The 288,358-nt window shown below is 43.4% G+C and overlaps 6 protein-coding genes across 7 annotated transcripts; 4 read left to right on the top strand and 2 right to left on the bottom strand.

Annotated features, from left to right (window-relative positions):
* Positions 1-52,738: 52,738 nt before the first annotated feature.
* arsa (arylsulfatase A) lies at positions 52,739-88,244 on the top strand. The gene is made up of 8 exons (XM_029758633.1): positions 52,739-53,201; positions 74,635-74,875; positions 82,421-82,639; positions 83,118-83,287; positions 83,488-83,612; positions 85,033-85,160; positions 85,305-85,407; positions 85,634-88,244. The coding sequence occupies exons 1-8, from the start codon at positions 52,939-52,941 to the stop codon at positions 85,930-85,932; spliced, it is 1,548 nt and encodes a 515-aa protein (XP_029614493.1). The 5' UTR covers positions 52,739-52,938; the 3' UTR covers positions 85,933-88,244.
* A 2,341-nt stretch (positions 88,245-90,585) lies between these two features.
* On the bottom strand, positions 90,586-241,601 carry mapk8ip2 (mitogen-activated protein kinase 8 interacting protein 2). 2 transcript variants are annotated; one of them, XM_029758631.1, is made up of 14 exons: positions 241,184-241,601; positions 143,679-143,784; positions 116,543-116,773; positions 116,340-116,418; positions 105,292-105,495; positions 102,500-104,825; positions 102,183-102,391; positions 97,706-97,781; positions 93,902-94,074; positions 93,496-93,605; positions 93,245-93,367; positions 92,275-92,345; positions 92,069-92,167; positions 90,586-91,225 (listed from the first exon to the last, which is right to left on the bottom strand). In XM_029758631.1, the coding sequence occupies exons 1-14, from the start codon at positions 241,246-241,248 to the stop codon at positions 91,153-91,155; spliced, it is 3,945 nt and encodes a 1,314-aa protein (XP_029614491.1). In that variant the 5' UTR covers positions 241,249-241,601; the 3' UTR covers positions 90,586-91,152. The 2 variants fall into 2 exon arrangements, with proteins under 2 accessions (XP_029614491.1, XP_029614492.1); XM_029758632.1 differs by having other exon boundaries at positions 105,394-105,495.
* LOC115197262 (gastricsin) lies at positions 157,928-164,439 on the top strand. Its single transcript, XM_029758635.1, has 9 exons — positions 157,928-158,029; positions 158,221-158,362; positions 158,667-158,784; positions 159,073-159,191; positions 159,369-159,568; positions 162,700-162,816; positions 163,084-163,231; positions 163,393-163,491; positions 163,665-164,439. The coding sequence occupies exons 1-9, from the start codon at positions 157,974-157,976 to the stop codon at positions 163,827-163,829; spliced, it is 1,164 nt and encodes a 387-aa protein (XP_029614495.1). The 5' UTR covers positions 157,928-157,973; the 3' UTR covers positions 163,830-164,439.
* Positions 179,214-184,905, top strand: LOC115197264 (gastricsin). Its single transcript, XM_029758636.1, has 9 exons — positions 179,214-179,314; positions 179,506-179,647; positions 179,952-180,069; positions 180,316-180,434; positions 180,612-180,811; positions 183,219-183,335; positions 183,563-183,710; positions 183,872-183,970; positions 184,144-184,905. The coding sequence occupies exons 1-9, from the start codon at positions 179,259-179,261 to the stop codon at positions 184,294-184,296; spliced, it is 1,152 nt and encodes a 383-aa protein (XP_029614496.1). The 5' UTR covers positions 179,214-179,258; the 3' UTR covers positions 184,297-184,905.
* Positions 199,773-205,541, top strand: LOC115197265 (gastricsin-like). Its single transcript, XM_029758637.1, has 9 exons — positions 199,773-199,874; positions 200,066-200,207; positions 200,512-200,629; positions 200,896-201,014; positions 201,192-201,391; positions 203,782-203,898; positions 204,174-204,321; positions 204,483-204,581; positions 204,780-205,541. The coding sequence occupies exons 1-9, from the start codon at positions 199,819-199,821 to the stop codon at positions 204,930-204,932; spliced, it is 1,152 nt and encodes a 383-aa protein (XP_029614497.1). The 5' UTR covers positions 199,773-199,818; the 3' UTR covers positions 204,933-205,541.
* A 1,057-nt stretch (positions 241,602-242,658) lies between the features above and the next one.
* LOC115197261 (zona pellucida sperm-binding protein 3) lies at positions 242,659-248,741 on the bottom strand. Its single transcript, XM_029758634.1, has 8 exons — positions 248,201-248,741; positions 247,487-247,605; positions 246,850-246,953; positions 246,446-246,623; positions 243,624-243,810; positions 243,359-243,441; positions 243,084-243,184; positions 242,659-242,771 (listed from the first exon to the last, which is right to left on the bottom strand). The coding sequence occupies exons 1-8, from the start codon at positions 248,681-248,683 to the stop codon at positions 242,713-242,715; spliced, it is 1,314 nt and encodes a 437-aa protein (XP_029614494.1). The 5' UTR covers positions 248,684-248,741; the 3' UTR covers positions 242,659-242,712.
* Between the last annotated feature and the right edge of the window lie 39,617 nt (positions 248,742-288,358).

The following is a 288,358-nucleotide window of genomic DNA, read 5'->3' as shown; positions in this document are numbered from 1 at the left end:
GTCCAATCAAAGCTACCGTAGATATAACGTGAATTGACGTAATTTTATCTGTGGCCAATGGCCGTGAGCCTTCTTGGATCGACACTTCTAATGTAACTCTATGGCAGCCCCCAAGGGGCTTGAATTTGCCCTGAATTACGGGTCGCTAGACTAATTTACCAATCTAAAAAAGTTTTGCTGACATGGGCTAATTGAGTGACTGTCGTGACTAATATAACAAAAGAAAAACCACTGATGCACAACCAAATTTCGAAATTGCACCATGTGTATTCTACTATTCTAACTCTCAACAGTAAGTTGAGACCCCGGTTGAGTTCTCGAAAAACATAACAAATAAAATGTAAAAAGGGATTCAGGTCGCCAGTTGCCCATCCCTGCTCACTGAGTCTAACTGGCCCTTCGAAACAAAAAAACAGTTATGGGGGGTTTGTGGGTTAAAACATCACCAACACTGAGAATGAGGCCTCTGAAACATGCTGCCTACCTCTCTGATTACTGATTTGGTGCAGGTGAAAATATTTACTCTAAACAAAAACTTAGTCCAAAGGAAAATCTGTCAAATCTCACTATGACAAAATATATTACATTATATAATAATATAAAAAGCAACCCCTGGCCATAAGACTGTTAAATGGCTAACTACTTCTCTCCCACAGACTATCCACATTGACTCTATGCCCATCCACAGGTCTCTACCTACTCAGACACAACCTACGCTGCTGCTAAAAGGATAATAGATTAGATGTATTACTCCATTACGCTGCTGTCCATTCATTATTTATTGAAAAACTGCTGATGCACAACCTAATTTTAAAAATTGCACCTTGTGTATTTTACTATTCTAACTCTCAACAGTAAGTTGTGACCCCGACTGAGTTCCTAAAAACATAAAAAATGTAATTAAAAAAGGGATGCAAGCTGCCAGTTGCCCATCCCTGCTCACTGAGTCTAAAAGGCCCTTAGGAACGAATAACAGTTATGGGGTTTTGTGGGTTAAAACACCTCTTTGATTACTGATTTGGTGCAGGTAAGACAATCAGTTTTAAAAATATTTATTCTAAAGAAAAACATAGTCCAAAAGAAAATCAGTCAAAGCTCCCCATGCCAAAGTATGTTACATTACATAACAATATAAAAATATGTCAGTAGTTGCTAGCAGTGGTGGTAGGAGTCAGGCGCAGAGAGCAGAGGTAAGGAACTTTGTGTTTATTAAATAAAACACAACACAATCGACGCCAACACAACCGGCGTGGAAAAAATGCAAAGTGCCCAGAACAGGTGCACAGCATGCATAAAATATAACAGTAGTAGATCGCCAGCACATCCAAATACAAAACACAACCTGACACTAAATAATCCCGCACAAACCTGGGCGGGCTAACCAGGCTTAAATAACCAAAATCAAAAGACCCAAATGAGGAACAGGTGCAAATAATAAGACATACCAAACGAAAAGGAAAAATGGATCAGCGGCGGCTAGTAGGCCGGTGACGATGACCGCCGAGCGCCGCCCGAGCAGGCAGGGGAGCCACCTTCGGTGGGATTCGTGACAGTACCCCCCTCCTGACGCGCGGCTCCCGCAGCGCACCGCCACCGACCTCAAGGGCGACCCGGAGGACGAGGCGCAGGGCGATCCCCATGAAGGCGGTGGAACTCCCTCAGTAGTGGGGGGTCCAAAATGTCCTTCCTGGGTACCCAGCACCTTTCCTCCGTGCCGTACCCCTCCCAGTCGACGAGGTACTGTTGCCCCCCCCCCCCGAAGTCTGGAGTCCAGAATGGCGCGTATCTTATACGCCGGGGACCCCCCAATGTCCAGCGGGGGGGGAGGAACCTCCGGCACCTCACCTTCCTGCACGGGACCAGCCACCACCGGTCTGAGGAGAGACACATGAAACGAGGGGTTAATACGGTAGTAAGATGGAAGTTGTAATCGGTAACACACCTCGTTTATCCTCCTCAGGACTTTAAACGGCCCTACACACTGCGAGCCCAGCTTCCGGCAAGGCAAGCGGAGGGGCAGGTTTCTAGCCGAGAGCCAGACTCGATCCCCTGGTGCAAACACAGGGGTCTCACTGCGGTGCTGGTCAGCGCTCTTCTTCTGCCGTCCACTCGCCTTTGTGAGTGCATCTTGGACGGCTCTCCAAGTGTCCTTCGAGCGCTGCACACAATCCTCCACCGCAGGAGCCTCGGTCTGGCTCTGGTGCCATGGAGCCAGGACCGGCTGGTAGCCCAACACGCACTGGAACGGTGACATGTTGGTTGATGAGTGACGTAGAGAATTTTGGGCTATTTCTGCCCATGGCACGTATCTCGCCCATTCCCTGGGCCGGTCCTGGCAATACGTCCTTAGAAACCTACCCACCTCTTGGTTCACTGTCTCCACCTGCCCATTACTCTGGGGTGGAAACCCTAGGTCAGGCTGACCGAGACCCCCAAACGTTCCATGAACGCCCTCCAAACTCTGGACGTGAACTGGGGACCCCGATCAGAAACGATGTTCTCGGGCACCCCGTAGTGCCGGAAGACATGGGTAAACAGGGCCTCCGCAGTCTGCAGAGCCGTAGGGAGACCGGGCAACGGGATAAGACGACAGGACTTCGAGAACCGATCCACAACGACCAGGATAGTGGTGTTCCCCTGAGATACGGGAAGGTCAGTGAGGAAGTCCACTGACAAGTGTGACCACGGCCACTGTGGAACGGGGAGGGGGTATAATTTCCCTCTAGGCAGGTGTCGAGGAGCCTTGCTCTGAGCGCACACCGAGCAGGAGGAAACATAAAACCGCACGTCCTTACCCAAGGTGGGCCACCAGTACTTCCCCCTCAGGTTCCGCACTGTCCTCTCGATCCAGGGTGACCCGAGGAGGGGAGATTATGGGCCCATCGAATCAATCGATCACGGAGACCAAGCGGTACGTACTGAACACCTGCCGGACACTGCGATGGTGCAGGTTCCGACCGTAACGCCCGCTCGATCTCCGCGTCCAACTCCCATACCACCGGAGCTACCAAGCACGACGCTGGAAGAATGGGAGCCGGATCGATGGCCCTCTCCTCTGTGTCATATAGGCGGGACAGTGCGTCGGCCTTCGTGTTCTGTGAACCTGGCAGATAAGAGATCGTGAACCGGAAACGGGTAAAGAACATGGCCCACCTGGCCTGACACGGATTCAGTCTCCTAGCTGCCTGGATGTACTCGAGATTACGGTGGTCAGTCCAGATGAGGAAAGGGTGCTTAGCCCCCTCAAGCCAATGTCTCCATAGCCAACGTTTCCTCCTGTGACAATGGGTACACGTGACTCCTGGGAAGTGCAGCGTTTACCTGGAGATTTATCACGCAATCCCCTCGTCGATGAGGTGGTAATCGGGTCGCCCTCTTTTTACAGAAGGCGATAGCCAAATCGGCATATTCTGAGGGAATGCGCACAGTGGAAACCTGGTCTGGACTCTCCACCGTCGTCGCACCGATGGAAACTCCCTTACACCTGCCTGAGCACTCCTCTGACCACCCTCTGAGAGCCCCCTGTCTCCACAAAATATTGGGATTGTGATTGGCCAGCCAGGGAATCCCCAGCACTACCGGAAACGCAGGAGAATCAATGAGGAAGAGACTAATCCGTTCCCCATGATCCCCCTGCGTTACCATGTCCAGTAGCACCGTGGCCTCCCTGACCAGTCCTGACCCTAATGGTCGGCTATCTAAGGAGTGCACGGGGAAAGGTTGGTCCAACGACACCAGGGGAATCCCTAGCCTTAATGCGAGCCCACGATCCATAAAGTTTCCAGCTGCGCCTGAATCGACTAGCGCCTTATGCTGGAAAGAGGGAGAAAACAAGGGGAAAGTTACTAAAACGAACATATGACCAACAGGGAGCTCTGGGTGAGGTTGGTGCTTACTCACCTGAGGTGAACGAGGAGTGCTCCCCCAGCACCGGTCGGTAGTGTGTCTTCTCCGACCACACTGGGTACAAGAGGAGCCTCCTCCTCCGGTTCCCCTGGACGCGGCCCCCCCTAGCTCCCTAGGGATGGGAGCTGGAGGACCTGGAGGTGGAACCAACAGGGCCCTGTCTGGACGCCCGCGCGCAGCCAGCAGGTTGTCGAGACGAATGGACATGTCGATTAGTTCATCTAGTGAGAGGGTAGTGTCCCGACAGGCTAGCTCACGGCGGACGTCCTCCCGGAGGCTACACCGATAGTGGTCCATCAGGGCCCTGTCGTTCCACCCCGCTCCAGCAGCCAAGGTCCGGAACTCCAGAGCAAAGTCCTGTGCGCTCCTCGTCTCCTGCCGCAGGTGGAACAGCCGTTCACCCGCCGCCCGGCCTTCTGCTGGGTGGTCGAACACGGCCCGGAAACGGCGGGTGAACTCGGGGTAGTGATCCCTTGCCGAGTCTGGGCCATACCACACTGCGTTGGCCCACTCCAGGGCACGTCCCGTTAAGCAGGAGACGAGGACGCTTACGCTCTCCTCTCCCGAGGGAGTCGGACGAACGGTAGCCAGGTACAACTCCAACTGTAGCAGGAACCCCTGGCACCCAGCCGCCGCTCCATCGTACTCCCTGGGGAGAGCCAGGCGTAGGGCTCCGGGTCCGGACGTCGGTGGAGGGGTAGATGGTGGAGGGGGAATAGGTGCTGGGGATGCGGTAGGGAGGCCACTCCTCTCCCATCGGTCCATCCTCTCCATCATCTGGTCCATCACTGAGCCGATTTTGTGGAGAATGGTGGTATGGTGGAGGACCCGTTCCTCCATCGATGGGAGAGGAGGGGAGGCTGCTCCTGCTGACTCCATAGTGGGTGCGGGATTCTGTCAGTAGTTGCTAGGAGTGGTGGTAGGAGTCAGGCGCAGAGAGCAGAGGTAAGGAACTTTGTGTTTATTAAATAAAACACAACACGATCGACGCCAACACAACCGGCATGGAAAAAATGCAAAGTGCCCAGAACAGGTGCACAGCAGGCATAAAATATAACAGTAGTAGATCGCCAGCACATCCAAATACAAAACACAACCTGACGCTAAATAATCCCGCACAAACCTGGGTGGGCTAACCAGGCTTAAATAACCAAAATCAAAAGACCCAAATGAGGAACAGGTGCAAACAATAAGACATACCAAACGAAAAGGAAAAAGGAATCAGCGGCGGCTAGTAGGCCGGTGACGACGACCGCCGAGCGCCGCCCGAGCAGGCAGGGGAGCCACCTTCGGTGGGATTCGTGACAAAATAACCAAAGACTGAATCTTAAATGTCTAGTTTAGCAGAAAGTATTAGTTTTCACAATAAGGGTAAATCTGTAATTAAAGTGGTAATATCAAAGGGACAGTTCACTCCAAAATGAACTTTTTCTTAACTTCGAAAGTGGTTTAAAGTCAAGTTGAGTGATATGTTATGAAGATCCTGTTACATGTTTTAACAGATATCTGGAGGCCTTCATCCCAAATGAATGGAGAATATTAACACCATGTTATTCCATTTACCTTTTAGGAATTTGCATGGCGCTCTTATCCAGAGGTACTTAGAGTAGTAAGGGCATAGATTTTTCATACTTTTTTGTACTGGTCCCCTGTGGGAATTGAACCCACTCGACCCTGGCGTTGCAAGCACCACACTCTACCAACTGAGCCACATGGGACCCATGACTTCCTCAGGGAAGCTGATGCTGAATTAGAAAATAAGGAAGTTGGATGATTATGAAGGCTATGTTCAAACCACACCCTGTTGCTGCTGCAATATCACTAAATCAGTCACTGAGGTAAAGCGTGCTTGTAGTATGGTGTGTGTGTGTGTGTGTGTGTGTGTGTGTGTGTCCGACGCTAAGGCACAATTAGTTCTCTAATCATGGTGGGAGTCTCAGAGGAAGAGATGGTAGAGCTGGTAATACCGCCAATTATTCACCCTTATTCCATTAGGCCTGCCATATAGTAGTCTGGGACTCAGCAAAGCATCCCTCTATAATATGAATTAACGCTTTACAAGGAGTGAAACAAAACATTAGGAACACCTGCTCTTTCCATGACATAGACTGATCAGGTGAATCCAGGTGAAATGTATGATCCCTTATTGATGTCACTTGTTAAATCCACTTTAATCAGTGTAGATGAAGGCGAGGAGACAGGTTAAAGATGAATGTTTAAGCCTTGAGACAATTGAGATATGGATTGTGTATGAGTCCCATTCAGAGGGTGAATGGGCCAGACTAAAGACTTAAGTGCCTTTGAACAGGATTTGTTAGTAGGTGCCAGGCGCACCGGGTTTAGTGTGTCAAGAATTACAATGCTGCTGGGTTTTCCACACTCAACAGTTTCCTGTGTGTATATAGAATGGTCCACCACCCAAAGGACATCCAGCCAACTTGACACAACTGTTGGAAGCATTTGAGTCAACATGGGCCAGCATCCCTGGGGAACGCTTTCGACGAAGCTTGATGAATTGAGGCTATTCTGAGTACAAAAGGGGGTGCAACTTAATATTAGGAAGGTGCATAATATGCTGAAAATGTGCTATACTTTTCAATTTATACTGTCAACCCCCACTTTGTATTCATACACTTTCCCCTCTAGGTTAGAGTGACCTTTGTGTCATTGATGTTTGACACTAGAGCAGAAGTCATATACTAGCCTACTAGTTTATCTGTCGAATGCAGCACAAGTGCTTGTATGAAGCTGTCCGATGGCGAAGGTCTACTGTTGACACTGTCAGTAAGCTATGCTCCTGTTTTTCACTTGTCATCTCACACTGACTCAGGCTAATGGCTGACATTTTCCCTTGTGGAGTTGTCACTGAACAGACTCAAAACAACTTGTTATTCTGCCCTGGCTTCTAACAAGCTGTTCTAACAGGCCTACCTATCCTGGATTAGAGAGGGACTATCATTACTATCTCTCTATATCTCTTTCCCCACCTTTCTTTCCCTGTCTCTCTCCCACACCTCTCTCCGTCTTCCACTCTCTCTCTCCCTCATCATACTTTTCGGGACCTTTCTGGAACTAATTAGCATATCACACAGTCCTGACAGGGGGAGTCAGAGGAGCCTCTGCAACAGTTCAGCCCGTGTCACTTCCACTGCCACTCATAACCAGAGGAAGATAATGGGATCGCGGCATTCGCCGACCCGGCTGTCATTCCAGCTCATTAGGCCAATTGTTGTGTAAGAATGGGTCTGTTTGATATGAGCACCAGGACAGGGAGGTTACACCCAACCCCGACGTGGTAGGAGGCTGGAAGAAACTAGTAATAGATGCAGAGGAACATAGATGGGCTGCTGAGGAGCTTTGATCGCTGTCCTGGATACAGACAGCCACAATAGCTAGGAGTTTTGTTATATGAACAGATTAATAGAATCCAGCATTTTGCTAGAGAAAGCCTGTTCCTGTGTGGGTGTGTGCAGACTGTCAAATATCTGTTTCGGAAGGCAGAACAACAGTGGAGCTTCAAAAGCTTCAAGTTCCTCAGTGTCCACATCACAGATGACTTAATATGGTCCTCTCACACCAGAACTGTCGTGAAGAAGGCACGGCAATGCCTCTTCTCCCTCAGGAGGCTGAAATAATTTGGCATGGCCCCTCAGATCATCAGGAACTTTTACAGCTGCACCATTGAGAGTATCCTGACTGGTTGTATCACTGTCTGGTATAGCAACTACACCGCCCACGACCAGAAGGCTGTACAAAGGGTGGTCCGGACGGGCAAGCGCATCACTGGGAGTGAGCTCCTAGTCATCCAGGACATACATGTACATTACCATTAGTATTTATCTATTTATCCTGCTACTGGTCACTTTTACTCCTGTTTACATGTAAATATTACCATTAGTACATTACCATAAGTATTTATATATTCCTGCTACGAATACATTTTCAGCCCTGTTTACTGTACATGCACAGTTGAAGTCAGAAGTTTACATACCCTTAGGTTGGAGTCATTAAAACTAATTTTTCAACCACTCCACAAATTTCTTGTTAATAAACTATAGTTTTGGCAAGTCGGTTTGGACATCTACTTTGTGCATGACACAAGTCATTTTTCCAACAATTGTTTACAGACAGATTATTTCACTTGTAATTCACTGTACTACAAGTCCAGTGGGTCAGAAGTTTACATACACTAAGTTGACTGTGCCTTTAAACAGCTTGCAAAATTCCAGAAAATTCTGTCATGGCTTTAGAAACTTCTAAAAGGCTAATTGACATCATTTGAGTCAATTGGAGGTGTACCTGTGGATGTATTTCAAGGCCTACCTTCAAACTCAGGGCCTCTTTGCTTGACATCAGAGGAAAATCAAAAAAAATCAGCCAAGACCTCAGAATAAAGATTGTAGACCTCCACAAGTCTGGTTCATCCCTGGGAGCAATTTCCAAATGCCTGAAGGTACCACGTTCATCTGTACAAACAATAGTATGCAAGTATAAACACCATGGGACCGCTCAGGAAGGAGACGCTTTCTGTCTCCTAGAGATGAACGTACTTTGGTGCGAAAAGTGCAAATCAATCACAGAACAACAGCAAAGGACCATGTGAAGATGCTGGAGGAAACAGGTACAAACTTATCTATATCCACAGTAAAACGAGTCCTATATCGACATAACCTGAAAGGCCGCTCAGCAAGGAAGAAGCCACTGCTCCAAAACCACTATAAAAAAGCCAGACTACGGTTTGCAACTGCACATGGGGACAACAATTGTACATCTTGGAGAAATGTCCTCTGGTCTGATGAAACAAAAATAGAACTGTTTGGCCATAATGACCATCGTTATGTTTGGAGGAAAAAGGGGGAGGCTTGCAAGCCGTGAAGCACGGGGATGGCAGCATCATGTTGTGGGGGTGCTTTGCTGCAGGAGGGACTGGTGCACTTCACAAAATAGATGGCATCATGAAGTAGGAAAATTATGTGGATATATTGAAGCAACATCTCAAGACATCAGTCAGGAAGTTAAAGCATGGTCGCAAATGGGTCTTCCAAATGGACAATGACCCCAAGCATACTTCCAAAGTTGTGGCAAAATGGCTTAAGGAAAACAAAGTCAAGTATTGGAGTGGCCATCACAAAGCCCTGACCTCGATCCTATAGAAAATTTGTGGGCAGAACTTAAAAAGCTTGTGCGAGCAAGGAGGCCTACAAACCTGACTCAGTTACACCAGCTCTGTCAGGAGGAATGGGACAAAATTCCCCCAACTTATTGTAGGAAGGTTGTGGAAGGCTACCTGAAACGTTTGACCCAAGTTAAACAATTTAAAGGCAATGCTACCAAATACTAATTGATTGTATGTAAACTTCTGACCCACTGGGAATGTGATGAAAGAAATAAAAGCTGAAATAAATCATTGTCTCTACTATTATTCTGACATTTCACATTCTTAAAATAAAGAGGTGATCCTAACTGACCTAAAACAGGGAATCTTTACTTGGATTAAATGTCAGGAATAGTGAAAAACTGAGTTTAAATGTATTTGGCTAAGGTGTATGTAAACTTCTGACTTCAACTGTATATCCTACTCCCACTTTTTAGGTATAAACCCACCTCAACCATTCCATTGAAAAAGCTACTGGCCCTGACCTGTATATAAACTTGCATTCTCGTGTTTCTTTAACTCCCACCATAGTTCTTGTGTGGTTTTAAATTTAACCTTTATTTTTTATTCTATTTTCTATACTGAACAATAATATAAAACGCAACATGCAACAATTTCAATGATTTTACTGAGTTACAGTTCATAGAAAGAAATCAGTCAATTGAAATTAATTAATTAGGCCCTAATCTATGGATTTCACATGACTGGGCAGGGGCACAGCTCCACCCACTGGGGGAGCCAGGCCCAACCAATCAGAATTCGTTTTTTTTTTTACAAAAAATGCTTTATTACATACAGAAATACTCCTCAGTTTCATCAGCTGTCCGGGTGTCTGGTCTCAGTTGATCCCGCAGATGAAGAATGTGGATGTGGATGTCCTGGGCTGGCGTGGGTACACGTGGTCTGCGCTTGTGAGGCCGGTTAGATGTGCTGCCAAATTCTCTAAAACGATGTTGGAGGCAGCTTAAGGTAGATGGATTATTTTGGCAAAGGAGAAATGCTCTCTTACAGTGATGTAAACAAATTTGTGCGCAAAATATGAAATAAATATGTTTTTTTGCGTATGGAAAGATTATGGGTTCTAGGATCAACTGTTTACATGTTGCGTTTATATTTATGTTCAGTTTATATAATTATTACTATCACTGCATTGTTGGAAAGAGCTCTCAAGGTAATCATTTCACTGTACTGATTTACACCTGTTGTATCCTGTGCATGTGGAAAATAAACTTTCAAACTTGAAACAGTCACCTTCCAAAAGGTGTCTGGAACAATGAGCAGACCACCTGTAGCATGGGTGGTGGGAGGCAATTTACCTTTGCTGATATACAATCAGTAGTATTATAATATCGTCCAAACCTAAGACACCCTTCACTTCCCATACTGTACTACTCTACAGCCACAGCTCAGCTTATCTCACTGTCTAATTACAACAAATAACTTAATAAACTCTTCCACAGATGGAACCTTCAAACAAACATAATACACATTCACACACAGATGCATGCTTCCACATACACACACATGTTCATGGCCTACATCCATTACAATCTACAAAAATACATCTGTTTAAAGTACAATAAATTGAGACCAGAGAGAGGTGAAATATAACTGTTTCGGTAAATCTCTAACACTGCTTGCCTTGCCAGGAGAAACAGCTTGGACAAAAGATTAGACACTGGCTAACAAGTCACCACAACACAGTGGAAAGTTGGTTTGATTTCTTCTAGGAGAGAGGCAGTGTGTGCAGTAGAGCTGGTATTGCAGAGAGAGCAGAATAGGGAGGAAGGGAATACAGACTGAGTGAGTGAGTGAGTGAGTGAGTGAGTGAGTGAGTGAGTGGAGAGGGAAAGGGAACATGATAATATAGAGAATAGTATGCACTTCCTCATACACACAAGCGTACTGATGTAAAAAGGGCTTCATAAATATATTTGATTGATTGATTTGTTGTAGTGTGTGTTTGTGAGCAGAAAGAAAGAGTACATTGAATACAGGGGAGGCTCCTCAGAGGAGGAAGGGAAGGCCAATCCTCCCCAGTGAATTTCAGACAAATTAAAATGGTTAAACATTAAAAAGATTCTCCTTTTCAGATAAAACTATACTAAATATATTCACGTCACCAAAAAATGGATTAAAACACACTGTTTTGTAATTAATGAGATCTACAATAGCCTCAACAGCACTCTGTCGGGTAGGACCATGGTGTAGCCGGAGGACAGCTAGTTTCCGTCCTCTTCTGGGTAAATTGACTTCAATTCAAAACCTAGGAGGCTCACGGTTCTCACCCCCTTTCATAGACTTACACAGTAATTATGACAACTTCCGGCGGATGTCCTCTAACCTATCAGTGCTCTTGCAGCATGAACTGACATGTTGTCCACCCAATCAAAGGATCAGAAAATGAATCTAGTACTGAAAGCATAAGCTACAACTAGCTAGCACTACAGTGCATAACATGTGGTGAGTAGTTGACTCAAAGAGAGAGAAAACAATAGTTGAACAGTTATGAACAAATTCATTTCTTTAAAAATGAAGGAGAAGTGATAGAGAGAGAGAATGACAGAGAGAGATTAGGTTTTTTCACTTTCACTTAGCTAGCAAATTCAGCTAGCTAGTTTAGCCTACTCAAACACCTGGCTCAAACAGAGAGGGATCATATGTTAGCTAGCTGGCTATGGCTATCCAACACTGGAACTCTTCCAAGTCAATGTAAGTTTTATTAATTTATTGCCACCGGGGCCCACCGATGTAACTGATAAACTGCTTACTGACTGTACTGCATGATTGTAGCAGGTTTACTAATGCGTTAGTTCTATTAGCTATGTTGACTATGACGTTAGCTAATATGGTGACAACGATGTAGGCTATGTGTAGCAGTTAGCGGTTATGATATAAAGTTTGGCTTGGAAAGATTTTTTCGCCTGGTCACAGACAGCTGATATGTTGTGCACTGAAGTCCACAAGCGAAGGGAGAAGGTAAGAGGAGAAGGAATTATACCATGAGCAAAATTATTTTGCTGTTTGTATGTAGCTGCTATGAAAGTGAACTGTGTTTGCGTGTGATGAGGGGTGTATTCATTCTGCCAATTTTGTTGTAAAACATTTCTTAATCTTACATCTAGACGTTCCGCTAGCGGAACACCTGCTCCAATAGCCAATGATGGGCATGGCGCGAATTACAAATTCCTCAAAAATACAAAAACTTCCATTTTTCAAACATATGACTATTTTACACCATTTTAAAGACAAGACTCTCCTTTATCTAACCACACTGTCCGATTTCAAAAAGGCTTTACAACGAAAGCAAAACATTAGATTATGTCAGCAGAGTACTCAGCAAGAAATAATCAGACACCCATTTTTCAAGCTAGCATATAATCTCACATAAATCCAAACCACAGCTAAATGCAGCACTAACCTTTGATGATCTTCATCAGATGACACCCCTAGGACATTATGTTATACAATACATGCATGTTTTGTTCAATGAAGTTCATATTTATATCAAAAAACAGCTTTTTACATTAGCATGTGACGTTCAGAACTAGCATACCCGCCGCAAACTTCCGGTGAATTTACTAAATTACTCACGATAAACGTTCACAAAAAACATAACAATTATTTTAAGAATTATAGATACAGAACTCCTCTATGCACTCGCTATGTCCGATTTTAAAATAGCTTTTCGGTGAAAGCACATTTTGCAATATTCTCAGTAGATAGCCCAGCCATCACGGCTAGCTATTTAGACACCCACCAAGTTTAGCACTCACCAAAGTCAGATTTACTATAAGAAAAATGTTATTACCTTTGCTGTTCTTCGTCAGAATGCACTCCCAGGACTTCTACTTCAATAACAAATGTTGGTTTGGTCCCAAATAATCCATAGTTATATCCAAACAGCGGCGTTTTGTTTGTGCGTTCAAGACACTATCCGAAAGGGTAAATAAGGGTTACGCGCCCGACGCGTTTCGTGACAAAAAAATTCTAAATATTCCATTACCGTACTTCGAAGCATGTCAACCGCTGTTTAAAATCTATTTTTATGCAATTTTTCTCGTAAAAAAGCGATAATATTCCGACCGGCAAAGCGTGTTTACGTTCAAAGAGAGAGAAAGTAAAAGCATGGGATCCCCTCGTGCACGAGCCTCAGTCTGATGGCCCTCTGATCAACCACCATCCAAACGCGCTAAAGTTTTTCAGCCAGCGGCTGGAATTACATTATTCAGCTTTTTCCCGGGTTCTGAGAACCTATGGGAGCCGTAGGAAGTGTCACGTTACAGCAAAGATCCTACATTTTCTTTAAACAGAGCCAAGAAGCTTAAGGAATGGTCAGAGAGGGTACTTCCTGTTTGGAATCTTCTCAGGTTTTTGCCTGCCATATGAGTTCTGTTATACTCACAGACACCATTCAAACAGTTTTAGAAACTTTAGGGTATTTTCTATCCAAAGCCAATAATTATATGCATATTCTAGTTTCTGGGCAGGAGTAATAATCAGATTAAATCGGGTACGTTTTTTATCCGGCCGTGAAAATACTGGCCCCTAGCCATAACAGGTTAAAATGGAAGCAAATGGAACGAAACGGGGATAAACATACCTGAATTTGTCCAATAGAAACTCTCATTTGCAACTGTTGGACTAATGATTACACCCTAGATCAGATAGATGAAGGCAAGAGTGTGCAAGCGGTACTGAATGTGTCAATGTCTGTCACCTTGATTACTCTAATATTTATCTTGACCTGGGAACCTACATTGTAAACTTTCATTCATAGGCTAGGTTATAGCAACCTCATGATGGGTATAGGGACAATTTGAGTATCATGTAGTAGACTAAACCTATTGATTTTACATTGAGCTGGGTGAATGGAATATGAATGACAGTCATCCAATATGCTGTAATAGAAATAAGGCCATGCTCGTTTAAAAAAAGAATTGTCCTCCCTCATCTTAAACGTCACCGACTGCCACTGTTTGAATCTCCACACGCACATATGATACCACAAGGTATATTAGCTACATCATAAAATACAATGACATAAAAATAAAACATTTTTTTTATGATCAAAATAAGATAGTAGGACTACCTGCATAGAGAAAACAACTCGCTGATAGAAGTAAACCCTCAGTCCCTGTCAAGTGAATTTATTTTATCAAGGTAATAGCTGGCTAAAATGCTAACATCCCTAGCTGCATAACTAGTGAGGTTGTTAGCAAATGCTAAAAACAACAGGAGAGCTAGCAGCTCATGCTCATGGCCAACATTCCATTCAGCTTGTTTACAAAGATAACATTGTAGCTAAACACTGTAGATCCGACTCAATGTATGAATAAAGTTTACAAGGAGCATATTTCACTAGTTTAAGTTTGAATCACATAATTAGCATACTTTCTCTGAAAGGAGCCAAAATAAATAAATGGTGAATGCTAAGAGATAGAGTAGTCATTTAAAAATCATGTTAACACCATTATTGCAGAGTCCATGCATTGTGAGTCCATGCAACTTATTATGCAACTTGTTAACATTTCAGCTTTTCATTTTTTATGAATTTGTAAACATTTGTAAAAACATAATTCCACTTTGACATTATGGGGTATTGTGTGTGTGTGTATATCAGTGACACAAAAAAAGATATTCAAAACACCATTACATTCTGAAACAACAAATGAGGTGCAAGAAAGCATAGGACTGATGTTTCCAAACCTGGGGGTAAGTTGAAAATCCTACTTGGAGAAGAATGTTGAGGAAGACCCATGTGTATCTACTCTCCCTAGCAAAGCTGACCACCAAGTATATTAGTTTCAAGGTTGTTTCAAGGGAAATGGGCCATACCATTCTAACTAGCTATAGTTCTTGATCATCATATTTTCTTATACCAGCTCTGCTAAACTCAGATGATAGATTTGTTCTGGTTTATAATTATACACACCAACATAGGCACGGTAAAATAATAAGGCATCAATATTCCAGTGGAAAATGTATTCCAAAATATAAAACACTCTAAAGTGATTTGACCAAGTCCCTCTGCGGAATCAACCACCCCAACAAACTGTCTAAAGTCAAATTGTCATATATCTGGCCAGCTATAACAAATAAAAGTTCTAATAATAACTGTAGGGGACAACATTACCTTTCAATAGGCTACAGTGAAATAGCCCTATACTGTCAGTCACATTATTAAGTGCACAGTGATAGAGTCCCCTCTGTTGTCAGCGCTGTGCGGTGAGAACACAGCGATGTTTCCCACTGTAGCCTGCCTCTCCAGCCCGCCATGCACTCATACTAATTGAAGGATGGAGAGTTAGAAAGGGGAGAGGAGGGATGAGAAGGAGCCCCTGGGGTGGAAGCGATGAAAAGAGGAGACAGAGATCACTGGACACAAAACTGGGGGGGTCAACAACACACATCCTCTTACATTTTCACAGATTGAGAGAACAGACCTGAAAACAGACGCATTCTACGTACCTTATTTACAGACACTCTGTCTTGCTTTCTGAGGACAATGCTAAACACTCCTACTGCCATCCTAGACCCGGGACGGAATGATGACACACACAGGTCAGTCTGTTCTCATGTGTGTGCGTGTGTGTGTGAGAGGGAGGTATGTCGGCCTGTCTTTGTCTCCTGTGGAAAAGCTGTAAGGGGATATGGAGCTGGGAAACAATACCTGTTCATTCAAGCAGGCTGGCCAGGTCTGAGCTCAGCTCAACTAGACTCAGACAGGCTAGCAGAGGTGGGGATTGGGGTAAAATTAAGCAATAAGGCCAGAGGAGGAGTAGAATCCAGGCACTCCGCTTTGTTGTGCGTAAGAACAGCCCTTAGCAATGGTATATTGGCCATATACCACAAACCCCTGAGGTGCCTTATTGCTATTAAAACTGGTTACCAATGTAAGTAAACCAGTAAATAGTATTTTGTTGTCATACCAAAGGAATACGGTCTGATATATCACAGCTTTCAGCCAATCAGCATTCAGGGCTTGAACCACCAGGTTTATAATATAGAATACGCACACTGTGTCCTGCCAGCAAGACTAGGGGAGGCCTCCTGTCTGCAGCAGGGAGGTTGTGTGTGTGCATGAGTGCGTACCTGTGTGTCTGGTGTTTGGGTAAACACTCTCTTTAATTGGAGGTAATCCACACCAACATTAACAATAGATAAGTGTGTGTGTGTGTGTGTAGAAACCCCTAACTCCTGTGTTTGATATTGAGATTTGTGTTCAGAAGCGCACACAGAACATTCTACACAGCTATTCTCCTCACATCCCTTCTGCTATAGAAAGACAGCGTGTCTCACTCATGTCAATGAGGATTTTGGGTATTTAGCCTCTCTCAAACCTCTGAAGCCTCAAACTGATCCCAAATTGAGTCAAAATGGCAACGTATCTATTAATGGCAGCTGAGGACAAGCTTGATGTAATATACTTGGTGGTCAGCTTTGCTAGGGAGAGTAGATACACATGGGTCTTCCTCAACATTCTTCTCCAAGTAGGATTTTCAACTTACCCCCAGGTTTGGAAACATCAGTCCTATGCTTTCTTGCACCTCATTTGTTGTTTCAGAATGTAATGGTGTTTTGAATATCTTTCGCTTTGTTGCTGTGCGTACCAGCAGCCTTGCCCAGCTCCAGGATGAAATGCCTGAGGGGGTATTTTAAATCCAATGGGGGGCACAACTAGTATTGGTTTAGAGCCTTAATAAAACAAGGTAGATTGGTCCTACAGTACTGCTGTTCAAATGTACAAAAATGTATCTGAAATGTAAAATGCATTCAATTGAGATTTTGTGTCACTGATATACACACACACACACACTACCCCATAATGTCAAAGTGGAATTATGTTTTTGCAAATGTTTACAAATTCATAAAAAAATGAAAAGCTGAAATGTTAACAAGTTGCATAATAAGTTGCATGGACTCACTGAGTGCAATAATGGTGTTAACATGATTTTTAAATGACTACTCTATCTCTGTACCCCACACATATAATTATCTGTAAGCTCCCTCAGTCGAGCAGTGCATTTCAAGCACAGAATCAACCACAAAGACAAGGGAGGTTTTCTAACAGTTCGCAAAGAAGAGCACCTAATGGTAGATGGGTAAAAAAAGCTGACATTAAAACATCCCTTTGAGCATGGTGCAGTTATTAATCCCACTTTGGATGGTGTATCAATACACACAGTCACTACAAAGATACAGGCATCCTTCCTAACTCATTTGCCGGAGAGGAAGAAAACCGCTCAGGGATTTCAGCATGAGACCAATGGTGACTTTAAAACAGTTACAGAGTTTAATTGCTGTGAATTAACTTTTTGTCCTGAATACAAAGTGTTATGTTTGGGGCAAATCCAACATATCACTGAGTACCACTCTTCATATTTTGAAGAATGGTGGTGGCTACGTCATATTATGGGTATGTTTGTCATCGGCAAGGACTAGAGAGTTTTTGAGATAAAAAGAAATGGAATAGAGCTAAGCACATGCAAAATCCTAGAGGAAAACCTGGTTCAGTCTGCTTTCCACCAGACACTGGGAAACAACTTCACCTTTCAAGGCCAAATATACACTGGGGGTGCATTCCAAGAGGGCATTGAACATTCCTGAGTAGCCTAGTTACAGTTTTGACTTAGAGTACCAGTCAAAAGTTTGGACACACCTACACATTCAAGTGTTTTTCTTAATTTTTTACTATTGTCTACATTGTAGAATAATAGTGAAGACATCAAAACTATGAAATAACACATATGGAATCATGTACAGAAGTAACCAAAAAAGTGTTAATTCTTAAGGATCAGTGTCCCGCTAGCTGGACAACCCGGACGAAGCTGGAGGGTGCGCAATTCAAATAAATAATCATAAATATTATGGATTTTAAACATTTAGGTACATATAAGTGTCTTATATTGGCTGAAAGCTTTCATTCTTGTTAATCTAACTGCACTGTCCAATTTACAGTAGCTATTACAGCAGAAACATGCCATGCAATTGTTTGAGGACGCCGCCCCACATCAAAATATTTTTCCACCAGCACAGGTTTCATACATTCACATACAGTGAGGGAAAAAAGTATTTGATCCCCTGCTGATTTTGTACGTTTGCCCACTGACAAAGAAATGATCAGTCTATAATTTTAATGGTAGGTTTATTTGAACAGTGAGAGACAGAATAACAACAAAAAAATCAAGAAAAACGCATGTGCATTTCAGCACAAGGCCAAATATACACTGGAGGCAAACATATGCTTTCCAAAATACTTATTTCCCTCATTAAAATGCAAATAATTTTATAACATTTTTGGCATGCGTTTAACTGGATTTTGTTGTTGTTATTCTGTCTCTCACTGTTCAAATAAACCTACAATTAAAATTATAGACTGATCATTTCTTTGTCAGTGGGCAAACGTACAAAATCTGCAGGGGATCAAATACTTTTTTCCCTCACTGTATAACGATTAAATATTCACTTACTTTTGAAAATCTTCCTCTGATTTGTCATCCAAAGGGTCCCAGCTATAACATATAGTGTCATTTTGTTAGATAAAACCTTTCTTCATATCCCAAAAAGTCTGTTTAGTTGGCGCCATCAATTTGAGTAATCCACTCGTTCATCTTGCAGAGAAAGGAATCAGAAAATCTACCCATAAACTTTGTTTCAACAAGTCAAAATACATTTCTATTTACTCTTCAGATACCCTAAAATGTAATCAAACTATAATATTTCTTTCGGAAAGAAGAATGTTCAATAGGAAACCGATTTTAGCAGGTGCGTAATTTCTTCAAGGTGCGCACAAACAAGAATTTCCAAGACTGTGTCCTTCCACTAAAATTGTTATTTCTTATTCGTTTTTGAAGTTACAAGCCTGAAACCTTGAACATAGACTGCTGACCCCCTGTGGAAGCCATAGGAATTGCATCCAGGGAGCTAATATAGAATATGACCTTTCTCTTAAATTTCTAAGAGGATGGTCTCTCTCAAACAAAAAATTCTGGTTGTTTTTTTGGGGGATTTTCACCTACCATATCTATTGTATTATATTCTCCTACATTATTTTAACATTTCAACAAACTTCAAAGTGTTTTCTTTCCAATGCATATCCTTATATATACTGCTCAAAAAACTAAAGGGAACACTTAAACAACACATCCTAGATCTGAATGAATGAAATAATCTTATTAAATACTTTTTTCTTTACATACTTGAATGTGCTGACAACAAAATCACGCAAAAATAATCAATGGAAATCCAATTTATCAACCCATGGAGGTCTGGATTTGGAGTCACACTCAAAATTAAAGTGGAAAAGCACACTACAGGCTGATCCAACTTTGATGTAATGTCCTTAAAACAAGTCAAAATGAGGCTCAGTAGTGTGTGTGGCCTCCACGAGCCTGTATGACCTCCCTACAACGCCTGGGCATGCTCCTGATGAGGTGGCGGATGGTCTCCTGAGGGATCTCCTCCCAGACCTGGACTAAAGCATCCGCCAACTCCTGGACAGTCTGTGGTGCAACGTGACGTTGGTGGATGGAGCGAGACATGATGTCCCAGATGTGCTCAATTGGAATCAGGTCTGGGGAACGGGCGGGCCAGTCCATAGCATCAATGCCTTCCTCTTGCAGGAACTGCTGACACACTCCAGCCACATGAGGTCTAGCATTGTCTTGCATTAGGAGGAACCCAGGGCCAACCGCACCAGCATATGGTCTCACAAGGGGTCTGAGGATCTCATCTCGGTACCTAATGGCAGTCAGGCTACCTCTGGCGAGCACATGGAGGGCTGTGCGGCCCCCCAACGAAATGCCACCCCACACCATGACTGACCCACCGCCAAACCGGTCATGCTGGAGGATGTTGCAGGCAGCAGAACGTTCTCCACGGCGTCTCCAGACTCTGTCACATGTGCTCAGTGTGAACCTGCTTTCATCTGTGAAGAGCACAGGGCGCCAGTGGCGAATTTGCCAATCTTGGTGTTCTCTGGCAAATACCAAACGTCCTGCACGGTGTTGGGCTGTAAGCACAACCCCCACCTGTGGACGTCTGACCCTCATACCACCCTCATGGAGTCTGTTTCTGACCGTTTGAGCAGACACATGCACGTTTGTGGCCTGCTGGAGGTCATTTTGCAGGGCTCTGGCAGTGCTCCTCCTGCTCCTCCTTGCACAAAGCGGAGGTAGCGGTCCTGCTGCTGGGTTGTTGCCCTCCTACGGCCTCCTCCACGTCTCCTGATGTACTGGCCTGTCTCCTGGTAGCGCCTCCATGCTCTGGACACTACGCTGACAGACACAGCAAACCTTCTTGCCACAGCTCGCATTGATGTGCCATCCTGGATGAGCTGCACTACCTGAGCCACTTGTGTGGGTTGTAGACTCCGTCTCATGCTACCACTAGAGTGAAAGCACCACCAGCATTCAAAAGTGACCAAAAGATCAGCCAGGAAGCATAGGAACTGAGAAGTGGTCTGTGGTCCCCACCTGCCGAACCACTCCTTTATTGGGGGTGTCTTGCTAATTGCCTATAATTTCCACCTGTTGTCTATTCCATTTGCACAACAGCATGTGAAATGTATTGTCAATCAGTGTTGCTTCCTAAGTGGACAGTTTGATTTCACAGAAGTGTGATTGACTTGGAGTTACATTGTGTTGTTTAAGTGTTCCCTTTATTTTTTTGAGCAGTGTATTTTCTCATATGCATATCCTGGCTTCATAACAGCTTCAGGCAGTTTACTTTGGGCATGTCATTTTGACAGGAAATGGAGAAAAAAGGGGCCTATCCCTAAGAAGTTTTAATAACAAGTCAAAATATATTTTATATTTGAGATTCTTAAAAGTAGCCACCCTTTGCCTTGATGACAGCTTTGCACACTCTCAGCATTCTCTCAACCAGCTTCATGAGGTAGTCACCTGGAATGCATTTAAATTAACGGATGTGCCTTGTTAAAAGTTAATTTGTGGAAAATGTTTCCTTAATGCGTTTGAGCCAATCAGTTGTGTTGTGACAAGGTAGAGGTGGTATACAGAAGACTACCCTATTTGTTAAAATATCAAGTCCATATTATGGCAAGAACAGCTCAAATAAGCAAAGAGAATGACAGTCCATTGTCACATTAAGACATGAAGGTCAGTCAATACGGAAAATGTAAAAAAACGTTGAAAGTTCAAGTGCAGTTGCAAAACCTCAAGCGCTATGATGAAACTGCCTCTCATGAGGACCGCCACAGGAAAGGAAGACCCAGAGTTACCTCTGTTGCAGAGGTTAAGTTCATTATTACCAGTAACAGACACATCTCAACATCAACTGAGACTGTGTGAATCAGGCCTTCATGGGTGAAATGTTGCAAAGAAACCACTACTGAAGGACACCAATACTAAGAAGAGACTTGCTTGGGCCAAGAAACACAAGCAATGGACATTAGACCGGTGGAATCTGTCCATTGGTCTGATGAGTCCAAATTAGAGATTTTTTGATCTAACCGCCGTGTCTTTGTGAGACGCAGAGTAGTTGAACTGCATTGTTGGTTAAGGGCTTGTAAGTAAGAATTTCACTGTAAGGTCTACCTGTTGTATTCGGCGCATGTGACAAATAACATTTGATTTGATGATTTTGATGATCTCCGCATGTGTGGTTCCCACCGTGAAGCATGGAGGAGGAGGTGTGATTGTGTGGGGGTGCTTTGCTGGTGACACTGTCAGTGATTTATTTAGAATTCAAGGCACACTTAACCAGCATGGCTACCACAGCATTCTGCAGTGATACACCATCCCATCTGGTTTGCGCTTAGTGGGACTATCATTTGTTTTTCAACAGGACAATGACCCAACAGTGATGGAGTGTTGCATCAGATGACCTGGACTCCACAATCACACAACCTCAACCTAATTGAGATGGTTTGGGATGAGTTGGACCGCAGAGTGAGGGAAAAGCAGCCAACAAGTGCTCAGCATATGTGGGAACTCCTTCAAGACTGTTGGAAAAGCATTCCAGGTGAAGCTGGGGTGTGCAAAGAGTGTGTGCAAGGGTGTGGAAGAGTGTTCAAAGCTGTCACCAAAGCAAAGGGTGGCTACATTGAAGAATCTAAAATCTAAAATATATTTAGATTTGTTTAACACTTTTTTGGTTACTACTTGATTCTATATGTGTTCTTTCATAGTTTTGATGTCTTCACTATTACTATACAATGTAGATAATAGTAAAAACAAAGAAAAACACTTTGAATGAGTAGGTGTGTCCATATTTTGACTGGTACTGTAAATCGGCTTGAAAATCTATGGCAACAGTTGAAAAAGCCTGTCTAGCAATGATCAACAACCAACTTCACAGAGTTTGAAGACTTTTTAAAATAATAATTGACAAATATTGTACAATCCAGGTGTGCAAAGCTCATAGAGACTTACCCAGAAAGACTCACACCTGTAATCACTGCCAAAGGTGATTCTAACATGTATTGACTCAGAGGGTTGAATACTTATCTAATCAAGATATATTAGTGTTCTATTTTCCAATGTTAGAATTTTTCTTCAGCTTTGACATGACATAGTATTTTGTAATACAACAAAATGTGGAAAAAGTGAAGTTTTGTGTATACTTTCTAAAGGTACTGTACAAGTGTATCCGAAATGCAGCCATATCTGCCATAGGACTATACATAATTTGCGCATACCAACATGCACAGATCAGCTTGACAGGATGAGCACCACTAGGCTATCAAAGATTCTTACAGGCTTTATAGTGTAAACTTCAACACTTAGCGTAAACTTCAACACGTAAACTTCAACTTCAACGTAAGCCAATCCGCCACTTCTCCAGGTGCGAAATATTTTCTGTTGTAGAGTTTCAGAAAAGCAAACTAAGTCAAATTAAGTGCATATTCTATATTCATAGCTGATGTGAAATCTCCTCCATAACAGTAGCCAATTTGAATCTGCAGCGAATAAGAGTGAATTCAGAGAGCAATACACATTCAAAGAGCAACACACACATGCTATATCAAAAGCTCAGGGAGGGGGAGAAAAAGTAGGCTGTGTTTTCATAGTATTGACAACTTTTACAGTAGTCAATCACACAACGTGTAATGCAAATGAATGATAGAGTGAACATTTGCCTACCTCTTTTAGTAGGCTACACACGGTATTGGTCCTATACTGCTGTGACATATAAAATGTACAAACATTTTACAAAAAAAGGTCTATCTGAAATGCAGCCATATACACAACAGCTGTCATGTTGCACACAAGAAAGCATGCAACATTGAAGAGAAGCCCCACGAAGACTGGTAGCCCAAGATGCACCAGGCCAGGGCTCACCTCAGAGGACAACCAATAGTCTAAATTTGTCATTGTCCCTATACCCATCAAATAATGCAAAGCTCTATATTTATCTATAGCAATTAGACCCAAAAAAGCAAGCAATGACATTAACAATCACAGATAAATCTAACATGCATTGAAGTAAAAAGGCCTAAACTATACATTACAATAAAACATCTGCCAAAAAAACAGGCTTACAGAAGGGAAACCAATTAATGAATTATTCTGGCACAGCGGCCAGGGCCATAAAGGTTGTAGCTTACTATTTAGAAGACCTGAAGCCTCCTCGATGATGTGTTGAACCTCATGTGAAGTTTCTGATTCCATTCTCCTTCTTGGTGAAATGTACTTGTCAAGTCCATCTCAAATTCCAGCTGGACAAACTGGGATTTTCGTTGATGTAACATGCTGCGTCTTGTAATAGAAAAATTACATATTTACCTGGTTTGTTTGATATTAATAGTTAGCAATTAATACTTAACAAATAGGACATTTATGTTCTGTTTAATTCTGTGTTTTATGGTCTCCACTCAAGTTTCCTGCAGCTAATCTGGGTGTATGGTCACCAGAGATGGCTTGAGCTGACAAATGGGTTAAAGACTGCATTATATAGACAAGAATGTGTTTTACTAGAGCTATCTTAGGAGTAGAACAATCCCTCATTGTCTCAAAATCATCCATGCATCTGGGAAACTAAGCCAGGGTGGGGTTAAGACAACAACCCACGTGCAGATAACGACAGGATGAACCCAGAGTGACTTATGATGCTCCTTGGTCTGCATGAGGGGGGTTGAACCAACCATGACTGAGCATTGTTAGTGTCAGCTATATATAGTACTCTGCATTTGTGTAAAGGTTAGGTTACTCGGCCCAACACTCAAAGGTGGAGGGTCGACCAGCCTAATTATTGCAATAATTAATCAATATTAAATAAAGATGATTGTTTGAAGAAATGACCAAGTCTCTCTCAGTACTGCATTTCTACGATAGTCTGTGTTAAATGAATACGTTCTTCAAGGTGGAGAAGGAACTTTCGTACATTGCTTTAGATGCCCCAAATGTTAATCCATGTTTCAGTGCCAACAGCACAGTCGGCATTGTTGACAAAGGCCCGCCGTATCTTTGAAGAACACTGAGTGGGGTCCATTTGTTGTTTCTTTGCAAGAATGTGCAAGCCACAATAAACTCCGCTTCCACTGGTTCAGTTTTGGTTAGATTCAACAGTAGCTTGACCTTGTTCACATACAAAAAGTTTGGGCTCTTGGGATCCATTGTCACAATCGCTATCTTCAAACTCCCTGTCATAGATCAGCCAAGGCGCAGCGGGCCGGTAATTCCACATACTTTATTTGTGAACCCGAACAAAACAAGAAACAGGTGAAAACAGAAAGAAACGTGATGTTCTGGGGCTGCTCAAAAGCAGCTACACAAAAACAAGATCCCACAACTCAAGGAGGGAAAAAGGGCTGCCTAAGTATGGTTCCCAATCAGATTCAAAGATAGACAGCTGCCTTTGATTGGAAACCATACCTGGCCAAAACATAGAAACAAAATACATAGAATGCCCACCCCCATATCACAGCCTGACCTAACTAAACAGAGAAAAACGGCTCTCTCAGGTCAGGGCGTGACATCCATGGTGCACAGAGTTTCCATCGGTTGAATATTTCCTTCGCTAAATCATGAGGACATTTCCCCCAGCACGGCATCCAAAGTGCTGAAAAACAGTTGTTTACACTTCCTCTTGTCTCCATTATCATGCTGACCCACTGTGCGTTCAACTTGTCACGCCTGCTCCCGCTCTTCCTCCCTCTCTACCAGCCTGCTTGCCCAGCGCCCATGTCTCGGCCGGCTCGCCCAGGTGGGACGCTGGGTGGCGCCCCTAGAGGGGGGGGGGGGGGTAATGTCACGCATGTTCCCGCTCTTCCTCCCCAGGATTACGGGTGGCGCCCCTAGAGGGGGGGGGTAATGTCACGCATGTTCCCGCTCTTCCTCTCCAGGATTACGCAATCAAGCCACCATCAGTACGCACACCTGTCTTTCCCCATCACGTGCATCTGCGCTCATTGGACCCAGCTGAACTCTATTACTTGTGTTATTGCCTTCCCTATATCTGTCTGTTCCCTAGCTCTGTTCCCTGATTCGGGATTGATGTTTGTCACATGTCCATGTTTTCCCGTGTGCTGATGCTGTTCCTGTCATGTTCTATGTCCATTCCTGATTAAATGTTTGACTCCCCGTACCTGCTTCTCCTGTCCGGCGTCACTCCTTACACAACTACATACTCTTGCAGAGTTTTACTTATGAGTCTCTGTCATTTTGCTTGGAGCTGGTGTGCTCATGCCCTCCTGGCATGCCTCCCAAAGGTTTTTTTCAAATTCAGCATCTCATCGCAGTTTTTCAACACACCAATACTGCGGACAAGTTTGACACAGGAGTGCAGATCAGTAGCTTCAGACTGCAGTAACTGGTTAGGAGAGTGGAGGAGTCCTAAAATTTTGTGAGTCATGTTAGCAATAAACTTAAAGCTTGGATCTGTCACTGCTTTCAATAAGCCTGTGGCCTCAAGTCTCACATCTGTGCCATATGCACAAGTAAATTAAATTTCACCGTGCATCTCTGTGATGTTGTCAATTGATTTCAAAATGACTGACATTGTGGCGAGGTGGCCAGTCCATCACTAATCAAGAAGTCTTCTCAGTTTTTCCCCTGTGTACTGTGCAGCCACCATGGGTTTCCTAAAGAAATTGTAAAGGGAGCTACACATATTGAAAAAGTCCTCATCGCCTCATTAGAAGACATAGCGTGCACTACAACCAAATGCAGACCTTGAACCAGGCGTTACAAAAGGTCCACTTTCTTCCACTGAAAATGCGGCTCAGGTAAGTGTCAAGACAAACGCGCGCTGGCTCCTAATCACAGAGGTGGTCAGGTGCTAGTGGCTGGCGTAGCGGAGGTGCAGGTGCTTGTTGTGATGTTACCCTCATGCTGCTGGTGCTAGTCCATGGCTCATTTCGATCGTTGTTGGTCAGAGGCGGTGTAGGAGATGGGCAGGTATTGCATTTGCTAATAGGCTAGCAGGCTGCCCGGTGAGCTCTGCGTTGGTCTTGACATGGTGGTCCTCAGTTTTTTTGCTATTAACAGTGCCCAGACATTTTCGGAATCCATGCTGGTGAAAGCTTAGCCAACTAGCTATAATTATTCAGTGCACCACTACCAAAACGTAACAAAGCTAGCTCTAACTACCTGCAAAAGTGAACAACCTTTTTCCCTCTCTGTGAGAGAAAAAACTGTCAATTTGACCCCACCCTGGGATCCAATGAGCATCTTAAAACAAGGTAATGAAGGCAGTATCTTATGACATTGCATGGCTAAGTGCCCAATCTGAATGCATTTTGGGATTTTAACTACAAAATCTTAAATTATTACATCCCCCCTTTCTGCCCCCTCCTCAGATCATGAGCGCACACCGGCATGTAGCCTCTGTCCCGGTCTGCGCTACTGGGAGGCCCAGAGGTGCTACATTGGCAAAACCGGGCATAGTAATTAATATACCATTTGTTATGTTTATGGGGGTGGCACAAATTCTATCTGGGGGGGGTCCATGCCCGGCTTTGCCACCCGTAGAGCCGGCGCTTGATGAAGGAAAAGAGACGAGGGGAGGAAGTGCTTCATATCTTATTGAGAAGTAGCCTTTATTTAGACTATTGAGATACACCCCATGGTGCCCAATTACCAGTCATCTCTGACTGAATGCCTTTATGTCTGCTTCTGTTGTAGTCCATGTAAAATGGAACACCCCACCTCGCCTCTGTTCCCATGGGACTGTATTGTGTTTGGGTGTCTAGCAGTAATCCCCCCAGTCAATGAAACCTACTGTATGTCCCAACACAATCTGTTTTCCAAATTCACAACTTAATCCCTAGCGAAGTCGTTTTCTATTTTGTTGACGACAAAGGCATGAATGTGAGGTACGTTTCCCTCCATTTCACCAGGGAATGAGACTCTCAGTGTTATCAGCATGCTGCAGGTAGATGTTAACTAGGTTTTCTTTATAAAAAAAACCATAGAACTCGCGCCTCAATCCCCCACAGACACTCAGCTATAGCAGTGGATCTGATACCATGCCAACTCCTGTCAGCCCTGTGTGTGTGCTTGTGTGTCTGGTGATGCTGCTTTTCGATCTTCCTTTTATAAAGAAGTGTCTGACAGTCTCACACCAGCAAGCATTAACAGTGGGGATGTGTTATAAAGTAAAGACGACTCAACAGTCCACAGAATCAGTATTTAATGATGCTCAATTCTCAAAGCTGTGAAAGGAGGGCTGTGAAAGGAGGACAGTCATCTTAAAACACACACTGAGTCCCATGCCACTTGGGACTCTATCTGATAAAAGAATACAGAACCTCGATGTAAACATTAATGGGAATATACTTACTTTGTTCAGAACTGCTGTTGCTACTTTGGCTTCTGTGTAAAAGTGTAGCAGAGGAAGGTAGTTGAAGCTAGTTTGACGCAACAATCCCTGCGAACTGAACTGTTTCAGTATCTGGGTGTTGTCTGGTCTTGTAGGGTGGTTGGTTGGCTTCAGAATGTAAAAAAAGCCCCACACTACTCCCAAATACTCAATGCATAGATGAACCAATGTTTTAGCACTCGTCTTCTATAGGGTTAAGAATGTGGGAATACTATTTGGGAATATGGTATCACATCCAGGCTCATACTGGTACATGTTAGATAAGTGCCGTGAGGGCACTCGGAGTGTGGTGTCAGGAAAACAACCTCTCACTCAACGTCAACAAAACAAAGGAGATGATCGTGGACTTCAGGAAACAGCAGAGGGAGCACCCCCCTATCCACATCGAAGGGACAGTAGTGGAGAAGGAAAGTTTTAAGTTCCTGGGCGTACACATCACAAACAAACTGAAATGGTCCACCCACACAGTGTGGTGAAGAAGGCACAACAGCGCCTTCTTGTCACCCAAAACCCCGACAAACTTTTACAGATGCACAATCGAGAACATCCTGTCGGGCTGTATCACAGCCTGATACGGCAACTGCACCGCCCTCAACCGCAAGGCTCTCCAGAGGGTGGTGCGGTCTGCACAACACATCACCAGGGGCAAACTACCTGCCCTCCATGACACTTACAGCACCCAATGTCACAGGAAGGCCAAAAAGATCATCAACGTCAACAACCACCCGAGCCACTGCCTGTTCACACCGCTATCATCCAGAAGGCGAGGTCAGTACAGGTGCATCAAAGCTGGGACCGAGAGATTGAAAAACAGCTTCTATCTCAAGACCATCAGACTGCTAAACAGCAATCACTAACTCAGAGAGGCTGCTGCCTACATTGATACCCAATCACTGGACACTTTAATAAATGGATCAGTAGTAACTTTACACAATGCCACTTTAATAATGTTTACATATCTTACATTACTCATATCACATGTATATACTATATTTTATACCATCTATTGCACCTTGCCTATGTCGCTCTGCCATCGCTCATCCATATACTTATATATACATATTCTCATTCACCCCTTTAGATTTGTGTGTATTACAGTAGGTAGTTATTGGGGAATTGTTAGATTTCTTGTTAGATATTACTGCACTGTCGGAACTAGAAGCACAAGCAATGCTACACTCGCATTAACATCTGCTAACCATGTGTATGTGACCAATACAATTTGATTGGATTTTGATATCTTACAGTTGATGACTATCAGCTGCTGAGAGCAGGTCAGGTCAGGTCAAAGGGAGGTCGTAGAGGCTAACAGGTGGTCAGCCTTTAGTCAACTGATGGCTCAGAGTAATACATTTCTTGATCTAGTGGCATCGGCTATGGGTTTGTGCAGTACATGCAACATCAACACATATATGGGGCAAATGGAGAGTAGGTTACATAAAGAGCACAGAGAGTCAGCAGAGAGAGACAGAGAGAGAGAGTACAGCAAAGAGAGAAAAGATAGAGAATAGAGAGAGAGATTGGAGAGGGAGAGACAGAGAGACAGAAAGACAGAGAGAGAGGGAATAGCTTTTATTGAGCGCGACACAGAGAAATGGGATTTGGGTTTGTGGTTACAGGGGTGGTAATTGATTTGAGGATTGTGCTCCACTGGGAGGCTAACTCAGCGAACATTGGTCTATTGGATCTGAGACGCAGCCTGATAGCTTAAACACTCTGACAGAGGGAGGGAGGGAGGGCAGGGTCCAGGCCTATGCAGAGTCATGGGTCTGGATGAGGCCCGTCCCATCAGGCTAATAGATAGGCTCTCTCAATGAGATGGAGTTGGCACTGCTGTACTTTAGTTACTCATTCATAGTCTGCATACTTCCGCACAAGATATGTTTAATCTGATTGAGCCAGCACTGGTGATGCTACAGTATCAGGGAAGCTGAGATGTTATCCTTTAGATTTTAAGCATAGTAATGGACACTTTTCATATCTCTTATCATAATTATAATGGTTCTCTATCAAGGCAAAAAATGCAGCAACATAGAATCCATTGAAATTAGAGGCTATGTGAATATGCCATGGGTTCAAACCTATGATATTACGGATCACATTCTGAGATTCAACCGTGATGAAGTGATGTCTGGGAGAGATCCTGTGCTTTTTTTATGATAACTATTATGCTCAATTCTATTTTCTTATTACAATGGAAACACTCCTCATCCTTACTTTTGGTATAATGGAGAGTCAGAGCAGGCCAGACGTTCCACTTCAGTAACCTTAATGAGCCTTGTTCTGAGCTCTGAGGCAGTAATGACATGCTACAAAGACCAGCTCAGATCACACATTCTTAAACATTGACATGTATACACACCACATTAACAAAAGAGCAATGGGTGGGCTTGAGAGAAACACATTATTCACCTAAATTGGATTTATCTCTGTTCATTATATCATACCAAGTATCTCTTCACATTAACATCTTCATAATGCATTATAATGCATGATATAGGAGCGAAGTTCTCATAAAAACCTAGAGCCACAGTCATAAATCATTTTGAGCAGGCTAGTTGTGTTATTCAAGAGATTCAATTTCACTATCAAATTATGATTTTACAAACAAACTCAATGATGTTATTGGAGTATCATATACAATGCTTCTAATCTATCATGCCATTTCAACTCAGCCAGAGACCATCCACTTAACCTGATATGCTATAGAACAAAAATAAGATGATGCTGGATAGTAAATAATTCCATAAAAAGCTATATCACATCACAATCATTGGAAATTGAAAAATAAAATGGTGGAGCATAGTGACAATGTATTGCCTTGGCTAATGGTACTGCTCCTCTGCCACATCCAATGCTGTATTGCCAGTTTTAACTTCAGACACCAAGAGAGACAGAAAGAGGGGGAGGCAAAACTTTGGAGTCTGGCTAGATGGCACACTGTCCTTCTCTCAGCACATATCAAAGCTGCAGGCTAAAGTTAAATCTAGACTTGGTATCCTCTATCGTAATCGCTCCTCTTTCACTCCAGCTGCCAAACTAACCCAGATTTAAATAAAATCAAATCAAAGTTTATTTGTCACGTGCGCCGAATACAACAGGTGTAGTAGACCTTATAGTGAAATGCTTACTTACAGGCTCTAACCAATAGTGCAAAAAAGGTATTAGGTGAACAATAGGTAAGTAAAGAAATAAAAACAACAGTAAAAAGACAGTGAAAAACAGTACCGAGGCTATTTACAGTAGCGAGGCTATAACAGTAGCGAGGCTATATACAGTAGCGAGGCTATAAAAGTAGCGAGGCTACATACAGACACCGGTTAGTCAGGCTGATTGAGGTAGTATGTACATGTAGATATGGTTAAAGTGACTATGCATATATAATAAACAGAGAGTAGCAGTAGTGTAAAAGAGGGGTTGGCGGGTGGTGGGTGAAGGGACACAATGCAGATAGCCCGGTTAGCCAATGTGCGGGAGCACTGGTTGGTCGTGCCAATTGAGGTAGTATGTACATATGTACATGAATGTATAGTTAAAGTGACTATGCATATATGATAAACAGAGAGTAGCAGCAGCGTAAAAGAGGGGCTGGGGGGACACACACAATGCAAATAGTCCGGGTAGCCATTTGATTACCTGTTCAGGAGTCAAACGGCTTGGAGGTAAAAATGTTTAAGCCTTTTTGTCCTAGACTTGGCACTCTGGTACCGCTTGCCATGCGGTAGTAGAGAGAACAGTCTATGACTGGGGGGGCTGGGGTCTTTGACAATTTTTAGGGCCTTCCTCTGACACTGCCTGGTGTAGAGGTCCTGGATGGCAGGTAGCTAAGCCCCAGTGATGTACTGGGCCGTACGCACTACCCTCTGTAGTGCCTTGTGGTCGGAGGCCGAGCAATTGCCATACCAGGCAGTGATGCAACCAGTCAGGATGCTCTCGATGTTGCAGCTGTAGAACCTTTTGAGGATCTCAGAACCCATGCCAAATCTTTTTAGTTTCCTGAGGGGGAATAGGCTTTGTCGTGCCCTCTTCATGACTGTCTTGGTGTGTTTGGACCATTTTAGTTTGTTGGTGATGTGGACACCAAGGAACTTGATGCTCTCAACCTGCTCCATTACAGCCCCATCGATGAGAATGGGGGCGTGCTCGGTCCTCGTTTTCCTGTAGTCCACAATCATCTCCTTAGTCTTGGTTACATTGAGGGATTGGTTGTTATTCTGGCACCACCCGGCCAGGTCTCTGACCTCCTCCCTACAGGCTGTCTCGTCGTTGTCGGTGATCAGGCCTACTACCACTGTTGTGTCGTCTGCAAACTTAATGATGGTGTTGGAGTCGTGCCTGGCCATGCAGTCGTTGGTGAACAGGGAGTACAGGAGGGGACTGAGCATGCACCCCTGAGGGGCTCCAGTGTTGAGGATCAGCGTGGCAGATGTGTTGCTAACTACCCTCACTACTTGGGGGCGGCCCGTCAGGAAGTCCAGGATCCAGTTGCAGAGGCAGGTGTTTAGTCCCAGGATCCTTAGCTTAGTGATGAGCTTTGAGGGTACTATGGTGTTGAACGCTGAGCTGCAGTCAATGAATAGCATTCTCACATAAGTGTTCATTTTGTCCAGGTGGGAAAGGGCAGTGTGGAGTGCAACAGAGATTGCATCATCTGTGGATCTGTTTGGGCAGTATGCAAATTGGACTGGGTCTAGGGTTTCTGGGATAATGGTGTTGAAGTGAGCCATTACCAGCCTTTCAAAGCAATTCATTCTACAGACGTGAGTGCTACGGGTCTGTAGTCATTTAGGCAGGTTGCCTTTGTGATCTTGGGCACAGGGACTATGGTGGGATTTCTTGTAACCTAGAGTCACCCAACTTATTGTAGGAAGCTTGTGGAAGGCTACCTGAAATGTTTGACCCAAGTTAAACAATTTAAAGGCAATGCTACCAAATACAAATTGAGTGTATGTAAACTTCTGACCCACTGGGAATGTGATAAAAGAAATAAAAGCTGAAATAAATCATTCTCTCTACTATTATTCTGACATTTCACATTCTTAAAATAAAGTGATGATCCTAACTGACCTATAACAGGGAATTTTTACTCAGATTAAATTTCAGGAATTGTTAAAACTGAGTTTAAATGTATTTGGATAAGGTGTATGTAAACTTCCGACTTCAACTGTATGTAGTGTTGTGGTGTCTCTCTTGTCGTGATGTTTGCTTTGTTCTATTTCTTATTTTTTTTATTCATTTTTTTAATCCCCCATCCCCGCAGGCCTTTACATTTTTGGTAGACCGTCAATGTAAATAAGAATTTGTTCTTAACTGACTTGCCTAGTTAAATCAAGATAAAAAAATTACAAAATGGTCTGCTTCCCATTGAACATTTTGAAAAGTAAATAAATGACTATTAACTTTGACAGCATCATTTCCATAAATATGGAAATTGCCCAATGAGGATATATCTTTGGTTAAACCTGTAGCGTGTAAGAAAGCCAAAATAATAATCTATTCTGACGTTGTGAGTTACTTACAGTTTTAAAGGGATATTTGGGGATTTTGGCAATGATGCCTTTTATCTACTTCCCCAGAGTCCGATGAATTTGTGGATACCATTTTTATGTCTCAGTGTCCAGTATGAAGGAAGTTAGAGGTAGTTTTGAGAGCCAATTCTAACTAGCGTTAGCTCAATGACTGGAAGTCTATGGGTATCTGCTAGCATCATAACATTTTCATCCACAAGTTCATCGGTCTCTGGGGAAGTAGATAAAGGGCCTCATTGCCAAAATCCTGAAGTATCCTACTGAGGTCTTATCGTGGCCAAAGGCAGGTCAAGATCAGTTGAGATCTCATACAGAAGTGGATCACTCACTGAATGAAAGCATGGGAAGATTTGGCTCCCATATTTAGGATTACTTCCTGGTATCTTTTATAACATAAATCTCATTTCAGACCAATACCTCCCTGTAGTCTTGCCATAGAAAACCATAGCATCTACAACCCATTATCACTCAAAATATTATAGAAAGCCAAATTAGTTGATCTCTGTAAAGTAAATGAATTGCTCTGGTTTATCTCATCTCCAAATGGTAATGTAGCATGCTAACGGGACACAAGGCCAACGTAGCATGATGACTCAATGACACTCAATGTACAGTAGCATAAAAATCTAAAGCATTGCTGCTTCTCAAAACGCAGTGCAACACTGATCTATCTTCTTAATGCAGTGTAACTGTCAAGAGTTGCTAGGAGTGGTGGTAGGAGTCAGGCGCAGAGAGCAGAGGTAAGGAACTTTGTGTTTATTAAATAAAACACAACACAAACGACGCCAACACAACCGGCGTGGAAAAAATGCAAATTGCCCACAACAGGTGCATAGCATGAATATAAGATAATAGTAGTAGATCGCCAGCACATCCAAATACAAAAAAACACAACCTGACGCTAAATAATCCCGCACAACACTGGGCGGGTTAACCATGCTTAAATAACCAAAAATCAATAAACCAAATGAGGAACAGGTGCAAACAATAAGACATACCAAACGAAAAGGAAAAAAGGATCAGCGGCGGCTAGTAGGTCGGCGACGACGACCGCCGAGCGCCGCCCGAGCAGGCAGGGGAGCCACCTTCGGTGGGATTCGTGACAGTACCCCCCTCCTGACGCGCGGCTCCCGCAGCGCGCCGCCACCGACCTCGAGGGCGACCCGGAGGACGAGGTGCAGGGCGATCCCCATGAAGGCGGTGGAACTCCCTCAGTAGTGGGGGGTCCAAAATGTCCCTCCTGGGTACCCAGCACCTCTCCTCCGCGCCGTACCCCTCCCAGTCGACGAGGTACTGTAGGCCCCCCCCCCGAAGTCTGGAGTCCAGAATGGCGCGTATCCTATACGCCGGGGACCCCCCAATGTCCAGCGGGGGGGGAGGAACCTCCGGCACCTCACCTTCCTGCATGGGACCAGCCACCACCGGCCTGAGGAGAGACACATGAAACGAGGGGTTAATACGGTAGTAAGATGGAAGTTGTAATCGGTAACACACCTCGTTTATCCTCCTCAGGACTTTAAACGGCCCTACACACTGCGGACCCAGCTTCCGGCAGGGCAGGCGGAGGGGCAGGTTTCTAGCCGAGAGCCAGACTCGATCCCCCGGTGCAAACACAGGGGTCTCACTGCGGTGCTGGTCAGCGCTCTTCTTTTGCCGTCCACTCGCCTTGGTGAGTGCGTCCTTGACGGCTCTCCATGTGTCCTTCGAGCGCTGTACCCAATCCTCCACCGCAGGAGCCTCGGTCTGGCTCTGGTGCCATGGAGCCAGGACCGGCTGGTAGCCCAACACGCACTGGAACGGTGACATGTTGGTAGATGAGTGCCGCAGAGAATTTTGGGCTATTTCTGCCCATGGCACGTATCTCGCCCATTCTCTGGGCCGGTCCTGGCAATACGTCCTTAGAAACCTACCCACCTCTTGGTTCACCCTCTCAACCTGCCCATTACTCTCGGGGTGGAAACCCGAGGTCAGGCTGACCGAGACCCCCAAACGTTCCATGAACGCCCTCCAAACTCTGGACGTGAACTGGGGACCCCGATCAGAAACGATGTCCTCGGGCACCCCGTAGTGCCGGAAGACATGGGTAAACAGTGCCTCCGCAGTCTGCAGAGCCGTAGGGAGACCGGGCAACGGGATGAGACGACAGGACTTCGAGAACCGATCCACAACGACCAGGATAGTGGTGTTCCCCTGAGATACGGGAAGGTCAGTGAGGAAGTCCACTGACAAGTGTGACCACGGCCGCTGTGGAACGGGGAGGGGGTGTAATTTCCCTCTAGGCAGGTGTCGAGGAGCCTTGCTCTGAGCGCACACCGAGCAGGAGGAAACATAGAACCGCACGTCTTTACCCAAGGTGGGCCACCAGTATTTCCCCCTCAGGTTCCGCACTGTCCTCTCAATCCCAGGGTGACCCGAAGAGGGGAGATTATGGGCCCATCGAATCAATCGATCACGGAGACCAAGCGGTACGTACTGAACACCTGCCGGACACTGCGATGGTGCAGGTTCCGACCGTAACGCCCGCTCGATCTCCGCGTCCAGCTCCCATACCACCGGAGCTACCAAACACGACGCCGGAAGAATGGGAGCCGGATCGATGGCCCTCTCCTCGGTGTCATATAGGCGGGACAGTGCGTCGGCCTTCGTGTTCTGTGAACCTGGCCGATAGGAGATCGTGAACCGGAAACGGGTAAAGAACATGGCCCACCTGGCCTGACGCGGATTCAGTCTCCTAGCTGCCCGGATGTACTCGAGATTACGGTGGTCAGTCCAGATGAGGAAAGGGTGCCTAGCCCCCTCAAGCCAATGTCTCCACACCTTCAGAGCCTTGACCACAGCTAACAACTCCCTGTCCCCCACGTCATAGTTCTGCTCCGCCGGCCCCAGCTTCCTAGAAAAGAAAGCGCACGGGCGGAGTTTGGGTGGCGTGCCCGAGCGCTGTGATAGCACGGCCCCCACCCCAGTCTCGGACGCGTCCACCTCCACTATGAATGCCAAAGAGGGATCCGGATGAGCCAGCACTGGAGCAACGGTAAACAGCTCCTTCAAGCGACCGAACGCTCTGTTCGCCTCTGTTGACCAGCGCAAGCGCGCCGGACCCCCCTTCAGCAGTGAGGTAATGGGAGCCGCAACTTGACCAAAGCCCCGGATAAACCTCCGGTAGTAATTGGCAAACCCTAAAAACCGCTGCACCTCCTTTACCGTGGTCGGAGTCGGCCAATTACGCACGGCTTTAACGCGGTCATCCTCCATCACCACCCCCGAGGTGGAAATGCGATACCCTAGGAAGGAAACGGCTCGTTTGAAAAACTCACATTTCTCAGCCTTGACGTACAGGTCATTCTCCAGCAGTCGTCCAAGCACCTTGCGCACCAGGGAGACATGCGCGGCGCGGGTGGCGGAATAAATCAAGATGTCGTCAATATACACCACCACCCCCTGCCCGTGCAGGTCCCTGAGAATCTCGTCAACAAAGGATTGAAAGACGGCTGGAGCATTCTTTAACCCGTACGGCATGACGAGGTACTCATAGTGGCCCGATGTGGTACTGAATGCGGTTTTCCACTCGTCTCCTCCCCGGATACGCACCAGATTGTAAGCGCTCCTGAGGTCCAGTTTCGTGAAAAACCGCGCGCCGTGAAATGATTCCACCGCCGTAGCGATGAGAGGTAGTGGGTAACTGAACCCTACTGTGATGGAATTTAGACCTCTATAATCAATGCACGGGCGCAAACCTCCATCTTTTTTCTTCACGAAAAAGAAACTCGAGGAGACGGGTGACATGGAGGGCCGTATATACCCCTGTCTCAGAGATTCCGTGACATATGTCTCCATAGCCAACGTCTCCTCTTGTGACAATGGGTACACATGACTCCTGGGAAGTGCAGCGTTTACCTGGAGATTTATCACGCAATCCCCTCGTCGATGAGGTGGTAATCGGGTCGCCCTCTTTTTACAGAAGGCGATAGCCAAATCGGCATATTCTGAGGGAATGCGCACTGTGGAAACCTGGTCTGGACTCTCCACCGTCGTCGCACCGATGGAAACTCCCTTACACCTGCCTGAGCACTCCTCTGACCACCCTCTGAGAACCCCCTGTCTCCACGAAATATTGGGATTGTGATTGGCCAGCCAGGGAATCCCCAGCACCACTGGAAACGCAGGAGAATCAATGAGGAAGAGACTAATCCGTTCTCCATGATCCCCCTGCGTTACCATGTCCAGTGGCACCGTGGCCTCCCTGACCAGTCCTGACCCTAATGGTCGGCTATCTAAGGAGTGCACGGGGAAAGGTTGGTCCAACGATACCAGGGGAATCCCTAGCCTTAATGCGAGCCCACGATCCATAAAGTTTCCAGCTGCGCCTGAATCGACTAGCGCCTTATGCTGGAAAGAGGGAGAAAACAAGGGGAAAGTTACTAAAACGAACATGTGACCAACAGGGGGCTCTGGGTGAGGTTGGTGCTTACTCACCTGAGATGGACGAGGAGTGCTCCGCCTGCCATCCCGATTCCCAGAGGAGCTCCCCCAGCACCGGTCGGTAGTGTGTCCTCTCCGACCACACTGGGGACAAGGGGAGCCTCCTCCTCCGGTTCCCCTGGACGCGGCCCCCCCTAGCTCCATAGGAATGGGAGCTGGAGGACCTGGAGGTGGAACCAACAGGACCCCGTCTGGACGCCCGCGCGCAGCCAGCAGATTGTCAAGACGAATGGACATGTCGATCAGTTCATCCAGTGACAGAGTAGTGTCCCGACAGGCTAGCTCACGGTGGACGTCCTCCCGGAGGCTACACCTATAGTGGTCCATCAGGGCCCTGTCGTTCCACCCCGCTCCAGCAGCCAAGGTCCGGAACTCCAGAGCAAAGTCCTGTGCGCTCCTCGTCTCCTGACGCAGGTGGAACAGCCGTTCACCCGCCGCCCGGCCTTCAGCTGGGTGGTCGAACACGGCCCGGAAACGGCGGGTGAACTCGGGGTAATGATCCCTTGCCGAGTCTGGACCATACCACACTGCGTTGGCCCACTCCAGGGCACGTCCCGTTAAGCAGGAGACGAGGACGCTTACGCTCTCCTCTCCCGAGGGAGTTGGATGAACGGTAGCCAGGTACAAATCCAACTGTAGCAGGAACCCCTGGCACCCAGCCGCCGCTCCATCGTACTCCCTGGGGAGAGCCAGGCGTAGGGCTCCGGGTCCGGACGTCGGTGGAGGGGTAGATGGTGGAGGGGGATTTGGGGCTGGGGATGCGGTAGGGAGGCCACTCCTCTCCCATCGGTCCATCCTTTCCATCATCTGCTCCATCGCTGAGCCGATTCGGTGGAGGATGGTGGTATGGTGAAGGACCCGTTCCTCCATCGATGGGAGAGGAGGGGAGGCTGCTCCTGCTGACTCCATAGCTGGTGCGGGATTCTGTCAAGAGTTGCTAGGAGTGGTGGTAGGAGTCAGGCGCAGAGAGCAGAGGTAAGGAACTTTGTGTTTATTAAATAAAACACAACACAAACGACGCCAACACAACCGGCGTGGAAAAAATGCAAATTGCCCACAACAGGTGCATAGCATGAATATAAGATAATAGTAGTAGATCGCCAGCACATCCAAATACAAAAAAACACAACCTGACGCTAAATAATCCCGCACAACACTGGGCGGGTTAACCATGCTTAAATAACCAAAAATCAATAAACCAAATGAGGAACAGGTGCAAACAATAAGACATACCAAACGAAAAGGAAAAAAGGATCAGCGGCGGCTAGTAGGTCGGCGACGACGACCGCCGAGCGCCGCCCGAGCAGGCAGGGGAGCCACCTTCGGTGGGATTCGTGACAGTAACCAATATATCGGGTTGATTGAATGTACCTTATGTAAATTGCTAATGTGAGATTACAGCAATGTAGCATGTGTTTGGATATGTTTATTCATGACTATTAGAGATGATATTAGCATTTATGTAGCTACATTAAGGGAAGCTATTATCTAGAGTGCTGCTGCAGGGAAATGTTTGAATCATGTCCAGTGAACAATTTACACGGATGTTTGTATATATGTAGAGATTCAGTCTGAATCAACTCTGCTCATTATTCCAGTGTTTATTGCGCAACAAAGACAACTAAAAGGTGTGAAAACATTGCACAGTATCTTGTGTAAGTTAGTGTAAGTTGTAACCAGTGAGGCCATGATCAGTTTACTTGCACAGGCACATAGAAACATTTTGGCCAACTTAACAGCTGGACGCCATGTTGCAGCCTCTGACTAGTCTGTTCATCCATTCTTTGTATTTGGCTTTACACACACTCTCTATCCTCCTTTACTAACTGGACCTGATGCATATGTGTCACTGGGGGTGTCTGGTGTTCTGGGCAGTGTCCACCTCTGTGGGTGAGAAAGAGGTGAGCCCAGGAAAAGGACAAATCACATTTTAAGAGAGCTGTTTTGTTCAGGTAATAACAAATTGTGGGGTCAGACTGGTTAGTGGACAGGACAAAGGCTGCATGAGGGCCACTCAGAGTGGTTTATAAGATTACTTGGCAGGGGTTGGACACACACAGATCTCCCCACCCTTCACTGCTTCTCTCTAAAAAACAGACACTTGCCCACATGCATGCGGACACACACACACATACACACTAAGGGGCAGTGAGGTTTTATAAGATTACAGGGCAGAGCTAGACTCGAGGACACGGGGCATGTCACAGTCACTCATAGATCAAAGTACTGAGGACGGGCTCAGGCAAGAACTGTGTAGCACACAGGAGTTGAGACAGGTAGCCATGAGGATGGTAACGCCTGTATACAGTGCCTTCAGAAAGTATTCACACCTCTTGACTTTTTTTAAACATTTTGTTGTGTTACAGCCTGGATTTAAAATGGATAAAATGTTGATTTTTTTTTTCTCACTGGCCTGCACACAATACCCCATAATGTCAAAGTGGAATTATGTTTTTAGAAATGTTTACAAATTAATAAAACATGAAAAGCTGAAATGTCTTGAGTCAATAAGTATTCAACCTCTTTGTTATGACCAACCTAAATGAGTTCAGGAGTAAAAATGTGCTTAACAAGTCACATAAGTTGCATGGACTCTGTGTGCAATAATAATGTAAAAAAAAAACTGAGATTGAATATCCTTTGAGCACGGTGAAGTTATTAATTACATTTTGGATGGTGTATCAATGCACCCAGTCACTACAAAGATACAGGCGTCCTTCCTAGCTCAGTTGCCAGAGAGGATGGAAACCACTCAGGGATTTCACCATGAGGCCAATAGTGACTTTAAAACAGTTTAATGGCTATGATAAGAGAAAACTGAGGATGGATCAACAACATTGTAGTTACTCCACAATACTAATCTAACTGGCAAAATGAAAAGAAGGAAGCCTGTACAGAATAAAAATATTCCAAAACATGCATCCTGTTTGCAACAAAACACAAAAATAATACCGCAATAAATGTGGTAAAGCAATTAACTTTTTGTCCTGAATACAAAGTGTTTTTTTGGGGGCAAACCTAATACAAAACTTTACTAAGTACCACTCTCCATATTTTCAAGAATGGTGGTGGCTGCATCATGTTATGGGTATGCTTTTAATCGTTAAGGACTGGGGAGGTTTTGGGATAAAATATAAATGGAATGGAGCTAAGCACAGGCAAAATCCTAGAGGAAAACCTAGTTCAGTCTGCTTTCCACCAGACACTGGGAGATTAATTCACCTTTCAGCAGGACAATAACCTAAAACACAATGCCAAATCTACACTGGAGTTGCTTACCAAGAAGACAGTGAATGTTCCTGAGTGGCCATTTTGATGTAAATCTGACTGAAAATCTATGGCAAGACCTGAAAATGGTTTTCTAGCAATGATCAACAAGCAATTTGACAGAGCTTGAAGAATTTTGAAAATAATAAATGGGCAAATGTTGCACAATCCAGGTGTGGAAAGCTCTTTGGAGACGTACCCTGAAAGACAGCTATTCACTGCCAAAGGTGATTATAAAATGTATTGACTCAGGAGTGTTATACCTATCTAATCAAGATATATTAGTGTTTAATTTTTTATTCATTTTAGTCCACTATGACATTACAGAGTATTCTGTGTAGATCGTTGACAAAAAAATGACATATATTTTAATCCCCTTTGTAACACAACAAAATGTGGAAAAAGTCAAGGGGTGTGAATACTTTCTGAAAACACTGTAAACAGTGAGAGTACAGATGTAGGATCTTAATTTGATCACCCTGTTGCAGCATAACTTTTCTGCAATGCAGGACATTTAAACTTGTAATGTATTTGAGGTTTTTAAAGGCTTCTGAAGTTTGTAATTTCCACATTCCTTACGAAAAATGTAACAACACCTACACAAATGTGACTCACCACCTGGATTCGGTCTTATGTAGCAGCATTTGAATTTCATTTTTTTTTTTACATTGGATAAAAGTAGAGACTCAGACCCTACAAAATGGTGAATCATACACTGCATTTGATGAAACAATGGGAAAATAATTATGCTTTGAAAGTTGAGAAAACTTTTGAGAAAACCGTCTTTCAATGTTTTGGTACTACTATTGGAGAGCCCTTCTTTGTCTCCACCCATTCAGCATTGTTCACACCCTCTTAAACCTTAGCCCCACCCATCTCTTTAAGGGTTGATCTGTGCGTTCTGTACTTACCTGCCAGCTACTTCCAGACATCTAAGAGAGAGAGAACAGCTCACTGAACATTACTCGCCCTAGCAGAGCTGATTAGGCTGTTATGTTATTCAAAGTGTTGGTGACTGCAACTGTGCTGTCAGATTGTCCGTCCTAAATTCAGAGTGTTTCGCGTTCAGCACGCAGACTGGACACTCTGGGCAATAAGTAGGGTTGTTCCGAAAGCTCTGACCTCACAACGAAAGTCAAGCACCCAAAGCTAACAGGCTTACATTGGCTAGCTACTTCCAGACACATAATGAGAGAACACCCCACTCTGACCATTTTACTCCCCTTAGCAGAGCTGGTTAGGCAATTTTTATGTTATCCAGAGCGTTGGTGACTGTAACAGTGCTGCTGGCATCAGTTATTCTGCGCTCTGGCAGACTAAGACGAGAGTCTTTTGTTAAGAAATGTAGCTAGATACATATCTAGCTAGGTAAACAATGAATCCCAATGCATGACGTAACGTTAGTTAGCGAGCCAGCCAGCTAACATTAGCTAGCTATCTAACAGTACACTAACTTGAAATGAAAATACTTTGTCAAAATTAGCTAACAGTACACTTGATATGAAACCACTTTCTGTCAAAATTAGAAATGTGTAATATCTGAAAATGTAGCTAGCTAGACTATCTTACCAGTGTACATCATGGCTGGACACGTCTCCTGTCTAATGCCATGCATGGTTGCCCTTAGTTTGAAGATGTAATCCAGACTGGTGTTTTCTCCATCTCCTTAGGTCCTCCAGAAAGTGGAGAGCATACACATAACATTAGCAAGCGAGCCAGCCAGCTAACAGTACACATTAACTTGACATTAGGTTTATGCCATTTTACTACGCAATACATAAAAAAAGTCGCGTTTGACACAATTACCTAGACATACTGACCAGCTCCAATAGACAGTAGACAATAGGCAGACCAATCCAAACTCATCTCTCGGCATGTCTAGCCCACTCATTATCTCAGCGAATCATGGCTAGTGGGAAGGTTGCCCTCTTTTTCTGTGGCTAAACCAACTAGGCTTGTTAAATTAACAATTGTATTCGTATTTACAGATGGCATACAAGTTTGATAGTAAGGCACATGAAAGTTCACATGTTCGAGAAGGCATTTCTACCAAAAAACGCATTTTGATTTAAAAAAATGTTTACGTTCAAACAGCTCTCTTGTGAAGTCATGACTTGCGACAAACGCCAAGTTTCCTGAATCGAGACACAAATTTCCATTCATTATAATCCACATAATAATTCACATTTCCTGTTGCTGGCTCAAATTAAGATCCTACATCTGTGGGTGAGATTGTGTATGGGGCTATATGGGGATACTGCGTGTTTGTTGAGGGATTATGACGGAAGGAAGAAACTGGGAGAGCATGCTTGTATGGAAAATATCTGAATACAACACCACTATTACTGCAGTCAATAATAGATGAATCCAATGTTCTGGCAAAAAGCAGCTTTCCTGAATCCTGCTGTGTGTACATCTAGTGGGGCTGGGAGATGGGCCTCAGCCAAACTCTGGAAACCCCATAGTGAATATATACACCCTCTTTTGAAGGATTACTGTTGGCTTCCATCATGATTTCCCTTTAGTTGTTCATTGGGCTGTTTGGGATAAAGTTTGAATCCTACCCAACCTGCCCAGAGGTGAGTAGGCCTACATGTTGTTTGAAGGACATAAGAGGAACATCGAGAGTATCTTAAATAAGCCATTTCAGTATTGCCCCCCCCCTCCCCAAACAAACACACATGCACACACACACACACACACACCAAGGGGCGGTGAGGTTTTATGAGATTACAGGACAGAGCTGGACTTGGGGAGTCACTCATACATCTCAGTACTGAAGACTGGCTCAGTAGTTGAGCCAAGTAGCCATGAGTAAGGAAAACCCACACAAAAAATACTTTAGTGTATACTTTGGTAGGAATATTACAGTATTCACTGCAGTGTTTTTTTGCTGACTTTACCATAGTATTCACTATTGTAGTAAAACAAAAGAATAGTATATACTATACTAATTATTGTAGTGTTTTTGCAGACTGTAGTATACTGTAGTGTTTATGGGACATTGCTGTAATATTTACTAAAGTGTTTATGTTTTATTATCTTTGACGTATAAGTGGGGGGCTTTCTCCTTGAGGAAACCTACTGGAAAAACATTCAAAGAACACGTTTTTCATAACCTGTACAGTGGGGGAAAAAATTATTTGATCCCCTGCTGATTTTGTACGTTTGCCCACTTACAAAGATATGATCAGTCTAAAATTTTAATAGCAGGTTTATTTGAACAGTGAGAGACAGAATAACAACAAAAAAATCGAGAAAAACGCATGTCAAAAATGTTATAAAATGATTTGCATTTTAATGAGGGAAAAAAGTATTTGACCCTTCTGCAAAACATGACTTAGTACTTGGTGGCAAAACCCGTGTTGGCAATCACAGAGGTTAGACGTTTCTTGTAGTTGGCCACCAGGTTTGCACACATCTCAGGAGGGATTTTGTCCCACTCCTCTTTGCAGATCTTCTCCAAGTCATTAAGGTTTCGAGGCTGACGTTTGGCAACTCGAACCTTCAGCTCCCTCCACAGATTTTCTATGGGATTAAGGTCTGGAGACTGGCTTGGCCACTCTAGGACCTTAATGTGCTTCTTCTTGAGCCACTCCTTTGTTGCCTTGGCCGTGTGTTTTGGGTCATTGTCATGCTGGAATACCCATTTTCAATGCCCTGGCTGAGGGAAGGAGGTTTTCACCCAAGATTTGACGGTACATGGCCCCGTCCATCGTCCCTTTGATGCGGTGAAGTTGTCCTGTCCCCTTAGCAGAAAAACACCCCCAAAGCATAATGTTTCCACCTCCATGTTTGACGGTGGAGATGGTATTCTTGGGGTCATAGGCAGCATTCCTCCTCCTCCAAACACAGCGAGTTGAGTTGATGTCAAAGAGCTCCATTTTGGTCTCATCTGACCACAACACTTTCACCAGTTGTCCTCTGAGTCACTCAGATGTTCATTGGCAAACTTCAGACGGGCATGTATATGTATTCTTGAGCAGGGGGACCTAGCGGGCGCTGCAGGATTTCAGTCCTTCATGGCATAGTGTGTTACCAATTGTTTTCTTGGTGACTATGGTCCCAGCTGCCTTGAGATCATTGACAAGATCCTCCCGTGTAGTTCTGGGCTGATTCCTCACCGTTCTCATGATCATTGCAACTCCACGAGGTGAGGTCTTGCATGGAGCCCCAGGCCGAGAGATATTGACAGTTCTTTTGTGTTTCTTCCATTTGCGAATAATCGCACTAAATCTTGTCACCTTCTCACCAAGCTGCTTGGCGATGGTCTTGTAGCCCATTCCAGCCTTGTGTAGCTCTACAATCTTGTCCCTGACATCCTTGGAGAGCTCTTTGGTCTTGGCCATGGTGGAGAGTTTGGAATCTGATTGATTGATTGCTTCTGTGGACAGGTGTCTTTTTTACAGGTAACACGCTGCGGTTAGGAGCACTCCCTTTAAGAGTGTGCTCCTAATCTCAGCTCGTTACCTGTATAAAAGACACCTGGGAGCCAGAAATCTTTCTGATTGAGAGGGGGTGAAATACTTATTTCCCTCATTAAAATTCAAATCAATTTATAACATTTTTGACATGCGTTTTTTTGGATATTTTTGTTGTTATTCTGTCTCTCACTGTTCAAATAAACCTACCATTAAAATTATAGACTGATCCTTTCTTTGTCAGTGGGCAAACGTACAAAATCAGCATGGGATCAAATACTTTTCCCCCCCACTGTAGGTAAGACTTGGTTCTGAACGGAGAGTTCAGCGCTTCTGCTCTTTTCTATAACCTGTAGGGAACACAATATACTGTATGGTCTATACTTGGTCTGTAGGTTTCTCTCTTACGTGTGTCACAAATTGGGAATGATGAAACCTGCTGTGAGTACATCTAGTAGGGCTGGGAGATGGGTCTCAACCAAACTCTGGAAAACCCATAGTGAATATATACAGCAAAACACTGTCTCTGCCCTACTGTTGTTCTTTGGGCTGTTATTGCTGTTTTGTCAGGCTGTTTGGGATAAGGTTTGACCCAACCAGCCCAGTGGTGAGTAGGTCTACATGTAGTTTGAAGGACATTAGAGCAATATACATAGTATCTTAATTAAATAAAACATGACTTTGCTGATAACTTCTTTATTGAGAAACAATGTGCTTACATGACTCCATTGCCTTGGTAACTGGCAATGGAGTCATGTAAGCACATTGTTTCTCAATAAAGAAGTTAGCACATGGGTTACTGCCACTATAATAGTCATTTTGTAAAGGATAATCAAGGACACGCTAGTGGAGTGGTACTGACCTTCCACAGAGTTGCATTATTTTCCAGAGAACGCATAGAGCCCCAAGTTGATTATCAATTTAATACCATGGCTATAATTAAAAATGTGTTCGTTTGACGGTAGAAATGTGTTCAACATCCACCGAAGTAGCTAGCAAGTTTACTAGATCTAATTCAACAATGTCAATAATGTTTTCAATTTGACTTTTGCTTTCAAAAGCAGCTCAAACATAGAACATGTAAGAATGAACTATAGTTGTTTTGAAGGACATTAGAGCAACATACAGAGTATTTTAAATAAGATATCTCAGTCAGCTAGTGCGTCGTGGAACACACCTTCCATGCCGTTCCTTATTTTCAATAAAATGCATAGCCCCTCGTTGATTATCCCTTATATAATGGTGTGTCCTGCTGCATGTTCTTTATAAATACTATCATTTATTTAATCATTTAATCAGATATACAGTATATCCATGTAGGGATTTGTCTTGGGTCCCTACATCCAATCAAATTACCGCTCACAAACAATCTCGCATGTGGACTTCATTGACGGGCGGCAGTGGTTAAGAGCGGTAATCTGATTGGACAGACATGACCATTCTATTTGATTTAAGTAGAAGCTTGAAGGCTGTATTGATGAACATTATATATTTTATCATAGAATGACATAATATATAGGATCTCTATGGATTTTATTAGTAGCAGTGCTGGAGCAGTCAGGTCTATTGACAGCACCTGCCATGGTCCTCTCAAGCAGTGGTGCTGAAATGAAAGCAGAAGTGAAGATCAGTCCCATAAGGCTTATAGGCAGAGAACGTCCTATGGTTTGATCAAGTGGCGACCTCTACTGCCCACTTGGGAAACAGTCTGTGACTAGCTCAGTCACTCCTGTTCCTCCACTACTGAATATCTGTATATAAGCTCTATTATAAGTCCTGTACACTGACTGACGGCTTGATTGCACTGGGAAAAGACATGAGCACTGGCACCATAGTATATAATTTAAAAAAACACAACACTTCTTCTGCAACCCCACAGTGAGAGAGAGAGAGAGTGAGAGTGAGAGAGAGTGAGAGAGAGTGAGAGAGAGTGAGAGTGAGAGAGAGTGAGAGAGAGTGAGAGAGAGACAGAGAGAGACAGAGAGAGAGACACACAGAGAGACACAGAGAGAGAGTGAGAGAGACAGAGACAGACAGACAGACAGACAGACAGACAGACAGACAGACAGACAGACAGACAGACAGACAGACAGACAGACAGACAGACAGACAGACACAGAGAGAGAGAGAGCGTGAGAGAGCAGTCTAGAGATTAAGTCTAATTTTTATCCATCCCTCTCTCATCTCATCCATCTCTACTGTGTCCTGAGGGAGTTTAGATGACAGGATTCATTTTCTAGTGGTTCTCGGGGTGTTGAAATGTGTGCTACACCTCTGCAGCTCCCTCTCCCTTGTCTCCTCTTTCTCCCTGTCTCCCCATAAGGTCATGAAAACAGATGCTGTCTCATGGCAGCACACCACCCTCCTGTCACATACGTGCGGGCGTGTGTGTGTGTGCGTGTGTGTAGGTAGGCACTGCGCAGGTACTGATAAGAGTCTAGTCTGGCTTCATCCCCTGAGCCCTATGAGTCTTTAAACCTCACTACACACACACACACACACACACACACACGGCTGGGAACTGGGTCAGCACAGCACATCTTCTGCTGAACCCTCAAAACCAGACGAGGAAGACACACACACACACGGAGAGAAAGAGAGGAAGATAGGAAGCGAGAAGGAAAGAAAGAGAGGGAGACAGAGAGAAAAAGAGCGACAGAGAAGAAAGGGGAAACTCAACACAGATGCTCCATAATGCAACAGGCTTCTCTATCCTTCAGCACAGCAGAGTGAGAAGGGGAGAGAGTCTGACTGCCATCCCTCTTCCCTTTTCCTTCCCCTCTTCCTTTACCAGACCCTTCCAATATATTCTGCAGCATTATTAAGTATGCCAGGATCATAGGACTTAACATTACAGGCACGCAAACATCTTCCCACTTCTCTCTTCCCACTTCCATCCAGAGATGGAAGTAATAGCCTCAGTGTGATACATAAGTGACAGAGGGAAGAGAGAGAGAGGGAAGAGAGAGAGAGAGGAGGCCTTAGAGCAGGTGATAAAATGACACAAAGGGGCATGGAGGAACTCTTTAAAAGCATCAGTCTTTTTTCATCTGTTCTCGCTCTCAGACCACCCTCTCCCTCCCTCTCTCTGCTTCTCTCCCTCTTTCTCTCTCTCTCCCTCCCTCCTGAGCCAGTGTAAGCTCATGCAATGCACATACACACAGTGATCTGAATGTACATGTAGGCCAGTCCTGCAGAGAGAAGTGAAAGTGAATGGTAAATCAAATCAGCTGGTGCCACGGCAACGAGTCCCTAAGGCACAACACTGGTGCTGGGCAGCAGGCAGGCTAACTGACAACTACACACACACACACCACACGCACATACACATTCTCTAATTAAGGCATGGTACTAGCTACACAAAGGTGGAACTCCTGCATAATAAAAAAGACCAGTTAAAAAAATACATTCTTAGATTTGTTTTAGCAGCAGCCCACATCACTTTAATATCATTCCAGTTTGACATATTTCTTACATTGCATTGCACTGTCCTGAGACTGCTGAGTGAGGAAATCTGTGCATGTAGGATACAATTCAGCCAGGAAACATTAGAATAGAATACCTTTATTCTCTGCTTAGCCTCAGACGTTTTTTACCCGGCAATAAAAAATAACATCAGTCAACCTGTTACCATAGGGAAGTCATCTAGCGCGACAGATAGCGTACGCTATCACTCTCTCTCACACACACACACACACACACACACACACACACACACACACACACACACACACACACACACACACACACACACACACACACACACACACACACACACACACACACACACACACACACACTTCATTCAAATGCAGGTAGTGCACTCCCTCCCTCTCCACACCAGCGAAGCGTGGCCCTGAAAGAATATATAAACAAATAACTACCAAGCCGGTGGCCGGTGGGTGCTGAGGCTCAGGCTCGTCTTTACTTTAGAAAATCAACCTTGACGTTCTCTTGTCTCAGCCGGTGACTCACAGGCCACTGAATCAGCAATATATTTCTCTTCCTATTAAGTTCATTGACTGGGTGTCAGGTCGAATTAATGGCAAAGTGTGTGCAAGGGTGCTGCAGAGGACAGTGGTTTGGCTATACCCAATGACGGGACCATGTCTATGTTCCTTCAGCCCTTCAGTATGTTCCCTGGGCCCTATGTTCCCTCAGCCCTATGTTCCCTCAGCCCTATGTTCTCTCAGCCCTATGTTCCCTGGGGCCTATGTTCCCTCAGTTCCACAGCCCTATGTTCTCTGGGCCCTATGTTCACCGGGCCCTATGTTCCCTCAGCCCTATGTTCCCTCAGTTCCCACAGCCCTATGTTCTCTGGGCCCTATGTTCCCTCAGCCCTATGTTCCCTGGGCCCTATGTTCCCTGGGCCCTATGTTCCCTGGGGCCTATGTTCCCTCAGTTCCACAGCCCTATGCTCTCTGGGCCCTATGTTCCCCGGGCCCTATGTTCCCTCAGCCCTATGTTCCTCCAGTTCCCACAGCCCTATGTTCCCTGGGCCCTATGTTCCCTTGGCCCCATATTCCCTCAACCTATGTATGTTCCCACAGCCCTACGTTCACTCAGCCCTATGTTTCTTGAGCCCTATGTTTCCTCAGCCCTATGTTACCTGGGCCCTATGTTCCTTATGTTCCCTCAGCCCTATGTTCCCTGGGCCCTATGTTCCCTCACTTCCCACAGCCCTATGTTCTCTGGGCCCTATGTTCCCTGGGCCTTATGTTCCCTCAGCCCTATGTTCCCTGGGCCCTATAGTCCCTCAACCTACATATGTTCCCACAGCCCTACGTTCTCTCAGACCTATGTTCCGTCAGCCCTATGTTCCTCAGACCTGTTCCCTCAGCCCTATGTTCCCTCACTCAGCCATATGTTCCCTCAGCCTTATAAGTTCCCTCAGTTCTATGTTCCCTCAGTTCTATGTTATAAACCAGGAGTCAGGAAACAAATATCTTGCATAGCATATATGTTGACACCCATAATGTACGTATTTTGGTTAGTTGATCCATTGTTGTTGCATGATGGAACAAAGATGGGTAGTATTTCTGATACAGATTTTTGAAATACGTATTTCAATTACTTTTGAGAATTTTGTCATTTTTATCTCACTGGCCTGACCTATAATGTAATGAGTTGTTTTGAGTAAGTTACACAATTTCAAAATACTAAATACTTTTATATACCGGCTCAACATTTTGTGGCCCCCTATCAACTAAAATGTACTGCATTGGTGTCAGAAGTCTGATGCCATTATGGTGTGATAAAAACATCTGCTAAATGACCAAAATGTTATGTGAAAATGAACACTTGCAAAGCACATTGGGTATGATTCTAGTGATCCCCATCCCCAAACAAGGCCAAATTTGATTATAATACAAATGATTTGAACAATAAGCATTTGTGCCAATTGTTATTGAAATTGGTTCAGTGGGTACTGAGGGAACATAGGGCTGAGGGAACATAGGACTGAAGGAACACTATTAGCCTGCAAGGTTAGCCAAAACTCTCAACCCATTTAGTGGCCAGCAGAAAAGTGAAGTAGACGTTCGTTGACAGAAACTGAGGTTTTGTTTGAAACTGCTAATGAGTCGAGTGAAGCTAATAGTACAGAAAGTGAGAATGAGTGGATTACAGCGTCGAAGAAAAAGGGAAACAAAAGAAGTAAAGCTATGTTGGGAAAATAGGAAACCACTAGACTTGTTTATGGTCGGAGTCAGGGTTTTGAATGAATGCTACTTGGGAAATCCGTTTAACGTCTCCAGGAAAATCTGGAATGTGTTGGAAGAAAGTGTGGAGTCGGTGAGAGTCACAAGAAGTGGTCTTATTTTGATTTTTTTGTGTGTCTGCGGAGCAGAAAAAGCATGTGTTAAGACTCAAAAATATATCGGAGTGGAATGTTTCCTGCATGGATTTTAAAGGGGGTTATTTCTGGGGTGGTGCAAGAAATAAAGGCAGAGGATTTAACTGAAGAATCGATGGAGTGGTTGGTGCACGTCAATTGACCTGCATGGTAACAGTAGATGGAGAAAAGAAGTTAACTTCATCCATTCTACTGTTTTTTGATGAGTCTCTCCCTTCTCATATAAAGATAGGATTCATGAGATGCCCTGTAAGAGCTTCTGTGCACAAGCCCCTTCAGTGTCATGAATGTAAAATATTTGGTCATGTGTCAAGAAGGGAACAATATTGTATGCCAGATGAAGGGAAATTCTGCAACTGTGGAGGTAAACATGCTCCTGAACTCTTGGAGTGCCCTGGTGAAGGAGAATGAGGTGGCAAGGGTAAGGAATATCCAGCATGTCTCCTATCTGGAGGCGGTGAGAAGATTTGGAAGGAACGGGTAGCGGGGGAGAAGCAACGGTAGAGGAGCCACCAAGACCAGTGAAGGTTTCTCATCAACCGAAGGACAGTGAAATGCTACATGTTAAAAAGGTGGACTTTGTATTATTTATTGTAATGGTCATAAACTGTACAGCACAAGTGGAGAAGAAGTCTAAGAAAATTTGAATCATTGAATGCCGCTGAACATATTTTACAGCTGAGGTGGTGCAGGAAATCCAGTCGGTGAATGTAACCCCACCACAGGCCCCTGAGCCTGTGTAGGTATGTATTTTGGAGCGGACTGTGATTGTTTTATTTTGTATGATATCATTTTACTGGAATATTTTTTTAAAGTTTCTTATTTAATACCCCGTCCAGCTGGTGGAGGTAATGGCCATTAACATTGGATGCCAACCGCCGTTTAAAACACATCGAAGAAGAAAAGCCGGCACATGGCCAACTCTTATCCTAGAGAACGATACAGGAGTTTGCTCCATCCCTGCTCTAAACACATCTGATTCTAATAGTCAGCTGATTTGGGTGTGATAGAGTAGGCCAGGCCTAGGCCTGGAACAAAAGCCTGTTTTTAGGTCTTGAAGTTATAACCAGTAACTCTCCTGGAAGAGGGTTGGCCACCCATCATACCATGAGCATGACCAAGACAAGGCAGGCAGTCGGTGTCACATAGACCAGTTGACAGGAGTTTAATGACTCAAGGTAAGAATCTTCAAAGCAAACTTAGAGAGTCGGATGGGGTGATGGGGAAACATGCCATGGCCATGCAAAACATAGTGATATAGTGACCCCTTGTGGTAGACCACGGACTTTTTCATTTCCAAAACACTGCTGACGACATTCAAATGCGCCAACTGTGTCTCGGTAATCACATGACTTTTACGTTGCGTCAGTTGTGTAGTAAACTCTCGCAGCTATTTCTCAACGATATAGGGAATATTACATAACATTGGAGAATAAGTGAACACGTAGAGCAATTTTGTGAAATCGTTAGGCCTCGACCTTGAATACTTTTTTAAAGCGAAGTAGCTAGATAGATAGCTAACGTTAAGCACTTTTCCTTTTCATGACTAACTTCTGCTTGTTGCAACAGTCAGTCAGAATGGGCCATTTTCTATCTCTCACCACCTTACTGTACCTGCTTGTTACGAGCTGCTCGGGCTCCCCTCCCTCGAATTTCATCCTCCTGTTCGCGGACGACCTGGGGTTCGGCGACCTAGGATGCTACGGGCATCCAACCTCGCTCACCCCCAACCTGGACCGATTGGCGGCCGACGGACTGAGATTCACTGACTTCTACTGCACCAGTCCCGTCTGCAGCCCCTCCAGGTAGTAACTAACCACCAACATATTACAGTAACAATAGCTAATATCCTTATCAAAATCAAGAGGCTGTGGGGTATATATGAGGAACAACTCTGCAGTTTAGGGGTGAGTGAGGTGGGCAGTGAAAAAAAAATCGAAATATTGGTCACGTGCACAGGATACAGCAGGGATACTCAACTACTATTTGAGAAGGTCCAGTGACACATATTTCCAAGGTGGCAAAGGTCCGGATGGATATCGTCCTTTATCGGCGCTGTAGTACAGCGTAGTAACAAACATAGTCGTCTATGACTTAGGAAACATGTTGTTATATAAAATGTACGTTAAATGACACTAAAATGTGAATTAATTGCAACTTCTTTCGAATGTAAACATGCGCAATATTGCATCAACATTGCTGAAGATGAAAAGTGGTTGCATATTTATCTATGCAAAAAGTTCACTGTGAACCATTGTACATGGGCCTTCAATTAAACCCAAAAAATTATCAAGTGCATGTTTTCTGGAGAACAAAACAGTTTAACCTAAATAATCATCTGAATGCACAGAACGTCACTGTGGGCCATGCAATAATTAAGCAATAATAGCACTTCAGATCGACACAGTGCAGAGTGCCTGGATACAGCCCTTAGCCGTGGTATATTGGCCATATACCACAAACCTCTGAGGTGCCTTATTGCTATTATAAACTGGTTACCAATGTAATTAAAGGTGTAAAAATTAGAGGTCGACTGTTTATGATTTTTCAACACCGATACCGATTATTGGAGGACCAAAACAAGACGATACCGATTAATCGGCCGATTATTTAATTATGTATTTATATATATATGTATGTATGTAATGATGACAATTACAACAATACTGAATGAACACTTATTTTAACCTAGTATAATACATAAATAAAATCAATTTAGTCTAAAATAAATAATGAAACATGTTCAATTTGGTTTAAATAATGCAAAAATACAGTGTTGGAGAAGAAAGTAAAAGTACAATATGTGCCATGTGTAACAGTGTAGGTTCCGTCCCTCTCTTCGCCCCAACCTGGGCTCGAACCAGGGACCCTTGCATAAATCAACAACTGACACCCCACGAAGCATCATTACCCATCGCGCCACAAAAGCCGCGGCCCTTGCAACACAAGGGGAAACCCTACTTCAAGTCTCAGAGCGAGTGACGTCACTGATTGAAATGCTATTAGCGCGCACCACCGCTAACTAACTAGCCATTTCACATCGGTTACACATGTAAAAAAAGCGAACGTTTAAGTTCCTTGCTCAGAACATGACAACATATGAAAGCTGGTGGTTCATTTTAACATGAGTCTTCAATATTCCCAGTTAAGAAGTTTCAGGTTGTAGTTATTATAGGACTATTTCTCTCTATACCATTTGTATTTCATATACCTTTGACTATTGGATGTTCTTATAGGTACTTTAGTATTGCCAGCCTAATCTCGGGAGTTGATAGGCTTGAAGTCATAAACAGCGCAATGCTTGAAGCACAGCGAAATGCTGCTGGCAAACGCAGGAAAGTGCTGTTTGAATGAATGCTTACGAGCCTGCTGCTGCCTACCACCGCTCAGTCAGACTGCTCTATCAAATATCAAATCATAGACTTAATTATAATAAAATAAACACACAGAAATACGAGCCTTAGGTCATTAATATGGTCAAATCCAGAAACTATAATTTCAAAAACAAAACGTTTATTCTTTCAGTGAAATATGGAACCGTTCCGTATTTTATCAATCGGGTGGCATCCCTAAGTCTAAATATTTCTGTTACATTGCACAACCTTCAATGTTATGTCATAATTATGTAAAATTCTGGCAAATTAATTACAGTCATTGTTAGGAAGAAATGGTCTTCACACAGTTCGCATGCATATACCCTGACTCTGCTTGCACAGATCGCAAGAGAAGTGACACAATTTCCCTAGTTAAAACAAATTCATGTTAGCGGGCAATATTAACTAAATATGCAGGTTAAAAAAAAAGATTTTTGAAAGGCATTGATGTTTATGTTTAGGTACACATTGGTGCAACGACAGTGCTATTTTCGTGAATGTGCTTGTTAAATCATCACCCGTTTGGCGTAGTAGGCTGTGATTCGATGATAAATTAACAGGCACCGCATCGATTATATGCAACGCAGGACAAGCTAGATAAACTAGTAATACCATCAACCATGTGTAGTTAACTAGTGATTATGTTAAGATTGATTGTTTTTTATAAGATAAGTTTAATGCTAGCTAGCAACTTACCTTGGCTCCTTGCTGCACTCGCGTAACAGGTGGTCAGCCTGCCACCAGTCTCCTCGCGGAGTGCAATTTAATCGGCGTCCAAAAATGCAGATTACCGATTGTTATGAAAACTTGAAATCGGCCCTAATTAATCGGCCATGCCGATCGGCACGATTTAATCGGTCGACCTCTAGTAAAAATGCATGTTTTGTCATACCCATGGTATACTGTCTGATATACCACGGCTGTCAGCCAATCAATATTCAGGGCTTGGACCACCGAGTTTATAATCACGTATATGTCACTCTGGGCATTGCCCTGCATTAATGAGAGAAATTACACTTTCTGTCTCCTGCCAATGCTTTGAACTTTGGCACAAGTTGTGTGAGAGACACTGGTGCAGGCATTCATTGGTGAGCATGGAGCGGTATTTGTTCCTTGTGGAAAAGGCTGATTCACAGCTGTGAAGCCAAACATGGCCAGGATGTATAGGTCCGGTTTCTTGAGAACAGGAACATCAATTTCAGGCACCATCACCAGCCTGCTCCTTCAAAGCCACATTTTCTTGCAGCTCAGTCAACCCCATTTGCAGTGATGCAACACCTACCCATCTGAAGATTTTCTTTTAGCTTCTTTGTGACCAAGAAGGGATTCTGGATGAGCAGCAGCAGTTCTCCTCCAACAGTGAAGTCATCAAAGCGAGCCTTAAAGTTATCCATCAACTTCTGGATGAAATCAACATGGTTGGGAACATCTCAGAACATCTTAGAAGACTGGGGAAGTGGACAAGTTCTCCTTGGAGATCATTCTTGAAAAGCTCCAATTTCTTCTGGAAAGCTCGGACTGCTGTTATCATATCACACACTGTATTGTCCCGTCCCTGCAGCTTAACATTCAGTTGATTAAGGTGTGATGTAATGTCTGTCAAAAATGCAACTGTTTCCATCTTTTCCTCATCTTCCAAAAACTCAGAAAACTTAGTTGCCATTTCACACTTTTGCTCTGATAAGAAAGCTTTGATTTATTCCTGAATGGCCCAAAAGCATTCGAAAACCCTGCCTTTGCTGAGCCATCTGACATTGTTGTGCAGTAGTAAGTCATCAACTGGCATTGGTCTCTGTCAGAATGGCAGTGTTGTAGGGATGAAGTTGCTCTCAAAAAGTTGATCAGTTTCATCATTGCTGTCATGACCTCAGAATACTCTTTTCCCAGACTGGTACACAGGACAGATTGATGGATGATGCAGTGATATGATGTCAGGTCAGGGTGGTCCTCTTTCAAACGTGAAACCAGGCCCCTCCCTCTTCCCATCATGGCTGGAGCTCCATCTGTGCTGATGGAGACCCCTGACTTCAGATCTATCCCCCTTTTTGTCTGCATCCCTTTGATGGCCTCATGGATATCCTCTCACCATGTGCGTGCATCTAGATGTGCTAAGCACAACAGCTCCTCACAGAATTCCTTCTTGGTTTCGTTATAAAACCTGACAAACACCAGAAGCTGGGCATTATCAGTGTTATCTGTTGATTTATCCACAGCTAATGAAATGCATGCTCAATGGCCTCATCAATTTGTGAAGGTAAATCTTCAGCTAATATTTCAGTTGTCCTCATTGCTGTGGGATCGGTTTGATCTTTTCCCTGAGCTCATCTTTTTGTTTACCTTCAAGCAAGGTGTCAGCAACTTCACACGTGCATTATTTTATCATCTCAGCGTCTGAAAATGTTTTTTTTTGTGTTTTCCCAAAACCCAGGCTATCCTCAGTAAACACTCCATTGCACGTTGTTGGGCTGTCAGGGAATTGACAAGGATGGAACTCTCATATTGGTGGAACTCTCATATTGGGATTTGAGTTGGTTCATCTTGATTGTTCTCACCTCCGTGTTCAGGGGATACGTCGAATTGACTATGCCTGGTGTTATAATGGCGCTTAACATTGGCACTTTTCACGAGAGCTACGGACTCGCTGCATATCAGGCACATTGGTTTTGTGCTAGTTGCGGGGAGAATGAATAGGTACTGTTCCGTTCACTCGTCAAACCATATTAAGTAAGTTCTGGTAACTAAGCGCCTTCTTTCTGATATGTACAGTTGAACTGCGGTCAAATCTTTGTGTCTTTCTGCCTGCTTTCCCCAGGGTTCCACAGAGGATATTTGGATTAATGTGATTGGGTAGGATGCAGCCTTTTGTATTTGCATATAAGCACAACATTGGATTAGACGGGGCACTAGTAGAGGTGGGCGTTGCTTCGAGCGAGAAAGAAAGGTTGTGAGTTAAAGAGGCCGCTGCGCCCAGTTGATTTAAAAAAATGTATGTTGTCTAAAAAGTAATGTATTGACTTTTTTATATAACAAAATGCGATGTTGCCCGGATTGACACTTCTCTGGGTCTGGACCCGGATCGCGGTCCGGCAGTTTAGTTTGGCTGGGATACAGGGTGTGTAAGGTACGGTGAAATGCTTACTTGCAAGCTATCCTTAACCTGTTGGGGCTAGGGGGCAGTATTTGCACGGCAGGATAAAAAGCGTACCCAATTCAATCTGGTTACTACTCCTGCCCAGTAACTAGAATATGCATATAATTGTTTGATTTGGATAGAAAACACCCTAAAGTTTCTAAAACTGTTTGAATGGTGTCTGTGGGTATAACATAACTCATTTGGCAGGCCAAACCTGAGAAGATTCCAAACAGGAAGCGCTCTCTCTGACCATTTCATGGCCTTATTGATCATCTCTAACAAAAACAGGGGATCTCTGGCATGACGTGACATTTTCTAACGCTCCCATAGGCTCTCAGAAGGCGCCAGAAAGCTGAATCGTGGCTTTGCAGCCCATGGCTGAAAAACAGTAGCGCATTTTGATAGTGGTCGATCTGAGGACAATGGGACGGGGCGTGCGTGCCCGAGTCGACTCCATGTTTACTTTCTCTCTCTTTGAACGAAAACCACCACTCCCGGTCGGAATATTAGCGTTTTTTTACGAGAAAAATTGCATAAAAATTGATTTTAAACAGCGGTTGACATGCTTCGAAGTACGGTAATGGAATATTTTGAAATCTTTTGTCACGAAATGCGTCAGGCACGAACAAAACGCCGCTATTTAGATATAACTATGGATTATTTGGGACCAAACCAATATTTGTTATTGAAGTAGAAGTCCTGGGAGTGCATTCTGACGAAGAACAGCAAAGGTAATAACATTTTTCTTATAGTAAATCTGACTTTGGTGAGGGCTAAACTTGGTGAGTGTCTAAATAGCTAGCCCTGTGATGCCGGGCTATCTACTTAGAATATTACAAAATGTGCTTTCACCGAAAAGCTATTTTAAAATCGGACATAGCGAGTGCATATAGGAGTTCTGTATCATTAATTCTTAAAATAATTGTTATGTTTTTTGTGAACGTTTATCGTGAGTAATTTAGTAAATTCACCGGAAGTGTTCGGTGGGAATGCTAGTCACATGCTAGTCACATGCTAATGTAAAAAGCTGGTTTTTGATATAAATATGAACTTGATTGAACAAAACATGCATGTATTGTATAACATAATGTCCTAGGTGTGTCATCTGATGAAGATCATCAAAGGTTAGTGCTGCATTTAGCTGTGGGTTTGTTTTTTGTGACATATGCTAGCTTGAAAAATGGGTGTCTGATTATTTCTGGCTGGGTACTCTGCTGACATAATCTAATGTTTTGCTTTCGTTGTAAAGCCTTTTTGAAATCGGACAGTGTGGTTAGATTAACGAGAGTCTTGTCTTTAAAATGGTGTGAAATAGTCATATGTTTGAGAAATTGAAGTAATAGCATTTCTAAGGTATTTGAATATTGCGCCACAGGATTACACTGGCTGTTGAGTAGGTGGGACGCTTGAGGTTAACAGTGAAATACACATTTATCACCCAAAAAGTAGTAAGAAAAACATTTGTAAAGTTTGAAATTATATACACATATTAATTAGCCTGAAAAGACTTGGCATGGTCCCTCGGATCCTCAAAAGGTTATACAGCTGCACCATTGAGACTGGCTGCATCACAGCTTGTTATGGCAATTGCACCACCCTTGAATGCAAGTGCTACAAATAGTGGTGCAGACAGCCCAGTACATCACTGGGGCCGAGCACCCTGCCATCCATGACCTCTATCAGGCGGTGTCAAGGGAAAGAATCCAGCCATCCAAGCCATAGACTGTTCACTTTGCTTACGTCCGGCAAACGGTACCGGAGCATCGGCTCTCGAACCAACAGGCCCCGAGACAGCTTCTACCCAAAAGCCATAAGACCGCTAAATAGCCAGACTGCTAAATAGTCAGTGAATGGTACCCAAACTATCTGTACTGTGACTCTATCTTGCACTGACCCTACCCACACTCACTAGACTTAACATTTTTGTTTATATTTTTATTTCACCTTTATTTAACCAGGTAGGCTAGTTGAGAACAAATTCTCATTTGCAACTGCGACCTGGCCAAGATAAATCATAGCAATTCGACACATACAACAACACAGAGTTACATATGGAATTAACAAAACATACAATCAATAATACAGTGGAACAAAAGAAAACAAAAAGTCTATGTTAGAAAGCCGGATCAACTAAGAATACCTAAGAGTGAATTAAACTATTTTGAAAACGCAATTAATGGAATTAACTGGAATGATCTCTTGTCCTATACAGACGTGGAAGCTGATAGTGAGGTTTTTCTATCCACAATCCAGGCTACAATAAATGGTTTCCTAAAGAAAATCAAATCCAAACCTGGCCAAAAGAGCACTCTTCCTTGGCTAAATGGAGAAATTTGGAAATTGATGAAAGAACGAGATTATGCTCTAAAAACAGCCCTAAAATCCAAATTAGAGCATGACAGACGTAGGTTTACCATGTTGAGAAATAAGGTGATGAAAGAAATCAGACAGGCCAAGGCAAACTTTTTTATTAACATAATTGGTGAGGCAAAGGGAAATTCAAAATTGATCTGGGAGAATCTAAAAAAGTTAACAGGGAAAGACCATAGTAACACTGCAAAAAGACTGTTATTCACCATGATTTCTAATCTAACACAGGATGCAGTCGAAATAGCAATAGCCTTCAATTCCTACTTTATTGACTCTGTCAAGGTACTGACACAGAACCCCTCCACTGGTTTATTGGGCTCAGTGCTAGTGAATGACGCTCAACCTGTCTTCATCATAAGGGAGGTTTCTGAGTCAAAGGTGAACAAGGTGATTAGCTCACTAAAGAACTCTAAATCCAAAGATGTGTTTGGGCTGGACTCTACCTTTCTTAAAAACTACAAAGAGTCACTCATTGGCCCCATTACTAAGGTCACCAACACATCTATTGGTCTGGGGGTGTTTCCAAGGGTATGGAAGTCAGCCATAATAACGGCCATCTTTAAATTGGGCGACCCTGCTGACGTGAGTAACTACAGGCCCATTAGTATACTACCTGTAGTGTCGAAGGTTGTTGAAAAGTGTGTAGCAGAACAACTGATTTCCCACCTCAACAACAGCCCCTTCACATTACACTCCATGCAGTTTGGCTTCAGAGCGAAACACTCCACAGAAACGGCCAACTGCTTTCTTCTGGAAAATGTGAAGTCCAAGATGGACAAAGGGGGCGTTGTTGGGGCTGTGTTTCTGGACCTAAGGAAGGCTTTCGATACTGTTAACCATGAGATTCTCATCACAAAATTGTCCAAGTTCAACTTTTCCCCCGATGCCTTGAGATGGATGAAATCTTACCTTGAAGGCAGAACTCAGTGCGTCAGAGTGAGCAATGAGCTGTCGCCCACTCTTAGCTATGATGTGGGCGTGCCCCAAGGGTCAATACTGGGGCCCCTCTTGTTCAGCCTGTACATTAATGATCTGCCTTCCGTCTGCACTGGGTCTGAAGTTCAAATGTATGCAGATGATACAGTGATATATGTGCATGCAAAGAGCAAACAACAAGCTGCACAAGAACTCACTACTGTAATGGTCCAGGTTACAAAGTGGCTCAGTGACTCGTGTTTGCATCTCAATGTGAAAAAAACGGTTTGCATGTTCTTCACAAAGAGGGCAACAGATGCTACTGAGCCAGATGTCTATGTGTCAGGGGAGAAGCTCCAGGTGGTATCTGATTTTAAGTACCTTGGAATCATACTTGATTCCAACCTCTCTTTTAAAAAGCATGTGAAAAAGGTAATTCAAATAACCAAATTCAACCTAGCTAATTTCCGATTTATACGAAATTGTTTGACCACAGAGGTAGCAAGACTGTACTTCAAATCGATGATACTCCCCCACTTAACATACTGCTTGACTAGTTGGACCCAAGCTTGCTATACAACATTAAAATCTATTCAGTCTGTCTACAAACAGGCTCTCAAAGTGCTTGATAGGAAGCCCAATAGCCATCATCACTGTTACATCCTCAGAAAGCATGAGCTCCTGAGTTGGGAAAATCTGGTGCAATACACCGACGCATGTCTTGTATTCAAGATCCTAAATGGCCTAGCTCCCCCTCCACTCAGTACTTTTGTTAAACATAAAATCCAAACATATGGCAGCAGATCCACAAGGTCTGCCATGAGAGGTGACTGTATAGTTCCCTTAAGGAAAAGCACCTTTAGTAAATCCGCTTTCTCTGTGAGAGCGTCCCATGTCTGGAATACACTGCCATCAGACACACATAACTGCACCACATATCACACTTTCACAAAATGCATGAAGTCATGGCTAAAGGTCAATCAGATTTGTGAACATAATCCCTAGCTGTGTATTGCCGTTTTCCATGTTGTCTGTAGCTTGTGAGGTGTGGAAACACTTTGTTTTTATGGATTTTGTCTTGTTGCTTTTTGTTCTATGTTGCTCTGTCTGTATGCTACATCTTGCTTGTCCTATGTTGCTCTGTCTGTATGCTATGTCTTGCTTGTCCTATGTTACTCTGCGTGTGCTCACTGTTCTATGATTGTCTATATTGTAATTGTTTTTAATAACCTGCCCAGGGACTGCGGTTGAAAATTAGCCGGCTGGCTAAAACCGGCACTTTTACTGAAACGTTGATTAATGTGCACTGTCCCTGTAAAAATAAAATAAATAAACTCAAACTCATATACAGTGAGTGCAAATGAGGTAAGTTAAGGCAATAAATAGGCCATGGTGGCGAAGTAATTACAATATAGCAATTAAACACTGGAATGGTAGATGTGCACCCGGCACAGCCAGAAGACGACTGGCCACCCCTCATAGCCTGGTTCCTCTCTAGGTTTCTTCCTAGGTTTTTGGCCTTTCTCAGGAGTTTTTCCTAGGGAGTTTTTCCCAGCCACCGTGCTTCTTTCACATGCATTGCTTGCTGTTTGGGGTTTTAGGCTGGGTTTCTGTACAGCACTTTGAGATTTCAGCTGATGTATGAAGGGCTATATAAATAAATTTGATTTGATTTGATTTGATGTGCAGAAGATGAATGTGCAAGTAGAGATACTCGGGTGCAAAGGAGCAAGATAAATAAATACATACAGTATGGGGATGAGGTAGGTAGATGGGCTGTTTACAGATGGACTATGTACAGGTGCAGTGATCTGTGAGCTGATCTGACAGCTGGTGCTTAAAGCTAGTGAGGGAGATATGAGTCTCCAGCTTCAGAGATTTTTGCAGTTCGTTCCTGTCATTGGCAGCAGAGAACTGGAAGGAAAGACGACCAAAGGAGGAATTGGCTTTGGGGGTGACCAGTGAGATATACCTGCTGGAGCGTGTGCTACGAGTGGGTGATGCTATGGTGACCAGTGAGCTGAGATAAGGCGGGGCTTTACCTAGCAGAGACTTATAGATAACCTGTAGCCAGTGGGTTTGGCGACGAGTATGAAGCGAGGGCCAACCAACGAGAGTGTACATGTCGCAATGGAGGGTAGTGTATGGGGCTTTGGTGACAAAACGGATGGCACTGTGATAGACTGCATCCAGTTTGTTGAGTAGTGTTGGAGGCTATTTTATAGATGTCATCACCGAAGTCGAGGATCGGTAGGATGGTCAGTTTTACGAGGGTATGTTTGGCAGCATGAGTAAAGAATGCTTTGTTGCGATATAGGAAGCCGATTCTAGATTTAATTTTCGTTTGGTGATGCTTAATGTGTGTCTGGAAGGAGAGTTTACAGTCTAATCAGACACCCAGGTATTTGTAGTTGTCCACGTATTCTAAGTCAGAGCCGTCCAGAGTAGTGATGCTGGACGAGCGAGCAGGTGCGGGCAGTGATCGATTGAATAGCATGCATTTAGTTTTACTTGCGTTTAAGAGCAGCACACCATACATTCACACACACACACACTACAGTCGTGGCCAAAAGTTTTGAGAATGACACAAATATAAATTTTCACTAAGTCTGCTGCATCAGTGTCTTTAGATATTTTTGTCAGATGTTACTATGGAATACTGAAGTATAATTGCAAGCATTTCATAAGTGTCAAAGGCTTTTATTGACAATTACAAGAAGTTGATGCAAAGAGTCAATATTGGCAATGTTGAACCTTCTTTTTCAAGACCTCTGCAATCCGCCCTGGCATGCTGTCAATTAACTTCTGGGCCACATCCTGACTGATGGCAGCCCATTCTTGCATAATACATCTTTGGAGTTTGTCAGAATTTGGGGTTTTTGTTTGTCCACACCCGCCTCTTGATGTTTGACCACAAGTTCTCAATGGGATTAACCTGTCTGGACTAGGGGGCAGTATTGAGAATTTTGGAAAAAATATGTTCCCATTTTTAACTGCCTCCTACACCAACTCAGAAGCTAGAATATGCATATTATTGTTCAGGTTTGGATAGAAAACACTCTGAATTTTCTAAAACTGTTTGAATGGTGTCTGTGAGTATAACAGAACTCCTATGGCAGGCAAAAACCTGACAAGGTTTCAAGCAGGAAGTACCCTGTCTGACAAGGAGTCGTGCGTCTTGCATCTTTTTATTGAAAAGTAAGGATCTTAGCTGTAACGTGACAATTCCCAGGGCTCCGATAGGCTCTCAGAGCCCGGGAAATAACTGAAGGTTTACGAGGGAGCCTCAGGCTGAAACACATTATCACCTTTTGTAAGTGGCTGCTCCGAGGACCTTTGAATGAGGCGCGTGCATGAGTCGCTTCTGAGGAGAAATTTTATTCGGCTGTTTAGGCTCAATGCATACTCCCGGTCGGAATATTATCACTAATCTACGAGTTAAATGGCATAAAAATTGGTTTTAAACAGCGGTTGACATGCTTCGAAGTACGGTAATGGAATATTTAGACATTTTTGACACGCCAATGCGCCATGCGCGGGACCGTGAAGAAGCATTCTAGAACTCACGAACAAAACGTCGCTGTTTGGATATAACGATGGATTATTTGGGACCAAACCAACATTTGTTATTGAAGTAGAAGTCCTGGCAGTGTATTCTGATGAAGAACAAGCAAGGTAAGAACATTTTTCTTATAGGAAATGTGATTTTGGTGGAGGCTGACCTGGGTGGGTATCTAAATAGCTAGCCCTGTAATGCCGGGCTATGTACTTAGATTATTGCAAAATGTGCTTCATCCGAAAAGCTATTTTAAAATCGGACATATCGAGTGCATAGAGGAGTAATGTATCTATAATTCTTAAAATAATTGTTATGCTTTTTGTGAACGTTTATCGTGAGTAATTTAGCAAACTGTTAGTAAATTCCCCGGAAGTTTGCGGGGGTTATGCTTTTTCTGAACGTCACATGCTAATGCAAAAAGCTGTTTTTTGATATAAATATGAACTTGATTGAACAGACATGCATGTATTGTATAACACAATGTCCTAGGTGTGTCATCTGATGAAGATCATCAAAGGTTAGTGCTGCATTTAGCTGTGGTTTGGGTTTATGTGACATGATATGCTAGCTTGAAAAATGGCTGTCTGATTTTTTCTGGCTGGGCACTCTGCTGACATAATCTAATGTTTTGCTTTCGTTGTAAAGCCTTTTTGAAATCGGACAGTGGGGTTAGATTAACGAGATTCTTGTCTTTAAATAGCTGTAAAATAGTCATATGTTTGAGAAATTGAAGTAATAGTATTTCTAACGATTCAAAAATCGCGCCACTGGAATTTCAGTAGCTGTTACGTAGGTGGGACGAAATCGTCCCACATACCCCAGAGAGGTTAAAGTCTGGGGAGTTTCCTGGCCATGGACCCAAAATATCGATGATTTGTTCCCCGAGCCACTTAGATATCACTTTTGCCTTATGGCAAGGTGCTCCATCATGCTGGAAAAGGCATTGTTCATCACCAAACTGTTCCTGGATGGTTGGGAGAAGTTGCTCTCGGGGGATGTGTTGGTACCATTCTTTATTCATGGCTGTGTTCTTTGGCAAGTTTGTGAGTGAGCCCACTCCCTTGGCTGAGAAGCAACCCCACACATGAATGGTCTCAGGATGCTTTACTGTTGGCATGACACAGGACTGATGGTAGCGCTCACCTTGTCTCCTCCGGACAAGCTTTTTTCCGAATGCCCCAAACAATCGGAAAGGGGATTCATCAGAGAAAAGGACTTTACCCCAGTCCTCAGCAGTCCAATCCCTGTACCTTTTGCAGAATATCAGTCTGTCCCTGATGTTTTTCCTGGAGAGAAGTGGCTTCTTTGCTGCCCTTCTTGACACCAGGCCATCCTCCAAAAGTCTTCGCCTCACTGTGCGCTTGCTGGACTTTCTTGGGCGCCCTGAAGGCTTCTTCACAACAATTGAACCGCTCTCCTTGAAGTTCTTGATGATCAGATAAATGGTTGATTTAGGTGCAATCTTACTGGCAGCAATATCCTTGCCTGTGAAGCCCTTTTTGTGCTAAGCAATGATGACGGCATGTGTTTCCTTGTAGGTAACCATGGTTGACAGAGGAAGAACAATGATTCCAAGCACCACCCTCCTTTTGAAGCTTCCAGTCTGTTATTTGAACTTAATCAGCATGACAGAGTGATCTCCAGCCTTGTCCTCGTCAACACTCACACCTGTGTTAACGAGAGAATTACTGACATGTCAGCTGGTCCTTTTGTGGCAGGGCTGAAATGCAGTGGAAATGTTTTTTGGGGATTCAGTTAATTTGCATGGCAAAGAGGGACTTTGCAATGAATTGCAATTCATCTGATCACTCTTCATAACATTCTGGAGTATATGCAAATTGCCATCATACAAACTGAGGCAGCAGACTTTGTGAAAATTAATATTTGTGTCATTCTCAAATTTTGGCTACGACTGTACACTCACTTACACACAAAACCCTCACACATTCTCATACACTACACTACATCTGGAAAAAGTAAAGGGGTCTAAATACTTTCCAAAGGCACTGTATACACACACACAACACACATACGCGTACCGACACAACACACGCACACTCATACACACACACTTTTACACTCATCATTGGTTGCTGCTACATTGTTTTTTATTTTACATTTACTATTATCTCTCCGTATGCCTAGTCACATTATCCTGCCTTCATGTACTTATCTCAAATACCTCGTTCCTCTGCACATTGATCTATATACACAGTCTGTGAGAACTGGTTAGAACCTGTTCTTGTTTTTACTATTCTTCTAAGGGAATGGAGCCAATTACCCCTTATCTCTTTTGTAAGCTTACCTCCCTCTTTGTGGGGTAAACATCTCTTTGTGTAGATGAAGTGTAAATAAAGATTTAGCTTTATCCTGAGAGGGAACTTCCTGGCAATTGCTTGAATAAAACTCTTATAAACTGGAAAATGAGCTTTGCCTTATCCTTGGAACAAATGTTTCCTTGTTTGCATGCTTTTTAGCCAACCCTGCTCATATACACATGTTTTACAATGTGAGGGGTTTGAGCACAGCTGGAGCAAACTCCTGCATATCAAGTAGCTCTCCTGGACTCTCCGGGAAGAGGGTTGGTCTCCCATTACAATTACAACCAAATACTTTTTGTCTTTGTAAAATATTTCCCTCATTCAATGAACCAGGAATCAAATGGCTAAGGTAGCTAACTAAGATGTTTATCTATTTGTAAGGTTAAAATATTAAGTGTTCACAGGAGATCTTGACAGCATAGGAGTTACTTGTCAATTAGGCTATTGTAATAATATATTTTTTTACTTTGTCAGAATTACATGGCCAGTATTGAATAGAGGAGAATCCTAGCCAAATTTGAGCACTTGAGAGACAGTTTTACAACCGGAGTATGGAGCATTTGTTTCATCAACTGCGTGTTTGCGGTTATACACGAGTGCAAGTGGAGTTATTTTAGGAAATCGGACATGACAATGTCATTAACCCCCCCCCCCCCATGGACCACTGGCGCAAACGCGCAGATGATACACACACCTTGGCTTTTCCAGGATTTTCATTGCTGACCAAAAATTTGCTATAACTGGGTAAATATTATCAACAAATGTACAAACGCAGCTAGGCTTGCTTTGATCTCGAGTCAGTGCAGATAGCAGTGTTTAAGACCACCTAAAGCGAGACTGATTTAAGACCAAGTGTCATATAAATGATCACTAACCGAAACAGGTCTATAATAGATAATACAAAATTCAGTGCATTCGGAAAGTATTCAGACCCCTTCCCTTTTTCCAGATTTTGTTACGTTACAGCCTTATTCTAAAATTGATTAAAAACATATTTTTTCTTGAATCTACACAAAATACCCCATAATGACAAAGCAAAAACAAGTTTTTAGAAATGTTTGCAAATATGTTAAAAATCTAAACCGGAATTAACTTACATAAGTATTTAGACCCTTTGCTATGAGACTTGAAATTGAGCTCAGGTGCATCCTGTTTCCATTGATCATCCTTGAGATGTTTCTACAACTTGATTGGATTCCACCTGTGGTAAATTCAAATGATTGGACGTGATTTGGAAAGGCACACACCTGTCTATTAGGGCCGACCTTCGCCTTCCGAGCCTGGCCGATTAATTAGGGCCATTTTCAAGAGTTCATAACAATCAGTAATCGGCATTTTTGGACACCGATTATGGCCGATTACATTGCACTCCACGAGGAGACTGAGTGGCAGGCTGACTACCTGTTATGCGAGTGCAGCAAGGAGCCAAGGTAAGGTGCTAGCTAGCATTAAACGTATCTTATAAAAAACGATCAATCTTAACTTAATCGCTAGTTAACTACACATGGTTGATGATATTACTAGTTTATCTAGCTTGTCCTGCGTTGCATATAATCGATGCCGTGCCTGTTAATTTATCATTGAATCACAGCCTACTTCGCCAAACGGGTGATTTAACAAGCGCATTTGCGAAAAAAGCACTGTCTTTGCACCAATGTGTACCTAACCATAAACATCAACGCCTTTCGTAAAATCAATACACAAGTATATATTTTTTTAAACCTGCATATTTAGTTAATATTGCCTGCTAACATGAATTTCTTTTAACTAGGGAAATTGTGAAATCTTCCTAACAAAGACAGCCAACTTCGCCAAACGGGGGATGATCTAACTTCTATGGGCTACCTGCGGGACACAGCCAGTGAAATATCAGGGCGGCAAATTCAAAAACAACAAAATGTCATAATTCAACTTTCTCAAACATGCAACTATTTAACACCATTTTAAAGATACACTTCTCCTTGATGTAACCACATTGTCCCATTTCAAAAAGGCTTTACAGCGAAAGCAAAACATTAGATTATGTTAGGAGAGTACATAGACAAAAATAATCACACAGCCATTTTCCAAGCAAGGACATGTGTCAATAAAACCCAAAACAGCTAAATGAAGCACTAACCTTTGATGACCTTCATCAGATGACACTCCTAGGACATTATGTTACACAATACATGTATGTTTTGTTCGATAAAGTTCATATTTATATCCAAAAACAGCATTTTACATTGGCGCATGATGTTCAGAGAATGTATTCCCACCAAAACTACCGGTGAATGTGCACATCAATTTACAAAAATACTCATCATAAACGTTGACAAAATATAGAACAATTATTTAAAGAATTATAGATAGACTACTCCTGGATGCAACCGCTTTGTCAGATTTTAAAATAGCTTTACAGAGAAAGCACATTTTTCAATATTCTGAGTACATAGCTCAGTCATCACAGAGAGCTATACAGACACCCGCCAAGTTCGGGGCAACCTAAACTCAGAATTAGTACTAGAAATATTGTCTTACCTTTGCTGATCTTCGTCAGAATGCACTCCCAGGACTGCTACTTCCACAAGAAATTTTGTTTTTGTTTGAAATACTCCATATTTATGTCCAAATACCTCCGTTTTGTTCGTGCGTTCAGAGCACTATCCAAAGGCATAACGCGCGAGCGCAGTACCAGAGACGAAAAGTCAAAATGTTCCATTACCGTACTTAGAAGCATGTCAAACGCTGTTTAAAATCAATCTTTATGGTATTTTTAACGTAAAATTGCGATTAATATTCCAACCAGACAATAGTGTATTCATTCAAGGAGAAAAAGAAGGAGGGGTGCGCTCGCGGGATCGAGCATATCCAATCCCTTTGTTGCCAGGCAGTCCACTCAGAAACTGAGCTCCTATTATCTGCCCAGTGACAGGAGAATGCTCAAACCACTTTCTGAAGGCTTTTGACAGCCAATGGAAGCCTTAGGAAGTGCAACGTAACCCCACAGATACTGTAGTTTCGAAAGGGACTAGAAAGAAGAACTACAATTCTCAGATCCTCCACTTCCTGGTTGACTTTTTCTCAGGTTTTTGCCTGCCATATGAGTTTTGTTATACTCAGACACCATTCAAACAGTTTTAGAAACTTCAGAGTGTTTTCTATCCTAATCTACTAATAATATGCATATTCTAGTTTCTGGGCCAGAGTAGTAACCTGTTTAAATTGGGTACCTTTTTCATCCGGCATTGAAAATACTGCCCACTAGCCCAGACAGGTTAACAAAAGCGCATTTGCGAAAAAAGCACAATCGTTGCACAAATGTACCTAACCATAAACATCAATGCCTTTCTTAAAATCAATACACAGAAGTATATATATTTTTTAAACCTGCATATTTAGTTAAAAGAAATTCATGTTACCAGGCAATTTTAACTAGGCAAATTGTGTCACTTGTCTTGCTAGCATTGCACGCAGTGTCAGGGTATATGCAACAGTTTGGGCCGCCTGGCTCATTGCGAACTAATTTGCCAGAATTTTACATAATTATGACACAACATTGAAGGTTGTGCAATGTAACAGCAATATTTAGACTTATGGATGCCACCCGTTTCATAAAATACGGAACGTTCCGGATTTGACTGAAAGAATAATCGTTTTGTTTTCCAAATGATAGTTTCCGGATTTGACCATATTAATGACCTAAGGCTCGTATTTCTGTGTGTTATTATATTATAATTAAGTCTATGATTTGATAGCGCAGTCTGACTGAGCGGTGGTAGACAGCAGCAGGCTCGTAAGCATTCATTCAAACAGCACTTTCCTGCGTTTGCCAGCAGCGCTGTTTATGACTTCAAGCCTATCAACTCCCGAGATTAGGCTGGCAATACTAAAGTACCTATTAGAACATCCAATAGTCAAAGGTATATGAAATACAAATGGTATAGAGAGAATTAGTTCTATAATAACTACAAGCTAAAACTTCTTACCTGGGAATATTGAAGACTCATGTTAAAAGTCTTCCCTGTGGCTCAGTTGGTAGAGCATGGTGTTTGCAACGCCAGGGTTGTGGGTTCGAATCCCACGGGGGGCCAGCACAAAAAAATATGCATGAAATGAAATGTATGCATTCACTACTGTAAGTCGCTCTCGATAAGAGCGTCTGCTAAATGACTAAAATGTAAAAATGTAAATGTGAAAGGAACCACCAACTTTCATAAGTTCTCATGTTCTGAGCAAGGAGCTTAAACATTAGCTTTTTTACATGGCACATATTGCACTTTTACTTTCTTCTCCAACACTTTGTTTTTGCATTATTTAAACCAAATTGAACATGTTTCATTATTTATTTGAGACTAAATAGATTTTATAGATGTATTATATTAAGTTAAAATAAGTGTTCATTCAGTATTGTTGTAATTGTCATTATTACAAATATATATATATATATATAAAAATCGGCTGATTTAATTGGTATCTACTTTTTTTGGTCCTCCAATAACCGGTATCTGCGTTGAGAAGTCATAATCAGTCGATCTCTAGTCTATATTGACAGTGCATGTCAGAGCGAAAACCAAGCAATGAGGTCGAAGTAATTGCCTGTAGAGCTCCAAGACAGGATTGTGTCGAAGCACAGAAAGGGTACCAAAAAATGGCTGCAGCATTGAAGGTTCGAAAGATCACAGTGGCCTCCATCATTCTTAAATGGAAGAAGTTTGGAACCACCAAGACTCTTCATAGAGCTGGCCGCCCGGCCAAACTAAGCAATCGGGGGAGAAGGGCCTTGGTCAGGGAGGTGAACAAGAACCCGATGGTCACTCTGACAGAGCTTGAGAGTTCCTCTGTGGAGATTGGAGAACCTTCCAGAAGGACAACCATCTCTGCAGCACTCCACCAATCAGGCCTTTATGGTAGCGTGGCCAGGGAAGCCACTCCTCAGTAAAAGGCGCATGACAGCCTGTTTGGAGTTTGCCGAAAGGCACCTAAATGACTCTCAGACCATGAGAAACAAGATTCTCTGGTCTGATGAAACCAAGATTGAACTCTTTGGCCTGAATGCCAAGTGTCACGTCTGGAGGAAACCTGGCACCATCCCGATGGTGTAGCATGATGGTTGCAGCATCATGCTGTGGGGATGTTTTTCAGCGGCAGGGACTGGTTGACAAGTTAGGATCAAGGGAAAGATGAACGGCGCAAAGTACAGAGAGATTTTTGATGAAAACCTGCTCCCGAGCACTCAGGACCTCCGACTTTCATCATGCAACAGGACAACGACCCTAAGCACACAGCCAAGACAACGCAGGAGTGGCTTTGGGACAAGTCTCTGAATGTCCTTGAGTGGCCCAGCCAGAGCCCAGACTTGAACCCGATAGAACATCTCTGGAGAGACCTGAGAATAGCTGTGCAGCGACACTTCCCATCTTTTGGGAAAAGCTATAATTTATGAGGACAAATTTATTATACATTTTTTTGTAAAATTTCTCCCCAATTTTGTTCTGGTCTCATTGCTGCAACTCCCCAACAGGCTCGGGAGGCGAAGGTTGAGTCATGCGTCCTCCGAAACTGCACTTCTTAACACCTACCTGCTTAACCCGGAAGCCAGACGCACACCAATGTGTCGGAGGAAACACCGTTCACCTGACGACCCAGGTCAGCCTGCAGGCATCCGGCCCGCCACGAGTTGCTAGAGCGCGATGAGCGGCCAAATCCGGGTTTGATCCCCCGGCCAAATCCTCCCCTAACCCAGACGATGCTGGGCCAATTGTGCGCCGCCCGATGGTGATACAGCCCGGGATCAAACCCGGGTCTGTAGTGATGCAGTGACTTAGACAGCTGAGCCACTCGGGAGGCCCCTAAAATGTATTTTAAAAGATAAAACTATAATAAATACTGCTTTTATGCCATACGAGCAAGCCAAACACCCGTGAGTCCAAATGTGCTTTTCAGATATCCATATCATATATCCATATCACTCATGTCGACATTTATGATCCCTATGTTTGATGAACAGTTACAAGATGGCATCTCTTTATACCCTGGTATTGTCCTGAACAGAATTAGCCTATGTTTGTTGTATTGTGAAGAAAGTTTGCCGCAGACCACTCATCAAAATACACTCATGGCTCCATTCTATGCGCACCAAAATTATGATCTGCTTCTCTGATTTGCCTTGTAAAAGCATAACACTGTAAGATCGTATTAAAAACATTATAATATGCCCACCTGACCCAGACTGCGATTTATAATGGACCGTTTTTGGAGTGCTTAAAGAACTACAGTAATTGTGTAAAGGCGTGGATGCAGGGCTGTGTTCCCAACAAAACTACAAGTGTGCTTGCTCTAGTTCTTCAACAGCACAGCTAGGAGGGCTCATAAGAGCACTGTTATTGTTAAAATCTTCTTTGAATCATAAAAGTGCATTGAAATTACTTAGAAACTGTGCACACTTTGGAGAGGTGTGTTTGGCAACTTGGAAACACCAGTTAGACCTTTCACTCAAACCCCTTGTTTTGTCCCAAGTTTTCCAAGAATATTCTTATCATGTTACAGAATGTATCAAGAGTATTTTCAGATTTTGTCATCAACAAATGCAGCGAAAAGAACAGTAAATATAAAATGCACATAAAATCAACAGTGTAATGTTTGGATTCAGTCTTGTATCAGGTGAACAGTTGTGTCCTCAGCTTTTAGTCTAATAATTTTTCCATAATCTCAAAACTGTTCCCTTTTAATTGCTACTATGGTTATGCATATGCTTTCCATATTTATTCTGTAAGAAACATTTAGATGTAGACCTATCCATAGGCCAATTTCCATGAGTGTAAGGGGTTATGGTTCAGGTATACAGTTTAGGGTTAGTTCAACAGTTATGGCCTGGGGGTAAAAGCCATCTTGAAACCTGTTGGTCTGAGACTTAATGCTCCGGTAGCGCCTGCCAGAAGGTATCAGAGAGAGCGGTCTGTGGCTGGAGTCCTTGGCGATCTTCCATCCCTTCCTCAGACACTGCCTGGTGTAGATGTCCTCCATGGCTGGTAGCTTGCCCCAGTGATGGACTGGGCAGTCTTCACCGCCCTCTGTAGAGCCTTGCGGTTAAGGACATTGCAGTTGCCTTACCAGGCATAGATGCAGCCAGACAGAATGTGCTCAATGGTGCACCTGTAAAAGTTCCTGAGGATCTAATGGGCCATGCCAAACCTATTCAACAGTATGATGTGTACACCGAGGACCCCCCCTCATTGTTGTTGGTGATCAGGCCCTACCGGGATGTCAGCAAACTTGATGATAGAATTGGTGTTGTGTTTGGCCACAGAGCCATGAGTGAACAGGGAGTACAGGAGGGGACTAAGCACACACCCCTGGGGGGCAGAGGTGTTGTTGCCTACCCTAATCACCTGGGGTTTGCCTGTCAGGAAGACCAGCATCCATGATTTCAGTCACTCAAACTAAAATCTCACTGACAAAGCTTTCTGAATTGAATGTAATATCTCATCATAGACACACTGTGCAGCGCAACATATATTTTGTGTTCATCAACCACTTGTATCAATGTTTTAAATAAATTAAATGATGGTTGTCTTTTCCCATCAGGGCGTCTTTGCTGACAGGGCGATACCAGACCCGGTCAGGGGTGTACCCGGGGGTGTTCTACCCTGGTTCCCGCGGGGGTCTACCGCTTAACGAGACCACCATAGCGGAGGTGCTAAAGCCCCTGGGCTACGCCACGGCAGCCATGGGGAAATGGCACCTGGGGGTGGGGAAGAACGGGATGTACCTGCCCACCCGACAGGGCTTTGACCGCTACCTGGGGGTCCCCTACTCCCATGACATGGTCAGTGTGTTCACTGGTAGTTGTTAATTGATTGGGTAACTGGTAGTTACTACACTGAACAAAAATATAAACGTTGGTCCCATGTTTCATGACCTGAAAAAAAAAAGAAATCTCAGAAATGTTCCAAACTCACAAAAAGCTTATTTCTCTCTTGTACACAAATTTGTTTACATCCCTGAGCATTTTTATTTTGCCAAGAGAATCCATCCACCTGACAGGTGTTGCATATCAAGAAGCTAATTAAATAACATGATCATCAGACAGATGCACCTTGTGCTGGGATCAATAAAATGCCACTCTAAAATGGGCAGTTTTGTCACACAACACAATGCCACATATGTCTGAAGTTTTGAGGAGCCTGCAAATGGCATGCTAACTGCAGGAATGTGCACCAGAGCTGTTGCCAGAGAATTCAATGTTAATTCATCTACCATGAGCTCTACCATGTCGTTTTAGAGAATTTGGCAGTACGTCCAACCGGCCTCACAACCGCAGATTACGTGTAACCATGCCAGCCCAGGACTTCCACATCTGGCTTCTTCACCTGCGGGATTGTCTGAGACCAGCCACCCAGAAGCTGATGAAAGACAGTGTTCCAGTTTGCACAACCTGAAGAATTTCTGCACAAACTGTCATACATCGTCTGATAGTTTGCGCACATCTGCGTGCTGGTCATCTTCACCAGGTTCTTGACCTGCCTGAAGTTTGGCGTCGTGACCAACTTCAGTGGGAAAATGCTCACCTTAGATGGCCATTGGCATGCTTGAGAAGTGTGCTCTTCACGGATGAATCCCAGTTTCAACTATACCGGGCAAATGACAGACAGCGTGTATGGCGTCGTGTGGGAGAGTTGTTTGTGGATGTCAACGTTGTGAACAAAGTGTCGCATGGTGGAGGTGGGGGTTATGATATAAGCTACAGACAACGAACACAATTGCATTTGATAGATTGCTATTTGAATGCACAGAGATGACGTGATGAGATCCTCAGGCCCGTTGTCGTGCCATCCATCCTCTACAACTACTGTGATTATTATTATCTGACTCTGCTGGTCATCTATGAACGTTTACACATCTTGGCCATGTTCTGTTAGAATCTCCACCCGGCACAGCCAGAAGAGGACTGGCCACCCCTCATAGCCTGTTTCCTCTCTAGGTTTCTTCCTAGGTTCTGGCCTTTCTAGGGAGTTTTTCCTAGCCACCGTGCTTCTACGCCTGCATTGCTTGCTGTTTGGGGTTTTAGGCTGGGTTTCTGAACAGCACTTTGTGACATCAGCTGATGAAGGAAGGGCTTTATAAATAAATTTGATTGATTAGGGCCTAATTCATTTATTTCAATTTACTGATTTCCTTATATGAAGTCAATATTATCTTTGCAATTGTTGCGTTTATATTTTTGTTCTGTGCATTCTGAAAGTATTCAGACCCCTTGACTTTTTCCATTTTGTTACAGTCTTATTCAGAAAGTGAATTGATTCAATTATTTTTTTACTCATTAATCTACTCACACTACCCCATAAGGACAAAGCAAAAACATTTAGCAAATTTACACTAGCGGTCAAAAGTACCTACTCATTCAAAGGTTTTTCTTTATTTTCTACATTGTAGAATAAGTGAAGACATCAAAACTCTGAAATAACACCTATGGAATAATGTAGTAACCAAAAAAGTGTTAAATACATCAAAATATATTTTAAAGTTGATATTCTTCAAATAGCCACTCTTTGCCTTGATGACAGCTTTGCACACTCTTGGCATTCTCTCAACCAGCTTCATGAGTTAGTCACTTGGAATGCATTTCAATTAACAGGTGTGTCTTGTTAAAAGTTAATTTGTGGAATTTCTTTCCTTTATACATTTGAGCCAATCAGTTGTGTTGTGACAAGGTAGGGGGGTATACAGAATATATCCCTATTTGGTAAAAGACCAAGTCCATATTATGGCAAGAACAGCTCAAATAAGCAAAGAGAAACGACAGTCCATCATTACTTTAAGACATGAAGGTCAGTCAATACAGAACATTTCAAGAACTTTGAAAGTTTCTTCAAGTGCAGTCGCAAAAATCATCAAGCGCTATGATGAAACTGCCTCTCATGAGGACCGCCACAGGAATGGAAGACCCAGAGTTACCTCTGCAGCAGAGGATAAGTTCATTAGAGTTACCAGCCTCAGAAATTGCAGCCCAAATAAATGCTTCACAGAGTTCAAGTAACACACACATCTCAACATCAACTGTTCAGAAGAGACTGTGGGAATCAGGCTTTCATGGTCGAATTGCTGCAACGAAACTACTACTAAAGGACACCAATAAGTAGAAGAGACTTGCTTTGGGTAAAGAAACACGCTCAATGGACATTAGGTGGAAATGTGTCCTTTGGTCAGAGTCCAACATTTTGGTTCCAACCGCTGTGTCTTTGTAAGACATGGTGTGGGTGAATGGATGATCTCTGCATGTGTATTTCCCACCGTAAAGCATGGAGGAGGAGGTGTGATGGTGTGGGGGTGCTTTGCTGGTGACACTGTCTGTGATTTATTTAGAATTCAAGGCACACTTAACAAGGATGGCTACCACAGCATTCTGCAGCGATACGCTATCCCATCTGGTTTAGGCTTAGTGGGACTATCATTTGTATTTCCACAAGACAAAGACCCAACACACCTCCAGGCTGTGTAAGGGCTGTTTTACCAAGAAGGAGAGTGATGGAGTGCTGCATCAGATGATCTGGCCTCCACAATTCCCCGACCTCAACCAAATTGAGACGGTTTGGGATGAGTCGCACCGCAGAGTGAAGGAAAAGCATTCCAGGTGAAGCTGGTTGAGAGAATTCCAAGAGTGTGCAAACCTGTCATCAAGGCAAAGGGTGGCTTTTTAAAGAATCTCAAATATAAAATATATATTGATTTGTTTAACACTTTTTTGGTTACTACATGATTCCATATGTGTTATTTCATAGGTGTGATGTCTTCACTATTATTCTACAACGTAGAAACCCTTAAATGAGTAGGTGTTCTAAAACTGTTGACTGGTAGTATATAAAAAAACTACATCTGAAATATCACATTTATATAAGTATTCAGACCCTTTACTCAGTACTTTGTTGAAGTACCTTTGGCAGCGATTACAGCCTCTTGGGTGTGACGCGAACAAGCTTGTGTCGTGACTTTACTTTTATTCATCTGTTGACTGTTATTTATTTAATCCATTAACTATGTTTTAATTGTTACCCGATTGAACAATTGACTCATTAGGATTTGAGGCGCCACGGAAGAAGTAGTTTAGAGTTACCATCTCCCGAATGAAACTCTATAAGGTCTTTACCTATTTCATTGATAAACAGTCATCTTAATAATCATTACCTCTTATCAAATCATCATAGGCCGTCATTGTAAATAAGAATTTGTTCTTAACTGACTTGACTAGTTAAATAAAGGTACAATTTAAATAAAAAACAATTCAGACCTTCTTGGATCTGCAAAAAATCCATCCTTGCTCATTATTCAGTACTACACATTATTTACTAGCTAATGAAATAATACACAGAATACACATACACCCTTTACATGAGACAATGATCCTTAGTGGACTGACAAAATATGACGGCTTGTTACAACATAGATGGAGAGGGTGGAAGAGCGAAAGAGAGAGAAAAAGGCACACTTATTGTCGACATTTCAGAATTATTCTCACAGTAACTTTAATCATATAGTTTGTACACAAACTGCCGCCCGTTTGGAATAAGAAATCATGAATGTATCTACGTGTGAGTTTTATTTCTGTCGGAACAGCCCTTTGGAAGGTTGTTGGCGTTCCAGCTGTATGGCTCTGATTGTCCGAAAGGGGTCTCCCCTTTCCAGTCTTCTACTGTTCACTCTGGAAGATAACCAGCCATGTCGACGGTTCCCATTAGTGATGAGGGTAAATTCACTTTTCTCGATATCTGACTTAAGCTAGCTAATCAGCTATACCAGTGATTGTCTGAGGTGAGCTTCTCGCTTCTTCCTCGTGTTGGTATTCAGGATTCGGACCACGATGTACATGAGCTGCAGCTCTTCGTCTCTCTGGTCTAAAGGAAGGTGCGTTTATTTCTTCACCTTGTGTTGAAGTTCAGAGTGTCAACCATTTAAAACATGTAGCTCTTGTCTCACGTTTCCTGCTCTAATGTTGATTTAGTTGGCAAGGCTTTTTATGCACTCTCGTCAAAGGGGACGGCTCCGTCCGTCTGACAAGCTCTCTGACCTTACTCGGGGTGTGGCTACTTAATGTGCAAAACAAATACAACACATTCCTATCTTAACAAAAATACAATTTTTCATATTGGATGAAACTTTACAGATAAAGGGGGGTATACTTTCCAAGTTATAGTATTTGGTCCATACAGTTTTTAATAACATCACAAAATGAAAAACAATGTAACATCAGTTTTCTACATCTCTCCACTGACCATTTCCCACATTGTTACGTTAGAAATATTGTTCCATTATTCACTTTTTGGACGTTAGAGTTTTGGGCGGGCAAAAGTCTCTCAAGACAAATACATTCCTTTGGTTGACACTAAAGGGTAGATAGTTCTCTCCTGCTTAAATTTACGACCGGGTGTGGAGGTGTCAAAACCCCACAGTTCCCTCCTCCCCCCTTTGCGTTTGGTAGAGGGTCTGGTTGTCAGCCATTGCCAAGCTGATCTGACCCTTTGTGATTCTCACAGGATGGTCATGACACTTGGTACACCTATATTTGGGGAGTTTCTCCAATTCTTCTCAAGCTCTGTCAGGTTGGATGGGGAGCGTTGCTTCACAGCTATTTTCAGGTCTCTCCAGAGATGTTCGATCGGGTTCAAGCCCAGGCTCTGGCTGGGCCACTAAAGGACATTCAGAGGCTTGTCCCGAAGCCACTCCTGTGTTGTCCTGGCTGTGTGCTTAGGGTCGTTGTCCTGTTGGAAGGTGAATCTTCACCCCAGTCTGAGGTCCTGAGCGCTCTGGAGTTGGTTTTCATCAAGGATCTCTCTGTGCTTTGCTCCGTTCATCTTTCTCTCGATCCTGACTGGTCTCCCAGTCCCTGCCACTGAAAAACATCCCCACAGCATGATGCTGCCACCACCATGCATCGCCGTAGGGATGGTGCCAGGTTTCCTCCAGATGTGACCCTTGGTAATTAGGCCAAAGAGTTCAATCTTGGTTTCATCAGACCAGAGAATCTTGTTTCTCATGGTCTGAGAGTCTTTTGGTGCCTTTTGGCAAACTCCAAGCGAGCTGTCATGTGCCTTTTACTGAGGAGTGTCTTCCGTCTGGCCACTCGATCATAAAGGCCTGATTGGTGGAGTGCTGCAGAGATCAAATCTTATTTGCCACTTGCGCCGAATACAACACGTGTAAACCTTACAGTGAAATGCCTGCCTACTTACAAGCCCTTAACCAAAAATGCAGTTTTAAGAAAAATAACTTAAGTTAAAAATAGAAAATCAAAGTAACAAATAATTAAACAGTAGCAGTAAAATAACATAGTGAGGCTATATACAGGGGGTACCGGTACAGAGTCAATGTGCAGGGCACCGGTTAGTCGAGGTAATATGTACATGTAGGTAGAGTTAAAGTTACTTTGCATAGATAATAAACAGAGAGTAGCAGCAGCGTAAAAGAGGGGTCTTGGTAGCCCTTTGATTAGCTGTTCAGGAGTCTTATGGCTTGGGGGTAGAAGCTGTTAAGAAGCCTTTTGGACCAAGACTTGGCACTCCGGTACCGCTTGCCGTGCGGTAGCAGAGAGAACAATCTATGACTAGTGTGGCTGGCATCTTTGACCATTTTTAGGGCCTTCCTCTGACACTGCCTGGTATAGAGGTCCTGGATGGCAGGAAGCTTGGCCCCAGTGATGTACAGGGCCATATGCACTACCCTCTGTAGTGCCTTGCGGTCGGAGGCTGAGCACTTGCCATACCAGGCAGTGATGCAGCCAGTCAGGATGGTCTCGATGGTGCAGCTGTAGAACCTTTTGAGGATCTGAGGACCCATGCCAAATCTTTTCAGTCTCCTGAGGGGGAATAGGCTTTGTCATACCCTCTTCACTACTGTCTTAGTGTGTTTGGACCATGATAGTTTGTTGATGATGTGGACCCCAAGGAACTTGAAGCACTCAACCTGCTCCAATACAGCCTTTTCCTGTAGTCCACAATCATCTTTTTTGTCTTGATCACGTTGAGGGAGAGGTTGTTGCCTTGGCACCACACGGCCAGTTCTCTGATCACCTCCCTATAGGCTGTCATATCATTATTGGTAATCAATCCTACCACTGTTGTCATCGGCAAACTTGATGATGGTGTTGGAGTCTTGCCTGGCCATGCAGTCATTAGTGAACAGGGAGTACAGGAGGGGACTGGATCAGCGTGGTGGATGTGTTGTTACCTACCCTTACCATCTAGGGGTGGCCCATCAGGAAGTCCAGGATCCAGTTGCAGAGGGAGGTGTTTTAGTCCCAGGGTCCTTAGCTTAGTGATGAGCTTTGAGGGCACTATGGTGTTGGAACGATGAGCTGTAGTCAATGAATAGCATTCTCACATAGGTGTTCCTTTTGTCCAGCTCGGAAAGGGCAGTGTTGAGTGCGTTTGAGATTGCATCATCTGTGGATCTGTTGGGGCGGTGTGCAAATTGGGGTGGGTCTAGGGTTTCTGGGATAATGGTATTGCTGTGAGTCATGACCAACCAGATGGTTGTCCTTCTGGAAGTTTCTTCAATCTCCACAGAGGAACTCTGGAGCTCTGTCATAGGAACCATCGGGTTCTTGGTCACGTCCCTGACCAAGGCCCTTCTCGCCCGATTGCTCAGTTTGGCCGGGTGGACAACTCTAGGAAGAGTCTTGTGGTTCCAAACATCTTCCATTTAAGTCTGATGGAGGCCACTGTGTTATTGGGAATCTTCAATGCTGCAGACATTTTTTTATACCCTTCCCCAGATCTGTGCCTTGACACAATACTGTCTCGGAGCTCTACGGACAATTCCTTCGACCTCATGGCTTGGTTTTTACTCTGACATGCACTATCAACTGTGGGACACTGGTGTGTGCCTTTCCAAATCATGTCCAATCAATTAAATGTACCACAGGTGGACTCAAATCAAGTTGTAGAAACATCTCAAGGATGATCAATGGAAACAGGATGCACCTGAGCTAAATGTCAAGTCTCATAGCAAAGGGTATGAATACTTATGTAAATAAGGTTTTATTTTTAATACATTTGCAAACATTTCTAAACCTGTTTACACTTTGTCATTATGTGTATTGTGTGTAGATTGAGGATTTTTTACATTTTTATTCATTAATACATTTTAGAATAAGGCTGTAACATGGAAAAAGTCAAGGGGTCTGAATGCTTTCCTAAAGCACTGTATATTGCCAGTGTCTCTGTATTCATTGCCACAGCTAAGGGAGAGAAAGGACATTGACACTTTTGCCTTAGTTTCCTCTCTTTCTCAATCTTGCTCTCATCCTCTTCTCCCTCTCTGCCTCCCCCTTTTGTCTGTATCTCTCTTAACTCTCTCTCCTTGTCTCTTTCTTTCCCAGGGACCCTGTCAGAATCTGACATGTTTCCCTCCAGATGTTAAATGCTTCGGACACTGTGACGTCGGCGTGGTAACCATCCCACTAATGCACAATGATGCCATAAAGCAGCAGCCTGTGGACTTCCTGGATCTGGAGAGGGCTTACAGTGACTTTGCCACAGACTTCATCACCCAGGCTACCAGGAAGAAACAACCCTTCTTCCTCTACTACCCCTCCCATGTAATCATCTCTTCTTCCTCTACTGCCCCTCTCATGTAATCATCTCTTCTTCCTCTACTGCCCCTCTCATGTAATCATCTCTTCTTCCTCTACTGCCCCTCTCATGTAATCATCTCTTCTTCCTCTACTGCCCCTCTCATGTAATCATCTCTTCTTCCTCTACTACCCCTCCCATGTAATCATCTCTTCTTCCTCTACTGCCCCTCTCATGTAATCATCTCTTCTTCCTCTACTGCCCCTCTCATGTAATCATCTCTTCTTCCTCTACTGCCCCTCTCATGTAATCATCTCTTCTTCCTCTACTGCCCCTCTCATGTAATCATCTCTTCTTTCTCTACTGCCCCTCTCATGTAATCATCTCTTCTTCCTCTACTGCCCCTCATGTGAGAAGCAAACAATCGTTTCAAGTTCAAAGGTAGTGGGTGCTCCTCCAACAACTTTCAAGGTGAACAGTCTCTCCCCCCTTTCTGTCCTCCAGCACACCCACTACCCCCAGTATGCAGGCCCGGCAACGGCAGGGCGGTCTCGTAGGGGTCCATTTGGTGACTCTCTGCTGGAGTTTGACTCTACAGTAGGGAACCTGCTCTCAGCTCTGGAACATACTGGAGTCCTCAACAACACTCTCATACTGTTCACTGCTGATAATGGGTAGGAACTGTGTTGGTGTGTGTGATGGTGTGTCAGTGTAGTTTACTAGCAGCGTGTACGGATATTATGTAATAGTTTAGTTGCCTACCGTATGTGTGCTTGTGTTTACTACTGGTTTTACAACAAATGTGAAAGGACTAAGAGCCTTTCACATTTCAACCTTTGGTGAATCTCTCCAATCCCCCTCTCTCCCCATCCAGGCCTGAGTTGATGCGTATGTCTCGGGGGGGTAATGCTGGTCCTCTGAAGTGTGGTAAGGGCACCACCTATGAAGGGGGCATGAGAGAACCTGCCATCGCCTACTGGCCTGGGACCATCACACCAGGTCTGTCAGGAGAGATATGTAGTCCTTTCAACTACAAAATACATGTATCATCACACTCACCCACCCATATTGGCTGAATGTTGTAGCCTTGAAGATCCCTTGTTTAATTTCAATAAAAGAAATTGCCAGGCTTATCATATGCTGACATATTTGTATGGGGGTATTCACAGAGCAGGAGTTAGTTGGCATGGTCACATTTAGCCCCCCCCCCCCTTCCATTTCAACTTGATTCGGATCTACAGTGCATTCGGAAAGTATTCAGACCCCTTGACTTTTTCCATATTTTGTTACATTACAGCCTTATTATAAAAATATATCAACTAGTTTTTTCCCCTCATCAATGTACACACAATACCGCATAATGACAAAGCAAAAACAGGTTTTTAGAAATCTTTGCATAAAATAAAATATGACATTTATATAAGTATCAGACCCTTTACTCAGTACTTTGTTGAAGCACCTTTGGCAATGATTACAGCCTCGAGTCTTCTTGGGTATAACGCTACAAGCTTGGCACACCTGTATTTGGGGAGTTTCTCCCTTTCTTCTCTGCAGATCCTCTCAAGCTCTGTCAGGTTGGATGGGGACCGTCACTGCACAGCTATTTTTCGGGTCTCTCCAGAGATGTTAGATCGGGTTGAAGTCCGGGCTCTGGCTGGGCCACTCAAGGACATTCAGAGACTTGTCCCGAAGCCACTCCTGTGTTGGCTTGGCTGTGTGCTTAGGGTCATTGTCTTGTTGGAAGGTAAACCATCGCCCCAGTCTGAGATCCTGAGCGCTCTGGAGCAGGTTTTCATCAAGGATCTCTCTGTACTTTACTCTGTTCACCACCAGACCAAGGCCCTTCTCCCCCGATTGCTCAGTTTGGCCATGTGGCCAGTTCTAGGAAGAGTCTTGGTTGTTTCAAACTTCTCCCACTTAAGAATGATGGAGGCCACTATGTTCTTGGGGACCTTCAATGCTGCAGAAATGTTTTGGTACCCTTTTGCAGATCTGTGCCTCGACACAATCCTGTCTTGGAGCTCTACGGACAATTCCTTCGACCTCATGGCTTGGTTTTTGCTCAGACATGCACTGTCAACTGTGGGACCTCATATAGACAGGTGTGTGCCTTTCCAAATCATGTCGAATCAATTGAATTTACCACAGGTAGACTCCAATCAAGTTGTAGAAACATCTCAAGGATGATCAATGGAAACAGGATGCACCTGAGCTCATTCTCATGTCTCTTAGCAAAGGGTCTGAAATCTGTTTTTTTGCCTAAATCAGTATTGTCATTATTGTGTGTAGATTGCTGAGGAAAAAGTGTTTTAATTAATCAATTTTAGAATAAGGCTGTAACGTAACAATGTGGGAAAAGTCAAGGGGTCTGAGTACTTTCCGAAGGCACTGTATATCTAATTTGAACTATATTTTCTAGGGGTCACCCATGAGCTGGCCAGCACCCTGGACATCATGCCCACTATCGCAAGGCTGGCGGGGGCCAAACTACCAATGGTGCAGCTGGACGGAGTGGATATGACGGACATCTTGGTCAACCACGGACCGGTATGGGACATTATCCACTTCACTCTGAGTTTAGTTAAACGTCATTTGGGCTGAAGAATAGAAGATGGATACATTGCATAATGTGTTCTTGACTTAAACACTTGGACATTGTTATTCATACCTATTTAACTTCCTGTGTTGTAGAGTAAGAGAGAGGCCATGATGTTCTACCCTACAGACCCCAGTGAGAATTATGGCCTGTTTGCTCTCAGGCTGGGCAAATACAAGGCTCACTTCTACACACGTGGTAAGTGTGTGTGTGAGAGAGTCATGCACACTGCAGAATAGGGTACTCCAAAGTTCCTGTTTTGTGTTCCTGATGTGATTGCTGTGCTCTTTTGTAGTTAGCCTTTTAACAACAAGATGCATTCCTAAACACAATGGCAAAGGGGCCAGCCAGAGGCTGAAATGGAACCTGGCCTAAATCAAACATTTCTATCTGAACCACATTTCCCTCGTTGTCTGTCCCCCAGGTGCAGGCCACAGTGAGACCACCCCAGACCAGGACTGTCACATAATCTCCTTCCTGAAGCCCCATGATCCTCCCCTGCTGTTTGACTTGGAGTCTGACCCCAGTGAGAACTACCCCTTGTCTCCGCTGGGACGCCCCGACCTGCAGGCCCTGCTGCGGAGGATAGGCGTGGTCAAGGAACAGTTTGAAGCCTCCATGGAGTTTGGGGAGAGCCAGATCGGGAAAGGTAGCGACCCTGATCTTGAGCCCTGCTGCACCCCGCACTGCACCCCCAAACCTTCCTGCTGCCAGTGTGGCTGATGCACCCTCAAACCTACAGTACTGCTTGTACTGTACCTTAAGTAAGACCAGTTCTAGTACCTCTATTACTATGGATGAGGTACCCCCAAACTTAACCTCTTGCACTTGAAAACACTTGTTAATTACCGACTGCGTCAGACGACTCGTAGAACAGCTAAGTGTGTCGTTAGATGCGTTTTTCCCCTACTGCGTCATTTTATACACAGAAGACATCCGCTAAACATAGAATCAAGATGTTTATTTGTTTCTCTGTGACCGCTGGAAACTTCACAACGAAGTTGACTACAAATACAAAGTTGCCAATGTCTCTGCAATTTTTACGAACAAGCGAAGGATGAAAAGATGCTTCAAATGAAACCCAAGATAATTGCATTAAAATAATAATCGCTTACAGTATAGGCTACAGGCCTATATAATTAAATCATATTTAAATCAATTTCATGTTCATTCAATTGATTTTTATTTTGCTAATTTTAGGGTGTCTGTAATTTTTGCCTCAATATGTTTCAAGATGTGTTACAATCGCTCAATGATCTGCCAGATCTTGCATTATTATAGGGTAAGCATTAGGGAAAAAATGCCTCAACAATAGGTGATAATATCTTTCTAGGAGCTGATCCGTCGACAGTATTGTGGAATAATTCTAATGTTAATGTCAGATTTAAATGGAGATAGCTGATCCGAGAGCAGCGCTGCCTTTCTTTCGATCCTATCAGTGTTGACACTATGCCTCAACAACGCACTTAGCAACTGTGTGGTGTTTTGGGAAACGCATGTTACATCTTTGGCCGTTGTTGGAAAGATGCATTGTTAAAACACTCGTAAGCCTAAATTCTATCGGGAAACCGGGCCCTGGACAGTTTTACAAAAGACGGTGTGTGTATTCTTTTTAAATAAAGGATTATATTAATACACTATTTTATAGTGAGAGAGAATGTAACATCTCACACCCAGAGGAGAGGAGTGGTAGTTAAGTTCAAACATATCTTTACTAACTAGACAGACCTTCATATAATGAAATTGTACAAATCTAAGGAAATGTATTTTACAGATGACAATAATTTTATATAGCCTAGCTAGCCTATAATCAGGTTGTTGGTCCGAGATACATGATTGTAGCTTGGACCTAAGTCATGCATTAATGTTGACATTTGAATTACAGTGGCAGATCTGAAGTTAGGATTTTACCCTATAAATTAACAGATTCATGAAACTGTTATTGTGACCCCATAGCACAGTGACACAAGCACAATAAAGAGACAGTCAGACGCATTTGGACATCAAGCATATATTTTATTCATAAGACCAAACCCATGACAAGGCAGAGTGTATTATTATTATTTTTTTAACTTTTAGATTTGTACAAGTCCTCATTTTTTAAAGATACAATATAGATAACTTTTTGTATTTGTCACATACTGATGCTCTAGTTATACAGTGAAGAATCTAGTTTGTTTATGTATTTAAGTCCAAAGTTTAGATGAACTGTTAACTGGATGTTTGAGCTGCTATACAGGACTAGGGAATCCTTGGGGGTTGGTTGGTATTCTGTAGCTATCAGGGAAGATAGAAGGGCTTCAACTAAGCTCTTACAGGACAGAAAAACAAAAGACAAAACAAACTGGTACAGGTAAGAGATGGAGCATGTCTGGAGCTCAAAGCCATGGGCTACATTGGCAAGATGCGATAGGTTCCTGTATGAAAGCAGGCTCTCTGAAAGCTGTTTTTAATTGGTTCAGCTCTACTTCTCTGCTCTATCAGCAGATTGGCCAGCAATGGGGTGGGTGTGTTGTTGGATCTCAGCAAGGTCAAAGGTGACACATTACATGTGTCCCCTAATGATGATGTCACAGATGTGCCTAAAGGGGTGCTGCTAAAGCCTGTCTGTGGGGCGAATGTTTGAGTTAGCAATAACTCAAAATGTCACCTTAGTGGTTGACGTAGAGTCAATGTGTGGAAACGCAGCACACTCAAATAAAAAGAACTGGCCATTTAAAAATTATTTTTCCACCTTGGTTTTCATGTTTGTCATCTTTTTGGAATTTCTCTTATTTTAAATATTAATTTCAATAACATACATAACGTAAAGGACACAGTACAATCTTTTCAACTCTTTATAGTATTTACAGGATCTAACTGACAGCGATACACATTTAGATTACACACTCCCCACTGTCACTAATGATAAACTGGTCACCATGGAGGTCCCACGACTCAACTTATCACCAGCAGATCAATGATGCTCTTGTCTACATGATCCTTTTTTTGCTGTTTAATATTTGTTGAAGAATAAAAGCAGTAGATGATGTGTATCTGGGTCTAGAAGCGAGTCCCTCATCTACTCTACTGTACTCAACCTGATATTGGGGATTGCAGTAGGATGCCTGTTATTTCAATTCATTCTTTGTTTTCCACTTCTCTATACTCCATCTGTTTGATGTTGCACTGTAGTCTACAGTATGCTAATTGAACTGGAAAAAGACAACTAAAAAGTATAATGTCCTACTATAAGTAAGCAAACCATGTACTGTATATTGGCTTACCTATGACCAGAGGAAAATCAAGGAGTACATTTGGAAAGGTCATTTCTCAAGCAGAATATAAGCCGTTAGACATTGTAAAATCAACTTCTAAAACTGTACTGCTCAGACCAAATAAACAAAAAAAAATTCTAACTTAAACTCTACCCTAATTCTGACCTGATCCACCTCAAAGAGAAGGTGGAGGGACACGAGAAGAATACACCACTCAGTTCTAACATTATCTATCTCATGTCTTTACTGTGGCCTTATTCTCAGTGTACTCATCAACTTAAACAGACCGACACACCTGTACAATAGTGTTTCCTGTGAGGGAGTAGTGTTGAACTATCAGAACTGTGGAATTATGGCTTCTCCTGAAGAGGACCAACTGTCCTCGACCTGATATTCAGATTGATTATCTCTAAACATTGTGTAGTATCTGTACATCAGGACACTTCACTGTTGGGTAAGATGGAAAGGAATATAACATTGGTCATTTCGATAATATTGTATTTACACCATTAGAAGTCCAGAAGCGAAATCATTTTTTCTTCTCGCTCTGTTCCCAAAGCGCTGACAGTTATCACCCCAGTTTCCATAGCAACCTCTTCCTGACACTCAGCTGTGTCTGGAGATTTGATTAGAGGAGTTGTTTTCCAATGAGAGATGACTACTGCTGTTCTTTCTGATCTGACGCCAGCAAATTTCAAAACTATGGATTTCAAAATGGTGGACATCAAATAAGATAGGGGAAGGGACTACAGAAGAGAAATGTAACCAGGCATAAGCCACAGAACAAACCAGTGAAAGGATAAGTTCTCTGAAATAGGTCCCACTCCCACCAATGGTTCCCGACCCACTGTTTGATAAACACTGGGCTAAAACATCATCCCTCTCTTCCTTCCCATTTCATTTTCTTTGTCTTCCTCCTGTTTGATTATTGGTTGTGGATGCTACTTACATAGTTTATATGCATGAGGTGTCTATTTCTCTACTGCCTATACATATATTTACAGAACACACAATGTCTCATACGATACAGGGGTTAGCTCGGACCAAGTCAGATAACTGTACTCTCGCTCTACTTCGCTTCAATCTCACTACCAGTCGAACAGCAGTTTGTCGATATTGAACAAATATACACTAACATTCACAAGTGTGGGGTCACTTAGAAATTTTGGAAAGAAAAGCAAATTTTTTTCATAAAAATAACATCAAATTGATCAGAAATACAGTCTAGACATTGTTAATGTTGTAAATGACTATTGTAGCTGGAAATGGCAGATTTTTTAATGGAATATCTACATAGCCGTACAGAGGCCCATTATCAGCAGCCATCACTCCTATGTTCCAATGGCACATTGTGTTAACTAATCCAAGTTTATCATTTTAAAAGGCTAATTGATCATTAGAAAACCCTTTTGCAATTGTTAGCACAGCTGAAAACTGTTGTACTGCTTAAAGAAGCAATAAAACTGGCCTTTAAACTAGTTGAGTATCTGTAGCATCAGCATTTGTGGTTTCGATTACAGGCTCAAAATGTCCAGAAACAAAGAACTCCCATCTGAAACTCGTCAGTCTATTCTTGTTTTGAGAAATTAAGGCTATTCCATGTGAGAAATTGCCAAGAAACTTAAAATCTCACACAACGCTGAGTACTACTCATTTCACAGAACAGCGCAAACTGGCTCTAACCAGAATTTAAAGAGGAGTGGCAGGCCCCGGTGCACACCTGAGCAAGAGGACAAGTACATTAGTGTGTCTAGTTTGAGAAACAGACACCTCACAAGTCCTCAACTGGCAGCTTCATTAAATAGTACCCACAAAACACCAGTCTCAATGTCAACAGTGAAGAGGTGACTCCGGGCATGCTGACCTTCTAGGTAGTTTTCAGCTGGAAACGGCTGTGCTAACATAATTGCAAAAGGGTTTTCTAATCATCAATTAGCATTATAAAATGCTAAACTTGGATTAGCTAACACAACGTGCCATTGGAACACAGTAGTGATGGTTGCTGATAATGGGCCTCTGTACGCCTATGTAGATTCCATAAAAAATCTGCCGTTTCCAGCTACAATAGTCATTTACAACATTAACAATGTCTATACTGTATTTCTGATCAATTTGATGTTATTTTAATGGACAAAAAAATGTGCTTTTCTTTCAAAAACAAGTGACCCCAAACTTTGGAACGGTAGTGTATATTTACACCAAACCATATCTGACCAAATAATATGATCCAGGTCCTATTCAATGTTGAGCTGGTTTTGTGTCCTAATAGCTCTGTGTGTGCATTACCCTCCTAACCATGCATTTGAACATGTGAAATAGCAGTAGTAGGAATATAATTGTTGTACTTGTTTTTTTTAATCGAGGAGGATACGTCATATCTAAAATAACAGGTGCCAAGCCTCTTATTCCTATAACTGTATCTTAGGGAAAAAAAGTCAAATAAACAGGCAATCCATCTAGAAGAGGGAAAATAAACAAACAAATGAATCAATAAATAAAACACGTAGCATACTGTAGAACTGAAATTAACATTTCAGTTTTAGAGAGAGATATAGGGGGTATTTTTGCAATGGAGAGAAGACCCACCAGCGTCCTCTGGTGATTGAGATTGATAAACATACAAGCAGCAGCAGGAAGAAGAAGAGAATACTGTTGTCATGGCAACATTTCCTGCTTCCTGCCTGCTCTACTCCAGGTAGATGTCTTCAGTGGGGCAGGCGTACTCCAGGTGCTCCTGGTAATACTCCTGGAAAGCCCGCCTAGAGAGGGAGACAGACAACAGAGGGATTAGCTTAGCAAACAGATGTCCAACTAAATCACCCAGCAATAATGTCTCAGCCAGACTAACATCATGATTCTAGTCCAAGATGAGCCTCAGCTTAGTAAACATTTCTCCATACCATCATTCCCCATTTTAGGCTCCTGAGTGGCACAGCGGTCTTAGGCACTACACCTCAGTGCTAGAGGTGTCACTACAGACCCTGGTTCGATTCACATCCGGCCGTAATTGGGAGGCACACAATTGGCCCAGCGTCGTCCGGGTTTGGCCGGGTAGGCCGTCAATGTAAATAAGAATTTGTTCTTAACTGACTTGCCTAGTTAAATAAAAGTACACTGACTCACTCACCAGCCCATCCCTGCTCTGCCCTCTGCTCGGCTGTGTCGACCTTGAACAATGGCCGTCTTTAATAATTCAAACCTGATATGCCTGATTCGTACAAGATTAACAGGACAGGAACTGCGTCATTATAAACTCCAGCTCATTCTCTCTCTACTTTTTAATGTACTTTCTTCTCCTCTCCATTGTGCCAACTGAACTAAATGGCTTAATAGGTAGGCTATGGTTTCCACCATTATTATTCCTACCACAGTATGCCACTTTTTTCACATCAGCAGTAATGACAGAGATTGGGAGATGTGTGAAAGCATTGTTAGAATACTGGAGAACAGCCAATGCTACAACTTCAATAAAACAAATAATGCTGTGGAGAGGCAGGGTACCAGAGAGTGCTTTCCTTATCACTCATCCCTAGGTTTACAAGCAGAGCTTAAAAAGGAATGAGAATCATGAGGGAGACACTGAGGTACTGTGTGTGACTCACCCAACACTCTCGGCCACACGCCGCATTGACTCCTGGGAGACAAAGACGTGGCAGGCAAACCTGTTCAGCATGGGGTGCTTAGTGATGAAGCCAAAGTAGCTGAGGAGAGAGCGAGAGGGGGAATTAGGTGAAGTGTAAATAAAGCAAGTTGATATTCTTGTTGTGTATCGTCTAATGAAATGTATCCTCAACATGTATTTTCATACCAATTGTTTTTTGGATGGCATCCACAGAAAGAGATGTTCTTCATCTGGAAGAAGTGACTACATCTGTCAAACTGGAGAGAGAGGACAGCAACACAATTAGACCCAACCAAATCATGAGAAAACAAAAAAAACAGAGCAAACTAGAATGCTATTTGCACCTAAACAGAGAGTACACAGTGGCAGAATACCTGAACACTGTGACTGACCAAAAATTAAGGAAATCTTTGGCTATGTACAGACTCCTTGAGCATAGCCTTGCTATTGAGAAAGGCCGCCAAAGGCAGACCTGGCTCTCAAAAGAAGCCAGGCTATGTGCACACCGCCCACAAAATGAGGTGGAAACTGAGCTGCACTTCCTAACCTCCTGCCAAATGTATGACCATATTAGAGACACATATTTCCCTCAGATTATACAGACCCACAAAGAATTTGAAAACAAATCCAATTTTGATAAACTCCCAATACCACAGCATGCCATCACAGCAGCAAGATTTGTGACCTGTTGCCATAAGATAAAGGCAACCAGTGAAGAACAAACACCATAGTAAATACAACCCATATTTATGTTTACTTATTTCCCCTTTGTGCTTTATCTATTTGCACATCATTACAACACTGTATATAGACATAATATGACATTTGAAATGTCTTTATTCTTTTGGAACTTTTGTGAGTAATGTTTACTGTTCATTTTTTACTGTTTATTTCACTTTTGTTTATCATCTATTTCACTTGCTTTGGCAATGTAAACATATGTTTCTGATGCCAATAAAGTCCCTTAAATTGAAATTGAAATTGAGAGAGATGCTCATACTACGTGGTCGTTTCAGCCTCCGTTTGAATGCACTACAGTCGCTCAAGAGTGTCTGCCATTTTTATGACATTTGTTGCACTCATCCCTTAACCTCCCGCCCTTCCCCTGCACCCCTTACTTACACTCCTCCCCATCTCTCATCCCTTCATCTCTCACCTCATCCATAGTGTCGTATTCATCCTCCAGGCTCATCACCAGTTTAACCCCTTGTAGACTGATCTCCAGCTCACACAGAGAGGGGGGCCGCAAATGGACCGTCCGCTTCCTCGCTATCGCAATCTGACAGAGAAGTAAGAGAGAGTTCAATACAGATCAACTTTATTATTTAAAGACTGTCTCATTCAGACTATTGAGGACCCTATGACCTGTAGGTTCACCCAACCCAGAGTGATGCATTTCCTGTTTACCTTTTGCATGGCAGCACAGAGGATGCCATTGCCTTGGTGATAGGGCACCTCCACAGAACCCAGGAACTGAACACTGAAACTGTCCATCCAGGCTGGGTTCCTCTTCATTCCTACAGGAAGTGCACACGCAGGAAGTGACATCAGATGGGAAGCATTTTATCTTATTTTATCTTATTGACATTCAGGTTATGTGTCTCCAGTGATGAAACACTGTCAACACTTGACATACTCCGTATAGAAAGGGAATTTTCCAGTAGAACTGTTCTTCTACCAGACATGAATATAAAATATTGTAACATACACGGGATAGGTGAAGTGAAATGTGTTGTTTTGCAGGGTCAGCCTTCCAGTTACTGGCCCAATGCTCTAACTGCTAGGCTACCTGCCCCCCTAATATTTTACTCACCCATTATCTCCTTGGACTGCCCTATGACCTCATGGGCGTAGAAGGCTGGGAATATCCCCCTCTCTCCCGTCCGCATGTTGTAGCCTCTGTACCAGTAGTCATCCTCCTCTTCCTCGACATATAGAGGGTCGTCCACATCCAGCTCCAACTCATCCACATGTCTGGGGATAAACCTGTAGGGGGCAGGAGACAGAGGTCAGAGGGTAGAGACACACACGCACATGATTGGGTTTTAGTGAGGAGGAAGCAGCATCTGTCTGGGTATCAGGTGTCTCCCCGAGGAGAGGCTGTTAGCTGAAGAAACAGCAGAGACACACTTAGGGAGAGAGAGAAGGGGGAGGAGAAGTGCTGGATGATGGGAGATAAAAACTATTCAGTTACTGAGGAGTGGAACAGGGGGCACAAACACACACAGAGTGATACCCAGGTGGTGACAGGCTGGTGTGAGTATAAATCAAATCAAAGTTTATTGGTCGCGTACACCAAGAAACGAGTGGCGAGTGGAGCAGCGGTCTAAGCCACTACATCTCAGTGCAAGAGCTGTCACTACAGTCCCTGGTTCGAATCCAGGCTCTATCACATCCGGCCGTAATTGGGAGTCCCATAGGGAGGCACACAATTGGCCCAGCGTCGTCCGGGTTTGGCCGGGGTAGGCCGTCATTGTAAATAAGAATTTGTTCTTAACTGACTTGCCTAGTTAAATAAAGGTTCAATCAAAATAAAACACAGATTTGTGGGTGCAGTGAAATGCTTATGTTTCTAGCTCAAACAGTGAAGTAATATCTAACAATAACAATACAAAATTAAAAAACATTAAAAAATTAAATCAAGAAATATCAGAGCGAGCAATAACAGAACAAGCATGTCAGAGTTTGGAATATAAATATGTATACATATAAATGGTGTGTATAGACAGATATGAATAGGTGTTTACAGGTGTAGTTATATAGGATGAGCCATAACTAGAATACAGTATATAAACATAATGTGGGTAAAACAGTATGTAAACATTATTAAAGTGACCAGTGTTCAATGGCTCTATGTATATAGGGCAGCAGTCTCTAAGCTTCAGGTGCAGGGTAGAGTACTGGATGTTAGCTAGCTAGTGACAGTGCCTAAGGTTCAGGGCAGGGTACCGGGCGGAAGCTGTCTAGTGATGATTGTTTAACAGTCAGACGGCCTGGAGATGTTTATCAGTCTCTCGGTCCCAGCTTTGATGCACCTGTACTGTCTCCGCCTCCTAGATGGTAGCGGGGTGAACAGGCTGTGGCTTGGGTGGCTGATGTCCTTAAAAATCTTTTTGGCCTTCCCGTCAAAACCGTGTGCTGTAGATGTCCTGGGTGCCACCGATTATGTGTTTGGCTGACTGCACCCCCCTCTGGAAAGCCCTGCTGTGGTGCAGTTGCCGTACGAGGTGGTGATACAGCCTGACAGAATACTCTCGATGGTGCATCTGTAGAAGTTAGTGAGGGTTTTAGGGGCCGATCCGAATTTCTTCATCCTCCTGAGGTTGAAGCTTCACCACACTGTCGGTGTCGAGGCACCATTTCATATCCTCAGGAATGTGCACGCTAAGGAACGTGAAGCTTTTGACCCTCTCCACTGCTGCCCCGTCGATGTGGATGGGGCTTGCTTTCTCTGTTATCCCCTGTAGTCCACAATCAGCTTCTTAATTTTGTTGACATTGAGGAAGATGTTATTTTCCTGGTACCACTCCGCCAGGGCTCTCAACTCCTCCCTGTAGGCTGTCTAATCGTTGTTGGTAATCAGGCCTACCATTGTTGTGTTGTCAGCAAACTTGATGATTGAGTTGGATATGTGTGTAGCTATTCAGTCATGGTTGAACAGAGAGTACAGGAGGGGGCTCAGCACGCACCCCTGTGGGGCTCTCATGTTAAAAATCAGCATGGCGAAGGTGTTGTTGCCAACCTTCACCATCGGGGTCGGCCCATCAGTTGCACAGGGTGGGGTTCAGACCCAGGGCACTGAGCTTAGTGATGAGCTTGTATGGCACTATGTTGTTGAAGGCTGAGCTAAAGTAGATGAACAGCATTCTCACATAGGCATTCCTCTTATCCAGGTCGGATAGGGCAGTGTGCAGTGCAATGACACTTGTTTTGTACCTGCCACATACGTCTCATGTCTGAGCCATTGAATTGCAACTCCACTTTCTCCCTGTACTGTCATTTTACCTCTGTTAATTGCCTTACAGAGGTTATAGTTGGTCTGTTTGTACACGTCCATGTTCACAGTCACCTTGCCATGGTTAAATGCGGTGGTTCAGGCTTTCAGTTTTGTGCAAATGCTGCCATCAATCCATGGGGATGGGTTTGGATAAGTTCTAATCGTCACAGTAGGAACAATATCCTCTATACACTTCCTGATGAACACAGTCACGAGTCAATGTATACGTTGATACTATTCCCAGAGGAAACCCGGAACATTTCCCAATCTGCATGATCAAAACAGTCTTCAAGCATAGATTCCGATTGGCCAGACCAACGTTGAACAGTCCTTACCATGGAGGCTTTCTATTTAACTTTCTGCCTATAGGCAAGGAGGAGCAGGATGGAGGAATGATCTGATTTAGCGAAGGGAGGACGGGGGAGGGCCTTATAACTATCCCGGAAGGGAGAGTAATAATAGTAAAGTGTTCTCTCCATGTGTAGCACATGAGATGTGTTGATAGCATTTCAGGAGCGTTTTACTCAGATGTCCCTTATTAATGTCCCCAGCTACAAAAAAAATGCAGCCTCAGAATAGGCGGTTTCCAGTTTGCACAAAGTCCAGTGTAGTTTCTTGAGCACTGTCACAGTGTCGGCTTGGGGGGAATATACACTGCAGTGACAAAAAGCGAAGAGATTTATCTCAGGAGGTATTGCAGTCTGCATTTGATGGTGAGTTATTCCAGATCGGGAGAAAGAAAGGATTTGAGTTCCTGTACGTTACCACAATCATGAGACAAACCCCTCCGCCTTTGTTTTTCCCTGAGAGTTCTTTCTTCCTGTGTGCACGATGAATGGAGAACCCCCGCTGACTGGACAGACCTATGATTCCGTAAAACAGAGTATGTTACAGTCCCTTATGTCTCACTGAAAGAAGATCCTCACCCTGAGCTCATTTACTTTATTGACCAGGGACTGAACATTAGCGAATAATATACTTGGAAGCAGTGGATAGTTTGCTCGCTGTCTGACTAGCAGCCCACCCCCTCCTTTGGCGTCAACGTTTTGGTGTAGTGCAGGGACTGCCTCGGGAAGGCAAAAGTTATTTTGGGCAGTAGGAAATAATACTAGAAACGTTCTGAGCAAATAATTAAAGAAATAACACAAAAACGAACTGCTGAGTTGGCTAGGAGCTAGAAACAGGGCGACCGTGTCTGTCGGCGCCATCTTTTCTATATAGCTATATAGCTGTTACTCCTGCGGTGTCACTAGGGCCACAGCTGTAACCATGACAACTTCCCTCCTCTCACTCCCCATTCCTCTCTTCCTCCCTCCATGTCTTCTTCCCAACCTCCCTCCCTCCCTCCAGACCACTGGTGATTCACCAGATTCACATTCTCCTACTGCACACACCCATCCTTTGTCCCATATCACCTACGGTCCATATTACGTGTGGGACTAAGAACAAAGAGTCAAACAGATAAGAGATTATAATACTGTATGTTCTCTTACAATGATAACATTACAATAACCACAGGTTTTTGTCTGATCAGGATTTCAGATTGCTTGTTGTGTTGCTCTCTGTTTATATAACACAGTACGTATGTCTGTAAATGATGTTCTGAATGCTATGACTCACCTGTAGACAGCCCTGTGTGTCTGGTCCCTCTCTTCTCCATTGATGGTACAGGAGAACAGCCCAAACGACTCTGTACCTGTACAGGTAAACACACACCCCAGTGAGAACACCGATACACTTGTTGGGCGGTACATTAATGTAACCCATAGGACCTCTCTGAATAAAATCTAAATAAATGATAACTGCATCTGTCAAAATAACTTATGTTGATGAAATTCTTGTTCTTCCCATTTGTAATAGACCTTTAATTATGTATATGATCATTCATTAATGAAGTGAATGGAGAGGTTAATGATGGTTCAGTGATCTTTTATCACGCTACAGCTTGGGAGAGCTAACATGGACACTCATTTATCATATGATTTATCAAATGAGAGTCAAAATGGTATGAAACCCCAAATATAAGCTGCATTCACCACTTTTTTCATCACAACAATAATATGTTTGACTACAGCCCCTATCCCCCTTGCTAGTACCTAAAATTGTTTAGGAGCAACAAGTCACATACCAAGTTGCATGGACTCACTCTGTGTGCAATAATAGCATTTAACATTTTTTAATGACCACCTCATCTCTGTACTCGACACATACAACTAACTATCTGTAAGGTCCCTCAGTCGAGCAGTGAATTTCAAACAAATATTCAACCAAAATGACCATGGAGGTTTTCCAACGCCTCACAAAGGGCACCTATTGTTAGATGGATAAAAATACAAAAAGTAGAACTTGAATATCCCTTTGAGCATGGCGAAGTTATTAATTACACTTTTGATGGTGTATCAATATACCCAGTCACTACAAAGATACAGGCATCCTTCCTAACTCAGTTGCCGGAGAGGAAGGAAACTGCTTTGGAATTTTACAATGAGGCAATGTCACGCTCGTCGTACGAACTAGAAGCATACTCGGACTAACGTGATCTGGGTTCCACATATTTTATTTAAGTGAAACGCACAAAACAACAAAGAATAGATGATACATGAAGCTCAAGCAGTGCTCATAGGCAACTACACAGAAACAAGATTCCACAAAACACAGTGGGGAAATGGCTGCCTAAATATGATCCCCAATCAGAGACAACTATACACAGCTGCCTCTGATTGGGAACCATACCAGGCCAACATAAAAACAGAACAACCTAGAGACCCACCGTAGTCACACCCCGACCTAACCAACATAGAGAAAAAACAGGCTCTCTATGGTAAGGGCGTGACAGTACCCCCCCCCCCCCCCCAAAACCTGACTCTATAGGGGAGGGTCCGGGTTGGCATCTAGCGTCGGTGATGGCTCCGGTGCGGGGCGAAGTACCCACTCCGCTCGTGGATCTGCCAGCATCGGTGGCGGCTCTGGTGCGGGACTTTGCCCCCACCCAGACCACGGGTCCGACCATGGAGCCAAGTAGAACGCCGTGCCCGGACTGGGCCTCGGCGCAGAGGAAAGCTCCGGCCATGGAGCTGAGTTGGCCGCCATTCCTGGACTGGGCACCGGTGCAGAGGAAGGCTCCGGCCTTGGAGCTGGACTGGACGCCGTGCTTGGACTGGGAATCGGCGCAGGGGAAGGCTCCGGCCATGGAGCTGAGTTGGCCGCCGTGCCTGGACTGGGCACCGGCGCAGAGGAGGGCTCCGGCCTGTGGACCGTCGTAGGGGGTTCCGGACTGTGGACCGTCGTAGGAGGTTCCGGACTGTGGACCGTCGTAGGAGGTTCCGGACTGTGGACCATCGTAGGAGGTTCCGGACTGTGGACCGTCGTAGGAGGTTCCGGACTGTGAACTGTCGCCAGAAGCTCTGGACTGTGAACCGTCGCCGGAAGCTCTGGACTGTGAACTGTCGCCGGAGGCTCTGGACTGGGGACCGTCGCCGGAGGCTCTGGACGGTGAACCGTCGCCGAACTGTGAAGCCGCACTGGAGGCCTGATGCGTGGGGCCAGCACAGGTTGCACCGGACTGGTGACACGCACTTCAGGGCGAGTGCAAGGAGCAGGCACAGGACGTACCGGACTGTGGAGGCGTACTGGAGGTCTGGTGCATAGAGCCGGCACAAATTGTCCCGGACAGATGACACACTCCGCACGGCGAGTGCGGGGAACTGGCACAGAACGTACTGGGCTGTGGAGGCGCACTGGAGACCTGGTGCCTAGAACTGGCACAAATTGTACCGGAACAATGACACACTTCGCACGGCAAGTGCGGGGAGCTGGCGCAGGACGTACTGGGCTGTGGAGGCGCACTGAAGACCTGGTGCGTAGAACCGGCACAAATTGTACCGGAACGGTGACACACACCTCAGGGCAAGTGCGTGGAGGAGACACAGGACGTACCGGACTGGGGAGGCGCACTGGAGGCCCAGATGCGTGAAACCAGTGCAGATGACACCGGACTGGTGTCACGCTCCTCAGCACGCCCACGCTGCAGCACTCTCATCGCCACCACCTCTCTCCGGAATCTTTCATCGAGTTCCTCCTTCGACTTCCTGACGGTCTCTGGCTCATTCCTCGGCTCCGCTGACCACCCCGTGTGCCCCCCAAAAAAATATTTTTGGGCTGTCTTTTGGGCTGTCCTTGTGGCCGCGAACACTGGCGTCATCGCTGTCCTCCCTTCTCTCCCTGCGTCTGCTTCCACGGAAGGCTTTCGTGTCCTGACATGGATCTCCTCCCAAGTCCAGGATATTTTCTCCTCGATCTCCTCGTAAGTCCAGGATGCCATCTCCTCCTGGGCACGCTGCTTGGTCCTGTTGTGGTGGGATCTTCTGTCACGCTCGTCATACGAACTGGAAGCATACTCGAAACAACGTGCAGCGTGATCTGGGTTCCACATATTTTATTTAAGTGAAACGCACAAAACAACAAAGAATAGACGATACGTGAAGCTCAAGCAGTGCTCATAGGCAACTACACAGAAACAAGATCCCACAAAACACTGTGGGGAAATGGCTGCCTATATATGATCCCCAATCAGAGACAACTATACACAGCTGCCTCTGATTGGGAACCATACCAGGCCAACATAGAAACAGAACAACCTAGATACCCACCCTAGTCATACCCCAACCTAACCAACATAGAGAAAAAACAGGCTCTCTATGGTCAGGGTGTGACAGTACCCCCCCCCCAAAGGTGCGGACTCCGGCCGCAAAACCTGACTCTATAGGGGAGGGTCCGGGTGGGCATCTAGCGTCGGTGGTGGCTCCGGTGCAGGGCGAAGTACCCACTCTGCTCGTGGATCCGCCAGCATCGGTGGTGGCTCTGGTGCGGGACTTTGCCCCCGCCCAGACCACGGGTCCGTCCATGGAGCCGGGTAGAACACCGTGCCCGGACTGGGCCTCGGCGCAGAGGAAGGCTCCGGCCATGGAGCTGAGTTGGCCGCCGTGCCTGGACTGGGCACCGGCGCAGAGGAAGGCTCCGGCCTTGGAGCGGGACTGGACGCCATGCCTGGACTGGACATCGGCCAACATAGAAACAGAACAACCTAGATACCCACCCTAGTCACACCCCGACCTAACCAACATAGAGAAAAAACAGGCTCTCTATGGTCAGGGCATGACATGCAAAGGGTTTAATGGCTGTGATAGGTGATAGGTGAAAACTGAGGATGGATTAACAACATTGTAATTACTCTACAATACTAACCTAAATGACAGAGTGAAAAGGAGGAAGCCTGTACATAAAACATATTCCAAAACATGCATCCTGTTTGCAATAAGGCATAAAGTATAACTGCAAACAATGTGCGAAAGAACTGAAAGCATTCTTTTTGTGGTAAATCCAACAAAACACATCACTGAGTACCACTCTTCATATTTTTTAGCATGGTGGTGGCTGCATCATGTTATGGGATATTTGTCATTGGTAAGGACTAGGGAGTTTTCTTAGGATGAAAAAAGAAACGGAATAGAGCTAAGCACAGGCAAAATCCTAGAGGAAAATCTGCTTAAAATTCACCTTTCAGCAGAATTCCCCTTTCAGCACAATAAACTAAAACACAAGGTCAAATATACAATGGAGTTGCTCACCAAGATGACATTGAATGTCCCTGAGTGGCCTAGTTAAAGTTTTGACTTAAATAGGCTTGGAAATCTATGGCAAGACTTGAAATGTCTGTCTAGCAATGATCAACAACCAACTGGACAGAGCTTGAAGAATTAAAAAAAGAATATGGTGCAAATATTGTACAATCCAGTCGCGCAAAATACTTAGAGACTTACCCATAAAGACTCACAACTGAAATCGCTGCCAAAGGTGATTCTAACACGTATTGACTTATGAGTGTGAATACTTATGTAAGTGAGATATTTCTGTATTTCATTTTCAATACATTTGCAAAAAAATCTAAAAACATGTTATTGTGTGTAGATGGGTGAGAATGAAACACCTATTTAATCCATTTTGAATTCAGGCTGCAACACAAAAACATGTGGAATGAAGTGGTATGAATACTTTCTAAAGGCACTGTAGTTAGTCTGTTAGTGTGCTTCCTACTTACTGGAGGATCGTGAGGTGCTGTTGACAAACACGTTGAGGAACTTCTTGGAGAAATGCATGTCAGCCTCGGGGGAGGAGTCTTCTGACGAGCTGAGGAGTTCAGGCTGCACCCCTCCGTTCCCCAGGCCGTTCTCCCCCTCCCCTGTCCCAAGAGGGTCATCATCACACAGTGTAGACAGCTCACTGTCATCACTCAGCACTGAGGTACATCTGGGAGGGACACGGTTCACACAGGTTAGTAATTAAACAACTACATGTACTTTAAATGAAGTCCACATAAAACCTTAATGAAGGTGGGCCCTTTCCGTAGGTACGTACCGCCTGAGGCTGACCAGCTCCAGTGTAGTGTTCTCATCCACCACCAGAGTGTACTTCATGGAGTCGTACGCCAGACCATCATCATCTGGCCTGGACCGCAGGGCCTGCAGGGGGAGGTCCCTCACACACAGGGGGGGGTCCTGCTTTGACAGGGGGAGGTCCCGGACGCTCTCATCGATAGGCGGGGAGCTGTCCAGGTATTGATTGCTGCCACGATAGGATGACTGCTTCCTCAGGCAGCTCAGGAACGGGGAGCAGTCTCCTTCCTCTTCCTCCTCCTCTTCCTCATCGTTGTCGGTGGAGTAGGTGAGGCTGAAGCATCGGTTGGTCTGGGCCGTGGGGATGTCCAGGGTCATGCTGTGTTTGACCGTGGTGATGCGTTCCAGAGAGGCTGTAGAGCGTCCGGTGGGCTTGGCCTCTATCTCGCGGCCCTCGTCCTTGTCACTCGCTACGCTCTCACTCAGACTGGGAGAGTCCAGCTCCTTCCTCCCCTCCAGCATCATCAGGTCATTATCAGGTTCCACAATATCATCCCTTTCTTCATCCTTCCTCTTGGTGTTTTTGCCTGATTTAGGGCTGGTGAAGTCTTTCTCAGAGTCCTGAGTGTGGTTGTTGTCTGTGGATACCCTGTTGCCATAGCGCTCCACGATCACCGGTCTGATGGTGTCAGCTGTAGGATTGTTCATGTACAGACAGGAGCCAAATCTTTCGTTTGCTTTCCCTGCATTCCCTTTGGGTGGCTCTGCACTCTTCTCCCTCTTATCTCTCTCCTTCCCTTCCTTCCTCAGGCCCCTCCCTTCTTTATCCTCCTCCTCCGATCTCTTCGTCCCAGATTTCTGCATTTGTTCGTCCGTGGCTTCGGTGAACGCGTCTGGCTCGATATCCGAGGAGGGTGAGATGGTGTCCGAGATGGACACTGACCTCTTGAAACAGTCCTCAGGACAGCTGATTGGATAAGACCCCTCCGAGATCATCTTGTTCACCAGGTTGCTTAGCAACCAGGGTGAGTCTGAATTCTCGCTCAGCTCATCCTCGCTCTCCGACTCGGACCCTCCCTCACTGTTCCCATCGTAGTCGTCAGCATGGGTGGGTATGAGTCTTGGTCCTACTGGCAGGTAGAAGGAGCGTTTGAAGCTCTCCAGGCTGTGGTCTGGTTCTATCTGGAGGACCATCTGTCTGGACATGCTGTCCTCACAGCGCTGGGCTGGGGGCAGGGTCTCATCTGGGTCGGCCTGGTGCTCATAGGGCAAGTTATTATCATCATCATCATCTACACTTTGTAGGCCCATCAGAGCCTGGCCGTCATCATAGGGCTCTGGGGGTAGGACGAGGGAGTCAGCAGGGGAGGGGGTGGCCAGGGTGGAGGAGAAAAGTTGTGGTGAGGGTAAGGGTGAGTCCTCTTTGATGGGGTCTGGCTGGCCAAGGAGGAGTGATACCTTCATTCCCACAATTCCACTGTCCTGTTCTAACTCGGTGTCCGGGTCCAGTTCCTGGTCGGAGGTGGGTGAACTGGCCTCCTCGATGGAGTTGGTGAGGTGGGAGGAGCGTCCACTACTACTGTCATCACTGGTCAGGTCCAGCTCTGTCTCTGAGATGGAGGAGATCATGTTGGAGACCAGGGGTCCTCCGCAGGCAAATGCTGCCTCAAGCTCCCCTTCGATGTCTGAGTCTGACCCGGGAGAGCTCAGTTCCTGGTCTTGGTCTGAGGTGGTGTAGCACCGCTTGGCGTTCATGTCAGCAATGCCCGGGTCTGAGGATGGAGAGTTGGAGTCATTGCCCACCTCATTGGCTGCACCTGGACGCTGGCTCTGATCAGTGCTTCGGGATTGGTCGAGAACATCAGAGCGGCTTGATGACATGTAGCTGGAGAAGGAAGCCAGCTCAGAGGGCTCGATGGAGGGGAACTCAACGTAGACTGAGCTCTGGTTCTCCTTACACACCATGTCATAGGTCTCCTTACACATAAACTCTACGTCAAAATCTTTCTCCAGCTCCTCATCTGACAGAGGGGTGTCAGCTCCATCGTTCCCCCCGATGGGAGCAGTGGAGGACAGGCATCGGCTGGTCCCGTCTGGGTCGTTCTCCAGTTCCGGGTCTAGGCCTGACTCAGTGGTGACCGTGTAGGTGTCGGTGGCACGTCGCTGGGTGGACGTACAGGACCGTGAAAGTTTGTGGTTGTGGTCAGCGCTGTTGAGGTCATGGTCAACCTCAGTGTCAGAGCATTGGGATTGGTCATCCAGGGATGGAACTCTGAAGATCAGAGGGTCAGCTGAGGAATTAATGACCTCATCAGAGCCCGGGTGAGACTTGTGTTGCCCGAAGGAGCCTGTTGGAGAGAGGGAGATATAGGGGAGAGGGGAGAGAGGGGAAGAGAAAGAGAAAGAGTGAAGATAGATAAAGAGAGATGGTAGAGGGTGAGGGAGATGAGAAGGAAAGAGAAATGAGAATTGATCATATGAGCATTATACAATAGCAGATTTGAACCAGAAGTCACCAAAGTGGGGATGGCAGTGAGGGGAGCAGGAGATAAACCGACCTATGCAAACTATCCTTGTGTTGCGTCCAAACACTCAATAACAAATGAATTCTCACAAATTGGACTAGGAACTTTTGGTGTCAAAATGGAGCCCATTCTTTAGAGAATCCCAAACGGAGTTTGCCAAAGTCTTTATCTATAGCTCTGGCCAGTGAGGACAGGAGGACAGGACGACTACACTTTCACATCACGTCACTTCATGTTTATGGGGGATGATGACCTCTGAACTCTGACAGGCAGCCATTTTGTTTGTTACCGTATTCAGGCCTCTCCCGTCTGTTGCCTTCCATGTCGCAAAGGAGGGGCCTACGAGGGGACTGGGGGTAGGTGCCCTCCCCTGCCTGTTTGGGGGGAGTACCTTTGCTCTGGGACCCTGGGGCCTGGGGGGCTGGTTGGGAGGGGCACTGGCCCGTCACGTGACTACCATCCTCCAGACAAGAGTGGGTTGGAGACAGACGGCCTGCAAGCAGAGGACAACAGCTTTCTGTAACATTTAAAGACACAGCATCTAAAGACAATACTAAGAGGTAGATAAATGATCATACAAACATTTGTAGAAAAACGTTTCCTTTGAAAGCTAGGGCATTCCTTCATAAGCAATCTTTTCTATGAACTGTTCTGGCAGGAAAGGTGTGTCCCATGCCGCTGATTAACATTGCGCAACACATGGGTCAACTCCGCAACAGCTCGCTGTATGATTGTACCGATCTACAGCTTTGAAGTAAGCAGCAATTTGTTGACCTTGCAGCGGAATCCAGGCATCTGACCCAATGCAGAGAAGAGGATCAGCATCTACCCAGACCTGAGTAACCGAACTGCTAAAACAGGTGAGATCCCAGCTACGCAAGCTAAATTAACTGAATTCCAACTTGTTATTGGGACAGACATGAACACCATTCTGGACATGCGGGACAAATCTAAAAGACCAACTACAATCCAAACGCAATCAATGTTCTCCAACATATACTCTCTGATTATCACGTAAGAATATTACGCAGATAAATACACAACGCAGAGGACAAGAAGTCAAAAGCACTAAAAGTCAATAGAGTACTAACGGTCAATAGGGAATTATCAATGGAAATAGTTGGTTTTCAGTTCAACATCTGTTAGGAATGTCAGTCCTGAACGTGTGGCACGTTCTCATTGGTCCAACCTGAAATAGGATATTTGTTATTTGGCCATTGGCCTAGTTTTATTGCAAGGAATTCTAATTGGTTAACCCCAGGCTAGGGCTGAGTTATAAAACTACATCCTGTCCCTTTGTTCTGTGGAGAGAACCACAGGAGAGAATCACAGGAGAGAATCACTGAGGACAGGAGAGCATGAACATCTACCATCTACCTCCCCGCATGATTCATCCTCTGAATAAGAATAAAACAGGCAGAAAACATCTCGAATCGATTTCATACTATTATCGAGTTTTCTATTTTCTTGATATGTTGGAGAGCCTTGGTTGCTTGTGGAATGGTGTCAAAGCTTGAGCGGTCTTCTCCCAAAAACGGTCTTCTCCCAAAAACGGTCTTCTCACAAAAATCGTTCTTCTCCCAAAAACGTCTATAGCGTCCAAACGTTTTGGGCTACACAAGAATAGGAACCCTCTGTGGACAGCTGAGACTCTCACAAACATGATGATGTTCTCCAGGATGCCCACAAGCCTCACGAGACTCGTCTGAAGATCCACCAGTTTTAAAAAAATGATGTAAGTATATATGTAGATACAGTAGTTTAGTGCCTAAAATAAGGGAATAAATACATGAAAAGAAAGTTTCCTGATCTTTCAAATATCTCTCAGATTTTTTTTTTTACTATCTGTTGTTCCATGTAGTGAATCTGTTATTCAATGCGTTTCTATTGGTTAATAGCAGTAATGCAAAATTAAATGTTTCATCCAATAATTGTTTTACATCATTTTTTGATACCTTTAGGCACTGGTTCCCAAACCTTTTATAGTCCCGTACCCCTTCAAACATTCAACCTCCAGCTGCTTACCCCCTCTAGCACCATGGTCAGCACACTCTCAAATGTTGTTTTTGCCATCATTGTAAGCCTGCCACACACACACACTACACGATACATTTATTAAACATAAGAATGAGTGTGTGTTTTTGTCACAACCCGACTCATGGGATGTGTCAAAGAGCTCTTATAGGACTAGGGCACAAATAATAATATAATAATAATCAATAATTTTGCTCTTTATTAGCCATCATACATAAAAAACCTTATTTGTTCATCAAAATGTTTAAATAACTCACCACAGGTTAATGAGAAGGGTGTGCTTGAAAAGATGCACATAACTCTGCAATGCTGGATTGTATTGGAGAGAGTCTCAGTCTTAAATCATTTTCCACACACAGTCTGTGCCTGTACTTAGCTTCATTCTAGTGAGGGTCGAGAATCCACTCTCACATACAGTTGAAGTCGGAAGTTTACATACACTTAGGTTGGAGTCATTAAAACTCGTTTTTCAACCACTCCCCAAATGTCTTGTTAACAAACTATAGTTTTGGCAAGTCGGTTATGACATCTACTTTGTGCATGACACAAGTAATTTTTCCAACAATTGTTTACAGACAGATTATTTAACTTATAATTCACTGTATCACAATTCCAGTGGGTCAGAAGTTTACATACACTAACTTGACTGTGCCTTTGAACAGCTTGAAGAATTCCAGAAAATGATGTCATGGCTTTAGAAGCTTCTGATATTGACATCATTTGAGTCAATTGGAGGTGTAACTGTGGATGTAATTCAAGGCCTACCTTCAAATGCAGTGCCTCTTTGCTTGACATCATGGTAAAATCAAAAGAAATCAGCCAAGACCTCAGAAAAAAGATTGTAGACCTCCACAAGTCTGGTTCATCCTTGGGAGCAATTTCCAAATGCATGAAGGTACCACGTTCATCTGTACAAACAATAGTACACAAGTATAAACACCATGGGACCACGCAGCCGTCATACCGCTCAGGAAGGAGACGTGTTGTCTCCTAGAGATGAATGTATTTTGTTGCGAAAAGTGCAAATCTATCCCATAACAACAGCAAAGGACCTTGTGAAGATGCTAGAGGAAACAGGTACAAAAGTATCTATATCCACAGTAAAACGAGTCCTATATCGACATAACCTGAAAGGCCGCTCAGCAAGGAAGAAGCCACTGCTCCAAAACCGCTATAGAAAAGCCAGACTGCGGTTTGCAACTGCACATGGACATGCACATGGGGACAAAGATTGTACTTTTTGGAGAAATGTCCTCTGGTGTGATGAAAAAAAAATAGAACTGTTTGCCATAATGACCATCGTTATGTTTGGAGGAAAAAGGCGGAGGCTTGTAAGCCGAAGAACACCATCCCAACCGTGAAGCACGGGGGTGGCAGCATCATGTTGTGGGAGTGCTTTGCTGCAGGAGGGACTGGTGCACTTCACAAAATAGATAGCATCATGAGGATGGAAAATGTTGTGGATATATTGAAGCAAAATCTCAAGACATCAGTCAGGAAGTTAAAGCTTGGTCGCAAATGGGTCTTCCAAATGGACAATGACCCCAAGCATACTTCCAAAGTTGTGGCAAAATGACTTAAGAGCAACAAAGTCAAGGTATTGGAGTGGCCATCACAAAGCCCTGACCTCAATCTTATAGAAAATTTGTGGGCAACACTGAAAAAGTGTGTGCGAGCAAGGAGGCCTACAAACCTGACTCAGTTACACCAGCTCTGTCAGGAGGAATGGGCCAAAATTCACCCAACTTATTGTGGGAAGCTTGTGGAAGGCTACCCGAAACGTTTGACCCAAGTTAAACAATTTAAAGGCAATGCTACCAAATACTATGTGTATGTAAACTTCTGACCCACTGGGAATGTGATGAAAGAAATAAAAGCTGAATTAAATCATTCTCTCTACTATTATTCTGACATTTCACATTCTTAAAATAAAGTGATGATCCTAACTGACCTAAGAGAGGGAATTTTTACTAGGATTAAATGTCAGGAATTGTGAAAAACTGAGTTTAAATGTATTTGGCAAAGGTGTATGTAAACTTCTGACTTCAACTGTAGGTACGTGGTTGCAAAGGGAATCAGTGTCTTAACAGCACAATTTGCCACGGCAAGAAAATCTGAGCACAGCCCTATCCAGAAATCTGGCAGTGGCTTCTGATTAAATTACATTTTCACAGAACCGCTTGTTGCAATTTCGATGAGGCTTTCTTGTTCAGATATCGGTAAGTGGACAGGAGGCAGGGCATGAAAGGGATAACGAATCCGGTTGTTTGTGTCCTTCGTTTCGGGAAAGTACCTGCGTAATTGCGCACCCAGCTCACTCAGGTGCTTCGCTGTATCACATTTGACATTGTCCGTATGCTTGAGTTCATTTGCACACAAAAAATCATACAATGATGGAAAGACCTGTGTGGTGTCCTTGTTAACGCAGACTGAAAAAGAGCTCTAACTTCTTATTCATAGCCTCAATTTTGTCCCGCACATTAAACATAGTTGCGGAGAGTCCCTGTAATCCTAGATTCAGATCATTCAGATGAGAAAAAACATCACCCAGATAGGCCAGTTGTGTGAGAAACTCATCATCATGCAAGCGGTCAGACAAGTGAAAATTACGGTCAGTAAAGTAAACTTTAAGCTCGTCTCTCAATTTAAAAAAACATGTCGATACTTTGCCCCTTGATAACCTGCGCACTTCTGTATGTTGTAAAAGCATCACATGGTCGCTGCCCATAATGCAGAAAATACACGAGAGTTCAGGGGCCTTGCTTTAACAAAGTTAAACATTTTCACTGTAGTGTCCAAATCGTCTTTCAAGCTGTCAGGCATTCCCTTGGCAGCAAGAGCCTCTCAGTGGATTCTGAAGTGAACCCAAGTGGCGTCGGGAACAACTGCTTGCACGTGCGTTACCACTCCACTATGTCTCCCTGTCATGACTTTTGCGCCATCAGTACAGATACCAACACATCTTGACCAGCAAAGTCCGTTTGATGTCACAAAGCTGTCCGGTACTTAAAAAATATCCTCTCATGTTGTCCTGGTTTCCAGTGCTTGGCAGAAGAGGAGGTCTTCCTTAATTGATCCCCCATAAACGTAACGGACATATACCAGGAGCTGTGCCAGGCCCGCCATGTCAGTTGATTCATCCAGCTGTAACGCATAGAATTCACTGGCTTGTATGCGAAGCAGTAATTGTTTCAAAACATCTCCTGCCATGTCACTGATGCGTCATGAAGCAATGTAGAAAATAGTAAAAATAAAGAAAAATGTTGAACGAGTAGGTGTGTCCAAACATTTGACTGGTACTGTATATATGTAGCTATTTTAGGCCCACGGGGTACCGGTGGGGTTAGGGTGACCACATTTAAAATACCCAAATGCGGGACAACAAGTGGGACAGTGTCAACCTTCTTTTCAAAGTGGTTGATAGTCGTCTGCAGAGAGGGAGGAGGAAGGATGGAGGATTAAGAAGGGAGGAAAAGGTGGAAAAAACTTTCCTAGAGTCAGAGCCTGAAAGCTTTAAATGTAGTGATATTTTCATTTTTTTTATTTCACCTTTATTTAACCAGGTAGGCAAGTTTTCAATTATAACTGTGACCTGGCCAAGATAAAGCAAAGCAGTTCGACACATACAACAACACAGAGTTACACATGGAATAAACAAACATACAGTCAATAATACAGTAGAAAAAGTTTATATACAGTGTGTCCAAATGAAGTAGGATAAGGGAGGTAAGGCAATAAATAGGCCATGGTGGTGAAGTAATTACAATATAGCAATTAAACACTGGAATGGTAGATGTGCAGAAGTTGAATGTGCAAGTAGAGATACTGGGGTGCAAAGGAGCAAGATAAATAAATAAATACAGTATGGGGATGAGGTAGTTGGATAAGCTATTTACAGATGGGCTATGTACATGTGCAGTGATCTGTGAGCTGCTCTGACAGCTGGTGCTTAAAGCTAGTGAGGGAGATATGAGTTACCAGCTTCAGTGATTTTTGAAGTTCGTTCTAGTCATTGGCAGCAGAGAACTGGAAGGAAATGCGGCCAAAGGAAGAATTGGCTTTGGGGTTGACTAGTGAGATATACCTGCTGGAGCGCATGCTACGGGTGGGTGCTGCTATGGTGACCAGTGACCTATGTATTTGTAGTTGTCCACATAGTCTAAGTCAGAACCGTCCAGAGTAGTGATGCTGGACGGGCGGACAGGTGCGGGCAGCGATCGGTTGAAGAGCATGCATTTAGATTTACTTGCATTTAAGAGCAGTTGGAGGCCACAGAAGGGGAGTTGTATGGCATTGAAGCTCGTCTGGAGGTTAGTTAACACAGTGTCCAAAGAAGGACCAGAGTTATACAGAATGGTGTCGTCTGCGTAGAGGTGGATCAGAGAATCACCAGCAGCAAGAGCGACATCATTGTTGTATACAGAGAAGAGAGTCGGCCCGAGAATTGAACCCTGTGGCACCCCCATAGAGACTGCCAGAGGTCCAGAGAACAGGCCCTCCGATTTGACACACTGAACTCTATCAGAGAAGTAGTTGGTGAACCAGGCGAGGCAATCATTTGAGAAACCAAGGCTGTTGAGTCTGCCGATAAGAATGTGGTGATTGACAGAGTCGAAAGCCTTGGCCAGGTCGATGAATACGGCTGCACAGTAATGTCTCTTATCGATGTCGGTTATGATATCGTTTTGGACCTTGACCATGGCTGAGGTGCACCCATGACCAGCTCTGAAACCAGATTGCATAGCGGAGAAGGTACGGTGGGATAGAAAGTGGCTTTAGCAGTGGATACAGAAGAGAAGGTAAAGAAGAGGGAAGTATATTTTGCTCAGCTGCCCGCAGCCCTGTTCTTTAAGCTCGCAATGAGTCACTCAGCCACGGAGCAGAGAGGGAAGGGCCGAGCCGGCCAGGAGAAAAGAGTACAGGTCGAGTCATAGTATGGGGAAAGGGAGGAGAGTAAGGTCGAAGAGGTTGAATCAGGAGACAGGAGGGAGAAAGATTTAGCAGAAGGAAGAGAGGAAAGGTTAGAAGAGGAGCAAGTAGGGGGAGAGAATGATAGGATATAAGAGGAGAAAGAGAGAGAGAGAGAGAGAGGAGATGATTGCGACGGCGCATGACCATCTGGGTAGGGGCTGAGTGGCTAGGGTTGGAGGAGAGGGAGACAGAAAAGTAAACAAAGTAGTGATCAGAGACCTGGAAGGGGTTAGTAGGCAAACAGCCTCTAGTAAAGATGAGGTCAAGCGTACTGCCTGACTTGTGAGTTGGATTGGGAAAGGGTGAGAAAGGAGGGGAAAGAAATTGTTGGAAAGTAATTAATCAAAGGCAGATGTCGGGAGGTTGAAGTCGTTCAGTACGAAGAGTGGTGAGCCATCGTCAGGAAATGAGCTTATCAAGGTGTCAAGCTCATTGAGGAACTATCTAAGGGCACCTGGTGGGCGATAGATGACAACAATGTTAAGTTTGAGTGGACAAGTGACAGTGACAGCATGGCATTCAAATTAGGTGATGGACAGGTGAGTGAGGGAGAAAATAGAAAATCTCTAGTTAGGAGAAATGAGTAGCCCTGTGCCACCACCGCAACGACGAGATGCTCTCGGACTTTAATAGAAGAGCAGGTAGAGTAGCAGTGTTGTCTGGGTTGATCCATGTCTCCGTCAGGGTCAAAAAGTCAAGGGAGTGAAGGGCAGTGTCATGACGTTGGCCTGTGGGTAAGGTTTATGACCCCCCCATAAATACCTTTCTCCCTTCCCCTCTCTTACTGACCCTACTGAAGGACTGCTGTCCTGTTAAATATAGAGAGTCTGGGAACATCAAACAAATGGGGAAAGGAACCATATTTTGGTAATAAAACCAGTTGGAAATATGCTTGATAACGTAATGAGTATGGAGGTCAGTTCATTGTTATCTGAGACATTATGACTGATGACAGGACGACATAAACTGTACCTGAGAAAGTATACACCCTCTAGTTATCAGAGTAACATGGAATTGTTATGCAATTGAAATGTTTGATATTGAAATTGTTTGTTAGGAGATTAAATGTAATTTTAGCTTCCAAATGAGAGATTTGGGTTTTCATAAGGAAAGTGCCCTGCTTGATCAGTGGCCCAACCCTGTGAAGAGACAGGGGTTATAAACGATGAAACACCTCCTCCCCCTCTCCACTATATAAGCCTTGGACGAAAAGATAACCAGGTTGTTCCAGTACGTGAGGTCTGCAGCCTCTACGTTAGAAGGACACATGTCAAGAACAGAACTAAGCCAACCTTGGCGTGAGCTATGGTATGAACTGGTATGAACTTTGAGCTTATTCACTACAGAAGTGATACTTCCTAGCCGTTGAGTTAGCAGCTGCCGCTGTCGACGTGGGCCAGGAAAGGACGGACGACGGATCCAGTCTAACAAGCAGACGAAGATACCACCACGTATCCAATTTACCACCAGAGACATTGTTCCGAGTACAGGAAGATCTGTTGGCCAACCCGGCCAGCATCTACGACCAATCTACTGAAGCGCAGCTCAGAGTAAATATTTATTGCATTTTCCTTTTCCAAATGGGCGATAATTTAGAATGCATAAGATAATGTATTTACGATAGCATAGCTGCTGTTTGTGGTTCCTAAGTCTTCCCGCTCTTTCATTCAAGCCCAACCCCCTTTCCTTTGTGTAACCAGGTTCCGTCCACCGGGACGTTTTCTGTATGACATCATTGGTATTCTGTGTATTTGTAATTCTGTGTGATTAGTTAGGTATTTAGTAAATAAATAATTAAACCCAATTTTGTATTGCTGATTCAACTTGTTAGCCAGGGTTCGTGAAGATAACCAAGAATTTACAACTTTCATTATGAGACTGAAAATAAGATAAGGGTTAATATTGACTGCTATCGATGTAAAATATTACTAAGTATTTTAAGAGTTTATTCGGAAGATAACAGCTCTATAAACGTTCTTCCGTGGTGCCCCGACTTTCTAGTTAATTACATTTACATGATTAGCTTAATCAGGTAATATTAATTACAGAGAAATCATTTTATAAGTTAGCATGTCATATCACTTAATCTGGCATAGCCAAAGACACGACAGCAGGATAGACTGAGATGAACTCTGCGTTCTTGACCGCAGATAGGCAGTGCCAAACGCTGCCAGAGACTAGGAATTCCACATATATATCATAATAAACTGGGAAGTTTGACCCCTGAATGCTGATTGGCTGACAGTCGTGGTATACCTTGGGTATGACAAAATATACATTTTTACTGCTCTAATTACGTTTGGTAACCAGTTTATAATAGCAATAAGGCACCTCAGGAGTTTGTGGTATATGGACAATATACCATGGCTAAGGGATGTGTCCAGGCACTCCGCGATGCGTCGTGCGTAAGAACAGCCCTAAGCCGTGGTATATTGGCCATATACCACACCCCCTCGTGCCTTCTTGTTTAATTATAGAATATGCATACAGTGCACCCACACAATGTCTGTGACGTCCTGACCAGTACAGAGGATTATTTGTATTATTTGGTCAAGGCGTGGCAGAGGTATGTTTGTTTTGTATGGTGGGGGGGGTTTTGTGTATAGCTTAGAGGGGTGTGTTATTTATGTGTTCTGGGGTTTTGTGGTGTATGTTTTAGTATGAGTAGGTTCTAGATTAAGTTTTCTATGTGCAGGTTTGGTTGCTGGACTCTCAATTGGAGGCAGGTGTTTCTAGTTGCCTCTGATTGGGAGTCCTATAAGTAGGTGTGTGTTTTGTTTGTCACTTGTGGGTAGTTGTATGTTAGCACTGCTTTTGTTTAGCCTGCTACACTGTTCCTGTCGTGAGTTTTGTTTATTGTTTTTTCCCCTCGTGTTCTCATTTAAAATAAAAGATGATGAGCACGCAATCCGCTGCATATTGGTCCACTTTGTCCGACAGCGATTTCAACATATCTTCTGACGAAGAGGAATGTGACAATGTCTCAAAAAAAGTTTCTTTTTAATACCCTTAAACACCAAGTATAACTCATTTCATAATAGGCCATCATCACTGTCAATTGTGAATTGTAATTCTTCACGTTTTACCGGTGATACGTCCAAACTGCATCTGCATGCCAATCATTTGATCTCAATCAGATTCATAGGAATATGCATTTAAATCTTCTTCAATTACTTTTTCGTAAGCAAATTAGAGCAGATGGTGTTAACAAACTATATAGCCTTCCTGTATTTTGTTTCAATCGAAGTAAATTCTGCCTAGTAGAGCACGCTACTGAGTTTTGCTTGCATGATAACAAAACTTGGACCATTCAGCTAACCATCCTAAAATGTCATAAGAAATGACTAAGGTGGAGTTTTTGGTGTAACAGTAACATTATACTAAGCTATTATATTTGGTTATGTTATGTAGAATACTAATGAATAATTATGTGATCTTCCAAGACATTGATTCAGCTTTGATCTAATTTTAATAAAGGAGCACCATTATGAGAAGTGGCAGAGCAATGGACCCGCTGCACCGAACAAGCTCATTGAAGCACACTTAGCCTACTCTTTTGCCTCGCACAAAATTTGGTGATGCAGAAACGAGAGACCATATTTTTTATGAAAATCTGGGAATATTTGGCCAAGGAACATTTCTGGTTGGTCTCAGGAAATTTAAAACAGTTAGGAAGGGAGGCTTTTAAAATGGGTTTGAGTAAAGTAGAAGCAAACATGGCCATGTATAGCCTCACAAGTTTGACGAAATGACCTTGTCAGAAACACACTTTTTTTTAAAGTAGTTAAGGCTAACTGTCCTCTCTAAGTTTAGCTGGAATGTAGCCCGAAAGGATTTGAGAAATGTGATTGGTTGACGATAGGCTTATGACATTGGCCTAAGTCTCATCTTGCGCTGCGCAGAATATCAGATCTCAACAACAATTGGAGTGTTTAACATCACCAGTACCACATCCTTATGATATATATATTTCATAAGCGCAACGTGACTGTAAGAGACAGGTCAGAATGTCTGACTGAAAAATACAACAAATCAAACTTTTTTATTTTTTATTACTGGTGTTTAAATATATTGATAAAATGCAGGCATGATTGTTTGGTTGCAGGACGCGGGACAAAGGGCCAAAAAAAACAATTAAATTATATGAATTTGTGTATTGTGCATGTAGCCTACCAAACAAGAAAATGAAAAAAAGTATACATTTATTTTTTAAATACTTGGACATTTGGAGGACATTTAGAGGAAATAAGCTGCTAGGTGTTGGCAGTGGATTAGTATTGGATAAGTAATGAGTAGGGGGTAGTGGTAACAGTATGACAACATAGTACTCACCCTGTGAGGTAGGGTTGCGTAGAGAGTCCTGCCAGCTGCCCTTCTTTGGAGAAAGACTGCTGTTGTTGTTCAGTGAGTCCTGAGAGAGAGAGAGAAAAAGAGAGAGAGGTCAGCATAATTTACCAAATCAGAGGAGAGCAGAAAGCAAAGTCTGGTTTTAAATGTGATAAGGTTGGAGGTTGAGTGTGTGCATGCATGTGTACCTGTGAGACAGTGGTGGTGAGGTTGAGGGTGGTGGGCCGGCTCTTCAGCGTGCCAAGGGTGGGGGAAGAAGGAGGGGAAGCGGTGGGGGAGGGAGGAGCATCAGGGTCCACCTCGTCTTCATCTTCCTCATCCTCCTCATCCTCGTCATCGATCATCTCAAACTCCTGGAAGTCGTCCTGGAAGGAGCAGACCGGGTGGTGCATATCACTCTTCTCCAGAATCAGACAGTCCTGAAAGAGAGGTAGACGGATAGAGAGAGAGCGAGAGAGAGAGAGATAGGGAGAGAGAGAATAAAAAGGGGAGGACGAGAGACATTGAATGACTAAGGAAGAGATTGCTTTAATAATATTTTTACACTGTCAGCCGCTGAAATGTGATTCTATCAGCAATTTTCAAATGCTAGTATAAACAAAAACAACAACCCCAGAGTCAACTTGCAATCATTTTCAGAGAAAGGTGTGGGACAGTTAAACCTATAGCAGCCTACAAGAAGAATATAACAAAACATTCTGTAATCATGCACTGCAGTATACGTATCAGCGTTCAAACACACATCAAAACAATGCAATCAACAGTGAAGAGGCGACTCCGGGATGCTGGCCTTCTAGGCAGAGTTGCAAATAAAAAGCCATATCTCAGACTGGCCAATAAAAAGAAAAGATTAAGATGGGCAAAAGAACACAGATACTGGACAGAGATATGGCTTTTTCTTTGCAACTCGCCTCTTCACTGTTGACGTTGAGACTGGTGTTTTGCGCGTACTATTTATTAAAGGCGCACATTTGTAAATCTTAAACTCTAAAAGTAATTGGAAAGGTAGATAGAAATCATGTGTGACATTGTGGTTACAATAAAGATTGTAGCCCATCATGCAAATGTTTCCTATTAGCAGGACAATATATGTTTTATAGCCCGGCTACTGTTGTGAAAAATCCCTCAACTTGCAATGTATTCGATGCTTAAGTATTCTAAAGTGTTACATTTATAACTCAAAACAGCATTTCTGCATCAACATCTTTATGCTTTCGTTTATCTTCTTGAACTTCTTTCTTTTTTCTATAGCAATTTTGGGGAATTGCTCAAGGGCCACGGTTGATTTGTCTGTGAAAATGACGTTATTGAATGTCTCGCCAGCTTTGATCCATGCCTGGGGGACGCAAAGTTTGATCCATGCCTGCAGGACACAAAATTATTTGTTTGTCAGACGAATCATTGGAATCATTGACTCACTCACGCGTTGAAAAGGGTGAGGATTGAGGTGGAGTCCCAATCCATGCCAGGCACACCTGTAAGCTCTGGAACTTCAACTCCGACATACAGAGTCAACATATGTGGCGGGTTTGTCAGGTCTTATGTTCACCCTGACATTTCCATTCCTCTTTTGACAACAGAAGAGTGTGAAGAGGTATTAGGCAGGGGTGTTCTTTGTCAGGAATGTTATATGCCATCGCTATAGAGCCACTACTAAATAGCATTAGAAATCGCAATGAAGGGGTGTACCTTTCAGAGGATATTCCTCCTATTCGTCTCTCAGCCTATGCTGTTATTTTAGTGAAAAATCAAGCAGAGGTGGATAGTTTGAGTCTCATTGGGAAAAAAGTTATGATTTACAGATTGGAAAATGGTCCGGAGGGATCATGGCTTTGCCAGGGGGGGCTGGAATGGTGTAAGGGGGGGGGGGGGGTGTTAAGTATCTTGGAGTGTACCTATGGGATGAGGGGAGAATGGAAAAAAATTGGAATGGGGTGCTTGAAATGGTGTAAGGGAGGATGAGGAGATGGCATTGGTTGTTATCTCGTATGTCATACAGGGGGCATACCATTATTGTTAACAATGTGGTTGCCTCTGCACTGTGGCATCGGTTGTCATGTTTAGAGCCACCATCTGGCCTTCTGGCTAAGATACAGGCGATTATTATAGATTTATTTTTGGAGAAATATCATTGGGTTCCACAAAGTGTTTTGTATTTGTCAAAAGAGGAGGGGGAACAAGGTCTTGTACATCTTGCTAGAAGGGTTGCTGCTTTCCGGTTTCAGTTTATTCAAAGGTTGCTTCATGGACCGGAAAATGTGGTTTGGAGAGGGGTGGCAGGTCTGGTATTACAGCAGGTCAGGGGATTAGGTTTAAAGAAGGCTTTAATATTGGTTGATAGTAGACAGATTTCTAGGGAAGGAGTACCTCCGTTTTACTGTGTCCTTCTTAGGGTGTGGAGCATAACGAAGGTGTCCAGACACACTCCAACGGAGTCATTGTATTGGCTGCTGGAGGAACCTCTGGTGTATGGGGCAAGACTGGATTGTACAACTGCAGCTGTTCCACATTTCTCCAAGATTCTGGTGAAGGGCAAAATCATCACCCTAAAACAGTGAATGGCCATGACTGGGCCCACCTTAATGGATGGAGGACGAGTGGCTGAACATTTGGGGGTGAGGTCGTAAAGGAGTTTATGCTTAATAGAAGAAGGTACCAGATGAAAAAGTCCCATTTCCAAGACTAGGGATTACATCCAATATCCCAGAGTCAGAAAGAAAGGTGTTATTAATGGATTTGAGAGGGTTAGAAGAGATGGGGTTGGATGAGGTGAATGGGAAAGACTTATATAGGGGGGTGAATAAAGATTTTGAAGATACATTGAAGACTAGAAAATACACTCCTTGGAGGGTAAAACTGGGCATTGGTGACAAGGTAAAGCCAGCATGGAGAGCACTGTACAAGCCACCGTTACAAAAGGCCACTGCTGACATGCAATGGAGGGTTTTGCATGGCATCATTGCAGTTAATGCTTTTGTATCTGTTATTAACTCAGATGTTGGAGATGGATGTCCTTTTTGTAACATAAGATAAACAATGTTTCACTGTTTTATGCAGTGTGAGAGGATAAAGCCTATCTTTGAAATACTGGAGTCTTTGTTTACAGCTGTATGGGAGATTTTCAATAACATTGTTTTTACTTTGGGGTTTCAACATAGTAAGAACAGAAAATAAAATGTAAACTGTTAAATGTTATTTTGGGACAAGCTTCTGTAAGATGTAACATATTTCTGAGTAGGAAGCAAAATAGACACAGGATATGGGCAGGATGTAAGACGTGTTTTTAAAGGATTAGTCAAAGCGAAAATAAAAGTGTATTTTGAGTTCTTCTCGGCTGTAAAAGATAATTTTATTGATTGTAATTTTTATTTAGGAATGACATATTTGTTGTTTAATTTCTTAAAAGGCCCTTATTTGTGTTAATAATTAAGTATAAAATAAAGGTTTTATAAAAACTCAAAACTCTCTCTCTCTCTCCCTCTCTCTCTCAGAACTAGGGTTTTAATGGAATCATATAACCCAGAGGAAACAGTCATTCTATAACCCAGAGGAAATATAGCAGCTACATGTGACAGATACAGTACATTTTATCTGAGGAAGTCAATGACATAGCTACTGTACAATAGATATTTCACATCTTTATGGGCGATTGCTTTTTATTAGTAGAAAATAATATATGTGATCTACATTTTTATATTATCTAGTAATATTTTAGTCGTATTGATAGTGTTGTGTATTTATGATATCATAATGTAATCATAAAAGTATTACTCCGATGAGGACATCTAAACATTGACATGTGACATCATTTATCTACAGTAAAACATCACCAGATCAATAAGAAGAGGTCATAATAACCCAAATAAATTGAACGACTACAATCTGATCCTTGATGACAGTGGAGAGAGTGGACATCTATAAATATGACTGTGTGTGTCTCTTTGAGGAGCGATCCCCAGTTCTCAGGTTCCCAAGGACATCCCTCCTAGTGGGTACAGACAGAGCTGACATTCCCTCCTGTTACAAGCCATGCAGGCAGCCTGGCGGAAGCAGAACCCTTCTGCTGACTGGAGAAAACCAGAGGGATGTTATGAATGAGTTTTCACCTCTCTTTCTGTCTCAAGGATAGGAGACAACATCATTACATCCAGAGAAATTAAATGAGTCTGCAGTGTCGGTCACAAGTATTCTGCTAATGGGCATGCACATAGATTGGACTTTCAGTTCAGGGTTGTTTCTGCTCTGAATACTATCTATATTGCTTACTGAAAAGTTCAGTGACCCTGAATGTAACCTGGTTTGACAGGGTTGGGTTTTCTGATAGAGAGAGAGGGAGAGTGAGAAAGACAGAGAGAGAGCAGCCTTCTCTAACGAACATGGCTAAAACAGAGGCTGTTAGCCATAACACAACAGCACAGCTACAGCAAGAAGCCCATCACAGCTCATATGGGCCTAGTTAAGCTTCCGTAAATGGAACGTCATTCTCTTTTGATGCGCTTTCCTCTCTATGCGTATTCTGACCTTGAACTTCATCATGAGAATAGCATGCTATTCACCTGGTATTTGTTCAGAGTGGAGATCTAAGAAATGAAGGTGTGGCGTAGGTGTTTCCACGGATACACAGTATTCTGACCTTGTATCATTTTAAATATTAGCCACTATCGGGAGCCACCGTCAGTAATACCACATACATTTATGTCACTTTAGTGTTAGTTTCTTCAATTTGTAGCTTATATTTTGCATCATTCCGTTTCATTCTGATTATCTTTCTTTCCTCTCAGGTCTGTGTAGTTGTTCCTGAGGGTCGCTAGCATTAGTGGACCATATTAGGCAACGGTGTGCAATAATATGGGACATGTAGCTTATTTTAACCATTATGGATGTCACGCCCCGACCATAGAGAGTCCTTGGTTCTCTATGGTGTTGTAGGTCAGGGCGTGACTAGGGGGTGTTCTAGTCGATATATTTCTATGTTTGGGTTTGAGTGTGGTTCCCAATTAGAGGCAGCTGATTATCGTTGTCTCTGATTGGGAATCATACTTAACCTCTCTTGGGTAGGGGGCAGTATTTTGACGTCTGGATGAAAAGTGTGCCTGTAGTAAACTGCCTGCTACTCAGGCCCAGAAGGTAGGATATGCATATGATTAGTAGATTTGGATAGAAAACACTCTGAAGTTTCTAAAACTGCTTGAATGATGTCTGTGAGTATCACAGAACTCATATGGCAGGCAAAAACGTGAGAAAGAATCCAACCAGGAAGTGTGGAAATCTGAGATTTGTAGTTTTTCAAGTGATTCCCTATCCAATATACAGTGTCTGTGGGGTCATTTTGCACTTCCTAAGGCTTCCACTAGATGTCAACAGTCTTTAGAATGTAGTTTCATGCTTCTACTGTGAATGGGGAGAGAATAAGAGGTCTTGGAATCAGATGACTGAGAAAATGACATGAGCTCAGTGGCGCGCGCTCCCATGAGAGTTAGCTGTGAAGACAAAGGAATCGTCCGGTTGGAATATTATGGAAGATTTATGATAAAAACATCCTAAAGATTGATTCTATACATCATTTGACATGTTTCTACGAAATGTAATATAACCTTTGTGACTTTTCGTCTGAACTATCTGCGTGAGCACAGTGCATTTTGGTTACTCGACTGAACGCTTGAACAAAAAGGAGGTATTTGGACATAAATATGGACTTTATCGAAACAAATGAACATTTATTGTGGAACTGGGAATCCTGGGAGTGCATTCTGATGAAGATCATCAAAGGTAAGTGAATATTTATAATGCTATTTCTGAGTTTTGTTGACTCCACAAAATGGCGGGTTTGGTTTTGTGACTGAGCGCTGTACTCAGATTCTTGCAAAGTGTGCTTAAGCTGTAAAGCTTTTTTGAAATCTGACACAGTGGTTGCATTAAGGAGAAGTGTATCTATAATTCTATGAATAACAGTTGTATATTTTATCAACGTTTATGATGAGTATTTCTGTGCTCATTCACCGGAAGTTTTGGGAGGCAAAACATTTCTGAACATTACACGCCAATGTAAAATGGGGTTTTTGGATATAAATATGAACTTTATCGAGCAAAACATACATGTATTGTGTAACATGAAGTCCTATGAGTGCCATCTGATGAAGATCATCAAAAGTTAGTGATTCATTTTAGCTGTGTTTCTGGTTTTTGTGACGCCTCTCCTTGCTTGGAAAATGGCTGTGTTGTTTTTCTTGTCTAGGTTCTGTCCTAACATAATCTAATGCTATGCTTTCGCCGTAAAGCCTTTTTGAAATCGGACAGTGTGGTTGGATTAACGAGAAGATTATCTTTAAAATGGTGTATAATACTTGTATGTGTGAGAAATTTGAATTATGAGATTTTTGTTGTTTTGAATTTGGCGCTCTGCTATTTCACTGGCTGTTGGAGACATGGGACGCTACCATCCCACATACCCTAGAGAAGTTAAGGTGTCCCTGTTCCCACCTGCATTTGTGGGATATTGTTTTGTGTGAGTGCATTGTTTTGTGTGAGTGCATACACCACGTAGTTCACGTTCGTTGTATCTTTATTGTTTTTTGTTTAAGTTTTCACTGCAAATAAAGATGTGGAACTCAACACAGGCTGCGCCTTGGTCCGTCCATTATCACGACCGTGACAGAATATCCCACCAATGCAGGACCAAGCAGCGTGTTATGGAGGTTAAGAAGTTTTGGACATGGGAGGAAATCATGGGAGGATGTGAGACCCTTCCTTGGAAGGAGACACCAAGGAAGGTGGAAGGACAGCGATGACGCTGGGGTCTGCGGCCACAGAAACCCCAAGATTTTTTGGGGGGGGGAAGGGGGGGGCACATGGAGCTGTCGACTGAGCAGCGGGTAGTGCAGGAGCCCGTTTGGGAGTCGGTGGAGGAATTCAAGGAAAGACACCGGAAAGAGGTGGTTATTATTCGCAAATGGAAGAAACACAAAAGAACTGTCAATCTCCCTCGACCTGGGGCTCCATGCAAGATCTCACCTCGTGGAGTTGCAATGATCATGAGAACAATGATGAATCAGCCCAGAACTACACGGGAGGATCTTGTCAATGATCTCAAGGCAGCTGGGACCATAGTCACCAAGAAAACAATTGTTAACACACTACGCCGTGAAGGACTGAAATCCTGCAGCGCCCGCAAGGTCCCCCTGCTCAAGAAAGCACATATACATGCCCGTCTGAAGTTTGCCAATGAACATCTGAATGATTCAAAAGACAACAGGCTGAAAATGTTGTGGTCAGATGAGACCAAAATGGAGCTCTTTGGCATCAACTGAACTCGCCGTGTTTGGAGGAGGAGGAATGCTGCCTATGACTGCAAGAACACCATCCCCACCGTCAAACATGGAGGTGGAAACATTATGCTTTGGGGGTGTTTTTCTGCTAAGGAGACAGGACAACCTCACCGCATCAAAGGGACGATGGACGGGGCAATGTACCGTCAAATCTTGGGTGAGAACCTCCTTCCCTCTGCCAGGGCATTGAAAATGGGTCGTGGATGGTTATTCCAGCATGACAATGACCCAAAACACACAGCCAAGGCAACAAAGGAGTGGCTCAAGAAGAAGCACATTAAGGTCCTGGAGTGGCCTAGCCAGTCTCCAGACCTTAATCCCATAGAAAATCTGTGGAGGGAGCTGAAGGTTCGAGTTGCCAAACGTCAGCCTCGAAACCTTAATGACTTGGAGAAGATCTGCAAAGAGGAGTGGGACAAAATCCCTCCTGAGATGTGTGCAAACCTGGTGGCCAACTACAAGAAATGTCTAACCTCTATGATTGCCAACAAGGGTTTTGCCACCAAGTACTAAGTCATTTTTTTGCAGAGGGGTCAAATACTTATTTCCCTCATTAAAATGCAACTCATTTTATAACATTTTTTTACATGCATTTTTCTGGATTTTTTTGTTGTTATTCTGTCTCTCACTGTTCAAATAAACCTACCATTAAAATTATAGGCTGATCATTTCTTTGTCAGTGGGCAAACGTACAAAATCAGCAGGGGATCAAATACTTTTTTCCCTCACTGTATGTACATACTGTACTCTATACCATCTACTCCATCTTGCCTATGCCGTTCGGCCATCGCTCATTCATATATTTTTATGTACATATTCTTATTCATTCCTTTACACTTGCGTGTATAAGGTAGTTGTTGAGAAATTGGTTAGAGGTTAGATTACTTGTTAGATATTACTGCATGGTCGGAACTAGAAGCACAAGCATTTCGCTACGCTCGCATTAACATCTGCTAACCATGTGTATGTGACAAATAACATTTGATTTGATTTGATTTGTGCATTCCTGGTGTAACTCGGGCAGTTGTTGTTGCCATCCTGTACCTGTCCCGCAGGTGTGATTTTCGGATGTCCCGATCCTGTGCAGGTGTTGTTACACGTGGTCTGCCACTGCGAGGACAATCAGCTGTCCGTCCTGTCTACCTGTAGCGCTGTTTTAGGTGTCTCACAGTACGGACATTGTAATTTATTGCCCTGGCCACATCTGCAGTCCTCATGCCTCCTTGCAGCATGCAAAGCATGTTCATGCAGTTGAGCAGGGACCTTGGGCATCTCTCTTTTGGTGTTTTTTAGAGTCAGTAGAAAGGCCTCTTTAGTGTCATAACTGTGACCTTAATTGCCTACTATCTGTAAGCTGTTAGTGTCTTAACGACCGCTCCACAGGTGCATGTTCGTTAATTGTTTATGGTTCATTGAACAAGCATGGGAAACAGTGTTTAAACCCTTACAATGAAGATCTGTGAAGTTATTTGGATTTTTACAAATTATCTTTGAAAGACAGGGTCCTGAAAAAGGGATGTTTCTTTTTTTGCTGAGTTTATTTAGATGGCTTTCTGACATGTATCCCTATAATCTGAACCCGTGTTCGTTGATAACCCTATTGAATAAAACTCCACAGTAATATATGTTGGCCAGCAAGTGGAAATATTTTCAGCGGGTGAATTAAATGTATTCAGCAGGTGCAAGGGAACCACGCCTGTAAAGCCTGCTACGCACCTGCATAAGGTAAGTCTGAATACCAACTACTGAGAAGACCGTATCAAAGGCGTACATTTCCTGAGTCAGAATCGGCCCATAGAGCACAGCTAATAGGGAGAATACCTCTATTGAACCATAACAGGAACAACAGCTACAATGGAATACTTTAGCAAGCTCCCATTTACAGTTATAAAAATATGACTACAAATCACAATATAGAGTATGTTGCATTGGGTTACGACTGAGAGCAGTCTGCTGGCATGCACCTGGCTGGCTGGTAGTGTGTTTCGCTGCTGTGTTTTTGGGAGTGTGTTCTTGTTTCAGAATTAACTCTGTATCCACAGGCTAAGAGGAGCATGATTAGACTTCCAGACTCTCAGCTCTCATTTAGGGGATGGCAGGCATGATTCGAAATGTTGGAGCTAACTGAAGCAGCTCTCTATATTTATATTGTAGGAAGGAGAAAATTGCTGTAATATGTGTTAATGTGTTAGTTTGCTTTGTGTCACATTATCGGTTCATCACATTCTACGAGTATATATCCAATAACAGGAAACCAAACTCACATATTTATATTAAATCTATGTTAATCCTAAAACAGATGGATTAATATTGATTACCTCCTGATTTATCAATATCATCTAGACACTGGTGATTGATTAAAAACCCTAATGGCTTTTCTCATCGCCCTAATTATATTTCTAACACCAGCAATGATGTCATTCCTTCTCTGTAAATCAGTGCACATAGAGGAGAGATCTACCAGAGTACAGTATCTGAGAGACACAGACCCACAGACCCTATTTGTCTTCTACCGTTTTGCTAGGTCATTCTATGAATAATGCATATGAACAGGGGCATTAATCACTGTTAGAGAGAGAGATAAAGAGAGATGAAAGAACAGGGAAGAAAAGGAAAAATATAAAGTACATTCATAAAGTATTTATACTTTTTGTTGTTGTGATACAGCCTGAATTGTAAATTGATTAAACAATGTTTTTCTCACCCATCTACACACTATACCCCATAATTACAAAGTGAAAACATGTTTTGAAAATGAATTACAGAAATATATAATTTGCATAAGTCAAAACTTTGTGGATGCTCCTTTGGCAGCAATTACAGCTGTGAGTCTTGCTGGGTAAGTCTTTATGAGCTTTCCACACCTGAATTTTTCAACATTTATCCATTATTCTTTTCAAAATTCTTCAAGCTCTGTCAAATTGGTTGTTGATCATTGTTTAAATTTTTTTGGTATTAACTATTATAATTTTTTTATATACCCGAAACGTATAACATACAATATACTTGCAGTGAACCCGCTCAACAACTACACCATACCAGTCATTCAACAGACTCCTATTCAGAGCGATACACAGAAGCATCCAGGGTCAATGCCCTGCTCAAGGGAACATTGACAAATCTCCCACCAGGCCAAAAGAATGTGAACCCGAACCCCCCAAGATCCCCCCACAGTTCCCCAATAGCTGTCCCTCAACCATCCGAGACCCCTCCCACAGTCCCCCCCCCCCCGGAAAAAAAATAAAAATAAAAAATACAAATAATTTCATTCCCCACCCCCAAGAACCACCCAATGCACCAACAACCAAGAGAATGAACTAAAGAGAAAAAAGACAGAAGAAAACAGCAAACCACAATGCAAAATATATATATATATATTTTTTAAAGCAAAGGACATCAAGGACAACTAAAATCATAACAGCAATGCCAACTGTATATGTTTGTGTGCATGTCTGGCACTATTACATGTATGTGTGTGTTCTTGTATGCATATTTATTTGAATGAGAGCGTGTGCATATGCATGTGTACAAACACCTGCATGGCATCAGCCTCAGGCAAACCGGCATTAGCTGTCAAAAACGCTGTTTTATTTGACTTTATTTTTTACTTTTATCTTCGACTATCATTCTATCTCCAGCACAGTAACTCCACTCACACTTGTCTCCAATTCCACATCCCAACCCTCAGCTTCCCTCAGCCCATCCCACCTATCTTTGCTGGCCACCCTCTTTGGATTTTTATTAAGCAACATATATCTTTCAACTATGCTGTGATGTTTAATGTACAATTTCAATCTATCTAATCGAATAGAAACCACATATTGCGAGTTGAAGATAAATACTTTTACTAAGAGTATTAGTATATAAGTAATTGATTGACCCGGTCTCTCCAGTTCTCCTAACAGTACTATTTCTAGGGTCAATTTTAGATCAACGCTATGCATTTTCAGCCATTCCTGAACCCGAGACCAGAAACAGGCTACCTAAGGGCAATACCAAAATAAATGGTTTAGAATAATTTTAGCTGAAAAGCACGAAGTCTTGAATCTTGCGTTGTTTTATATATCAACTCATACACCCTGTACCATGGAATCTCATACACCCTGTACCATGGAATCGGTACATCAAAAATCTCTTCCCAACTATTTTGCAATCTGTATGGCACAGTTGTCAACATCCTGGTCCTCAAATGAAACTGGTATACTTTCCTATTTCTGCTATTTTTATTCCCTCTGTCACGTTTGTCGTATGATGAAGGAGACCAAGGCGCAGCGTGTGTATCGTTCCACATTTTATTTAAACTGTGAAACTGTGCAAGACATACAAATAAACTAATAAACAAAACAACAAAACGTGACGAAGAGGTGCAACATACACTTACTCAAAATAATCTCCCACAAAACCTAGTGTGAAAATCAATTTAAATATGATCCCCAATTAGAGACAATGATGACCAGCTGCCTCTAATTGGAGATCATCCCCAAAAAAAACAGAAAAAAGAAACTAGAACCAACATAGAAATAAATAAACTAGACAAAACCCCGTCACTCCCTGACTTACTCTACCATAGAAAATAAAAGCTTCCTATGGTCAGGACGTGACAGATGCGGGGCGCCGGCACAGGACGAACTGGGCTGTGAAGGCGCACTGGTGACACAGTGCGTAGAGCTGGCGCAGGATATCCTGGGCCGTGGAGGCGCACTGGAGATCTGGAGCGTATGGCTGGCACAACCCGTCCTGGCTGGATGTTCAGTTTAGCCCGGCAAGTGTGGGGTGCTGGCACAGGACAAACTGGGCTGTGAAGGCGTACTGGCGACAGAGTGCGTAGAGCTGGCGCAGGATATCCTGGACCGAGGAGGCGCACTGGAGACCAGGAGCGCTGAGCCGGCACAATCCGTCCTAGCTGAATGCCCACTCTAGCACGGCAAATGCGGGGCACAGGCACAGCGCGCACCGGGCTATGAATGCGCACTGGAGATATAGTGCGCATCACAGCATAACACGGTGCCTGGCGGTTCACCTGCTCCCCACGGTAAGCACGGGGAGTTGGCTCAGGTCTCCACCCTGACTCTGCAAATCTCCCCGTGTGCCCCCCCCCAAAAAAAAAACATGTTGGGGGCTGCCTCGTGCTTCCGTTGTTGCCGAGTTAGTTCCTCGTACCGTTGCCGTTCCTCTCTAGCTGTCTCCACCTGCTTCCATGGCAGGGTCTTGTCCCCTGCCATTACCTCCTCCCAGGTCCAGGACGTCCTCCACTCTCTCTTCTCCCGGGCCCAGGATCCCTGCTCCTCCTGGGCACGCTGCTTGGTCTTTTTGTGGTGGGAGATTCTGTCACGTTTGTCGTATGATGAAGGAGACCAAGGCGCAGCATGTGTATCGTTCCACATTTTATTTAAACTGTGAAACTATGCAAGACATACAAATAAACTAATAAACAAAACAACAAACCATGACGAAGAGGTGCAACATACACTTACTCAAAATAATCTCCCACAAAACCTAGTGGGAAAAACAACTACTTAAATATGATCCCCAATTAGAGACAACGATGACCAGCTGTCTCTAATTGGAGATCATCCCCAAAAAAACAACGTAGAAATACAGAAACTAGAACCCCACATAGAAATACATAAACTAGACAAAAACCCCAACATAGAAAAAAGAAACTAGAACCAACATAGAAATAAATAAACTAGACAAAACCCCCTGTCACGCCCTGACCTACTCTACCATAGAAAATAAAAGCTTTCTATGGTAAGGACGTGACACCTCTGCCAGTTTTGATCCTTTATATTGGGCAGACAGACCAGTTCTCTACCTCCTCCCGCTGCCACCTGCCTCCTCCATTTTTGGGGTAATGCTGTAATCAAATGGTTGTACTCTTGGATTGAGCAGACCTTCCCATACAATTCTGATAACTCCATGAAGGACATAACTCCACCATTCCAATTTATAATATAATTTAAGAACAAAATACCCTTTTCAAACATCTATCCCATAAATACTGGTATTTTATCAAACAGCACATTTGAGTTCAGCCATAATATTTGTTGCAACATTTCCTCTATCTTTTCAGGGGGATGAAATTGAAATTGTAGCCAGCTCTGCAATGCTTGTTTGAAAAAGAGAGATACTTTGAAAAAAGTATCATTTTTAATTCATTGAAAATGAGACATGGCAATCTGCACAAAGGCAAAAAGGCAATTTTTCAACAATGGATGAACTTTTAGTAATCTACTTGAGAATCATTTAGGGTTCAAGTAAAACTTTTGAATAAGTGTCGCTTTTAGAGAGAGGTTTAGTGTTTTATATTTAATAATCTCAACCCACCCAATTCCTACTCATTATATAGATAGGCACACTTTATTTTGTCTGGTTTAGCGTCCCAGATAAAGCAAAATCTTTTTTGCTCATATGATTTTAAAAATGAATCATCAGGAGTAGGCAGCACCATAAGTAAGTGAGTAACCTGAGATATGACTAAGGAGTTAATCAGGGCAATTTTTCCATAAATAGAAAGGCATAGTGCCTTGGAAAAGTATTCATCCCCCTTGGCGTTTTTCCTATTTTGTTGCATAATAACCTGTAATTTAAATGGATTTTTATTTGGATTTCATGTAACGGACATACACAAAATAGTCCAAATTGGTGAAGTGAAATGAAAAAAATAAGTTGTTTAAAAAAATTCTTAAAAATAGAAAACGGAAAAGAATATGTATTCACCCCGTTTGCTATGAAGCCCCTAAATAAGATCTGGTGCAACCAATTACCTTCAGAAGTCACATAATTAGTTAAATAAAGTCCACCTGTGTGCAATCTAAGTGTCACATGATCTGTCACATGATCTCAGTATATATACACCTGTTCTGAAAGGCCCCAGAGTCTGCAACACCACTAAGCAAGGGGCACAACCAAGCAAGTGATACCATGAAGACCAAGGAGCCCTCCAAACAGGTCAGGGACAAAATTGTTAAGTACAGATCAGGGTTGGGTTATAAAAAATATCAGAAACTTTGAACATCCCACAGAGCACCATTAAATACAGAGCTCAAAAAAATAAAGGGAACACTAAAATAACACATCCTAGATCTGAATGAATGAAATAATCTTATTAAATACGTTTTTCTTTACATACTTGAATGTGCTGACAACAAAATCACACAAAAATAATCAATGGAAATCCAATATATCAACCCATGGAGGTCTGGATTTGGAGTCACACTCAAAATTAAAGTGGAAAACCACACTACAGGCTGATCCAACTTTGATGTAATGTCCTTAAAACAAGTCAAAATGAGGCTCAGTAGTGTGTGTGGCCTCCACGTGCCTGTATGACCTCCCTACAACGCCTGGGCATGCTCCTGATGAGGTGGCGGATGTTCTCCTGAGGGATCTCCTCCCAGACCTGGACTAAAGCATCCACCAACTCCTGGACAGTCTGTGGTGCAACGTGGCGTTGGTGGATGGAGCGAGACATGATGTCCCAGATGTGCTCAATTGGATTCAGGTCTGGAGAACGGGCGGGCCAGTCCATAGCATCAATGCCTTCCTCTTGCAGGAACTGCTGACACACTCCAGCCACATGAGGTCTAGCATTGTCTTGCATTAGGAGGAACCCAGGGCCAACCGCACCAGCATATGGTCTCACAAGGGGTCTGAGGATCTCATCTCGGTACCTAATGACAGTCAGGCTACCTCTGGCGAGCACATGGAGGGCTGTGCGGCCCCCCAAAGAAATGCCACCCCACACCATGACTGACCCACCGCCAAACCGGTCATGCTGGAGGATGTTGCAGGCAGCAGAACGTTCTCCACGGCGTCTCCAGACTCTGTCACATCTGTCACATGTGCTCAGTGTGAACCTGCTTCATCTGTGAAGAGCACAGGGCACCAGTGGCGAATTTGCCAATCTTGGTGTTCTCTGGCAAATGCCAAACGTCCTGCACGGTGTTGGGCTGTAAGCAGAACCCCCACCTGTGGACGTCGGGCCCTCATACCACCCTCATTGAGTCTGTTTCTGACCGTTTGAGCAGACACATGCACATTTGTGGCCTGCTGGAGGTAATTTTGCAGGGCTCTGGCAGTGCTCCTCCTGCTCCTACTTGCACAAAGGCGGAGGTAGCAGTCCTGCTGCTGGGTTGTTGCCCTCCTACGGCCTCCTCCACGTCTCCTGATGTACTGGCCTGTCTCCTGGTAGCGCCTCCATGCTCTGGACACTACGCTGACACACACCAAACCTTCTTGCCACAGCTCGCTTTGATGTGCCATCCTGGATGAGCTGCACTACCTGAGCCACTTGTGTGGGTTGTAGACTCCGTCTCATGCTACCACTAGAGTGAAAGCACTGACAGCATTCAAAAGTGACCAGAACATCAGCTAGGAAGCTTATTAAGAACTGAGAAGTGGTCTGTGGTCACCACCTGCCGAACCACTCCTTTATTGGGGGTGTCTTGCTAATTGCCTATAATTTCCACCTGTTGTCTATTCCATTTGCACAACAGCATGTGAAATTTACTGTCAATCAGTGTTGCTTCCTAAGTGGACAGTTTGATTTCACAGAAGTGTGATTGACTTGGAGTTACCTTGTGTTGTTTAAGTGTTCCCTTTATTTTTTGGGGCAGGGTACATTATTAAAAATGGAAAGAATATGGCACCACAACAAACCTGACAAGAGAGGGCTGCCCACCAAAACTCACAGACCAAGCAAGGAGGGCATTAATCAGAGACAACAAAGAGACCAAAGATAACCCTGAAGGAGCTGCAAAGCTCCACAGCGGAGATTGGAGTATCTATCCATTGGACCACTAAGCTGTACACTCCACAGAGCTGGGCTTTACAGAAGAGTGGCCAGAAAAAAGCCATTGCTTAAAGAAACAAATAAGCCAAAAGGCATGTGGGAGACGCCCCAAACATATGGAAGAAGGTACTCTGGTCAGATGAGACAAAAATGTAGCTTTTTGGCCATCAAGGAAAACGCTATGTCTGGTGCAAACCCAACACCTCTCATCACTCCGAGAACACCATCCCCATGGTTGTGGCAGCATCATGCTGTGGGGATGTTTTTCATCGGCAGGGCCTGGGAAACTGGTCAGAACTGAAGGAATGATGGATGCCTCTAAATACAGGGAAATTCTTGAGGGAAACCTGTTTCAGTCTTCCAGAGATTTGAGACTGAGACAGAGGTTCACCTTCCAGCAGGACAATGACCCTAAGCTAAAGCAACAATCGAGTGGTTTAAGCGGAAACATTTAAATGTCTTGGAATGGCCTAGTCAAAGCCCAGACCTTAATCCAATTGAGAATCTGTGGTATGACTTAAAGATTGCTGTACACCAGTGGAACCCATCCAACTTGAAGGAGCTGGAGCAGTTTTGCCTTGAAGAAGGGGCAAAATTCCCAGTGACTAGATGTTCCAAGCTCATTAAGACATGCCCCAAGGGACTTGCAGCTGTAATTGCTGCAAAAGATGGCTCTACAAAGTATTGGCTTTGGGGGGTGAATAGTTATGCACACGCAAGTTTTCTGTTTTTTTGTCTTATTTCTTGTTTGTTTCACAATAAAAAATATTTTGCATCTTCAAAGAGGTAGGCATGTTGTGTAAATCAATTGATACAAACCCCCCAAAAAATCAATTTTAATTCCAGGTTGTAAGGCAACAAAATAGGAAAAATACCAAGGGGGTGAACAATTTCGCAAGCCACTGTATTTACCTCTCCATGGTTGCAGGATCTTGTCTATTTTTACAAGTTTTCTATTGAAATTTATTGTGGAGAGCTTATTTACATATTTTGTGATATGAATACCAAGTATGTCTACTTCGCCATCAGCCCATTTCATAGGTTAACTGCAGGGTAATGTAAAAGTTGTATTTTTTAAAGATCCAATACATAATATTGTACACTTATCATAATTAGGTTTTAGTCCAGAGAGTGCAGAAAAGTTATCTTCAATGAGACATTGCAGGGATTTAGCTTGCGGACTTAATATAAAACTTGAGTCATCGATATACATGGACACCTTTGTTTTTAAGCCTTGGATTTCTAATCCTCTAATGTTGTTATTGGGTCTGATTTTAATAGCTAGCATTTCGATGGCCATAATGAATAGATATGGTGACAGCGGACACCCTTGTTTAACCTGTTACGGATAGGGGGCAGTATTTTCACGGCCGGATAAAAAACGTACCCGATTTAATCTGATTATTACTCCTGCCCAGAAACTAGAATATGCATATAATGATTAGCTTTGTATAGAAAACACTCCAAAGTTTCTAAAACTGTTTGAATGGTGTCTGTGAGTATAACAGAACTCATTTGGCAGGCCAAAACCTGAGAAGATTCCAAACAGGAAGCGCCCTCTCTGACCATTTTTTGCCCTTCTTGATCATCTCTATCCAATACAGGGGATCTCTGCTGTTACGTGACACTTCCTATGGCTCCCATGGGCTCTCAGAAGGCAGCAAAAAGCTGAATGACGTAATTCCAAGCCCTGGCTGAAAAGCTTTAGTCATTTGCTAAGTGGTCTATCAGCGGACAATGGGACTGATGCTCATGCACGAGACGACCCCATGTTTTTATTCTATCGTCTTTGAACGGATACAACAACTCCCGGTCGGAATATTATCGCTTTTTTACGAGGAAATTAGCATAAAGATTTTAAACAGCGGTTGACCTGCTTCGAAGTACGGTAATGGAATATTTAGATTTTTTTTGTCACGAAATGCGTCGTGCTCGTAACCCTTCTTTACCATTCGGATAGTGTCTTGAACGCACGAACAAAACGCCGCTGTTTGGATATAACTATGGATTATTTGGGACCAAACCAACATTTGTTATTGAAGTAGAAGTCCTGGGAGTGCATTCTGACGAAGAACACCAAAGGTAATCAAACTTTTCTAATAGTAAATTGGAGTTTGGTGAAGGCTAAACTTGCTGGGTGTCTAAATAGCTAGCCCTGTGATGCCGGGCTATCTACTGAGAATATTGCAAAATGTGCTTTCACCGAAAAGCTATTTTAAAATCGGACATATCGAGTGCATAGAGGAGTTCTGTATCTATAATTCTTAAAATAATTGTTATGTTTTTCGTGAACGTTTATCGTGAGTAATTTAGTAAATTCACTGGAAGTTTGCGGGGGGTATGCTAGTTCTGAACGTCACATGCTAATGTAAAAAAGCTAGTTTTTGATATAAATATGAACTTGATTGAACAAAACATGCATGCATGTATAACATAATGTCCTAGGGTTGTCATCTGATGAAGATCATCAAAGGTTAGTGCTGCATTTAGCTGTGGTTTTGTTTTTTGTGACATTATATGCTAGCTTGAAAAATGGGTGTCTGATTATTTCTGGCTGGGTACTCTGCTGACATAATCTAATGTTTTGCTTTCGCTGTAAAGCCTTTTTGAAATCGGACAGTGTGGTTAGATAAAGGAGAGTCTTGTCTTTAAAATTGTGTAAAATAGTCATATTGTTGAAAAATTGAAGTTTTCGGATTTTAGAGGAGTTTGTATTTCGCGCCACGCCCATCATTGGATATTGGAGCAGGTGTTCCGCTAGCGGAACGTCTAGATGTAAGAGGTTAACTCCTCTTGACAATTCAAAACTCTCTGAGATGTAGCTGTTATTTACTATTTTACACCTGACGTTGTTATACATTATTTGTACATATTTTATAAGAGAATCACCGAAATTGAAAAAATCCAGGCACTTATAAATAAAATCCAGTCTTACTTTATGTAATGCCTTTTCAAAATCCGCTATAAATACCAGGCCTGGCTTCTTAGATGTTTCATTATGTTCTATTATTTCTAGTAGTTGTGGTATATTATCTCTAATGTATTGTCCATGTAAAAAACCTGTCTGATCAGGATGAACAATACGTGGTGAAACCCTTTTAATTCTGAGTGCTATGCATTTCGCTAGTATTTTTGCATCACAACATTGAAGTGTAAGGGGCCTCCAGTTTTTTAGATAGACTGAGTCTTTCTATTTGCCATCTGGGTCTTGTTTTAATAATAGAGAAATCAGACCGTCCTGCTGAGTACCTGACAAACTACCATTTCTATAGGAGTAGTTAAAACAATCTAACAATGGAGTTTTTAGTATATCAAAAAAGGCTTGATTGTATCTCTTCCAGTATGCCATTAAGCCCTGGGGATTTTCCAGGCTGAAAGGATTTAATAGCCTCAAAAAGTTATTCCTCTTTAATCTTCATTCAGTGGGAGAAGATGAGACGGAAAAGAGAACATCTGCCTAGAATATTTAGCTTCCTCTTTAAAAATATCATTAGGAGAATCAGTAATGAGTTTCTGCAAATAATTTTTGTTAGCCTACCTCTATTGGATATTCATAAAGAATTTTGTGCATTTTTCTCCATATTCCATCCAGTTTGCTTTATTTTTGTAATAGATTACATGAAATCATTCTTGAATAAGTTCCTCAAGTTCTTTTGGTTTTTCCTCTAACTTATTTTGCATCTCTGTAGTATCGTTATTATTGCTATCTACCTGTACTATCAGTTCATGGATTTCCCTTGTTTGTCTTGTCTCTTTAGCCAGAAACTGCTTTTTAATTACTGATGAATATTGAATTAAATGACCTCTGAAGGTACATTTAAAGGTATCCCAAACAATAAGGGGTTTTGCTGAACCAATATTATACTTGAAAAATTAAGTTATAAATTATTTTGTCTTTTTTAACTTTTAGTACATTTCTAATATCCCCATCCACGTGGTAAATCTATAAAAGTTATGTGAATGCTAATTAGATAATGATCCGATCGCATTCTGTCTCCTTATAAAACTTTTTTAACCTTTGATGCAAGAGCGAAAGAGACAAGAAAGTAGTCAAGACGACTAGCTTGATTAAGTCTCCTCCATGTATATCTCACTAGGTCAGGGATTTTTAGTCTCTAAATATCCACTATTTCTAATGTGTCCATAATATTTGAGATTTCCTTAAGGGCACGGTGGATCATCCTGATTTGGACTATATAGATTAATGACCCAAATCTCTTTTTTGTCCACTTTCATATTCAACAAGATCCATCTTCCTTGCAAATCATTCCTGACTATTTGCACATTCAGATAGAAATGTTTGTTATTTAATATCATCACACCTTCTGAGTTCCTTTGTCCATGACAGAAAATTATTTCACCACCCCATTCCTTTTTCCACGCAACTTCATTTAAGGGTGTAGAGTGAGTTTCCTGTAAACAGTATATGTTATATTGCTTTTCTTTTAGCCACGTAAAGACTGATCTTTTTTTAATAATCTGCTAAACTGTTACAATTATAACTGGCTATACTTATTTCACCCTTTACCATAACTAGATACTATTCTCAGTCTAAATTGACCATAATTAGTGCTTGTAAAGTTACTGCCATCAGAGGTATTATGACGGTCAAAATTAGAGCTTTCAAATGTCTGATATTTAGAATTCAAGAAATAGGTTCTAGCAATATTTTGTTTTATTCCCTTGCCTGTGAGCCAATGCCAGAGATATTAGAAAATTGAGACAAGATATTATGTGTGTAGAAAATCTGAGTAGGTTGATGTTGTTGGATTTTACATTTTGAACATTGAGATATTAAATAAATGATAGAGAAGAAGCATAGAATATTAGGAGTGAAAGAGACGACTGGGTTTTATGTCAGAAGTTAATGGTTTTCTGTAGAAAGCCAGATGGCGTTGGAATGTGTTGGGGGATGGGAGGAAAGCACCATGTTGATACAGGAAAGACAGGTGGACATATGTGGATTAGGTAAGGTCGGGAGGTAAGGTCAGATCCCCTTAAGGGAGTAATAAGGGTTTTGTATCCTGTTACCCTTTTCCTGTTGAACCATAAAATGCAAGGATTGGAAAGAAGGAGGAGTGTCTTAAGTGGGTTGTATATAACTGTGATGGAGAGAAATGTTTTGCTGTCTGAATACAGCTGTACAGAACCCTTGGGAAGAATTAAACTTGGTTAAAGCTTATCTAGTGTCCGTGAGTTATTTACTCTGAAAAATAAGAACCTAACAATGTGTATGATATTGGATGTGATTTAGTAAGCCTGTGTACGATGTCTGTATAAGAGTAAGACTATAATATGTGCTGTCCAAATAAATAATAACTCCGCCAATTTTCATGGTTGAGTGTCTGTGTGTGTAACATGTAGTGCATATAGCCTTAATATTCATGATGATAATTGTAATCCTTATCATATCACCGTCATAGTTGCATCATAATTACCTTTAATATCATTGAAAAACACATCCCAGCATTTCCATAGCAATTGACGTTACACATGATCATGAAAGAGACCTTGCATTACTCTAGAGACAGCTTCACTACAGTACAAATGTGTTCCGTACAATTTGTTATTATTCCCCAATGCCCCAATTCTGATATCTTCCCCTTGCTTGTAGCAAACATATATAAACTTGTAGACAAATACATAAAAAACATAGACAAACAAGAAACATATTAAATTATAAAATAGTTCTCGACAATAGAGAGAGAGGTAGAGAAGAGAAGAGAAAAGAGAGAAAGAGAGAGTGAGAGAAGAGGGCGAGATCAGGTGTGTGTATGTATAAGTCCGTATGTGTAAGCGAGCATGTAATTGAGTACATGTGTGTTTATATCCACTTTATAGTTTTGAGATATTTTTACAGTTCCCATAATTTCTTTTTTTCGTAACCTGAAGTCCCTGTAGAATTTAGTACAGCCATGGTGTTATGGAGCTGTCTCAGAATAGCTGTCTATCTATAAAGAGTTTGTCCACAATGAGAAAGGCACGCTTACCCTTCTCCCACTGTTGCTTCTGTACCGGATACAGTCTCTTACGACGTTCGTTTATCTCCCCTGGAAATTGGTCATTGAGACCGAATTTGGTCCCTTCAAGATCCTTTCCCATGCTTTTGATCAGCTCCTTTTGTTGGTAGTGTTCAAATTTTGCAATGATCCTTGTTGATGATCGTTAGATAACCGTTTTCAGATCATGCCAAAGATTTTCAAGTTGATTTATGGCAAACCTGTAACCCGGCCACTCAGGAACATTCACTGTCTTCTTGGTAATCAACTCCAGTGTAGATTTGGCCTTGTGTTTTAGGTTATTGTCCTGCTGAAAGATGAATTCATCTCCCAGTGTCTGGTGGAAAGCAGATTGAACCAGGTTTTCCTCTAGGATTCTGGCTGTGCTTAGCTCCATTCGGTTACTTTTTTATCCTGAAAAACTTCCCAGTCCTTAATGATTACAAGCATACCAATAACATGGTGCAGCCACCACTATGTGTGAAAATATGGAGAGCGGTATTATGTCGTATTGGATTTGTCCCAAACATGACACTTTGTTTCAGGACAAAAAGTGAATTGCTTTGACAATTTTTTTGCAGCATTACTTTAGTGCCTTGTTGCAAACAGGATGCATGTTTTGGGATATTTATATTCTATACAGGCTTCTTCTTTTCACTCTGTCAATTAGGTTAGTATTGAGGAGTAACTACAATGTTGTTGATCCATCCTCAGTTTTCTCCTACATTATCACAGCCATTAAACTCTGAAGCTGTTTTATTAAGGTCACCATTGGCCTCATGGTGAAATCCCTGAGCGGTTTCCTTCCTCTCCGGCAGCTGAATTAGGAAGGACGCCTGTATCTTTGTAGTGACTGGGTGTATTGATACACCATCCAAAGTGTAATTAATAACATCACCATGCTTAAATGAATATTCAATGTCTGCTTTTTTTACCCATCTACCAATAGGTGCCCTTCTTTGCAAGGCATTGAGAAAACCTCCCTGGTCTTTGAATATGTGTTTGAACTGTACTGCTCAACTGAGGGACCTTACATATAATTATATGTGTGGGGTACAGAAATTACGTAGTCATTCAAAAATCATGGTAAACACTATTATTGCACACCGAGTGAGTCCATGCAACTTATTATGTGACTTGTTAAGGACATTTTTAATCCTGAACTTTAGTCTTGCCATAACGAAGGGCAATACATGACCTTTCAGCTGTTCATTTTGTTTTCATTTGTACACATTTCTAAAAACATAATTCCACTTTGACATTATGGTGTATTGTGTGTAGGCCAGTGATAAAACATCTCCATTTAAACAATTTTGAATTCAGGTTGTGTGAATACTTTCAGAAGGTACTGTGCGAGACAGAGACATAAGAAAGAAAGAAAGAAAGAAAGAAAGAAAGAAAGAAAAGAGTAGGGAGGTAAAGGGAGACACTCCTTTCATCTGATAGCTCAGTGATTCATGCCTGGGTCTGACTCAAAGGACTTGTAGTCTTCTGTCTGCTCCCAACAGACTGACTCCCCTCCCTCTTTCTCTCGCTCTCTTGCATTCATTCATTCTGTTTTTCTCTCTACTAATTTCTCTATTCTACTCCCAAAGATTGATAGATGCCAATGTAACGGCTAACAGGAAAATGAGCCATCTGCTTCCACCTGACCAGGCGTTCACTGAGATTCATTATAAGGGGTAAACAGAGGAGGGAAAACAACTTCGACTCATGCTCATTTCTAGCTCATCTCTTGAGCTCGTCTGTAGCTTATTTCTAACTCCCAGACACAGACAGACACAGTCAGGTCATGAGACTGCAGGGAAACATGCAGAAACTGTCAGGAGAAATCAGACTCAGGGATAACCTCCCTCTCCTCTCCACTGAAGCATTATGGGAAATATAGGCCAGTGTTCTCTACTCTCCCTTCCTCTCCTCTTTACTCAATCTGCATAAGAATCACAGTGAGAACATGTTTACCTGTGAAAGTACCAAAGTTAGTAAAAATAATACTACTACAACATAATCATTCATGTTATTCAGAATGTCAATATTAGGGATTACAAACCACTGGATTTGCTTCTCTGTGTGTGATGGGGAAATTATCTATTATTAGGTTTATTATTTCTGTATATATGTGCAGTATGTGTATGTGCTGGCATGTAAGTATCGCAGCTTACTACAATTCAACCAAGTGGAAAAACATCATTACACACATGAAAATATCTATGTTTTCTTCATTCTCAAAGCATTCTGTGTCATCTTCAAAAATACATTAGTGACTGCAACAGTTTCCACCAATAGGATGGAGGGAGGCATGGGCTTATGTTGTCAAAACATGACATTTTAAAGCTTTCAAATCTTCTCTCCAACTAAATGCCCTTTCTGGTATTTTAAGAAATTAGATGATTGAAGACTCATATCTCTGTTACTGACGTAATCAGTTTAAGAGAGTTTATGATGGTGTGTATGTGTGTGTGTGTGTGTGTTTGTTTACTGTATTTGATTGGGTGATTGTCATCTACCAGTCTCAAGCCATTGTCAGTCGTTAAGCCTCTCTCACACAGTCAGTGGTTTCTGTTAGTATACACACGTGCCAACATTTGTGTGTTTGTGTATGTGTATATGTATAGTGCATTCGGAAAGTATTCAGTACCCCTCCTTTTTCTACATTTTGTTACGTTACAGCCTTATTCTTAAATGTATTAAATATTTTTTCCCCCTCATCAATCTACACACAATACCCCATAATGACAAAAAAAATGTTTTTTAGATTTTTTTGAAAATGTATAAAAAATAAAAACAGAAATACCTTATTTACATAAGTATTCTGACCCTTTGCTATGAGACTCGAAATTGAGCTCAGGTGCATCCTGTTTCCATTGATCATCATTGAGATGTTTCTACAACTTGACTGAGTCCACCTGTGGTAAATGTGGAAAAGCACACACCTGTATATATAAGATCCCACAGTTTATGGTAGAGTGGCCAGACGGAAGCCACTCCTCAGTAAAAGGCACATGACAGCCCACTTGGAGTTTGCCAAAAGGCACCTAAAGGACTCTCAGACCATTAGAAACAAGATTCTCAGGTCTGATGAAACCAAAATTGAACTCTTTGGCCTAAATGCCAAGCGTCACATCTGAAGGAGACCTGGCACCATCACTACGGTGAATAATGGTGCAGGCTAAAATCATGGTGTGGGGATGTTTTTTAGCGGCAGGGACTGGGAGACTAGTCAGGATCGAGGGAAGTATGAAAGGAGAAAAGTACAGAGAGATCCTTGATGAAAACCTGCTCCAGAGCACTCTGGATCTCAGACTGGGGCCAAGGTTCACCTTCGAACAGGACAACAACTTGAAACGCACACATGCACAAACACACACACACACACACACACACACACACACACACACACACACACACACACACACACACACACACACACACACACACACACACACAGAGAACTCTGAAGCTCTGTGTTTAATCCAGAGTGTTGGTCTGATGTCAGCAGGATTAGTTTCTGTGGGGATGAGCAACGTGGTGGGGGTGGGGTTGATTATGTAACATAACACAGAGTAACACCATCTCTGGCATACACCCACACATTTTTGAACTGAGCAGACTGGGACTGTGTGCACCGTTGGGTTATCTGCATTTGAAATATGACATCTTAGATTGTAAGGATACAAGCGTTTCCCTCGACTTGCTTTCTGAGGTTGTATTTTTTTAGGGTCTTCTCTACACATTGACAAATTGCTTTGTAGAAAGGACTTTGCATGTCACTGAAAAAATCTAACTAGATTCCTCTGGCTTTTTGTTGCTGGATTAATGAGGCAGAAGCAAAAACATCCCACTTAGATTTGTGCCATAAGATTAACAGTAGAAACCATCTCTCTCTCTCTCTCTCTCTCTCTCTCTCTCTCTAATCCCTGTATCCCTACACATACAGTGGGGATTCGAGGGAGGAAAAAGGAGGGAGAGAGGGAGAGGAATGAGATAGGAGGGGGTTTCGAGGTAGGAGGAAGGGAGGTTTTCTCTGAGCGGATCTCTGCATAGCACGGAGGAAGGAATGGGCAGACAAGGGAGAGAGGGGAGAAGAGGTAGAAGGGAATGATGAGGGAGGAAGAAGGTTGTCTCTGCATAGCAGCAAACTGCACTGGATCATTCACCCTGTGCTGCAGCCATGGCTCAGAGCCACACAAATAAAACATTCACATCCCTCGGGAGAGAGAGGGGGAGACAAAGACGGAGAGAACGGGGGAGAGAGAGGGGGAAGGAAGAGAGAGAGAGGAGGAGATAAAGATGGAGAGAACGGGGCAGAGAGAGGGGGAGATATGAAAGAGAGGAAACAGACCCAGTGCTTCTCCAGTACTACAGGACTGGATTATTCCTACCAGATCTCGGTCTCTAAAAGGGGATCTGAGTTGTACATTACAGCACAGTTCCATTCATATTCTGCTCTGATGTTGGAGCTGATGTTGATAGGATGGAAATGAAAGAGCAGGGCTGTGCTTAGTGCATCTATAAGGTCACTAATGTAATGACGGCAGCACTGGTCACACAGGTATTAACAGCTAGTTAGACTGTCACTTATATAAGAGATAAGCAGAGCAACACAGAAATTGGCAGTCTATCACTCTCTCTCTCTCTCTCTCTCTCTCTCTCTCTCTCTCTCTCTCTCTCTCTCTCTCTCTCTCTCGCTCTCTCATTTTCGATCTTTCTCTAGCTCACCCTCTCTCTCTACTTGTTATTAACTACCTAAGGGGAACGGCAGACACCATTAGCAACTGTTAATAAAAGCCATGAGCACCACGTGTGGACACAGCCGCACAAAGAAACCCAAACAGTTTGACATACAAGTTGCTTAGCTTCAAATGTGTAGGAAGACATCAATCAATCAAATGTATTTATAAAGCCCTTTTTACATCAGCCGTTGTCACAAAGTGCTGTACAGAAACCCAGCCTAAAACCCCAAACAGCAAGCCATGCAGATGTATTTTTGTTTTATTCTATATGAGGAGATTTTAGTAGTTTGCAGCAGTAGTTTGTAGCCATCTGCAAGTCAATCTATTTAATGATGAGAGCAGAATAGCCACCAGAAAAGTTATTTTAATTACAGACCTGCTGTTTCACTACATTACATTAGTGTGCGTGTGCCTGTGCGTTTGTCTGTGTGCATTCTTGCATGTGTATGTATGCGTGTGTGTTTGTGTCATACCTTTTCATAGGGATCAGAGTCATAGTTGAGTCCTATTCCACAGTCGTCTGTGATTTCAGACAGATCCTCATCATCAAACTCCTCAAGACTAATGTCATGGGAAGGCCTGGAAGAAAAGGAGGGAGAACGTTAAAAGTACACACACATAGTAGACACACCACACCCACCATCATAAACTGGCTTAAACTGATGCTTAAACTGATGTCAGGAGCAGAGATAGCAGAGACACACACACATTTGTGACACACACACACCAGTTTGGGAATTCACCCCCAGTCCTCATGTACCTGACCCCTCCACCCTTCAAAGGGGAGCATCTCTCTGACTCATGTCCACACAGATTGCTCTGACCCAGGCTTCCCCTGCTCTGAGATATGGCCTGTCACTGTCTGTCTGGGTCTGTGCCTCATTCACCACACAAGACACAAGAACTCACACACCCTCCATCTTTTGCTTTGCTCTCTAAGCAGACAGAGGAGTTCAGCACTATTCTCTATTTTTTCAGGTCCCCAGTTTACAGACACAACAGTGCTTAAATGACTTCATCATCCTGTTTTCTTAGTTTCTATAAAACATCTATATATCTGTGGTCCATTAGTTCCAACAGAGGCTCAGCTCTCTACTCAGTTCTCTACTCCATTAGTAAGAGACTGTGTGAGGCTCAGAGGGAAATGCTGCATTGCAGGTTTTCTAGTGAGGACAGGACAGTCCAGACAGGGCCTAGTACAGATGTATACAGAGCCACTGTGAAGCAGGGTAAGTCAGAAAATACATCGGGGTAGAAATGTGAAGCTAGATAACTGTCTAAATCAGGGCAGAACTGCATACCTTATCAAAGCTCAATCAGTAATAAAATCAGTGCTAAATCAACAATCATGACTAGTTCACACACACACACACACACACACACACACACACACACACACACACACACACACACACACACACACACACACACACACACACACCCCAAACCACACGTACCACACACACACACCACACCACACACACACACACACACACACACACCAAATCACACGTACCACACACACACAGCTCCTGACCAGCAGGACAGAATTTGGTATGTCATCAAATATGAAGTGCTGTGTGAAAATAAAATATTCAGGCCTTTGTGAGCGCTCTTTACAGGACTGTTGTTTCTTTATCAGTGTGTAGAAACTATCTCCAATTATGTTAATATTAAAATAGACAACTTGGTAAATATCTGGAGAAGTATTTTCCTGCACATTGTTATTCATGACCTTGGAGAGGTGTTCATATCTCAGTGTATTGTGCTTTATATCTGTATTACTGATTAACACTGTTGGAAACGGTTAAACTTTGAACATTGAGATATTAACTAAATGATAAGGAGTGGAAGAGAATGGGTTTTATGTCAGAAGTTAAGGGTTCTCTGTAGAAAGCCAGAAGGCTTTAGAATGTGATTGATGGAGGAGAGGAGAGTGACGTGTTGATATAGGGAAGACAGATGGATATCTGTGGATTAGTTGAAGGAGGGATTGAGGTCAGGAGGTGAGGGTTGAGGTCAGGAGGTGTGGACAGATTCCCTTAAGGGAGTAATAAGGGTTTGGTATCCTGTTACCCTCTTTCTGTTGAACAATAAGATGTAAGGATTGGAGAGAAGGCCTGTCTTAATTAGGATGTATATAACTGTGATGGAGAGAAATGTTTTGCTGTCTGAATACAGCTGTACAGAACCTTTGGGAAGGATTAAACTTGGTTAAAGCTTCTCTAGTGTCTGTGAGTTATTTAGATCTGTAAAATAAGAACCTAACAACACTAAGTGCTTATTATGCAGTAGCTAGGGGATTTCCAATGACACAGCCAGAACAAGGGACATCTCCACTCTTTAGGAATGTAGTGAAGTAAAAGTAAAAGTAATCAAAACTATAAAGAGTCAAGTAAAGTACAGATACCTCAAAAAACTACTTAAGTAGTACATTAAAGTATTTTTACTTACCGTAATTTCTGGACTATTAAGCACACCTGAATATAAGCCGCACCCACTGAATAAATGTTTTTATTTTATTTTGAACATAAATAAGCCGCAGGTGCCTACCGGTACATTGAAACAAATGAACTTTACACAGGCTTTAACGAAACACGGCTTGTAACAAAAATAAATAGGCTTTAACGAAACACGGCTTGTAACAAAAAAAATGTATTAGCAGTAAGCTTTAGTTGTCTTTTTGCACTGAGTCAATTCCTCACGCTGCTGTTTCCAACGTCTTATCATCGACTCATTAAGACCAAGCTCCCGTGCAGCAGCTCTATTTCCTTTTCCAACAGCCAGATCAATCGCCTTCAACTTGAAAGGTGCATCATATGCATTTCTCCGTGTCTTTGCCATGATGAGGGTGACTAAATGACTACCGTAATCAGAATGATGGGAAGTTTGAGAGCGCTCGATTTAATCTAAACAGTAAACAAAAAAGTTGTTTGACCTTAACCCGTTCGGCAATTTCATTGGTCTAATGAAAGCTTCATGCCGCCAAAAAACTGAGCACGTCACAGAATGTGTTTTATGGGAGAAAAAAAAATTGAAAGCGGGAAAAATCCATATATTAGCCGCGTCATTGTTTAAGCCGCGAGGTTCAAAGCCTGGGAAAAAAGTTTCGGCTTATAGTCCGGAATTTACGGTAAGTACTTTACACCACTGCAAATACATTTACTTTTAATTGAAAGAGACAGGTATAAACTCTTTATCTCCTCTATCTTTCATCTCTCTCTTACTTATCATTTCTCTCTCTCTACCTCCCATCTTTCACACGTCAAAATGTTGCTACATCTTTTGGAATGTTTATTTAGTTGATGGCTCCTGAATTGTAGTACAATTGTGGTGTGATGTCAGCCTGAAAGTCACCTATAACAGTATACAGTATTTCACGCATGTTGACTAAACATCAGATCACATCGTATTTCTACATACCATTAGTAAAAACACTGTGGAATCTATTTTTGGCAGGTGTTAAGGTGGCGCTAGTGTCAAACACACGCTCTTAGGCAATTTCGATTTGTAAAAGCCAGCGCTCTGCTATTTTGTAACCCTGGCGCCAGTAATTTACCTGTCTTATATCGACTCGCTTGTGCTGCGTTGGGAGGGGTGGAAATATTGTAGGTGTGTCTTTAAAAATGTGTGCCAAAGTGCCCATTTCCAGCAGCGATACTGGTGATATTTAATACTCACTGGTTGCTGGTCTTGGGAATACCGCAGTTGGTTATGGAATCGATTTTGCTAGAGGAGGCGCACAGTAGCCTAATCAGTAGCCTAATCAGTAGCCTATAACCAATGTCTTATTCAAATATAATGAGCAGCAAAACAGTCAACAGACATTCACATTTTTTCTTTATATTGGACATAATTTTTCTGATCACTGTCCTTGGTAGCCTCGGCTATTGACCAGTTTGTTTACCTTTCAAATGGCAAGGTCACTAACAGGCCATATACATGGTGATGGTAGGCTAATATTACTATAATAGAGTTTAACGTTTGGGCATTGTCCAATTGTTCTTGGCTCGAATATGCAGTGCATTTAAGAAATGTGAATGCAATGTGTGTAGACAAATATTTCCATGTTAAAGTCAATAACAAAAACTAGATTGGCTACATGTTTGTTATAACTAGGCCTATTGTAGGGTTACTGTATACTATATAATAAACTGTGTTCAATGGATAGGAAAAACATCCATGCCTCAGGTCGAAGGGCCCTTAGTCCTACATGTGTACACATTCCCTTATGCTCATAGAACAAGACATTCGATTCATGATATCGTGTTTTTGACCCAATCTTATTTTGAAACATTGTTGTTTTAAAAAACAGATTGATTGATATACACTGCTCCAAAAAATAAAGGGAACACTTAAACAACACAATGTAACTCCAAGTCAATCACACTTCTGTGAAATCAAACTGTCCACTTAGGAAGCAACACTGATTGACAATAAATTTCACATGCTGTTGTGCAAATGGAATAGACAACCGGTGTAAATTATAGGCAATTAGCAAGACACCCCCAATAAAGGAGTGGTTCAGCAGGTGGTGACCAGAGACCACTTCTCAGTTCTTATGCTTCCTGGCTGATGTTTTGGTCACTTTTGAATGCTGGCGGTGCTTTCACTCTAGTGGTAGCATGAGACGGAGTCTACAACCCACACAGTGGCTCAGGTAGTGCAGCTCATCCAGGATGGCACATCAATGCGTGCTGTGGCAAGAAGGTTTGCTGTGTCTGTCAGCGTAGTGTCCAGAGCATGGAGGCGCTACCAGGAGACAGGCCAGTACATCAGGAGACGTGGAGGAGGCCGTAGGAGGGCAACAACCCAGCAGCAGGACCGCTACCTCCGCTTTGTGCAAGGAGGAGCAGGAGGAGCACTGCCAGAGCCCTGCAAAATGACCTCCAGCAGGCCACAAATGTGCATGTGTCTGCTCAAACGGTCAGAAACAGACTCCATGAGGGTGGTATGAGGGCCGACGTCCACAGGTGGGGGTTGTGCTTACAGCCCAACACCGTGCAGGACGTTTGGCATTTGCCAGAGAACACCAAGATTGGCAAATTCGCCACTGGTACCCTGTGCTCTTCACAGATGAAGCAGGTTCACACTGAGCACATGTGACAGACGTGACAGAGTCTGGAGACGCCGTGGAGAACGTTCTGCTGCCTGCAACATCCTCTAGCATGACCGGTTTTGCGGTGGGTCAGTCATGGTGTGGGGTGGCATTTCTTTGGGGGGCCGCACAGCCCTCCATGTGCTCGCCAGAGGTAGCCTGACTGCCATTAGGTACCGAGATGAGATCCTCAGACCCCTTGTGAGACCATATGCTGGTGCGGTTGGCCCTGGCTTCCTCCTAATGCAAGACAATGCTAGACCTCATGTGGCTGGACTGTGTCAGCAGTTCCTGCAAGAGGAAGGCATTGATGCTATGGACTGGCCCGCCCGTTCCCCAGACCTGAATCCAATTGAGCACATCTGGGACATCATGTCTTGCTCCATCCACCAACGCCACGTTGCACCACAGACTGTCCAGGAGTTGGCGGATGCTTTAGTCCAGGTCTGGGAGGAGATCCTTCAGGAGACATCCGCCACCTCATCAGGAGCATGCCCAGGCGTTGTAGGGAGGTCATACAGGCACGTGGAGGCCACACACACTACTGAGCCTCATTTTGACTTGTTTTAAGGACATTACATCAAAGTTGGATCAGCCTGTAGTGTGGTTTTCCACTTTAATTTTGAGTGTGACTCCAAATCCAGACCTTCATGGGTTGATAAATTGAATTTCCATTGATTCTTTTTGTGTGATTTTGTTGTCAGCACATTCAACTATGTAAAGAAAAAAGTATTTAATAAGATTATTTCATCAATTCAGATCTAGGATGTGTTATTTTAGTGTTACCTTTATTTTTATATATATTATTTAATTTGATTAAAAACCAAACTTATTAGAAAGATTCACTGTCCATGAGTTTATGTTGAGAACGGACATGGCTCGAATAAAATGGAATATCTTCTGCTATTTCTGAAGAAGTGCAAATATGATGTAAAAAAAATATCTGATCATTTACACATCAAAGAAAAGTGTCTCAGCTCAACAAAACCATCTTTCCTGGTTTACCACGGCAAATCTCCTGTGGCAATTTCCCGACCCTTTGTATGAATGTAAACTAATGTTGGTGTAGCCTACTGTTATTATTTTATTTGTTTCCTATTTATGGTATCCAAAAGTGTCTCGTGTGGTCATTTATTATTGTCACAAAATCCTTCGTGCTGTTGAAAGGAGGACCAAGGCGCAGCGGGAATATGGATACTCATATTTTAATTTCAAAAGAAGGAGTAAAGTATCCACTGAAAAAACAATAAACACAACAGGGACAGTCTTACAGGCATACAAAAACGCAGTGCAAGAACAACCACCCACAACCCCAAAGAAAAACACACACACCTATATAGGACTTCCAATCAAAGGCAACTCAACACACCTGCCTTCAATTGGAAGTCCCAATCAACAACACAAACATTCCCAACACAAACATGCCACGTCCTGACCCCAAAACTAAAACACTAGCTCCATCTGCTGGTCAGGACGTGACAGTACCCCCCCCCCCCTCAAGGTGCAGACCCTGGAATGCACCTACCAACAGAAAAACACCAACAAAAAAAACAAACAATAACCCCTAAACAATAAGGGAGGGAAGGGAGGGTGGCTGCCGTCACCGACGGCACTGTGCTAAGCCCTCCCTCCCCAACCCACCTATCCTGGAGGTGGCTCAGGTGCAGGCCGTGGACCTCGCTCCACCTTCGGCATCGCCCACTTTGATGGCGCCGATAGCTGCGCCGGGCAGACGGGCCACTCGGGCTGACCCTGGCAGCCGGACCACTCGGGCTGGGCCGGGGGACAGGAGGGCCCCTCGGGCTGGGCCGGGGGGCAGGAGGGCCCCTCCGGCTGGGCCGGGGGGCAGGAGGGCCCCTTGGGCTGGGCCGGGGGGCAGGAGGGCCCCTCGGGCTGGGCCGGGGGGCAGGAGGGCCCCTCGGGCTGGGCCGGAGGGCAGAAGGGCCACTCGGGCTGGGCCGGGGGGCAGGAGGGCCACTCGGGCTGGGCCGGAGGGCAGGAGGGCCACTCGGGCTGGGCCGGAGGGCAGGAGGGCCACTCGGGCTGGGCCGGAGGGCAGGAGGGCCACTCGGGCTGGGCCGGAGGGCAGGAGGGCCTCTCGGGCTGGACCGGAGGACAGGAGGACCACTCTGGCAGATCCTGACAGGCAGGGCACCCTGGCAGATCAGGACAGTTTGGCCACTCTGGCAGAACCGGGCAGTCGGGCCACTCTGGCAGAACCGGGCAGTCGGGCAACTCTGGCAGAACCGGGCAGTCGGGCCACTCTGGCAGAACCGGGCAGTCGGGCCACTCTGGCAGAACCGGGCAGTCGGGCCACTCTGGCAGTTACGGGCAGTCGGGCCACTCTGGCGGCTTCTGACTAGCGGGCGGCTCTGGCGGCTCCTGACTGGCGGGCGGCTCTGGCGACTCCTGACTGGCGGGCAGCTCTGGTGACTCCTGACTGGCGGGCAGCTCTGGTGACTCCTGACTGGCGGGCAGCTCTGGTGACTGTTGACTGGCGGGCAGCTCTGGTGACTGTTGACTGGCGGGCAGCTCTGGTGACTGTTGACTGGCGGGCAGCTCTGGTGACTGTTGACTGGCGGGCAGCTCTGGTGACTGTTGACTGGCGGGCAGCTCTGGTGACTGTTGACTGGCGGGCAGCTCTGGCGACTTACGCCTGGCGAGGCTGGGCTGACGCACTAGACTCCTGATGCGTGGGGCTGGTACTGGACATGCCAGCCTGGAGACACGCACCTCCATGCTAGTGCGTCTAGCGGGAAACACCGGACCGAAAGGGCGCACTGGCGGTCTTGAGTGCAGGGTTGGCTTCACCCCTTCCGGCTTGATGCTCACCTTGCCCTGGCACCTGCGGGGCGCTGGTACTGGGCGGACTGGGCTGTGCGTCCGTATAGGCAAGATGGTGCGTACCTCAGCGTAACATGGCGCCCTCCACCTCATACGCACCTCCCTGTAGTCACGGGTAGCTGGCTTACGGCTCTTCCCTGGCCTGGCCAAGCTACCCGTGTGCCCCCCCCAAAAAAATCTTGGGGCTGCCTCTCGGGTTTCCTACCCAACCGTGTTCCAGCATAACGTTCCCGATGGTTCCTCTGTCCAGCTGCCTCCACTCTCCTGAGTGCCTCCACCTGTTCCCATGGGAGGCGATCCCTTCCGGCCAGGATCTCTTCCCAGGTGTAGGCTCCCTTGCCGTCCAGGACGTCCTCCCATGTCCATTCCTCCCTTTTTCTCTCCTGTCGCTGCTCCTTCCTCTTCCGCTGCTTGGTCCTTGTTTGGTGGGTGGTTCTGTCACAAAATCCTTCGTGCTGTTGAAAGGAGGATCAAGGCGCAGCGGGAATATGGATACTCATATTTTAATTTCAAAAGAAGGAGTAAAGTATCCACTGAAAAAACAATAAACACAACAGGGACAGTCTTACAGGCATACAAAAACGCAGTGCAAGAACAACCACCCACAACCCCAAAGAAAAACACACACACCTATATAGGACTTCCAATCAAAGGCAACTCAACACACCTGCCTTCAATTGGAAGTCCTAATCAACAACACAAACATTCCCAACACAAACATGCCACGTCCTGACCCCAAAACTAAAACACTAGCTCCATCTGCTGGTCAGGACGTGACAATTATCAACATCAGGGGTACAATATCCTAGACTGTGAATATTTGAAATGTGTAACTAAACCAACTCAATCGTGGGGATTGAGTTACTTGTGTCAGAAGGGCGTGGGCTAGAATCAAACCAACGCCAACACAAAAGACATATACAGTACCAGTCAAAAGTGTGGACACACCAACTAATTTCTTTATTTTTACTATTTCCTACAACTTAGAATAATAGTGAAGACATCAAAACTATGAAATAACACATTACAGAACCATGTAGTAACCAAAAAAGTTTTCAACCAAAATATATTTCAGATTTTAGATTCTTCAAAGTAGCCACCCTTTGCATTGATGACAGCTATGCACACTCTTGGCATTCTCTCAACCAGCTTCATGAGGAATGTTTTCCAACAGTCTTGAAGGAGTTCCCACATATACTGAGCACTTGTTGGCTGCTTTTTCTTCACATTGCGGTCCAACTCATCCCAAACCATCTCAATTGGGTTGAGGTTGGGTGATTGTGGAGGCCAGGTCATCTGATGCAGCACTCCATCACTCTCCTTGGTCAAATAGCACTTACACAGCCTGGAGGTGTAAAACCCTACGCCGGGGATGAGAAGCAGGTGCGGGGAGCTAAACATTTATTCAGGAACAGACATAAAACAAGACAGGAATAACGTCAGCACACGGGTATACAAGGACATAAGACAATCAATACAGAAGCAGTGAACAGAGCGGGGAACCAGACAGATATAGGGAAGTTAAGGACAGAGGTGATTGAGTCCAGGTGAGTCCAATAATCACTAATGCGCGTGACGGGGGGACGGCAGGTGTGCGTAATGATGATGGCAGAAGTGCGCAATGCTGCGGAGCCTGGCGCCCTCGAGTGCCAGGGGGGAAGAGAGGGAGCAGGCATGTCAGGACGTGTGTTTTGGGTCATTGTCCTGTAGAAAAACAAATGATAGTCCCACTAAGCGCAAAGCAGATGGGATGGCGTATCGCTGCAGAATACTGTGGAAGCCATGCTGTTTAAGTGTGCCTTGAATTGTAAATAAATCACTGACAGTGTCACCAGCAAAGCACCCCCATACATCACACCTCCTCCTCCATGCTTCACGGTGGGAACCACACATACAGAGATCAACCGTTCACCTACTCTGCATCTCACGCAGACACGGTGGTTGGAACCAAAAATTTCAACAGACCAAAGGACACATTTCCACACTCGTGTTTCTTGGCCCAAGCAAGTCTATTCCTCTTATTGGTGTCCTGTAGTAGTGGCTTCTTTGCAGCAATTCGACCATGAAGGCCTGATTCATGCAGTCTCCTCCGAACAGTTGATGTTGAGATATTTCTGTTACTTGAACTCTGTGAAGCATTTTTTGGGGCCGCAATCTGGAGGTGCAGTTAACTCTAATTACCTTATCCTCTGCAGCAGAGGTAAGTCTGGGTCTTCCTTTCCTGTGGCGGTCCTCATGAGAACCAGTTTCATCATAGCACTTTTTTGCAACTACACTTGAAGAAAATGTGAAAGTTCTTAAAATTTTGGGGATTGACTGACCTTCATGTCTTAAAGTAATGATTGACTGTCATTTCTCTTTGCTTATTTGAGCTGTTTGAGGCTGCTCCAAAACACCACCGGTGGAGAAAAAGTATTCAGAGTGGACTTCTAGTCCTACTCAGGAGGCGTGCACACCATCCAGGAATAAAGAACTCTCCGGAAAGAAGAAATGCGGGGGTGTATGTTTCATGATTAACTACTCATGGTGTTATTGTGATAACATACAGAAACTCAAGTCCTTTTGTTCACCCAACCTATAATACCTCACAATCAAATGCCGATGTCACAACGTCCACAGAAGGTGGCGCCTCTCCCCGTTCGGGTGGCGGTCGTCGTCGCCGGCCTACTAGCTGCCACCAATCCCCTTTTCTGTTTCGTTTGGTGATGTCTGTTTAGGTTAGCACCTGTTTTGGGTTAGGTCATTAGTGGGGTTATTCAGTCTGTCTGTTTTTGGTTTGGGGTTGTGCGGGGTTAATTTTGTTTCGTCCTACGTAGGTTGGGGATTTGATTATGCTCCACTGTGCTGTATTTTAGGCATGAGGGTCTGCTGGGCTGCGTCCCAGCTCATTTTGGATTTAATTCCTATTGTTTTGAGTTTTGTATGCTGCCTTGGATTTTTGGACTCATTTCATTAAACGTGTGTTTCACGTAGTTCTGTCTCCTGCGCCTGACTTCACCCCTCCTACACGTTAAAGACGGTTTCTGACAGCCGACCGTATTATCCCCTAAGAGAATTCTCTTCGGTTATAGTGACAGCCATGTATATTCACCCTCAAGCCGATACCACGACGGCCCTCAAAGATCCACACTGGACCATATGCAAACTGGAAACCACATACCTGAGGCCAGATTTATTGTAGCTGGGGATTTTAACAAAGTAAATCTGAGGAAAACGCTACTGAAGTTCTATCAACACATTGACTGTAGTACTCCCGCTGGGAAAACATTGGATCACTGCTACTCAACTTTTCAAAATGCCTACAAGAACCTCCCCCGCCTAACGTCAGTACAGAGACAAAGTGGAGTCCCAATTCAACGGCTCAGACATGAGAAGTATGTGGCAGGGTCTACAGACAATCACGGACTACAAAGGGAAAACCAGCCACATCACAGACACCGACATCTTGCATCCGGACCAGCTAAACACCTTCTTTGCCCACTTTGAGGATAACACAGTGCCACCAACGCGGCCTGCTACCAAGGACTGTGGGCTCTCCTTCCCAGTGACCAACGTTAGTAAGACACTTAAGCGTTTTAACCCTCACAAGGCTGCTAGCCCAGACGGCATCCCTAGCAGTGTCCTCAGATCATGCGCAGACCAGCTGGATGGAGTGTATATGGACATATATAATCTCTCCCTATCCCAGTCCGCTGTCCACACTTGTTTCAAGATGTCCACCATTGCTCCTGTTCCCAAGAAAGCAAAGGTAACTGAATTAAATTACTATCGCCCTGTAGCTCTCACTTGTCATCATGAAGTGCTTTGAGAGAACAGTTAAGGATCATATCATCTCTATCTTACCTGACACCATAGACCCACTTCAATTTGCTTACCGCCCCAATAGATCTACAGATGATGCAATCGCCATCACACTGCACACTACCCTATCCCATCTGGACAAGAGGAACCTATGTAAGAATGCTTTTCATTAACTATAGCTCAGCCTTCAAAACCATAGTACCCTCCAAGCTCATCATTAAGCTCAGGGCCCTGGGTTTGAACCCCGCCCTGTGCAACTAGGTCCTGGACTTCCTGATGGGCCGCCCACAGGTGGTGAAGTTAGGAAACAACACCTCCACTTCGCTGATCCTCAACACAGGGACCCCACAAGGGTGCATTCTCAGCCCCCTCTTGTAATCCCTGTTCACCTATGACTGCATGGCCACGCTTGCCCCCAACTCAATCATCAAGTTTGCAGATAACACAAAAGTAGTAGGCTTGATTACCAACAATGACGAGACAGCCTGCAGGGAGGAGGTGAGGGCCCTGGGAGAATGGTGCCAGGAAAATAACCTCTTACTCTACATCAACAAAACAAAGGAGCTCATTGTGGACTTCAGGAAACAGCAGAGGGAGCATGCCCCTATCCACATCAACAGGACTGCAGTGGAGAAGGTGGGAAGCTTCAAGTTCCTCGGCGTTCACATCACTGATGTTCTGAAATGGTCCACCCACACAGATAGTGTGGTGAAGAAGGTGCAACAGCTGAATAAATTTGGCTTGGCCCCTAAAACCCTCACAAACGTTTACAGATGCACAAATGCCCAGAACCTCAGGGCTCTCCAGAGGGTGGTGCGGTCTGCCCAACGCATCACCAGGGGCACAATACCTGCCCTCCAGGACACCTACAGCAGCCGAATTCACAGGAAGGCCAAAAAGATCATCAAGGACAACAACCACCCAAGCCACGGCCTGTTCACCCCTCTATCATCCAGATGGTGAGGTCAAGACAGGTGCATCAAAGCTGGGACCGAGAGACTGAAAAACAGCTTCTATCTCAAGGCCATCAGACTGTTAAATAGCCATTACTAGCCGTCTTCCACCCGGTTACATAACCCTGCACCTTAGAGGCTGCTGCCCTGTATACACAGACTTGGAATCACTGGCCACTTTAATAATTGAACACTAGTCACTTTAATAATGTTTTAACAATATTTACATACTGCTTTACTCATCTCATATGTATATACTGTATTCTATTATTTTGTATTTTAGTCAATGACACTGAAATTGCTCAATCTAATATTTATATATTTCTTAATTCCATTATTTTAATTTTATATTAGTGGGTATTGTTGTGACCTGTTAGATACGTCTGCACTGTTGGAGCTAGGAACACAAGCCTTAAGCTACTCCCACAATAACATCTGCTAAATATGTGTATGTCACCAATAACATTTGATTTGATTCAATTTTGACTCTTGCCATAATATGGACTGTGTCTTTTACCAAATAGGGCTATCTTCTGTATACCACCCCTACCTTGTCACAACACAACTGACTGGCTCAAACGCATTAACGAGAAGGAAAGAAATTCCACAAATTAACTTTTAACAAGGCACACCTGCTAATTGAAATGCATTCCAGGTGACTACCTCATGAAGCTGGTTGAGAGAATGCCAAGAGTGTCCAAAGCTGTCATCAAGGCAAAGGGTGGCTACTTTGAAGAATCTCAAATCTTTGATTTAACACTTTTTTGGTTACTACATGATTCCATGTGTGTTATTTAACAGTTTTCATGTTTTCAATATTATTCTACAATGTAGAAAATAGTAAAAATAAAGAAAAACCTTGGAATGAGTAGGTGTGGCCAAACTTTTGACTGGTCCTGTATGGTACTGGCCCTAACTGCTAGAACACCCCAGGCGATGTCACGAGTGCTGTCTTCAAATTCCCTGTCATAAAGGAGCCAAGGCGCAGCGTGCCGGTAATTACACATCTTTATAGAAGGAAACCGAAACCAAAACAATAAACAGGTACGCAGCAAGAAACGTAACGCACTGTGCCGTACACACACAGAAATAACAATAACTCACAAACCCCAAAAGATAACAGGCTGCCTAAGTATGGCTTCCAATCAGAGACAACGAAAGACACCTGCCTCTGATTGGAAACCATACCCGGCCAAAACATGGAAAACAAAACATAGACATAGAATACTAGAAAAAACACACATATAAACAGAAAACCCAAAACCACCCAACACAACCACTTGTCACGCCCTGACCACTCTACTATGGCAAATTACCTCATAGGAGGGTCAGGACGTGACAGGCGACAATTAAACAAAACGTTGACAGTTTATTCGTAACCTTAAGATACACTAGACACGTGTATGATATCTATCTTGGGTTATTAAGCTATATAAAACTACAGTTGTGGATGTATATGGCTGTATTTCAGATATATTTTTGTACATTTGAATGTTGCAGTAATAGGACCTAGGCATAGCGTTTGAGGGAGCGAAAGAGAACATAATTTTTATTGCAAGCCTTGACCCCAATAACTAAACTACCCCCTATTGAAAGAAAGAGAACTGCTGATTTTCAGGGACTCATGAGGCTCATTTGATTATCTTGAAGCACAGCAAAAATTCTCTGTGAAAAAAATCATTTTGACACCGCTGAACCCATAACGCTACCATAAGCAAAAAGATTTACCATCACGTTTGGTTTGTTAAAATAGAGCCCTGTATCTTATCTAATCTGGTCATCTCCCTTATAGGTTCAGTAAACTAATAGTACTGTTTTGGTTAGCGCTGCTATCGGTACAGGGGAGTAGGGGCTTGCCTGCACACTGAATAGAGAATGTGGAGTCAGGGGAAAAAGGAGCTGATAGTCACCTACTTAAGTCTGATAAGGGATGTGTACACACACTCACGCGTACCCATATCACACCTGCTTGCATTCATGTGTGCACATATGTATGTTTGGTACAGTATATAAGAACAGTCCTGACCCAAGCTAAGGTGTATCCACCACTGGTTGTGATTTCAGGAGCGACCATGAAGTGTCTCGTTATTGTGCTGGTATGTGCTGTGCTCGCTGAGGGAATCCACAGGTTAGTACTCACTTTATTTCTTTTTCAAATTATCACTCCAGCTGCTCTTTTCTTTAAATTCTCCCTAAAACACAATTTTATTTTCTCAGCTCTCATAGTCAATGATAACTCCTTGTCGCTCTCTCTACCCCTATTTGCATTTGCAGAGTTCGACTTCATATCTGAGTGCATCTGTGTTCTTGTTACCCTAGGATCCCTCTGGTGAAGCATAAGTCAATCCGTGAGAGAATGATGGAGAAGGGAGAACGCCTGCCCTACCAAGACCCCGCTCTCAAATACTTTCCTGACGAGTTCGCTGGCTCCACCACCATGTACATCAACAACTACGCTGACGTAAGTACATGCTCTAAAACCCAAGCTTATGGTCTATCTAGAATGTTACTCAATGTCCTGTCTATATCTGTCTATGTCCACAGTAGTCTATTTTCATATTCCAGAAAGAAATTCTGATGTAGGCTAATGTAAAAAATTTGAATTCTAGGTCTAACTAGATAACAACCATGTCACGATAACGTCTAACTCCATGAAGTAGAGTCTAAACCAAGCCAACCACTCTAGATCTGATGCGTTGTTGTCTGAATGTATTAGCAGCACCTCTATCTTTTGTCAACTGTATTATCCCTGTTGTGTTTTCCAGACCACTTACTATGGAGCCATCACCATCGGTACTCCCCCCCAGTCCTTCCAGGTGTTGTTTGACACTGGCTCTGCCAACCTGTGGGTTGACTCTGTACTCTGCAACACTCAGGCCTGCAGTGAGTACAGCTGGATAGCTTCATGACAATGAAAGCCACTGCTAGCTAATATTACAACAACCTACTACATGTGTCAACGAACTGCTACTTCCTCAACAATAAATGTTACTAACTGTACTACTACTATTACTACTACTACTGTACTACTACTACTACAGCACATCTACTACTACTACTACTACCATCAGAGATATTTAGGTCCATTATCACTTCTACATACTTCCCAGATAAATAAATTGTAGACAGTATATTTCCTCTTTAAGTTGTTTATGTTCCTTCCTCCTGCAGACGCCCACACAAAGTTCAACCCCCAGCAGTCGTCCACCTACTCAGCTAATGGGCAAACTTTCTACCTGCCCTACGGAACTGGCAGTCTCAATGGAGTCTTCGGATACGACACCGTCAACGTGAGTTCCACCATAACAACCTTACAAATACTTAACTACTTCTACCACAGTTATTCTTCACTACATGCAATAAAAAGCCACAACAGATACAGCCACAACAGTACATGTACTTCCATTCTAATAAAACCAACGTGTTTCCATGATGCTGGGTGTGTGTGTTGTTTGACACCTCTTTAGGTCGGTGGTATTGTCATCAACAACCAGGAGATTGGTCTGAGCACTAACGAGCCAGGTCAGACCTTTGCTGTGGCCCAGTTTGATGGTATCCTTGGCCTGTCCTACCCTTCCATCTCAGCTGGACAAGAAACTCCCGTCATGGACAATATCATGTCACTGAACCTTCTGCAGTCTAACATATTTGCATTCTACCTGACCAGGTCAGTACTCCTACCATCACTTATACCACATACATACCACCACTTACCACAAATATACCACTACCACTACCACTACTTACCACACATATACCACTACCACTACTTACCACACAAATACCACTACCACTACTTACTACACATATACCACTACCACTACTTACCACACATTTACCACTACAATTACTTACCACACATATACCACTACCACTACTTACCACACATATACCACTACCAATACTTACCACAAATATACCACTACCACTACTTACCACACATATACCACTACCACTATCTACCACACATATACCACTGTCACTACTTACCACACATATACCACTACTTACCACATATATACCACTACTTATCACAAATATACCACTACCACTAATTACCACATATATGCCACTATCACTACTTACCACACATATATCACTACGTACCACATATATGCCACTATCACTACTTACCACACATATATCACTACCACTACTTACCACACATATACCACTACTTACCACATGCATACCACTACTTACCACATATATGCCACTATCACTAATTACCACACTTATACCACTACCACTACTTACCACACATATACCACTACTGACCACACTTATACAACAACCACTACTTACCACAAATATATCACTATCATTACTTACCACACATATACCAATACCACTACTGACCACATTTACACCACTACCACTACTGACCACACTTATACCAATACCACTACTGACCACACTTATACTACTACCACTAATTACCACAAATATACCAGTTCCACTACTTACCACACATTTACCACTACCACTACTTACCACATATATACCACTACTTACCACACATATGCCACTTCCGCACTTACCACATATATACCACTACTTACAACACACACACCACTACAGATGTCAGATCTTAATTGGACCCCTTTCACCGCAAGAGGAAAATAATCCTGCAGAAGGAGGATTTGAATATCTGAAGAATTATTTAGAATTGTACCAGTGGGCAGCTGGAAGCGTGTTTGTATACAAAGCAGTAACATACCTACATTGTACCTTATGTAGGCTACGTGAAGGCTACGACGTGTCTCGTGTTAATTCTTATGTGGATTATAATAAACGGGCATATTCGTAGGAGGTAGATGTATTTTCGTTAGGGATAATCAGTTGTTTTAGATAAATAGTTTTAATATCAGTTGAAGATCAAGCAATATGCAGGATTAATTATTGTTTTCTTAAATTCCTGTGTGGTCCAGCGGTTACAGCCACTGACCCCGGCACATATATGTCAGAGTCGGCATGGGTTCAAATTCGGCCCACTGCCCTTTGACTCATGGATCAATGTCTATTTTTGACGCATTCATTTCGCGTGGTTACATGATTAAAACAGAAACAACCAAAAGGTTAACAGTTTAGGAATTAATTCTGAGTGGTTAAGTTTAGGGCTATGGTTTGGGGAAGGCTTAAAACAAAATAATACAAAATGACACGCCTATGTATCATCAGTATTCATAATATTCTTAATGCTCGCTAGAGCATTGTGATCTGCCATAGTGCAGTGGTCTAAGCAGCTCATACCGAACCTCATGAGTTTGCGCCCTGTGCTGAGCGATCTAGTGACCAGCCTGAGACTACATTAGACCCTCAAGTTAATTGCATTTATTTAAATGTTTTCAAGAAGTAAAATTAATCAACTAAATCGTCTTTGGATAGGCTCAAATGTATAAACATCTTGACAGCTTTAAGAAATGAAATATTAAAGGCACACAATACAAGCTTCCAATTCACACCAAAGACCAGAACTATATTCACAAATTATACATAGCCTAACTATAAAACGTGGACAAGCATCCACACTGGAGGAAGGTTTATTGTTCCACAGCAGGCCTACATCTGTCAATCAGATGATGGCCCAAATCAGCTCATAAACTCAGCCAGGGAAACAAACAGTAGCGGTTAACACACCTTTTCACACTTACTTCATTACCGCTCCCTAAAAGACGATGTTGGCGTTACCTTAGTCCTGCTTGCAACCAAAGTGTTTCTAGATATGTTCACCCTCTGGTTGGTATTGTAATAAGAACAACAGAGTACTTTTTGAGCAGACTAAGGGTGATTTATCTATTTGACAAGCATTCCATACAATAGAAATAAAGTATCCACTGTGGGAATTGACATGACACTAATGTTGGTGTAGCCTATAGTTACAATTTTATTGGTTTCCTATTTATGTTATCCAAAAGGGTCTGATATGGTCATTTCTTATCAAGATCGGGGGTAAAATATCCCTGGACTGTCCATATTTAAAATGTGTAAATAAATCTAGTATATCGGGGGATTGACTTATTTGTGCCAGAAAGTTGTGGGCCGGAATTGAACCAAAGCCAACATGGTAGGCTTATATGTGCGAGCTGGCGGCAGCAACCCTAACCCACCCCACCCTACCACACCCCACGATTGAACTACATTTTGAACTTAAGATACACTTGAAGCTTGTATGTCATAGCCTAGATGAGACCAATATCTATCTTGTGTTGTTATGCTATATAAAAGGACGGTTGTTGATGTGTATGACTGCATTTCAAATGCAGAAATTTGACCTAGGCCTAGCGTTTCAGCGAAAAAGAGAGACATTTATTTTGAAACCAAGTCCTGACCTCAAATGACTCAAATGCCCCAGCATGGAGATAAAGAAAACTGCTCTTTTTCAGGGACCTACAAGGCTCATTTGTATTTCCTCATGCAGCAGGAAAATGAGCAGTGACAAAAAAGTGATCAAGTTAAGATCTGACATCTGTACCCCTACCACTACTTACTTACCACACATATAATGTACTACTACCAGACCTCAATATAAAATACACACAGATATCACAGAATCTTCTGCAGGCCAATGTGTTCTTTTTCTAGATGACCGTGTAATATACTTTAATGATGTACTTACTTAATTATGTACATAATCAATGTTATATTCATTACTCCTGCTCCAGAAACTAAATCACTGATATAAGATGTACGATTTTTGGAAAGAAAAGTGTCTTCTGTGAAGAGTGAACCATCTTCTCGCCAACCACCTTCTATCTATGTAAAACTGTTTGATGGCTTAAAAAAAATTCTGTGCAGGGACAGTCAGCAGGGCAGTGAGTTGTCGTTTGGAGAAGTGGACACCACCAAGTACCAGGGTCAGATCTACTGGACCCCCGTCACCGCCCAGACATACTGGCAGATCGGCATCCAAGGGTCAGGATCAACCACACTAACCAAACATACCTAACCATACACTGACATCAGAACCACCAGGAGCCTTCAAAAGCTGGGATGAAAAATGTCTAAAGCCTCTCTGTCTGTCTGTCTGTCTGTCTGTCTGTCTGTCTGTCTGTCTGTCTGTCTGTCTGTCTGTCTGTCTGTCTGTCTGTCTGTCTGTCTGTCTGTCTGTCTGTCTGTCTGTCTAACTGTCTAACTGTCTGTCTAACTGTCTGTCTAACACTAACCCTTGTAAATCTCCAGGTTCCAGATCAACGGTCAGGAGACAGGGTGGTGTGGGCAAGGCTGCCAGGCCATCGTGGATACAGGCACCTCCATGCTGACTGCACCCAGACAGATCTTGGGAACCCTGATGCAGTCCATTGGAGCCCAGCAGGACCAGTATGGACAGGTAGCAGGAAGCCATTATAAACCATTACAGACCAGTACCAACTGACACCATAAACCAGTGTAATCCAGAAAGAAGAGGATGTGGAAACCAGTGCAGACCAGAGTTAACCAGTACAGGGATGTTTTGTGTCACTCATGTCTGTGAATTGTTTGTTGATGTAGTACACAGTGAACTGTAACCAGATCAACAGCCTGCCTACTCTCACCTTCACCATCAATGGAGTCAACTTCCCCCTGCCGCCATCTGCATACATCCAGCAGGTGAGTTAGTGTGTGTCTGTCCGTGTGTTACCCTCTATGACTGATGTTAGGATAATGAAGACCATTTTAGATGGCTCAAGCTGGTCCATAAGCCTTGTGTCAGTAGTGCATGTGTGTTTATCTGTGTGTGTGTGTGTATTGCACTCAACATGCGTGTTCTCCTCTCTATCCAGAACAACCAGGGTGGGTACCAGTTCTGCTTCGTGGGGATCATCCCCACCTACCTGCCGTCCCAAAACGGACAGCCCCTGTGGATTTTGGGAGATGTATTCCTCAGGGAGTACTACTCCGTCTACGACCGCACAGACAACCAAGTGGGCTTTGCCACCGCAGCCTAAACCTGACCAACATGACCATGACCGCAAACCAACACAGACACCGACAGTTCTTAGAAGTCTACCACCCCAAACCTCACACAGAATCTATTCCACCTCTGGCCATTCTAGAACATCAATCATCAAAAGGCATCTATTCTGAATCACCCATAGCAACCTCTCTTATTTTAGAACACATATTACCCATAACAACCACTCTGGTCATTATAATACATTTATTACCCCTGGCAACCACTGTGGGTCAGTTTGGCTTTGGTCCAGTGGGGTTAAAGCAAGCATCGACATCATTGGGTTAAAGCTGTGGTCTTTGTTAGATGCTAATATATTCAGTTCAGCTGTAAGGTTGTTTCCTTTCTACTCTGGCATTGCAATGACAACCTCCTAATTCCCAGACAACATCGGATGTGAACACAGGTTCAGCCATGTTGCTGATTGCATCATGATGCTGAGTTGCAATTCTGAGTTGAGTGAAAAAGAAAATGACATACAGAAACACAGTGAAATATGAAAATATGATTTTTGACACTTAAATGCATTTCATCTCAAGACTGGATGTATTTGGTGTTTCTTTAGCTTCCATTTAGACTCAATAAACTATTGAAGTGCACAATAATCCTATCTGTTTTGAATCCCTGTATCTGACACATCAAGCTCATGATGCCTGTAAGACTGAAATCTCACCTCACATTCACCACTGACTGTTGCCAGAAACTGCAACAAAAAACAACAAGAGCATCTTACCCAATTGGAGCCTGTAAATATATCCAACCATCTACACATCATACATATAGAAATAACTAAATATCATAGAGTCAAATATGCCATCTGTTAAATGGCATTAAGTCCGAAGTCTCCTCCCTGTGAAAGCTTCAACATTTCACTTCATTTCACTTCTGCTAACGAGCTCTCATTATCTCTGTAACATGGTCAGGGGCTGGTGTGTGTGTGTGGATCACACACACACACACCATCATAAACTGGCTTAAACTTATTGTCAGGAGCAGAGATAGCAGACACACACACATACACAGACATTTGTGAAACACACACACTAGTTTGGGATTTCACCCCCAGTCCTAATGTACCTGACCCCTCCACCCTTCAAAGGGGAGCATCTCTCTGACTCATGTCCACACAGATTGCTCCGACCCAGGCTTCCCCTGCTCTGAGATATGGCCTGTCACTGTCTGTCTGTCACTGTCTGTCTGGGTCTGTGCCTCATTCACCAGACACACAAGACACAAGAACTCACACAAGAACTGCTTTGCTCTCTAAGCAGACAGAGGAGTTCAGCACTATTCTCTATTTTTTCAGGTCCCCAGTTTACAGACACAACAGTGCTTAAATGACTTCATCATCCTGTTTTCTTAGTTTCTATAAAACATCTGTATATCTGTGGTCCATTAGTTCCAACAGAGGCTCAGCTCTCTACTCAGTTCTCTACTCCATTAGTAAGAGACTGTGTGAGGCTCAGAGGGAAATGCTGCATTGCAGGTTTTCTAGTGAGGACAGGACAGTCCAGACAGGGCCTAGTACAGATGTATACAGAGCCACTGTCAAGCAGGGTAAGTCAAAAAATACATCGGGGGTAGAAATGTGAAGCTAGATAACTGTCTAAATCAGGGCAGAACTGCATACCTTATCAAAGCTCAATCAGTAATAAAATCAGTGCTAAATCAACAATCATGACTAGTTCACACACACACACACCAAACCACACACACACACACACACACCCACCCACCCACACCACACACACACACACACACACACACACCACACCACACACACACAGCTCCTGACCAGCAGCAGCCTACAGGGTGAAACAGAGACAGAATTTGGTATGTCATCAAATATGAAGTGCTGTCTGAAATAAACTATTCAGGCCTTTGTGACCGCTCTTTACAGGACTGTTGTTTCTGTATCAGTGTGTGTAGAAACTATCTCCAATTATGTTAACATTAAAATAGACAACTTGGTAAATATCTGGAGAATTATTTCCCTGCACATTGTTATTCATGACCTTGGAGAGGTGTTCATATCTCAGTGTATTGTGCTTTACATCTGTATTACTGATTAACACTAAGTGCTTATTATGCAGTAGCTAGGGTATTTCCAATGACACAGCCAAAACAAGGGACATCTCCATGTTTTGAAACAAATACAGTTGTGGAAAAAGTACTGAATTGTCATACTTGAGTAAAAGTAAAGATACCTTCATAGAAAATGGCACAGGTAAAACTGAAAGTCAACCAGTAAAATATTACTTGAGTAAAAATCTAAAAGATTTGGTTTTAAAAATACCTAAGTATCAAAAGTAAATGTAATTGCTAAAATATACTTAAGTATCAAAAGCAAAAGTAAAAGTATGAACAACTTAAAAATCCTTATATTAAGAAAATTAGACAGCACTATTTTCGTGTTTTTTAAAATTACGGATAGCCAGTGGCTCACTCCAACACTCAGGCATCATTCACAAACGAAGCATTTAGTGAGTCCGTCAGATCAGAGGCAGTAGGGATGACCACGGATGTTCTCTTGATAAGTGTGTAAATTGGACCATTTTCCTGTCCTGCTAAGTATTCAAAATGTACTTCTGGGTGTCAGGGAGTAGAAAGTACATTTTCTTTAGGAATGTAGTGAAGTAAAAGTAAACGTTGTCAACAATATAGTCAAGTAAAGTACAGATACTGTACCTCAAAAAACTACTTAAGTAGTAATTTAAAGTATTTTTACTGCAAATACTGTACATTTACTTTTAATTAAAAGAGACTGTGGAAACTATTTATCTCCTCTCTCTCTTTCTTTATCATCTCTCTCTCTACCTCTCATCTTTCACACACCAAAATGTTGCTACATCTTTTCAAATGTTTCTGTAGTTGATGGCTCCAGAATTGTAGTACAATTGTGGTGTGATGTCTGCCTGAAAGTCACCTATAAAGTGTAATTAAAACCTAACAGTATACAGTATTTCACGCATGTTGACTAAACATCAGATCACATCGTATTTCTACATACCATTAGTAATAACAATGTGGACTCTATTTTTGGCAGGTGTTAAGGTGGCGCTAGTGTCAAAAACACATTCTTGGGCAATTTCGACTTTTAAAAGCCAGAGCTCTGCTGCCAGTAATTTACCTGTCTTATATCAGCTTGCTTGTGCTGAGGTGGGAGGGGTGGACATATTGTAGGTGTGTCTTTAAAAACGTGTCCCAAAGTGCCCATTTCAAGCAGAGCTACTGGTGATATTTAACACTCACTGGTCGCTGGTCTTTGCGGTAACACAATTGGTTATGGCATCGATTTTCCCAGTGGGGGCGCACAGTAGCCTTGTAGACAGTGATCTGGCAGAGTTACTCCACCTCAAAAATTCCATTTGGCTAAAGGCTCGGCACACACATACTCAGGCTGACTGGCTCTTGTTCAGGCAAATGAGAAATAAGTGCACTCAGGCTATCCGGAAGGCCAAAGGTAGTTACTTTAAGGAGCAGTTCTCTCTCTGTTGATCTAATCACAAGAATAAAACCTCCTCCTCACAGCTGCCCATGTCCCTTTATGTTGATGATGTGGTTGTTACTGACAAGGAGCACATGGTTGAGCTCTTTAATCACCACTTTATTAAGTCAGCATTCCTATTTGACTCAGCCATGCCTCATTGCCTGTCCAACATTTCCTCATCTCCCACCCCTTCTAATGCGACTAGCCCCTATGCTCCTCCCTCTTTTTCCCCTGCCCCGCTACAAAGTTTCTCCCTGCAGGCAGTCAGTGAGTCCGAGGGGCTAAAGGAGCTCCTTAACTTGACCCCAAAAAAACATTTGGGTCAGATGGTTTAGATCCATTCTTCTTTAAGGTTGCAGCCCCTATCATCTCCAAGCCTATCTCTGACCTTTTTAACCTGTCTCTCCTCTCTGGGGAGGTTCCAATTGCTTGGAAGGCATCCACGGTACATCCTTTATTTAAAGGGGGAGGTCAAGCTGATCCTAACTGTTATAGGACAATTTCTATTTTGCCATGTTTATCTAAAGTGTTGGAAAAACTTACTGGCTTTCTTGCTGTCAATAGTATTCTCTCTGATATTAAGTCTGGTTTCTGCTCAGGTTATGGTCGTGTTACTGCAACCTTAAAGGTCCTAAATGATGTCACCATTGCCCTTAATTCTAAGCAATGGTGTGCTGCTATTTTTATTGACTTGGCCAAAACTTTGATAAGGTAGACCATTCCATTCTTGTGGGCCGGCTAAGGAGTATTAGTGTCTCTGAGGGGTCTTTGGACTGGTTTGCTAACTACCTCTCCCAAAGAGTGCAGTGTATAAAGTCAATATCTGCTGTCTCAGCCACTGCCTGTCAACAAGGGAGTACCCCAAGGCTCGATCCTAGGCCCCACGCTCTTCTCAATTTACATTAACAACATAGCTCAAGCAGTAAGAAGCTCTATCATCAATTTATATGCAGATGATACAGTGTTATACTCAGCTGGCCCCTCCCCGGATTTTGTGTTAAACACTCTACAACAAAGCTTTCTTAGTGTCCAACAAGCTTTCTCTGCCCTTATCCTTGTTCTGAACACCTCCAAAACAAAGGTCATGTGGTTTGGTAAGAAGAATGCCCCTCTCCCCACTGGTATGATTACTACCTCTGAGGGTTTAGAGCTTGAGGTAGTCACCTCATACAAGTACTTGGGAGTATGGCTAGACGGTACATGGTCCTTTTCTCAGCACATATCAAAGTTGCAGACTAAGGTTAAATCTAGACTTGGTTTCCTCTATCGTAATCGCTTCTCTTCCACCCCAGCTGCCAGAATAACCCTGATTCAGATGACCATCCTACCATGCTAGAATACAGAGACGTAATGTATAGATCGGCAGGTAAGAGTGCTCTCGAGCGGCTAGATGTTCTTAACCATTCGGCCATCAGATTTGCCACCAATGCTCCGTATAGGACACATCACTGCACTCTCTACTCTTCTGTAAACTAGTCATCTCTGTATACCTGTCGCAAGAGCCACTGGTTGATGCTTATTTATTAAACCCTCTTAGGCCTCACTCCCACCATCTGAGATACCTACTACAGCCCTCATCCTCCACATACAACACCCGTTCTGTCCCCAAAGCTGTCACATTCGTCGTATGGAGTAGACCAAAACGCAGCGGGAATGTGTATGCTCATCTTCTTATTTATTAAAAAAAAGAAACAAAACACTTGAACAAAACAACGACGAAAAACAGTCCCGTAAGGACAAATGACTATACGGAGAAACACCTACCCACAAATCCCATAGAAAAACACCCCTATTAAATAGGACCTTCAATTAGAGGCAATGAGGAACAGCTGCCTACAATTGAAGGTCAACCCAATAAACTAAGCATAGAAATAGAATAACTAGACACAGACATGGAAATAGACTAACATAGAACATTGCCCAACAAACCCCGAAACACACTAAACAAACACACCCTGCCACACCCTGACCAAACTACAATAACAAACAACCCCTTTTACTGGTCAGGACGTGACAGTACCCCCCCCAAAGGTGCAGACCCCGGATGCACCTCAAACAAAAAAAACACAAAAATATACCCCAAAACAAAAATAATCCCAACCTAAAGGGAGGGAAGGGAGGGTGGCCACCATCACCGACGGTTCTTGTGCTACACCCCCCCGCCCCCTCCCCAATCCTCCAACTACGGAGGTGGCTCAGGCTCCGGCCTTAGTCCCCAACCTAACCTGTCCACCCCCGCTGGAGACCTCGGGCTGAGGCGCGTCGCTGGAGACCTCGGGCTGATGCTCATAACTGGAGACCTCGGGCTGGAAGGCGACACTGGGAGCTCCGGACTGGAGGGCGACTCTGTCGATTCCGGACTGTGGGCCGTCTCTGTCGGATCCGGACTGTGGGCCGTCTCTGTCGGTTCCGGACTGTGGGCCGTCTCTGTCGGCTCCGGACTGTGGGCCGTCTCTGTCGGCTCCGGACTGTGGGCCGTCTCTGTCGGCTCCGGACTGTGGGCCGTCTCTGTCGGCTCCGGACTGTGGGCCGTCTCTGTCGGCTCCGGACTGTAGGATGTCGCCGGAAGCAATGGACGGGGCACTGTTGCCGGAAGCTCTAGACGGGGAACTGTTGCCGGAAGCTCTAGACGGGGAACTGTCGCCGGAAGCTCTAGACGGGGAACTGTCGCCGGAAGCTCTAGACCTGGGAACTGTTGCCGGAAGCTCTAGACGGGGCACTGTCGCCGGAAGCTCTAGACGGGGCACTGTCGCCAGAAGCTCTAGACGGGGCACTGTCGCCAGAAGCTCTAGACGGGGCACTGTCGCCGGAAGCTCTAGACGGGGACTGCGCACTAAAGGCCTGGTGCGTGGGGCTGGCTTTGGAGACACCAGACTAGGGACACGCACCACAGGGCTAGTGCGAGGAGCAGGAACAGGACGTACTAGACTGGGCTGACACACTGGAGGCCTGGTGCGTGGTGCTGGCTTTGGAGGCGCCAGACTAGGGACACATACCTTAAGGCTAGTACGAGGAGCAGGAACTGGATACACCGGGCCATGAACAAGCACTGGAGGTCTGGAGTGCACAGCCTGCACCACCCATCCTGGCTGGGTAGTCACAGTAGCCTTGCACGGGCGGAGTGCTGGCACAGGGCGAACTGGGCTGTGCAGAGGCCTGATGGCTGCCGTGCGTAGAGCAGGCGCAGGGTAGCCTGGGCCTAGGAGACGCACTGGTGGCCAGATGTGCTGCGCAGGCATACTCCTACCTGGCTGGATGCCCACTCTAGCACGGCACTTGCGAGGGGCTGGGATCGCTCGCACCGGACTGTGCGTGCACATGGGCGAGATAGTGCGCACTTCCGCATAGACCGGCGCTTTCATGATCCGCTGCTCCCCATAATAAGCACGGGGAGTTGGCTTAGGGCTCGCCCTTGGGGGGTGCCTCTCGTGCTTCCGTCGTTGGGCTCGCTCTTCGTACTGTCGCCGTTCCTCCCTCTCTGTCTCCACCTGTTTCCATGACAGGGTCTTGTCCCCTGCCATTACCTCCTCCCATGTCCATGACGTCCTCCACTCCCTTCTTCCCTGGCCCAGGATCCTTGCTCCTCCTGGGCCTGCTGCTTGGTCCGTTGGTGGTGGGTAGTTCTGTCACGTTCGTCATATGGAGTAGACCAAAACGCAGCGGGAATGTGTATGCTCATCTTCTTATTTATTAAAGAAACAAAACAAAACACTTGAACAAAACAACAACGAAAAACAGCCCGGTAAGGACAAATGACTATACGGAGAAACAACTACCCACAAATCCCATAGAAAAACACCCCTATTAAATAGGACCTTCAATTAGAGGCAACGAGTGTCACGTCCTGGCCAGTATAAGGGTTAATTGTCATTTTAGTTTGGTCAGGACGTGGCAGAGGGTATTTGTTTTATGTGGTTCGGGGTGGTGTTTTTGTAAAAGGGAGTTTGATTTAGTATTTCCGGGTTTTTTGGTTTATGGTCTATGTTTATGTATTTCTATGTGTAGTCTAGTGAGTGTGTTTCTATGATTGGTTAATTGGGGTTGGGACTCTCAATTGAAGGCAGGTGTTTTCCCTTTGCCTTTGATTGAGAGTCCCATATATTAGGGTGTGTTTGTGTCTGTCATTTGTGGGAGATTGTTTCTTGTCTAGCATGTATGAGCCTGAGAAGACTGTCGGTATATCGTGAGTTCATTTTGTTGTTTTTGTGTTCATTTTGATTTAATAAATGTTCAAAATGAACAAACACAGTCCTGCTGCATTTTGGTCCTCCTTCACCGACAATAATCGTGACAACGAGGAACAGCTGCCTCCAATTGAAGGTCAACCCAATAAACTAAGCATAGAAATAGAATAACTACACACAGAAATAGACTAACATAGAACATTGCCCAACAAACCCACGAAACACACTAAACAAACACCCCCTGCCACGCCCTGAGCAAACTACAATAACAAACAACCCCTTTCACTGGTCAGGACATGACAAAAGCCCACACAACCTGGGTCTCTCCTCTTTTCAGTTCGCTGCAGCTAGCGACTGGAATGAGCTGTAAAAGACACTCAAACTGGACAGTTTTATCTCTTCATTCAAAGACTCAATCATGGACACTCTTACTGACAGTTGTGGCTGCATTGCGTATTGTTGTCTCTACATTCTTGTCTTTGTGCTGTTGTCTGTGCCCAATAACGTTTGTACCATGTTTTGTGCTTCTACCATGTTGTGCTGCTGCCATGTTGTGTTGCTACCATGTTGTTGTCATGTTGTGTTGCTACCATGCTGTGTTTTCATGTGTTGCTGCCATGCTATGTTGTTGTCTTAGGTCTCTCTTTATGTAGTGTTGTGGTGTCTCTCTTGTTGTGAAGTGTGTTCTGTCCTATATTTATTATCCCATCCCCCGTCCCCGCAGGAGGCCTTTTTCATTTTGGTAGGCCGTCATTGTAAGGATTAACTGACTTGCCTAGATAAATAAAGGTTGAATAAAATCGGTAGCCTATAACCAATGTTTCATTAAAATATAATGAGCAGCAAAACAGTCAACAGACATTCCTGTTTTTTCTTCATATAAATGGTGATGGTAGGCTAATATTACTATAATAGAGTTTAACGTTTGGGCATTGTCCAATTGTTCTTGGCTCGAATATGCAGTGCATTTAAGAAATGCGAATGCAAGTGTGTAGACAAATATTTCCATGTTAAAGTCAATAACAAAAACTAGATTGGCTACATGTTTGTTATAACCAGGCCTATTGTAGGGCTACTGTATACTATATAATAAACTGTGTTCAATGGATAGGAAAAATATCCATGCCTCAGGTCGAAGGGCCCTTAGTCCTACATGTGTACACATTGCCTTATGCTCATAGAACAAGACATTCGATTGATGATATCGTGTTTTTGACCAAATGCTATAAAGAAACATTGCTGTTTTAAAAACAGATTGATTGTTTTTCATTTAATTTGATTAAAAACCAAACTTATTAGAAAGATTCACTGTCCATGAGTTTATGTTGAGAACGGAAATGGCTCGAATGTCACGTCCTGACCAGTATAGAGGATATCTTGTTATTGTAGTTTGGTCAGGACGTGGCAGGGGGTAGTGTATTTATGTTTTACAGGGTTTTTGTTGGTCACTGGTTTATGTGTGTTTTCTATGGGTATGTTCTAGGTTAGTTTTTCTATGTGTAGGTTGGGTGCTGGACTCTCAATTGGAGGCAGGTGTTTCTAGTTGCCTCTGATTGGGAGTCCTATAAGTAGGTGTGTGTTTTGTTTGTTCACTTGTGGGTAGTTGTTTGAGAGCACTGCTTTTTGTTGAGCATGCGTTCACTGTTTCATGTCGTTAGTTTGTTTATTGTTTTCTTCCGTGGTGTTCGCATTATTTCATTAATAAATATGTTGAGCACGCAACCCACTGCGCTTTGGTCCCATCCTCTCTTCATCAACAGTTGTGACATCGAATGCAATGGAATATCTTCTGATATTTCTGGAGAAGTGCAACTATGATGTAAAACAAATTCTCTGACAATTTACACATCAAAGAAAAGTGTCTCAGCTCAACGGAAAATCTACGGTGGCAATTTACTTGACACTTTGTATGAATGGAAACTAATGATGATGTAGCCTGTTGTTATTTTATTTGTTTCCTATTTAGGTTATCCAAAAGTCTCTGGCATGGTCATTTATTATCAAGATCAGGGGTACAATATCCTAGACTTTCCATATTTGAAATATGTACTGTAATGAAACCAACTCAATCGTGGGGATTGAGTTACTTGTGCCAGAAGGGTGTGTGCTGAAATCCAACCCACGCCAACACGGTAGACATATACAGTACCAGTCAAAAGTTTGGACACACCTACTAATTTTTTTTTCTTCTATTTTCTACAACTTGTGTGAAGACATCAAAACTATGAAATAACACATATGGAATCATGTAGTAACCAAAAAAGTGTTAAACAAAAATATATTTTATATTTTACATTCCTCAAAGTGCCACCCTTTGCCTTGATGAAAGCTGTACACACTCTTGGCATTCTCTCAACCAGCTTCACCTGGAATACTTTTCCAACAGTCTTGAAGGAGTTCCCACATATGCTGAACTTGTTGGCTGCTTTTCCTTCACTCTGCGGCCCAAACCATCTCAATTGGGTTGAGGTTGAGTGATTGTGGAGGCCAGGTCATTTGACGCAGCACTCCATCACTCTCCTTGGTCAAATAGCCCTTACACAGCCTGGAGGTGTGTTTTGGGTCATTGTTCTGTTGAAAAACAAATGATAGTCCCACTAAGCGCAAACCAGATGGGATGGCGTATCGTCGCAGAATCCTGTGGTAGCCATGCTGGTGAAGTGTGCCTTGAATTATAAATAAATCACTGACAGTGTCACCAGCAAAGCACCCCCACACCCCCTCCTCCATACTTCACGGTGGGAAGCACACATGCAGAGATCATTCGTTCACTTACCAAAAATCTCAAATTTGGGCTCATCACACCCATGGACAAATTTCCACCGGTCTAATGTCCATTGCTTGTGTTTCTTGGCCCAAGCAAGTTTCTTCCTCTTATTGGTGTCCTTCAGTAGTGTTTTTTTTGCAGAAATTTGACCATGAAGGCCTGATTCATGCAAACAGCTGCCTTCAATTGGAAGTCCAACCCCAATTAACTCAACATAGAACCACACACACTAGACTAAACATAGAAATACATGAAAACCAAACAGTGCCCAAAAACCCCGGAATACTTATTCAAACACCCTTTTAACAAACACACCACCCTGAACCACATAAAACAAATACCGTCTGCCACGTCCTGACCAAACTACAATACTAATTAACCCTTATACTGGCCAGGACGTGACAGTACCCCCCCCTTAAAGGTGCTAACCCCGGAAGCACCTTAAAAACAAAAAACGAAAAAATAACAACCCCAAACAACAAAACAAATTTCCCCTCTACTAAAAGGGAGGGAAGGGAGGGTGGCTGCCGTCAACGACGGCACTGTGCTACACCCCCCCTCCCCAACCCACCTATATCAGGAGGTGGCTCCGGTTCTGGCCGTTCCGGGCAGTCGGGCCACTCTGGCAGTTCGGGGCAGTCTGGCCAGTCTGGCAGCTCGGGGCAGTCTGGGCAGTCTGGCAGCTCGGTGCAGTCTGGGCAGTCTGGCAGCTCGGTGCAGTCTGGCAGCTCGGGGCAGTCTGGCAGCTCGGTGCAGTCGGGGCAGTCTGGCAGCTCGGGGCAGTCGGGGCAGTCTGGCAGTTCGGGACAGTCTGGGCAGTCTGGCAGTTCGGGACAGTCTGGGCAGTCTGGCAGTTCGGGACAGTCTGGGCAGTCTGGCCACTCCGGCAGTTCAGGGCAGTCTGGCCACTCCGGCAGTTCAGGGCAGTCTGGCCACTCCGGCAGTTCAGGGCAGTCTGGCCACTCCGGCAGTTCAGCGCAGTCTGGCCACTCCGGCAGTTCAGCGCAGTCTGGCCACTCCGGCAGTTCAGCGCAGTCTGGCCACTCCGGCAGTTCAGCGCAGTCTGGCCACTCCGGCAGTTCAGCGCAGTCTGGCCACTCCGGCGACTGTTGACTGGCGGGCAGCTCTGACGACTGTTGACTGGCGGGCAGCTCCGACGACTGTTGACTGGCGGGCCGCTCTGACGACTGTTGACTGGCGGGCAGCTCTGACGACTGTTGACTGGCGGGCAGCTCTGGTGACTGTTGACTGGCGGGCAGCTCCTGCCCCGTCAAACAGCCCTTGTGCCCCCCCCTAAAAAATTCTTGGGGGTGCCTCTCGGTCTCCCTAAACTCCTCCATCGCCCTGGAAACACTCCTCCTTAGCTCTGCCCACGTCCATCCTTCCTCCTCGTTCCTCTGCTGCTTGGTCCTGGTTTGGTGGGAGATTCTGTCACGGTTGTCGTCGGTGAAGGAGGACCAAAACGCAGCAGGTATGTGCAGGCTCATCTTGACTTTTATTAACTATCAAAATGAACACCCAAAATAACAAACAGAATTACGATCGACAAAAAACAGTCTGGTAAGGCACAAGGCTAAACACAGAACAATCTCCCACAAAATACAAGACAAACACAACCAACTAATATAGGACTTCCAATCAAAGGCAACACCAAACAGCTGCCTTCAATTGGAAGTCCAACCCCAATTAACTCAACATAGAACCACACACACTAGACTAAACATAGAAATACATGAAAACCAAACAGTGCCCAAAAACCCCGGAATACTTATTCAAACACCCTTTTAACAAACACACCACCCTGAACCACATAAAACAAATACCCTCTGCCACGTCCTGACCAAACTACAATACTAATTAACCCTTATACTGGCCAGGACGTGACAGACCCTAAACAAGGCAGTTAACCCACTGTTCCTAGGCTGTCATTGAAAATAAGAGTTTGTTCTTAACTGACTTCCCTAGTTAAATAAAAGGTAAAATAAAAAAATTACCTCCCAAGAGATGTATTTTTGGTTATCGACACAGCCGTGTATATTCCCCTTCAAGCCGATACCACAACGGCCCTCAAAGATCCACACTGGACTTTTCGCAAACTGGAAACCACATATCCTGAGGCTGCATTTATTGTAGCTGGGGATTTTAACAAAGTAAATCTGAGGAAATCGCTACTGAAGTTCTATCAAAACATTGACTGTAGTACTCCCACTGGGAAAACATTGGATCATTGCTACTCAACTTTTCAAAATGCCTACAAGGCCCCCACCCTATGTTAGTACAGAGACAAAGTGGAGTCCCAATTCAATGGCTCAGACATGAGAAGTATGTGGCAGGATCTGCAGACAATCACGGATTACAAAGGAAAAACCAGCCACGTCGCAGACACCGACATCTTGCCTCCGGACAAGCTAAACACCTTCTTCGCCCACTTTGAGGATAACACAGTGACACCGACAAGGCCCGCGACCAAGGACTGTGGGCTCAGCTTCCCCGTGGCTGATGTGAGTAAGACGTTTAAGCGTTTTAACCCTCGCAAGGCTGCTGGCCCAGATGGCATCCCTAGCCGTGTCCCACAGACCATGTGCAGACCAGCTGGCTGGAGTGTTTACGGACATATATAATCTCTCCCTATCCCAGTCTGCTGTCCCAATTGCTTCAAAATGTCCATCCTTGTTGCTGTACCCAAGAAAGCAAGGGTAACTGAATTAAATGACTATCGCCCTAAAGCACTGTCATCATGAAGTGCTTTGAGAGACAAGTTAAGGATCATATCACCTCTATCTTACCTGACACCATAGACCCACTTCAATTTGCTTACCGCCCCAATAGATCCACAGACGTTGCAATCGCCATCACAATGCACACCACCCTATCCCATCTGGACAAGAGGAATTCCTATGTAAGAATGCTGTTCATTGACTATTGCTCAGGCTTCAACACCATTGCACCCTTCAAGCTCATCATTAAGCTCAGGGCCTTGGGTCTGAACCCTGTCCTGTTCAACTAGGTCCTGGACTTCCTGATGGGCCGACCCCAGGTGGTGAAGTTAGAAAACAACACCTCCACTTCGCTGATCCTCAACACAGGGACCCCACAAGGGTGCGTGCTCAGCACCCTCTTGCACTCCCTGTTCACCAATGACTGCATGGCCACACTCGCCTCCAACTCAATCATCAAGTTTGCAGACTAAACAAAAGTAGTAGGCTTGATTACCAAGAATGATGAGACAGCCTACAGGGAGGAGGTGAGGGCCCTGGGAGATTGGTGCCAGGAAAGTGGTGCCAGGTCCTCGGCATACACATCAATGACATTCTGAAATGGTCCACCCACACAGACAGTGTGGTGAAGAAGGCGCAACAGCGCCTCTTCAACCTCTGGAGACTGAATAAATTTGTCTTGGCCCCTAAAACCCTCACAAACTTTTACAGATGCAAAATCGAGAGCATCCTGTCAGGCTGTATCACTCCCTGGTATGACAAATGCACCCCCCGGAACCGCAGGGCTCTCCAGAGGGTGGTGTGGTCTGCCCAAAGCATCACCAGGGGCAAAATACCTGCCCTCCAGGACACCTACAGCAGCCGATGTCACAGGAAAGCCAAAAAGATAATCAAGGACAACAATCACCCAAGCCACAGCCTGTTCACCCCTTTATCATCCAGAAGGTGTGGTCAGTACAGGTGAATCAAAGCTGGGACCGAGAGACTGAAAAACAGTTTCAACTCAAGGCCATCCGACTGTTAAATAGCCATCACTAGCCGGCTTCGACACGGTTACATAACCCTGCACCTTAGAGGGGCGGCAGGTAGCCTAGTGGTTAGAATGTTGGGCCAGTAAACGAAAGGTTGCTAGATCGAATTGCAGAACTGACAAGGAAAATTCTCTTGTTCTGCCCCTGAAAAAGGCAGTTAACCCACTGTTCCTAGGCCGCCATTGAAAATATGAATTTGTTCTAAACTGACTTGCCTAGTTAAATAAAAAAATAGAAGAGGCTGCTGCCCTATATACTTGGAATCACTGGCCACTTTAAAAATTGAACACTAATCGTTTAAATAATGTTTAAATACTGCTTTACTCATCTCATATGTATATACTGTATTTAATTCTATAGTACTTTATAGTTAATAGACTTTTTTCTATTGTATTATTGACTGTATGGTTGTTTATTCCATGTGTAACTCTGTGTTGTTGTTTGTGTCGCACTGCTTTGCTTTATCTTGGCTAGGTCGCAGTTGTAAATGAGAACTTGCCAACTTGGTTAAATAAAGGTGAAAAAAAATATATATAATAATAATTTTAGTCAATGCCACTCCGACATTGTTCAATCTAATATTTATATATTTCTTAATTCAATTTTTTTATACTTTTAGATTAGTTTGTAATGTGATCTGTAAGATACTTCTGCACTGTTGGAGCTAGGAACACAAGCATTTCGCTACACCCACAAAAACATCTGCTAAATATGTATACGTGACCAATTAAACTAATTGATTTTCATGTCAAGTCACTGAGCTCTTCAGTAAAGGCCATTCTACTGCCAATGTTTGTGTCTGGAGATTTCTCATAACTGTGGTTGTGAAAATAGCAAAAACACTTCTGACAGTGCTGAACCTATAGCGCTACCGTAAGCAAAAAGATTTACCATTGCCTTCGGTTTGTTAAAATAGAGCCCTGTATCTTATCTAATCTGGTCATCTCCCTTATAGGTTCAGTAAACTAATAGTACTGTTTTGGTTAGCGCTGCTATCGGTACAGGGGAGTAGGGGCTTGCCTGCACACTGAATAGAGAATGTGGAGTCAGGGGAAAAAGGAGCTGATAGTCACCTACTTAAGTCTGATAAGGGATGTGTACACACAGTCACGCGTACCCATATCACACCTGCTTGCATTCATGTGTGCACATATGTATGTTTGGTACAGTATATAAGAACAGTCCTGACCCAAGCTAAGGTGTATCCACCACTGGTTGTGATTTCAGGAGCGACCATGAAGTGTCTCGTTATTGTGCTGGTATGTGCTGTGCTCGCTGAGGGAATCCACAGGTTAGTACTCACTTTATTTCTGTTTCAAATTATCACTCCAGCTGCTCTTTTCTTTAAATTCTCCCTAAAACACCATTTTATTTTCTCATCTCTCATAGTCAATGATAACTCCTTGTCGCTCTCTCTACCCCTATTTGCATTTGCAGAGTTCGACTTCATATCTGAGTGCATCTGTGTTCTTGTTACCCTAGGATCCCTCTGGTGAAGCATAAGTCAATCCGTGAGAGAATGATGGAGAAGGGAGAACGCCTGCCCTACCAAGACCCCGCTCTCAAATACTTTCCTGACGAGTTCGCTGGCTCCACCACCATGTACATCAACAACTACGCTGACGTAAGTACATGCTCCAAAACCCAAGCTTATGGTCTATCTAGAATGTTACTCAATGTCCTGTCTATATCTGTCTATGTCCACAGTAGTCTATTTTCATATTCCAGAAAGAAATTCTGATGTAGGCTAATGTAAAAAATTTGAATTCTAGGTCTAACTAGATAACAACCATGTCACGATAACGTCTAACTCCATGAAGTAGAGTCTAAACCAAGCCAACCACTCTAGATCTGATGCGTTGTTGTCTGAATGTATTAGCAGCACCTCTATCTTTTGTCAACTGTATTATCCCTGTTGTGTTTTCCAGACCACTTACTATGGAGCCATCACCATCGGTACTCCCCCCCAGTCCTTCCAGGTGTTGTTTGACACTGGCTCTGCCAACCTGTGGGTTGACTCTGTACTCTGCAACACTCAGGCCTGCAGTGAGTACAGCTGGATAGATTCATGACAATATTACAACTACCTACTATGTGTATCAATTATCTACTACTTCCTCAACAATAAATGTTACTAACTGTCCTACTACCACTACTACTACCTTTACTACTACTACTACAACTACCATCAGAGATATTTAGGTCCATTATCACTTCTACATACTTCCCAGATAAATAAATTGTAGACAGTATATTTCCTCTTTAAGTTGTTTGTGTCCCTTCCTCCTGCAGACGCCCACACAAAGTTCAACCCCCAGCAGTCGTCCACCTACTCAGCTAATGGGCAAACTTTCTACCTGCCCTACGGAGCTGGCAGTCTCAATGGAGTCTTCGGATACGACACCGTCAACGTGAGTTCCACCATAACAACCTTACAAATACTTAACTACTTCTACCACAGTTATTCTTCACTACATGCAATAAAAAGCCACAACAGATACAGCCACAACAGTACATGTACTTCCATTCTAATAAAACCAACGTGTTTCCATGATGCTGAGTGTGTGTGTTGTTTGACACCTCTTTAGGTCGGTGGTATTGTCATTAACAACCAGGAGATTGGTCTGAGCACTAACGAGCCAGGTCAGAATTTTGTTGTGGCCCAGTTTGATGGTATCCTTGGCCTTTCCTATCCTTCCATCTCAGCTGGACAAGAAACTCCCGTCATGGACAACATGATGTCTCAGAACCTTCTGCAGTCTAACATATTTGCATTCTACATGACCAGGTCAGTACTCCTGCCATCACTTATACCACAAATATACCACTACTTATCACAAATATACCACTACCACTACCACTACTTACCACACATATACCAATACCAATACTTACCACACATAAACCACTACCAATACTTACCACAAATATACCACTACTTACCACAAATATACCACTACCAATACATATACCACACAGATGTCGGCTCTTAATTGGACTGCTTTCATCATAATCTTGCGGCAGGAGGATTTGAATATCTGAAGAATTATTTAGAATTGTACCAGTGGGCAGCTGGAAGCGTGTTTGTATACAAAGCAGTAACATACCTACATTGTACCTTATGTAGGCTACGTGAAGGCTACGACGTGTCTCGTGTTAATTCTTATGTGGATTATAATAAACGGGCATATTCGTAGGGGGTAGATGTATTTTCGTTAGGGATAATCAGTTGTTTTACATTAACTGTTTTATTATATGTTGAAGGCAAGCAATAGGCAGAATTAATTATTGTTTTCTTCAAATCCTGTGTGGTTCAGCGGTTACAGCCACTGACCCCGGCACATATATGTCAGAGTCGGCATGGATTCAAATTCGGCCCACAGCCCATTTGACTCATGGATCAATGTCTATTTTTGACGCATTCATTTTGTGTGGTTACATGATTAAACCAGAAACAACTCAAAGGTTAACAGTTCAGGAATTAATTCTGAGTGGTTAAGTTTAGGGGTATGGTTTGGGGAAGGCTTAAAACAAAATAATACAAAATGACACACCTATGTATCATCAGTATTCATAATATTCTTAATGCTCGCTAGAGCATTGTGATCTGCCATAGTGCAGTGGTCTAAGCAGCTCATACCGAACCTCATGAGTTTGCGCCCTGTGATGTGGGATCTAGTGACCAGCCTGAGACTACATTAGACCCTCAAGTTAATTGCATTTATTTAAATGTTTTCAAGAAGTAAAATTAATCAACTAAATCGTCTTTGGATAGGCTCAAATGTATAAACATCTTGACAGCTTTAAGAAATGAAATATTAAAGGCACACAATACAAGCTTCCAATTCACACCAAAGACCAGAACTATATTCACAAATTATACATAGCCTAACTATAAAACGTGGACAAGCATCCACACTGGAGGAAGGTTTATTGTTCCACAGCAGGCCTACATCTGTCAATCAGATGATGGCCCAAATCAGCTCATAAACTCAGCCAGGGAAACAAACAGTAGCGGTTAACACACCTTTTCACACTTACTTCATTACCGCTCCCTAAAAGACGATGTTGGCGTTACCTTAGTCCTGCTTGCAACCAAAGTGTTTCTAGATATGTTCACCCTCTGGTTGGTATTGTAATAAGAACAACAGAGTACTTTTTGAGCAGACTAAGGGTGATTTATCTATTTGACAAGCATTCCATACAATAGAAATAAAGTATCCACTGTGGGAATTGACATGACACTAATGTTGGTGTAGCCTATAGTTACAATTTTATTGGTTTCCTATTTATGTTATCCAAAAGGGTCTGATATGGTCATTTCTTATCAAGATCGGGGGTAAAATATCCCTGGACTGTCCATATTTAAAATGTGTAAATAAATCTAGTATATCGGGGGATTGACTTATTTGTGCCAGAAAGTTGTGGGCCGGAATTGAACCAAAGCCAACATGGTAGGCTTATATGTGCGAGCTGGCGGCAGCAACCCTAACCCACCCCACCCTACCACACCCCACGATTGAACTACATTTTGAACTTAAGATACACTTGAAGCTTGTATGTCATAGCCTAGATGAGACCAATATCTATCTTGTGTTGTTATGCTATATAAAAGGACGGTTGTTGATGTGTATGACTGCATTTCAGATACATGTTTGTACATTTGAATGTTGCAGTAATTTGACCCAGACCTAATGTTTCAGCCAGAGGATTTTGATATTTAAATAGCAAGCCCTGATCGACTGCCCCAGCATGGACAGAAAGACAACTGCTCTTTTTTCAGGGACCCACAAGGCTCATTTGTATTTCCTGATACAGCAGGAAAATTATCAGTGACAAAAAAGTGATCAAGTTAAGATCTGACATCTGTACCCCTACCACTACTTACTTACCACACATATAATGTACTACTACCGGACCTCAATATAAAATACACACAGATATCACAGAACCTTCTGCAGGCCAATGTGTTCGTTTTCTAGATGACCAGGTAATATACTTTAATGATGTACTTACATATTTATGTACATAATCAATGTTATATTCATTACTCCTGCTCCAGAAACTAAATCACTGATATAAGGCACAATATTTTTGAGAAGAAAAGTGTCTTCTGTGAAGAGTGAACCATCTTCTTGCCGACCACCTTCTATCTATGTAAAACTGTTTGATGACTTAAAACTTTGTCTGTGCAGCGGCGGTCAGCAGGGCAGTGAGTTGTCGTTTGGAGAAGTGGACACCACCAAGTACCAGGGTCAGATCTACTGGACCCCCGTCACCGCCCAGACATACTGGCAGATCGGCATCCAAGGGTCAGGATCAACCACACCAACCAAACATACCTAACCATACACTGATATCAGAACCACCAGGAGCCTTCAAAAGCTGGGATGAAAAACGTCTAAGACCGCTGTCAATGCTAGTCTGTCTGTCTGTCTGTCTGTCTGTCTGTCTGTCTGTCTGTCTGTCTGTCTGTCTGTCTGTCTGTCTGTCTGTCTGTCTGTCTGTCTGTCTGACACTAACCCTTGTAAATCTCCAGGTTCCAGATCAACGGTCAGGAGACAGGGTGGTGTGGGCAAGGCTGCCAGGCCATCGTGGATACAGGCACCTCCATGCTGACTGCACCCGGACAGATCATGGGAACCCTGATGCAGTCCATTGGAGCCCAGCAGGACCAGTATGGACAGGTAGCAGGAAGCCATTATAAACCATTACAGACCAGTACCAACTGACACCATAAACCAGTGTAATCCAGAAAGTAGAGGATGTGGAAACCAGTGCAGACCAGAGTTAACCAGTACAGGGATGTTTTGTGTCACTCATGTCTGTGAATTGTTTGTTGATGTAGTACACAGTGAACTGTAACCAGATCAACAGCCTGCCTACTCTCACCTTCACCATCAATGGAGTCAACTTCCCCCTGTCGCCATCTGCATACATCCAGCAGGTGAGTTGGTGTGTGTCTGTCCGTGTGTTACCCTCTATGACTGATGTTAGGATAATGAAGGCCATTTTAGATGGCTCAAGCTGGTCCATAAGCCTTGTGTCAGTAGTGCATGTGTGTTTATCTGTGTGTGTGTGTGTATTGCACTCAACATGCGTGTTCTCCTCTATATCTAGAACAACCAGGTCTGCTCTGTGGGGATCACCCCCACCTACCTGCCGTCCCAGAACGGACAGCCCCTGTGGATTTTGGGAGATGTATTCCTCATGCAGTACTACTCCGTCTACGACCGCACAGGCAACCAAGTGGGCTTTGCCACCGCAGCCTAAACCTGACCAACATGACCATGACCGCAAACCAACACAGACACCGACAGTTCTTAGATGTCTACCACCCCAAACCTCACACAGAATCTATTCCACCTCTGGCCATTCTAGAACATCAATCACCAAAGGCATCTATTCTGAATCACCCATAGCAACCTCTCTTACTTTAGAACACATATTACCCATGGCAACCACTCTGGTCATTATAATACATCTATTACCCCTGGCAACCACTGTGGGTCAGTTTGGCTTTGGTCCAGTGGGGTTAAAGCAAGCATCGACATAACTGGGTTAAAGCTGTGGTCTTTGTTAGATGCTAATATATTCAGTTCAGCTGTAAGGTTGTTTCCTTTCTACTCTGGCATTGCAATGACAACCTCCTAATTCCCAGACAACATCGGATGTGAACACAGGTTCAGCCATGTTGCTGATTGCATCATGATGCTGAGTTGCAATTCTGAGTTGAGTGAAAAAGAAAATGACAAACAGAAACACAGTGAAATATGAAAATATGATTTTTGACACTTAAATGCATTTCATCTCAAGACTGGATGTATTTGGTGTTTCTTTAGCTTCCATTTAGACTCAATAAACTGTTGAAGTGCACAATAATCCTATTTGTTTTGAATCCCTGTATCTGACACATCAAGCTCATGATGCCTGTAAGACTGAAATCTCACCTCACATTCACCACTGACTGTTGCCAGAAACTGCAACAAAAAAACAACAAAAGCAGCTTTACCCAATTGGAGCCTGTAAATATTTCCAACCATCTACACATCTTACCTATTGAAATATTTATTACATAATGGCAGTAATAACTAAATATCACAGAGTCAAATATGCCATCTGTAATGAACCCAAGGGGAGACAGAGAGCTGGTTTCAAGCGCAGGGCGCAGCAGGTGTTTATTGTAAAGGACCACAGGAGGAGGCAGGTAGCTGTGTCCTGAGGCAGGCAGAAGGTCATACACAGGAGGAGGCAGGTAGCTGGGTCCAGGGGCAGGCAGAAGGTCATACACAGGAGTAGGCAGGTAGCTGGGTCCAGGGGCAGGTAGAAGGTCATACACAGGAGGAGGCAGGTAGCTGGGTCCAGGGGCAGGCAGAAGGTCATACACAGGAGGAGGCAGGTAGCTGGGTCCAGGGGCAGGCAGAAGGTCATACACAGGAGGAGGCAGGTAGCTGGGTCCAGGGGCAGGTAGAAGGTCATACACAGGAGGAGGCAGGTAGCTGGGTCCAGGGGCAGGCAGAAGGTCATACATAGGAAGAGGCAGGAGGCTGGGTCCAGGTGATTAGAATTCAGGTGATTGGGATCTGGAGAGTGAGCTGCATTCAGGGGATCTAGGTGTTTGAGAGTGTGAGCTGGAAAGTGGTCTGGAAAGTGAGCTGCGTTCAGGGGATCTATGTGTTTGAGGGTGTGAGTTGGAAGCAAACGTTACACCATCTGTTAAGTCCTAAGTATCCTCCCTGTGAAAGGGACTTTAATGAAAGCTTCAACATTTCATTTCAGGGGCTGGTGTGTGTGTGTGTGCATGTTTTTGTTTGTTTCTACATACACACACACACACACACACACACACACACACACACACACACACACACACATCATACACTGGCTTAAACTGATTATCAGGAGCAGAGATAGCAGAGACACACACACGTACACACACAGCCTACAGGGTGAAACAGAGACAGAATTTGGTATGTCATCAAATATGAAGTGCTGTCTGAAATAAACTATTCAGGCCTTTGTGACCGCTCTTTACAGGACTGTTGTTTCTGTATCAGTGTGTGTAGAAACTATCTCCAATTATGTTAACATTAAAATAGACAACTTGGTAAATATCTGGAGAAGTATTTCCCTGCACATTGTTATTCATGACCTTGGAGAGGTGTTCATATCTCAGTGTATTGTGCTTTACATCTGTATTACTGATTAACACTAAGTGCTTATTATGCAGTAGCTAGGGGATTCCAATGACACAGCCAAAACAATGGACATCTCCACTCTTTCAGAGCCATTTTGAAACAAATACACAGTTGAAGAAGTACTCAAAAGTCATACTTGAGTAAAAGTAGAAAATGGGAAATGACTCAAGTAAATCTAAGTCACCCAGTAAAATACTGCTTGAGTTAAAGTCTAAAAGGATTTGGTTTTAATACATTTAAGTATCAAAAGTAAATATACTTTCTAGAATATGCTTAAGTATCAAAAGATTAGATTAGATTACAGTCATTTAGCAGCAATTTACAGTAATGAGTGCATACATTTTCATACTTTATTTCATAGAGCTCCTTCATGGGAATAGAACCCACAACCTTCATGTTGCAAGTGCCATGCGCTACCAACTGAGCTACAGCAAAAGTAAAAGACTAAATAATTTAAAATTCCTTAAATTAGGAAAATCAGACGGAACTATTTTTGTGTCTTTCGTATTTACGGATAACCAGCGGCACACTCCAACACTCAGCCATCATTTACAAACAAAGCATTTAAAGAGTCCGTCAGATCAGAGGCAGTAGGGATGACCACAGATGTTCTCTTGATAAGTGTGTAAATTGGACCATTTTCATGTCCTGCTAAGTATTAAAAATGTAATGAGTACTTTTGGATGTCAGGGAAAATGTATAGAGTAAAAAGTACATTTTCTTTAGGAATGTAGTGAAGTAAAAGTTGACAGAAATCTAAATAGTGAGTCAAGTACAGATACCGCAAAAAGACTACTTAAGTAGCACTTTAAAGTACTTTTACTTAAGTACTTTACACCACTGCAAATACATTTACTTTTAATTAAGAGACAGGCGAAACTGTGCAAACGCTTTATCTCCTCTCTCTTTCTTTATCATCTCTCTCTCTACCTCTCATCTTTCACACACCAAAATGTTGCTACATCTTTTCAAATGTTTATTTAGTTGATGGCTCCTGAATTATAGTATAATTCTGGTGTGATGTCTGCCTGCAAATCATACATACTGTATGTTAAAACATACAGCATGTATACAGTATATCACCCATGTTGACTAAACTTCAGCTCACATCGTATTTCTACATACCATTAGTAGTAACACTGTGGACTCTATTTTCGGCTGGTATTAAAGTGGTTCTTGTGTCAAACACACGCTCTTAGGCAATTTCGACTTGTAAAAGCCAGCGCTCTGCTATTTTGTAACACTGGCGCCAGTAATTTACCTGTCTTATATCAACTCGCTTGTGCTGAGGTGGGAGGGGTGGAAATATTGTAGGTGTGTCTTTAAAAACGTGTGCCAAAGTGCCCATTTCCAGCAGCGATACTGGTGATATTTAATACTCACTGGTCGCTGGTCTTGGCAATACCGCAGTTGGTTATGGCATCGATTTTGCTAGAGGAGGCGCACAGTAGCCTAATCAGTAGCCTAATCAGTAGCCTATAACCAATGTCTTATTCAAATATAATGAGCAGCAAAACAGTCAACAGACGTTCACATTTTTTCTTTATATTGGACATCATTTTTCTGATCGCTGTCCTTGGTAGCCTCGGCTATTGACCAGTTTGTTTACCTTTCAAATGGCAAGGTCACTAACAGGCCATATACATGGTGATAGTAGGCTAATATTACTATAATAGAGTTTAACGTTTGGGCATTGTCCAATTGTTCTTGGCTCGAATATGCAGTGCATTTAAGAAATGTGAATGCAATTTGTGTAGACAAATATTTCCATGTTAAAGTCAATAACAAAAACTAGATTGGCTACATGTTTGTTATAGCTAGGCCTATTGTAGGGTTACTGTATACTATATAATAAACTGTGTTCAATGGATAGGAAAAACCCATGCCTCAGGTCGAAGGGCCCTTAGTCCTACTTTATTTTAAGATTCTGAAATGTCAGAATAATAGTAGAGAGAATGATTTATTTCAGCTTTTATTTCTTTCATCACATTCCCAGTGGGTCAGAAGTTTACATACACTCAATTAGTATTTGATTGGTATTGCCATTAAAATGTTTAACTTGGGTCAAACGTTTCAGGTAGCATTCCACAAGCTTCCCACAATAAGTTGGGTGAATTTTGGCCCAAGAGAATAGCTATTTGGCGAGTAGGTCAGTGGACAATGACTCCACCTTAGCTAGCACAGTCTGTTCAGATTTAATGATAGCCGCCATTACCATGGCTAGGTCAGGTGAGCCCGAGGCTTCAGCAGAGGCCTGCTCTTTTGTGGCCAGCGGCCGTTGTTGTCTCAACATTTTATGATTAAAAGGCCAACATTTTCTGGAAAAAAAGCCAGATTATTAAATTGGGTTCGATTCCAAATGAAATGTTACAAAATCAACACGGTGGGGAGGTGTTGGTCAAGTATTAATAATAAATTGTTCACCCTGGATAATAGAAGCACCGAGAAAAGGCGTCTTCACATGTTGCTGCTCACCAGCGCCCCCCATATGCACATATTGTTATTACATCCCTTTAGATTTGTGTGTATTAGGTAGCTGTTGTGGAATTGTTAGATTACTTGTTAGATATTACTGCACTGTCGGAAAAAGAATCACAAGCATTTCGCTACACTCGAATTAACTCTAGTGAACTTATCCTCTGCAGCAGAGGTAACTCTGGATCTTCCTTTCCTGTGGCGGTCCTCATGAGAACCAGTTTCATCAAATCAAATTTTATTGGTCACATACACATGGTTAGCAGATTAACGCTTGCGTCCCACCTACTCAACAACCAGTTGAATCCCGTGGCACGTTATTCAAATACCTTAGAAATGCTATTACTTCAATTTCTCAAACATATGACTATTTTACACCATTTTAAAGACAAGACTCTCGTTAATCTAACCACACTGTCCGATTTCAAAAAGGCTTTACAACGAAAGCAAAACATTAGATTATGTCAGCAGAGTACCCAGCCAGAAATAATCAGACACCCATTTTTCAAGCTAGCATATAATGTCACATAAACCCAAACCACAGCTAAATGCAGCATTAACCTTTGATGATCTTCATCAGATGACACCCCTAGGACATTATGTTATACAATACATGCATGTCTGTTCAATCAAGTTCATATTTATATCAAAAACCAGCTTTTTACATTAGCAGGTGACTAGCATGTGACTAGCATTCCCACCGAACACTTCCGGTGAATTTACTAAATTACTCACGATAAACGTTCACAAAAAACATAACAATTATTTTAAGAATTATAGATACAGAACTCCTATATGCACTCGCTATGTCCGATTTTAAAATAGCTTTTCGGTGAAAGCACATTTTGCAATATTCTAAGTAGATAGCCCGGCATCACAGGGCTAGCTATTTAGACACCCAGCAAGTTTAGCACTCACCAAAGTCAGATTTACTATAAGAAAAATGTTATTACCTTTACTGTTCTTCGTCAGAATGCACTCCCTGGACTTCTACTTCAATAACAAATGTTGGTTTGGTCCCAAATAATCCATTGTTATATCCAAATAGCGGCGTTTTGTTCGTGCATTCAAGACACTATCCGAAAGGGTAAATAAGGGTGACGAGCACGACGCATTTCGTGACAAAAAAATTCTAAATATTCCATTACCGTACTTCGAAGCATGTCAACCGCTGTTTAAAATCAATTTTTATGCCATTTTTCTCGTAAAAAAGCGATAATATTCCGACCGGGAATCTGTGTTTAGGTTCAACGACGATAGAAAATAAAAACATGGGGTCGACTCGTGCACGCACCTCAGCCCATTGTCCTCTGATAGAGCACTTGCCAAAAGCGCTAATGTGTTTCAGCCTGGGGCTGGAATTACATCATTCAGCTTTGTCCCGCCTTCTGAGAGCCTATGGGAGCCGTAGGAAGTGTCACGTTACAGCAAAGATCCTCAGTCTTCAATAAACAGAGTCAAGAAGCTCAAGGACTGGTCAGACAGGCCACTTCCTGTAAGGAATCTTCTCAGGTTTTTGCCTGCCATATGAGTTCTGTTATACTCACAGACACCATTCAAACAGTTTTAGAATCTTTAGGGTGTTTTCTATCCAAAGCCAATAATTATATGCATATTTTAGTTACTGGGCAGGAGTAGTAACCAGATTAAATCGGGTACGTTTTTTTATCCGGCCGTGTAAATACTGCGTAAGACACGTAGAGACTGCTGCCTATATACACAGACTTGAAATCATTGGCCAATTTAATAAATGGAACACTAGTCACTTTAATGATGTTTACATATCTTGTAACAGGTTAACCTGTTAGGGCTAGGGGGCAGTATTTACACGGCCGGATAAAAAACGCACCCTAAAGTTTCTAAAACTTTAAAACTTCTAAAACAGCTCCCATAGGCTCTCAGAGCCCGGGAAAAAGCTGAACGATATCGAGGCAGCCTCTGGCTGAAACACATTATCGCCTTTGCCAAGTGGCTGATCAGAGGACAAAGGGCTTAGGCGCGTGCCCGAGTCGACCCAGTAATATATTTTCTTTCGTCTGTTTACCTAATTGCAGATTCCCGGTCGGAATATTATCGCTTTTTTACGAGAAAAATGGCATAAAAATGTATTTTAAACAGCGGTTGACATGATTCGAAGTACGGTAATGAAATATTTAGAAATCTTTTGTCACGAAATGCGCCGTGCGCGTGACCTTTATTTACCATTCGGATAGTGTCTTGAACGCACGAACAAAACGCCGCTGTTGGAACTATGGATTATTTTGGACCAAACCAACATTTGTTATTGAAGTAGAAGTGCATTCTGACGAAGAACAGGAAAGGTAATGAAACTTTTCTAATAGTAAATCAGAGTTTGGTGAAGGCTAAACTTGCTGGGTGTCTAAATAGCTAGCCCTGTGATGCCGGGCTATCTACTTAGAATATTGCAAAATGTGCTTTCACCGAAAAGCTATTTTAAAATCGGACATATCAAGTGCATAGAGGAGTTCTGTATCTATAATTCTTAAAATAATTGTTATGCTTTTTGTGAACGTTTATCGTGAGTAATTTAGTAAATTGTTAGTAAATTCGCCGGAAGTTTGCGGGGGGTATGCTAGTTCTGAACGTCACATGCTAATGTAAAAAGCTGGTTTTTGATATAAATATGAATTTGATTGAACAAAACATGCATGTATTGTATAACATAATGTCCTAGGTGTGTCATCTGATGAAGATCATCAAAGGTTAGTGCTGCATTTAGCTGTCTTCTGGGTTTTTGTGACATTATATGCTAGCTTGAAAAATGGGTGTCTGATTATTTCTGGCTGGGTACTCTGCTGACATAATCTAATGTTTTGCTTTTGTTGTAAAGCCTTTTTGAAATCGGACAGTGTGGTTAGATTAACGAGAGTCTTGTCTTTAAAATGCTGTAAAATAGTCATATGTTTGAGAAATTGAAGTAATAGCATTTCTAAGGTATTTGAAAATCGCGCCACAGGATTCAACTGGCTGTTACGTAGGTGGGACGATTTGGTGCCAACTGCCCTAGAGAGGTTAACTGCACCTCAGATTTCAGCCCAAATACTGTTGAAGTCGGAAGTTTACATACACTTAGGTTGGAGTCATTAAAACTCCTTTTTCAACCACTCCACAAATTTCTTGTTAACAAACTATAGTTTTGGCAAGTCGGTCAGGACATCTACTTTGTGCATGACACAAGTAATTTTTCTCCAACAATTTCTTACAGACAGATTGTTTCACCTATAATTCACTGTATCACAATTCCAGTGGGTCAGAAGTTTACATACACTAAGTTGAATGTGCCTTTAAACAGCTTGGAAAATTCCAGAAAATGATGTCATGGCTTTAGAAGCTTCTGATGGGCTAATTGACATCATTTGAGTCAATTGGATGTGTACCTGTGGATATATTTCAAGGCCTACCTTCAAACTCAGTGCCTCTTTGCTTGACATCATGGGAAAATCAAAAGAAATCAGCCAAGACCTCAGAAAAATTATTGTAGACCTCCACAAGCCTGGTTCGTCCTTGGGAGCAATTTCCAAATGCCTAAAGGTACAACGTTCATCTGTACAAACAATAGTACACAAGTATAAACACCATGGGACCACGCAGCTGTCATACCACTCAGGAAGGAGACACGTTCTGTCTCCTAGAGATGAACGTACTTTGGTGCGAAAAGTGCAAATCAATCCCAGAACAACAGCAAAGGACCCTGTGAAGATGCTGGAGGAAACAGGTACAAAAGTATCTATATCCACAGTAAGCCACTGCTCCAAAACCGCCATAAAAAAGCCAGACTACGGTTTTCAACTGCACATGGGGACAAAGATCGTACTTTTTGGAGAAATGTCGTCTGGTCTGATGAAACAAAAATAGAACTGTTTGGCCATAATGACCATCGTTATATTTGGTGGAAAAAGGGGGAGGCTTGCAAGCCGAAGAACACCATCCCAACCGTGAAGCACGGGGGTGGCAGCATCATGTTGTGGGGTTGCTTTGCTGCCGGAGCGACTGGTGCACTTCACAAAATAGATGGCATCAGGAGGCAGGAAAATTATGTGAATATTTTGAAGCAACATCTCAAGACATCAGTCAGGATGTTAAAGCTTGGTCGCAAATGGGTCTTCCAAATGGACAATGACCCCAAGCATACTTCCAAAGTTGTGGCAAAATGACTTAAGGACAACAAAGTCAACGTATTGGAGTGGCCATCACAAAGCCCTGACCTCAATCCTATGGAAAATTTGTGGACAGAACTGAAAAATCCTGTGCGAACAAGGAGGCCTACAAACCTGACTCAGTTACACCAGCCCTGTCAGGAGGAATGGGCCAAAATTCACCCAACTTATTGTGGGAAGCTTGTGGAAGGCTACCTGACCCAAGTTAAACAATTTAAAGGCAATGCTACCAAATACTAATTGAGTGTATATAAACTTCTGACCCAATGGGAATGTGATGAAAGAAATAAAAGCTGAAATAAATCATTCTCTCTACTATTATTCTGACATTTCACAATCTTAAAATTAAGTGGTGATCCTAACTGACCTAGGACAGGGAATTTTTACTAGGATTAAATGTCAGGAATGGTGAAACACTGAGTTTAAATGTATTCGGCTAAGGTGTATGTAAACTTCCAACTTCAACTGTACTTCCCTCTCCACACTAGGGCCATCAGGGTTTCTGTTTATCCCCTTTCCTATTTGATATGGCTATTGAGCCTCTTGCTATCGCCTTGCGCACGGAGGAAAGGATTAAGAGAATATTAAGGGTCAACGTAACTCACAAGTTGTCCTTATATGCAGACAATCTTCTTTTATACATCTCTAACCCTGTGGAGTCCAAACCCTATCTCTTTGACATGCTACAAGATTTTGGGACATTCTCTTGTTATAAGTTAAACCTAACAAAAAGTGTGTTCCTCCCCATTAATCAGTTAGCAGAAGGTATTGGGTATGCCAATTTCCCATTTAAGGTGGAGCATCGGGGCTTTACTTATTTGGGGATAAAGGTCACACGCTCATTTAAGGCTCTGTTTAAACATAACTTCAAAACACTCCTGGAGCGCACTAAGCAGGATTTCATAAGGTGGTCGTCTCTTCCCATTTCACTAACAGGTCGCAATAATTCTGTTAAGACTATACTACCTAGGTTTTTGTACTTTTCCAAATGATTCTCATTTTTCTGCCAAAGTCAATGTTCAAACAACTGGACAGCTACATTTCCAACTTCATTTGTAATAAGTCAAATACACGAATGAGAAAGGTATATCTAGATAGACCTAAACCCACAGGCCTTCCTCATTTTTTACACTCCTACTGGTCAGCAAATATATCTAAATGTGTTTATTGGGTTTCTACATTTGAAAACCAGGATGGACCAACTTGGGCCATCATGGAGTTACAGTCAAGCCTTCCAACTTCTCCTGTCTCGCTCCTGTGCTCCCCACTGCCCATGAACCTTGGCACCCATGTTCTGTACCCATTGTTAAGAACTCCTTTAAAATCTGGTCCCAATTCCAAAGTCACTTTAGCCTTAAACAAGCAAGCGGCTTCACTCCATTAACATCTAATCATCTCTTCCCAGCGTCACAGATTGACACGGCATTCCAGTTCTGGCCTAGGAACGGTCTGGTGGTTTTTTGTGACCTATTTATTGATAACACATTCGTCTCATTCGATACTCTGTGGGTTGACAATAATATTCCCAATACCCACTTTTTTAGATACCTGCAAACTCGCAGCTTAGCCAAAAAACATTTCACTTAATTTCCACTCGAGCCCACTAAGTGTCCAGTCGAGAGGTGCTTAGATCTTAACCCTTATCTGAAGGGCACAATCTCCAGATTATACAATATAATACAGGACATTAATCCGCCTTCCTTTGCAAATACAAAATCTGCATAGGAGCAAGACATAGGTGGCGAGCTACCCGATGATATATGGCAACATTGAGCGTATCCACACAACTATTGAGCGTATAAACACATCATCATTTTGCATAAGGCGTGGGTTCATTCAGTTTAAGGTTTTGCACCGTCTCCATTACTCAAATGACAGATTGGCGAAAATATACCCAAATGTTGACCACAAGTGTTTGAGATGTCCAGCGACTGTGGGACAGATGTTTTGGTCATGCCAATCTTTGAGTGGCCCCTTGGACCCCATTTTTTAGGTATTCTCAAAATATGTGTAATACAACTGTTAGCCCCAACCCGGTCACTGACATTTTTGGGGTACTTCCCTTTGACCAGAATGCATCAGGCGTGGTAGACTGGAAGTCTGCAAAGCCGCCCTCCTTTATGCAGTGGGCAAAGGAGGTGATGTCATCTCTGCCTCTGGAGAAGGTTAGGTACACTGTGCATGGGTCCCAACAAAAGATTGATTTAACCTGGTCCCCATTAATACAATATGTGGAGAGCCTGTCTTTTACTTAGTGTAACTTGTATAGTTTGGTAAGCAGTAATGTCTGTTCTAGTGGCCATTTGTGCTGATAAGAATTTTTATTGAACTTTTTTATCCATAGTTTTTTTCTATTACTGTTTGTTTCTGTTTTTCTTTCTTATTTAACTTATTTGTATAGATGCATCGGTGGGTGGGTGGTTTAGAGGGAGGGAGTGGAGGGTGGGAGAGAGTGAGGGAGTAGAAGATAGGAGGGAGGGAGTGTAGGGGATGGATGGATGAGAGAATGAGGGGTTGGGTTTGCACTGTGTTTGTTGTTATATCTGAAAATCTATAAATGAAGTTAAAAAAAAATATATATATATATATATATATAAATAATATGTACATATAAATATATGGATGAGCGATGACAGAGCGGCATAGGCAAGATGCAGTAGATGGTATAGAGTACAGTATATATATATGAAATGAGAAATGTAAGCTATGTAAACATTACAACTACCTTATACACACAAGTGTAAAGGAATGAATAAGAATATGTACATAAAAATATATGAATGAGCGATGGCCGAACGGCATAGGCAAGATGCAGTAGATGGTATAGAGTACAGTATATACATATGAAATGAGAAATATAAGATATGTAAACATTACTAAAGTGGCATTATTTAAAGTGACCAGTGATCCATTTATTAAAGTAGCCAATGATTCGAGTCTGTATGTAGGTAGCAGCATCTCTGTGTTTTTACAACTACACTTGAAGAAACTTGAAATGTTGAAATGTTTTGGATTGACTGACCTTCATGTCCTAAAGTATTGATGGACTGTCGTTTCTTTTTGCTTATTTGAGCTGTTTGAGGCTGCTCCAACACACCACCGGCGGAGAAGAGGTATTCAAGTCTGACTCAGGAGGCGTGCACACCATCCACCGCTTCCGAGTTTATTACTTGCTAATATTCAGTCTCTGGATAATGAAGTAGATGAGCTCATGGCAAGGATCTCCTTACAGAGAGACATCAGGGATTGTAAGATACTCTGTTTCACGGAAACATGGCTCTCTCGGGATATACTCCCCATCCATACAGCCAGCTGGGTTCTCAGTATATCGCGCAGACAGGAATAAAGAACTCTCCGGGAAGAAGAAAGGCAGGGGTGTATGTTTCATGATTAACTACTCATGGTGTGATTGTGATAACATACATATACTCAAGTCCTTTTGTTCACCCGACCTAAAATACCTCACAATCAAATGCCGACCATATTACCTCCCAAGAGAATTCTCTTCGGTTATAGTCACAGACTTGTATATTCCCCCTCAAGCTGGCCTTCCCTGTGGCTCAGTTGGTAGAGCATGGTGTTTGCAACGCCAGCATGGTGTGTGTAACGCCAGGGTTGTGGGTTCGATTCCCACGGGGGGCCAGTACAAAAAAAAAAATGCATGAAATGAAATTTATGCATTCACTACTGTAAGTCGCTCTGGATAAGAGCGTCTGCTAAATGACTAAAATTTAAAAATGTAAATGTAAGCTGATACCACGACGGCCCTCAAAGAACTACACTGGACTTTATGCAAACTGGAAACCACATATCCTGAGACCGCATTTATTGTAGCTGGGGATTTTAACAAAGCAAATCAACGGCAATTCAACGGCTCAGACACGAGACGTATGTGGCAGAGTCTACAGGCAATCACGGATTACAAAGGGAAAACCAGCCATATTGCGGACACCGACGTCTTTCCTCCGGAAAAGCTAAACACCTTCTTCGCCCGCTTTGAGGATAACACTGTGCCACCGACGCGGCCCACTACCGAGGACTGTGGGCTCTGCTTCCCCGTGGCCGAGGTGAGTAAGACATTTAAGCGTTTTAACTCTCGCAAGGCTGCCGGCCCAGAAAGGAATCCCTAGCCGTGTCCTCAGAGCATGCACAGATCAGCTGTCTGGAGTGTTTACGGATATATTCAATCTCTCCCTATCCCAGTCTGATGTCCCCACTTGCTTCAAGATGTCCACCACTGTTCCTGTACCCAAGAAAGCAAAGGCAACTGAATTAAATAACTATCACCTTTTAGCACTCACTTCTGTCATCATGAAGTGCTTTGAGAGACTAGTTAAGGATCATATCACCTCTACCTTACCTGACACCATTGACCCACGTCAAATTGCTTACCGCCCCAATAGATCCACAGATGATGTAATCACCATCACAATGTACACTGCCCTATCCCATCTGGACAAGAGGAATATCTATGTAAGAATGCTGTTCATTGACTATAGTTCTGCCTTCAACACCATAGTACGATCCAAGCTTATCATTAAGCTCGGGGCCCTGGGTCTGAACCCCGCCCAGTGCAACTAGGTCCTGGATATCAGGATGGGCCGGCCCCAGGTGGTGAAGGTAGTAAACAACACCTCCACTTCGCTGATCCTCAACACAGGGACCCTACACGGGTGCATGCTCAGCCCCCTCCTGTACTCCCTGTTCACCCACGACTGCATGGACACGCACGCCTCCAACTCCATCATCAAGTTTGCAGATAACACAACAGTAGTAGGCCTGATTACCAACAATGATGAAACAGCCTACAGGGAGGAGGTGAGGGCCCTGGCAGAGTGGTGCCAGGAAAATAACCTCTTACTCAACGTCAACAATACAAAGGAGCTGATCGTGGACTTCAGGAAACAGCAGAGTGAGCACGCCCCTATCCACATCGATGGGACAGCAGTGGAGAAGGTGGAAAGCTTCATGTTCCTCGGCGTACACATCAATGACGTTCTGAAATGGTCCACCCACAGAGACAGTGTGGTGAAGAAGGTGCAACAGTGCCTCCTCAGCCTCTGGAGGCTGAATAAATTTGGCTTGACCCCTAAAACCCTCACAAACCTTTACAGATGCACAATCGAGAGCATCCTGTTAGGCTGTATCACAGCCTGCTATTGCAACTGCACCGCCCGGAACCGCAGGGCTCTCCAGAGGGTGGTGTGGTCTGCCCAACGCATCACCGGGGGCAAACTACCTGCCCTCCAGGACACCTACAGCAGCAGATGTTACGGGAAGGCCAAAAAGATCTGTCACAGGCGTCGTAGTGAATAGACCAAGGCACAGCGTGTTGAGTGCTCATCTTTTATTTTGAATGAAAGCACTTCACAAAGAAAAACAAACGACAGCCAAACAGTTCTGTCAGGTATCCTAACATACTAAACAGAAAGCAACCACCCACAAAACCCAAAGGAAAACAGGCTGCCTAAGTTTGGCTTCCAATCAGAGACAACGAAAGACACCTGCCTCTGATTGGAAATCATACTCGGCCGAACATGGAAAACGAAACATAGAAATAGAAAACTAGAACAAATTTCCCTAGAAACACAAAACCCCAAAACACACAAAACAACCCCCCTGCCACACCCTTACCATTCTACTATGGCAAATGACCCTTTTCACTGGTCAGGACGTGACAAGATCTTCAAGGACAACAACCACCCGAGCCACGGCCTGTTCACCCCTCTATCATCCAGAAGGTGTGGTCAGTACAGGTGAATCAAAGCAGGGACCGAGAGACTGAAAAACAGCTTCTATCTCAAGGCCATCAGACTGTTAAACAGCCATCACTAACATTGAGCGGCTGCTGCCAACATACTGACTCAAATCTCTAGCCACTTTAATAATTAAAAATTGGATGTAACAAATGTATCACTAGTCACTTTAAACAATGCCACTATATATAATGTTTACATACCCTACATTACTCATCTCATATGCATATACTGTACTCAACTGCATCTTGCCAATGCCGTTCGGCCATCGCTCATCCATATATTATTATGTACATATTCTTATTTATTCCTTTGTTGTTGTGAAATTGTTAGATTACTTGTTAGATATTACTGCATGGTCAGAACTAGAAGCACAAGCATTTCGCTACACTCGCATTAACATCTGCTAACCATGTGTATGTGACCAATTGTTTTTGATTTGATTTGATTTACTCATCTCATATGTATATTCTGTATGCAATTCTATTGTATTTTAGTCAATGCCACTCCGACATTGATCAATCTAATATTTATATATTTCTTATTTCCATTTTCTTATACTTTTAGATTAGTTTGTTATGTTGTGATCTGTTAGATACTTCTGCACTGTTGGAGCTAGGAACACAAGCATTTCATTACACCCACAAAAACATCTGCTAAATATGTGTATGTGACCAATAGAATTTGATTTAATTTTCATTTCAAGTCACTGAGCTCTTCAGTAAAGGCCATTCTACTGCCAATGTTTGTGTCTGGAGATTTCTCATAACTGTGGTTGTGAAAATAGCAAAAACACTTCTGACAGTGCTGAACCTATAGCGCTACCGTAAGCAAAAAGGTTTACCATTGCCTTCGGTTTGTTAAAATAGAGCCCTGTATCTTATCTAATCTGGTCATCTCCCTTATAGGTTCAGTAAACTAATAGTACTGTTTTGGTTAGCGCTGCTATCGGTACAGGGGAGTAGGGGCTTGCCTGCACACTGAATAGAGAATGTGGAGTCAGGGGAAAAAGGAGCTGATAGTCACCTACTTAAGTCTGATAAGGGATGTGTACACACAGTCACGCGTACCCATATCACACCCGCTTGCATTCATGTGTGCACATATGTATGTTTGGTACAGTATATAAGAACAGTCCTGACCCAAGCTAAGGTGTATCCACCACTGGTTGTGATTTCAGGAGCGACCATGAAGTGTCTCGTTATTGTGCTGGTATGTGCTGTGCTCGCTGAGGGAATCCACAGGTTAGTACTCACTTTATTTCTGTTTCAAATTATCACTCCAGCTGCTCTTTTCTTTAAATTCTCCCTAAAACACAATTTTTTTTTCTCATCTCTCATAGTCAATGATAACTCCTTGTCGCTCTCTCTACCCCTATTTGCATTTGCAGAGTTCGACTTCATATCTGAGTGCATCTGTGTTCTTGTTACCCTAGGATCCCTCTGGTGAAGCATAAGTCAATCCGTGAGAGAATGATGGAGAAGGGCGAACGCCTGCCCTACCAAGACCCCGCTCTCAAATACTTTCCTGACGAGTTCGCTGGCTCCACCACCATGTACATCAACAACTATGCTGACGTAAGTACATGCTCTAAAACCCAAGCTTATGGTCTATCTAGAATGTTACTCAATGTCCTGTCTATATCTGTCTATGTCCACAGTAGTCTATTTTCATATTCCAGAATGAAATGCTGATGTAGGCTGATGTAAAAAATGTGAATTCTAGGTCTAACTAGATAACAACCATGTCACGATAACGTCTAACTCCATGAAGTAGAGTCTAAACCAAGCCAACCACTCTAGATCTGATGCGTTGTTGTCTGAATGTATTAGCAGCACCTCTATCTTTTGTCAACTGTATTATCCCTGTTGTGTTTTCCAGACCACTTACTATGGAGCCATCACCATCGGTACTCCCCCCCAGTCCTTCCAGGTGTTGTTTGACACTGGCTCTGCCAACCTGTGGGTTGACTCTGTACTCTGCAACACTCAGGCCTGCAGTGAGTACAGCTGGATAGATTCATGACAATATTACAACTACCTACTATGTGTATCAATTAACTACTACTTCCTCAACAATAAATGTTACTAACTGTCCTACTACCACTACTACTACCTTTACTACTACTACTACTACAGTACTTCTACTAGTACTACTACCATCAGAGATATTTAGGTCCATTATCACTTCTACACACTTCCCAGATAAATAAATTGAAGACAGTATATTTCCTCTTTAAGTTGTTTGTGTCCCTTCCTCCTGCAGACGCCCACACAAAGTTCAACCCCCAGCAGTCGTCCACCTACTCAGCTAATGGGCAAACTTTCTACCTGCCCTACGGAGCTGGCAGTCTCAATGGAGTCTTCGGATACGACACCGTCAACGTGAGTTCCACCATAACAACCTTACAAATACTTAACTACTTCTACCACAGTTATTCTTCACTACATGCAATAAAAAGCCACAACAGATACAGCCACAACAGTACATGTACTTCCATTCTAATAAAACCAACGTGTTTCCATGATGCTGAGTGTGTGTGTTGTTTGACACCTCTTTAGGTCGGTGGTATTGTCATCAACAACCAGGAGATTGGTCTGAGCACTAACGAGCCAGGTCAGAATTTTGTTGTGGCCCAGTTTGATGGTATCCTTGGCCTTTCCTATCCTTCCATCTCAGCTGGACAAGAAACTCCCGTCATGGACAACATGATGTCTCAGAACCTTCTGCAGTCTAACATATTTGCATTCTACATGACCAGGTCAGTACTCCTACCATCACTTATACCACTACTTATCACAAATATACCACTACCACTACTTACCACACATAAACCACTACAATACTTACCACAAATATACCACTACTTACCACAAATATACCACTACCAATACATATACCACACACACTACTTACCATACATATACCACTACAGATGTCGGCTCTTAATTGGACTGCTTTCATCATAATCTTGCGGCAGGAGGATTTGAATATCTGAAGAATTATTTAGAATTGTACCAGTGGGCAGCTGGAAGCGTGTTTGTATACAAAGCAGTAACATACCTACATTGTACCTTATGTAGGCTACGTGAAGGCTACGACGTGTCTCGTGTTAATTCTTATGTGGATTATAATAAACGGGCATATTCGTAGGGGGTAGATGTATTTTCGTTAGGGATAATCAGTTGTTTTACATTAACTGTTTTATTATATGTTGAAGGCAAGCAATAGGCAGAATTAATTATTGTTTTCTTCAAATCCTGTGTGGTTCAGCGGTTACAGCCACTGACCCCGGCACATATATGTCAGAGTCGGCATGGATTCAAATTCGGCCCACTGCCCATTTGACTCATGGATCAATGTCTATTTTTGACGCATTCATTTTGTGTGGTTACATGATTAAACCAGAAACAACTCAAAGGTTAACAGTTCAGGAATTAATTCTGAGTGGTTAAGTTTAGGGGTATGGTTTGGGGAAGGCTTAAAACAAAATAATACAAAATGACACACCTATGTATCATCAGTATTCATAATATTCTTAATGCTCGCTAGAGCATTGTGATCTGCCATAGTGCAGTGGTCTAAGCAGCTCATACCGAACCTCATGAGTTTGCGCCCTGTGATGTGGGATCTAGTGACCAGCCTGAGACTACATTAGACCCTCAAGTTAATTGCATTTATTTAAATGTTTTCAAGAAGTAAAATTAATCAACTAAATCGTCTTTGGATAGGCTCAAATGTATAAACATCTTGACAGCTTTAAGAAATGAAATATTAAAGGCACACAATACAAGCTTCCAATTCACACCAAAGACCAGAACTATATTCACAAATTATACATAGCCTAACTATAAAACGTGGACAAGCATCCACACTGGAGGAAGGTTTATTGTTCCACAGCAGGCCTACATCTGTCAATCAGATGATGGCCCAAATCAGCTCATAAACTCAGCCAGGGAAACAAACAGTAGCGGTTAACACACCTTTTCACACTTACTTCATTACCGCTCCCTAAAAGACGATGTTGGCGTTACCTTAGTCCTGCTTGCAACCAAAGTGTTTCTAGATATGTTCACCCTCTGGTTGGTATTGTAATAAGAACAACAGAGTACTTTTTGAGCAGACTAAGGGTGATTTATCTATTTGACAAGCATTCCATACAATAGAAATAAAGTATCCACTGTGGGAATTGACATGACACTAATGTTGGTGTAGCCTATAGTTACAATTTTATTGGTTTCCTATTTATGTTATCCAAAAGGGTCTGATATGGTCATTTCTTATCAAGATCGGGGGTAAAATATCCCTGGACTGTCCATATTTAAAATGTGTAAATAAATCTAGTATATCGGGGGATTGACTTATTTGTGCCAGAAAGTTGTGGGCCGGAATTGAACCAAAGCCAACATGGTAGGCTTATATGTGCGAGCTGGCGGCAGCAACCCTAACCCACCCCACCCTACCACACCCCACGATTGAACTACATTTTGAACTTAAGATACACTTGAAGCTTGTATGTCATAGCCTAGATGAGACCAATATCTATCTTGTGTTGTTATGCTATATAAAAGGACGGTTGTTGATGTGTATGACTGCATTTCAGATACATGTTTGTACATTTGAATGTTGCAGTAATTTGACCCAGACCTAATGTTTCAGCCAGAGGATTTTGATATTTAAATAGCAAGCCCTGATCGACTGCCCCAGCATGGACAGAAAGACAACTGCTCTTTTTTCAGGGACTCACAAGGCTCATTTGTATTTCCTGATACAGCAGGAAAATTATCAGTGACAAAAAAGTGATCAAGTTAAGATCTGACATCTGTACCCCTACCACTACTTACTTACCACACATATAATGTACTACTACCGGACCTCAATATAAAATACACACAGATATCACAGAACCTTCTGCAGGCCAATGTGTTCGTTTTCTAGATGACCAGGTAATATACTTTAATGATGTACTTACATATTTATGTACATAATCAATGTTATATTCATTACTCCTGCTCCAGAAACTAAATCACTGATATAAGGCACAATATTTTTGAGAAGAAAAGTGTCTTCTGTGAAGAGTGAACCATCTTCTTGCCGACCACCTTCTATCTATGTAAAACTGTTTGATGACTTAAAACTTTGTCTGTGCAGCGGCGGTCAGCAGGGCAGTGAGTTGTCGTTTGGAGAAGTGGACACCACCAAGTACCAGGGTCAGATCTACTGGACCCCCGTCACCGCCCAGACATACTGGCAGATCGGCATCCAAGGGTCAGGATCAACCACACCAACCAAACATACCTAACCATACACTGATATCAGAACCACCAGGAGCCTTCAAAAGCTGGGATGAAAAACGTCTAAGACCGCTGTCAATGCTAGTCTGTCTGTCTGTCTGTCTGTCTGTCTGTCTGTCTGTCTGTCTGTCTGTCTGTCTGTCTGTCTGTCTGTCTGTCTGTCTGTCTGTCTGTCTGTCTGTCTGTCTGTCTGTCTGTCTGTCTGTCTGTCTGTCTGTCTGTCTGACACTAACCCTTGTAAATCTCCAGGTTCCAGATCAACGGTCAGGAGACAGGGTGGTGTGGGCAAGGCTGCCAGGCCATCGTGGATACAGGCACCTCCATGCTGACTGCACCCGGACAGATCATGGGAACCCTGATGCAGTCCATTGGAGCCCAGCAGGACCAGTATGGACAGGTAGCAGGAAGCCATTATAAACCATTACAGACCAGTACCAACTGACACCATAAACCAGTGTAATCCAGAAAGTAGAGGATGGGGAAACCAGTGCAGACCAGAGTTAACCAGTACAGGGATGTTTTGTGTCACTCATGTCTGTGAATTGTTTGTTGATGTAGTACACAGTGAACTGTAACCAGATCAACAGCCTGCCTACTCTCACCTTCACCATCAATGGAGTCAACTTCCCCCTGCCGCCATCTGCATACATCCAGCAGGTGAGTTAGTGTGTGTCTGTCCGTGTGTTACCCTCTATGACTGATGTTAGGATAATGAAGGCCATTTTAGATGGCTCAAGCTGGTCCATAACCCATGTGCATGCCTAAGCCATGTGTCAGTAGTGCATGTGTGTTTATCTGCCTGTGTGTGTGTGTGTGTGTATTGCACTCAACATGCGTGTTCTTCTCTATATCTAGAACAACCAGGTCTGCTCTGTGGGGATCACCCCCACCTACCTGCCGTCCCAGAACGGACAGCCCCTGTGGATTTTGGGAGATGTATTCCTCATGCAGTACTACTCCGTCTACGACCGCACAGGCAACCAAGTGGGCTTTGCCACTGCAGCCTAAACCTGACCAACATGACCGTGACCGCAAACCAACACAGAGACCGACAGTTCTTAGATGTCTACCACCCCAAACCTCACACAGAATCTATTCAACCTCTGGCCATTCTAGAACATCAATCATCAAAGGCATCTATTCTGAATCACCCATAGCAACCTCTCTTACTTTAGAACACATATTACCCATAACAACCACTCTGGTCATTATAATACACATATTACCCCTGGCAACCACTGTGGGTCAGTTTGGCTTTGGTCCAGTGGGGTTAAAGCAAGCATCGACATCATTGGGTTAAAGCTGTGGTCTTTGTTAGATGCTAATATATTCAGTTCAGCTGTAAGGTTGTTTCCTTTCTACTCTGGCATTGCAATGACAACCTCCTAATTCCCAGACAACATCGGATGTGAACACAGGTTCAGCCATGTTGCTGATTGCATCATGATGCTGAGTTGCAATTCTGAGTTGAGTGAAAAAGAAAATGACATACAGAAACACAGTGAAATATGAAAATATGATTTTTGACACTTAAATGCATTTCATCTCAAGACTGGATGTATTTGGTGTTTCTTTAGCTTCCATTTAGACTCAATAAACTATTGAAGTGCACAATAATCCTATTTGTTTTGAATCCCTGTATCTGACACATCAAGCTCATGATGCCTGTAAGACTGAAATCTCACCTCACATTCACCACTGACTGTTGCCAGAAACTGCAACAAAAAACAACAAGAGCATCTTACCCAATTGGAGCCTGTAAATATATCCAACCATCTACACATCATACATATAGAAATAACTAAATATCACAGAGTCAAATATGCCATCTGTTAAATGGCATTAAGTCCGAAGTCTCCTCCCTGTAAAAGCGACTTCATTGAAAGCTTCAACATTTCACTTCTGCTAACAAGCTCTCATTATCTCTGTAACATGGTAAGGGGCTGGTGTGTGTGTGTGTGTGTGTGTGTGTGTGTGTGTGTGTGTGTGTGTGTGTGTGTGTGTGTGTGTGTGTGTGTGTGTGTGTGTGTGTGTGTGTGTGTGTGTGTGTATTTTTGTTTGTTTCTAATTTTGACTGACATTAGGATAACGGAGGCCATTTTCGATCTGGTCTATAAGCCTTGTGTGTGAGCCTAAGGCAAGCCACATGTCAGTAGTGAATGTGAATGCATATGTGTGTGTGTGTGTGTGTGTGTGTTAGTGTGTGTGCCCGCGCGCGTGTGTGTGTGTGTGTCTGATTAGGATGAAAGCTCATTAGTGAAATATTCAGGACTCTACAGTGACACATTTTCACCAAAACATGAAACACATACACAGGCATGGATGCACTCACATATGTACGCACACACGTGTGCACACACACGTGTGCACACACTCTCAACAGCATGAACAGGAAGGCCAAAAAGATTGTTGAGGACATCAACCACCCAAGCCACTGTCTGTTCACACCGCTACCATCCAGAAGGCGAGGTCAGTACAGGTGCATCAAAGCTGGGACCGAGAGACTGAAAAATAGCTTTCTTGGGAACAGGAACAATGGTCGCCCTCTTGAAGCATGTGGGAACAGCAGACTGGGATAAGGTTTGATTGAATATGTCTGTAAACACACGAGGCAGCTGGTCTGCGCATGCTCTGAGGACGCGGCTGGGGATGCCATCTGGGCCGGCAGCTTTGCGAGGGTTAACACGTTTAAATGTTTTACTCACGTTGGCTGCAGTGAAGGAGAGCCCGCAGGTTTTGTTAGCGGACCATGTCAGTGGCAATGTATTGTCCCCAAAGCGGGCAAAAAAGTTGTTTAGTTTGTCTGGGAGCAAGACATCGTGGTCTGCGACGTGGCTGGTTTTCCTTTTGTAGTCCGTGATTGACTGTAGACCCTGCCACATACCTCTCGTGTCTGAGCCGTTGAATTGCGACTCTACTTTGTCTCTATACTGACGCTTAGCTTGTTTGATTGCCTTGCGGAGGGAATGGCTACACTGTTTGTATTCGGTCATGTTTCCGGTCACCTTGCCCTGATTAAAAGCAGTGGTTCGTGCTTTCAGTTTTGCGCGAATTCTGCCATCAATCCGCGGTTTCTGGTTGGGGAATGTTTTAATAGACGCTGTGGGTACAACATCACCGATGCACTTGCTAATAAACTCGCTCACCGAATCAGCGTATTCATCAATGTTATTGTCCGACGCTATGCGGAACATATCCCAGTCCACGTGATCGAAGCAATCTTGAAGCGTGGAATACGATTGGTCGGACCAGCGTTGAACAGACCTGAGCACGGGCGCTTCCTGTTTTAGTTTCTGTCTATAGGCTGGGAGCAACAAAATGGAGTCATGGTGAGATTTTCCAAAAGGAGTGCAGGGGAGGGCATTGTATGTTAGAATAACAATGATCCAGGGTTTTGCCAGCCCGGGTTGCGCATTTGATTTCAGATTAGCCTTGTTAAAATCCCAAGCTACAATAAATGCAGCCTCAGGATATGTGGTTTCCAGTTTACATAGAGTCAAATGAAGTTCTTTCAGGGCTGTCGATGTGTCTGCTTGGGGGGGGACATACACGACTGTGATTATGATCGAAGAGAATTCTCTTGGTAGATTATGCGGTCGGCATTTGATTGTAAGGAATTCTAGGTCAGGTGAACAAAAGGACTCAAGTTCCTGTATGTTGTTGTGATCAAACCACATCTCGTTAATCATAAGGCATACACCCCCGCCCTTCTTCTTACCAGAGAGTTTTGGGTAGCCAGCTGGGATCCGATCCATTGTCCTGGGTGGTGGACCAAACAGAGGATCCGCCTCGGCAAAGTCGTATTCCGGGTTGTAATGTTGGTGAGTTGACGTTGCTCTTATATTCAATAGTTCCTCCTGACTGTATGTAATAAAACCTAAGTTTTCCTAGGGTAACAATGTAAGAAATAACACATAAAAAAACTAAATACTGCATAGTTTCCAAGGAACGCGAAGCGAGGCGGCCATCTCTGTTGGCGCCGGAAGTAGATGCAATCACTAACTCAGAGAGGCTGCTGCCTACATTGAGACCCAATCACTGGACACTTCAATAAATGGATCACTAGTCACTTTATACAATGCACTCTAAATAATGCCACTTTAATAATGTTTACATATCTTACATTACTCATATTTATTTATTTTATTTTATTTATTTCACCTTTATTTAACCAGGTAGGCAAGTTGAGAACAAGTTCTCATTTACAATTGCGACCTGGCCAAGATAAAGCAAAGCAGTTCGACAACATACAAAAACACAGAGTTACACATGGAGTAAAACAACATACAATCAATGATGCAGTAGAAAAAAATAAGACTATATACAATGTGAGCAAATGATGTGAGATAATGGAGGTAAAGGCAAAAAAATGCCATGGTGGCAAAGTAAATAAAGTATCGCAAGAAAAACACTGGAATGGTAGATTTGTAGTTTGAAGAAAGTTAAAAGTTAAAATATAAATAATATGGTGCAAAGGAGCAAAATAAATAAAATAAATAAATACAGTAGGGGAAAAGGTAGTAGTTTGGGCTCAATTAAAGATGGGCTATGTACAGGTGCAGAGATCTGTGAGCTGCTCTGACAGCTGGTGCTTAAAGCTAGTGAGGGAGATAAGTGTTTCCAGTTTTAGAGATTTTTGTAGTTCGTTCCAGTCATTGGCAGCTGAGAACTGGAAGGAGAGACGACCAAAGGAGGAGTTGGCTTTAGGGGTGACCAGAGAGATATACCTGCTGGAGCGCGTGCTACAGGTGGGTGCTGCTATGGTGACCAGTGAGCGGAGATAAGGGGGGACTTTACCTAGCAGGGTCTTGTAGATGACCTGGAGCCAATGTGTTTGGCGACGATTATGAAGTGAAGGCCAGCCAACGAGAGCATACAGGTCGCAGTGGTGGGTTGTATATGGGGCTTTGGTGACAAAACGGATGGCACTGTGATAGACTGCATCCAGCTTGTTGAGTAGGGTATTGGAGGCTATTTTGTAAATGACATCGCCGAAGTCGAGGATTGGTAGGATGGTCAGTTTTACGAGGGTATGTTTGGCAGCATGAGTGAAGGATGCTTTGTTGCGAAATAGGAAGCCAATTCTAGATTTCACTTTGGATTGGAGATGATTGATGTGAGTCTGGAAGGAGAGTTTACAGTCTAACCAGACACCTAGGTATTTGTAGTTGTCCACAAATTCTAAGTTAGAACCGTCCAGAGAAGTTATGCTGGATGGGCGGGCAGGTGCAGGCAGCGATCGGTTGAAGAGCATGCATTTAGTTTTACTTGTGTTTAGGAGCAGTTGGAGACCACGGAAGGAGAGTTGAATGGCATTGAAGCTCGTCTGGAGGGTTGTTAACACAGTGTCCAAAGAAGGGCCAGAAGTATACAGAATGGTGTCGTCTGCGTAGAGGTGGATCAGAGATTCACCAGCAGCAAGAGCGACATCATTTATGTATACAGAGAAAAGAGTTGGCCCAAGAATTGAACCCTGTGGTACCCCCATAGAGACTGCCAGAGGTCCAGACAGTAGGCCCTCCGATTTGACACACTGAACTCTGTCAGAGAAGTAGTTGGTGAACCAGGCGACGCAATCGTTTGAGAAACCAAGGCTACTAAGTCTGCCGATGAGGATGTGGTGATTAACAGAGTCAAAAGCTTTGGCCAGGTCAATGAATACGGCAGCACAGTAATGTTTCTTATCGATGGCGGTTACGATGTCGTTTAGGACCTTGAGCGTGGCTGAGGTGCACCCATGACCAGCTCTGAAACCAGATTGCATAGCGGAGAGGGTGCGGTGGGATTCAAAATAGTCGGTAATCTGTTTGTTGACTTGGCTTTCGAAGACCTTAGAAAGGCAGGGTAGGATGGATATAGGTCTGTAGCAATTTGGGTCAAGAGTGTCACCTCCTTTGAAGAGGGGGATGACAGCAGCTGCTTTCCAATCTATGGGAATCTCAGACGACACGAAAGAGAGGTTGAACAGGCTAGTAATAGGGGTTGCAATAATTTCGGCAGATAATTTTAGAAAGAAAGGGTCCAGATTGTCAAGCCCAGCTGATTTGTAGGGGTCCAGATTTTGCAGCTCTTTCAGAACATCAGCTGAATGGATTTGGGAGAAGGAGAAATGGGGGAGGCTTGGGCGAGTAGCTGTGGGGGGTGCAGTGCTGTTGAATGCAGTAGGGGTAGTTAGGTGGAAAGCATGGCCAGCCGTAGAAAAATGCTTATTGAAATTCTCAATTATAGTGGGCTTATCGGTGGTGACAGAGTTTCCTATCCTCAGTGCAGTGGGCAGTTGGGAGGAGGTGTTCTTATTCTCCATGGACTTTACAATGTCCCAGAACTTTTTAGAGTTGGAGTTGCACGAAGCAAATTTCTGTTTGAAAAAGCTAGCCTTGGCGTTTCTAACTGCCTGTGTGTATTGGTTTCTAACTTCCCTAAAAAGTTGCATATCGCGGGGGCAGTTCGATGCTAATGCAGAACGCCACAGGATATTTTTGTGTTGGTTAAGGGCAGTCAGGTCTGGGGAGAACCAAGGGCTATATCTGTTCCTGGTTCTAAATTTCTTGAAAGGGGCATGCTTATTTAAGATGGAGAGGAAGGCATTTAAAAAAAATAACCAGGCATCCTCTACTGACGGGATGAGGTCAATATCCTTCCAGGATACCAGGGCCAGGTCGATTAGAAAGGCTTGCTCGTTGAAATGTTTCAGGGAGCGTTTGACAGTGATGAGTGGAGGTCGTTTGACCGCTGACCCATTACGGGTGCAGGCAATGAGGCAGTGATCGCTGAGATCTTGGTTGAAAACAGCAGAGGTGTAATTAGAGGGCACAATGGTTAGGATGATATCTATGAGGGTGCCAGTGTTTGCGGCTTTGGGGTTGTACCTGGTGGGTTCATTAATAATTTGTGTGAGATTGAGGGCATCAAGCTTGGATTGTAGAATGGCTGGGGTGTTAAGCATGTCCCAGTTAAGGTCGCCTAGTAGCACGAGCTCTGAAGATAGATGGGGGGCAATCAGTTCACATATGGTGTCCAGAGCACAGCTAGGGGCCGAGGGGGGTCTATAGCAGGCGGCAACGGTGAGAGACTTGTTTTTGGAGAGGTGGATTTTTAAAAGTAGAAGTTCAAATTGTTTGGGTACAGACCTGGATAGCAGGACAGAACTCTGCAAGCTATCTCTGCAGTAGATTGCAACACCGCCCCCTTTGGTCGTTCTATCTTGTCTGAAAACGTTGTAGTTAGGGATGAAGATTTCACAGTTTTTGGTGGACTTCCTAAGCCAAGATTCAGACACAGCTAGGACATCCGGGTTGGCAGAGTGTGCTAAAGCAGTGAATAAAACAAACTTAGGGAGGAGGCTTCTAATGTTAACATGCATGAAACCAAGGCTATTACGGTTACAGAAGTCATCAAAAGAGAGCGCCTGGGGAGTAGGTGTGGAGCCAGGCACTGCAGGGCCTGGATTCACCTCTACATCCCCAGCGGAGCAGAGAAGAATAAGTATGAGGGTACGGCTAAAAGCTATAAGAATTGGTCGTCTGTGACGTCCAGAATAGAGAGAAAAAGGAGCAGGTTTCTGGGGGCGATAAAATAGCTTCAAGGTATAATGTACAGACAAAGGTATGGTGGGATGTGAGTACAGAGGAGGTAAACCTAGGCATTTAGTGATTATGAGAGAGATATTGTCTCTAGAAACATCATTGAAACCAGAAGATTGGATAAGGTATAATGAGCAGGGCTAGAGGCTCTACAGTGAAATAAGCCAATAAACACTAACCAGAACAGCAATGGACAAGGCATATTGACATTAAGGAGAGGCATGCTTAGCCGAGTGATCAGAGGGTCCAGTGAGATTCAGACAGCTAGCCGGGCCATAGGTAGCAAGCTGGTGGAAGATGGGAGGGAGGTCTGTTTTTAGCCGCCTCGTGCGTTTCCGTCTGTGGGTTAGTGGGGTTCCGTGTGGAAGGGGGGACCTGTCCAAGTTGGCAAAATAGTTAGTTATAGTGGCCCAAGAAAGTGTCCGACAGACCTATTCAGATCGCAGCCGAAAAGACAGCTAACGATTAGCTGGCCGCAGATGGGCGATCAGGTTACGTCGCGACGGAGGGGCCAGTTGGACAACTCCCTCGGGCAGATAACGTCGGTGATCCAGTCGTGAAGACCCAATGGGGCTCCGCATCGGCAGTAAAACGGGTCAGGATAGGTGAGTTGTAGCCCAGGAGACACTTCAGCTGGCTAGCTCAGGAATAGCCCACGAGTGGCTGACGGAACTCTTCAGCTGGCTAGCTAGCTAGCTCCGTAATAGTGTGTGTTAATTCCGTGACCGACGTTGCCAATAGTCACTCAGGTAGCAGCTAGTTAGCTGCAAGATCCAGGTGTAAATGTCCAGAGCCTGCGGTAGAAATCGAGGAAAGGAGAGAGAATAGGTCCGATATGCTCTGGTCTGAGTCGCGCTGTACAAAAACTGGCTAGCTTCTGTCGTGGAATTCAGATGAGGTAAATAATACTTTTTTTTTTTTTTTTTAATTGATGAGGCGGGTTGCAGGAGAGTGCTTTGAGGTTGAGTATTTAGAATAAAAAAAATGTAAAAAGATAAGTGAAGAAAAAATATGTAAATATATATATATATACACGGGACACGACAGGACGTCTGAACTGCTACTATATCATACAGTGAGGGAAAAAAGTATTTGATCCCCTGCTGATTTTGTACAATTGCCCACTGACAAAGAAATGATCAGTCTATCATTTTAATGGTAGGATAATTTGAACAGTGAGATACAGAATAACAACAAAAAAATCCTGAGAAACGCATGTCAAAAATGTTATAAATTGATTTGCATTTTAATGAGGGAAATAAGTATTTGACCTCCTCTCAATCAGAAAGATTTCTGGCTCCCAGGTGTCTTTTATACAGGTAACGAGTTTAGATCAGGAGCACACTCTTAAAGGGAGTGCTCCTAATCTCAGTTTGTTACCTGTCCACAGAAGCAATCAATCAATCAGATTCCAAACTCTCCACCATGGCCAAGACCAAAGAGCCCTCCAAGGATGTCAGGGACAAGATTGTAGAGCTACACAAGGCTGGAATGGGCCACAAGACCATCGCCAAGCAGCTTGGTGAGAAGGTGACAACATTTGGTGCGATTATTCGCAAATGGAAGAAACACAAAAGAACTGTCAATCTCCCTCGGCCTGGGGCTCCATGCAAGATCTCACCTCGTGGAGTTGCAATGATCATGAGAATGGTGAGGAATCAGCCCAGAACTACACAGGAGGATCTTGTCAATGATCTCAAGGCAGCTGGGACCATAGTCACCAAGAAAACAATTGGTAACACACTACGCCGTGATGGACTGAAATCCTGCAGCGCCCGCAAGGTCCCCCTGCTCAAGAAAGCACATATACATGCCCGTCTGAAGTTTGCCAATGAACATCTGAATGATTCAGAGGACAACTTGGTGAAAGTGTTGTGGTCAGATGAGACCAAAATGGAGCTCTTTGGCATCAACTCAACTCGCCGTGTTTGGAGGAGGAGGAATGCTGCCTATGACCCCAAGAACACCATCCCCACCGTCAAACATGGAGGTGGAAACATTGTGCTTTGGGGGTGTTTTTCTGCTAAGGGGACAGGATAACTTCATCGCATCAAAGGGACAATGGACGGGGCCATGTACCGTCAAATCTTGGGTGAGAACCTCCTTCCCTCAGCCAGGGCATTGAAAATGGGTCGTGGATGGGTATTCCAGCATGACAATGACCCAAAACACACAGCCAAGGAGTGTTTCAAGAAGAGGCACATTAAGGTCCTGGAGTGGCCTAGCCAGTCTCCAGACCTTAATCCCATAGAAAATCTGTGGAGGGAGCTGAAGGTTCGAGTTGCAAAACGTCAGCCTCAAAACCTTAAAGCCAAAAAGGCTTTTGCCACCAAGTACTAAGTCATGTTTTGCAGAGGGGTCAAATACTTATTTCCCTCATTAAAATGCAAATCAATTTATAACGTTTTTTTACATGCGTTTTTCAGGATTTTTTGTTGTTATTCTGTCTCTCACTGGTCAAATAAACCTACCATTAAAATGATAGACTGATGGGCAAACGTACAAAATCAGCAGGGGATCAAATACTTTTTTCCCTCACTGTATGTATATACATTTACATTACATTTAAGTCATTTAGCAGACGCTCTTATCCAGAGCGACTTACAAATTGGTGCATTCACCTTATGATATCCAGTGGAACAACCACTTTACAATAGTGCAACTAAATCTTTTAAGGGGGGGGGGTTAGAAGGATTACTTTATCCTATCCTAGGTATTCCTTAAAGAGGTGGGGTTTCAGGTGTCTCCGGAAGGTGGTGATTGACTCCGCTGTCCTGGCGTCGTGAGGAAGCTTGTTCCACCATTGGGGTGCCAGAGCAGCGAACAGTTTTGACTGGGCTGAGCGGGAACTGTGCTTCCTCAGATGTTGGGGGGCGAGCAGGCCAGAGGTGGATGAACGCAGTGCTCTTGTTTGGGTGTAGGGCCTGATCAGAGCCTGAAGGTACGGAGGTGCCGTTCCCCTCACAGCTCCGTAGGCAAGCACCATGGTCTTGTAGCGGATGCGAGCTTCAACTGGAAGCCAGTGGAGAGAGCGGAGGAGCGGGGTGACGTGAGAGAACTTGGGAAGGTTGAACACCAGACGGGCTGCGGCGTTCTGGATGAGTTGTAGGGGTTTAATGGCACAGGCATTACTGTATTTTATATAATCTATTTCACCTTGCCTATGCCGCTCGGCCATTTCTCATCCATATACTTACATGTACATATTCTCATTCACCCCTTTAGATTTGTGTGTATTAGATAGTTGTTGGGGAATTGTTCGATTACTTGTTAGATATTACTGCACAGTCGGAACTAGAAGCACAAGCATTGCTACACAAGCATTGGGTATGTGACAAATAAAATGTGATTTGATTTGATTCCTACCATGAATATCACATACCCAATCATCCTTAATTATACAGATCACAGTGTGCAGTCAATAAAAGTAGCACAGAGCCCACTCTAGAAATTATGACGTACCTGTAGAGTATATTGTTTAAAACAATGTCTAAAAATTAACAAAATCCAAAAAGCGTTCTTGGGAGACATTTATATTTTTTAAATGTCCATAAATGAATGTAAATAAAGTTTGTTGTCTAAACACTACTCATATTACAGAACACACAGTAAGGGTTCAGATGACACTAATATTGGCATTGTAGCATCTACAGACTCATCGCTGTAGATGCTACAGACTTGGTATGGCCAAAATATCACACATTTCACAGCTTTAAAGCTGGAATCCTTCATGGTGAAACTGCCATGTCCGTTTGGGATGTTACAACGCCAAAGAAGTGACTGCAAACAAACACAGTTTTTTCCCCTCAAACATCATTGCACGTGCGATAGAACACCAATATGTACTTTATCCAAGATGGCGTAGCAGTCAGATGTCTTTTGTCCTCGTCTTGTTGTGTCCCGTGTATATATCTTTTTAGATATTTTTCCTTCGCATATATTTTTTTATATTTTTCTTAACCTCAACTTCAACATACTCTCCTGCAATCCGCCTCACCCAATGTGGTATGGATCTGCTACTTTCTTTACTTTTGAACCGTAACCCCAACAGAAGCTAGCCAGCTAACTAGCTACTAGCTAGTAGTCAGCTAGCCACCTTCAGCTACCTTTAGCCCGGACAACTCTTGCCAGTCTGCACAGCGCGACTCAAACCAGAGCAAATCTGACTTATTTATCTCCATATCTCCAGATTCCTACCGCAAGCTCTGAACCTTTTCACCTGGATCGTCGCAGCTAGCTAGCTGCTATCCGAGTGGCCACTCCTGGCTAACGTCTCTGTCCCGAAGCAAGAACCAATTAGTCTGGAGTTAGCCTTTGCTAGGCCCATCTCCCGGCAAGCTGAAGAGGTCCATCATCCACTCCTTGGACTACAATATCTATTTCGCCAATGGGCCTGGAGCCCCGCCGACCCATCACGACCGGACAACCGACATAATTCGCTAGAGGGTTTTTTTCAATCTGGCTCCTCCGTCGCGACGTCCCCTGAATTCCCATCTACTAGCCTGCTATCCATGGCCCGCTAGCTGTCTAAAGCATATCGGACTGTTAGCTTAAGAGGCCCATCGGACAAATTCTTTGGCCACTATACCTATTTTGCCAATTGGCCTGGACCCTTTTACCACACGGAGCCCTGCTGATCCATGACGACTGGTCTGATGACGTAACAGCATGAGGGGGCTACAACAGACTTCTTCCTTCGCGACATCCCTCTAAGGCCCTTCTGCTAGCTTGCTGAATCGGCTGAGCCACTCACTGGACCCCTATGATCACTCGGCTACGCATGCCTCTTCCTAATGTCAATATGCCTTGTCCATTGCTGTTTTGGTTAGTAATTATTGCCTTATTTCACTGTAGAGCCTCTAGTCCAGCTAATTACGCCTTAGTTAACCCTTTAGTTCCACCTCCCACACATGCGGTGACCACACTTGCTTTAAATTATGTTTCTAGAGACAATATCTCTCTCATCGTCACTCAATGCATATGTTTACCTCCACTGTATTCACATCCTACCATACCTTTGTCTGTACATTATGCCTTCAAACTATTCTACTGTGCCCAGGAACCTGCTCCTTTTACTCTCTGTTCCGAATGTACTAGACAACCAGTTCTTATAGCCTTTAGCCGTACCCTTAACCTACTCCTCCTCTGTTCCTCTGGTGATGTAGAGGTTAATCCAGGCCCTGCAGTGCCTAGCTTCACTCCCATTCCCCAGGCGCTCTCATTTGTTGACTTCTGTAACAGTAAAAGCCTTGGTTTCATGAATGTTAACATTAGAAGCCTCCTCCCAAAGTTCGTTTTATTCACTGCCTTAGCACACTCTGCCAATCCGGATGTCCTAGCTATGTCTGAATCCTGGCTTAGGAACACCACCAAAAACCCTGAAATTTCCATCCCTAACTATAACATTTTCCAACAAGATAGAACTGCCAATGGGGGCGGAGTTGCAATCTACTGCAGAGATAGCCTGCAGAGTTCTGTCTTACTATCCAGGTCTGTGCCCAAACAATTTGAGCTTCTACGTATAAAAATCCACCTTTCCAGAAAGGAGTCTCACCGTTGCCGCTTGCTATAGACCACCTTCTGTCCCCAGCTGTGCCCTGGACACCATGTGAATTGATTGCCCCCCATCTATCTTCAGAGCTCGTGCTGTTAGGTGACCTAAACTGGGACATGCTTAACACCCCGGCCATCCTACAATCTAAGCTTGATGCCCTCAATCTCACACAAATTATCAATGAACGTACCAGGTACAAACCCAAATCCATAAACATGGGCACCCTCATAGATATCATCCTAACCAACTTGCCGTGGTCATCCCCTCTTCAAAGGGGGAGACACTCTAGACCCAAACTGTTACAGACCTATATCTATCCTACCCTGCCTTTCTAAGGTCTTCATAAAAGCCAAGTTAACAAATAGATCACCAACCATTTCGAATCCCACCGTATCTTCTCCACTATGCAATCTGGTTTCCGAGCTGGTCATGGGTGCACCTCAGCCATGCTCAAGGTCCTAAATGATATCATAACCGCCATCAATAAGAGACAGTACTGTACAGCTGTATTCATCGACCTGGCCAAGGCTTTCGACTCTGTCAATCACCACATTCTTATCGGCAGACTCAACAGTCTTGGTTTCTCAAATGACTGCCTCGCCTGGTTCACCAACTACTTCTCAGACAGAGTTCAGTGTGTCAAATCGGAGGGCCTGTTGTCCGGACCTCTGGCAGTCTCCATGGGGGTGCCACAGGGTTCAGTTCTCGGACCGACTCCTATCTCTGTATACATCAATGATGTCGCTCTTGCTGCTGGTGATTCTCTGATCCACCTCTACGCAGACGACACCATTCTGTATAACTCTGGCCCTTCTTTGGACACTGTGTTAACTAACCTCCAGACAAGCATCAATGCCATACAACTCGCCTTCCGTGGCCTCCAACTGCTCTTAAATGCAAGTAAAACTAAATGCATGCTCTTCAACCGATCGCTGCCCACACCTGCCCGCCTGTCCAGCATCACTACTCTGGACGGTTCTGACTTAGAATATGTGGACAACTACAAATACCTAGGTGTCTGGTTAGACTATAAACTCTCCTTCTAGACTTACATTAAGCATCTCCAATCCAAAATTCAATCTAGAATCGGCTTCCTATTTCGCAACAAAGCATCCTTCACTCATGCTGCCAAACATACCCTCGTTAAACTGACTATCCTACTGATCCTTGACTTTGGCGATGTCATTTACAAAATAGCCTCCAACACTCTACTCAGCAAATTGGATGCAGTTTATCACAGTGCCATCCGTTCTGTCACCAAAGCCTCATACACTACCCTCCACTGCGACCAGTATGCTCACGTTGGCTGGCCCTCGCTTCATATTCGTCGCCAAACTCACTGGCTCCAGGTAATCTATAAGTCTTTGCTAGGTAAAGCCGCGCCTTATCTCAGCTCACTGGTCGCCATAGCAGCACCCGTAGCACGCGCTCCAGCAGGTATATTTCACTGGTCACCCCCAAACCCAATTCCTCTTTGGCCGCTTTCCTTCCAGTTCTCTGCTGCCAATGACTGGAACGAACTGAAAAAAAATCACTGAAGCTGGAGACTCATATCTCCCTCACTAGCTTCCCTCACTAGCTGCTCTGACAGCACCAGCTGTCAGAGCAGCTCACAGATCACTGCACCTGTACATAGTCCATCTGTAAATAGCCCATCCAACTACCTCATCCCCATACTGTTATTTATTTTGCTCCTTTGCACCCCAGTATCTCTACTTGCACACTCATCTTCTGCACATCTATCACTCCAGTGTTTAATTGCTATATTGTAATTATTTTGCCACTATGGCCTATTTATTGCCTTACCTCCTTTATCCTACCTCATTTGCACACACTGTACACAGACTTTTTCTATTGTCTTATTGACTGTATGTTTGTTGATTCCATGTGTAACTATGTGTTGTTGTTTGTGTCGCACTGCTTTGCTTTATCTTGGCCAGGTTGCAGTTGTAAATGAGAACTAAATAAAACTGCAATTGATTTTTACCACACTGCTCGATGCAGCTTACCTCCGTTTCATCCACAAAACAAAAACAATAACAAAGATGCTGTTTATCCTAATGCGGATTCCATCTCTAATTTGCAATTTTTCAATCATTCTTTTGGATACAGATTTCAAAAGTTATGCATAAATCCTTCCCCCAAAGGACCTTCAATTTAGGAAGATCCAAAACATCATAAATATCTTTGGGCCATCCTGGCATGGAATTGCCCTTTACACAACAAGTCCAAGTCTAGAAATATAGAGAAACCTGGGAAGGTTACCTTTGGTGGATGATCGTACATTAGAACAGGTAAAGGGATAAAGATAAGGAGAGGAAGCAACATTGGACTATTGAAATACATGATTGATGATTAAAAATAAGTTAATACCTCAGAGGAGGAGGGAGGAGATGTCACACATCAGTTCCTCCACCTTTCTTCCTTCACCCTCTCCCCTCTTTCCTCCTCCTCTACCCTCCTCCCCTACTCCCCCCTCTTCTCTCTCCTTCTCCTCCTCCTCCAATGAATTTCCAGGAGACCTGTTTTTCTCCAACAGAGCAATACCAATTATACCAGATCAACAGAAGCAGGATGTGCGTGTGTGTGTGTCTTTGTGTCTGTGTCTGAGCGTCATGATGGAAAATCACTACAGCTGGCTCTCCATACGTGTCGCCATGGCAGCTGTCAACACGCCAGGGGGAATGAAGACACATTATTGGCTGATTGGAAATGGAGAAAGGGAGGGGAAGAGAGATGAGTAAGGAGGGAGAGCCAGATGGGAAAAGGAGGATGAGGCTAAACGAATGTTTCAGGTTTCTGGGGGGACGAGACCCATCTTCAGCTGTGGTATGAGAGAGGGGCAGATGGGGAAGTGTGTGTGTGTGTGTGTGTGTGTGTGTGTGTGTGTGTGTGTGTGTGTGTGTGTGTGTGTGTGTGTGTGTGTGTGTGTGTGTGTGTGTGTTGTGCGCATGTGTGTGTGGGTGTGGGGGAGTGACTCACATACAGGTTAAACGGGGTGATGTCACCTCCAGCTGCAGTAACTCCAGGGAGTGGCCCTGACTACGGTGGGCGGGTCCTGTGATGCACAGAACTGAGCCAATCACAGCACGGTAAAGAGAAGAAGAATGTGAATGAATGAATTGAATATTTCAGAATAGAAAAAGGGATTCACCTCAGCCCTATACATTACATTTCTATCTGCAACGTTCGGAACGTTTCACCCAAAAGAATACACCCACGTCCTTGAGGGCTCCGTTTCTCCTTGGCACTTGATCAGTTAATCAATGAATACTATTACACATGTGACTGCCCGACGCAGCACATCCAGACACAAAACTGAGGAAGAGAACCATACAATAATCATCAGTAGAATTAGCTCAAATAGCAGCAATGTTTACACATAGCTCACAACCCCTACGCTAATATCAGTGACAATTTTAGCATGTAAATCTTGGTGGGGCAAACCCCAAAAAATGTGGGATGCATGCCAGCCAAGCCACTACACAACACATCACTAAACAATACATTAATTTTACTATAACGGTGACAAACGGTGCCCACAAACTGTTAGGGCCTACATAAAGCTGTCCCAACAGCAGAGTCCCAACAGCAGTCCCAACACCTTACCACTGCTACACCTGGCTATCAGCGGAGCCTTGTCTGGCAGCTAAACAATTCATTCAGCCTCATTTACTGCATTTAAAAAAACATAGCTGATATGGCTGACTTGCTTAAACAAATGTGGTTTCTACTGACAATTGAGATGTACAAACTATGGCATAAGGGGACAACAAGTGGATAAGAGGCAATCCGTAATTTCGATTAAAACATTAATGAGCGAGCTATGATGGATGTAGTCAATATAACTATTTGTTCAGCATTTTTGAAATGTACAGGGACAGAATTCAGAACATGTGCCGTTCTTACAGTGTTCTCCCTGTTCAACAAGTCAGAACCGTAAGTTAACTAAAGGGGGCATATAAAAAGACAATGAAAGTTCTTACAATATTCGATGATTACATTTCTCGAAAACAGGTTATAGGCTACATGTGCACCACCAAGTTAGAACAGTAAGCGAAATTAAGAGGTGAAAATAGACCAAATTATTAGGGTGAGGCTCATTAAAAGCCGTTTGGGTCTTTGCATGTCAAGAAAGATACACGTCAAATTTGACGTGTTAAATAAGCTTTTAATTTGACACATCAAATAACACAGTTCTATTATAGAATGTTGTGTGTTCTGAATTTGTACGTGCAAGCCAAGCGCCACTACTACTATCAGTAGCACTGTCAAAGCTGTACAAAAAAGTCTGCAAACACCGACCACGAATGACGTGTTTACATTACAGCGTTGGTGAAAATAGACCAAATTATTAGGGTGAGGCACAAGGGCTACTAACAGTTTACTACAAAACATACACTTAGTATTACTTTCTTAGCTACAGTATACATATCTCTCTGGCATATTACATAATTTATGCAGCAGCATACAAGACATTTTTAGACTCACCTTGTGAAGGTGGCACGGCGATCCTTTGTGGGCAAATTTTGTCATCAATCTTTGTCATCAAAGTCTGGCATTCTCTGGATTTATGGTGGGTACTCAGCCACTCCGTTGAATAGCAGGCTAACATTAGTGGTTGCTTTGCAATGCTTGCAGTTAGCCACTGACTCCTTCCAAACGACTCATTGTTGAATTTCCAACTTGTTGTGTAATCTTTACCGGTATATATCCAATGGCCGAAGAGCACCGATACGTTTTATCAAAAAATGTCTCTTCATTATTTCTCTTCATATGACAAGGATAAAAAAGGATTTGCCAGTAGATTATCGACTTGATTCATGATGATGACTGCTAGGTAAGACTTTTTTATTGTTTATATATATTTTTTACCTTTATTTATCCAGGTTTTTCTCATTGAGATAACGTCTCTTTTCCAAGAGAGACCTGGTCCAATAGCAGCAGAGGGAACAACGTTTCATACAAAACAGCTTACATACACTAACACAACATTAAACACAACTATAAACACACATACACTAACACAACATTAAACACAACTATAAACACACATACAGTACAACAAAAACATTTTACGTTCCAAACAAAATTCTTGACTAAAAACAGTTGTCCTAAAGACAATTACACTCTTCTATGATATATACATCGATCAAGTGTTTAAACTCCACCAACGAAACTAGATCATCACATTTTTAAATGTTCAGGAGAGAATTCCAAGACCACGGAGCTAAGTAACTACAACTATTTCTACCATGACATGTTCTAAATTTTGGTACTGTTAGAAGCAAATGAAAATGGGACCGTAATTGATATATATTTACCGACCTGACTAAAAAAGAACAGAGATAAAATGGCATTTTACCCAATAAATCAGTGTATACCAGTGATTAAGCCTACGCAAGGTCAATGACGACAAGACGACAGCGCTGTAGAGATCATAATGTGTTAGACGTTTTTGATTGGTAATGAACCTGAGGGCTACATGATACACTGAATCAAGTGCTCTCAGGGTAGTGGTTAAGGCCTGCATATATATATACATTTGAAAGTTAGATACTGACATGATCAGTCCAATCAAAGCTACTGTACATATAACGTAATTTGATGTAATTTTATCTGTGGCCAATGATCTTGAGCCTTCTTGGAAGGGCACTTGTAATATAACTCTATGGCAGGACCCAAAGGGCTGAAATTGTGGATGTCTACCCGTACTAAGAACTTAAACTTTGCGATGATGTACTGTCCCCATGAGTGACAGAACACAGAGGCAATCAAGGTGCAATGTTCCTATTTTGTGCTGGCTCGCCCCACAACCACAGAAAGCATTGAGCTAGGCCGAAACACCTGTATTTTGGAGCTGCCTTACTCAAGAAAACAAAAAAGAGACCTATCTATGCAGCTTTATTAACTGAATAATTTTTTTACATTGTTTGTAAACTGATACGTGACACATATTAATGCTAAAATAACATGCAAAACAGGCAAGCCCCCCCCCAAAAAAAATATTATATATACAGTATACTGAATATATAATTTATTTGTACTTTTTTTTTTTTTGCTTAAAATGTGGGGCTCAAAACAGGTGGGGCCGAGCCTGAATGATGGTTCGCCACTGGCTAATATCCATATTTAAACCAGCCATTTTGACTGCCTCACTATATGATTATTTTGGTATTGTGCTTTGTCAGGTTCAGGAGTTTAGTGTACTGCTGTGTCTGTCTACAGACTCCATTTAATCTGTCTGTCTGTCTGTCTGTCTGTCTGTCTGTCTGTCTGTCTGTCTGTCTGTCTGTCTGTCTGTCTGTCTGTCTGTCTGTCTGTCTGTCTGTCTGTCTGTCTGTCTGTCTCATCTGCTAAGTGCTGTGGCTCTCCTGCAGCCCTGCAATGTGTGTCACAGTTAAATGTGTCTCCATTTCCTGCCACCTGCAAGCACTGAGGAATGTGTGTCACACCAAAAGCTGCATAGTTACTGGGGGTAATATGCAAGCACAAGACCAATAGCCTTCTCTCGCTCAATTGCTTTTACTTCTGTCTTTCTCGTTCACTTTCTAGTTCTCGTTCACTTTGTGTCCACCTCCTCTCCTTAGCCAGTGTAGCAGTGACTGGTCCCTTCCTCTGCACGTGATCCTGCATAAATCATGAGGTTAGAGAGGAAGCGGTGGCCTTATTAGGGCATGGAGACAAGAGACCAAAACCATGTCACAACCCAGTCTTTTACAACCCGGATCCATGAATATGTGTCTTCCATTGTAAACCACACTGCCATTCTATCCTACGTCTCTTCTGTTGTATCTGTGTATTGTATCAGATGCGATTTGGCTTGTAGTGTAGTTAAAGTAGACAGGTCCCTGTCTCTGTCTCTGCCCTGTTGCTGGTCTATAGCCAGTGCTGTACTATGATATCAGTATCGATACTCTCCTTCTCTCTCTCCCTTCCTCTCACTCTCTCCTCCTCTCTCTTCCTCCCTCTCACTTTCTCTCTGTCCCTCTCTCAGACTGATGACCAGTCCTTGAACCACAGACTTGTTCTTCCATTCTCCTTCTGTCATTTGTGATCATATCAGAGCAGAGCAAAGCAGACCAGGGCCTGGTTTCCCGATAGCGATGGAACTTAGGCTTACGAGTGTCTTAACAATGCATCTTTCCTACAACGGCTGAAGATGTAACATGCGTTTCCCAAAACACCGCTTAGGGAGAACAGTTGCTAAGAGCATTGTTGTGGCATAGTGTCAATACTGAAAGAAAGGGAGCGCTGTTCTCAGATCAGCTTTCTCCATTCAAATCTGACCTTAATATTATAATTATTTCTCAATACTGACGACGGATCAGCTCCTAGAGAGATATTACTACCTACGGCCGCAAATATTGAGGCAGCTTATTATAATGCTTACCCAATAAAAATGCACTAAATCACCAATTTGGAACATCATCACACACATGTTTAGCTACACATCATGAAATATGTTGAGACAAATTACAGACAGTAGCCTACAAATAGCAAAATAGAACTCAATTGATTGAACATGAAATGTACTTCAATATGATTGAAATAGGCCGATAACCTACTGTTCATATTTTAACGCAGTCATCTCGGTTTTCATTTGAAGCATATTTTTATACGTCACTTGTTTGTATCAATTGCAAAGACATTGGAAGTATTTGTTGTTAACTTCGTTCTGAAGTTATCGGCAGTCACATAGAATCACATGGTTTATCTGTCTCTATGTTTCAAGTGCAACGTTAATAACGATGGTTTTGGGAAACAGAGCTGAGATTTAACGATGCTCCTACGAAGGTTCTAATTATGAACATCGCCTTAAGGTGCTTTTGGGAAACCAGGCCCAGAGCCGTTCCTTCGCCTCCATGTTCTCATCTGTGGCTGTCTCCACTCTGTGTTCACTGCTCAACTCAATGCCAATGTTCAACTGTCAGGGTTGCTGTCTGGTGGAATCTAAAGAGTATGTTTTATGTGGGGTATGTGACCATGTGACTGAGATACCAAGCAATCTGCCCATGTGTGCTTTATCTCCATCTCTCTCAATCAGGCACACAGAGAGACATGTCCATGCACCCGCACAAACACAGTTTCTGGTCTGGAGGACATCTACTACCTCAGGAAACATAGCAAAATGAAAACACATGATTTCATTAATGTGAGTGGGGACCATCTTTGTGCTTATGGCATGTCGATATCCGTGGATGAGTCTGATAATAACATTGGACTTCATATTAAAATGAATTCATATGTAGGAGAACTTTTCAATAAGAACCCATTCTGATATAATTCCAAGGCTTACGCAAAAGCGCAGAGAAATAAACCATAAAAAAAAGGATTACTATCTTACTGATGCAACCGAATCATGAAGGATTACGCAAAAATGACCCATTTGGAAATGGGAAAGTAAAAAAAAAAAAAAGAACACAAAAAAAACCCATGTAATTTCATTTACCATCATTGATATGCATTCTTTAATGCAATATGGGGTGAGAGTGAGAGAGAAAGAAAGAAAAATTAAGAGATGGGGAGGGGGTAGAGAGAGAGACTCTGTTGTTTTTATTTATTGTTTTTATTTAAGCCTCTTATACTCTGTGGCAGTATCCTGCTCTGGAGAATGCCTCCCCACCTACCCTCCCTCTGCTCCACTCTTCCCCCCATCCCTGTATCCAGCTGGCTTCAAAGGGGCAGAATGTAAAAAAGAGATCATATTGAAATAGCCACCCAAAGAGGAAAGGGGTTAGCAATCCTCAATCACACTCCGATCATAGAGAATAGAAACCACAAAAGGAGAGAACCAGAGTCTCGGCATATAAAGATCATACTGTACACACATCCAAACAGAGATACAAATTAGATAGATAGAGAAAGGGAGGGAGGGAGGGAGGCTGTGTAACGATCGTTGTTGGAAGGATTGGACCAAGGTGCAGCGTGGTAGGCGTACATCTTACTTTGTTAAATGAACACCGAAAAAAAAAATACAAACGAAACGTAATGTTTAGTAGGGCTAAACAGCACAGTACCAAAACAAGATCCCATAAACTACAGGTGGGAAAAAGCTGCCTAAATATGATCCCCAATCAGAGACAACGATAGACAGCTGCCTCTGACTGGGAACCATACCCGGCCAACAAAGAAATAGAAAACATAGATTGCCCAGCCTAGTCACACCCTGACCTAACCAAATAGAATAGAGAATAATAGAGAATAAAAAGGATCTCTAAGGTCAGGGTGTGAAAGACTGCAACATTTGAAGGTGTTCATATGTATTTAGGTACACTATTCAGTACTCACATTTGTGGAAACATTTCCTCTGGTGGTTTATGGTTTATATCACAGGATACGGCACCTCTCAGATTTGACTTTGTTTGTTCCGGCACCTATTGGCCCCGATCCGGTACCTCTCGCGGCATGATTTATTAATTATTTCACTGTTCGCACTGTAGACATTCTAATAAAAGCGATCAGCATTAAATCAATTTGCCTCCTTGTTATTTCTCCCGATCCCCAGAAAGACCATCATGTAAAAGCGCGTTGATCCTTCTATGTTATCATCCTATCCTGCCACTCTGATTCCAGACCTGCTCTATTATTTGTACATAAAGATTATGGGAGGGCCGGTGGGGTAAGTAACTGATCTTGACACAGGTCTTGGTAGTGGTGGTCAGCTAGTGAAGAGGTCCCTACGTAATCACGTCACGTAGCCTAGTCTAGTCGTCTCCCTACTGAATTTGAATCGCGGAAAAGCCAAATAAAAAAATTGATGAGAAAAGGCAATCAAGCTTGACTCCAAAAATCCAGAGAAAGATGGTGAATCTAACTCAGAATGAGTCAGAGAACTGTCAGTGCCGGAGGTGAGGAGTGAGGGGCAAACTGTTCCTGATGGCGATGCTAATCCCGCCTGTTCAGCATCACCACGAGCTCCCGAGTAGCGCAGCGATCTAAGGCACTGCATCTCAGTGCTAGAGGCGTCACTACAGACCCTGGTTCGATCCTGGGCTGTATCACAACCGGCCGTGATCGGGAGTCCCATAGGGCGGCGCACAATTGGCGGGTTAGGGGAGGGTTTGGCCGGTGTAGGCCGTAATTGTAAAATAAGAATTTGTTCTTAACTGACTTGCCTAGTTTAAATAAAGGTTAAATAAAAGTTATAAAACTATTAGATGGCACTTCCACTAGCTAGTAGTCCTACTAGCAAGTCAGACTCAGTGGGAGACTCAGTGGGAGACTCAGTGGGAGACTCAGTGGGAGACAGTGGGAGACTCAGTGGGAGAGGGAAGGGAGAGGGAGACGGTGAGCTGGGGGGGAGGAGGGCAGTGCATCCACTGATGAAGTGCTCGGAGCAGGTGCAATTTGCAGTTCAAGAACAAGCAAATGTATAACCCCCTGGCTTGTAATGCAGAATTCAAAGTTGGGCTGCACAACATGCAAAAGGTAGGGAGCTTTGGTCTAGAAACGACTGGAGGGATTAAACTAGCAAAAGAGTAGGTAGAATGTACAGTAAATCAACATCCTATGTATCAGATGTAAAACAACAACAACAAAGAGCCCTCAGAAAAAAGGTTTTGAACAAGCCTGGCTATAGAGGACACCCAGGTTAACAGGCAAAATGAAAAAATAAATTGACCCTACAGCCAGAGTCTTCAGAACAGCCTTAGGAGGCATTACAGCCACACGCTCACTCATGGCTTTGAGCAAGAAGTTGACTCTCAGGAGTTAAATGGACTTGACATGGAGAGTCATTGTGGGAGGTTTTGAAAACTAAGGTAGGATTTGTTTTCCTTTACCTTCACGTCACAGAACAAGTTTGTAATCTGAATATGTGCTTCATATTATCACATATGCAGGAGGAATATATATTATCATATTTGTTTGTTCTGCTGTAACCTACATTGATTTATTTTATTTGAAGTTATATTCCAATATTGTGATATTTATTCTACTGCTTCATTGATGTCATGAAAATGATATGAAATTCGGGTGTTGTAACCCCACAGCTGAGTATGTGTGGATACAGTATGGTGAGTGTTCTGCAGTGTCATCTAAAATTTTTGCTGTACCTTGATGTCTCGAAAACTAGGCTATAAGAAATTCGGACTTGCATAAGCCCTGCAGCTATACTCAAGTATGTGCATACGTCTAAAATACTTTGAATGAATCAGCACCTTGGAGAGTGCTGTCCTTTTCACCACCATAGATAGTAGGCTACTTGGCTGCTACGTTGTGTTTGACACAATTTTTCTCAATGTGTCCCGGTACCTAAGAGCCGCCCCGGATAACCCCCCCCCCCCCCCCCCCCCTCGCATACACCATGTGTTCCGGGACCTCCCGATTTACAAATTAAGCACTGAGTCCCATGTTCTCTCTACACAAAATCAGGCTAAAAGCAGCCTGTCATTGGCCTATATTCCATATGGAAATGAAAATGTCAGTAAATCAAGATAACTCCACGCACGCTGTGCTGTCACTATTTTGATGCATCATCAGTCTATGAAGGGAAATATAGACAAGATATAATGAGATATATTTCTCACATGTATGTGTGAAGTAGAGCTCCCACAGGGCTTATGGTGACCATGGAAAACAATTTGGAGGTTATGTAAGATAGATTACTGACCGTAGGCTACTGCACAAATACACCACTGGCTAGGGTTGCAAAATTCCGGTAACATTCCCTAAATTCCCCGGTATTCCAGAAATCCTAGTGGGAGGATTCCCAAATATCCTGCTTATTCCCTCCTGATTCCAGGACCTTCCAATCAGGATTACTGGAAAACCAGATAGCTCATACACACACATGCAATACACTTACACATGTATACAAATGCAAACATGTGCATATCAGATCTAAAGTATATGGCATATACTCACAGCAAAAACACTAGCTTACACATACACTCTCTCTCGCTCACATACATTCACGTAAACACGCATGCACACACACACAAACACACACTCAAGACTGCTGTCTCATAAGATCCCTCGGTTTATCATAGTGATTTAGTTAGCACATTGTGTGTGCTTAACCATATCCTCATATACTGGAGAACAGGCCTCTCCTGCAGTATGCTAATCAACAGTACTCAGTCAGGGCTCATAAACACACACACACACACACACACACGCGCACACACACACACACACACACACACACACACACACACACACACACACACACACACACACACACACACACACACACACACACACACACACACACACACACACACACACACACACACACACACAGCCTCTTCCGAAGTACGGTAATCCACAATAGTCAGGTTATGGGGAATAGCAGTCAATAACACTGTTTGTATCTGATTTTGGTTCAGATCAAACAGTTCTTATTGGTTAGCCCTACAGTGCTGTTATTGACCAGTGGATGAACTGCAACACTAAAACACAAAAATTTCATTTTTACCATGCAAAGAAAGAAAAGAAGAGAAACTCTCTAAATGACATCACCGAGCAGTGATAGCAAAATAATTGCAACCAAGCTGCCACCATCTGGAGTGAAAGTATTATTTCCTGTTTTGAAATGAACAAGGGATAGAGAATCCTGTGGCCATCATTTAGTCCCGAAACAGCACTGCCATCTCTCTCTCTTTCTCTCTGTCACTCTCTCTTTGCAGCTCTTTCTTTCACACACACACCTGCCACATCCTATTTACTGAGGCCTCTACTGTTTCCCGTTCCCCTTTCTCAGTCAGTTGTAGTTGTCATTTGTGCTTATGGTGTTGATATTTTTATTTACCACCCTCCTCTCATGACGTGGGACCCTGTCCGGTATCTCTGATTGATCTGTATCTTCTTGTCTGGACCTCAAGGTCGTTCCCAATGTTATTTACATAAGCCAGTGGTTGGTCAGCATTAGTCCCAATGAGCAGTAGAGCCTGGGAGGTTAAGGAAGGAAGGGCTAGGAGCTAGGATCAATCTCTCTGGTAATGAGATTGAATTCTAGCTGAGATTGAATCCCCCTGAGAGGGGATTCTTGAGCTATCAATTCTCTGAGAGGAGCTCAACTCCACTCAGGATTCCAGAACTCCATTCAGGAGGAGCTGCCATAGAATGAACCATAGAATAGTCCTGTGTATGCTTCTAAATTCTAATCATCATAGAATGCACACCTTTCAAAGGGGGACCATGTCTATTTTCCAAGGCCTTATATTCCCTCAAACTATGTTCCCTCAAACTATGTTCCCTCAGTTCTATGTTTCCTCAGCCCTTTTATTATTATTGATTTATTTCTCCTTTATTTAACCAGGGAGGCCAGTTGAGATCAAGTCCTTTATTTAACCAGGGAGGCCAGTTGAGATCAAGTCCTTTATTTAACCAGGGAGGCCAGTTGAGATCAAGTCCTTTATTTAACCAGGTAGGCAAGTTGAGAACAAGTTCTCATTTACAATTGCGACCTGGCCAAGATAAAGCAAAGCAGTTCGACAACATACAAAAACACAGAGTTACACATGGAGTAAAACAACATACAATCAATGATGCAGTAGAAAAAAAATAAGACTATATACAATGTGAGCAAATGATGTGAGATAAGGGAGGTAAAGGCAAAAAAATGCCATGGTGGCAAAGTAAATAAAGTATGGCAAGAAAAACACTGGAATGGTAGATTTGTAGTTTGAAGAAAGTTAAAAGTTAAAATATAAATAATATGGTGCAAAGGAGCAAAATAAATAAATACAGTAGGGGAAGAGGTAGTACTTTGGGCTAAATTAAAGATGGGCTATGTACAGGTGCAGAGATCTGTGAGCTGCTCTGACAGCTGGTGCTTAAAGCTAGTGAGGGAGATAAGTGTTTCCAGTTTTAGAGATTTTTGTAGTTCGTTCCAGTCATTGGCAGCTGAGAACTGGAAGGAGAGATGACCAAAGGAGGAGTTGGCTTTAGGGGTGACCAGAGAGATATACCTGCTGGAGCGCGTGCTACAGGTGGGTGCTGCTATGGTGACCAGTGAGCGGAGATAAGGGGGGACTTTACCTAGCAGGGTCTTGTAGATGACCTGGAGCCAATGTGTTTGGCGACGATTATGAAGTGAAGGCCAGCCAACGAGAGCATACAGGTCGCAGTGGTGGGTTGTATATGGGGCTTTGGTGACAAAACGGATGGCACTGTGATAGACTGCATCCAGCTTGTTGAGTAGGGTATTGGAGGCTATTTTGTAAATGACATCGCCGAAGTCGAGGATTGGTAGGATGGTCAGTTTTACGAGGGTATGTTTGGCAGCATGAGTGAAGGATGCTTTGTTGCGAAATAGGAAGCCAATTCTAGATTTCACTTTGGATTGGAGATGATTGATGTGAGTCTGGAAGGAGAGTTTACAGTCTAACCAGACACCTAGGTATTTGTAGTTGTCCACAAATTCTAAGTTAGAACCGTCCAGAGAAGTTATGCTGGATGGGCGGGCAGGTGCAGGCAGCGATCGGTTGAAGAGCATGCATTTAGTTTTACTTGTGTTTAGGAGCAGTTGGAGACCACGGAAGGAGAGTTGAATGGCATTGAAGCTCGTCTGGAGGGTTGTTAACACAGTGTCCAAAGAAGGGCCAGAAGTATACAGAATGGTGTCGTCTGCGTAGAGGTGGATCAGAGATTCACCAGCAGCAAGAGCGACATCATTTATGTATACAGAGAAAAGAGTTGGCCCAAGAATTGAACCCTGTGGTACCCCCATAGAGACTGCCAGAGGTCCAGACAGTAGGCCCTCCGATTTGACACACTGAACTCTGTCAGAGAAGTAGTTGGTGAACCAGGCGACGCAATCGTTTGAGAAACCAAGGCTACTAAGTCTGCCGATGAGGATGTGGTGATTAACAGAGTCAAAAGCTTTGGCCAGGTCAATGAATACGGCAGCACAGTATTGTTTCTTATCGATGGCGGTTACGATGTCGTTTAGGACCTTGAGCGTGGCTGAGGTACACCCATGACCAGCTCTGAAACCAGATTGCATAGTGGAGAGGGTGCGGTGGGATTAGAAATAGTCGGTAATCTGTTTGTTGACTTGGCTTTCGAAGACCTTAGAAAGGCAGGGTAGGATGGATATAGGTCTGTAGCAATTTGGGTCAAGAGTGTCACCTCCTTTGAAGAGGGGGATGGCAGCAGCTGCTTTCCAATCTATGGGAATCTCAGACGACACGAAAGAGAGGTTGAACAGGCTAGTAATAGGGGTTGCAATAATTTTGGCAGATAATTTTAGAAAGAAAGGGTCCAGATTGTCAAGCCCAGCTGATTTGTAGGGGTCCAGATTTTGCAGCTCTTTCAGAACATCAGCTGAATGGATTTGGGAGAAGGAGAAATGGGGGAGGCTTGGGCGAGTAGCTGTGGGGGGTGCAGTGCTGTTGAATGCAGTAGGGGTAGTTAGGTGGAAAGCATGGCCAGCCGTAGAAAAATGCTTATTGAAATTCTCAATTATAGTGGGCTTATCGGTGGTGACAGAGTTTCCTATCCTCAGTGCAGTGGGCAGTTGGGAGGAGGTGTTCTTATTCTCCATGGACTTTACAATGTCCCAGAACTTTTTAGAGTTGGAGTTGCACGAAGCAAATTTCTGTTTGAAAAAGCTAGCCTTGGCGTTTCTAACTGCCTGTGTGTATTGGTTTCTAACTTCCCTAAAAAGTTGCATATCGCGGGGGCAGTTCGATGCTAATGCAGAACGCCACAGGATATTTTTGTGTTGGTTAAGGGCAGTCAGGTCTGGGGAGAACCAAGGGCTATATCTGTTCCTGGTTCTAAATTTCTTGAAAGGGGCATGCTTATTTAAGATGGAGAGGAAGGCATTTTAAAAAAATAACCAGGCATCCTCTACTGACGGGATGAGGTCAATATCCTTCCAGGATACCAGGGCCAGGTTGATTAGAAAGGCTTGCTCGTTGAAATGTTTCAGGGAGCGTTTGACAGTGATGAGTGGAGGTCGTTTGACCGCTGACCCATTTCGGGTGCAGGCAATGAGGCAGTGATCGCTGAGATCTTGGTTGAAAACAGCAGAGGTGTATTTAGAGGGCACATTGGTTAGGATGATATCTATGAGGGTGCCAGTGTTTGCGGCTTTGGGGTTGTACCTGGTGGGTTCATTAATAATTTGTGTGAGATTGAGGGCATCAAGCTTGGATTGTAGAATGGCTGGGGTGTTAAGCATGTCCCAGTTAAGGTCGCCTAGTAGCACGAGCTCTGAAGATAGATGGGGGGCAATCAGTTCACATATGGTGTCCAGAGCACAGCTAGGGGCCGAGGGGGGTCTATAGCAGGCGGCAACGGTGAGAGACTTGTTTTTGGAGAGGTGGATTTTTAAAAGTAGAAGTTCAAATTGTTTGGGTACAGACCTGGATAGCAGGACAGAACTCTGCAAGCTATCTCTGCAGTAGATTGCAACACCGCCCCCTTTGGTCGTTCTATCTTGTCTGAAAACGTTGTAGTTAGGGATGAAGATTTCACAGTTTTTGGTGGACTTCCTAAGCCAAGATTCAGACACAGCTAGGACATCCGGGTTGGCAGAGTGTGCTAAAGCAGTGAATAAAACAAACTTAGGGAGGAGGCTTCTAATGTTAACATGCATGAAACCAAGGCTATTACGGTTACAGAAGTCATCAAAAGAGAGCGCCTGGGGAGTAGGTGTGGAGCCAGGCACTGCAGGGCCTGGATTCACCTCTACATCCCCAGAGGAGCAGAGAAGAATAAGTATGAGGGTACGGCTAAAAGCTATAAGAATTGGTCGTCTGTGACGTCCAGAATAGAGAGAAAAAGGAGCAGGTTTCTGGGGGCGATAAAATAGCTTCAAGGTATAATGTACAGACAAAGGTATGGTGGGATGTGAGTACAGAGGAGGTAAACCTAGGCATTTAGTGATTATGAGAGAGATATTGTCTCTAGAAACATCATTGAAACCAGAAGATGTCATAGCATGTGTGGGTGGAAGAACTGAGAGGTTGGATAAGGTATAATGAGCAGGGCTAGAGGCTCTACAGTGAAATAAGCCAATAAACACTAACCAGAACAGCAATGGACAAGGCATATTGACATTAAGGAGAGGCATGCTTAGCCGAGTGATCAGAGGGTCCAGTGAGATTCAGACAGCTAGCCGGGCCATAGGTAGCAAGCTGGTGGAAGATGGGAGGGAGGTCTGTTTTTAGCCGCCTCGTACGTTTCCGTCTGTGGGTTAGTGGAGTTCCGTGTGGAAGGGGGGACCTGTCCAAGTTGGCAAAATAGTTAGTTATAGTGGCCCAAGAAAAGTGTCCGATAGACCTATTCAGATCGCAGCCGAAAAGTCAGCTAACGATTAGCTGGCCGCAGATGGGCGATCAGGTTACGTCGCGACGGAGGGGCCAGTTGGACAACTCCCTCGGGCAGATAACGTCGGTGGTCCAGTTGTGAAGACCCGATGGGGCTCCGCATCGGCAGTGAAACGGTTCAGGATAGGTGAGTTGTAGCCCAGGAGACACTTCAGCTGGCTAGCTCACGAATAGCCCACGAGTGGCTGACGGAACTCTTCAGCTGGCTAGCTGGCTAGCTCCATAATAATGTGTGTTAATTCCGTGACCGACGTTGCCAATAGTCACTCAGGTAGCAGCTAGTTAGCTGCAAGATCCAGGTGTAAATGTCCAGAGCCTGCGGTAGAAATCGGGGAAAGGAGAGAGAATAGGTCCGATATGCTCTGGTCTGAGTCGCGCTGTACAAAAACTGGCGATAGCTTTTCGAGCTAATGGACAGCTGAGGACGGCTAACCGTGGCTAGCTGAACTTCAACGTTAGCCAGTGAAAATGGCTAACCTCTGGCTAGCTTCTGTTGTGGAATTCAGATGAGGTAAATAATACTTTCTTTTCTTTTTTTTTAAATTGGTGAGGCGGGTTGCAGGAGAGTGCTTTGAGGTTGAGTATTTGAATAAAAAAAAATGTAAAAAGATAAGTGAAGAAAAAAAATATGTAAATATATATATACACGAGACACGACAGGACGTCTGAACTGCTACGCCATCTTGGAAACATTTACATTATGTCAGGATATGTTATTGACAGCCATCAGGGATCCAATGGGAGGGATCCTCTGGGAGTAGAAGAGACACAGTCTGGTACCAGGCACCATGACAGCTGTGTGTTGAGTGCAGGGAAGCGATCACATGTGGCAGGCATTGATAAGGGGCGAGAGCCATGGATTAGTGATGGAGGGGGGTCGAGATCAGGTCAGGCATTGATAAGGGGCGAGAGCCATGGATTAGTGATGGAGAGGGGTCGAGATCAGGTCAGGCATTGATAAGGGGAGAGAGCCATGGATTACTGATGGAGGGGGTTGAGGTCAGGTCAGGCATTGATAAGGGGAGAGAGGCATGGATTAATGATGGAGGGGGGTCGAGATCAGGTCAGGCATTGATAAGGGGAGAGAGCCATGGATTACTGATGGAGGGGGGTTGAGGTCAGGTCAGGCATTGATAAGGGGAGAGAGCCATGGATTACTGATGGAGGGGGGTTGAGGTCAGGTCAGGCATTGATAAGGGGAGAGAGCCATGGATTACTGATGGAGGGGGGTTGAGATCAGGTCAGGCATTGATAAGGGGAGAGAGCCATGGATTACTGATGGAGGGGGGTCGAGATCAGGTCAGGCATTGATAAGGGGAGAGAGCCATGGATTACTGATGGAGGGGGGTCGAGATCAGGTCAGGCATTGATAAGGGGAGAGAGCCATGGATTAGTGATGGAGGGGGGGTCGAGATCAGGTCAGGCATTGATAAGGGGAGAGAGCCATGGATTAGTGATGGAGGGGGGTCGAGATCAGGTCAGGCATTGATAAGGGGAGAGAGCCATGGATTAGTGATGGAGGGGGGTCGAGGTCAGGTCAGGCATTGATAAGGGGAGAGAGCCATGGATTAGTGATGGAGGGGGGTCGAGATCAGGTCAGGCATTGATAAGGGGAGAGAGCCATGGATTAGTGATGGAGGGGGGTCGAGGTCAGGTCAGGCATTGATAAGGGGAGAGAGCCATGGATTAGTGATGGAGGGGGGTCGAGATCAGGTCAGGCATTGATAAGGGGAGAGAGCCATGGATTACTGATGGAGGGGGGTCGAGGTCAGGTCAGGCATTGATAAGGGAAGAGAGGCATGGATTAATGATGCAGGGGGGTCGAGATCAGGTCAGGCATTGATAAGGGGAGAGAGCCATGGATTACTGATGGAGGGGGGTTGAGGTCAGGTCAGGCATTGATAAGGGGAGAGAGGCATGGATTAGTGATGGAGGGGGGTCGAGATCAGGTCAGGCATTGATAAGGGGAGAGAGCCATGGATTAGTGATGGAGGGGGGTCGAGGTCAGGTCAGGCATTGATAAGGGGAGAGAGCCATGGATTAGTGATGGAGGGGGGTCGAGATCAGGTCAAGCATTGATAAGGGGAGAGAGCCATGGATTACTGATGGAGGGGGGTCGAGGTCAGGCATTGATAAGGGGAGAGAGGCATGGATTAATGATGCAGGGGGGTCGAGATCAGGTCAGGCATTGATAAGGGGAGAGAGCCATGGATTACTGATGGAGGGGGGTTGAGGTCAGGTCAGGCATTGATAAGGGGAGAGAGGCATGGATTAGTGATGGAGGGGGGTCGAGATCAGGTCAGGCATTGATAAGGGAAGAGAGCCATGGATTAGTGATGGAGGGGGGTTGAGGTCAGGTCAGGCATTGATAAGGGGAGAGAGCCATGGATTAGTGATGGAGGGGGGTCGAGGTCAGGTCAGGCATTGATAAGGGGAGAGAGCCATGGATTACTGATGGAGGGGGGTCGAGGTCAGGTCAGGCATTGATAAGGGGAGAGAGCCATGGATTAGTGATGGAGGGGGGTCGAGATCAGGTCAGGCATTGATAAGGGGAGAGAGCCATGGATTAGTGATGGAGGGGGGTCGAGATCAGGTCAGGCATTGATAAGGGGAGAGAGACATGGATTACTGATGGAGGGGGGTCGAGATCAGGTCAGGCATTGATAAGGGGAGAGAGCCATGGATTACTGATGGAGGGGGGTCGAGATCAGGTCAGGCATTGATAAGGGGAGAGAGCCATGGATTAGTGATGGAGGGGGGTTGAGATCAGGTCAGGCATTGATAAGGGGAGAGAGCCATGGATTAGTGATGGAGGGGGGTCGAGATCAGGTCAGGCATTGATAAGGGGAGAGAGCCATGGATTAGTGATGGAGGGGGGTCGAGATCAGGTCAGGCATTGATAAGGGGAGAGAGCCATGGATTAGTGATGGAGGGGGGTCGAGATCGGGGGTCGAGATCAGGTCAGGTCACCTTAAGGGAGAAATTAAAGTTTATGGCATGTATCACTAAGTGTCCTGCCTAGCAGTAAAGAACGATGTTTGTACAGATGTGTAGGAGGAGACTCAGCCTATGAGGAATGTTTAAATATCAGTGCTTGTGTGAAAATGTCTTGGTCTGATGCAGCTGTATTGATCCTCTGGGAAGAATTAAACTTGATTTAGCTTTCATAGTGTCCGTAGAGTTTTTTACTCTGAGAATTAGAACCTAACAGTATAAAACCTTATTTGATCATCAAAAATTGTGAATAACTCACCACAGGGTAATGAGAAGGGTGTGCTTGAAAGGATGCACATAACTCTGCAATGTTGGGTTGTATTGGAGAGTCTCAGTCTTAAATCATTTTCCACACACAGTCTGTGCCTGTATTTAGTTTTCATGCTAGTGAGGGCCAAGAATCCACTCTCACATAGGTACGTGGCTACAAAGGGCATCAGTGTCTTAACAGCATGATTTCCCAAGGCAGGATACTCTGAGCGAAGCCCTATTCAGAAATCTGGCAGTGGCTTCTGATTAAATTACATTTTCACAGAACTGCTTATTGCAATTTTGATGAGGCTCTCTTGTTCAGATATCGGTAAGTGAACTGGAGGCAGGGCATGAAAGGGATAACGAATCCAGTTGTTTGTGTCTTCCATTTAGGGAAAGTACCTGCGTAATTGCGCATCCAGCTCACTCAGGTGCTTCGCTATATCACATTTGACATTGTCCGTAAGCTTGAGTTCATTTGCATACAAAAAAATCATACAATACACCTGTGTGTTGTCCTTGTTAATGCAGACAGAGAAAAGCTACAACTTCTTTATCATAGCCTCAATTTTGCCTGGCACATTGAATATAGTTGCGGAGAGTCCCTGTAATCCTAGATTCAGATCATTCAGGTGAGAAAAAACAACGTGAGAAACTCATCATCATGCAAGCGGTCAGACAAGTGAAAATTATGGTCAGTAAAGAAAACTTTAAGCTCGTCTCTCAATTTTAAAAAACGTGTCAATACTTTTCCCCTTGATAACCAGCGCACTTCTGTATGTTGTAAAAGCATCACATGGTCGCTGCCCATATCATTGCATAGTGCAGAAAATATACAATAGTTCAGGGGCCTTGCTTTAACAAAGTTAACCATTTTCACTGTGGTGTCCAAAACGTCTTTCAAGCTGTAAGGCATTTTCTTGGCAGCAAGAGCCTCTTGGTGGATTCTGCAGTGTACCCAAGTGGCGTCGGGAACAACTGCTTGCATGCGTGTTACCACACCACTGTTTCTCCCTGTCATGTCTTTTGCGCTGTCAGTACAGATACCAACACATCTTTACCACCAAAGTCCATTTGATGTCACAAAGCTGTCCAGTACTTTAAAAATATCCTCTCCTGTTGTCCTGGTTTCCAGTGGTTTGCAGAAGAGGATGTCTTCCTTAATTGACCCCGCATAAACGTAACGGACATATACCAGGAGCTGTGCCAGGCCCTACATCTGTTGACTTATCCAGCTGTAACGCATAGAATTCACTGGCTTGTATGCGAAGCTGTAATTGTTTCAAAACATCTCCTGCCATGTCACTGATGCGTCATGAAACAATGTTGTTTGATGAAGGCATTGTCTGTGTAGTTTTTTGGGCCTTTTCCCCCAGCATTGTCCCAGCCATATCCGCGGCAGCAGGAAGACTTAAGTCCTCCACAGTAGTATAGGGCTTGCCTGTCCTAGCCACTCGGTAGCTCACCATATACGACTCTTCTAGCCCCTTCTTATTAATGGTATCTGTTGCTTTTATACATGTCTTACTACTCGAAAGTCATCTTAATTCTCACTCAAAAAACTCCTGTGACTTATTTTTCAAATTGGCATGTTTTGTTTCTAAATGTCTGTGCACGAGTGAAGGTTTCATCGAGATGTGAGATAGTACATTTGTACATATAACACACTGTGGCTGAGGAAAGGCACTACTCCCAATATAAGTGAACCCCAAATCAATGTAGTTCTCATCCTATTTGCGCCTCTTCGATGGTCCAACGTCCCTGTCTGTTGTTCAGTGCTTTCCCGGGTAAGGGGACAGTAGCTCTTCGGCTGCATCAGATTCACAACTGTCAATGTCCATGCTAGCTGGGCTGACAACAAATGTACAATTACTGATGCAAGCATTGGATGTGCTTGTGGAAGCAGAACAACTTGTGTCGTGGACAGGTGCAGGTGTAGTACTGCTGGTAGTAGCAGTACTACCAGTAGAGCTGGTGTGTGTCTCTATGGATGCGAGCCTAACTTTTTTATAACCATTTATCCATTTTCAACCAAACTGAATGTGCAACAGCTATGTTTGGCTATATATGAACCATTAGTGGAATTCCCGCGAGAGAGTAACGGTTAATGTGATTGGATGTTAATTATTTAACTAGGATACCTGTATTTGACATTGTGTTGTTATTTCGCTGAACACTAGATGGTTTAATTTTATTTTGGGCAGTGAAACGAGGCTACTCAGGTGAGAGAAAAACTCACTCAAATGTATAGCCCCGTTGGAAAATATAAATGGACTGCTTGAAAATGTTAAGATTTTTTATTAACAAACACATTTCTTTTTTTAATGCGAATCACATTTTTATTTGGGGTAACCCCCACAGCATTGCGTATCCCTGGGGGCATGCGTACCCCTGTTTGGGAATACAGTGCCTGTTATAGAGGAACCATATGATTCTGCAAATTTAATCCATTAAAATAATATCTAATATTAGAGTCATATCCATAACTAAATCTGATCATTCAAAGACAAGGAATATTATCATAATCTGTAACATTTATCTTCCCATTATCGTCCACAGCCATTATTGTATTTTGTTATATTATGTTCAATTAGAGAGAAAAAAATGTTATTTACTTGATCAATAAGCTGTTTTTTACCTTATAGCATTGGCAACAGCCTAGCAGTTTCAAAGTTTCAAGTTGTATTATCACATGCACAGGATACAGCAGGTCATGATAGTGGTGACGGCTGCTGCCTCCAGCTATCATCTCTAAGAATGAGTCAAATCTAGCGATGCCTGACAGCCAGACAATCCACACAGTTACGCTTATATTTACACCAAACCATGAGCACAGACGTGAAGTGTCAACCTACCCAATCCAATTAACAATAGGGGGATATGCATTTTGTGGCTACTGATATTAAACAAAACGTGTCAGCAATAGCTCAGCACCCATTTCGAGCTATGCTTGTCTCAACAGGGCGTGGGCCTCACTCCCTCTACCTCTGAGGTAATTGAATCAGAGAGAGAGAATGCGGCCTGCCAGCAAGGCAAATGACGTGACAGCCACAAATCAATGACTTGTCCTTTGTGACCATTCCTCCTCTCTCTCCTTTGCTCTGAAACGCAGTTATGTGTTGTGTGTAGCTGAAGGGTATTTTTAATACGACTCACACCATGCGAGAGACAAAGACAACGCCGAAATCAACACAGCATCAGCTATGCGCACTGCGCGCAGTCCTAGACCTATATAGACATAGAGCAGCATCATCAGCTTCCGATACTCATGCTTTCCGTTTCTGGGTGATAACACAATGCTGCAATATCAACAGAACTGATAACTGTTACACATACTGTAGCGACCCTGTGTTTATAAGTGTGAATAACGACTCTGTCACTTGAGCATGCTTTTGTGGCACAGCCGATGGCGCGCAGGGCTATGGGCCAGAAGGTTGAAGGTTCCAGTCGCACTCCCTTAATGTTTCATTACAATACTAACGTTCTACCACCATCCTCTCCGCCCTCCATCACTCAGTATTGAGCGATCGAGAAGATACCCGCTCTGCATGGTCGCCCTTCATTGCTGCGTCGGCGGGTTTGTTGTCTTACCTGCAGCCTGGAGGAGTGAGGGAGTGGAAGGTGGAGAGGGAAAACATCTCAGCCCTGTCCGCCATCTTCCTCCAAAAACGGCTAAAAGTGACTGCAGAGAATCACAGAGGGAGCACAGTCCATTCACAACCACGGAGCGCGCGACAGACGGACACAGTCACGGACAGCCCAGTTTCGTTCGCTCTCCCTCCCTCTATCCTACCGCCACGCTGTTACAGATCCCCCTGGCCTCGTTCTAGTCAAATCAGATACGCGTACTCAGCATCACCATCACATTTGCCTTGAGCTGCTATTCACTCTACAGCCCGGAAATGGCAGAGAAAAATAACAATGCGGTAATCACACAAAAAAAGCCCTATCTTTTCCCGATGCAGCCAGACCAGCCACACACCCGCAGTCCGCTGCCTGCCTTGCCAAATGTCTGCCGCTGTGATGATGCCTGTGACACGAAGCGGAGGTGGGCCAGCGGTGCAGAGAGGGAGGGGCAGGCAGGGGGGAGGGGGTGTTGGTACAGACAGCAGAAAACATGCTTTTCCATTCAAGGTCAAACACAGATTATAGCAACAAAACATATTAAATGGTCCTGTCAGGTGATTGGAGGTATCTTTCATTCTCGACTGGAGAGGGTGGGTGGTAGCCTATGCATGTGATAAGATATTTAACCTCCTGCTAAGGGTTCCATAGAGCACCATGACTCCATTACATAAAAGGACAGGCAGGATCGCTATTTAATAACACTAAAATGTGGATTGTCTTAACTGCCAACAATACTTGTTTGTGAAAGCTTTGCCATGAATTGTTGCTGAAAACTATAGTTTGTCAAAGCTGTGATTGCAGGGAATAGACCTAAATGTTAGCTCAATGATACCGCCATTGACAATGGGGATTGGGCTGTTTGTCTCATCGACACTATAAATGCCATGAGGAGCTGTTCAGTTGCTTGGGTGCTGAAATATAATTATAGTATTCCGCCCCATGTGGTCAAACTAAGCATCTACCGATTAGGGAAAGGACCAAAATGACCCAGCACTTCAAGGAGATCCACCACGTGTGGGTGCCCTAACACCTCAACAGATTATTCCTCTGGTCTTGTTAAAAACAAACGTTTAAAATAGCACCCTGTTTTCCTTTATACACTTCATTCCTTCCTACATACATTTACAAATAATTAGGCTCATATAAATTGTCTACGGTCATCCCTTTATACTGATCTGAGAGTATATGTTTGTAACATTGGATAATAGGCTACAAGGAGACTTAATCAAGCAGACAAATGCAACATCAGTATTATTATGGTCTAACATGGTATATGTTATGAGCATAATAATAAGTGACTTTTGGAAACAGAGTTATGGATTTGATTAATAGGCCTAGGTATTTTTTCTCTGTTCAGCACCTAAACTAGTGCATAGCTTTAGTTTTTAATGAATTAATGCATAACATCAACATCAGGAATGAAGATACAGACGATGATGAACCATCAACTATGTTTATTTCAATGGGCATGCCAATGGCAGGGTCTGAATTTATTACGCGTCCTTTTCCGAGATGAAGATGGGACCAAGCTGAACATCTCCCTCCCATATATCTGAGTAGAGAGCAGACACAAAGACAGGAGAGTCATTACACATATCCAAAGGTAGCCTTCAGCAGCTGGACAATACAAAGACAGCTAGGTTAAGAACATCAATATCCACTCACTGTTTATCTGCTCTCAAAAGTTACCTTTATTAATAATTATTTTACTGGTGAATAAAACACTTTCAAAAATGGATTTTAGGAGCAGCAAACAGTGAGCAGATATTGACCTTTCAGAAATCCAAACATTCTCTGCAAGTATTTTTGAAGTTTCCACATTGTTGTAATCTTAAAAAGCAGACCTTTGTTGCCTCATACGTACTTGCTGGTTTTTGATGCTGAGTGGTATCGCGTCCCTTCCTGTTGCTACAGGTGGAGTCACAGCAGCCACACACTCCATCATTCCCACCAGCCTCCCTCCACCTGTTAACAAACTGCAGCTTTAGGGCTACATTCCATCAAACCAGCATTGCAGTATTGACGTAACATAAATATACCTTTCATGTATTGCATAACATACGCAGTGTCATCAAGTATGAACATTTATTTCATTAATGTAACATGTATTTGACCCAGGTGTAGAACGTACACACTTACGTATTAATGAAGGAGCAGGCCTTGTACTCAAAATCAATGGGGAAGGCGATTGTGGTTGCCTTCAGGTGACAGGTAATGAAGATCTGTTGGGATTTACCAAGAACATGGCCATTGTAACAATTAAAGCATAGGATAAATACACAATAAAAAAAAAGATATCTCGTGATATGTTTTCGTGTTATTTGTTAGTATTCTTTCTGCTTGTCTTCATACCTGCCCTGTGAGGGATAAATAAAGTAGTATTGAACTGAATGAATTAACTCACCATGTCAAGTGGAGCGGGAAAATCAGAAGCAGTATGAATAGGTAGCTTTGTTTTCTGCGGCTGAATTGGGTCACTCCCCCTCTGGCTCTGGAACCTGAAAGCCTCCACCTGGAAATACAGCCTGTAGTCTGCGGAACGAGGCATGAACTGGGAGTGGGAACCTGTCACTTTGGCATCGATCAGACACCTATGGGGGCACAGACGGTGCAAGGGCAGGGGCAGGGCGAGGCAGGGGGAAGCTTTAGCTGACCTCACATTTAACAAGATGACAGTCAGGCACTCATTATACTGCCCTGGTTGCCCACACAACTCAAGCATAGGCATTAGATGTTGCCTCAGTCATGGTTACTCATCACACTCGCACAGTTAGGGCCGGATTCCTGGACAGATCTTAAATTACATCACAAATAGGATTCTTACATTAATCCAGAATAAAAAACTTCAGATTACTGTTTTCTAGATCTAGACTGTGGAGTCCTTGATCGTGTGTCCCTGCTCAGACATTGAATGCATCAACCAATGACAGATTGCTAAAACATATGATGTGGTTAGATGATGATATGTAAAATACCTATCCAGGCATTGTAACATCTAGTATGCGTCAGCAACGTCTGAGCAGGGGAACATGACTCTTGACAGAGGCTGTGTTAACATAGTCAGCCCAATTCTGATCTAATACCCAATTATTGGCAAAAGAGCTGATCTGATTGGTCAAAGGACCAATTAGTGGAAAAAGATCAGAGTGTGCTGCATGTGTAAACGCAGCATAATTAACTATGTGAAGGTGGTTATGATCTGAGGTTGCTTCAGAAACCTCGTATGGACCACAAATATTCAAGCATTGTATGTATGAGCACAGACTGGAGCAAACAATCAAAATAAAACAATGCAGAAGATAAAAGCAAACATTCAAAATAATTGCAGTTAATAAAATATTATCCCATAACAATATTATTTTGCAACAGAAAGCCAAGTTTGGACAACCATTTCATGCAAGTGAAACTAGTTACCTAATTCTAGAATAACTAATTTGGACTCTGTCAGGGAAAGCAGGAAACCTAAACTCAGCAAAAAAAGAAACATCCTCTAACTGTCAACTGCGTTTATTTTATGCAAACTTAACATGTGTAAATATTTGTATGAACACAATAAGATTCAACACCTGAGACATAAACTGAACAAGTTCCACAGACATGTGACTAACAGAAATGGAATAATGTGTCCCTGAACAAAGGGGGGGTCAAAATCAAACGTAACAGTCGGTATCTGGTGTGGCAACCAGTTGCATTAAGTACTGCAGTGCATCTCCTCCTCATGGACTGCACCAGATTTGCCAGTTCTTGCTGTGAGATGTTACCCCACTTCCACCAAGGCACCTGCAAATTCCTGGACATTTCAGCGGGGAATGGCCCTAGCCCTCACCCTCCGATCCAACAGGTCCCAGACATGCTCAATGGGATTGGGATCCAGGCTCTTCTCTGGCTATAGCAGAACACTGACATTCCTGTCTTGCAGGAAATCATGCACAGAACGAGCAGTATGACTGGTGGCATTGTCATGCTGGAGGGTCATGTCAGGATGAGCCTGCAGGAAAGGTACCACATGAGGGAGGAGGATGTCTTCCCTGTAACGCACAGCGTTGAGATTGCCTGCAATGACAACAAGCTCAGTCCGATGATGCTGTGGCTCACCGCCCCAGACCATGACGGACCCTCCACCTCCAAATCGATCCCGCTCCAGAGTACAGGCCTCGGTGTAACGCTCATTCCTTCGACGATAAACGCGAATCCAACCATCACCCCTGCTGAGACAAAACCGCGACTAGTCAGTGAAGAGCACTTTTCGCCAGTCCTGTCTGGTCCAGCAATGGTGGGTTTGTGCCCATAGGCGACGTTGTTGCCAGTGATGTCTGGTGAGGACCTGCCTTACAACAGGCCTACAAGCCCTCAGTCCAGCCTCTCTCAGCCTATTGCGGACAGTCTGAGCACTGATGGAGGGATTGTGTGTTCCTGGTGTAACGCAGGCAGTTGTTGTTGCCATCCTGTACCTGTCCCGCAGGTGTGATGTTCGGATGTACCGATCCTGTGCAGGTGTTGTTACACGTGGTCTGCCAATGCGAGGACGGTCAGCTGTCCGTCCTGTCTCCCTGTAGCACTGTCTTAGGCTTCTGACAGTACGGACATTGCAATTTATTGCCCTGGCCACATCTGCAGTCCTCATGCCTACTTGCAGCATGCCTAAGGCACGTTCATGCAGATGAGCAGGGACCCTGGGCATCTTTCTTTTGGTGTTTTTTAGAGTCAGCAGAAAGGCCTCTTCAGTGCCCTAGGTTTTCATCACTGTGACCTTAATTGCCTACTGTCTGTAAGCTGTTAGTGTCTTAACGACCGTTCCACAGGTGCATGTTCATTAATTGTTTTTGGTTCATTGAGCAAGCAGTGTTTAAACCCTTTAAAATGAAGATCTGTGAAGTTATTTGGATTTTTACAAATTATCTTTGAAAGACAGGGTCCTGAAAAGGGGACGTTTCTTTTTTTGCTGAGTTTATGTTGCCATTGACACAGTGCATTATTCTGAAGTTAAACCTGTCTCCTTCTTGGTTTAGTTTATACCCTCACTTAGACCTGGACTAGCTCAAATTTTCTTTCTAGAAATCAGACTGGTAATTCCAGATTAGTTAAAGTCTAGGACTATTCTAAACCATGTTTGAGAAATAACATGTTCATTAGTCCAGTTTAAAAGTGCATTTAAATCCAAGATTAGGCTTAATCTATGTCCACGAAATCCCCCCTAGTGTTGACTGAACCCCCTCCCTTACTTACCCATGATTCTCAATGAAGGAGTATCTGGGATTGGCGTTTATGTTGGGTTCCAGGGTGGCCACACAGCTGTCCACAAAGATACGCAGGGGGACGTGGAAGTACTGCATGACAGAGGCCTCGATGTTCACCATATCACCCAACACGTACATGTTACCGGCCCTCTCATACTGCCAGTCAGCTGCCAAGAGAGGTTGTAACATTACATTTGCTATTGATACTAACATTACCGAAATGAACAGGTTAAGCGTACTCCTGGTCTAAAAAGTACATTCAATTAAGAGTTTCAACAGAACTTGATGGTGAATCTCCACTGAAAGTTATTTTTAGATCAGGAAAAGTCCAAATCTGGGTCCGGGAAATTGGCTTTTTAGTGTGGACCCTCTCTACACTGCATCTTTACCCACCAGTCATGAGCCTCATGGAGAAGTACAGGAGTTCCTCTGCATACTTAGCAGCGGAGAATGGGGTCCAGGTTGGGATCAGGGCCAGGCTGCTCACATTGTGTTTCCTGGAGGAGAGAAACATTGTTTTACAAATGGTTTTTATAGATGTGTTGTACGTCTGTATAGGAATCACCATACCTGTTTTTAATGTTTTTAATGTTTTAATGTTTTTAATAGTTTTAAACTAAGAAGCCAAATAAATGTCCACTGTGGGTGTGGTGAAAGTATGATAACTTTAATGGTAGTGAAACAGTGTAGTGGGGGTACTGTATTCACCTGGAACTAGAGACTCAATTCAATCAAACCTGCATTCTAATATATTAAGTTGAATTAAGTTGTCAAAATATATGCATATATTAGAATGCAGGTTTGATTGAATTGAGTTTACCCACTATTGCTAGTGGGTTGGGGCTAACCTGGGTTGAGGTTATTTCCTGAAATACTTCAAGTCTGCTTGATTTATCTTATACTACATGCTGGGTGGGCAGGATTGGTACTTTTGGAACTGTTTCATTAGTTCCATTGTGGCAGGCAAGCTAAATCAGTCTAGACCTAGGTCTGCTCTAAATCAGTCTAGACCTAGGTCTGCTCCTCCCACCTTGGATAGTGGCACTCAATAATGATCATCGCGTCATTTGTCCTGATGAGGGGGGTGTTTGCCAGAGGTTTGGGTTTGTAATATAGAGTGAAGATGTAGATGAGGGAGTCGGTAGTCATCTGAGAAACAATCACAACAATGTTAATACATTCACAAATTTAATTCAAATAGACCAATTTACTATGGACAGGACATGTGAGATTGTGAGGAATGTGAGATTTTTTTTTATCCAAACATTTGTTCAGGTAAATTGACAACTAATTTCCGTGTACAATAATGACCTACATTTACTATAAATACCTGGGGTGGTCATTTTTTTTGTTGCCACTTAGCACTCATTTGGGGTTATAATTTTTCCTTTTGCTTTTCAAATAATATAAATACAGTTCATCACTATCATTATCATCATTATAATACCATTCTACCATTCCAGTGTTTTAATTGCTATATTGTATTTACTTCGCCACCATGGTCTATTTATTGCCTTTACCTCCCTTATCTCACCTCATTTGCTCACATTGTATATAGACTTATTTTTCTACTGTGTTATTGACTGTATGTTTGTTTTATTCCATGTGTAACTCTGTGTTGTTATATGTGTCGAACTGCTTTGCTTTATCTTGGCCAGGTCGCAGTTGTAAATGAGAACTTGTTCTCAACTTGCCTACCTGGTTAAATAAAGGTGAAATAGAAAAAATAAATAATAATACATACCCTTAGCTGGCTACCACATGACTGCAGCGGAGACTCAAAGATGAGCACCTGGTTGACATTGTCGAATCCAGACATAGGGCAGTCTCCCAAAGTGAGGTCTTCCAGCTGGATCAGCTGGCCAATCCCCAGCAGGTCGTGCTTTGCTTCCACGTGGACCATGTTCTCCCTGCACTCAGCCCTCACTGAATTGGCAGCCACAGGGGTTCTCGCCTCTGAGCTCCCAATAATCTTGGGCTCTGGCTTTGGGTCCAGAGGATAGGTCCAATCCAATGGTGTCTCAAACTTCTGCTTAGCCTGGGTTTGGTCTTTTGATGGGTTCCTGGGTTTCTGATACGGTGGTTGCTGAGGCTGCTGAGGCGGCTGACGATTGGGTCTGAAGGGTTGCTGCGCTGGTTTACTGAAGGGTGGCCAATTCTGAGCAACACACAGACAGCCAAGCATGGCCACTGCCACGAGACAAACTACACTCCACTTCATCGCCATGGCTTCACAACAAGAATTGATCAGCAATGTTCACTGGATGCTGTGAAGAGGATGAAGGAGATGTGGCCACTTTTATAACGGATTGAGTGTTGTTTACTTATTGGAAACCCGCCCCCTCCTCATTTGAACATTCCCTATCAGCTTTGAAGAGTCAAGGTTTTAGCCAACCAAATGCTGTGGCTGATGGTCCTTTAATAGCAGACTATTCAAAGCAACTTCTTAATACCAAAAATGTTATGTTATATTATCAAAGTTTCAAGAATTTCGTTGTTAAAAAACGCTTCTTCATCAGAAATAAATGCTTTTGGGTACCTTTATATGTGTGTTTGCTATGTTTGCTTTATATATAGATGCCACAAATTTTTTCTATAGTAATATATTAAAATGTTACTTATGTGTCACATTTGATTGACTTTCGACATCCTTTTCTGTAAGAGTTCTCTTATATGTGAGTTATATTTTGTAAGGTGGATACAGTATATAGCGTTTTGCAAAAATAACACATACTGTAATTATGATATATTATATATGAACATATACAAGTCTATATCATGATTAGATTAAAGAAACACACTAGCCTTTCATTCATTCTTAAAGAGAAACTTCTGGTTGCAATAATTTCAGATGATGTATTTATTGAATGTAAAAATAGATTTTTCCACACCTGAAGTCATGTTACTTTCACATGGGGGTAGATTAAGTGAACGCGAAGCAGACTGCCTGGGTGAATGACCTCTCACACTGTGTATACTTGCAAAATTGACATTTATTGACATGCTGCGTGTCGGTCAGTAAGACCTCTGTCAAGGCCACAGTCGAACACACACAAGATCAACACAGGAGACTGCCCACTGGGCACAAACTGGTTGAATCAACGTCATTTCAATGTAATTTGTCAACATATTGAGACATGGAGTTTATGTGGAAAATACATTGGATTTGCAAAAGGTCATCAACTTAAACTGTTGTTTTGAGGGTTAAATTTAAACAACAGGATTATGCCTCGTTAAAATAAAGGTTAAATAAAAAATGTATTTAAAAAATGTAATCATCAGAACCAATTTTCATTTTTTTTTTCAGCCTACGTTTCGTTTCAGGGTTGGGTTTTATTTGAATGTTACCAACCACCAGAATGGCATTGTTTATTGATCAGAAACAGATGAAAATGTATTCCTCTTTGTGACTGAGATAAGCCAACCAGCCTTGTGTCCATTTGACCACCTGAGCCATGGAGCAAATACAAATAGAGGGTGTAAACTTAGTTTTTTTGTACCCAAGCTTTCTTAACCAGAAAATGATCATAATCCATTGGATAATTTGTAAATTTTCACTTATGTTTTGCTAGTCTGTATAAAGAAAATATACACTGAGTGTACAAAACAATAAGAACACCTGCTCTTTCCATGACAAAGACTGACCAGGTGAATCCAGGTGAAATCTTTAAACCCTTACTGATGTCACTTATTAAATTGACTTCAATCCGTGTAGATAAAGAGGAGGATACAGGTTAAAGAAGGATTGGTAAGCCTTGAGTCAATTGAGGCATGGATTGTGTATCTGTGCCATTCAGAGGGTGAATGGGGAAGGCAAAATATTTAAGTGCCTTTGACATCCAGCCAACTTGGGCCAGCATCCCTGTGGAACGCTTTCAACACCTTGAAGAGTCCATGCCCCAACGAATTGAGGCTGTTCTGAGGGCAAAACTCAATATTAGGAAGGTGTTTTGCAAATCCGCTCCTCCCGGCGCCCCAAGATGGTTTTGACCACTTGAGTTTTGCTTCACTACATGCTCCAATACTTTGATTGGTGCAATGTTAGCTAGAAACCACAAGCGTCTATTCAGATAATGAAAAGGCACCCGCAAAAGAAAATTCAAGGAAGTTAGTTGTCATTTGTGTTGTGCATGATCATGAGAAAAGTCATTGTATTCTATCATTTCACTTCCCCTGTGAGAACCATGCACACAGGCTAACATGGCTTTGCTGTACCGCAGCCAAAGCATGCCAGCAGCCTACCTACTAATGGTGCACAGTGTCCATTACAATGTAGAAAAACACATATCAGCTACTGTATCTTTCAATAGTTATTCATATCACCGGAGCTTCATCTCATTCTTTCTAACTTTTTCTGTGACGGACTTGCGGACACAATTTATGAAAGATGTCAAAACCTTGGAGTTAACAATAGATGGCAAAGTCAAAGATAGGCCAGTGGTTTCTATCTGTGGCAAAGTTTTAAATCAATGCATATGACAAATCCAGCTCCAGAACCAGCCATAGAGCCAACTGGCTAATCTTTTGAATACGGTGTAGTAAAAAATCTAAATGCAGTAACACTGGATAACATTAGCTAGCTAGATAAGGTTAGCATGCTATCTAGCTACACTGACAGCTGTCAGTACCCTATTTGTGGATGTTTATCAACTCCATGTGGAAATTACCACACGCAATTCACAAATATGTATAATCAGCCTTCGTCATTCTTCGGGGGGGAAACCTAAAAGTGCATTTCCTCTCAATGACAGGAAATTACGTTGAAATAGTTCCTTTAATTTCAGTTTGTCTACAAATGAATAATTGTTATGTTGGATTCATATCTCCATCTCCATCTAAACCAAAAATCTAAAATGTATAAAACTAAATCAAAGTTTAAATGCACTAGAAATAAAGTTTGATTTGGTTTAGTCCTATTCTTTAAATGTTGATATTTGGTTGTGATGTCATCCAAACACAATTCATTATTACTTTTGTAATACAGTTAATAGCCTAAAGTTAAGGCTATCTTGCAAACTAATGTAACAGTACTTATTCAACCTTAAAATGAGTAACACATCCATGGCTCCATTTTGAGGTTACTGTTACTTCATAAAGTATTTCATACACCTTGAGTTATTCCACATGTTGTTGTGTTACAGCCTGAATTCAAAATGGATTAAATATTGTACTTGTTTAACCATCTACACACAATACCACATAATGACAAAGGTAAAACATGTTAAAAAAAAAAATCAAATTTATTTCTAAATTAAATACAGAAATATCTGATTTACATAGATATTTACAACCCTGAGTCAATACTTTGTAGAAAGACCTTTGACACCGATTGAAAGCCTTCCACACCTGGATTGTGCAACATATGCCCATTATTCTTTTCAGTATTCTTCAAGCTGTCAAATTGGCTGTTGATCATTGCTAGACAACCATTTTTCAGGTCTTGCCACAGATTTTCATGTTAATTTAAGTCAAAACTGTAACTCAGCCACTCAGGAATATTCACTGTCTTCTTGGTAAGCAATGCCTTGTGTTTTAGGTTATTGTCCTGCTGAAAGGTGAATTAATCTCCCAGTGTCTGGTGGAAAGCAGACTGAACCAGGTATTCCTCTAGGATTTTGCCTGTGATAAGCTCCATTCCATTAATTTTGTATCCTGAAAAACTCCCCAGTCCTTAATGATTACACTATGCTTGAAAATATGCAGAGTGTTACTCAGTAATGTGTTGTATTGGATTTGCCCCAAACATAATACTTTGTATTCAGGACAAAAAGCTACTTGCTTTGCCAATTTCTTTTGGAGTATTACTTTATTGATTGGCTGTAAACAGGATGCATGTTTTGGAATATTTGTATTCTTTATAGGCTTCCTTCTTTTCACTCTGTCAATTAGGTTAGTATTGTGTTGTAACTACAATGTTGTTGATCCATCCTCAGTTTTCTCTTATCACAACTATTACACTCTGTAACTTTTTTAAAGTCAGCATTGGCCTCATGATGATATCACTAAGATGTTTCCTTCCTCTCCGGCAGCTGAGTTAGGAAGGACACCTGTATGTTTGTAGTGAGTGGGTGTATTGATACACCATCCAAAGTGTAATTCATATTTTCACCATGCTAAAAGGGATATTCAATGTCTGCTTTTTTTTCACTGCTCGACTGAGGAACCTAATAATTGTGTGGGGTAGAGTTGAGGTAGTCATTCAAAATCATGTTAAACCCTGTTGTTGCCATAACAAAGAGGTTGAATACTTATTGACTAATGAAATTTCAGCTTTTAATTTTTTATTAATTTCTTTGACATTATGGGATATAGTGTGTAGGCCAGTGACAAAAACATCTTAATTTAATACACTTTACATTCAGGCTGTAGCCTGTAACACAACAAAATGAAAAAGTCAAGGGGTGTGAATACTTTCTGAAGGCACTGTAAATGCCTTCGTATGTAATCATAGAAACCCTGCATGTTCAAGATAGCATGCAGAGGTCACAGGTCTGTTGAGATCTTCACAATTGCTATAGTAGCCTAAAATGCAAAGATTCGCAAACAGCTTTAATCAATTACACTATGTACTTTTAATGTAATCTCAGCTGCAATTCAGGTGATTTTGGTTGTGCTATTATATAAAGTACAGTGATAACACATTACGTTGTTGTATACAGTAAATACAAAATATCTGACAATGTAGCCTATTCCCATTTGAACCTTGGGCTAGATTCTATAAGATACGCGCTAGCCGACACCAGCATAGAAGGTTGTTTTGGTGAATTTGGTGTTTAGTACCAAATCCCAAAAACAACAAGTGTAATGGGTCCGCGCTAAAAAAGATGTCACATAAACTTACTTCATTATCCCCCCCCCCCAAAAAAAATTGTCACTGCAACAAGTACAGAGTAGAAGCGCATTGAATAGCGCATTCATAAATGGTAAAAAAAAAAGACAGTCAAAAAAATGATCATAAGGAATAAGGTTTTGAAGTCTCTGTCCCATATCTAGGAGATATAAGAAAGCTCAGGAAAATAATTATATATATATATATATACACATACAGTACCAGTCTAAAGTTGGACACACCTACTCATTCAAGGGTTTTTCTTTATTTTTTCTATTTTTGACATTGTAGAATAAAAGTGAAGACATCAACACTATGAAGTACCACATTTCGAATCATGTAGTAACCAAAATAAGTGTTAAAGAAATCAAAATATATTTTATATTTGAGATTCTTCAAAGTAGCCACCCTTCGCCTTGATAACAGCTTTGGACACTCTTGGCATTCTCTCAACCATCTTCATGAGGTAGTCACCTGGAATGCTTTTCCAAGAGTCTTGAAAGAGTTCCCACATATGCTGAGCACTTGTTGGCTGCTTTTCCTTCACTCTGCGGTCCAACTCATCCCAAACCATCTCAATTGGGTTGAGGCCGGGTGATTGCGGAGGCCAGGTCATCTGATGCAGTACTCCATCACTCTCCTTCTTGGTCAAATAGCCCTTACACAGCCTGGAGGTGTGTTTTGGGTCATTGTCCTGTTGAAAAAAAAACGATAGTCCCAATAAGCGCAAACCAGATGGGATGGCGTATCGCTGCATAATGCTCTGGTAGCCATGCTTGTTAAGTGTGTGTTGAATTCTAAATAAATCACTGATAGTGTCACCAGTAAAGCACCCCCACACCAATCACACCTCCTCCTCCATGCTTTGCGGTGGGAACCACACATGTGGAGATCATTCGATCACCTACTCTGTGTCTCACAAAGACACGGCGGTTGGAACCAAAAAGGACAGATTTCCACCGGTCTAATGTCCATTGATTATGTTTCTTGGCACAAGAAAGTCTCTTCTTCTTATTGGTGTCCTTTAGTATTGGTTTCTTGCAGCAATAAAACAATGAAGGCCTGATTCATACAGTCTCCTCTGAAAGTTGATGGTGAGATGTGTCTGTTACTTGAACTCTGTGAAGCTGGTAACGTTAATGAACTTATCCTCTGCTGCAGAGGTAACTCTGGGTCTTCCTTTCCAGTGGTGATCCTCATGAGAGCCAGTTTCATCATAGCGCTTGATTGTTTTTGCGACAGCACTTGAAGAAACTTTCAAAGTTCTTGAATTGACTGACCTTCATGCGTTAAATTAATGATGGACATCAAAGCTATGAAGTACCACATTTGGAATCATGTATTAACCAAAAAAGTGTTAAAGAAATCAAAATATATTGTATATTTGAGATTCTTCAAAGTAGCCACCCGTTACCTTTGTCATTTCTCTTTGCTTATTTGAGCTGTTCTTGCCATAATATAGACTTTGTATTTTACCAAATAGGGCTCTCTCTTCGATATACCACCCCTACCTTATCACAACACAACTGATTGGCTCAAACTCATGAAGGAAAGAAATTCCACAAATGAACTTTTAACAAGGCACACCTGTTAATTGAAATGCATTCTAGGTGACTACTTCATGAAGCTGATTGAGAAAATGCCAAGAGTGTGCAAAGCGGTTATCAAGGCAAAGGGTGGCTACTTTGAAGAATCTCAAATATAAAATATATTTTGATTTATTTTTACACTTTTTGTTTACTACATGTTCCAATATGTGTTATTTCATCGTTTTAATGTCTTCACTATTATTCTACAATGTAGAAAACAGTAAAAAATAAAGAAAAACCCTTGAATGAGTAGGTGTCCAAACTTTTGACTGGTACTGTATATACACACTACCATTCAAAAGTTTGGGGTCATTTAGAAATGTCCTTGTTTTTGAAAGAAAAGCAATTTTTTTTGTCCATCAAAATAACAGTTTCTTGGCAATTTCTCGCATGGAATAGTCTTCATTTCTCAGAACAAGAAGAGACTGATGAATTTCAAAGGAAAGGTATTTGTTTCTGGCCATTTTGAGCCTGTAATCGAACCCACAAATGCTGATGCTCAAGATACTCAACTAGTCTAAAGAAGGCCATTTTTTTTTGCTTCTTTAATCAGGACAACAGTTTTCAGCTGTGCTAACATAATTACAAAAGGGTTTTCTAATGATAAACTTTGATTATGTCACAGATGTCGTAGGAAGGAGCGGACCAAAGTGCAGCGTGTGTGTCGTTCCACATTTTATTTTCACTGTGAAACTATGCAATACATACACATAAACTAAAGAACGAAAACAACAAACCATGACGCAGAGTCGAAACATAGCCTTCCCTGTAGCTCAGTTGGTAGAGCATGGTGTTTGCAACACCAGGGTTGTGGGTTTGATTCCCACGGGGGGCCAGCACAGAAAAAAATGTATGAAATTGTATGAAATGTATGCATTCACTACTGTAAGTCGCTCTGGATAAGAGCGTCTGCTAAAATGTAAAAAATGTAATACACAAACTCAAAAACAATCTCCCTTCAAGGTGTCGTATGATCTCCAATTAGAGACAACAAGGACCAACTGCCTCTAATTGGAGATCATCCCAAACAAAACCCAACATAGAAATGCAAAACTAGAACCTGATAACACAGAAAAACTAAACTAGAAAACCCCCCTGTCACACCCTGGCCTACTCCACCATAGAAAATAACAGCTTTCTAAGGTCAGGACGTGACAGATTAGCTAACACAATGTGCCATTGGAACACAGGAGTGATGGTGGCTGATAATGGGCCTCTGTACGGCTATGTAGATATTCTATTAAAAATCAACCGTTTCCCGCTACAATAGTCATTTATAAAATTAACAGTGTCTACACTGTATTTCTGAGGAATTTGATGTTCTTTTAATGCATAAAAAAAAATAGCTTTTCTTTCAAAAACAAGTACATTTCTAAGTGACCCCAAACTTTTGAATGGTAGTGTATATAATTTAATTTTCTTACACATATTTAACCCCTTGTTTTGGGTATGCATAAAATTACCTTCATACTTCCAATACTTTTTAAAAACTGGTACCAGTTACTGTCACGGTTGTCGTAAGGACGGGACCATGGCACAGCGTATGTAGAGTTCCACATCTTTATTCCAAAGTGAAACTTCAAGCAAAAACAAATAAATCAAATAAACGAACAACTAAACGTGACTACGTGGTGCAGGCACAAACACAAAACAATATCCCAGAAACACAGGTGGGAAAAATAGCTACTTAAATATGATCCCCAATTACAGACAACGATTACCAGCTGCCTTTAATTGGGAGTCATACAAAACACCAATATAGAAAATATAAACTAGAATACAACATAGAAATATTAAACTAGACTACTACACCATAGAGAAACAAGGGCTCTCTATGATCAGGGCATGACAGTTACCTTTAGACGAATCCCATGACACTGGCGGGAAAACGTCATAGTGCAAAACGGAGACCACCATCGTGTTCATGAGAGTCTCATCTTTCCATAGTTTGTTGGTCAAACCGCTCAGGCGCTACAGACATTTTCGGGAGTTTTCGGAATGATGTCTCATGGTCTGACAAACACCACTCTAGCTCTGCCAACTTTCACTGCAGATGCGGAAGTACGACACTGGTGGATGTGGTGGATTGAGAAACATCCAACTGAGATCTCTATTGTAACCTGACAAATTTTGATGGGGATTTATTTATTATGTTACTTAGATTGACACCGGTTCATCAATCGACTAGGAGGTTAAATTAAATAATGAGGGTTTCTATCAGCCTAATCGAGGTGTAGATTACATCTCACATTCCAGTGTTCTAACTTGTAAACAAGGCTACATGGGATTTCTCATAATATGACTCCGTCATACAGCCAATAGCAAGTCCGCTTTAGGTATAATGCTAGGAGCCGCTTGTGGATTTGACAGCTTTTATGATTTTCAATTTGAATGTCATTATTTCTATATAGACTACAATTTCTTGTTATGAACTTCTAACACAAGTGGGTTGGGTGTGGCTTCGTGACAATGACCACGTGAGCAGCCGCTCTGATTTGAAGCTCTAATGCAGTTACACCCCAGACACCGCCAAAGCACCAGCTATGCGAGTGGTGGCTGTCTCTAGTTAACACCCGATCTGATCTTGGCCTTAGCTGTGGGGTTCACACTGCTTTACTAAAATTGCATTGGCCAATACAGTACTGTAATACCGTAAGATATTCCATTTAAATAGCAGACGCTTTTATCCAACAGTGAGTCCACACATTTTCATTTGTGACCCCAGTGGGAATTGAACCCACAACTCTGGTGTTGCTAATGCCATGCTCTTACTAACTGAGTCGCATACAGAAACACTACAGTACATAAGTACAATACAATATACAATGAATACAATACAAGTGGAAGATGTTTGATTGCCATCCACATGAGCGTACCACCCTCCTACAGGCCGTGGATGAGGCATGCAATGGCATCAATCCAGACATATGTCAGGCTTGGATTCACCTTGCCAAAAGTTTTGCCCAGGTGCATGAATAATTAGGACATTTACTGTAATGTCAAGATAACCCATGGTCAAATGCTCAAGACAGGCTTGATACAAACTGGTGACGGCTGAACATAGTTTAGTACGCCTATGTTGTAATTGTATCTGAACAATTCATTTATTTTTTGCATCAGTGATTGTGAAAGATGTCTTCAACGCTCACACCTTTGATCACACATGGGATAGAAATTATGGATATGTGATGTTCAGTCAATTTTAATTGGTAATGCATGTGTAATGCCTAATGTGAAAAGAGTGTAATGTACTGTGATTTACAGTACTTGAGCATATTATGTTCAAAGGGAAATTTTGAAACATGTATCTTGCATTTTTTGCTATTGGATTTACTGGTTGTTAAAATAACAAAATTGAGAAGATATAATTCTGCTGTGTTTTGATGATTAAATCAATCTTCTCATGATATGTCACAGTAAACTGATATTGTGTATCAATGGTTATGTGGTGAAAGTTGTCTTCAAACTAAATGAATGCACAATACAAGTTTTGAATATGAGACTTGCTGCATTACAAGTGCAATCAGTTTAGAGTTTTGTTTCAAGTTTTTGTCAGGCCCTGATCTGTTTCACCTGTCCTGTGCTTGTCTCCACCCCCTCCAGGTGTCGCTCATCATCCCTGGTGTATTTATCCCTGTGTTTTCTGTCTCTCTGTGCCAGTTCGTCTTGTTTGCCATGTCAACCAGCGCTTATCTCCTAGGTCCTATTTTTTCCCAGTCTCTGTTTTTCCTAGTCCTCTTGGTTTTGACCCTTGCCTGTCTGGACACCGAACCCACCTGCCTGACCATTCATCCTGCCCTGACCTCGAGCTTGCCTAACGGCCTGTACTGTTTGGACTCTGACCTGGTTTATGAACTCTCGCCTGTACCCGACCTGCCTTTTGCCTACCCCTTGTGTTATAATGAATATCAGAGCTCAACCATCTGCCTTCTGTGTCTGCATATGTGTCTCGCCTTGTGCCCTTATAGTTTTAATGTCACAAGTATAGTGAAATGCCTTTCTTGCTAGCTCCAAACCCAACAACGCAGTATCAATATTAATGTAGCACAAAAAAACACACGAGAAATAAAAATAAGAGATGTGAAAATAGCACCAAAGAGATAGAAAAAAAAATATCATCACCTTTTTACATGTGAGGAGAATAACTTCTTTTCACCTGTCACGCCCTGACCATAGAGAGCCCTTGGTTCTCTATGGTGTAGTAGGTCAGGGCGTGACTAGGGGATGATCGAGTATGTCTATTTCTATGTTGGTGCTAATATGTTTCCCAATTAGAAGCAGCTGTTTATCGTTGCCTCTGATTGGGGATCATATTTAGGTAGCTATTTCCCCACCTGTGCTTGTGGGATATTGATTGATTGTTAGTGTGTTTGGGCACTACGTCCTCACGGTCTTTGTAAGTTTTGTTATTTTGTTTTGTTAGTTTCACTTAAATAAATATGTGGAACTATACTTACGCTGCGCCTTGATCCGATCATTTTCAAGAACGTGACATCACCTCACGTGAATTACAGATTAATGTGTGAAATTTAGTCTAAATTGTAGTTTCGCACGTGAAATTGCAAGATCACATGTGGGGATAAATAATGTTATTCTCCTCACATGTAATGGTGGTGTAGATGTTGCTGTTGCAAATTATGTAATACTGTAAAAAGGTAAGAAAATTATAATAACATTTCCCGTGTTATTATTTTACATGTAATATTTTTGAGGGTAGGTATTCTGATTGCAGGGGAAAAAATATATATAAAAAGTCTAAAGGGACAATGCAGGATTCGATCCTTGCGCTAATGCTTTTGAATTGAATCTGACTATCATGTTTAGGTGGATGAACTGCCACACACTAAGATACTGACAGAACTGGCAAAACCGCCAATGACATGACATGTGTCGGTCACAAAGACCTTTCTCATGGCCATGGCCAAAATGTTGGATGTTCGCAAATGTTATTCTTGCAAGTACACCTTGTGTACAGGTACAGGGTCTTCAGAAAGTATTCACACCCCTTCACTTTTTCCAAAATGTGTTGTGTTACAGCTGGAATATAACATTTATTAAATTGAGATGTTTTGTTCTTGCCCCAAACACAACACCCTATGGTGTCAAAGAGGAATTATGTTTTTTTGACATTTTTACAAATGACTTACAAATGAAAAGCTGAAATGTCTTGAGTATTTAACCCCCTTTGTTATAGCAAGCCTAAATAAGTTCAGGAGTACACATTTACTTAACAAGTGACATAATAAGTTGCATGGACTGTGTGCAATAATAGTGTTGAACATTATTTTTGAATAACTACCTCATCTCTGTACCCCACACATACTTATCTGTAAGGTCCCTTATTCGAGCTGTGAAGTTCAAACACAGATTCAATCACAAAGACCAGGGAGGTTTTCCAATGCCTTGGTAGATAAAAACTAAAAAAAAGCAGACATTGAATATCCCTTTTAGCATGGTGAAATTATGAATTACACTTTGGATGGTGTATCAATACACCCACTTATTAGAAACATACAGGCAACCTTCCTAACTCAGCTGCCGGAGAGGAAGGAAACAGCTTAGGGATTTCACCATGAGGCCAATGCTGACTTTAAAACAGTTACAGAGTTTAATGGTTGTGATAAAAGAAAACTGAGGATGGATCAACAACGTTGTAGTTACACCACAATACTAACCTCCCTGTAAAGAATACAAATATTCCAAAACATGCGTCCTGTTTGCAACAAGGCACTAAAGTAATACTGCAAAAATTGTGGCAAAGCATATTAACTTCATGTCCTGAATACAAAGTGTTATGTTTGGGGAAAACCCAATACAACACATTGCTGAGTACCACTCTCCATATTTTCAAGCATAGTGGTGGGTGTGCGTGTAATCATTAAGGACTGGGGAGTTTTTCAGTATAAAACTGAATGAAGCTGAGTTCAGGCAAAATCCAGACACAGAGATTAATTCACGTTTCAGCAAGACAATAACCTAACACACAAGGCCACATCTACACTGGAGTTGCTTACCAAGAAGACAGTGAATGTTCCTGAGTGGCTTAGTTACAGTTTTGACTTAAATCTACTTGAAAACCAATGGCAAGATCTGAAAATGGTTGTCTAGCAATGATCAACAATTAATTTGACAGAGCTTGAAGAATTTTCAAAAGAATAATGGGAAAATGTTGCACAATCCAGGTGTGGAAAGCTCGTAGAGACTTACTCAGAAAGACTCGCTGCCAAAGGTGCTTCTACAAAGTATTGATTCAGAGGTGTGAATGTTCTGTATTGTGTCATGTTTAATGTTTTGTGTGGACCCCAGGAAGAGTAGATGCTGCTTTTGCAACAGCTAATGGGGATCCTAATAAAATACCAAATACTTATGTAAATGTTATATTTCTGTATTTAATTGTCAATATATTTGTAAAAAAATTCTAAAAGCATGTTTTATCAGGTATGAAAGTAAGACCCAGATGCAGACAACGTCGAAGTAACAATGGTTTAATAATCCAACAGGGGCAGGCAATAGACAGGTCAAGGCAGGCAGGGGTCAATAAACCAGAGGTGGGGCAACGGTACTGGACGGCAGGCAGGCTCATGGTCAGGGTAGGCAGAGGTCAAGAATCCAGAGCTGGGGCAAAGGTACAGGTTGGCAGGCAGGCAGGCTCAGGGGCAGGCAGAGTGGTCAGGCAGGTGGGCTCAGCCAGGACAGGCAAGGGTCAAAACCAGGAGGACAAGAAAAAGAGAGACTGGGAAAAGCAGGAGCTGAGAAAAAAGTGCTGGCAACAGACGAACACAGGTATAAATACACAGGGGATAATGGGGAAGATGACACCTGGAGGGGGTTGAGGAAATCACGAGCGATGCAGACAACGTTGAATTAACAATTGTTTAATAATCCAACAGGTGCAGGCAATAGACCGGTCAAGGCAGGGAAGGGTCAGTAAACCAGAGGTGGGGCAACGGTACCGGACGGGAGGCAGGCTCTGGGTCAGGATAGTCAGAGGTCAATAATCCAGAGATGGGGCAAAGGTACAGGTCGACAGGCAGGCTCAGGGGCAGGGGCAGGCAGGGTGGTCAGGCAGGGCGGGCTCAGAGTTAGGATATGCAAGGTTCAAAACCAGGAGGGCAAGAAAAAGAGATACTGGGAAAAGCAGGAGCTGAGAAAAAAATGCTGGTTGACTTGACAAACAAGACAACCTGGCAACAGACAAACAGAGAACACAGGTATAAGTACACAGGGGATAATGGGGAAGATGGGCGATACCTGGAAGGGGTGGAGACAATCACAAAGACAGGTGAAACAGATCAGGGAGTGACATGTTTCACTTCATCATTATGGGTATGGTGTGTAGATGGGTGAGAAAGAAAATAATTTTAATCAATTTTAAATTCAGGCTGTAACACAACAAAATGTGGAATAACCTGTTGGGGGTAGGGGGCAGTATTTGCACGGCCGGATAAAAAACATACCCGATTTAATCTGGTTATTACTACTGCCCAGAAACTAGAATATGCATATAATTATTGGCTTTGGATAGAAAACACCCTAAAGTTTCTAAAACGGTTTGAATGGTGTCTGTGAGTATAACAGAACTCATATGGCAGGCAAAAACCTGAGAAGATACCTTACAGGAAGTGGCCTGTCTGACAACTTCTTGGGCTTCTTGACTCTCTTTATTGAAAACTGAGGATCTCTGCTGTAACGTGACACTTCCTACGGCTCCCATAGGTTCTCAGAAGGCGGGAAAAAGCTGAATGATGTCTTTGGAGCCGCTGGCTGAAAAACATTAGCGCCTTTGGTAAGTGGTCGATCAGAGTACAATGAGACTGAGGCGCGTGCACGAGGCGGGTTTCCCGGTCGGAATATTATCGCTTTCTTATGAGAAAAATGGCATAAAAATTGATTTTAAACAACGGTTGACATGCTTCGAAGTACGGTAATGGAATATTTAGAATTTTTTGTCACAAAACGCGTCGGGCTTCTTTACACTTCGGATAGTGTCTTGAACGCACGAAGAAAACAGAGGATATTTGAACATAACTATGGATTATTTGGAACCAAACCAACATTTGTTATTGAAATAGAAGTCATGGGAGTGCATTCTGACGAAGAACAGCAAAGGGAGGTGGGAGTAGGTGGGACGCTTGCGTCCCACCTACTCAACAGCCAGTTGAATCCCGTGGTGCATTATTCAAATACCTTAGAAATGCTATTTCAATTTCTCAAACATATGACTATTTTACACCATTTTAAAGACAAGACTCTCGTTAATCTAACCACGCTGTCCGATTTCAAAAAGGCTTTACAACGAAAGCAAAACATTAGATTATGTCAGCAGAGTACCCAGCCATAAATAATCAGACACCCATTTTTCAAGCTAGCATATAATGTCACATAAACCCAAACCACAGCTAAATGCAGCACTAACCTTTGATGATCTTCATCAGATGACAATCTTAGGACATTATGTTATACAATACATGCATGTCTGTTCAATCAAGTTCATATTTATATAAAAAACCAGCTTTTTACATTAGCAGGTGACTAGCATGTGACTAGCATTCCCACCGAACACTTCCGGTGAATTTACTAAATTACTCACGATAAACGTTCACAAAAAACATAGCAATTATTTTAAGAATTATAGATACAGAACTCCTATATGCACTCGCTATGTCCGATTTTAAAATAGCTTTTCGGTGAAAGCACATTTTGCAATATTCTAAGTAGATAGCCCGGCATCACAGGGCTAGCTATTTAGACACCCAGCAAGTTTAGCATTCACCAAAGTCAGATTTACTATAAGAAAAATGTTATTACCTTTGCTGTTCTTCGTCAGAATGCACTCCCAGGACTTCTACTTCAATAACAAATGTTGGTTTGGTCCCAAATAATCCATAGTTATATCCAAATAGCGGCGTTTTGTTCGTGCGTTCAAGACACTATCCGAAAGGGTAAATAAGGGTGACGAGAACGACGCATTTCGTGACAAAAAAATTCTAAATATTCCATTATCGTACTTCGAAGCATGTCAACCGCTGTTTAAAATCAAGTTTTATGCCATTTTTCTCGTAAAAAAGCGATAATATTCCGACCGGGAAATCGTTTTTTAGTACAAAGAGAGCGAAAGTATAAGCATGGGATCCTCTCATGCACGAGCCTCAGTCTGATGGCCTTCTGATCGACCACCATCCAAACGCGCTAAAGTTTTTCAGCCAGCGGCTGGAATTACATCATTCAGCTTTTTCCCGGGTTCTGAGAGCCTATGGGAGCTGTAGGAAGTGTCACGTTACAGCAAAGATCCTAAATGTTCAATAAACAGAGCCAAGAAGCCCAAGGAATGGTCAGAGAGGGTACTTCCTGTTTGGAATCTTCTCAGGTTTTTGCCTGCCACATGAGTTCTGTTATACTCACAGACACCATTCAAACAGTTTTAGAAACTTTAGGGTGTTTTCTATCCAAAGCTAATAATTATATGCATATTCTAGTTTCTGGGCAGGAGTAGTAACCAGATTAAATCGGGTATGTTTTTTATCCAGCCATGCAAATACTGCCCCCTATCCCCAACAGGTTTTAACAGGTGTGCCTTGTAAAAAGTTAATTTGTGTAATTTCTTTCCTTCTTAACCCTTGTGTAGTCTTAACTATCTGTATACTCCCCTTGTCCTAATGGTAAAACATTACCGACCTTCACCAAACCCATAAAATAAAGCAGCTTAATTGAATTTTAAAACCCTAACCTATTTTGCATGAAGAAACATAACAAACTTGGTCGTGTTTTCTCTCTTCACAATGCAGAAAGACATTTAATCAGTGGACACCACTCTTTTTTATTACAACACACCTGTCATAATTGTTTTCTTTACTAAAGTAGAGGTTTATTATTATTCTTGCTAAAGGTACTGCATAGGTGTAAACAGATTTTTTATGCACGAAATAGCACTTTTATAGCCTAAGAAAGTAGCAGAAAAGTGCAGAAAGTAGTTTATAATGCATTTTATTGAAGGGAAACAATAACAGTCTGAACTTTTTTGGCAACATGGTGATATATATTCTTATATACTGTACTGTACAATGAGGAATTAAACTACAAAATACTAGTCTTCTCCCATTTTTTTAACCATTGCCCCCACCCACAAGGTCTATAAACAACAACAATAAATAGGAATAAAATAAGATAAGAGATACAAAACAAAAACATGAATAACATAAATTAGTCAACTCCAATTAGCACATGTAGGACAGTATGCAAGTGTGTGTGCATGGACTTTGCAGATGTATTTCTCACATGTGCAGCACATAGCATTTGTTTTACAGTCCTTCTTTGGGGGGCAGAATTGGCATCTCCTCCACTTGCCTGCCCCAGCTGCAGCGTCAGGTGGATCAGGACAAGATTCAGCCCTCTGAACAGCTTTCACGAGTGCTGCAGAGGCTGCTGTATGGGGGAGGTGCTCCCTTCTTTGAATGTGTGGCGTTACAAGTGCCTTTCCCAGCTGCTCCAGGAACACCCTTCTCTTGTTCTTCTTGTGGTTATCAGGCATCCAGGTAGGATTGATCTTGTTCCATATCACAAAGGTATTGTATGAGGACACATCAATGATGTTAATTTCTTGCTGCGCAGATCCCGTAACCGGGATCAACATCCAGCAAAAAAATCCGAGCGCCATATTCAAAACCAAATCTAATAATTTCTGTTTCTCAAACATAGGTCTATTTTACACCATTTTATAGATACATTTCTCCTGAATCGAACCACGTTGTCCGATTTCAAAAAGGCTTTACAGCGAAAGCAAAACATTGCATTATGTTAGGAGAGTACATTGACACAATAGCCACACCGCCATTTTCTGACCAACCACATGCATCACAAATAACCAAAACACAGCTAAATGAAGCACTAACCTTTGACAATCTTCATCAGATGACAGTCCTAGGACATCATGTTACACAATACATGCATTCTTTTGTTCGATAAAGTTCATATTTATATATAAAAAACAGCATTTTACATTGGCGCATGATGTTCAGAAAATATTTTCCCTCAAATGCTTCCGGTGAAATAGCGCTACAATTTACAAAATTACTATTCGAAAACATTGGTAAAATATAATATTGTCATTCAAAGAATTATAGATTAACATCTCGTGAATGCAACCGCATTGCCAGATTTAAAAATAACTTTACTGGGAAATCCCACTTTGCAATAAACGAGGTGCAATGCTCAGAAAAATAGGCTAGGCGATACAGGTTAGCGCCATCTTGGACTCATCTAAAATCAAATATACTATTGTAAATATTCACTTACCTTTGATTATCTTCATCAGAAGGCACTTCCCAGGTCCACAACAAATGTAGTTTTGTTTGAAAAAGTTAATAATTTATGTCCCAATAGCTCCTTCTTGTTAGCGCGTTCCGAAGGCTACTCAAAATGTACGAAGCGCGCGGGACTTGTCGTCACGAATGTGCAAAAAAACTATATTTACGTTCGTTCAAACGTGTCAAACGTTGTATAACATAAATCTTTAGGGCTTTTTTCAATCAGAACTTCAATAATATTCAAGGCGGACTATTGCATTGTCTTACAAAACGTTTCGGAACGAGAGAGTACCCACGGGCACGCGCATCATAGTAGTAATGGCCCTCCCCCTATGACAAACTTTCCAGGCCTCTCGTTCGGTCAGTTTTTACCGGAGAAGACTCAAACCACTTTGTAAAGACTGTTGACATCTAGTGGAAGCCGTAGGAAGTGCTACATGAATCCTAACTCACTGTGTGTTTCGTAGGCAAAAAGTGATTCCACACATCAGATTTCCACTTCCTGTTAGGATTTGTCTCAGGGTTTGGACTGCCATATGAGTTCTGTTATACTCACAGACACCATTCAAACAGTTTTAGAAACTTTAGAGTGTTTTCTATCCAAATCTAATAACAATATGCATATCCTAGCTTTTGAGTTTGTGTAGGAGGCAGTTTAATATGGGCACGCATTTTTTTTTAAATTCGCAATAGCGCCCCCTGGCCTTAAGGTGCGTCAAGAGGTTAAGGAAGATGACCAGGGGCCAGCAGGCAGTCATCCTCCTGCAGCTGTAAGTTCCAATCACCTTGTCTAGATTGTCCACGCATCCTTTGTTGTAGTTGTAGTCCAAGATGATGGCTGGCTTCCTGTCCTCATGATCACTGATCACAGCCGTTTTGTGCAGTGTGCTCAGGAGGACCACATTCTTGTTCCTCTTTGGGAGGTAAGAAACTAGAGTGGTGGTGGGGGTGAAGGCAAACTTTTATGAGAAGGCCTCTCTTCCCCTTGTTACGAGGAGTGCAGGGGGAGATCAGGCTTGTTATTTCTAACTGTGCCAACCATGGGGATCTTCCTCTTCGGGAGCTGCTGGCTGAGTTCAATCAGTGTCTTTGTGGTTTTTGTGGTGTGTAAATTATGAGTGTCTTTGTGGTTTTTGTGGTGTGTAAATTATGTTATTTCAAAAAGGACCATAAGACAATCTTTGTACCCTGGTGATGTAGTGCTTTCATGGAAATATGAACAAAGGCGATGTTTCACTTTTTCTGATGTTGGGGTCACTCTAGGAAAAGTCATCAAATTTCAAGTTGAAAAAATATCATTTAGAGGGTTTTCTCTGCTGTTAAACACAGTGGCTGGTCATTTTTTACCCTTAAGACAACACAAGGGTTAATGTATTTGAGCCAATCAGTTGTGTTGTGACAAGGTAGGGGTGGTATATATAAGATAGCCCTATTTGTTAAAAGACCAAGTCCATATTGTGGCAAGAACAGCACAAATAAGCAAAGGGAAATGTCATTCAATCCAGAAAATGTCAAGAACTTTGAAAGTTTCTTCAAGTGCAGTCGCATAAACCATCAAGTGCTATGATGAAACTGGCTCTCATCAGGACCGCCACAGGAAAGGAAGACCCAGATTTACCTCTGCTGCAGAGGATAGGTTCCTTATAGTTACCAGCCTCAGAAGTTGCAGCCCAAATAAATGTTTCTGTCACGTCCTGACCATAGAAAGCTGTTATTTTCTATGGTAGAGTAGGTCAGGGCGTGACAGGGGGGTTTCAGTCCGGAACCTCCTGAGACGGCCCACAGCCCGGAACCTCCTGAGACGGCCCACAGTCCGGAACCTCCTGAGACGGCCCACAGTCCGGAACCTCCTGAGACGGCCCACAGCCCGGAACCTCCTGAGATGGCCCACAGTCCGGAACCTCCTGCGACGGCCCACAGTCCAGAGTCTTCAGCGACGGTCCGCAGCCCAGAGTCTTCAGCGACGGTCCGCAGTCCAGAGTCTTCAGCGACGGTCCGCAGTCCAGAGTCTTTAGCGACGGTCCGCAGTCCAGAGTCTTCAGCGACGGTCCGCAGTCCAAAGTCTTTAGCAACGGTCCGCAGTCCAGAGTCTTCAGCGACGGTCCGCAGTCCAGAGTGTTCAGTGGTGGTCCGCAGTCCAGAGCCTCCGGCGATGATCTACGGTCCGGTGGCACAAAAGCAGAGGGATCAGCGGGCGGAGCGGGGGTCACGCCCCGAACCGGAGCCGCCTCCTCTGCTGGAGGATCCGCGGGATAAGAAGGCTCTGCTTACTGCACCAGAGCCGCCATAGACATTTGTCACCCTCCCTAACCCTCCCTTTTTTTTTTTTTTTTTTTTTAAGGTGCGGACTCCGAACGGGAGTGGGGGGGTACTGTCACGTCCTGACCATAGAAAGCTGTTATTTTCTATGGTAGAGTAGGTCAGGGCGTGACAGGGGGGTTTTCTAGTTTCATTTTTCTATGTTATGTTCTAGTTTTGTATTTCTATGTTGGGTTTTGTTTGGGATGATCTCCAATTAGAGGCAGCTGGTCATCGTTGTCTCTAATTGGAGATCATACTTAAGTATTTGTTTTTTCCACCTGGGTTTATGAGTGATTGTTTTTGAGTTAGTGTATGTTTCTCTGCGTCACGGTTTGTTGTTTTTGTTATTTCGTTTATGTGTATGTATTGCATACTTTCACAGTGAAAATAAAATGTGGAACGACACACAGGCTGCACTTTGGTCCCATCCTTCCTACGACTGCCATGACAGTTTCACAGAGTTCAAGTAACAGACATCTCAACATCAACTGTTCGGACGAGACTAATTTAAATCAGGGCTTCATGGTCAAAGTGCTGCAAAGAAACCACTACTAAAGGACACCGATAATAAGAAGAGACATGTTTGGGCCAAGAAACACGAGCAATGGACATTAGACCGGTGGAAATCGGTCCTTTCGTCTGATGAGTCCAAATTTGAGATTTTTGGTCCCAATCGCCATGTCTTTGTGAGACGCAGAGTAGGTGAACGGATGATCTCCACATGTGTGGTTCCCACCGTGAAGCATGGACAAGGAGGTGCGATATTGTGGTGGTGCTTTGCTAGTGACACCGTCTGTGATTTATTTAGAATTCAAGGCACACTTAACCAGCATGGCTACCACAGCATTCTGCAGCGATATGCCATCCCATCTGGTTTGCGCTTAGTGGGACATCCCATCTGGTTCGCGCTTAGTGGGACTTACACACCTCCAGGCTGTGTAAGGGCTATTCTACCAAGAAGGAGAGTGATGGAGTGCTGCATCAGATGACCTGACCTCCACAATCCCTTGGCCTGAACCAAATTGAGATGGTTTGGGATTGAGTCGGACCGCAGAGACAAAGGAACAGCAGCCAACAAATGCTCAGCATATGTGGGAACTCCTTCAAGACTCTTAGAAAAGTATTCCAGGTGAAGCTGGTTGAAAGAATGCCAAGAGTGTGCAAAACTGACATCAAGGCAAAGGTGGCTATTTGAAGAATCTCAAATATAAAATATATTTTGATATGTTTAACACTTTTATGGTTACTAAAATATTCCATATGTGTTATTTCCTAGTGCACTGCGCACAGCCCGCCACAGGAGTCGCTAGTGCACGATGGGACAAGGACATCCCCCTGCCGGCCAAACCCTCCCCTAACCCGGACGACACTGCGCCAATTGTGCACTGCCCCATGGGTCTCCCGGTCACGGCCAGCTGCGACAGAGCCTGGACTCGAACCCAGAATCTCTAGTGGCACAGCTAGCAATGCGACGCAGTGCTTTAGACCACTGCGCCACTCGAGAGGCCAAACAGATATTTCAAATCAAATCAAATCAAATGTATTTATATAGCCCTTCTTACATCAGCTGATATCACAAAGTGCTGTACAGAAACCCAGCCTAAAACCCCAAACAGCAAGCAATGCAGGTGTAGAAGCATGGTGGCTAGGAAAAACTCCCAAGAAAGGCCAAAACCTAGGAAGAAACCTAGAGAGGAACCAGGCTATGAGGGGTGGCAAGTCCTCTTCTGGCTGTGCCGGGTGGAGATTATAACAGCACATGGGCTAGATGTTCAAATGTTCATAAATGTCCAGCATTGTCAAATAACAATAATCATAGTAGTTGTCGAGGGTGCAACAAGTCAGTAACACAAGAGTAAGTGTCAGTTGGCTTTTTCATAGCCGATCTTTGAGAGTATCTCTACCACTCCTGCTGTCTCTAGAGAGTTGAGAACAGCAGGTCTGGGACAGGTAGCACGTCCGGTGAATAGGTCAGGGTTCCAGCAGGTCTGGGACAACAGGTCTGGGACAGGTAGCACGTCCGGTGAACAGGTCAGGGTTCCATAGCTGCAGGCAGAACAGTTGGAACTGGAGCAGCAGCACGGCCAGGTGAACTGGGGACAGCAAGGAGTCATCAAGCCAGGTAGTCCTGAGGCATGGTCCTAGGGCTCAGGTCCTCCGAGAGAGAGAAAGAAAGAAAGAAAAAGAGAGAATTAGAGAGAGCATATTTAAAATCACACAGGACACCGCAAAAGACAAGAGAAATACTCCAGATGTGACAGACTGACCCTAGCCCCCCGACACATAAACTACTGCAGCATAAATACTGGGGCTGAGACAGGAGGGGTCAGGAGATACTGTGGCCCCATCCGATGAAACCCCCGGACAGGGCCAAACAGGTAGGATGTAACCCCACCCACTTTGCCAAAGCACAGCCTCCACACCACTGGAGGGATATCTCCAACCACCAACATAGCATCCCGGGACAAGGCCGAGTATAGCCCACAAAGATCTCCGCCACAGCACAGCCCAAGGGGGGGGGGGGGCGCCAACCCAGACAGGAAGACCATGTCAGTGACTCAACCCACTCAAGTGACGCACCCCTCCCAGGGACGGCATGGAAGAACACCAGTAAGCCAGTGACTCAGCCCCCGTAATAGGGGTAGAGGCAGAGAATCCCAGTGGAAAGAGGGGAAACCGGCCAGGCAGAGACAGCAAGGGCGGTTCGTTGCTCCAGCCTTTCCGTTCACCTTCACACCCCTGGGCCAGACTACACTTAATCATAGGACCTACTGAAGACATATGTCTTCAGTAAAGACTTAAAGTTTGAGACTGAGTCTGCGTCTCTCACATGGGTAGGCAGACTATTCCATAAAAATTGAGCTCTATAGGAGAAAGCCCTGCCTCCAGCTGTTTGCTTAGAAATTCTAGGAACAATTAGGAGGCCCGCGTCTTGTGACCGTAGCGTACGTGTAGGTATGTACGGCAGGACCAAATCGGAAAGATAGGTAGGAGCAAGCCCATGTAATGCTTTGTAGGTTAGCAGTAAAACCTTGAAATCAGCCCTTAACAGGAAGCCAGTGTAGGGAGGCTAGCACTGGAGTAATATGATCAAATATTTTGGTTCTAGTCAGGATTCTAGCAGCCGTATTTAGCACTAACTGAAGTTTATTTAGTGCTTTATCTGGGTAGCCGGAAAGTAGAGCATTGCAGTAGTCCAACATAGAAGTAACAAAGGCATGGATTAATTTTTCTGCGTCGTTTTTGGACAGAAAGTTTCTGATTTTTGCAATGTTACGTAGATGGAAAAAAGCTGTCCTTGAAACAGTCTTGATATGTTCTTCAAAAGAGAGATCAGGGTCCAGAGTAACGCCAAGGTCCTTCACAGTTTTATTTGAGACGACTGTACAACCATCCAGATTAATTGTCAGATTCAACAGAAGATCTCTTTGTTTCTTGGGACCTAGAACAAGCATCTCTGTTTTGTCCGAGTTTAAGAGTAGAAAGTTTGCAGCCATCCACTTCCTTATGTCTGAGACACAGGCTTCTAGCGAGGGCAATTTTGGGGCTTCACCATGTTTCATTGAAATGTACAGCTGTGTGTCATCCGCATAGCAGTGAAATTTAACATTATGTTTTCGAATGACATCCCCAAGAGGTAAAATATATAGTGAAAACAATAGTGGTCCTAAAACGGAACCTTGAGGAACACCAACATTTACAGTTGATTTGTCAGAGGACAAACCATTCACAGAGACAAACTGATATCTTTCCGACAGATAAGACCTAAACCAGGCCAGAACTTGTCCATGTAGACCAATTTGGGTTTCCAATCTCTCCAAAAGAATGTGGTGATCGATGGTATCAAAAGCAGCACTAAGATCTAGGAGCACGAGGACAGACGCAGAACCTCGGTCTGACGTCAGGCTAGGGGGCAGTATTGAGAATTTTGGAAAAAATATGTGCCCATTTTTAACTGCCTCCTACACCAACTCAGAAGCTAGAATATGCATATTATTGTTCACGTTTGGATAGAAAACACCCTAAAGTTTCTAAAACTGTTTGAATGGTGTCTGTGAGTATAACAGAACTCCTATGGCAGGCAAAAACCTGAGAAGGTTTCATGCAGGAAGTACCCTGTCTGACAAGGTGTTGTTGTTCTTGCTTCTGTTTATTGAAGAGTCAGGATCTTAGCTGTAACGTGACAATTCCTAGTGCTCCAATAGGCTCTCAGAACCCGGGAAAAACCTGAACGATGACGAGGCAGCCTCAGGCTGAAACACAGAATCCCCTTTTCCAAGTGTCCCATCAGAGGACAATAGAATTAGGCGTGTGCGCGATTCGACCCCGTGCAGTATTTTCCTTCGGCTGTTTAGCTAATTGCAGATTCCCGGTCGGAATATTATCGCTTTTCTACGAGATTAATTGCATAAAAATTGATTTTAAACAGCGGTTGACATGCTTCGAAGTACGGTAATGGAATATTTCAAAAAAATTTGTCACGTTCTGCGCCATGCGCACGACCGTGATTTACCATTCTGATGGTGTCTAGAACGCACGAACAAAACGCCGCTGTTTGGATATAACGATGGATTATTTGGGACGAAACCTACATTTGTTATTGAAGTAGAAGTCCTGGGAGTGCATTCTGACGAAGAACAGGAAAGGTAAGACCATTTTTCTTATAGGAAATGTGATTTTGGTGAAGGCTAAACTGGGTGGGTGTCTAAATAGCTAGCCCGTGATGGCTGGGCTATGTACTTAGAATATTGCAAAATGTGCTTCATCCGAAAAGCTATTTTAAAATCGGACATATCGAGTGCATAGAGGAGTAATGTATCTATAATTCTTAAAATAATTGTTATGCTTTTTGTGAACGTTTATCGTAAGTAATTTAGCAAATTGTTAGTAAATTCCCCGGAAGTTTGCGGGGGGTATGCTTTTTCTGAACGTCACATGCTAATGTAAAAAGCTGGTTTTTGATATAAATATGAACTTGATTGAACAGACATGCATGTATTGAATAACATAATGTCCTAGGTGTGTCATCTGATGAAGATCATAAAAGGTTAGTGCTGCATTTAGCTGTGGTTTGGGTTTTTGTGACATTATATGCTAGCTTGAAAAATGGGTGTCTGATTATTTCTGGCTGGGCACTCTCCTGACATAATCTAATGTTTTGCTTTCGTTGTAACGCCTTTTTGAAATCAGACAGTGTGGTTAGATTAACGAGAGTCTTGTCTTTAAATAGCTGTAAAATAGTCATATGTTTGAGAAATTGAAGTAATAGTATTTCAAACTCAAAATCGCGCCACAGGATTCAACTGGCTGTTACGTAGGTGGGACGAATTCGTCCCGCCGGTCCCATAGAGGTTAAAAGGTAATTTATATCCAATACAGTGCCTTCAGAAGGTATTCATGCCCCTTCACTTTTTCACATTTTGTTGAGTTACAGCCTTAATTTAAAATGAATTAAATTGAGATTTTTTTGTCATTGGCCTACACACAATAACCCTTTCCTTCCAATGTCTCCAGAGGATATGGCTGCCGTTTTATGGTCTCCTAACCAATTGTGCTATTGTGTGTGTTTTTTTGCATTATTTGTAACTTATTTTGTACATAATGTTTCTGCCACAGTCTCGTATGACTGAAAATAGCTTCTAGAAATCAGGACAGCGATTACTTACCTCGTACTGGAAGAATATTTTTTCTTTAACGAGTCAGACGTGAAGGATTTACTTCAAACAACCGACAAGGCCCACATCCCCATCATTAGCAGGAGAAAGAAACAGAGATATCGGGGACGTAGGTCAGGGTGCCTTGTAAGGATTCGATGACAAGTGGGTAATCTGCCTCTACCATTAGTCCTATTAGCCAACGTACAATCACTGGATAACAAAATAGACAAGCTACGATTATGAAAATCCTACCAACGGGACAATACAAAATGTAATATCTTATGTTTCACCGAGTCGTGGCTAAACGATGACATGAATAACATACAGCTGGCGGGGTTTACACGGCATAAGCCGCGTAAGACAAGGGGTGGCGGTCTGTGTATGTTTGTAAACAACAGCGGGTGCACAAAATCTGCTCATCTGTATCTCATGATAAGCTGTAGACCACACTATTTACAAAGAGAGTTTTCATCCATATTTTTTGTAGCTGTCTACTTACCACCACCACAAACCGATGCTGGCAATAAAACCTCACTCATAAGCAAACATGAAAACGCTCATCCTTCCTAGTGGCCCGGGGACTTTAATGCAGGGAAACAAATCCGTTTTACCTCATTTCTACCAGCATGTTAAATGGGCAACCATAGCAAAAAACTCTAGACCACCTTTACTCCACACACAGAGACGGTACAAAGCTCTCCCTTGCCCTCCATTTGGCAAATCTGACCATAATTGTATTGTCCTGATTTCTGCTTACAAGCAAAAACTAAAGCAGGAAGCACCAGTGATCGGTCAATAAAGAAGTGGTCAGATAAAGCAGATGCTAAGCTACAGGACTGTTTTGCTAGCACAGACTGGAATATGTTTCGGGCTTCTTCCGATGGAATTGAGGAGTACACCACATCAGTCACTGGCTTCATCAATATTTATGCTGCAATAGTTTGTGTCGGGGGGCTAGGGTCAGTCTGTTATATCTGGAGTATTTCTCCTGTCTTATCTGGTGTCCTGTGTGAATTCAAGTATGCTCTCTCTAATTCTCTCTCTTTTTCTCTCTTTTTTTCTTTCTTTCTCTCTCTAGGAGGACCTGAGCCCTAGGACCATGCCTCAGGACTACCTGGCCTGATGACTCCTTGCTTTCCCCAGTCCACCTGGCCGTGCTGCTGCTCCAGTTTCAACTGTTTTGCCTGCGGCTATGGAACCATAACCTGTTCCCTGGACGTGCTACCTATCCCAGACCTGCTGTTTTCAACTCTCTAGAGACAGCAGGAGTGGTAGAGATACTCTGAATGACCGGCTATGAAAAGCCAACTGACATTTACTCCTGAGGTCCTGACCTGTTGCACCCTCTACAACCACTGTGATTATTATTATTTGCCCCTGCTGGTGATGGATGAACATTTGAACATCTTGGCCATGTTCTGTTATAATCTCCACCCGGCACAGCCAGAAGAGGACTGGCCACCCCTCATAGCCTGGTTCCTCTCTAGGTTTCTTCCTAGGTTCCGGCCTTTCTAGTGAGTTTTTCCTAGCCACCGTGCTTCTACACCTGCATTGCTTGCTGTTTGGGGTTTTAGGCTGGGTTTCTGTACAGCACTTTGTGGCATTAGCTGATGTAAGAAGGGCTATATAAATACATTTGATTGATTGATCAATAAGTGCATTGATGACGTCGTCCCCACAGTGACTGTACATACATACCCCAACCAGAAGCCATGGATTACAGGCAACATCTGCACTGAGCTAAAGGATAGAGCTGCCACTTTCAAGGAGCGGGAGTCTAACCCGGGAGCTTAAAAGAGATCCCTCTATGCCCTCCGACATACCATCAAACAGGAAAAGCGTCAATACAGGACTAAGATTGAATTGTACTACACCAGCTCCGATGCTTGTCGGATGTGGCAGGGCTTGCAAACTATTACAGACTATAAGGGAAGCACAGCTGCAAGCTGCCCAGTGACACAAACCTACCAGACGAGCTAAATTACTTCTATGCTCGATTCAATCAGCTGGTTGAGAGAATGCCAAGAGTGTGCAAAGCTGTCATCAAGGCAAAGGGTGTCTGCTTTGAAGAATCTAAAATCTAAAATATCTTTTGATTTGTTTGACAATTTATTGGCTACTACATGATTCCATATGTGTTATTTCATAGTTTTGATGTCTTCACTATTATTATACAGTGTAGAAAATAGTAAAAATAAAGAAAAACCCTTGAATGAGTAGGTGTCCAAACGTTTGACTGGTACTTTATGTAAATAAGGTATTTCTGTAAGTAATTTGTGAACATTTCTAAAATCCTGTTTTTGCTTGGTCATTATTGGGTATTGCGTGTAGATTGCTGATTATTTTTTTATGTAATCTAGTTTAAAATAAAGCTGTAACATCAAAATTTGGAAAAAGTCAAGAACTCTGACTACTTTCTGAAGGCACTGTATCTGTAAGGTCCCTCACTCGAGCATTGAATATCAAACACAGATTCAACCATATAGACCAGGAGGTTTTCCAATGACTCACAAAGAGGGGCACCTATTGGTAGATATATATATATATTTTAAAGCAGACATTGGATATCCCCTTGAGCATTGTGAAGTTATTAATTACACTTTGTTATTAATTACACTTTGGACACCTACTCACTACAAATATACAGGTGTCCTTCCTAACTCAGTTGCCAGAGAAGAAGGAACCCGCTCAGGGATTTCACCATCAGGCCAATGGTGACGTTAAAACAGTTACAGATTTTAATGGCTGTGATAGGAAAAAACTGAGGATGAATCAACATTGTAGTTTCATCAAAAGGCTAACCTAATTGAGAGATTGAAAAGAAGGAAGCCTGTAAAGAATCTAAATATTCCAAAACATGTGTCCTGTTTGCAACAAGGCACTAAAGTACACTGAACAAAAATATAAAACATTACATGCATCAATTTCAAAGATTTTACTGAGTTACAGTTCATATAAGAAAATCTGTCAACTGAAATAAATTCATTCGGCCCTAATCTATGGATTTCACATGACTGGGAATACAGATATGCATCTGTTAGTCACAGGCCTTAAAAAAAATGTAGGGGTGTGGATCAGAAAACTAGTCGGTATCTGGTGTGACCACCACTTACATCATGCAGCACGACACACCTCCTTCGCATAGAGTTGATCAGGCTGTTGATTGTGGCCTGTGGAATGTTTTCCCACTCCTCTTTAATGGTTGTGCAAAGTTGCTGGATATTGGCGGGAACTGGAACATGCTGTCGTACACCTTGATGCAGGGCGTTACTATACATCTCAAAGGGTGACAAGTCTAGTGAGTATGCAGAACATAGAAAATTCCAGGAATTGTGTACAGTTCTTTGCAACATGGGGCTGGGAATTATCATGCTGAAATATGAGTTGATGGTGGCGGAGGAATGGCACGACAATGGGCCTCAGAGTCTTGTCACAGTATCTCTGTGCATTCAAATTGCCATCAATAAAATGCAATTGTGTTCGTTGTCCGTAGATTATGCCTGCCCATACCATAACCCAGCAAACCACTCACCCACACAATGCCATACCCGGTACACAATGCCTGCCCGGTACAGTTGAAACTGGGATTTATCTGTAAAGAGAACACTTCTCAAGTGTGTCAGTGGCCATCTAAGGTGAGCATTTGCCAACTGCAGTCATGTTAAGACCCTGGTGAGGACGACGAGCATGCTGATGCACGTGTGTAATGATCATGCCGTTTAATCAGCTTCTTGATATGCCACACCTCTGGATGGATTAGCTTGGCAAAGGAGAAATGCTCACTAACAGAAATAATATTTTTTGTGTGTATGGAACATTTCTGAGATATTTTATTTCAGCTCATGAAGCATGGGACCAACACTTTACATGTTGCGTTCATATTTTTGTTCAGTGTAACACTGCAAAAACATTTGGCAAAGCATTTCACTTTTTGTGCTGAATAGAAAGTATCATGTTTGGGGAAAATCCAATATAACACATTACTGAGTACCACTCTCCATATTTTCAAGCATGGTGGTGGCTGCATCATATTATGGGTTTGCTTGTAATCGTGAAGAACTGGTGAGGTTTTCAGGATAAAAAAGAAATGGAATGGAGCTAAGCACAGGCAAAAACCAAGAAGAAAACCTGGTACAGACTACTTTCCACCAGACACTGGGAGATAAATTCACCTTTCAGCAAGACAATTACCATAAAACACAAGGCCAAATCTACACTGGCCTTGTTTACCAAGAAGACAGTGAATGTTCCTGAGTGGCCGAGTTACAGTTTTGACTTACAGTAAATCTGCTTGAAAATCTCTGGCAAGACCTGAAAATGGTTGTCTAGCAATGATCAAATACAGAGCTTGAAAAATGTTGAAAATAATAATGGGAAAATAATCCATGTATGTAAAGCTCATAGAGACTTACCCAGAAAGACTTACATCTGTAGTCGCTGCCAAAGGTTATTCTAGCATGTATTGACTCAGGGGTGTGAATACTTAAGTAAATGTAATATTTCTGTATTTCATTTTCAATAAATTTGCAAACATTTCTAAAAACATGTTTTCACTGTCATTATGGGGTAGTATGTGTAGAGGAGTGAGAAAAACATATATAGAGGGGTATGAATACTTTCTGAAGGTACTGCATTTAAACGGGAACCGTCACTTTTTGGATTACATGAAATGGTCATTACCAAAACATAAAGCAGTTACACAACTATTTTGAATAAGTTGCTACAAAGGGCCATTAGCTACAGTTCTAGAGTAAAAAATGGGCGATGCAGGATTCTATCCTTGCACCTTACACTTTTGAATTGTATCTGACCATTATTTTTGTTGTTGGATGAACTACCACACACTAAGATACTGACATAACGGCAAAACCTCCAATGACATGATATGTGTCGGTCATAAAGACCTTTCTCAAGGCCATGACCAAAATGTTGGATGTTAGCAAATGTTACACAACTGTTTTGAATACTGTGCTACTAAAGGACCATTAGCCAGGGAATTCGATTGGCTAAAACATTGACTGCTCATAAAAGGAACAGTCAAATAAAGAGGGGGCAGGTTTCCAATAAGTAAATAACGCTCCATCCATTATAAAAGCGGCCTCAACTCCTTCATCCTCCTCAGAGCATCCAGAGAATATTGAGGATCACTTCTTGTCGTGAAGCCATCGCAATGAAGTGGAGTGCAGCTTGCTTCATGGCAGTGGCCATGCTTATTGATGTGTGTGACGCTCAATCCGTGAAAGGACAGAAATCACTACCGACGTGGCCTTCCCAAACGCTTCCTCAGGAGCCTGCTCAACCCCTTCCTCAGACGCCTGCCCAACCCCTTCATCAGAAGCCTGCCCAACCCATTCCTCAGCAGACTATTCAACCCCTTCTTCAGTGGCCTGTCCAACCCCTTCCTCAGAGTCCTGCCCAACACCTTCCTCAGAGTCCTGCCCAACCCCTTCCGCAGAGGTCTACCCAACCCCTTCCTCAGAGGCCTACCCAACCCCTTCCTCAGAGGCCTACCCAACCCCTTCCTCAGAGACCTACCCAACCCCTTCCTCTGTGGCCTGCCCAACCCCTTCCTCAGCGGACTACCCAACCCCTTCCTCTGTGGCCAGCCCAACCCCTTCCTCAGAAGCCTACCCAACCCCTTCCTCAGAGGCCTACCCAACCCCTTCCTCCATGGCCTGCCCAACCCCTTCCTCAGCGGACTACCCAACCCCTTCCTCAGTGGACTACCCAACCCCTTCCTCAGCGGACTACCCAACCCCTTCCTCAGCGGACTACCCAACCCCTTCCTCAGTGGCCTGCCCAACCCCTTCCTCAGAGTCCTGCCCAACCCCTTCCTCTGTGGCCTGCCCAACCCATTCCTCTGTGGCCTACCCAACCCCTTCCTCAGCGGACTACCCAACCCCTTCCTCAGTGGCCTGCCCAACACCTTCCTCAGAAGCCTACCCAACCCCTTCCTCAGAGGCCTACCCAACCCCTTCCTCTGTGGCCTGCCCAACCCATTCCTCTGTGGCCTGCCCAACCCATTCCTCAGCAGACTACCCAACCCCTTCCTCAGCGGACTACCCAACCCCTTCCTCAGTGGCCTGCCCAACACCTTCCTCAGAAGCCTACCCAACCCCTTCCTCAGAGGCCTACCCAACCCCTTCCTCAGAGTCCTGCCCAACCCCTTCCTCAGAAGCCTACCCAACCCCTTCCTCAGAGGCCTGCCCAACCCCTTCCTCAGAGGCCAGCCCAACCCCTTCCTCAGCAGACTACCCAACCCCTTCCTCAGCGGACTACCCAACCCCTTCCTCAGCGGACTACCCAACCCCTTCCTCAGAGTCCTGCCCAACCCCTTCCTCAGAAGCCTACCCAACCCCTTCCTCAGAAGCCTACCCAACCCCTTCCTCAGAGGCCTACCCAACCTCTTCCTCAGAGGCCTACCCAACCCCTTCCTCTGTGGCCTGCCCAACCCCTTCCTCAGTGGCCTACCCAACCCCTTCCTCTGTGGCCTGCCCAACCCCTTCCTCAGTGGCCAGCCCAACCCCTTCCTCAGAAGCCTACCCAACCCCTTCCTCAGAGTCCTGCCCAACCCCTTCCTCAGAAGCCTACCCAACCCCTTCCTCAGAAGCCTACCCAACCCCTTCCTCAGAGGCCTACCCAACCTCTTCCTCAGAGGCCTACCCAACCCCTTCCTCTGTGGCCTGCCCAACCCATTCCTCTGTGGCCTGCCCAACCCCTTCCTCAGTGGCCAGCCCAACCCCTTCCTCTGTGGCCTGCCCAACCCCTTCCTCAGCAGACTACCCAACCCCTTCCTCAGCGGACTACCCAACCCCTTCCTCAGCGGACTACCCAACCCCTTCCTCATTGGCCTACCCAACCCCTTCCTCAGAGGCCTGTCCAACCCCTTACTCAGTGGCCTGCCCAACCCCTTCCTCAGCGGACTACCCAACCCCTTCCTCATTGGCCTACCCAACCCCTTTCTCATTGGCCTACCCAACCCCTTTCTCAGTGGCCTACCCAACCCCTTCCTCAGAGGCCTGTCCAAACCCTTCCTCAGTTGCCTGTCCAACCCCTTACTCAGTGGCATGCCCAACCCCTTACTCAGAAGCCTGACCAACCCCTTCCTCAGTGGCCCGCCCAGCCTCTTCCTCAGAGGCTCGCCCAACCCCTTCCTCAGTGGCCCGCCCAACCCCTTCCTCAGAGGCCCGCCCAGCCTCTTCCTCAGAGGCCCGCCCAGCCTCTTCCTCAGAGGCTCGCCCAGCCCCTTCCTCAGTGGCCCACCCAGCCTCTTCCTCAGAGGCCCGCCCAACCCCTTCCTCAGTGGCCCGCCCAATCCCTTCCTCAGACTCACGCCCAACCCCGTCCTCAGACGCCTGCCCAATTCCTTCCTCAGAAGCCTGCCCAACCACCTCAGGCGCCTAAACACCAAGGCCCAAAGCAGAACTGTGATGTTGAGGGCAACGACAAGGTGCAATGTGGACTTCCTGACATCACTGGTGCCAAATGTGAGGCCATAAACTGCTGTTTCGATGGGCGTATGTGCTTCTATGGGAAAGCAGGTAGGTGTTGAACCATGCTCATTTTAAATCTAGAACTCTATGTTGTAGCAGTGTGATTTCATAGTTTATAGCCAGCTGAGCACATTCCAGTTGGATGCAGATGGCAAATGATGTAAAAGGAATAATAAGGCCATCTGCTAGCCGGTTGGGCTATACTGGTAGCAAAGTGCAGACAGCAGCCATTTGGAAAGGGAGAGCGGAGGGATGTTGAGAGGCAGACCCTCAGTCTGCTTCTCTTTCCCTTCGCTTAGACTGACCATCAGATGCAGGCACCATCAGCCCAGTAAAATAAAAAGCTAATTATTTAAATGTAGCTCACTCCACTGTGCCTCACAAGTAATACCACAATGGATCTATTACCGATGTGATCATTTAGCCTACCTCACACGTTTTAAATGACTGAACAACAATGCATTGGCAAGGGAATTTAAGCAAAGCCAATACGAGGTGATAATGTATTGGACCTATAGCTTACTGCACAAACCTCATTGCTGCAGTACTGTTTTTAATTGGTTAATGTTGCATAGGCTTACTTAACTCATGTAAAAAAAAATATGAGCGGTAAATCTCAGCTTTCGTTTTGATTCAGAAAGTGATCTTGACTTAAAAAGGTTGGTGACCACTGTTCTAGAGTTTTCCCTGTTAACACTGTCAACGTTTCCCTTTACTGTGGCAATTATGATCAAATCAACGCAATATTAGTCACTTTCGAGGCAACATACCGAAACAAAACAAACTATGTGAAAGATTTTGTAGGCAGAAACTCAGCCTGTACTCTACACAGACCAGTGCGGCATAAACAATCAGAGCTACAGTAGTCCTATATGCAGATAGACCATTGCCATATATGGATCTGTGCCATTTACTTTGAACTGGACTGTGTTTACAGCAGGAGCGGTCGTGAGTAGATGCTTGTTTTGAGATCGAAGTGAAAGCTGCATGTAGCCATGTGTGCACATTGTGTTCATACCCTTTGCTAGTCAGTGAATTACTAGCCAAGTTATAGATTGTTTGTAGTCAGCAATAGGGAAGTGATTGCTTCCTACAAGAGCACAGAACGTGTATATTTATAGACATGTTTGAAAAGAGAGTCAGGTAAAGAGCTTTTCTTGTCTTAAAGGGGCAGTGTTGTATTTTGGGACAGGATTGAATAAGTTAAATAGCCAATAGGCAGAGGGTAGCATAATTTGTCTAATTCTCTGTAATAATAGTATGGGAATAATAATACATTTTATTTTGTAAAGTGGTTTCTTCCATCAAACACAACATTTTCAGTCACCTTGTCTAAAGGACAAGTGGATAAACAGATTAATGTCAAGACCTGCATGTTTTTTTCAAAAGTAGGTCTACATTGAACACCACACATTGGCTGCTACTGTAGGCTGAATGATAGAACAGCTATTTCCATGTAAAATATTGTGGGATGCATTTTCTCCATTGTTTTTAATGGTAGGCCACTCTGGTAGGCTTACATTATGATCAAATAGCCACAGGAACCTACTTGGCCACTGTTAAAACTGTAACTTAAAGTGGGTACAGCCTCAGTGTTCACAGTAAACGCGTGCTGGAAGTGGCACAGAATTTTCACAATGTTCAAGTTTGTGCTCAGCAGGCCTGAAATTTGCTCAGTGCTAAAAAACATTAGAGGGAACATTGGTTGCCACCATTTTGCGCAACCTGTAAGATTAAGTTGTAACGCCCAAGCAAGAGAGAATCTTGCTAGCTACTACTTTGTGTCTGATGGAATGTTTACTAGTGCAACAACGGGAAACAGCAGTGATGCAGGAAAGCCGGGACTCCCAACTCCTTTTCCTATGCCAAACTGGTGTTGTATTAAGTACAGACGCTGTTAAGCCAGAGAATTTAAAAAGTTTGGGAGTCAATACAGAGGTCTAGAGTGACTAGTGGTAGCCTAAAATAAGATTTTAGGGTGTGGCTTGTTGGAGGCATGGCTTTGAGGTAGCTATTTTTGGCCACCCATGTTAGAGAACGTCATGCCAGTTCATCCATTATGCTATACTCTGTTAGAGTTGACTTCAATCACTTTGGCACATTTTTCATTTGTAAGTGATATATTTTCAAAACTAAGTACAAAACTCTAAACTGATAACACTTCTAATGCCCTGTCTTGCCAAATAATGTCCCCTGGCCAAATAGTATCCCCCTCTACGTCACAATGGGATTTGATAAACTATTAGTGTCCGTTGCTGTATCAACAGTGTGATGACCTAATGATTAGAATTTTGGAGATCATTACATTACATTACAGCCTAAATGACGTTATTTTCATCATTGCTATGCAAACAAGGCTGATTTCTGTGACAATTTTGCTGTTTTAACAAGGTTATGTTTAGCTAATAAAATTAAAACATTAATTCAAACTACTTTTGGGTACCTTGTTAACATTCAACATGAAGTCCATGTCTTAAACATTGCTACGTTTAAGAAATGTCAAAGAAAACGTGTAATCTGCTTGACACATTGTTACCATACAGAACACGAAGTCAGCTAATTTCCACTCCATTCATATGCAAATCCATTTGATTCATACACTGGCTTGCCTGGTTGTCATGTTTTTATTTTAACCTGCCCTTATCTTTCACTCATGCTGCCAAACATACCCTCGTAAAACTGACCATCCTACCGATCCTCGACTTCGGCGATGTCATTTACAAAATAGCCTCCAATACCCTACTCAATAAGCTGGATGCAGTCTATCACAGTGCAATCCGTTTTGTCACCAAAGCACCATATACTACCCACCACTGCGACCTGTACGCTCTCGTTGGCTGGCCTTCACTTCATACTCGTCGCCAAACCCACTGGCTCCAGGTCATCTACAAGACCCTGCTAGGTAAAGTTCCCCCTTATCTCAGCTCACTGGTCACCATAGCAGCACCCACCTGTAGCACGCGCTCCAGCAGGTATATCTCTCTGGTCGCCCCCAAAGCCAATTCCTCCTTTGGCCGCCTCTCCTTCCAGTTCTCTGCTGCCAATGACTGGAACGAACTACAAAAATCTCTGAAACTGGACACACTTATCTCCCTCACTAGCTTTAAGCACCAGCTGTCAGAGCAGCTCACAGATTACTGCACCTGTACATAGCCCATCTATAATTTAGCCCAAACAACTACCTCTTCCCCTACTGTATTTTTTATTTATTTATTTAGCTCCTTTGCACCCCATTATTTCTATTTCTACTTTGCACTTTTGTCCAAATCTACCATTCCAGTGTTTTACTTGCTATATTGTATTTACCTCGCCACCATGGCCTTTTTTGCCTTTCTCACCTCATTTGCTCACTTTGTATATAGACTTATTTTTCTACTATATTATTGACTGTATGTTTGTTTTACTCCATATGTAACTCTGTGTTGTTGTATGTGTCAAACTGCTTTGCTTTATCTTGGCCAGGTCGCAATTTTAAATGAGAACTTGTTCTCAACTTGCCTACCTGGTTAAATAAAGGTGAAATAAAAAATAAATAAAAATCTACACTGAAATAATATGATTTCCTTATTATTTTATTTTTTCCTATCTCGCATAGCTCATATGTATCTGTTAGGTCCTAGGATACAACAATGAATAATGTGGAACAAATAAATACCATCAAAGGATACCTTACAACTTACAACAATGAACACCTTCTGAAACAGCTGTGAAAACCACCCTGGCAATATTTAAGATTTTAATACATCAACTTTGATCGTTTTTGATACAGTTGTGTCATTAATTTATTTTCACAGATTTGTTGTGCACTCACATGGCAATCAGACTAAAATACTGAATTCTGGTGTGTGGAATTCTGCCTGTCACTTGTTCTCAATAGGCAGCCAGTCTCAGAAGGGGGACTTGAAGAGGGAGACTGCAAGTATGATGTCTACCAGTATGATGCCCAGTGCAGTGGCTACCTGAGTAAGTAGGCTCCTCATAGCCTCTCGGGCCGCTGGGGGCAATGAAGCCCCGCTGCCGGTTTCTGACAGCCTGTCAGCCCCGCTCACGGTGGTGAACAGTGCCAGCATCATCCCCCAAGAACAGCCCATCACTGGCCAACAGAGAACAGCTGTTGTCGCCATCGAAGCTATCAACCTCCTGATGCAGGGCATGCGCCCTCCGTTCAAGGTGGTCCCAGCAGTCCGACTCCTGCCCCGTCCAGGACTGGCAGCAGATGGGCTCTGCCTGCGGTGGCTCCGGCCACGCTTCCAGTGTGGGGTACTGGGCCCAGTAGAGGACCTAACAGCTCGCTGGTGCACCACTCGTGAGGGAGGGAGCTCATCCCCAGCCTGGCCAACCCACTCGCGCATGGCCTCCAATCACGCCAGGCGCAGGTGTTCTGAGTACACCACACAAAACAGGCATCCAGTAGGGTGCTCCACCGCCCTCTCCGCATGGCTCAAACCCAGGCGGTGCATACACGAGGTATGCAGATCCCCAGGGGATGCCACCATCACACCTGTCACAAAGGGAAGCCATAAGCTCAGACCAGCCAACAAGACCACGGAGCAGGGGTCCGACGCCCTGGGAGTGCTAATGTCGTGACCCGCTTGGAGGAATAGCAACCCTGTGAGGGATAAATGACCCAGTAGCCCTGCAAAAAAAACAGGGAAGACCCGTGTGGGAAAAGCAGGCAGACAAAAAAACAGCAACCAGGTAATGGATTTGATTTGTTTTACGCCAACTGCAATATTACCTAGCCAGTTTAATATCCAAGCAGTAAAACCAGCACCATATGATGGAGTAACTCCATTAAGGAACTACAAAGTTAGTCTCAACGTAGTGGAAAGCCCACCACGATACTCTTACACACTGCAGGGGAAAGAACAAGAAATAAAACCTGCAGGGTAATTAGCAAAGAACAGCATGTTAAAGCAATTCACAACACACACATAGAAAAAGCCAGTCGGCAAGTTGTGTAAGGTAAATTACAGTTTGTGGGCAGCAAGAACCACCACACAAATGGATGCACACGGAGTCGTAGTGTAACGCTAATGAAACACAAGTATGACAAACCACAGGCGGAAGATACAGATCAACCGCGCGCAGCGAGTAGATCACTCAAGAGGAGGGGCTGGCCATGTGGCCAGTGAGCCAGTGACTATACTTCCATGCAAGATATTACACTTACCAGTGACTTACCAAGTGAACTTCAGAAAGTTTGTACCTCAAACCATATGGATGTCAGCAGACAAAATGAAACGTGTGTCGTGGCCATGGGGTCTATATATAGGGGCGGACCCCAGCCGTGACACTAGTGTACACGGGAGTAAATCTGTACATACTCACCTCGGATGTATCCCTCCGCCATGGAGTGATATCAACATATTGGAGTGATCCAATATAGTGTACCATAACTCTATTCCACATCAAGTAACTGATGCGAGCAGTAAAATTAGATTTAAAAAGATTTAAAAAACACCTTATGGAACAGCGGACCTATAAAGCAATACAAACATAGGTAGGTTGGGCAAATTACATTTTGAAAAGATTTTTTCTGATAAAAACAAGTTAATTGCACCCGTCGTGGAGCATAGTTTCATAATATTACCATATGTCCCAGCTGCTTGCCATAGTTATGAAGTAATCACGAAAAAAACAGGCTTTATATTAGGGCATTTTCCACCCTGCCAGCTCCTATTAATTCTATTGAGCACCATGGCACCAACTCGCCTTCCGAACGTTCTATTCCCAGTTTATTGTTCTATGTCACAATGCCTGCTTTGCTATGCTGCTTTGCTAATGAGACCTGCCCACGTTGCTTGTAGTTAAAATATAAACAGCAACAAAAAATGCCTCATGGAACTCTGAGGTTGTCCCATTGTTTACTAAAGGGAAATATACGTGTCTGTCTATTTTGCCAAATGTCTCACAATGTGTAATTTTTATTTTTTCAAATTGGACACCATTTAAACATGAGAATCTCCTCTTTCTAATTACGTACGGCTGGGCAGGGTACTCCGTTGTCATCAAACACTAGCCCAGAAATACCTTTTGCCCTTGGAAAGCTGAGCTCCCCCCATTGTTTTTCTATGGAGAAGCATGCTGGTATATTTCGGCAAAAATCTCACAATGTGTATATTTAGATTTTTTCAAGTCGGACACCATTTTAATCAGGATAATATCCTCTTTTTAATGACATAAGGTTGGGCAGGGTACTCTGCTGTCATCGATCGCTAGACCAGAAATAGTCAGAAGTTGGCTTTTTTTCCCTACTTCCTTGTTATGCAGACATAAGCAAACTTGGCACCATCGAGGTGTGGATGTTTACTTTCTACACAAGTTGTTATTTTTCAGTTTCGTCCTAAAAACAGATTGTAGTGGTAAAAAGAAAAGGGATAGCATTTTTGGTGCCATTTAGGCGAAATGGAATTCTAAGTGTCCCTCCAATCAAAACAGGCTCTGCAAACATTCAATTCCATTCATTTGCTATGGGCTCACGCTAGTGTTCCAGCATAACCAACATTCTTTCGCCATTTTTCAACCAGAAAGCTGCAATAACAGTTAGTCAGTTGTAACACGGGTTGTCTAAAGGGACCAAGGCGCAGCGTGTAGAGTGCTCATATTCACTTTATTAATGAAACACTTAACAAAAACAACAACACGACCACCACCAGTTCTGTCAGGTAACACATACAAAACGGAAAACAACTACCCACAAAAACCCAGGAAGAAAAACCTCTACTTA

This window comes from Salmo trutta, chromosome 7, assembly GCF_901001165.1.
Source record: "Salmo trutta chromosome 7, fSalTru1.1, whole genome shotgun sequence".
NCBI classification, from domain to species: domain Eukaryota; kingdom Metazoa; phylum Chordata; class Actinopteri; order Salmoniformes; family Salmonidae; genus Salmo; species Salmo trutta.
The sequence above is the reverse complement of the archived record's forward strand: the minus strand, read 5'-3'. Positions and strand labels throughout refer to the sequence as shown.

What these genes read in the sequence shown, in the direction of transcription:
- arsa (XM_029758633.1), top strand. Translation starts at nt 52,939, where the DNA reads ATGACTAACTTCTGCTTGTTGCAACAGTCAGTCAGAATGGGCCATTTT. An exon ending in TCCCCTACTCCCATGACATG is followed by an intron (nt 74,876 to 82,420) that starts GTCAGTGTGTTC and finishes TTTCTTTCCCAG; the next exon opens with GGACCCTGTCAGAATCTGAC. An exon ending in CTGTTCACTGCTGATAATGG is followed by an intron (nt 83,288 to 83,487) that starts GTAGGAACTGTG and finishes CTCCCCATCCAG; the next exon opens with GCCTGAGTTGATGCGTATGT.
- LOC115197262 (XM_029758635.1), top strand. Translation starts at nt 157,974, where the DNA reads ATGAAGTGTCTCGTTATTGTGCTGGTATGTGCTGTGCTCGCTGAGGGA. An exon ending in CTCGCTGAGGGAATCCACAG is followed by an intron (nt 158,030 to 158,220) that starts GTTAGTACTCAC and finishes TTGTTACCCTAG; the next exon opens with GATCCCTCTGGTGAAGCATA. An exon ending in ACATCAACAACTACGCTGAC is followed by an intron (nt 158,363 to 158,666) that starts GTAAGTACATGC and finishes TGTGTTTTCCAG; the next exon opens with ACCACTTACTATGGAGCCAT.
- LOC115197264 (XM_029758636.1), top strand. Translation starts at nt 179,259, where the DNA reads ATGAAGTGTCTCGTTATTGTGCTGGTATGTGCTGTGCTCGCTGAGGGA. An exon ending in TCGGATACGACACCGTCAAC is followed by an intron (nt 180,435 to 180,611) that starts GTGAGTTCCACC and finishes ACACCTCTTTAG; the next exon opens with GTCGGTGGTATTGTCATTAA. An exon ending in AGCAGGACCAGTATGGACAG is followed by an intron (nt 183,711 to 183,871) that starts GTAGCAGGAAGC and finishes TTGTTGATGTAG; the next exon opens with TACACAGTGAACTGTAACCA.
- LOC115197265 (XM_029758637.1), top strand. Translation starts at nt 199,819, where the DNA reads ATGAAGTGTCTCGTTATTGTGCTGGTATGTGCTGTGCTCGCTGAGGGA. An exon ending in CTGCAACACTCAGGCCTGCA is followed by an intron (nt 200,630 to 200,895) that starts GTGAGTACAGCT and finishes TTCCTCCTGCAG; the next exon opens with ACGCCCACACAAAGTTCAAC. An exon ending in AGCAGGACCAGTATGGACAG is followed by an intron (nt 204,322 to 204,482) that starts GTAGCAGGAAGC and finishes TTGTTGATGTAG; the next exon opens with TACACAGTGAACTGTAACCA.
- mapk8ip2 (XM_029758631.1), bottom strand. Translation starts at nt 241,248, where the DNA reads ATGGCGGACAGGGCTGAGATGTTTTCCCTCTCCACCTTCCACTCCCTC. An exon ending in TCACCACCACTGTCTCACAG is followed by an intron (nt 116,419 to 116,542) that starts GTACACATGCAT and finishes TCTCTCTCTCAG; the next exon opens with GACTCACTGAACAACAACAG. An exon ending in GCAGTCCAAGGAGATAATGG is followed by an intron (nt 93,606 to 93,901) that starts GTGAGTAAAATA and finishes CACTTCCTGTAG; the next exon opens with GAATGAAGAGGAACCCAGCC.
- LOC115197261 (XM_029758634.1), bottom strand. Translation starts at nt 248,683, where the DNA reads ATGGCGATGAAGTGGAGTGTAGTTTGTCTCGTGGCAGTGGCCATGCTT. An exon ending in CATGTGGTAGCCAGCTAAGG is followed by an intron (nt 247,606 to 248,200) that starts GTATGTATTATT and finishes ATTGTTTCTCAG; the next exon opens with ATGACTACCGACTCCCTCAT. An exon ending in GCCTGCTCCTTCATTAATAC is followed by an intron (nt 243,185 to 243,358) that starts GTAAGTGTGTAC and finishes GTTTGTTAACAG; the next exon opens with GTGGAGGGAGGCTGGTGGGA.